The 243793-nt window shown below is 41.2% G+C and overlaps 4 protein-coding genes across 11 annotated transcripts; 2 read left to right on the top strand and 2 right to left on the bottom strand.

Moving 5' to 3' along the window:
- Window positions 1-1180: 1180 nt before the first annotated feature.
- On the bottom strand, window positions 1181-25200 carry fgl1b (fibrinogen like 1B). Its single transcript, XM_073043966.1, has 8 exons — window positions 25096-25200; window positions 22118-22182; window positions 15532-15736; window positions 11673-11832; window positions 6859-6960; window positions 6626-6710; window positions 6342-6532; window positions 1181-2698 (listed from the first exon to the last, which is right to left on the bottom strand). The coding sequence occupies exons 2-8, from the start codon at window positions 22175-22177 to the stop codon at window positions 2509-2511; spliced, it is 993 nt and encodes a 330-aa protein (XP_072900067.1). The 5' UTR covers window positions 22178-22182; window positions 25096-25200; the 3' UTR covers window positions 1181-2508.
- tpte (transmembrane phosphatase with tensin homology) lies at window positions 24519-113550 on the top strand. Of its 4 annotated transcripts, XM_073043962.1 has the most exons (20): window positions 34895-35236; window positions 35689-35724; window positions 39976-40064; window positions 48622-48699; window positions 59156-59203; window positions 61827-61988; window positions 62853-62972; window positions 65451-65550; window positions 69431-69494; window positions 69775-69839; window positions 80138-80198; window positions 81560-81641; window positions 81729-81817; window positions 89325-89386; window positions 89540-89620; window positions 90034-90139; window positions 97212-97309; window positions 110772-110867; window positions 110947-111017; window positions 112586-113550. In XM_073043962.1, the coding sequence occupies exons 3-20, from the start codon at window positions 40021-40023 to the stop codon at window positions 112695-112697; spliced, it is 1539 nt and encodes a 512-aa protein (XP_072900063.1). In that variant the 5' UTR covers window positions 34895-35236; window positions 35689-35724; window positions 39976-40020; the 3' UTR covers window positions 112698-113550. The 4 variants fall into 4 exon arrangements, with proteins under 4 accessions (XP_072900064.1, XP_072900063.1, XP_072900062.1 ...); XM_073043963.1 differs by lacking the exons at window positions 34895-35236; window positions 35689-35724 and adding an exon at window positions 24519-24615; XM_073043961.1 differs by lacking the exon at window positions 35689-35724.
- A 389-nt stretch (window positions 113551-113939) lies between these two features.
- On the bottom strand, window positions 113940-145775 carry LOC140726939 (mitochondrial ornithine transporter 1-like). Of its 5 annotated transcripts, none has more exons than XM_073043968.1 (7): window positions 145624-145775; window positions 130629-130754; window positions 129447-129705; window positions 126807-126947; window positions 123352-123524; window positions 119261-119419; window positions 113940-114519 (listed from the first exon to the last, which is right to left on the bottom strand). In XM_073043968.1, exons 2-7 carry the CDS (start codon window positions 130696-130698, stop codon window positions 114398-114400), a joined length of 924 nt encoding a protein of 307 aa, XP_072900069.1. In that variant the 5' UTR covers window positions 130699-130754; window positions 145624-145775; the 3' UTR covers window positions 113940-114397. The 5 variants fall into 5 exon arrangements, with proteins under 5 accessions (XP_072900069.1, XP_072900070.1, XP_072900068.1 ...); XM_073043969.1 differs by lacking the exon at window positions 145624-145775 and adding an exon at window positions 144789-144937; XM_073043967.1 differs by lacking the exon at window positions 145624-145775 and adding an exon at window positions 144610-144912.
- A 26374-nt stretch (window positions 145776-172149) lies between these two features.
- On the top strand, window positions 172150-207990 carry mrps31 (mitochondrial ribosomal protein S31). The gene is made up of 7 exons (XM_073043960.1): window positions 172150-172258; window positions 177802-178113; window positions 180733-180891; window positions 194847-194993; window positions 196808-196881; window positions 204015-204158; window positions 204286-207990. Exons 1-7 carry the CDS (start codon window positions 172200-172202, stop codon window positions 204516-204518), a joined length of 1128 nt encoding a protein of 375 aa, XP_072900061.1. The 5' UTR covers window positions 172150-172199; the 3' UTR covers window positions 204519-207990.
- The last annotated feature ends 35803 nt before the right edge of the window (window positions 207991-243793 follow it).

Raw genomic sequence — 243793 nt, 5'->3', positions numbered from 1 at the left:
AGGGTATATGATGGTAAGAGGCATAGATCGAGTGGACAGCCAAAGACTTTTCCCATGGAGGAAATGGTTAATACAAAAGTGCATAACTTTAAGGTCCTGGCAGGAAAGTATGGGAGAGGCGAGAATGTCAGAGGTAGGTGTTTTACACAGTGAGCGGAAGGTGCATAGGACGCACTGCCATTGGTGGTGGTAAAGGCAGATAAATTGGGAACATTTAAGAGACTCTTAGATAGGAGCATGGTGAAAGAAAAGTGGAGGGTTAGGGAGGAAAGAGTTAGATTGATATTGGAGTAGGTTAAAAGGTCAATATGACATCATAGGCTGAAGGTCCGGTACTGCACTGTACTGTTCAATGTTATATGATATGCTGATGGTCCACGAATGTGTTTTCACATAAAGGGCTTCTATTAATCAGGCTGTTGAATAGAATGATGCCCAATAAATGCAAGCTACTCTCAAGGTGTAGGGGCAATATCAGAAGGCAAGTCACTATAAAATTATTGCTACTCCAACAAATGTTACTGACCAATGTTGGTAGGTGATTGATAGAAGACATCCTTTATATCTTCATTGGAACTATAACTGTACGGCAGCAAAAGAAAACTTGTTATAGTATTTATAGGCATTTAAGGCCCTACGCACCTATCTTCTGGGCTTTAATGCTAACTTATACTGGTTCACATAGATATGACTGGCTCTACGTCCGATGATTTGTTTGTAGAAGAATTTCCCTGTATTCGTTTTTTTCTGTAGTTGGAAATGGCAAGTTAAGATGCAGAAAGATGCGGGAATAAAACTGGCTGAATGTTTTTCTTAAATAGTATCAGTCAAATATTGATTGGTTAAAACTATATCTTCTCGATTATGTTCTGAATTGGAATTGATAACAATATGTAACAAAAAAAGGAAACCAAAAGTTCTGAAATTTGTATTCAAACCTAACATTTTTAGGTTGATTTAGCATGGATTTTAACCCATTTAAAATGCATATGAAATATTGAGATTGTGAGCTAACATTGCATTCAAACAGGGTCGGTTAAAATGGACTTCTTCAGTTGGATCTGAGCCACTTGCAGATATGGATTTAATTAAGCAGATATAACACAGCGAGAAATTTGTTGAGTGATACAATCAGAGAGGATGGGGAAAGATGGGATGAACATAAATGCTAATGGAGCAGTTTACTTACTTAAGCAGTTTATTTTAATTACATGTAATTAATAGTAAAATCTTTAATATTTGTTCACCTTTATTAAAGTTACACCAGCGTTTATTTCAATACACAGCATGGTCTGGCCACCCAGATTTTGTTTTAATTATCTAGCAACCTGAAAGTTAATAGCACATAGATGGAAATAATTTTACATTTCTACATTCTTGGAAATGATCAAATGGTGTATATAATCATTTCAAGTTATTGTATTTTATTCAATCCAACAACCACAAGAGGACAAGTTTTAAAAAAAAATTCCAAATGGTCAATCAATTCCTACTTCTCAGATGTACTTATGTAGATCTCAGAATGCAGATACGTGCAGATTGGGAGGAGGGATGACAACAAAGCAGGAGCTGCAGAACTTCGAATAACTGTTTTACAAACTGCAGATAATAAAGTTATGAACTCATCTGCACAGACTCTACAATGCTTAGAAAGCAGCAGATTTTCATTGATACTCTGATTTCCAGTACTTTAAAGCCTGTTTATATGTTGCACTGTGAAGTAAATGCTGGTTTCAATTTTAGTTCTTAATTGAAAGTAGAATGAAAATTATGCCTTAAACCTTAAGATTTAAATGAATGTTTGTTTAAAGATATAACAATAGGCAATCGCTCAATATTGATTTCAATGTCAGGAAGATGATACAAGACACGGTCACTTTCTGATATTAGTGTAAAGTCAATGCCTGGAATTGCTGTTTGTAAAACCAGATCTATGCCCAAGGTGACAACATAATGACTGGTCCTTGCCAACGTGAACCCTGAACTATTCTGGCACCAAGCTTCACTTCAGCATAGATAGCAGTCAGTAGCCACACTGCAGGGTTGGGGAAGTGACAAAATAGCTTGGAGCCAGTTGATAGGTTGAGTCTGGGAGGGACAAGTTCAGGAATGAAACCTAGAGTATCAGATTTGAGCCAGAATTTTTCTCTCCTGCCTTTTAGTGGAAATACAAATATAAAATTTGAAGATGTCCCTGGCCATTATTTTATTAATTTATTTAATCAACATTGACCCTTTTTATACTGTATCTTAAGGACCTGACACATGCTTCAGGTGGCCAAGTTGCCATTTCTGAAGAGCCTATCAAAAAAACTTCTTTTGATGAAATCTGTCCTTTAATTGAAATGCAATCAAAATTAGAAAACCAGTTTATTGTCAGAAAATATACAAAATGATACTCATTACATTGGGACATACTGCAAACATTTTAGCAGAAATATATTTTCTCTTATTTAGACAAAGTAATTTTGCATTTTAGATGGAAATTCAGTTCCTTCACAATAAATGCTAGCCAATGATATTGTCATAATCGCCACTTCCAAATGCTGCAAAGAAATAAAGTGGTCTGATTTTCATGGTTGTGAACTTCAGAGAGTACCACCATCCTTTCCAGGTGCTCCAAAGAATGCCATTATCGTGCTTTGCCGTGTAGTTTCCATGGCGATAATACTTTCCATTAAGGTTGGCTGAATGGCATCTTCGTTTTGTTTAAAAATGAAGAGATTTTTAAGAAAAGATTGCTGTCATAAAAATCATTTTAATCACATTTAGATAAATCACCAATTCTTCACCTGGGATAAACTAAACTTTCACTCGCCTTTGAAAAGATTTCCTTAAAATCTATAAATTATTTCTGCTCATTCTCTGAAACAATCAAGACTAAAATGATTTATTCTTGCTGATTTATTTTACAGGGTTTTGCTTTACATGAATGTCTGTAGAAAGAAGTGAGTAACATCAGGAAACAGAAATCATGTGGATGATTTTTTTCACCATGAATTAAACAAATAGCAGGCACATCACTCTATTCTGCTCAAAAATGCACATTATAGATAACCAATTATCTTCTCTGCATATGTCAGTGTGACACTGGTGAAGATTTTTTCTTTACCACCCCCCCCCCCACCTTGCTCACAGTGAGAAGGAGCTTCCCCACTTTTGTTTTAGTTCAATGGAAATCTTTGTCCTAAAATTTAATTGTTAACTTACCACAGTGTAAAAAAAACTAAAAACAAGCAAATTTAAATGTCTATAAACCTGCTTTAACACATTTCCAAGTGGAATTTCCTAACTCTTTTCAAAAGAACTCTGCTGGAAATGAAATACAATAAATTTTCAATTAAACCGTACCCCTGGATCACTAATGCAGGGTAGTAATGGTTCACCATTTTTTAACCAACGCCAGTTCTTCATTAGGCAGGACCATATTCAAAACTAATCATAGCTGTACCTTTTTGCCAATAGATTCACTGGATACAAGTGATTCAGAAAAGATTTGGGAAGGGAAAATCAATGTTCTAATTAAGGACCATATTATAATGCTGGATAACAGATACCTTGAGAGATCAAATAATAAATCTGACTGGAAGTATGAGACAAAATTGTCAAATTAGAGGGGGTATTCCAAATTCCACTATAAAGTGAGAGGGACAGGGACAGGACATGCTATATGATGCGTTTTCAAATATCCTATTGCTTACTGGAATAACATTTGAAGAAAGAGTGGACATTTTCAGTTTCTTTTCCAGGGGGGACTTTCTTGATCAGTAAGTTCACAGCCTAAGAAGGAAGGAAATACTGCTGACCCTGCTTCTGGAAGAGCAGTTTGGTCAAATGCTAGCTGGGGAACTGAGAGAACATAATCACTGGACTATTGGTTTGGACCTGAAGTGCCAGAGGTGTTAGTACAGCAGATTCAATTGGATATGTGTTTGAAAGGAGTGGAATTTCAGCACTGGAGAGAAGGTTGGTGAGTGGATTTAGTTGAATTGTATCTTCAGAGAGCTTGTATGGCTGTGATGGGCCATGTGGCCATTTTCCATGCTTTAACAACCATTCTGTGTGTGTCATGGTCCGGTCCGTAAAGTCCGTGTTCCAGTTCATGGTCCGGTCCATGGACTCTGGACTCTGGGTCTTCTGGCTGTCCGTTGTTTCAGTTGGGCTTAATCACAGGCACCTGATTCTCATATTGGGGCTGGAATATAAGTGACCCTGGGTTTGAGTGTGGTTGCTGGTTTGTCTTGTTGGTATCTTGTCCTCATCTCTGTGAGGTAAGTCAGGCTGTTCTCGCCGTTACCCTATGGTGGGATCTGTCCCTTCCTGTCTTTGCCTCTGTTGGGTAAGTCAGGCTGTATTTGCTGTTTCCCTGAGGCTGGACTATTCCTTTCCTTCCCTCTGACGCCTGGCCTGTAGCCCTGCCTGCTACCCATGCCTGTAGCCTTGTCTGCATTGCTGTCAAGTTCAGCTGCAGGAGTGAGACTGGAGCCTTGCTATGCCAACAGAAGGAACTATCTATTGTTGAGCTTGGAACTATCTTTTTGTGTTCCTGTGTTTGGTGTCTGTGTATGAGTCTTGGCCTTGTGTCCTGTTCCCAAGGAGGGGTCCTGGCTCTGTTCTGTGTTCCTGTGCTCCAGTCCAAGGCTCTGAGGAGGTTCCCCTCTGTGTCCAAGTTATAGCCTTGGCCCTGAGTCCTGGTCTTGTCCAGGGCTAGTGTCTGTGACCAGCTATGCCTCTCCCTGTTTCTGCTTTGCTCTCCCTCAACCTAGGCTATGTGTTCCTGCTCTCCCTCGATCAAGAGCAAGTCTGAGTTTCATGTCCTTGTCCAGCCCTGGAGTCCCGTGTCCTGACCCCACGTCCAGTTCTGTTGCCTTGCCATGTCCAGTCCTCACCTGGATCCAGAGTCCGAGCCCAAGTCAAGACCCAGATTCCGGGTCCCTGTCCAGTCTCTGGTTTGGAGTCCTTGTCCAGGTCCCACTTTCCTACTCTAGTCCTAGCCCAGGCCCTGTCTCCTTGTCTTGTCCAGGGCCTGTGTCTTGTCTAGTGTCATTTATTCCCCACTTCCCTTGCTTTCTTGACACACCTAGTCCTCTCCCTAGTACTTCAGTGTCTGTGTCTTGCTTTTGGGTCTGTTTCCAATGCCCACCTTATGACAGTGTGGACTATGGACCAAAAAGTTTCATCTAATAATGGAGAGAGGCAAGATAAATCTAAAGAAGAACTTCTTGAATGGAAGAGGTTAACTAAAATGGGAGTTAGCATGAGCTTCATGGGCAGAATGGTCTTCTGTGCATGAGAAGAGATATAAGCCAGGATAAATTGGAAGCAAAGAACAACGGGCAAAAAATGAACAACAGGTGAACTTTAGGTAAGGGGCTAATATTCCCTTGTACTAGCTCAATGCAGTAATGTGAGGAATGGCATGCAGAACAATAATACTCACTTTACCTCAATACATGTGACAATAATAAACCCATTTACAGACTGAAGCATTGGCTAGATAGATTCCCAAAGGAGAACAATTAAATCAACTGCAACGTTCCCTGGATGTCAGAAGAGATGGAGAAGATGAAGGAAAGACTGATGGTGTGGGCTAAGTATAGTGAACTGAGATGGGAAATGAAGAGGAAATTGAAGAAAACGGGTAGGAATGGCAGCAAACACAAACCGGAATCCAAAAGTCTTGTACGACATGTAACTAGTAATAAGCGGTGGGTCAATTAGGAATAAACAGAGCTATGGGCAGAAAAGTGATAACTGACAATAGACTCGCCATTGTTTTAAGAGTAAAGTGTTGCTACCTCCAAGAGGACCACAACTTTGTCGTGGTGTGGAGGCCCGTGTGCCTGAATGACCCAGAGAACTTTGTTGGCTAGAGTCAGGACTTGATGCTTTGGCTCTTGGGAGGGTCACCCATGCCAAGAAGGTCAAAGGTTAGAGGCCAGACTAAGAGTGGTCCACCAGTCCTCCAGGTTTGGGGTTTCAGCTCAGGGCTAACAACCCTGACTGGTAAAATTGTTACGGAAACAGCAATGAAGAGTCTCCACCCGGAACTTGCATAACAGACGGTAGTGAGAACAGATACTGACATGATTAAGGAAGCCTTGAACACTACCAGAGATGGGGACTTGCAGTATTGCTCAAAACGCCAGTGGTGTAATAGACAGTAGAGAGAGAAACTGTGGCTAAATTCATAGCAGCTGCTTTTTCTGCATATGCACTACATTAACAAGAGTTAGAATAGCCTAGATATTTTCTTTACACTCCTTGCTCCCATTATAGATTTCAACCAGATTAATTCTTTCTCGGGAACAACAAGCATTGTAATAACTGATGCACTGTACCTGTTATACCACCAGCCACTTTTACCTTCTTGAGCACAATTCCCCTGCAGGTATCTGTCATTATCCTGGTCTAAAGTGGTGAATTGCATCCCGTAGTGAGAAGAGGACCATTGTTCCTCTGGAATCAAGCCACCAGACAATGCATCTCCTGCAGTCCCAGAATACCTTCCAAATGTTAGCCTGTATTTATCCTGGTTTAATGTAATAGAAGCATGTAAGAAGAACATTACTTAATGATAACTGGCAATACAATTGTAAATAAAGTAAAAGCCAACTTTCCTCACCTCTTCATCTGAAATGTTAAATTTTTCATATGTTGTATATCTTTTTTCTCCATTCCAATCAGTGAGGTCTATCTTAATTATATACCTCCCTGTATAGAAATTAACACATAACCAGATGCCTACTGCAATGACTTTTTAAACAACTTTAAAACACTTTTCATTTTGCATTATACATTTGACGTTGATTGTGACACAGTTAAAAGTAGCTCCAAACAATAAAGTTGAAGATAGACTTGCCTGCAGCCAAAATTTGGTGTATATTTTCGTTTCCAAGCCAATATTCATCATTCTTCCCTTGAAATAATCCAAAGCCTGATTTATAGTCTTCCCAGCCTCTGCGGTGAGTACAAGTTGCAAATTTAATATAATTAACTTCAATTCTGTTAAGCACAAAGCCTGCTGATAGTTCTACTCATTTTGCCCTTATTTCAGTTAATTTTTATTCAGTTTATAGTTTTGCTAATTTCCATTTTCCTTTGATTTCTTTATTAGCGATGCATTGATCATACAGTAATTTATTGCTGAATATTTGATTTATAATATTGGTGATATTAAGATGCCTTGTAAATTAATGTTATAATTATGATTTAGTAGTTCCATTGAAACTCTGTTTCTCTTTCCTTTAGATGTTGTCTGACCTGCTGGGATTTCTGTATTTTCTGTTTTTAATTCAGATTTCTAGCATCTGCAGTTCTTTTAATTTTCATGAATTCTGTACAGAAATTTCTCCACTGGTGCTGGCTCTAAGCATGCAGTATGAAGCAATATATACCCGTTGTTCTGAATGTGGCTCCGTTCACTTTTAGAAATTGATAGATGATGCAGCAAGTATTACGAATGCATAATTTGGTACGACCGTTGGAAAATCAATTTCTACCCTGAATGCCAGTCCTTTGGAAAAGGAGGAAGTCACGGAGGGATTGTCTACGGAGTCTCTGTAGGTGGAAGTTAGGAATAGGAAGGGGTCAATAACTCTACTGGGTGTTTTTTATAGACCACCCAATAGTAACAGGGAAATTGGGGAGCAGATGGGGAGACAGATTCTGGAAAGGAGTAATAACAACAGGGTTGTTGTGGTGGGAGATTTTAATTTCTCAAACATTAATTGGCATCTCCGTAGAGTGAGGGGTTTAGATGGGATGGAGTTTTAGGTGTGTTCAGGAAGGTTTCTTGACACAACATATAGATAAGCCTACAAGAGGAGAGGCTGTACTTGATCTGGTATTGGGAAATGAACTGTGGCAGGTCTCTCAGTGGGAGAGCATTTTGGAGACAGTGATCATGATTCTATCTCTTTTACCATAGTATTGGAGAGGGATAGGAACAGACAAGTTAGGGAAACGTTTAATTGGAGTAAGGGGAACTATGAGGCTATCAGGCAAGAACTTGGAAGCATAAATTGAAAACAGATGTTCTCAGGGAAACATACCAAATAAATGTGGCAAACATTCAGGGGATATTTGTGTGGGGTTCTGAGTGGGTACGTTCCAATGAGACATGGAAAAGATGGTACGGTACAAGATCTGTGGTGTAAATCTAGTCAAGAAGAAAAGAGCTTACAAAAGGTTTTATAAAAAAAAACTAGTTAATATGAATCTAGGAATCTAGGAATAAGAATAGGACCAATCAAGTGTGACAGGGGAAAAGTGTGTATGGAACCGGAGGTGATAGCGGAGGTACGTAATGAATACTTTGCTTCAGTTTTCACTATGGAAAAGGATCTTGGTGACTGTAGGGATGACTTGCAGCAGACTGAAAAGCTTGAGCATGTAGACATTAAGGAAGAGGATATGCTGGAGCTTTTGGAAAGCATCAAGTTGGATAAGTCACCAGGATCGGGTGGGATGTACCCCAGGCTACTGTGAGAAGCAAGGGAGGAGATTGCTGAGCCTCTGGCAATGATCTTTGCATCGTCAATGAGGATGGGAGAGGTTCTGGAGGATTGGAGGGTTGTGGGTGTTGTTCCCTTATTCAAGAAATGGAGCAGAGATATCCCAGGAAATCATAGGCTGGTGAGTCAGAGGTGGGTAAGTTGATGGAGAAGATCCTGAGAGGCAGGATTTATGAACATTTGGAGTGGTATAATATGATTAGGAATAGTCAGCATAGCTTTGTCAAAGGCAGGTCATGCCTTACGAGCCTGATTGAATTTTTTGAGGATATGACTAAGCACATTGATGAAGGTAGAGCCATAGATGTAGCGTATATGGATTTCAGCAAGGCATTTGATAAGGTACCCCATGCAGGGCTTATTGAGAAAGTAAGGAGGCATGGGATCCATGGGGACATTGCTTTGTGGATCCAGAACTGGCTTGCCCACAAAAGGCAGAGAGTGGTTGTAGGTGGGTCATTTTCTCCATGGAGGCTGGTGACCAGTGGTGTGCCTCAGGGATCTGTTCTGGGACCCCTACTCTTCATGAATTTTATAAATGACCTGGATGAGGAAGTGGAGGGTTAGGTTAGTAAATCTGCTGATGACACAAAGGTTGGGGGTGTTGTGGATAGTGTGGAAGGCTGTCAGAGGTTACAGCAGGACATTGATAGGATGCAAAACTGGGCTGAGAAGTGGCAGATGGAGTTCAACCCAGATAAGTGAAGTGGTTCATTTTGGTAGGCCAAATATGATGGCAGAATATAGTATTAATGGTAAGACTCCTGGCAGTGTGGAGGATCAGAGGGATCTTGGGGTCTGAGTCCATGGGAACTCAAAGCTGCTATGTAGGTTGATTCTGTGGTTAAGAAGGCATATGGTGCATTAGCCTTCATCAATTGTGGGATTGAGTTTTAGAACTGAGGTAATATTGCAGCTATATAGGACCCTGGTCAGACCCCACTTGGAATACTGTGCTCAATTCTGGTCACCTCACTACAGGAAGGACGTGGAAACCATTGAAAGGGTGCAGAGGAGATTTACAAGGATGTTGCTTGGATTGGGGAGCATGCCTTATGAGAATAGGTTGAGTGAACTTGGCCTTTTCTCCTTGGAGTGATGGCTGATGAGAGGTGATTTGATAGAGGTTTACAAGATAATGAGGCATTGATTGTGTGGATAGTCAGAGGCTATTCCCCAGGGCTGAATTGGCGAGCACGAGAGGGCATAGTTTTAATGTGCTGGGAAGCATGAACAGAGGAGATGTCAGGGATAAGTATTTTATGCAGAGAGTGGTGAAGGCATGGAATGGACTGCTGGTGGTGGAGGTGGAAATGATAGGGTCTTTTAAGAGACTCCTGGATGGGTACATGGAGCTTAGAAAAATAGAGGGCTATGGATAAAGCCTAGATAGTTCTAAGGTAGGGACATATTTGGCACAGCTTTGTGGGCCAAAGGGCCTGTATTGTGCTGTAGGTTTTCTATGTTTCTACGTTACTATTCAATGTATTGCGAATATCAGCTGACATTTGTACCCAACTTTGTACACAGCTATTCTTTTCTGGGAATAAATGTTGGGAGTGGGATACAATCAGCAGCTGATTATATCGTGGCACTTAGTACAGATAAATAATGATGAATTTCTCAGGTTTACTTAAGTTTACTTAAGCCTATTGCTCTCCATCAATCACTGAGGTCAGGGTGTGAGAACTAGTGGATTATTGGGTAACAAATGGAGCCAATTGTATTTAAGCATTTAAATGAGGCTAAGTTTGGGACTTCTATACAAGCACTGTGAAACTGGTTCGACTGGGAATGCCGAATCTGAAGAAGTGGAGAAATGTGGCCTTATTAAGAGTGGCCACCACCCTGTCCGGGTATTGGATCTAAGTCCACACTGATTTCTATGGGGATTAGGTCGGCAATTTATCTTTTATAAAAGGATTTACATTTTTATGCCTATAATCATTCATAAGCACTTTAACATGTTTTAGTTGAGCTTTTTAAAGTTATTTTCCCTCATCTTTAATAACCTGTTAGCTAGCAAAGTTGTCAAAGATTTTAGGACATTGAAGACGATGGTGGGGGCCCTGGGGTACTGATTGAATCAGGAAACCTTTGCACCAGCATGGTTGTCCCTTGACATCTGGATCTAGTAAGTGCAGGCATTGAATATGGGAAAGTAACCACACCAGCGAGATCACTTATAGTTAGCTAGCAAATCTGTATTAAGATAAATGACTGTTTAGTGTGTTGTCTTGTGACAACAGAACATAGAACAGTAGAAGGATGTCCTCTGGTGTGAGGCATAGCAGCCAAGAGAAAAAGGCACTGGCTGTCCACTCTATCTATGCCTCTTATCACCGTATACAGCTCTATCAAGTCACCTCTCATCCTCCTTCACTCCAAAGAGAAAAGCCCCAGCTTGCTCACACTGCAGCTGACATAAACACTTGTGGGTAAAATGGCAGAGTTTATTTTGAAAGTCTTTGTAAACGGAACTTTCTCATTCTACCAGGCAATTCCAAAGTTAGGGAGGACAGCACATAAAATAAGACGTTTCCGTGTATTGGATGAGTAGCACTGATGATTATGTCCCAGACAACATTCAAAATAAATATAGAAACACTTTAAAATTGCAGACATGTGAGGCAGGACCATCTTTTAAAAGATGTATCTTACAACAAAAACACAGCTCTTCTGGAAAAATAGGCGAGTTCTTAACAAAACTGGAGAGGAAAAAGGAAAAATGAGAGTAGCAGGGGTGTCAAACTCATTTTAGGTCACGGGCCGGATTGAGCAAAATGCAGCTTCATGCGGGCCGGATCAGTCGGACGCGTGCGAACGCAGCTTTCGTTGCCTCCGTTTTTTCAGCCTGCTCTCATGTGTCTCAGTCTCTGCTAAAACTACAAAGTGTTTCACTTTACAAATTCCGTTTCTTATGAAGAAGACTGCCGAATAAACACTAAAAACCCTGAAAACCTGGTACCTGAATAAACTCAGCATTAGCCATATCATACGCCATAGGCGCTTCGATTACTGGGGCCAGCTTTAATAGTAATTAGATATTATCTCGCGGGCCAAAGATAATTCCACTGCGGGCCGGATTTGGCCCGCGGGCCTTGAGTTTGACATATATGGCTTATAGGATCACTATGGTTAAGCCAGTTGAATTACCTATTAAAATTTACTTTGCCGTTGCTGCGACGTTGAATGACGGTCCATCCACCCCCTTCCGACATATCACAATATGCAAGAATTGGTTCAGCATCAGACTTCGGCTTAATTTTGTAATATCCGCTTATGATATTGCCACTGTTGTATACCTCAGAGCAATCTGCTCAAAGTAGAACTTGCAGTTAGTATAATTAACTCACAATGAAGCAGGAATCACTTATTTCAAGACATCTTTCAAAGTAAGATTTTCTGAAGAACGTGTGTTGGCTGCAGCAATATCAACCCAAAGAAGCAACTGGATTCCATAGCACTTCCCTTGAACTAGTGTTGCTGCTGTCAGAAATAAACCCAGGAAGAAGTTTAAGGTTGCACACTGTTTCTATTCCATTGTGAATCTCAATAGTTCAATTTAATGAAGACCATGTTAAGGTGGACGTTTGAAAATTAGGAAATATTTGCAGATGATTGAGGCATATTGGCTGGGTCTGGAACTGCACCCAATGTATTGGCAATGTCCATATTTTACTTTCACTCCTGACACAAAACTGGCAGTTTCTATTTTTGCTCAGCCAGTCATCATGTTAACTTGGAAATACCATGTTGCCCTTTCTTCAAGCGCTGTGGGGTCAAGCTCCTGGAACTGTGAATCTAAATGATTCTTCAGCACCCTAAATATCAGCGTTAAAAGAAGCCACAGAGAAATCTGCAAGGAATTTTAATTTTTTTCCAATGTTTTTTGAGAGGGAGGGACTGGGTTGGGTGAGGACCTGAGTAATAGGGAAAGGAATTTATCTCCTGGAGCTTAGGAGAATTGGGAAGGGGGGAAGATTTCATAGAGGTATACAAAATTATGATGGATATAGAAAGAGTTAATTGTTGTAGTTGTGTAGTTTTAGAGGGGGTTGAGTTGCAGCTGTTTTAACACCTTTGTTACACTGCAGGCTGCTGGTGGGACATGTGTGCTAACTCTTTGTACACCTCCCTTTCCAGCCCTAACTGAGTTGTGAATGGGCTCAGCAACTCAACCTGCCTGAATTCAAAGATTGAACCAGGTTGCAATGTGGTGTCCTATTGGCCCTGCAGGCACTGGGTTTATTCCAGAACTCAAGCACCAAGGCAGAGGGCCTTTCTCATTGGCTGTGAGTTCATCATGCCAATTATTTAGTGCCAGTGATTGGCTGCCATTCACCATTCCTCTTTCAATGATTCTACTATTTAAATAAAGAACTGACAAGAGAATTGTAAATAGTCTTGTGACATCCATAGAGGGGGGAAAAGTTACCCTTCATCATGTTAATTCTGTTTGTCTCTTCACAGATGCTGCCTAACCTGCTGAGTAACCTTGCCATTTTCTGCTTTTATTTCATCTTTCCCACATCTGCAGTTTTTTTTTTGCTTTTCAATTGCAAATAGTTTTGTTGAACAAGAAGCTGCAAAGCTTGGTCACTGGTTTGAGAGAATCTTTCAGATCCATTTAGGTCGTGGAGCACCACAGCACAGAAACTGCCTCTTCAGACATCTAGCAATGTGAGTGCCAAGCTGTTATTCTGCCCAGTCTCATCAGCCACTCCCAGACCACAACTCTCCATACCCCTCCCATCCAAACTTCTCTCAGATGTTGAAATTGAACCCACATCCACCACTTCCACTGTTTCCTCATTCCACCCTCTGACTGATGCTCCTCGTCAGGTCTCTCTTAAATGTTTCACCTTTCACCCTTAGCCCCTGGCCTCTAGTTCTATCTCACCAAAACTCAGTGGAAAAGTCTGCTTTCATTAACTATATTCCTCATAATTTAGTATACCTCCATCAAATCTCCCCCCATGCTCCAAGCTCCAGGAAATAAATTCCTAACCTATTCAGCCTGTCGCTATTACTCAGGTCCTCAACTCTCAGCAACATCCTTGTAAGCTTGCTCTGTACTTTTTCAAATTATGAAGGTGCTTACTAATCATTTCCACATTTCCCCTCATAGCCTGGAAAAGATTTACTTTTTTAAAAAATGCAGCTTCCCTTCAAAGTCCATCTGAAATTTACCACCTCATCTGCTCTCACCATTTTTCATCCAATAGACAACCAAAGTTTTGTCACTGATTGTTACAATCAAAAGACTTAAAAGCACACATCCAGCAGACTAGTCATCACTGGTGGAACTCCAAAAATGTTCTGTTTCTATCAAGGAATACCAGAAAAATCTGGAAGTAGCTGAACTTACTGAACATTTCTTTTCCAACCTCTGCCCTGACTCTGGTTCCAGTTGCCAATGTGAGAGATTCATAACAAAGGACAGATATTTAAATTTAAAAGGAAAAGAGGCAGGATACTTTCATTATTAAGCACCAATTTTATTAATTGGGCAGGTAGCTGAAAGAAAATCGAACAAAAGTAAATGAAAATAGAGTGGGAATATGTATTGGACTACTGCTAACAAATGGATAGACCCCATTGTTAACTGGTTTGATACCTGTTACATATTGACAAATTGTGCATATAAATACACAGACCCTTGGATTACTACACTGAGTTCTCTTTGCTAGTGGACTTTCAATGCCACCAAAAGGCTGATGGTTAGCCATCGATGTCAATGACAATATCAAACCTGCCTCTACCACTTCTACTGGAAGCTCATTCCACACAGCTAACACTCTCTGAGTAAAGAAGTTCCCCCTCATGTTACCCCTAAACTTCTGCCCCCAACTCTCAACTCATGTCCTCTTGTTTGAATCTCCCCTACTCTCAATGGAAAAAGCCTATCCACGTCCACTCTATCTATCCCCCTCATAATTTTAAATACCTCTATCAAGTCCCCCCCCTCAACCTTCTACCCTCCGAAGAATAAATACCTAACTTGTTCCACCTTTCTCTTTAGCTTAGGTGCTGAAACCCAGGTAATATTCTAGTAAATCTCCTCTGTACTCTTTCTATTTTGTTGACATCTTTCCTATAATTCGGTGACCAGAACTGTACACAATACTCCAAATGTGGCCTCACCAATACCTTGTACAATTTTAACATTACATCTCAACTCCTATACTCAATGCTCTGATTTAAAGGCCAGCATACCAAAAGCTTTCTTCACCACCCTATTTGGTTTTTAATGATTCTGTAAATGTTTGAAGGTTTGCAAATTCTTTGGGAAATGGTGTGACAATGAAAGAGCTTGTCCTGACTTTGTGATCTTTGCATGAATTCTTACAAGTTTGCCCTGGGAATACAGCACAAATGGAAGAGCTAGGCCGAGCAGAAGAGAGAAGCAAGAGTACTCCTGCCGATAATACTTAGTGAAGAATCCAGTTTACCTAATATCCTTAACCATTAACCTTAAATGGAAAAATCATAGTCATAGAGAGGTACAGCACAGAAACAGGCCCTTTGGCCCATCTAGTCTTGCCAAAACCATTTAAACTGCCTACTCCCATCAACCTATGCCTGGACCATAGCCCTTTATACCTCTACTATCCATGCACCTGTCCAAACTTTTCTTAAACATTGAAATCAAGCTTGCATGCTCATTCCACACTCTCATGACCCTCTGAGTGAAGAAGTTTCCCCTCAAGTTCCCCTTGAACTTCTCACCTTTCACCCTTAACCCATAAGCCCCGGTCATGGTCCTGCCCAACCTCGATGGAAAAAGCTTGCTTGCATTTATCCTATCCATACCCTCATCATTTGGTATACCTCTATCAAATCTCCTCTCAGTCTTCCACATTCTAAAGATACAGTTCTAACCTATTTAATTTTTCCTTATAACTCTGTTATAGGGATGTTAAGGTGCCCTGCTAATGGCTAGCACTCAGGAAAAACAAAGCCCTTTCATCTGTCATAGTAAGCATATATTTTTTGAAATGTATACATTTACCATGGTGATATATAGTTTGATTAGGTGTAGTGGAGTGTGATGTGTTTGCTTGTTCCTCCTTTCTTGTTTTAGTGCTTTCCTTTATCCTGTAGCTATTATGTTCCTTTATATATTTCAGCCGCCAACTTCCAAGCAGGAACTGATTCTGCAAACGTTGTAACTGATGGCGGAGTTTGGAGATATCGACCTTGCACATTTCATTTTCCTGTTAAAAAGAGCAGTATAATCTTGGAATAGAGTTTGGTAATAAGCTGATAGAACTTATCATGCACCCAAGGAGCAATATTGCCAGCTGTTACTTTGTGACATAATCAAAATTAAAGTCAGAGGAAAGAGTGAAATCTGCTTGGGTAAAGAGAAATGCAGGAATGCACTGAGCTTGTGTAGGTCATTATAACAGTACGCTATCCACTTCTGTTAAATAATCTCTTACCATTCCTCAAATTCATCATCTATTGAACCATTTAGTAGATCTTTTTTCACCATCATTAGAATGTTTTCATCTTTTTTGGGATGTAATCATCAGAATTGGACACAATGCATTGTCACTTAACTAGTGGTTTGTGTTTTAAATACTATGATTTATCTCATGAATGCTGCTCATATGGAGCCAGTGATAATTAATGGAGAATGTGTGGAGCAGGTTAAGACCTACAAGTATCTGGGAGTGCAGTTAGATGAGAAGCTAGACTGGACTGCCAACACAGATGCCTTGTGCAGGAAGGCACAGAGTCGACTGTACTTCCTTAGAAGGTTGGCATCATTCAATGTTTGTAGTGAGATGCTGAAGATGTTCTATAGGTCAGTTGTGGAGAGCGCCCTCTTCTTTGTGGTGGCGTGTTGGGGAGGCAGCATTAAGAAGAGGGACGCCTCACGTCTTAATAAGCTGGTAAGGAAGGCGGGCTCTGTCGTGGGCAAAGTACTGGAGAGTATAACATTGGTAGCAGAGCGAAGGGCGCTGAGTAGGCTACGGTCAATTATGGAAAACCCTGAACATCCTCTACATAGCACCATCCAGAGACAGAGAAGCAGTTTCAGCGACAGGTTGCTATCGATGCAATGCTCCTCAGACAGGATGAAGAGATCAATACTCCCCAATGCCATTCGGCTTTACAATTCAACCGCCAGGAGTAAGATATGTTAAAGTGCCGGGGTTAGGACTCAATGTATTTAAGTAAACTACTTAAGAACTTTTTAAAAGCTATTATTAATGCTTTTTGAGAGGGTGATTTTAGATGCATATCATATTTTTACTGAGTTAAGTATTGTATGTAATTAGTTTTGCTACAATAAGTGTATGGGACATTGGAAAAAATGTTGAATTTCCCCATGGGGATGAATAAAGTATCTATCAATCTATCTATCTATCTATCTAGATGTTGCAAAAACAACCCCCTCCCCCTCCCACCTCCCCCCCCCCCCCCCACTCTCTCATACAGATAACCTCTAACCCCAGAACAGGTTGCCTCCAGTCCTTGGCCTCGGTCTCTGAGACTTGCAGATATCGGATCTCCAACCTCCAGTCTTTGGCCTAGACTCACAGACTCAACCTTTGGGCCTCTACCTCTGGACTCAGTGTCTTCAAGCTTCAACCTTTTGGGCTTTCTACCTCTGGGCTCACCAAGGACATTTGGTTTTGTCCTCTGGACTTGGCTGACCTCTGAGTATCGATCCCAGGACTTGGCAGGCATGGGTTTGACCTTTGGGTCTGTAATGTTGCATCAGGTTCGCGGATCCAACAAATGAGACAGCAAATGCACTGACTTTGAATTGGTAAATTAATAATTTATTTACAAACAGTAAAAATTCAACCATTCATATTTCCTAAGCTACAGACACTACAAAGCTGAATATTCAACAAACATACTTCGTTAAAAGTGTGCGCAGAGCATACCTTCCCAATGGTCTTGCCTTAAGCAAAGGAAGAGAAATGCAAGCTCCTCCCACGTGCTATTTTATATACCCAGGATATTTGAAACTGGACGCCAGGCATCTATCCAATGGGAAAAGCAGCTGCAGTTTCTAAACTAACCAGTCATGATGGAAGTGACTTTCAACAATCAGAATAAGGCACGCCCCCACAGGACGGGGTCTCAACTGACCCGAATACTGGGATTGCTGACCTTTGACCACGGGGCAATTCAAGCCTCGACTCCTGGAGTTGCGTAGACCTCCGATCTGGTCGGGGGTGTTGGGGGGCGGGGGGAATCACGGGCCTTCATCACTCCCACCTGCACAGGCATCCTACTTGGAACTTGCTGACATCTGGGATTGCTGATCTTCGACCACGATGAATCTAATGATGCTTGCTGGAGAAGTAACTTCCCGGTGAACCCACAACACCCATCCTGCCATCGTCCCCCTCTGCTGCTGCAGTGACTTAACTTCAACACCACTGTAATCTTGCTGTCAACTTCTATCTAGTTTCATACAATTTTGTCCAGTTGTCAATAAAATAAACTTTACACAAAGAAAATAAAACAGCAGGGCTCTGAAACAGGGTTACTAGCCTCTAAACCTGGAGGAAATAGAGTTCAGTAAGGCGATTACATCCTTGACATAATATCTACAATTTTCCTTCCGTCCACTCTTCAATCCAGGATAGAAACCTGGTCCAAGTCTTGAACCAACAAACTATGGCCAAGTAATATAGTTGAAGGTGAAGCCTCAGAACAGACAAATATTCCTCAAAGGGAGGAAGCTTACAAAACTGCTAAATATTGATTTCTCCCTCCGGTTTAAAAAAAAAAACCCTCCCTGTTCTTCCATTCCCCACTCTGGCCTTTTGCCTCTTATTACTTCCCCCTGGATCCCATCCTCTTTCTCCTATGGTCCACACTTCTCTCCTATCAGATTCCTTCCTCTCCTGGTGTCTTCCCCTTCCTTTCCAGTCCTGAGGAAGGGTCACAGTCTGATACGTCGACTGTTCACTGGCCCTGTAAAAGTGGACTCATTTTCAGGGGTTCTGGGGTTAATGTTCTGTGTTATTTGTTGACTTTTACTGTTTGTACAATTTGGGTTTTTTTTTGCACATTGGATGTTTGATGGTCTTTATTGTGTGGGGCTCTCAATGGGCTGTATTGTGTTTCTTTGTTTTGTGGCTGCCTACAAGATGACTCTCAAGATTGCATACTGTATACATACTTTTATAATAAATGCACTTTTAACTTCAAAATTGAACCTAATGTTGCATGCAGGGGGAAACAATTCCCAATGAACCCAGAGCAAACACCCCTCTGCCATCATCCACCCTCCGCACAGCCATCCATGTCCGAGTTGTTCACTAACCTTTGAGCAAACGCATGAAGGGGACTCATCCCTCTCTTCACAGTTGTCATCACTCACTGAAACTGGTGCAGGTTCAGCCTTTTCTTTTCAACTTCCATCTGCAGCAATCATTACATGTGCTACCCCTTCTACTCAAAATCACTACCTAACATCTGCAACTCAACGTGGTTATTGCACTTCCCACCCAGCCAACTTCTTAATGGAATTCTAGGGAATGCAACTGCAACTTGTAATAATCCTTTGTCACAAGACGTTTACACTATCATCCTCAAAGACCCAAACCTTTCCAAAATACCAAAAGGCAGACTATTCAAAGGTTCCAAAGTTCATTTATTATCAAAGTGTACAACTCTGAAATTCCTCTTCTCCAGGTAGCCATGAAAGAAAAGAATGGCAGCATGGTCATCAACCCCCAAATCCACCCCCACACACACAAAAAAATGAACTAAAATGGATCAGGCACATTGATCCCCAAATCCCCCCTCCCCCCACACAAAAAATGAGAAAGACTGGTTGAAAAGAAGTTTAAAGTCTAAGTCCACCCCCAAAATGCAGAAAACCTGCGAAACATTCTCCCTCTCCGTAGCAGAACCATCTCATCAGTGATTTTTAAAAAACATGCAGTCTCCCCTCTCCTTAGCAGAGTGATCTCACCAGTGCTAAAAAGGTAGTTCCCCATCTCTGATAGCAGAGCGGTCTCACCACTGATAAAAAAGACAGTCTCCCCTTTCCGATCTCATGACCGTTAAAAAGGAAATCTCCCCTCTCTGACAGCAGAGCAATCCCCCAGCAAAAAAAAACGGCAGTCTCTCGTCTCCGGCAGCGGAGCGATCCCTCAGAGATAAAAAGGCAGGCGGCTAGCGTTTCAAACTCCCTCGTCCCTTTAATCGGTGAAATGGAGTCGAACATCGGCTTGCTGTCTTCTTGTCATGATAGATAGATAGATAGATAGATACTTTATTCATCCCCATGGGGAAATTCAACTTTTTTTCCAATGTCCCATACACTTGTTGTAGCAAAACTAATAACATACAATACTTAACTCAGTAAAAAATATGATATGCATCTAAATCACTATCTCAAAAAGCATTAATAACAGCTTTTAAAAAGTTCTTAAGTCCTGGCGGTTGAATTGTAAAGCCTAATGGCATTGGGGAGTATTGACCTCTTCATCCTGTCTGAGGAGCATTGCATCGATAGTAACCTGTCGCTGAAATTGCTTTTCTGTCTCTGGATGGTGCTATGTAGAGGATGTTCAGAGTTTTCCATAATTGACCGTAGCCTACTCAGCGCCCTTCGCTCAGCTACCGATGTTAAACTCTCCAGTACTTTGCCCACGACAGAGCCCGCCTTCCTTACCAGCTTATTAAGACGTGAGGCGTCCCTCTTCTTAATGCTTCCTCCCCAACACGCCACCACAAAGAAGAGGGCGCTCTCCACAACTGACCTATAGAACATCTTCAGCATCTCACTACAGACATTGAATGACGCCAACCTTCTAAGGAAGTACAGTCGACTCTGTGCCTTCCTGCACAAGGCATCTGTGTTGGCAGTCCAGTCTAGCTTCTCGTCTAACTGTACTCCCAGATACTTGTAGGTCTTAACCTGCTCCACACATTCTCCATTAATGATCACTGGCTCCATATGAGGCCTAGATCTCCTAAAGTCCACCACCATCTCCTTGGTCTTGGTGATATTGAGACGCAGGTAGTTTGAGTCGCACCATATCACAAAGTCCTGTATCAGTTTCCTATACTCCTCCTCCTGTCCATTCCTGACACACCCCACTATGGCCGTGTCATCAGCGAACTTCTGCACATGGCAGGACTCCGAGTTATATTGGAAGTCTGATGTGTACAGGGTGAACAGGACCGGAGAGAGTACGGTTCCCTGCGGCGCTCCTGTGCTGCTGACCACCGTGTCAGACCTACAGTCTCCCAACCGCACATACTGAGGTCTATCTGTCAAGTAGTCCACTATCCAATCCACCATGTGAGAGTCTACTCCCATCTCCGTTAGTTTGTGCCTTAAGATCTTGGTTCCTGCATGTTACCTCTGCCTCCCTGAATCTCATTAGAGACTGCAGAGTGCTGAAATACCCAAACAGTTTCCAAACTGCAATTCACAGGCTCCAACAGCCCCAGAATCTCATCAAGATGAAAAACAAATGTAAAAGACATAAAAAGAAGTGAAATATATGCTTTCATGATCTGTCCAGAAGATGTCAACCAAAAGAGTGTTGGCTCAGGTGCCATCTTATTCACCACCTAAGGCATAAGTGTGGCGTAGGAAGGGTCTATCCATATCTGGATGAGTGTGTAACAACACGCAAGAATGTTAATAGCATACAGGACAAAGCGTTCTTGGCCTTGCCACCACAACTGTACACTGCTGCTCTTCACACCATCGAGGCAAGGTGGCTGCAATTTGTATCATCTATAGGATGAAGCAACTTGCCAAGGTTTCTTCATCCAAATCTTTCAACCCTGAACCTCCATCGCTAAAGAGGAAAAGTTTGCGAGCGCATGAAGAAAACCATCACTTCCCCTCAGTGTTACCTTCTGGATGAAATACCATTTAGATTTGGAAATATATCCTATCATGCTTATTTCTCTGTCTGCTGTGAATGCCTGCAAGAAAATGAATCTCAAGGTAGTGTATGGTGTTTTATATATATATATATATATATACATACATACACACTTTATTAATAAGTTTACTTTGAACTTTAAATGTTATGATTGTAGATACACCTGTGGGTCTAATGCTACTGAAACTCCCCGATTTCCTTGGCTTCGTCAAATCACAGTCCCACTCCGGGTTGAATCCTACGATCTCTTCTGTGTCTTCCCTCTTCATCTCCTCTCCTTAACAAAAGCCCCAAGCCCAACCTTAGTGTCCCTCACCAGAGAAACCTCCCCTTAATTCGACCATCCTAATTGGATGGCACACATTCCTCATCATCCCTTATCTTCAACAATAACCCAAACAGGTTGAAAACAGAACAGACGGCTCTTACAGAACTGCTAAATGAAATACAGAAAACATAACAGTAAAAATACGAACCAGGGCATTACACTATCAATACTACTCTTTTAAAAAAAACTTGCCATTTCAAGGGCAGCCAAAGATTGGCAATAAACCTTAGCCTTACCTGCAATGCTGACATCCTGAGAACGGTTGTTTTAAAATCAAAAGTGGCATAATGCAAATTAATTTACAACTTAAAATCCCATTCATGTGGAAGCAGAGAAGGCATTTTTTAATGAAACATTGTGCTGTAGCTGGACACACTTACCAGGCTTCGGTGACTTGCTAAAATTTGATCCAACAGAAGTAGAAAAGCCAGCAGCATCATGACACCTGGTGCCAAAGTCCAAAAAGAAATACACTTTAATCTTAAAAATACACTTGTGTCACTGAAGGATCATGGGTAACCATGCCCTCCAGACCATGCGTAGATTGTCAACTTGCTGACTGAGCATGTCAGCCCTGTCCCACGGGAGCTACCAAACCCCTCTGTACATTCAGTGGAAGGATAACCTACAATGGCACTGCTTGATTTACACCTCGGTATCAGGGTGAAGGTTTACACTGCTGACTAGCAGGGAGAGAACTTAAATGTGTTTGAGGATGAGAGACATTGTTCAAACGCATATCCTGCCTCTGGACCTGTGCAATACTGTACCTAATCTGAACATCATGTAAAACATGTCGCTCTCTGTAAGGAGTTTGTATGTTCTCCCTGTGACCATGTGGGTTTCCTCTAGGCGCTCCGGTTTCCAAAGACATACTGGTTGGTAGGTTAATTGGTCATTGTAAATTGTCGCATAATTAGACTAGGGTTAAATCAGGGGTTGCTGGGTGGCATGCCTCGAAGGGCCGGAATATCTCAAGGATATATCTCAAAAAATAAATAAATATGTACAATAGATTGAGCTGGACAGGCAATATAGAGGCTGGCAGTTCAAGATCCTTCATAACATAGATTGGAACTGAAACCAACTCATTTAGATGCTAACAGTATAAAATTATCATGAAATTCATTGTAAAATCCACTGTAAGCTGTTGTATTTTTCAACTCCCATGATATTTTGAAAGGAGTTTAATTAGTGTTTATTTGGAGAACAGTATATGCCGATGCAAATATTTTCATGTTCATTTTACTAAAAACTTTACTTGAAGCAATAAAATTTTTAAAATTAGCAAATTATTAATGGGTTTACTTTGTTGTTTTCATTGCTGACCTAAAGCTTGTAGGAGGATGTTAAACACACAAAATTTGCTTTCCAAACATTCAGATCTACAAAAGGAGGGAGCAGCTGATATAGTGGTCCAAGCTGCACACCAATGTTTGGAGTGGCTGGTTCAACTTATTTCATAACTGTCACCAATTTGCCAACAGGTGTACCGAAGCATAAATCCAACACTGAGCTCAGTTAAATGTAAAAATAATGATACCATAATGTAAGTAATAACCGGGTCCTTCCATTTTACAAGTCCTGAACAGTGAATGAACAACAACTTGTAAGAGCAGTAGAGTACAGGGTGCCTTTTGTCACTCTTGCACTTAAAAAGAACGTGGTTTCAGAACAATGCAGGAAATTCATTCTGGTTTTTCAAAATTTAGTATGAAGTGTGAACTTCACATTTTGCTACAGTTGTGTACCAGAGAACTGAAATTTACAAGCAGTTAAAATATATTCTGTTTGCTATGAGTAATATAATGAGAGAAATGTTGTCCATCGTTTAGATCAGTTTTTATCTGGGGAGGGAGAAGGGGAGAGGAGGAGAATTTTTAAATTGCAATTAACATCAACAATTTTATCCAGAAATTATCTTCTGGCATTGACAGAAAGAAAACAATCTTAGTTGTATTTATTGTATCATGTAACAAAGGCAAAGTGGATGTTTGCTCATGCTGACTTTCTGATCAAATGGCTGGCAAACCAACCAAAATTTCTTCCCTACCCTTTTCTCACCTCTTCAATGGAAATCTGAACTTAATTGTTTTTGCAGAACTTTAGCAGCAAGTGTTTGTTTTTCCTTAGACACCATTTAGATAAGATACAAGGTCCTTTTATCTTTTAAGTTTTAGTGTGAAACTCCTTTCTTAGGTCAATCTTATTTTTAAAAGTATTTAGTTATGGAGCACACTAGCAGAACAGAAGACTTCTTCAGAAATTTCCTGAAGCTACTTTGTGTAAACATCTATTGGCATCTACAAAAGAATGTTTTTAATTCCTCTCTATCTAGCACAATCTATAGAGGCAGAAAGCCATCACAGCTGTTCAAATAATTAATGTTTCTTGCAGTTAGGCAATTTATGTTATCGAATATTTTCTACTTATCACTACATTTGCACTTCAGAAATGCAAAACAGTATTTAAATATATTAGAATTAAGTGAGTCACTTGAAGAAACTAGAAAACCAGGGTGTGGGAGGCTTGGAAAGCAAAATGATTTGGCTGTTAAACTGATTTCAAATACTTGTTACTTTTGACAAAGTCCATAGAACTATTTCACAAGCTGTTTTGCAATTCACTGCCTAACTTTTCAAGAGCTAACAAGTCTTAACATGAGATTTAATTGTGCTTTGGCAAAAAGGAAATTATAATTCTACAGTAATGTTATGTAGGTTCACTAATTATGAAAGCTGACCGATGAGGAACCTAACAGATCTAGTAATATCCTTCAGGAAAGGAAAGCTGTGATCACAACCAGGGCTGTCTTACATACTAATCCTGTTTGAACTTAGACAGAACTAGAATTGCTTCTAAAACAAAACTGGTAAAGGTAAGAAGTGTGCTGTCTTACTCTTGATATTAATAAACTGTTTTGAGTATTTGAACTAGCATCATCTAAAACACTGATTTATATATTATTTGAGAAGCATTTAACGAATACAAAAGCAAATCTTTCAATTAGTTTTCATAAGCACGCTGAAATGCCACTTTATAAGCAATCAATTAAAAACGTGAGAGTGCCAGTTAAACAGAAACTTGTCTAGTACTTAACTCATAAATGTATTGAATTCAGCAGTTTAACACAAAGAACAATGTTTTTATTGAGCAGATTATTTCTTATTTGACTGAAAATCATTCCTAATATGCTGAAATTTCTTTCAAAATGTGTTGCAAAACTGTGAAAAAACATTGGTAAAGCACATTTTAAGATATTAGAAAAAAATCAGTGTGCATTTCAATTACCTAGCACCACTTAACACTAGGATTGAATCACAACAATTTGCGCAGCACTAAGAAAAACAAAACTCACCTAAATCTTGTTAGATATGCTTGTGGTTTAGTCTGTACTTAAAGAGTTGAGCGATTAAGAATGGAGTAAAGTTGTTGTTGAGTGCCCAGATGGTTTAAATTAAAGTCCCTAGAGTGGGATATTTCATCATATCCCTATTATGGCAATCTTTCCCAAATTATGCTATAATGACAAAGCCCTCTAAGTATGTAGTATTTTGCAAATTAAGGCATACTATTATGCCTCATGCATAAACTTATATTTACAGATCCTCAGCTTCATTATACAAGTACATTTTAAACTGAGAATGGTACATAACAAACCTGGATTGGCAGTCATTCATCATCTGAAGGAAATGGCAAAAAAAGCATTTTTTTAAAAAAATAGCCATTTTATTGAAGTTCATATTAATACAGGTGACATCCATAGTGGGAACAATTGCCAGGACTTCTATCCTTAGGACCCATTTAGAATCAATTAAAAGCATGTAGTTTTTGATTAGAGTAGGTACATATATACAATTTCTCAGTAGTTAAGAGTAAAAATGAATTGTGAGATGATTCTTTATGGATGTATCTATACAATATTTGGACAGTGATGATGTCTAAGTCTGCAAGTAAAATAGTTTAAATGTAACAGTTGTACGTAAGAACAGTCACAACTAGCTGCTAACAATTTTGTTAGTGAACATCTGGTGGCAAGAGGTATTTTGCTCTGAGGTGGGGCTTGCCATTTTTTCTGTCATTCATTCTTTGGGATTTTTTCTTCTGTTTCAAGGATGTCTGTGAAGAGTAAGAACTTCAGTTTGTATATTGTGTACATTCTCTGATATTAAATGGAACCACTGAACCATTGGAAATAGGACATGGAAACATCAACCTTATAATTTCTTCCTGTTTGCCACCTTTTAGAACCTAGAGTTAATGCAAAGCATAATATAGATGTAACTGAATAACTTAAGTTATTCTTGAAGTATCAATGTTAATGGACATACTTAGGGTGACTTTGTGATATAGATTCAATGGTTAAAGAAGACTATGTAAACAGCCAAAGATTGACTAAAATGATATTTAGATTAGATCATGAGGTATCATAATATTTCTCATGGATAACCTAAGGTCCTAAGCCAATCTCTTGAAGGCTACTCTGAGAATCAGTTGAATGTTTATTGATGCAACATAGAAGAATAAACTGTTTAACCAATTTAAAAGACAGGTTGTAAATGCATGTAAACTTCAAGCAGTGGTTCTTTGACAAACTCCATCCTTAATATATGAGGACTGTTATTTATCTGATATTAAAATGTACTGTTTGAACTAGAAACACACTGAATGCAAAACCTTTTCAGAGCCATGGCAGGGAGACAACCAGTCAAGCCCATTGAGTTCCTGACAACTATCAAGCATCAATTTATTTCACCAGACTTCCATGAGCTTTCTCCAGACCATTTGCACTGAGGTCAAATAACAAACCAACCCAAAATGTCTTTCAAAAAAAAATCTCAAAGTTGTTCATTTGCAACATTATTTTAAGCAGAGATGGACCAGACCATGATGCCCAAAATGTCATTACATATTGGTATTCATGAACTGAAGTAAGTATATTTGAAAAAAAATCTTGCTGATAAAAAAACTCTAAATTTACATTTAACAGCTTTTCCAGGGAAGCTGATACCTATGTTTTCAGAATTACTAGTGATAGTGAAGACATGGGGATAATATGTGAATGGGATTAGTACAGGATGAAGGTAGGTGGGTGCTTAATGGTCAGAAGGGTGAGATGAAGTGCTCCGTGATTCTTTGGAAATATATGGCAGCTATCGCACATTTAAATTTGTCCTTTTTAGTTGCAGTAAGGCATGTCATGAACATGGAGAGGTTAAGTCTGGAATTTTGAGATAAGCTATTGATTGGCAAAGTATGTTCACCTTTACAAATCAGTTGGAGCAGATAATATATTGTGCAGTAGGATTTGCCAGTATTTCCAGCGTCCACAGAGTTCAATCAGATATCCCATCATCTCCCCTCAAAATCCTGAAACTATTCATCAATTGAAAGTGTTTCTTCTGCCCCAGTGTGCTGGTAACTATTGAACACAAGAGGATTTTTTTTCATGGTCAATGCTGTGTTTTATGAGAGCTCGAACAACTCCTTCATCCTTAGAAGCTCTACAGCTTGACATCTTCAGTAAACAGCACTGCAAAGAGAAATGGGTCCTGGTGAACAAACAAAACCTCCATGGCTATTGATACCACTGCACACTCTCACCACCCCATTTCACTGACAATACAACACCGGCCACAAGATGCCCAGGAGAGAAGAGGATATACAACTGGGCTCCTAAAGATGAGAAACTAGTGGATCTAGTGTGAACACGTTGTTGTCTCCTGATCAACAGATGACAATAACTAGTGTCTGATGTAGGTCAACCAGGAGATTGTGCCAGGAAGCATAAGACAAGGACCAGTAGATGCCAGAGATGAGGAATGACGATGAGGCAGATTCTCCTCTACAATCACAGAAGCTAAATCATCACACAGGACTGGAAAGAGGCAGCTCCTGGATGCACTGTAAGGGATTCCCTTATGGAAACATGATTCATGTAACATCCCCTCATTTACTGAGTCTCCCCACAAAATAAGTGAATTTCTCCACAGTCCTGCTTGTAAGCTTCAACACTAAGCACCAATAAACAGCCAAGAGACCCCAGATGTCTAGGCAAACTGTGGACAGGTACATTGAAGTTTCAAGCTATTGAAATCCATCTTCAATCTGGAATAGGGAACTCATACGGAGCCTTAAGGTTCAGGTGAAATTTTTAAATCAATTGACCAATGCAAGAAACACATTGGGAAACCAATGAAATTTTAGCAGAAGAGGTACCATTTTTCACTCATTTCAAACCATAAAACATAGAACATTACAGTACAGTACAAGCTCTTCATCCACGATTGTGTGCCAACCTTTTAACCTTATCTAAGATCAATCTAACCCTTCCCTCCATTTTTCTATCATCCATGTGCCAGTCTAAGATTTTCTTAAATGTCTCTAAATTATTTTTCACCAAATTCATAGTTGCATTTTCGGGAAAGGACTAATTCAATGATGATTTATTGAACCAAATAAAGTGAGGAAAAATTTCTAGGTCATTAACTCATATTTATCCTTGATGAGTAACCCAGTAGGGGAGCAGGCAGGAGAATGAGGTTGAGAGAGTTAATAAATCAGCCATGATAGAATGGTGGAGCAGATTTAATGGGCTGAATGGCCTAATTCTGCTCCTATATCTTTTGGTCTTATAAAGGTAACAAATCAAAGTCTTTTTTTTGCAAAAGGCAATATTTCTGGAAGAAGTACCAATCCCAATGGATCAATCAGCTTCACTTTTACTTTTACATGTTATACCTGTTCAGTCCATCTCTGCTCTTGACTGATCCCATACCGTTTCAAATCCCTTAATAATTAAGAGCAGAGCTGATTTCACGAACATGGGGAAGAAAAACTTTGGTCAAACTATTCTACACAATACCTGGTATAATACAATCATAATTCTTAGTTGCAATGAGATTCACGCCTAGTAAATTTTGTCACATTGTTTTTATTAATTGCAACATTGATTAATTTCTAATTTAATTTGGAGACATGTCTGGAGTTTTTTTTTATCATAAACGTTTCACTGATTAGAATGTGCCAGGTTACCATGGAAATATCCATATTGTTGAGTGGGGTCTCTTTCCTCTTATACGTCTCCCCACTGACACAACAGGACAAAAATATTTGAAGTTTTTTTTCTACCTCCAAATGGAGCTATCTAAAGGTACCGGCACATCCTGCAAAGAGGAAAAACAATTATGCCCAATGACTGCGCTAATGGACTTAATGCCATCTAAATCCTTATTCTTCTGATTGTCAGTTACTTTCATGAATTCAATCGTGACTTAGTTTTCACTGCTAGCTGAGAAGTCTCCTAAATTCAAGCAGTCGCCATCCACCCAGACACCTTCTCAATGAGGAGACAGAGCTTCATTAATTGTTTGGAGATGCAAAGTCATTGAGTGGTTTCTTGTTGTCTTCGCTTTTCCTGACGAATTATGAGGCGATAGTGTCCATTACTATTGCCACCCTTTGTTTAGTTTGGTTACCGATTGACTCTCATCCACTCTCAACCCCTGGCACGTGATTCCCACCGAACTACTCGCATTAAAAAGAAATCATTCGCTGGGGTGCAGTTTGACAAGTGGAGAAATTCAACGAAACGGATAACAGGCCGAAAAGCAGCGTCGCACGGCTGAAAACATCATTGCCAAGTTGGAAGGCAAGGATCTTATCTCTTCTTGGTAGATCGATGGGGTGGGGGAGAGAAATGACAACTGTGGAATCTTTTGTGGAAAAAGGGTTTCTAATCTATAAGATTACTTTCTTAGGGATACATTGTAACGTTTCTTATCAAGCCTTGCGTTATTATTTCTAAATTGAACACGTGTGTGTTAAGATCCCCTTTTTCTTCTGTAGATGATGGATTGTGTCTTCCATTGGGCATGAATGAGATGATTGTTTTACTTTTTTAAATCTGCCCAATGTCCCCAATAAATGTCCTTGAGTTCGGTGTAGGTAGGAGAAGGCAAACAAAAGAAGAGTTCATTTGTCATCTAACTGGTAAATAATTATCACACCTTCCCCACCCCCTCAATATCTATTAGCGTTTAGTTATGGGAAGTCTCCTTACCCAATAAAATAAAGTATGTAAACTTAAGTTTGTAATGCACAGGGATTCGTTACTTGATGTACTACTGTTATAAATTTTAAGCTTGCAGATTTAATAATATTAGTATCAGGAGAAAGTGATGTACAATCTGCTTGCACATTCAGACCCAGGGTTGAATTCATTGCACATTTTCTGGAGGTTATTAGTGGTTTACTGTATTGATGTGTTCGTATTTAGTTTCTCAAGGTTTTACTCCATTATAAGATTATTATAGATTCAGTTCTTCTTTGCCAATAGTGGCTCTGCAACAGTCCATCTATTTTTATGAACTCAAGGTCAAAAGTTGAATTTGTTGGCATAGGCATGTATGTCAGTACAATGAAAAAAAACTGGCAACAGCATCACAGGTGCATAACATTAGATGTGCAGTATTCATAAATGCTATGCATTTTTGAGAACAAAGTTAGATTTTAAAAGTCAATTTTGGTACAAAATGGTCAGAGTGTAATGAAGGGCCAGTGAAGTAGCTGTTTTTGAAGATAAAAGTAGTTTTTGCTGTAGTCTCCATTCTAATCCTGTTTTTTCTTGTGTAAAGTGATTTTATTTTGTCTGGCTACAAAAAGTCACAAGATACTAGGTGCCTGAAATGTCGACTGTACTTTTTTCTGTAGATGCTGAGTTCCTCCAGCATTTTGTGTGTGTTGCTAGGTTTGTCTATATTGCTTTGTGTTGAAATGCACTAAGGACTTGGTGTAGTTGTGTTGTCCAGTTCAATTTACCTAGTAATCTGTTCAAAAAGCAATGGCAGTTTTAAAAAATATAGAATTACAAATTAACTATCTTCAAAAAGAGATATAGAATAGAGGTTAAATTAATCATATAAAGCTTCTGGTGAATTTGGATCTGTCTTCACTGGGGAAGACACAGACAATCTCCCAGATGTAATAGTGGCCAGAGGACCTAGGGTAACGGAAGAACTGAAGGAAATTCACATTAGGCAGAAAATGGTGTTGGGTAGACTGATAAATCCCCAAGGCCTGATGGTCTGCATCCCAGGGTACTTAAGGAGGTGGCTCTAGAAATCGTGGACGCATTGGTAATCATTTTCCAATGTTCTATAGATTCAGGATCAGTTCCTGAGGATTGGAGGATAGCTAATGTTATCCCACTTTTTAAGAAAGGAGGAAGAGAGAAAACAGGAAATTATAGACCACACACACAAAATGCTGGTGGAACACAGCAGGCCAGGCAGCATCTATAAGGAGAAGCACTGTCGACGTTTCGGGCCGAGACCCTTCGTCAGGACTAACTGAAAGGAAAGATAGTAAGAGATTTGAAAGTAGTGGGGGTAGGGGGAAATGCAAAATGATAGGAGAAGGCCGGAGGGGGTGGGATGAAGCCAAGAGCTGGAAAGGTGATTGGTGAAAGTGATACCGAGCTGGAGAAGGGAAAGGATCATGGGACGGGAGGCCTCGGGAGAAAGAAAGGGGGGGGGGGGAAGCACCAGAGGGAGACGGAGAACAGGCAAACAACTAAATATGTCAGGGACATCAGTGCTGAGGAAGATGATGGAGTCAATTATAAAAGATGAAATAGCGGCACATTTGGATAGCAGTAACAGGATCGGTTCAAGTCAGCATGGATTTACGAAGGGGAAATCAAGCTTGACTAATCTTCTGGAATTTTTTGAGGATGTAACTATGAAAATAGACAAGGGAGAGCCAGTGGATGTAGTGTTCCTGGACTTTCAGAAAGCCTTTGATAAGGTCCCACATAGGAGATTAGTGGACAAAATTAGAGCACATGGTCTTGGGGGTAGGGTACTGACATGGATAAAAAATTGGTTGGCAGACAGGAAACAGAGCAGGGATTAACGGGTCTTTTTCACAATGGCAGGCAGTGACTAGTGGGGTACTGCAAGGCTTGGTGCTGGGACCGCGGCTATTTACAATATACATTAATGATTTAGATGAAGGGATTAAAAGTAACATTAGCAAATTTGAAGATGACACAAAGCTGGGTGGCAGTGCGAAATATGAGGAGGATGTTAGGAGAATGCAGGGTGACTTGGACAGGTTGGGTGAGTGGGCAGATGCATGGCAGATGCAGTTTAATGTGGATAAATGTGAGGTTATCCACTTTGGTGGCAAGAACAGGAAGGCAGATTACTATCTGAATGGTGTTAAGTTAGGAAAAGGGGAAGTACAACGAGCTCTACAACGAACATATAAGATTATTAAGAGATTGGACACGCTAGAGGCAGGGAACATGTTCCTGATGTTGGAGGAGTCCAGAACCAGAGGCCCCAGATTAAGAATAAGGGGTAGGCCATTTAGAACGGAGTTAAGGAAAAACTTTTTCACCCAGAGAATTGTGGATCTATGGAATGCTCTACCTCAGAAGGCAGTGGAGGCCAATTCTCTGGATGCTTTCAAGAAAGAGTTAGATAGAGCTCTTAAAGATAGCGGAGTCAAGGGATATGGGGAGAAAGCTGGAACGGGGGTACTGATTGTGGATGATCAGCCATGATCACATTGAATGGCAGTGCTGGCTCGAAGGGCCGTGTGGCCTACTCCTGCACCTATTGTCTGTTGAATGATTTCCCCAAAGTGTTTCCAACATTGGCACAAGTCAAAAGCTGACTTGCAGATGTTCCACTACTAGATTCGTGCAGCTCTAGGGCAGTCAACAAGGTATGGTAACATCGAAATCTTTTACATTAGCATGCTTTGTACTCTGAGGTGCTGGTACTTCCCTAGTCAGTTTGTCCTTGTTGATGGGAATTGAGGAAATTTGTGTTTTGATTCAACATAAATTCTTCAGTAACATCTGCTGATTGTACATGTTGAAGCAAGGTTATCTTTCACCTTTGACATTGCGGCCAATAACATCATTTATTGCTTATTCTCAGCTGCATTTGAGCTGAGTTGTCAACTGGAAAGTTAATAGTTAATCATATTTCTGAGTCTGGAGTAATGTGCAGTTTTGTTTACTTCAGACATTGATGAGCTAGTCATAGTGTCATAGAACTCTACAACACAGAAGCAGGCCATTTGGCCCATCTAGTCCCTGCCAAAATATTAATCTGTCTAGTTCCATCAACCTGCATCCATATTATAGCCCTTCAGACCCCTCCCGTCCATGTAGCTATTTAAATTTCTCTTAAATTTTGGAATCTAACCTGCATCCACCACTTCTGGCAGGTTGGTTCACACTCTTATCACCCTCTGAAGAAGTACCTTCTCATGTTCCTATTAAACATTTCACCTTTCACCCTTAACCCATGATATCTAGATCTAGGCTCATCCAACCTCAGTGGCAAAAGCCTGCTTGTATTTGTTCTCTCTATACCCCTCAATTTTGTATACCGTGAACAAATGTTCTCTCATTCTCCTATGCTGGATCTGTTTTTGTGGTTAAATTGGTGTTTCAAAAGTTCAAAGTTCAGAGATAATTTGTCTAGAAATCAAGAGCAGGGATGTGTTGCTGAGGCTTTATAAGGCACTGTTGAAGCCTCGCCTTGAGTATTGTGAACAGTTTTGGGCTCCTAATCTAAGAAAAGATGTGCTGGCATTGGAGAGGGTTCAGAGAAAGTTAATAATAATTCTGGGAATGAAAGGGTTATCATATGAGGAATATTTGATAGCTCTGGGTCTGTGCTCACTGGAACTTGTAAGTATGAGGAGGGAATCTCACTGAAACTTTTCAAATGTTGAAAGGCTTAGACAGAGTTGATGTGGAAAGGATGTTACCCATGATGGGGGCATCCAGAGATGCAGAGAAATTTCTTTAGCCAGAGGGTGCTGAATTTGTGGAATTTATTACCCTATTGTGGAATTTAATACCCCTAATGACACCAGGTCGTTAGGGGTATTTAAGGCAGAGCTTGATAGGTTCTTGATTGGACATGGCATCAAAGGTTATGGGGAGAAGGCTGGGGAGTGGGGCCGAAGAGGGGGGAAGAAAGGACCAGCCACGATTGAATGGCAGAACAGACTCAATGGGCCAAATAGCCTAATTCTACTCCTATGTCTTATGGTTATCAAAGTACATATGCCGCCATATGCAAACCTGAGATTCATTTCCTTACTGGGATACTCCGTAGATCCAAGAAACACAATAGAATCAATGAAAGGCTAAAGCTAACAGGATGGGCAAACATCCAATGTGCTGAAGATGATGAACTATGCAAATGCAAAAGAATAATAAATAAATTTTTAAAAACCCAATAAATATTGAAAATAGTGAGATGAAGAGTCCTTGAAAACGAGTCCGTAGGTTGTGGGAACAGTTCAGTGATAGGGCCAGTGAAGTTATCCCCTCTGGTTCAAGAGCCTGATGGTTGTGGGGTAATTACTGTTTCTGAACCTGGTAGTGTGGGGCCTGAGGCTCCTATGCCTCCTTCCTAGTGGCAGTAGTGAGAAGAGAGCATTGCCCAATGGTGGGGATCTTTGGGTGCTGCTTTCCTGTAATAATGTTAAGTGTAGATGTACTTAATGATTTCACAGTCATTGACACTAAAAGCACTTTTATTATAAGTTCTTCTTCTAAATGTTTAAATTTAGGATTTGAGTCAATTTCCAGCCGGGTAGTCTAGTCTGGTATTCGTTGGTTACTTGGCCTTTAGAAAAAAACACAATGCTACTTAGGCACTGATGGAAGGGACTGCGACTGATAGTTTTTTCCCAAATAAAACAAGATGGTATATAAGTTCTACAAGAAGATTGGAAACTGAAATTGGTGAGGGTTGAGACTGGTTTGAAGGGAGAAGTATTCACTTTTTCAGTGAACCTATTAATTTCAAGCCGAGATGCCTAGAATTTCCTGTCTCTGGCTCTGTCGGCCTGTCTGTCACATTTGTAATTGGAAAAATGAGGTTGCTGATGTAGTGGGATTTTAAAAGCTTTTGCAGCCGTTTCTGTGTTGAGGAAATTGCTCGGCAAACTTTACACTGAGTAGTCAAACATTGACTGGGTGAATTCTGAAGCATTTTATGTAAGTAATTCATTGAACAAAGGTGGAAGTCTCTCATGTGGGGTGGAGAAAAGTGCAATTCAGCATAACTGAGCACAGCTCTCCCACCCACTATCCACCATCTACCCCTCCTCCAATCAAAAGGAAAAGCTCCTGTGCTGTGTTAAACATTCAATTTGAGCAGTTGTTGGAGATGTGATGCAGAAGTTTGAAAAATTGCTGAGTCTGCAGTCCTCTGGAGAAAAACACTTGTGTATGGAAGTGTCCAGGAAGGAATTTCATTCCTAACTCCTTCTCTTCCTGAAAGTTTGATCCAGTCACAAGGCCAACTTAAAGTTTTAATGGGAGGCCCTTGCACAGAATAACAAAGAGCAATCGGATATTAAAAGTGCAGATTCATTACGGGTTCTGTGATTATGAAATTCATGATCATTGCTGTGATTAAGACATTGGCAGAAACTCATTTGGAAGCAATTTAAACTGGGTAAGATTCTGAACATTGTTAACATGTTTTCCACTGGAGCTGACATTTTCCAGCTGTTTCTTTTTGTAAATCTGCTTGAATTTTCTTGAATGTTGGAGTCCAGCTTTATTTTAAACTACTTTTGCATTTAAATGTATGTTTGTCCATAACTGGTGATAAAATGTGTTGCATGCTGAAGTAGTCAGCTAAGATTATGTAAAATAGGAAAATTTATTCTCATCCCAAGATGTGTTTACTTCCGGGTCTTGATCTGCATTAAAAGATTCAAAATTCCTTAAAATTGTTTTTTGGTTGGCTTGTGGCATTGTCCTTGGCATACGATCCCTATAAAATTAATTTATTAGCATTACAAAATGTTATTTTACTATTCAGCTTTAAGGTGTACAGGAACGCAAAATGATCTTTTCTTTGATAATTATTTTCATATGGTATACATTATAATTGTTTTTCAGAACTGTTGTCCACTTTGGCAAGAGTATATCTTACTGGTAAGAATTGGATGTTGTTTAACTGTGAGTGTGCCTCCTTGCTGCTACTGTCACTTCTCTGCATTGGGGAAAGTCTTGTGGGGAAATCGGCTCCTCCACTGTAGATTCCAGTGTGATCCACTGTGAAGGCTTATTACTTGTTGTTTTTGTTTGCAGCCCTCCTCTAGGGCTGTCTCACAATTGAGCAGAGTTGTTGTTGTTGTCAGAGGAAGAAAACTAGCACTCAATGTACACTGTTCTAATAGACATGGAGCAATACAGCAGTGAAATAGGCCCTTCAGCCCTTCTAGTCTATGCTAAACTGCCATTCTGCCTTGTGCCATCAACCCACACTTGAACCATAGCTCTTCCTATCCTTCCCATATAACAATTACAGCACGGAAACAGGCCATCTCGGCCCTTCTAGTCTGTGCTGAACGCTTACTTTCACCTAGTCCCACCTACCTGCACTCAGCCCATAACCCTCCATTCCTTTCCTGTCCATATACCTATCCAATTTTTTTAAAATGACAAAATCAAACCTGCCTCTACCATTTCTACTGGAAGCTCGTTCTACACAGCTACCACTCTCTGAGTAAAGAAGTTCCCCCTCATGTTACCCCTAAACTTTTGTCCCTTAACTCTCAACTCATGTCCTCTTGTTTGAATCTCCCCTACTCTCAATGGAAAAAGCTTATCCACATCAACTCTATCTATCCCCTCATAATTTTAAATATCTCTATCAAGTCCCCCCTCAGCCTTCTACACTCCAAAGAATAAAGACCTAACTTGTTCAGCCTTTCTCTGTAACTTAGGTGCTGAAACCCAGGTAACATTCTAGTAAATCTCCTCTGTATTCTCTCTATTTTGTTGACATCTTTCCTATAATTTGGTGACCAGAACTGTACACAATACTCCAAATTTGGCCTCACCAGTGCCTTGTACAATTTTAACATTACATCCCAACTCCTATACTCAATGCTCTGATTTATAAAGGCTAGCATACCAAAAGCTTTCTTCACCACCCTATCCACATGAGATTCCACCTTCAGGGAACTATGCACCATTATTCCTAGATCATTCTGTTCTACTGCATTCCTCAATGCCCTACCATTTACCATGTATGTCCTATTTTGATTATTCCTACCAAAATGTCGCACCTCACACTTATCAGCATTAAACTCCATCTGCCATCTTTCAGCCCACTCTTCTAACTGGCCTAAATCTCTCTGCAAGCTTTGAAAACCTACTTCATTATCTGCAACACTGCCTATCTTAGTATCATCTGCATACTTACTAATCCAATTTACCACCCCATCATCCAGATCATTAATGTATATGACAAACAGCATTGGACCCAGTACAGATCCCTGAGGCACAGCACTAGTCACCAGCGTCCAACCTGACAAACAGTTATCCACCACTACTCTCTGGCATCTCCCATCCCATGTACTTTTGCAAATCTCTTAGGTATTGCAATTGAATCCACTTCCACCACTCCAGTGGTAAGGTAGACTTGCTGAAAATTTAGTATTAATAGTGATTTTTGAACTGACTTGCAGGTCATACTTTATTGACAGTAACTACTGAGTGTGAATACAAACTGCCTGCCCTGATTTGACATGTTTAGTGATCCCTTACCACTTTCCCACTAGGAGGGTTGATCCAAGATTGGATGTTCAGAAGTGGTACCCAAAAGGTCTGGAGAACCAGAGGCCTGTCCTGGAGTTGGAGGACTGTGTGTGGACAGGGGATTGTTTTATTGTTTTTGTGTTCTGTGTTGTTCTGATGAGCACTGTGGGTTTGCTAGGTTGGCACCAGAGCCTGAGGTGACACTTGCAGGCTGCCCCCAATACATTCTTGAGTGTATTGGGAAATGCAAATGTCTCATTTCACTGTATATTTCAATGTGTATGTGATGAAATGAATATATCTGGAACCAAGCACTGCAGCTGTTATCACCACATGGTCACTTTTCTCCCCCACATCTTGCTTTCCTGCTCATGCGCCACTTTGCTCTGTTCTATACCTCTGTCATCTCTTGTTGGCATCCTTGTCCAGTGCCAATCTGCCATGCAGTACAAATCTTAATCAGGAGAACATCTATCAGCCCCTCGACAGATCACTTGCTTCCAGGCCTCATTATGACTTGAAACATTGCTTCAGTTTAAATTAAAATGAAAACACAAAATGCTGGAAACATCTTGCTTCAACAGCTGTGGAAAGAGATGTTTTGTTTTAGATGACATACACTTTGTTAGAAATGGGGAAGTAAGAAAACAGGGTAGTTTAAGTTGGCGAGGGATGGATAAGGCCAAAGAAATATCTCTGGTCAGGGGCAGAGTGGAAGACCATTTAATCAGTTAATGGGGCAATAATAAAGAAATGGATTTGGGCTGTAGGAAATGCCCAAGGATCAGGCAGTGCTAGTGATGAGAGAGAGATGGGGTGGGGGGAACTGATTCACAGCCTGTAATGGAAGTGGCCATTTCTTCTATATATACAGAAACGGCATGAAATTATTGAAAGGTATTGAATCTAGAAGTCTGCAATATGCCCCGACTAATAGCGTTTACATTGGGCTTCATTATCACAGTACTGGAGACCACAGAGAAATTGGTCAGAGTTGGATGGACAACTGAGGTTATTGAAACTTCAGGGTCACTCTGCAGTCTGAATGCCGGAGAGCTGCCATTAACTCTCCATTTAATTTCCTCAATGCAGAGGACACACTATTAAGAATCGCCTTTCTGCTTCTCCCAGAAGGCCTAGTGTAAATCTGAGGAACAGCAGGCGGCCTTTTGATCGAACAAGTTATAGATCACCTCTAGTGAATTCAACAACTTCTGTCGTCTTTACATAAGAAGCGCTGGAGGAACTCAGCAGTACAGGCAGCATCTATGGAGAGGAATAAAGAGTCGTCGTTTCAAACCAGGACCCTTCATCAATCCTGAAATGTCGACTCTTCATTCCTCTCCATAGATGCTGCCTGACCTGAGATCCTTCAGCACCTTGTGTCTTACTCCAGGCTTCCAGCATCTGGGGAATCTCTTCTGTATGTGTTTTTCCTATTTACTGTTTATTTGAAATTCCTTATTGCAGGTGTATAGATACTCTGTGAATAAATGCATCTGTACAATAATAAATAACTTTTATTGTGAACTACCAGTAAGAATGAATGCACTTTTCACACTTGATAGTTTTGAAGCACAAGTATAATGAGCTGTTCCTGTTGTAGTTTTCTCATTTCTCATGATTCCAATGATGTAGTCCATTTAAGTATGAGAAAAACAGACCAACCTTTCAGTCAGGTTCAGGTGCAGCATTTCCAAGTAGAGCGTTATGTCTACACGTGAGCTGGCTTTCTGTTTTTGTTACAATTTGTTGCTATTTTTTCTTTCACTTATTGCTGCCACAAACAACAAACTTCTCAACATACATCAGTGACCACTATATTAGGTACACAGTGTTCATGCAAATCAGCCAATCACGTGGCAGTATCGTATGTATAAAAGCATGCAGACGTGGCCAAGAGGTTCATTTGTAGTTCAGAGTAGACATTTGAATGGGGAAGAAATGCGATCTAGCTGACTTTGACCGGGGATGATTGTTGGTGCCAGACAGGGTGGTCTGAGCGTCTTATAAATTGCTGATCTCCTGAGCTTTTTATGTACAAGTCTCCAGAGCTGATGGAAAATGGTGCAAAAAAACAAAAACTCCAGTGAACGGTAGTTCTGTGGGTGGGTGAAAATGAGAGAAGTAAGAGAGAATGGTTCAAGATGACAGGAATGCATCAGTAACTCAAATAACCATGCATTCCAACAGTGGTGCACAGAAGTGCATCTCTGAATGCACAACACGTCGAACCTTGAAGTGGACAGGCCACAACAGCAGAAGACCAAGAGCATGCATTCGGTGGCCATTTTATTAGGTACAGGGGTACGTAATAAAGTGGCCAGGGAGTGCATATCATTGATAATAACCTGATGCTGAAATAAGGGTGGATTTAATTGAGATAATCTTGATTAAATGCAAGTTTAATTGTGAAAGAATAGTTATGATTCTCTGTTGATACAGACATCATTTTTAAAAAAAAAGCATATGTAAAATTAAAATGCTGGAATTAGACTCATAACCAAATATGTGCTTACTGAATGATGGACAATGGGGAAAATAATGTCAAAATCCAATGTTAAACTCTTCTGTTTTGAATTTCCATCCTTTTCTGTCAATCTACACACATCTTCTAACCGCTTTTGCTATTCTGCTCAGGTTGCCAGTTGTGAAAATAAAGAGCTGGGTACCAGTGCCTCCAACATGCCAGCCGTCCAATACAACCTGGGATTTGAGGTTGAAGATGGGTGAGGGCATTCTTTACTATTTGTACACAGGACGTACTATTGTCTAACTCTGTTTCCTCCCTAAAGTATCTAGCCTGTCCTCAGCATGACAAATGATCACACTCCAGCTACTGACTACAGTAAATGTGTCGAAGTGAACATCAGACTAAAATGGAATCTTCAGCAGGGTGTTGGTTTTAAGCACAATAATGTGGCATTATCTTGTCTTTCATTGAGTTATGGGTTTCTACTTAATATTTTGTGCATAAATCAATCCATACACTGATGATCCAACTCTTCCACAGGTTTGCTCATTCATTTTGAAGGTTAGCTATGTCCACTTTGCAAAAAAAAAAAATGGCCTTATTTAGTTTCTCTGGGAGCTTTTCAAACAATTCCATAAGGAAAGTGTCTAATTTCAATTTATGAAAATATGTTGTGTAATGGGACGTAGGATTTCCCCAAGAGCCAGCATAGAACCACAAATTGGCTGCCTTTTATATTGCGAGACATTAGAAAACACTTAATAGATTTTTTTTCATGAGAATGAAATGTCATTATATAGTATAGTTACAGCACTGGGGGAGAATATTTTGATCATCGTGCCCACACCATCTCCACCAGAGAATTTAGCCCAACTTTACCTCAATATTTTTGACATGTATTTATCCAAATCCCTCTTAAAGGCCTCAATAATATTTCCTGCCTAATATAACCTGCCTCAATAATATTTCCAAAAGGTATTGTACCAAACAGTATTACTGTGACTTAAAAATGCTGTAGAGTGGAAGGGAAGTGATACCTTAAAACAGTGTTTTCCAATCCTGTTTTTAGCCCAACGCCTCCCTAAAGCACCTTCATACATCAATGCCCCTCTTAGGCACAATATACTTTACAGTGCCCCCATAGTGTAAAAGCATGTCTTCTATATGCTAACATGAGGAAATCTGCAGATGCTGGAAATTCAAGAAACACACACAAAATGCTGGTAGAACACAGCAGGCCAGGCAGCATCTATAGGGAGAAGCGCTGTTGACGTTTCGGGTTGAGACCCTTCATCAGGAAAGATAGTAAGAGATTTGAAAGAAGGAGGGGGAAATGCGAAATGATAGGAGAAGACCAGAGGGGGTGGGGTGAAGCTGAGAGCTGGAAAGGTGATTGGCTAAAGGGATACAGAGCTGGAGAAGGGAAAGGATCATGGGACAGGAGGCCAGCTTTTTCAATGTGATCCTTGATTTGATGGTTTTTAGCAAGAGTTGAAATATCTGGTTCAAGTTGTGACAGTAAAAGCCTTAAATCCCCGCATGTAACAATGTCCAAGTGGTTTCTGTTTTTTGAGTATGTGGTTCACTGCACTAAAGCCTCTTTCAATGAGGTAGGAGAATGGAAATGCAATGAAGAGCAGTTTGGCTCTTCTTCAAAGACCAGGAAACTTCATAGGACAGTGCAGCCACGTACCACAAAAGCTGACATTTTTGAAAAGCATTTTTTGCTTCATCATTCTGAATTTCAATAATCTCTTCTTGCAACCTCTCTTCCTGTTCTTGCACCATGCGAAGAAATTTGTTAATTACCCATTCCAGAATTTCAAGGTCATTGAAATCCTTGAATCGATTTTGAAAATCCTTCTTTAGTGACTGCTGGTATAAGCAGAACTCATGCAAATCACTGTCTGTGACAGGATGCCATACATTCCATGCAGGGATACTGAGAACATTTTTCTCCCAATGTTTTGCTAAGATATTTCCAGTTTTCTGATAAGTGGACACTGTACCTTTTTGCCTGGATTAAATTGAAATTCTCACTCTGCAGTTTCATATTTAGGAAGTTCATTTAGTCATACAGATCAGCTAGGTATGCCATATCTTCACGTAGAATTTCAGTCTTGTTTCCCAAGCTGTAGTTGACTTTCAGCAAGAATTCAACCACAGTGTCAAAAAGATCAAAGAAATGTTTTAAGCAGCCGCCTTTGACAACCAATGCTCTTCAGTGTGAAGAAGTAAGAGTTCAAACTCTTCATTGTTATCTTGGCATATCTGGCAAAATATTCTGCTGTTTAATGGATGAGCTTTAACTGTGTTGATAGCAGATGTTACAAGTGTCATGCTTGAAAAAAGTCTCTATCTCAAGTTTTTGGCTGTGAGATGTTGACGATGTTGAGATGTTGGCGATGAATTGCAAACAGACCTGGAATTTCTGTTTTCATACTTGCCACAAAGCCAGCATGTCATATATGGTGCTCCACAAGAAAACAGTTCCTAATTGGAATAATATACATTTTGTGTTTGCTGTAGATTGATTCTCTGCTGATGTCTGTTTTTAACTTTTTACTGAAGAGTATCTCTTCACAAACATTTTCATTTTTGATAAACTGTGTGTCTGTCATTAGCAATGCTTTGTTGTCTCACACAGTCGACTCAAACAGTTGTATCCCATTTTTTTCGGTAACGCTTTGCATAGTCGATGCTCAATGTCTTCAGTCATTTTGTCAATATGACGAGCTACAGTTATTACTCAGAGGAATTGATTTTAAAATTCTGGTATCCATTTTGAGAACAGTGGTAAACACTTCTGATACAGCAGGCATTATCAATATTTAACCAATTGTATGAGATTTTCCACACTTTGCTATCATTTTGGAAATGTTATAAAAAGCAATGAGACCACTATCAAGGTCATTTTTGGCTTTCTTGGCAAATGACTCGAGTCTGAAACACTTTTCAAATGATTCTTTCATCTTCTGGAACTGAGTAATATCATAAGTAGCCTTTCCAGGGTATCTTTTACGGAAGTGTTCCTGCAATCGTGATGATTTCTTGGCTTCATTAGACAGTACAGTATTACAAATAAGGCAGATGGGAATGGAATAAGACCATACTCCAGGTATGTAACATTGTATTGATGCACTTACTATACCTCATTTCTGAACAGGATTAGAATCGGGCATCACTGCCTTCAGACTCATAGAGATCGTGTTGTACATATTTATCCATCAGCAATGGGGCTAAATTAAAATTGAAAAATTAACTCAAATTGGAAATGCCTATTGGATGTTGACGACCTTTATACTATTCCAGTAACTTGATTGATCAATCACAAGGTCTCATAATCCCCAAAGATGGTTCTTGACATCACATATGAAACGGAGGTCGCTTTGAACGCCTTGAGGAATCCTGTGGGTCAGCAGGTTCACTGATTGGCTCTGTTTCACTGTTTGGTTCTGGCCAGCAATGTATGGTTGTGCAGCCTGTTTTCCATAGATCTTACCAATTACCAATTGACTTACGAATTGTTAAATTGCATGAACTTGGTCTGTGCCATGAGTCAAGGGAAACTGTTGGGCACTCTGGTTGCTAATTTATGCATCCCCAATAATGTCTGGTCGGTAAAGTAGGGTGAGATAGCGGAGTTCCAACACGTTGTGACGACGAGTGAAGTGCTTGGAGTGCTGTGGTTCTTTAACAGCATGTAGGAGGGAGATTGAAAATCTGGCTGAGTGGTGCCACGATAACAACCTCTCATCCGATGTCAGCAAGATCAAGGAACTGATTATTAATTTCAGGAGGAAGAAATCAAAGTTCCATGAGCCAGTCCTTATCAGGGAATCAGAGGTGGAGAGGGTCGATAACTTTAAGTTCTTTGTTATCATTTCAGAGGATCTCTCCTGGGTCCAGCACATGAATGCCCTTGTGAAGAAAACACGGCAGTGCCTCTACTTTCTTAGAAGTTTGTGGAAATTCAGCATGTCATCTAAAACTCTGACTAAATTCTATAGATGTGTGGTGGGGAGTTTATTGACTGACCACGTCAAGGTGTGGTAGGGAAACACCAAAGCCTTTGAATGGAAAATCCTACAAAATGTACTGGACATCACCCAGTTCATCAGAGATAAAGCCCTCTCCCTAGTGCACATATTTGCAAGGAATGCTGTTGCAGGAAAGCAGTAAGGACCCTTGTCATCCAGGCCATGCTCTCTTCTCGCTGTTGCCATTAGGACTGAGATAAAGGAGCCACTAGGTTCAGGTACAGTTATTACTAATGAACCCTCAGGCTTTTGAACCAGTGGAGATAACTTCACTCATCCCATCACTGAACAGACAGACAGACATACTTTATTGATCCCAAGGGAAATTGGGTTTCATTACAGTCGCACCAACCAAGAATAGTGAAGAAATATAGCAATATAAAACCATAAATAATTAAATAATAATAAGTTAATCATGCCAAGTGGAAATAAGTCCAGGACCAGCCTATTGGCTCAGGGTGTCTGACACTCCAAGGGAGGAGTTGTAAAGTTTGATGGCCACAGGCAAGAATGACTTCCTATGACGCTCAGTGTTGCATCTCGATGGAATGAGTCTCTGGCTGAATGTACTCCTGTGCCTAACCAGTACATTATGGAGTGGATGGGAGTCATTGTCCAAGATGGCATGCAACTTGGACAGCATCCTCTTTTCGGACACCACCGTCAGAGAGTCCAGTTCCACCCCCACAACATCACTGGCCTTACGAATGAGTTTGTTGATTCTGTTGGTGTCTGCTACCCTCAGCCTGCTGCCCCAGCACACAACAGCAAACATGATAGCACTGGCCACCATAGCCTCGTAGAACATCCTCAGCATCGTCCAGCAGATGTTAAAAGACCTCAGTCTCCTCAGGAAGTAGAGACGGCTCTGACCCTTCTTGTAGACAGCCTCAGTGTTCTTTGACCAGTCCGGTTTAATGTCCATTCGTATCCCCAGGTATTTGTAATCCTCCAACTGTTCTCATAACTTATAGACTTACTTTCAAGGGCTCTTCATCTCATGTTCTCATTATTCATTTTGTTATTTATTTATTTGTATATCTTATTTTTGTTTTTGTGCAGTTTTTTTGCATATTGGTTATCTTCCATACTGTTGGGTGCAGTCTTTCATTGTTTTTTTTGCATTTCTTGTACTTACTGTGAAAATCAATCTCAGGGCTATACGCAGTGACATTTAATTGGATAACGAATAAACTTTGAACTTTTGATCTTTGTTCATTTTGGCAAGAAAGGAGAAGTTGACTCTTATAGGGATGGGTGAAGAAGTAAAGGCACGGTTAATAAGTTCGTAGCTGACACTAAATTAGACTGTTGTGGATAGTGAAAATCACTATCGAGAATTGCAGAGCAATCTTGATCATCTTGGGTCAGTGGGCTGAGGAATAGCAAATGAAGTTGAACTCAATTAAATGTTGCACATGGATAGACAAATTAGGGTAGACCTTTCATAATGAATGGCAGAGCCTGTGGTATGTCCTGGAAATAAGGTACCCTGGAGTACAAGTACATGATGCCCAGACCCAAACAGGTCAGTGAAGGAGGCTACCTGGACTATACCTAGTCCCACCCTGCTACTTGTAAAAGTGCCATCCCCTTCTCTCAATTCCTTCATCTCCACGGCATCTGCTCTCGGGTTGAGGCTTTTCATTCTAGAATGAAGGAGATGTCCTCCTTTTTCAAAGAAAGGGGCTTCCCTTCCTCCACCACCAATGCTGCTCTCAACCGCATCTCTTCCATTTCATTGAACTTACACCGTCCTTCCGCTGCCCTACCAGAGATAGGGTTCCTCTTGTCCTTACCTACCACCCCACCAGCCTCCATGTCCAGCACATAATTCTTCGAAACTTGCGCCTCCTCCAACTGGAGCCCACCACCAAACACACCTTTCCCTCTTCCCCCCTCCCCACTTTCTGCTTTCCGCAGGGATTTCTCCATACGCGACTCCCTGTTCTTTCGTCCCTCCCCACAGATCTCCCTCCTGGCACTTCCTCGCAAACAGAACAAGTGCTTCACCTGCCCCTACGCCTCCCCCCTCACTACCATCCAGGGCCCTAAGCAGTCCTTCCAGATGAGGTGACACTTCATCTGTGAGTCCGTTGGGGTCATTTACTGTGTTCGGTGCTCCCAGTGTGGCCCCTTGTACATCAGTGAGACCCGAAGCAGATTGGGAGACTGCTTTGATAGATAGATAGATAGATAGATACTTTATTCATCCCCATGGGGAAATTCAACATTTTTTCCAATGTCCCATACACTTGTTGTAGCAAAACTAATTACATACAATACTTAACTCAGTAAAAATATGATATGCATCTAAATCACTCTCTCAAAAAGCATTAATAATAGCTTTTAAAAAGTTCTTAAGTAGTTTACTTAAATACATTAAATACAATCAACCCCGGCACTTTAACATATCTTACTCCTGGCGGTTGAATTGTAAAGCCTAATGGCATTGGGGAGTATTGACCTCTTCATCCTGTCTGAGGAGCATTGCATTGATAGCAACCTGTCACTGAAACTGCTTCTCTGTCTCTGGATGGTGCTATGTAGAGGATGCCGAGCAACTACACTCCGTCCGCCAGAACAAGTGGGATCTCCCAGTGGCCACCCATTTTAATTCCACTTCCCATTCCCATTCCGATATGTCAGTCCATGGCCTCCTCTACTTTCGTGATGAGGTCACACTCAGGTTGGAGGAACAACGCCTTATATTTTGTTTGGGTAGCTTCCAACCTGATGGCATGAACATCAATCTCTCAAACTTCTAGTAATGCCTCCATCCACCCCCCCTTCACCATTTCCCATCTCCCATCTCGACCCTCTCTCATGTCATCTCCTTGCCCGCCCATCACCTCCCTCTGGAACCCTCTACTGCCATGGCTTTCTGTCTCTATCACCAATTAACTTCTGAGCTCTGTTTCATCCCTCCCCCTCCATGTTTCACCTGTCGCCTGGTGTTTCTCTCTCCCCTCCCCCCCACCTTTCAAATCTCCTCCTCAGCTTTTTTACCTCCAGTTCTGCCGAAGGGTTTCGGCCCCAAATGTCGACTGTACTTTTTTTTTCCATAGATGCTGCCTGGCCTGCTGAGTTCCTCCAGCATTTTGTGTGTGTCGCTCGGATTTCCAGCATCTGCAGGCTTTCTCTTGTTGGTGAAGGTGGTTTTTGGCACACTGGCCTTCATCAGTCCCCTTGAGTACAGAAGTTGGGGTGTTATGTTGCCATTGTACAAGGTGTTGGTAGGGTTGTGTTTGGAATATTAAGCAATTTTGATCAGCTTACTCTAGGAACGATGGCATTAAGTGGGAAATGGAGCAGGTTTGCAGGGTGTTGCTCGAATTGTAAGTTTAGAGCAGGAGTTCTCAACCTGTGGTCCACTGACCCCTTACTTATTGGTATTGGTCCATGGCATCAAAAAGATTGGGAACCCCTAGTTAAGAGATTGAGCAGGCTACACTATTCATTAGAGCGTAAAAGAATGATAGGTGATCTTACGGAAGTATATAAAATTACAAGGGGCATAGATGAAGTGAATGCACACAATCTTTCTTTTCTGGAGTTGGGCAATTGAGCACTAGAGGGCGTAGGTTTAAGGTGAGAGGGGAGAGACTTAATAGGGACCTGAGGGGCAACCTTCTTACACAGATTGGTCAGTATATGGAATGAAGGAGGTGCATCAACAGCAGTTTAAAATACACTTGAACATGGATAGGGAAAGAATTAGAGGGTTATGTGCCAAAAACAGGCAGATGGGTTAGCATAGGCACCTTGCCCACATGGGCCTGATGGGCCAAATGGCCTGTTGCCGTGCTCTGTGATTCTATAGAGACTAAAAAGAGGCCTGTGGATGAACTTGCTATGAAACCAGCATCATGAAATCTTTGTGAGTTATGCTTGAATCTATTTAATCTCAGTCTTTTGTTGGTCATGGGACTGCTCATACAAAAGTCTGTCTTAGTTGCACTTTCTCACCTGATGGAACGCTTGAATTGATTTTGGGAAGTTTTTGCTTGTTGAGGAGACTATCTATCACTTGGCCAAATACAAGCAGTTATTTTAACCTCTGCTGTTGTTCAGCACTGGCCAAGCTGCCCAGTTTTTATGCACAACAAAAGCCACCTGATTAGTGTTTTTCCCCAAACTAAGTCCAACCCCTTACTGTTTATTGTACACCTGGTCTAGCTTAATTTGATGACTTGACTTGAGTGATTAAAGCACTCTGTTGCGACCAAGAAACTTAAAAGGTGAGATTGTAATTCAAGTCCTTTGTTGTGTTGTGATAAAGAAATTGATCTCAGTTGTATTGTTCTTCCCCTCATTTGATATGGATTGGCTTTAATGTACTGAAAGTGTTCACCTTGCAGGTATCATGATTTCCAGTTAGTTACCACTATAAAATTCTAGCATTCAACAATGAATAGACTTGTTAGGTTTTAGTAATGAAAAATTGATTATCTCAGTCCTTCAGTATTACCTAATGTTTTAAATGTAGTTTATTAAATGTTTAAGTATTAAATGTTTGCAAGCCGATCTTGATATTCATGTCAAGCAAAATTGTAAAAATCCATTGTAATCAAAGGCAACATGGTTTTTTAAAATTTCTGTTTGAAAGTTTAAACCTTCAGTCCAGATTGTCCAAAGAAATTCTCAGTTTCTTGAACACAAATATTATCCTGATCATATTTTGAGTGCTGTAGCTTTTAATTTTAAAGTATTAATTACAGTATAGAATGGAGTGATGATGTTTTTTTTAAATTTCTAATTATTCTTTTGTAGTTTCAGTGATGACATGGAAACCAAAGTGCAAATAGATGATGGGAAAATGGAATGTGTTGGACCAGACACCTGGTACAAGTAAGTGTGGCTTATTAATCTGCAATGAAACGTGGTCCTTGTGGTAGTTCTTTTCCTCAGAGGGTCGTTGATTATTGTAAATTTTTTAATGCTCCAATGATGAGACTTCAGTTTAATAAAGGAAGTCCAGATGTCCTCAAGTTCTTGATGTAAAGCAAGTACAGTTTTCCCAATTTTATACATAATGGGTAGAAATCAACAGAAGAAAGCAATGGATGACTGAGAATTTTGGTGAGAAGAGCACATAATGAATTTAGTTTAGTATTTGCTATTGAGTGCATTATTGATAAATTAAACATGCATGTTGAGGCATTGATTTGGAAATGATTTTGATATCTTTATAGTTTCCTGTCTAAATTGTGGTGGATTATGATTTGGTAGCATGACACAGCCGTAAGTAAATTTAATAGCACTGTTCCAACCATCTTGCTGTTCAACGCAAGTTTATAAGACTATAACACATTGAATCTGCTCTGTCATTTGATTTATTATCCCCCCTCAACCCTATTCTCCTGTCTTCTCCTTGTAACCCTTGATGCCCTGACTAATCAAGAACCTATCAACCTCTGCTTTAAATATACACAATGACTTGGCCTCCATAGTAATGAATACCATTGATCCTCCAACCTCTTGCTAAGGAAATTCTTCCTCATCTTTGTTCTAAAGGTTTGTATGTTCTTTTATTCTGAGGTTATCGTCTCTTGTCTTGGACTCTCCCACAAATGGAAAAATCCTCTGTGTCCACTCTATCCAGGCCATTCAATATTTGTGAGATTTCTTCCTCAAACCTTCCCCCCACCCACTCACCACCACCACCACCCCATTTTTCAAAACTCCAATGAGTACAGGCCCAGAGCCGCCACACTCCTCATATATTAACCCTTTCATTTCCAGGATCATTCCCATAAACCTTTTTCTGGTCTCTATCCAACAACAGCACATCTGTCTTTTGATTATAGGAGTCAATGCTGCTCACAAATGTAGTCTGACCAATATCTTGTAAAGTCTAGAAAGTTTTAGTATTGGAAATTGCTGAAAATCAGAGCCAATTGACCTATTAAAGAACTTAATCAAAACCATCAGATTGTCTGGTTTAGTTATTTAAAGTTTCAGGTTGTTTTTGTTGCAATTTACTATCATAAGACAATTACTTGGCATTAATCTCATCCAAACTAAACCACATATGGACAATTAATTATAATTTTACAAAACGAGATGTTCATTTTGCCTTTTACAACCTTGGAACACAAATATTTTGACAACTATTTAATATTTTGGGGGTGTGTTCACTGTTGTAGCATAATTATGTGGCTGCTACATTTACTGTGTGTTTGGTTTAATGCTGTTCACTGGAGATCGAACATTGAGCAGAGCACTAGAGGCAACTACCCCACTCGCTCCGAAATGTGGCCACGGGGATCGTTTTATTCTGTCGGGGACACAAACGTCAGCACTTCCGAATGTATGCGTACCCTTACTTTTATGTATAAGCCTTTGGATTCTTAACCCATCGCCCACTTAAAGTTTTCTGAATTCCAGTTGACGTGCACAGAACAAAGATGTGGGCTTTTGGTAGGTGGACAGCAGAGACCACATCTCCTTGTGAGGGATTGATGCTAAGTGTAAAATGAGCAGATTGCTGCTACGGTTCTGGACGCACGTCGACAGGTGGTTCTGGCGGACGTGTTTTGTTGTTTCAGTAGCATCTGTTTAGTCCTTCAGCGTATCTGACCCAGACCTGGATATTGTTGCTCCATATCGCCATTTGGATTGTATCCAGACCAGCCCACTGCAAGCCCTGTGGCTGCAGCTTTGGGTTGTCTTCTGCTTGCTACTGTCAGATGGGTTTCTGACCGAGGAATTCCAAAGCAAAGCTCAGATATACAATGCTGTGCAAAAGTCTTGGGCACCCTGGCTATATAATTTGAGCCTGAGACTTTTGCACAGTACTGTGGTAATTTTATGTGTTGCTGCCATAAGAAAACACGTTTCATGACGTGTGAGTAACCTGATTCTGATATGGGTCTCTTTTGTTGACTGAGTGCGAAGGGGGCAGGGAGAGCGTAATCATGGCTGGGGAGAGGGGAGGGAGCAGGAGGCACCAGACAGACATTCTGTAATAATCAATAAAACAATTGTCATTTGATTCCAAAGCCTTGCTTGGTGTCTCACAGCTGGCACCTATGCCAACCCCTACCCCTGGCACTCCTTCTCTGCCACCTGTCCCTCACCCCTCCTGTGGCACTCCACCCCTGCCATTCCCAACATCCTTTGTTCCCACCAAATTTATAAACTTGCTCCACGATGACAAATACAGTACTGTCTTGGACACCCATCTACTGTATATATATGCCTGAGACTTGCACAGTACTGTAAGAATATTCATTTTAAGTTCATAATCACACTTGGGTGATATAAATGAACTAAAATCATGACAGAATTGAAAACATCCTGACTGCCTTCTTACAATCCAGGCCAATGACTCCACTTGAATTAACAAAAGCTGCCTTCCTATCAGAAACACTGCTGACAGCAGCAAGCAGGAGATGAGCTTTGAAGACAACAGCCATGCTGATTGATTTGATACAAAACTGTATGGATTCCCCCCCCCCACCCCACTGCTGAATACCAGTGGTAATTGTCTTGGGTCTCTGCTTCCAAGGGAAGTTGATGTGTGGGCATTTGATCTCTAGTTCATTACTGCCTTCTACATTGCAGTCACATCCATGGAAACTGGGAGTATGCTGGTTTGCTCACTGCCGTTTGCCGGAGGACCATCACAAACCTCACGGCTAGCAAGCAGAAGCATCTTAGTGACAAGCTACCAGGAGAAGCTGTCTACTGGTGGCTAGTCACTTGTGTTCTTTGAGCTAACAATATAATTTGTGGTGTACAGTTACCCAAAATGCTCTTTTCCATTTCAACTGTTCCTTGGCCCACCAGACTGGTACAGGAATATACCCAATTTGGTGATACTTTCTCAACTTTGTACTGACTGTTGGGTTGATTTTTCTCCCTGGTGTAACAGTACTTGGTTTTTCACAAGAGTCTGCACAGTGAATCTTGCTTGAGTTGCTAAAAACCACATAATTGCAGGACCAGTATTCTAAGTTATTAAAGAACAGCCGACACAAAGTGTTGGAGGAGCTCAATTCAAGCAGCATCTGAAGGGAATGAGCCATTGATGTTTCGGGCAAAGTCCCTTCAGGATGGGAAAGGAAGGGGGCAGAAGGGGGGGAGGAGTAAGAGTACAAGCTGGCAGGGGATGGGTGAGATCAGGTGAAGGGGAGGGGTGTGAAGTAAGAAGTTGGGAAGGGATGGGTGGAATTGGTAGAGGGCTGAAGGGGGATCTAATTGGAGGCCACTGGAGAAGGGAGTGGGGGAATCAAAGGCAGGTTATGGGCAAGGGGCCATGGTAAACAGAGGAATGGGATGAAGAGAAGGAGTAGACATTACTAGAAGTTATAAGAGTATTCGATGTTCATGCTATTAGGCTACTCTGATGGAATATGAGCTCTTGCTCCTTCAACCAAAGTTTGGCCTCATGGCAATAGAAGAGGCCATTGACGGGCGTCTCTGAATGGGTAGCCATTGTGGCAGAGAGTAATGGTGCTCAAAAAAGCTAACTGCCAATCAGTGCCCGGTCTCACTGATGTTGAAGGCAGCACCGGTAGTACTGGATGCAGTAGATGACCCTGACAGTCTTGCAGGTAAAATGTTCCCTCACCTGGAAGAACTGTTTGGGGGGCCCTGAATGGTGGTGAGGGAGAAGGTGTGTGGGAAGGTGTTGCACTTGACATACTTACTACAGGCATAGGTGACGTGAGGGAACTCAGTGGGGATAGACGAGTGGACGAGGAAGTTGCGTAGAGAGTGATTCCCTACAGAAAGTGAAGGGGGAGGGATTGTAGGGAAAGATGTGCTTTGTGATGGGAACCTGATGAGGAGGGTAAAGATTTTAGAAGCTGTAAATTTACCCTGTTTTGGCTTTGTATTGGGAAATAATGACCTTTAAGCAGATTTTTAAATGGGTTGGCTTTATAGAATTAGGAGCAGGATCAGGAATATTTCAAGTGAATTATGGGAAAAGATAAGACCTTGGATCCTCGGATTGAAATGTTATTTGGAGAAAGGCCAAAAGAGATGCATAGCAAGAATAGGCAGATAGGAACAAATGAGGAGAATAAGGAAATGCAACAGAACACTTGAAGAAAGTCAGGAGGGCTAAAAGAAGGCGTAGGTTGCTCTGGAAGATGAGGCAAAGGAGGATCTCAAGGGTTTCTCCAGGTATATTAAGAGCAAAAGGATAGCAAGGGGCAAAATTGATTCACTTGAAGATCAGCATGGTCATCTTTGCGTGGAGCTGAATGTGTTCTTTTTTTCATCTGTATTCAAGAGACAGACACAGCCTATAATATTGAGGTAAAACAGCTGTGAGATCATGAACCCTTTCTGGATTTTAGTGGAGAAGGCGTATGTTGTCTGGAGGCAAATCAGGGTGTATGTCCGCATGGTTGGAGAAGGTATTCCCTTGGACTAGTGCAGAAAATGTAGGGGTGGTGGCAGAGTTATCTAAAATTTACTTGTCCATGGATAGGTGCCAGAGCATATCTAATGTTCTGTTGTTAGAAAGGCTTATTCTTAGAAAGGCTCTAAGAATAAGATAGGGAATTATAGGCCGGTGAGCCTAATGTCAGTAGGTGGCAAGTTATTGGAAGGTATTCTAAGGGTCAGGATATATAATTATTTGGATAGGCAGGGCCTTTTAGGGATGGTCAAAATGGGTTTGTGTGTGGTAGATCATGTCTAACCAAATTTGTAGAGTTTTTCAAGCAGGTTACGAGTAAAGATGAAGGAAAGGCAGTAGGGATTGTCCACATAGAATTTAGCAAGGCTTTTGTCACAGTCCTGCATATGAGACTGGTCCAGAAGGTTCAGTTGCTTTGCCTTTAGGATATAATAGCCAAAGAGTGGTAGTAGATGGTTGCCTCTCTGAATGGAGGCCTGTGACTAGTGATGGACCACACGGTCCGTTATTGTCATCGATATCAACAGCACGGATGATAGTGTGGTGAACTGTTTCAGCAAATTTGCAGAGGAGTCCAAAATTGGGAGTGTAGTAGACAGCCAGGAATCCCATCAAAGCTTGCAACGTAATTTGGACAAGTTGGGAAAAATGGGCTGAAAAGTGGCAGGTAGAATTTGTGGACAAGTGAGGTGTTGTACTTCAGGAGGACAAACCAGGGTAGGACTTGGACAGTAAGCAAAGCATAAGTGCAATAGAACAGAGAGTCGGGGAATATAGTTTCATAAAGTGGGGTCACAGGTAAATATGGTTGTGGAGAGAAGTTTTGGCACATCAGCTTCTATAAATCAATATTGATTTTAAGAGTTTGGATGATATGTTAGAGTTGTATAAGACTTTGAGGCCTAATTTGGAGTATTGAGTGCAGTTCTGGTCACCTGCTATAGGAAGGATATCAATGAGATTGAAAGAGTACAGAGGCAGGATGGTACTTGGATTTGAGGACCTGAATTATAGGGAAAGGTTGAATAGATTAGGAGTTTAGTCCTTGGAGCATAGGAGAATGAGGGGAGATTTGATAGGATGAATGCAAGTTTTTCCCCTGAGAGTGGCTAAGGTTAGAAGAGGTCATAGGTTAAGGGTGAAATACTTGAGGGGAACTGGAGGAGGAACTATTTCCCTCAGAGGTGGTGTGAGTGTGGCACGAGCTGCCAATGCAAGTGGTGAACGTGGACTGTATTTCAACATTTTTAAGAGAAGTTTAGACAAATACATGGATCAGAGGGGAAGGGAGGGCTATGATCTAGAGTTGATGGGACGAGGCAGAGTAACAGATTGGCATGGCCTGTTTCTGTACTGCTCTGACACTTTGACTTTTGATTCCAACTTTGAGAGTTTCTTGATAAACATGGGTGGATGGTTACTGGGTGATGATGAGAATGTGGAGCTAATGTTTTAATCAGATCTTATTGAATGGCAGGTCAGGTTTGACATACTTTGTTCATATGGAAGGCAATGGACTCTCAGATCATTCCACTATCCTTGATTTCTTTTTGTCTACGTTTATCCCAAATGCTGAACATTGGCTCATAATGGTAACTTTAATAAAGAAACAGTGAACTTCTATTGAGCTGTTTCCCTCCTTGAACCCCATCTTGCCGCCTTCACAGCCTCTTGAAGTCCATAACCTGGTATTTGATAGCTATTGTATTTTTTTGATTGAATAGCTTAGCCGTATTGTGGGTCACAAGAGTGAACTGATAAAGAAAGACTAATGTCAGCAGGAAGGATTGTTATTGATATATTTTTAAGCAACACCAAAGAGACATCGATCTCTGATCAATCCCATTCCCCCACTTTATTTGCTGTTAATGTACCCTGTTTCACAAGCCCATTAACTTCCTTCAGATTCAACTGTCAGTTGTACTGAGGGTGTGTGTGGGTGGGAGCAGGGTGGAGTAATTTAGTGGCTAATTAATCCACTAAGTTTGCATATTGTGGCCAACATTTAGGGCAGCAGCCAATGTATCAGACATCTTAGAATGTGGGAGAAATCTGGTAGTAGAGCTCCTGGCCTTGGGGCAGCGTACAAATTCCACATGGACATGGGGTTGGCGTTGGTGGCCACAGCTCACTCTGGTACTGATGGGGCATATTCCCAACACCACTTGCACCTGTCATGATGAAGTCAAAGGCCACTGAGTCCTCTTCTGACTTGTCCCTTTGAAACAGTTCAGCAGTTCATGATCTATAACTTCAGTTCACTGTTGAAAGAGTGAGTAAATGAAAAATCTGGAGCCATAGGGTTCCAGCTGGGGTAAATGATTTTATATTCACAGGATCCCCCCGATTTATTTTTTTGAATGCTGCTGTCCTTTGTACTAACAGTTACAATGTCTCTCTTGTCTCTGGACAAGATTCTGCAATTCAAGGTTACGATGCCGTCATCGTGCACAATGTTGTGTTTGTGACCTGGAACGCGGATGGTTTGCCCTATAACATGGTAGCAATCAGTAGCTTTGTTGATCACATCCTTCCCCAGGCATGAGTCCACTGCCAACCACGCATCCCCTCCTCCCCTGTTTCTTGTTTTCCCTTTTCTCCATGACTGTCTTTGTGCTCCAAATGAGCTGCCATCTGTAGCATTTTTTTTACCTGAGCTAACCAGCTTCTCTATGGTTAAAGTAAACATTATGGCAGAAGCAGACTTGGTGAGTGGCTGCTCTCTATAATTGCAGGTTTTGTTTCACTGCTGCTAAATACAAGAAAACCACGACAGCACTCAAAATGTGTATACTGTGATGCTGTAATATTTTCATGCTCTGATATGGACTTGATAGCAAAGTAAATTGCCACACCCATTTAGTGAAGCAAAATCAGATGACATCCAGGGTAATATCTGGTACAAACAAAATGTGCAACCGTGGTAACTGTGAAGATATTAATTGACCTTTTCATATAACCAGTTATTTCCAGAACTTTGTTTTCATTTTGGATTTCCAGCATCAACAATTTCTTTTTCTTTTAAAAAAAACAGAGAACATGGCCTAATCCCACTTGCTAGTAATTGGAAATCCCTAAATGAACTGATTCTCTCTGCCATAAATACGCAGGTGATTCACCAGCATCCTTTGGATAATAATTCTGCTTTAATTTGGCCTATAATTGACTCCAGTAATGCCAGCAGAACTGATTCTTCACTTCCCACAATGACTCTTGAATTTTGTCGGACTGGGCAGTAAGTTCAAGTGTTGGCAACAGCAGTGCTCACTCTGAAAGTATGATTACTAAATGTAAACTGAATATTTGTGCACATTTTCCTTTATTTTAGGACACAAGTATTCTTCTGCTTTAACAACTCATTTTTTTTGTGGTGAATGTACTTACTGGTATGAAGAGGCCATGTGTTTCTTTACAAATAACCATTTTGCTGATGTGTTGCAATGCTTTGTGCATCTTTAATGATTGAGAGGGCAATACTTTGACAGTTAAGTATTTTAAATCTTGGTTAAAATATTATTACTCAAAATTCATGCATATCCCAGTTGAAATTTTGGGATTTGAATGAGAATAAATGTTTAAACTAGTTTAGCAATAGTAAATGCTATTTAATAGAATATATTATTTTGCTTGTATTAGGTCAGCTAGTAAAGAACAGTTATCCATTTAAGTAACCTACACAAAATGGAGGAATGGTGCCAGGCATGAGAAGCCTTGACAGTCGATGTTTTTGGCCAAGACTCTTACGTGGCTGAAATCCTCTTTTTTTTTTGCCCTGTTCTCATCTCAAACTCTCACTTCAACAGATAGTCTTTCTTTTAGGAATTGTATCAGTGAACTTTATGAACAGGTTTCATTAACAAAACATGGAAGTGAAAAAAGGCAGTGAAGCTGTCAGTGCTCTTCAGCAAGCACAGAACTGTATTGAAATGAAGTTTGCTTATTGTGTAAACAGAATTGGACTGTATTTTAAACAGTGTTAAACCACCTCAATCTCTTGTGGACTGATCTTCCAATTAAGATATTACATTGCCTTATTAGTGCTGATATGATCTTTGTAAATCTGCTCATTCCGTGTACTCATGGAACCAAGAATCATTTGCTCACTTCACAAATACCCATGGAGGGAAAATATTGGTTGTGTAGAAAGTGCATTTATTTTGTCAGATGCCACTTTGTCGCAGGGCAATTTTCCATCGATTTGACTTTCCCCGACATCATAGTGAAAGTTTATAATAACAATATTTACTGCTCAACCCATAAACCTACTTCTGTGTTTAAGCACTCAACTACTGGCCCACTTCAGTTGTAGAAAAAAAATGCACATTAATTCTATCAATTACAGTTAATAAAGATAACAGGAAAACCACAGAACGGTCAGTATCGCAATGGTTAGATCTTGATGTGCGTTACTGTTTAAAGCTGCATCCTTCCTCTTCACTTAACCACTCCCTGTCCCAAACAAGCCTTTTTAACTCTTGAAAATGTGTCTGCACATATGGCAGTTATTTCACAAAGGATTTTTTAACCTGCATTTTAACACTTGGATCACCTTACTTAAGCAACAAGTATTAAATTTGAGCTGAAAAGTGCTGGAAATACTGACTTGATCAGACAACTTCTTTGCAGAGAGTAACAATTTTAACGTCTGTCATGAGGTTGATAACATATGAACTGTAATATTGATGCTGGCTCCACCCATCAAAGTTACTTGACCTGCCGAGTGTCTCTGACTATTTTCATATTTCTTGAAGCTGCATTACTTGGTTTTTGCATCAAAGTCTGCCATCCTGGTATTTGGCCGAGTCAAAATAAAATTGATCCCTCAGTGCTCCAGAAATTACTTTGTGATTCAGCCTTGAATTTGGCATGGTGTGCGATTATAAATGTTGTCTTGTGCAGTAGTTGTTTCTCAAAGGTATCAAAATCTTGCCTCCAAATTTTGCAACTAAGATTGTTTCTAACAACTTTCAAACATGGGAAATGGATTAATGACTACAATTACCCTTGTAAAATGAATGATTAGAAATCCTTTGTGAATGTGTGATGTAGCTTTGGGTAGCAAGAAGTGATTTAATGATGCAAGCAATCAGGTTTTGTATCCATTTAATATCCATTTGAGACTACCTCTAGGTTTTGGGATCATTATTTAATGGAGTGTGGGAGTTCTCTTTCTGTTTGGAAGTTGGATACAGAGGAGATGTCAGGGGTAAGTTTTTTACGTAGAGAGTGGTGACTGCATGGAATGGGCTGCCGGTGGTTGAGGTGAAAACGATAGGGTCTTTTAAGAGACTCCTGGATGGATGCATAGAGCTTAGAAAAATAGAGGGCTAAGGGTAAGCCTAGGTAGCTCTAAGGTAAGGACATGTTCAGCACAGCTTTGTGGGCCGCATTGTGTTGTAGGTTTTCTATGTTTCTGTGTTGTTAGAACCTTGTGCTATGGGACTGATGGTGGGAGAGCTGTTAAATACCAGACAGCTAATCTGAGGCCTGGAGCAACAATGAAGCAAACAGAATTCTGGTCCCATTATAGAAGTTGTGGAATTTTATTTGGATGAGTTTAAATTTGGAAGAATAATGAAGTTTTGATATGATGATGGCAAATTCTCCCAAATTGTTAAAATGTACCAGTTGGACAAACTTGGACAATCCAGTCAATGGGTGTCTTCAAATTGGGCCCACTTTCAATCTTAAATGCCATTTGCGATTTTCAAAGGAACTGCTCTATTGTAACTAGCTCACTACAAACTAAAGTGGTCATTAGGTCGTCAATAACTAATGGCTGTGTCAACTGCACTCCAATCTTTCAAAGTGTTTTGGGGTAACTTGAGAGTACAGCTTTACAAATATTCTCAAAGTACTTGGGAGGTGGTAATGCACGTTTTCTGCTAGAATAGCGTGTGATGCAATATTTGTATTGTTTTGTTGCAGTCAGATCAAGAAAATAATTGCACCTTATGTAATGTCCTTCTGGTTTAGGTAAGTAGACTGTCTATCATGTTCAAGCACTCTCTTAAAATGAATAGTATCTGCATGCTCATTTAACCTTTTTTAAATGAGGTTTTAGTACATGATTTGTAAAACTGACTTGAATCAGCGGAATAAAAAACAGAAAATGCTGGAAGTACTTGGGACAGGCCCAACTTTTGATTTGAAATGGGGACTCTGTTTCTCCGCCCACATGTGGCCTGACTTGCTAGGATTTTCTGTTTTTCGGTTTCCAGCATTTGCAGGTTTTTTATGTCCACTGAATCAAAGTACCTAATAATTTGAAGCATTCAATTTGATGTAAACTAATTATTTTGCATTTTAATATTGATCATCTATTGATATTTAAGCTATGGCATCTAAGAATATTTTGTAACAAACCAGTAAGTCTGGCAAAATATTAGATTTTATTTTCTGACAATTTTTAAAAGTGAAGTGCTTCATATGTTTTGGTTACTTTTTCAACAAGGCCAAGTGTGGACAAATTGCTTGTATGGATGAGTTGGGCCGAAGTGCCTGTTTTCTGTGCTGTGTAACTGACTCTGGTGATATTTAACTCCCCCTTTATTACCAAGGCCATCCACGGAAGTTTCAGCAAACACTTGAGTGCAGGTGTGGGAGGAGTAAAGGCTTGATGGCATGGGTGAAATTATTTTATGAGGAGTGAGTGATAAAAGGTTTGAGATTAGGGCTGGCTGTTAGGAGATCTAATCATTCAAACCCTGAGCAGAGGTGAAGTGGTGGAAGTCAGGGATGTGCGAGAGGCTAGCACTGTGAGAAAGCTTAGGGGAAGTACAATGTTGCTGGGGGGGCGGGGGGGAATGTTGAGTTTGAAGACATGGATAACAATGATGATTTTAGACATTGTCATCCCAAGAAGATTAAGGATTTGTGCATGTATTCAGAAGTGAGAGGTAAATGGGACTTCCTACAGGTTGGAATGAAAGAAAAATGTTGTATTTGTCTCAAGTTTAGTTCATCTAATTTTGTGCTTGCTGACTAGTGGTAAAATGGTAGAACGCTGATTTTTGCAATCTGTGATCAAACTGATAATCTGTATTGTGAGGGGGAAAAGAGTTTTGTCACAAGATTTTTTAACAGAAACAAGTAACTCCAAAAGCCACATTGTGGAGAGACTGGTGCTAATCTAGCTAAAGTGCCTTTGGTTTCATCAGTTGCATCGTATTTTACAACCTGGCTAATATTTGCACAACTATGTAATTAGTCTAATCTCTCTTCACATTGTCAACACACCTGTCCAAATTTGTCACACCCTTGAGTATATTCAGTTGCTGTGCAAAACATCATTTCCTAATTGTGTTCTTTAGGGCCAACAGATTGTTGGGTGTTTGATCTTGTGAACAGCTCTGAAGAATGAAACACACATCACCCTGCATGGAAGAGCACACTTTACTTTGGGCATCTAAGCTACTTTAAATAGGATCAGTGATGAAGTTCAAGTTAGTAGCACTAAATTCAACCATCAATGGAAATTTTAAGGTTCAAAGCCTACTAGAAGTAAATGAGCAGTGACCAGCAAGAAGTTGAGATCAATCTATTAATAGAAAATGGATAGTAAACTATACCTCCCCCCCACCACCCCCCCCCACACACACACACACACACACACACACACACACACACACACACACACACACACACACACACACACACACACACACACACACACACACACACACGTTAGCATAACTTTGAAAATAATCCTCCTTCTGTCTTAGCATCACTCATCTCTACCTCCTCACAACACAGTAAAGCCCTCCCGTGTGTTAAATGGCTTTGGACAATAATGCTATCCTGGCCACCAATCTACTTCACAACTACTGTAAATTCAAACCTGTACATTGATAGATCTTGAAACCTGGAAAGAGGCATCCTAGGTCACTGCACCTTTGGGTGTTGACTCTTTTCCTCAGGTTGGGTTAACAAAAACAAGCAACTCCAAAAGCCACATTGTGGAGAGACTGGGGCTAATCTAGCTAAAGTGCCTTTGGTTTCATCAGTTTCACCAGTGTTAATCTTGTAAAAGTCCAATAAATCAAAAACAAGAAAGTCTCTGCAGATGCTGGAAATCCAATGCATCACACACAAAATGCTGGAGGATCTCAGCAGGTCAGGCAGCCTCTATGGAAATGAATAAGCTGTTGACTTTTCAGGCCAAGGACCTATTTCTCATCCCAAAATGTTAACTGTTGATTTAATTCTATAGATGCCATCTGACCTGCTGAGTTCCTCCAGCATTTTGTGTGTTGTCCAATAAATCAAGGTGTGATCATTTGGAAATCCTGCTAGTTTGGCACTTGGCACAACAAGTAATATTCTGCATAACTGCTTTCTCACACTGGCCTTTCAACTTAACTGGTTCCCTGGATAATTTATTATCACACTGTAGCACCGTAATGATTTAAGTGTTGAAGATTTGAAAGAAATAACATCCAATCATATAGAAAATCTACTTGTCTGGCCTAAGTTCCCATTGTGCTGCATTATGTGCATTTTATTGTGGCCTGCATTTAATGCGCTTTGCAAATCACCTTGGGGAGGGTCGGGAAGATGGAATGTGATCAATTCATTTTTGCCTTTTTGTTTCTTGCAGGATTTTTGGTATCGTACTTATAATTGTTGATGTTGTTCTTGTAATTGTGGATTTGTCAACTGCAAATAAAAGTAAGCCTTTTAGACATGGAATTGTAGGTGTGTCGTTGGCTATATCGTTCTTCTTCGTTATCGATGTTCTCCTGCGAATCTTTGTGGAAGGGTAAGGAATTATAAAAATCTTTAATGTTTAAAACTTGAATTGATAATGGAAGTAGTCTTCAACAAATGATCTTGGGCTAAATCTAATATAAAGGAACATTAAAGGAAGACTCATACGGCCAGATTTGGGAACAGCTTCTTTCCAACTGTGATAAGATTGCTGAACGGATCCTGACCCGGATCTGGGCCGTACCTTCCAAATATCCGGACCTGACTTGCACTACCTTACTTTCCCTTTTCTATTTTTTATTTATGATTTATAATTTAAATTTTTATTATATTTACTATTGATTTGTACTCCAGGGAGCGTGAAGCGCAGAATCAAATGTCGCTGTGATGATTGTACGCTCTAGTATCAATTGTTTGGCGACAATAAAGTAATAAAGTAAAGTAAATTCCTACACACCACTGCATTCCCTCAGTCTATATTGTCATTTTTTTTCTGAACTCTAAGTAACGTGGGGGAGAAGTATCCAAACTTTTCCTGTCACATTTGGAATAGTTTTACAGACATCCATTAATACTAATTTATTTATAGAGTAGGCCCTCCGGCCCTTCAAGCCATGCTGGCCAGAAATCCCCCAGTTTAATCCTAGCCTAATCACAGGACAATTTACAATGACCAATTAACCTACCAACTAGTACGTCTTTGGACTATGGGAGGAAAACGCACGAGGTCATGGGAAGAACATATAAACTTGCAGGCAGTGGTGGGATTTGAACCAGAGTAGCCTGTACTGTAAAGTGTTGTGCTAACCACTACACTACCATGCCACCCTTTAAGTTTCACAAAGTGTCATGTAAGATGTATTTTAGAAATCTGTAGCTTCCATTATGATTTGCATATTTGATCTGTATTTTTCAGGTTCCGTGTGTATTTTCATTCCAAGCTTAATATCTTGGATGCTGTTATTGTGGTGGTGACTCAGGTTATTACAATGGTGTATGCCTTTTCTGATTTGAGTGGAGCAACTCTCATTCCCAGGTATAGTGACATTTATTAAAATCAGAAGCAGCTAGTCTTGAGCTAGATATAAGGAATCCAATAATTTGAAAACTTTGTGCTAAATGGTTTTCTTTAAACTAGATGTTTCTCTTTACACTCTGGTCTTCAGCGCCAAGTGTTGATCGAAATGAGAAATAGAAAGGAAATTTTGTTTGTACCTTGCCATCTAAATGTTCTTCACAGCCTAAGAAAGAGATCAGAAATGGTCTTGGTTGTAAGTAAAACCCTTAATGAGCAGAGGGTGCATTTTTGTTTTTGGATGAGAAGGTGACTCCTGCGGTAGTTCAGTTTGGTGCCACATGGTCACTTGAAGAATCTAGCAGATTATTCAAGATGCCATTTTAATGCAACACACTGGCACCATAAAGCACTGGATTGTGGGTCTAGATTTTCCTAGTTAAAGCGGAAGTTGAATTTTGACTCCTGTTTCTGAAGCTAGTCTGCTGACCTGTAGAATACTGGCATTAGAGGAGGTTTATGGGAATGATCCAGAAATGAAAGGGTTAATGTTTGAGGAGCATTTGATGGCTCTGGGCCTGTACTTGCTGGAGTTTAGAAGAATGAGGGGGATCTCATTGAAACCCATTGAATATTGAAAGGCCTAGAAAGAGTGGATGTTTCCTATAGGCTAAGACCAGCAGAAGCAACCTCAATACAAGGCTGTCCCTTTAAACTAAGATGAGGAATTTCTATAGCAAGAGCATGACGAATCTGTGGAATTCATTGTCAGATGGCTTTGGAGACCAAGTTAGAGTATATTTAAAGTGGAGATTGATAGATTCTTGATTATTAAGAGTGTCAAAGATTATGGGGAGAAGCCAGGAGAATGGGTTTGAGTGTGATCAGCCATGACAGAATGGCAGAACGGACCCTGGGCTGAAGTAGCAGAATTAAGCCATTGTCTTATGGTCTTACAACTTGGCACTGTAGATAAAGCAGCTTTTTGATAATCCCATAACTCTTTATCTGCTATTTTTTTTATGACCACTGATGTCACATCCTAATGAAAACCCTACTTAAGAGCATGTACGGTTGAAGTGAGGAAGAAGTGGGGCGGGGGGGGTGGGGTGAAGAGAGAGAAAGCAAAAGCTTTAACTTAAAATCTTTTTTACTTGTGTCTTCATGACTAACAAGTAATGGAACTAGTCATTTTTAACGTTTGAAGATCTTGCAGCGCAGAAGGCCAATTAACCCAACAAGTTAGGCTTGGCGTCTGCTTTTTTTAGCATCTCCTGTATTTCCATATTCTCTACAACATGGAATAGCCATTTAGTCTAAACCAGCTCTTGAAGCAGTCCTATCAATCCGGTTTTCTCAGCTTAATTTTCTGTAATGTATTCTCCCATGTGCTCCACAACTTTACTGATTCCCCCCCCCCCCCCACCAACCATCTACCTGCTCTAGGCCAATTAGCATGTCAGTCAGTGTGTCTGAGATGTGTGAGGAAAGTGGATTCATTGTGGAAGGGGGGAATGTGCCAACTCTACACATTCCACCACAGGCCAGGACTGATGGTACTGGGGCAACTGCATTGCCCACAGCACCACGGCACCATTTACTTTTAATCCCAAACAATACATCATGCTCGGTCTCCTTAACCTTCATTGGAGGGTCAGGGTCAGGGTCAGGCCTGAGATACTGTCTGCTGCACCACCTATTTCCTTCAATCACTTCAACAACTGGCTGTACCATAGAGTTCCTGCCTGGTTAGAAGTTTCTTCTCAATTGCTTGTTGCATTTGATAGTTACCATTCACATTTTTGCTTTAGAAATGCACTACATAAAAATTATAACAATTGGCTTTACGTTACATTGAAACATGCAGCAAAATGCAGCGTTTGTCAAATCGGCAGTGATTGTGCTGGACAAACCACAAGCATCGCCATACTTCCAGCATCAACATAACATGCCCACAGCTTGCTAACCCTGACCTGTATATCTTGGAACATGGGAGGAAATTGGAGCACCCAGAGGAAACTCGCACAGTGACAGGAAGAACGTACAAACTCCTCGCAGACAGCAGTGGCAATTGAACCTGATCTTGCAGCTGGTGCTGTAAAGTATTGCAATATCATAACACCCACCCATTGTCATTGCTTTTTTTGTTTGGCTTTTTTATGTACTAAGTTATTCAGCGTGGTGAGCAAGTCGCAAAAAGTTCTAGTCCTCTTCTTCAACCCCATTTAGACTCCTTTTTGTTCTGTTGCTGTTCAGTAACAGCTGAGAATTTGGCTACGACAACTTGACTACAGGTATTCAGTCACAAAACTAGGGCATTTAAATGTATTAAATGGGAAATGTTGGTCTGGCAAAAATATCATGTTTAGGCAGTCTTGCTATAAAAATATTTGGTTAACTAAGTACAATGGAATTATTTATGGCGTGTCTTTTTAAATATAGAAAATAATTTTTCCGTTTTAAACATGGACAATTGCAGTAATAAACTTTGTTCCTCAGGGTGGTGACAGTCTTTCGAGTTCTTCGAGTTGTCATCTTGGTTAGAATTTTTCGGCTTGCCTCACAGAAAAAACATCTTGAAAAAGCCACAAGAAGAATGGTGAGTTTTACCATAGAAAAGACGCTCTCAGATGCTGCGACAAAGGCTGGGCCCCTTTGTGGTGCACTGGTACCTGGTTTGCTGAGATCGAATTTCTTGGTCAACTGTTTATTTGCCTTTGATTAACGGTTCTTAAATTGAAGCATATTGTGGTTTGCAGATCATCTTGTGAAGTTAATCCACTTCTAGGTCGGGATCCAATTAATTTAAATTGTATCGGCCAACAAAATTTTCCTACGTTACAATATTGGATTGAAACTATTGGATTGGATTGGATATTGGATTGGATTGAGTAAATTCTTAATACTGGTTTTAAAAAGTCTTAGATTATTAGGTTCATTTATTAATCACATGTATGTTGAAACATATAGTGAAATGTGAAATCAAATCAATTGATAAATAATCAATAATAGGAAAAACTCCAGCAGAACAAATCGCCCTGGCTGCATTTTTTGTAAAGACTGAGTGGTTCTGGTTCAGAAAAGGTGCTGCGGCATCAGTGTGTAATGTTATTGGAGATAAACTTATCAAAATAAAGTTACTTTTATTTGATCTGTCCTTTCCACCCATCCTCTCTTGATCTAGATACTTTCCTATTTGGTTTCTTTGATAGACGTTTGGGTGGTAAGAGGGTACTTTGGATGAGTTAATTAGGAATGAACTCTTCAATACTGCAGAGTAGAAGTCCTGGAAGGCAAATTGTGTCAAACGCTATCCTATTCATTTAACAAACTACACATTGAGGAATGTGTTTGTTAGATGGAGTGTTTTTAGTTTCGATCTGCTCTCTTGACACACAAAGGCAGTTCAGCCCATCTAGTCAGTGCTAGTTCTCAGGGCAAATCTATGAATACTATTCTTGTAAATTACTTGTATACATAGCAACTCTGATTCTTTTTCCATCCACTGCCACTAGGGGTAACCTCCCAGAGCTAAATTATCTGCCAGCCAGCATGCTTTGAGTTGTGGGAAGAAAGGGGAGTGCTAGGGAGCCCATGATTATCACAGAAATGCACGAATTCCACAGGTGCAACACCAGAGGTTGGGAATGAACTGGGCTTGATGGAACTGAGGCAGTCCCATTATCTGTTGCACTAGCCTGCTAACCTGAGGGGGACTTGCCTGCTTTGATCTTTTGCGTCAGATCCTGTTCATTCCAATTAAGTACGTGGATGTAATTGGTTTTGTTTGGCTTGCTATTTTTTCCCCTTTCTTCATTGGGAGATTCTGTTTTTATATAATCAAGTCCTTCTTATTCAAAGTGCTTGCTAGTTACTGCTATTTTCAATGATGGAAGTGTGCTTGTTCCTTGAAGTTGGGGACTGTTTAGTGACTGTTCAGTGAGCGAGCAGGTAAGTGGACATGAGGCTAGGTTTAGATCTCCTGGACCAGTTTTCGATAGCCTGGATGGGTCGGAGAGGAATTTTCCAGATTTTTTCTCCTAAATTGGCAACTCGGTTTTTTTTCCCCGGGTGATCACATGGGTTTGGGCGGGATGAATAATAAAATAAAATGGGCGGCATGGTGCCCTGTTGGTTGGCACTGTTGCCTTGTGGGATTCGGTGAAAACTAGAGTTAAGATTGGATCAGCCATGATCTTGTTGAATGGCGGAGCAGGCTTGAGGGGCCGATTGGCCTACTCCTGCTCCTATCTCTTATGTTCTTATGTTTGTTTGAAATGTGAAATCTCTATTTTCCTAAAAATCTCTGATTTCCTCTATAATTTATTGGAGCTTGCTGTACTAAATTTGGGAACATTCGCAGCCCAATAGCTGAGCTATTTGATCTTTCAGAATTTATTCGACTTCTAGTTGACTGATTTTTGATTCCATCATAAAATGAGCATCAAATACTACGTATACCTACCAGCATGAATTGTATACAGTGTAATTTTCATATTCCCTTTTGGTAGTGCAACTTGGAGGCTAAGCTACTGCATTTAAGAGACTAGTGAAAATTGCTCTCTAGATTATCATTTAAGTCTTGCTGAAATTAGTAAATCTAGTGTCTTTAGGAGGCCTGGAGAAATGATTGTATTTGTATTTTTTTTTTAAAGTGGATTTTTCCCCAAATTTTGTATAGTAAGCTCCAATAAATTACTTTTTCATACTTGGAAGGGAATGATGTATTGGAGTGATTGTTTTGTTAGCAATGGCTTACAATTCTTCTTTAAAGAAAACATCATGGGCCAACTGTGCTGTACTAAGTCCTAAAAACACCTTTCAGCTGCTTCATCAGTTGAAGTTCCTTCCATCATAAGGTCAGATGTGGGGATGTTTGTTCCTGATTGCACAGCTTTCAACTTCATTTGCAATCATAAGCAAATGAACCAGCCGGTTTCTGCATGCACCAAGCACTGGACAACATTCAGCCATAGGCTGGTCAGTGTCCAGTGACATTCAAGCCTCAAAGTGGCAGACAATGTCCATCCCTTCCAGCAGACATCTGCCTCAGACGTCGCTGTGTTCACATCTCCTGGTGTCACCATTGTCCAGAAACTCATACACTAGCCACATAAATGGCTGCAAATGCAGGTGAGAGGCTGTGTATCTAAGGGATGACACTGGCCTTTTCACAGGCCTTTCTGCTATCTACTAGGAATAGCTATTCTGCTATCTACTAGGAATATGTGCACATGTTGAGCATATTCCTAGAATACTGTGTACTTGTCTGGTTGAGTATAAAGCCAGCAACTGAAAGTTCAGCACTGTGCTGGAAAAGGCAGCTTGCTTGAATGGCACTGATCAACCATTCATTCCCTCCACCACTGACATGCACGCACTGTATATGCACACAACAGCAAGTTTCTCTCTAAATTGTTCACTGTCCTGACTAGTTGCCTTGAAATCCTGGAGCTCTCTGCACCACCACGATAGGTGCATGTCGTAGGGTAGCTCACCGCCGCCTACTCGGTAATTCTGTGGACAATAGATCTTGGTTCACACACATTGCCGCTGGAACTTGGGTCAGGCACCCTACGTGGACTAAAATAAACAGTCAGCTTTTGGTGCCGAGACCCTTCATCAGGACTGGAAAGGAAGGGGGAGTAAGCCAGAATAAGGAGGTGTGGGGGTGGAAGGAGCACAGCTGGCTGGTTGATGGGTGAAACCAGGTGAGGGGGTTGAAGTGAGAAGCTGGGAGGTGATGGGGTAAAGGGCTGAAGAAATCTAATAGAAGAGAATGGGCCATTGGAGAAAGGGAGCCAGAGGAATTGATGGGTAGGTGAGGAGAAACAGGGTAAAAATAGGGGATAGGAAAAAGGGGGGGGGGGGTAGAAATGACCAGAAGTTAGAAGATAAATCTTAATGTTGTCAGATCCTAAATTAAAAATGCTTTGAGAGGATAAGAGTTCATTGACACAAATACAATTGGGTCGCTCCATTTGTTTCACGAAGAAATTTCCTGACCTGTTGCATCTTCATTGGTGCTATATAATGTTCATGAGCTTTTGTTCCGTATACACTGCCTGCACTTTCCTCAGCTGCTTCTGCATTTCTCCCAGCACTGCTAGTCTGAAATTCGGAAGCATACAGGTCTTTGATCATCATTTCTGTTCCGTCTTGTGAGTTCCCTAACTGCAGGTACAGTGTGTGCTATACAGAGGCCCTCACCCCTAACCCTGATCCAACCGTTCCAGAAAAAGCTAGTGGGCCGATTTCAGTTGAAGCAAAATGTAATTAACATTCAAGTGAAGACTTGCCATAAATCTTGGATTTTAAACAGGGGTTCCCAACCAGAAGTCTACAGACCCCCTCAGTTAATGGTGGGGTCCATGGCATAAAAATAATTGGAACCCCCTGTTTTTAAAGGAAAAGCAATACTAGTAATGTCATTCTATTATCCTGTAAAAGTAGATAGTTGACAGACTTTTTACTTGCAGGTGTCTGAAAATAAAAGGCGCTATCAAAAGGATGGATTTGACTTGGACCTTACTTACATTACTGGTTTGTAAAACTTTTAATATCCCACACTGCAGATGTGGTTAAAGAGTTGGTGGGGGTGGAGGGGAGTTGGCAGGGAAAATCAGTCTTTTACTTTGTTGGTTTGAAACCCAGGAATGAATCTGTCTAATGGGATGAGATGAATTTCCCCAGAGTGAAGCGATGGTGGGTGTGAGATCTGGATTGCAAGCATTGTTTTGTGCTTTGTTTCATGTGGCTGTCTTGGCAGTTACTTGCTGAGTTTTTACAAAGTCCTAATGCTGATCCTGTGTGCTCTTTGCAGATCGAGTTATTGCCATGTCATTTCCTTCCTCTGGGAAGCAGTCATTATACAGAAATCCAATTGAGGTACAGTAAATTAAGCAAATAAAACTGGTTTCTAACATCGGGAAATACGCCCATTCGGTTCGCTGAGTCAGCAAGCTAACATTACTCGTGCTTGTATTTTGATTTTGAATTTGCTGCAGTTTTTTTCTTGCCGGATTGAAGATGCTACAAGGCAGCAATATTAAGTAAAAGCTTAAGAACTGACACACTAATACAGAGCAGCTGGCTCCATTTTGTGTTTGTGGTTAAAAATATTGTGCACAATGTTTTGCAACCTGTTTGTGGTGGGAAAAGTACAAATTATTGGCATGATTATGCTCTAAAAGCCTATTCGGACATTATTTTCATGTTTTCAGTCATGTTAAAATGCTTCCTAACCAATGCAGTTCATCAGTGTAGACGCTGTTGTAATGCACACAACAATACATACGTGCCAAGTGTGTACACAATAAAAGGATTTCCATTAGCAAATCTGAAGATATTTGATTACCAAATATCTCCAGTTAAGTAGGTCTAGTTAGGTTAAGTTCACCACAAACTTTATCAATTTTGCACCAAAAATGTCTTGCTGAAATAATCAGATTGAGGTGGAAAATTTGTTCCGTGCATAGAGCTGGGGAGTTCTTAGTTTTAGGGCTGTGTAAAGGAACTTTTGCTGTGCCTTGAATGAACTATGCAGATTTCATAAACATGAGAAATTCTGCAGAAGTCGGAAACTCAAAGCAACGTGCACAATACTGGAAGAACTCAGCAGGTCAGGCAGCATCAATGAAAATGAATAAACAGTCGATGTTTCCTGCTGAGGCCCTTCATCAGAACTTGGCAGTTTTGATGGTTAAGAGCTTTGAGTACAAATGACCCCATAAAACTGAAATGGAACGTGTATTCAACTGAATTGAACAGTTGCTTGGCACAAAGATACCCTTTGACAGAATCCTTCAGTGTGTGTGGCACCTGAAATCTTCACAGTTATTTAGAACCTTCTCATGCAAGTTGAAGTTGTACATAGTTCACCACAGTAAAAACCCATCACAGTAGGTAATGCGTGTATGGAGCAAGTTGACAGAGTAATCTGTAGAGTTGGGTATAACTACAATGTTGAAAGGGTGTTCTAGGCATGTTCCTAGATAGTAAAGTTTGTGGGATATGGGCCAAATGAAGGAAAGTGGGACTAGCTTGGGCAGGCATCTGGGTTAGCATGGATGAGTTGGGCTGCAGGGCCTGGTTGCATGTAGTGTGACTGGCTCTAAAATCACCACTATTTAAACATGGGTTTAGTTCTTGGAAATTGAAAAGCAGTTTGTATCAATAAATTTCAAGGCTCATAGAGACCAACTCCTTGTTTGGAGGTTGAATGGAGATGAGAAAGAATAGCTGCGGGAATTGGTGGGCATTCTGGCAGGTGTATTCTCCGTTAATCTTAATAAATCAGGAGATATGGTGTCTGCTCATTCACTACTTTAGAATATTTTTGTTATATACATTTTCGAGGGATGTGAATTTCCACCTCAGAATTGCAAAAAGGTACTTTCTCTTCTGCAAGAATGATGCTTTGATAAACAGTAGCTTACAAGAAATTATTACATGTGGGACAGGTTGGGTGAAATCATTTTTCTCAACAATTGGCTGTATCATTAGCTTGGAAGTTAGTCTAGTTGTTTTTTTTTGTTTTGTCAGATCTATCTGCTCAAGACCTCTTTAAAAAGAGGAACTCCCGTTTTTTTTTCAACTCACTTGCTTCAGTTTATCGTCAAATTTGTTTTTCTCTTTACCTGTATTGTGAAGAACTAAATTAGAGTGAACTCAAAAGGATTCACACCAGAATATGCTCGGCCTGCTGCTTGCCAGATACCAGCTTTGTAGAATCTAAAGCAATGAGTTCAACCTTCCTGATGGAAGTGTTATCGAAATTGGTATATTTGCTAATTTCACTTGAACAGAGATTTTTTTTCATTTTGTCTAACCAAAAACTATTTGGATGCTTAAATACAAGTTTCCATCTTCACTTATTTTTAGATGATTTTGAGGTTGAAAATCCTTTTTAATGTTAAAGATTGATTTATGAAGACCAATGTGGCAAAAATATCAAAGGACTGGGTACAGGAGATGGATGTTGTGTTGAAGTTGTACAAGACATTGGTGAGGCCTAATTTGGAGTATTGCGTGCAGATTTGGTCACCTACCTACAGGAAAGACGTAAATAGGATTGAATGATTACAGAGAAAATTTACAAAGAACTTGCTGTGTCTGGAAGACTTGAGTTGCAAGGAAAGATTGAATAGGTCATGACTTTATCCTTTAGAATGGAGAAGAATGAGAGAAGATGGGATAGAGATGCATAAAGTTTTGAGGGGTAAACGCAAGCAGGGTTTTTCCACTGAGGTTGGGTGGGGCTACAAACAAAAGTCACTTTTCCTGCAATGTTGAAAAGTTTAAAGGGAACACGAAGGGAAACTTGACTCAGAGGACCATGAGAGAATGGAAAGAACTGCCAGTTCAAGTGGTGTGTACAAGCTCAAATTCAACATTTAAGTGAAGTTTGGATAGATATTTGGATAGTTGAGGTATGAAGGACTATGGTCCCGCTGCAGGTCGATTGGAGTAGGCTGTTTAATTGGCTTGGCATAGAGTAGATGGGCCAAAGGGCCTGCTTTTGTGCTGTATTTTTCTATGACTCTGTCCTTGACTCGAGCATGTTTGTGGTATGGAAAATTTTATGCTACAACAGCTAAGTGTTTAAGTACTGTAATACACTGGTGTGGTTTGAAGTCTGGTTAATGGGCTGAAAATGGGGAATGGCAACAAACAGGACAAGTTTCAGCTGTGACCAGCAGGGGGGTATTGGGATTGGTGTTCAATGCACGTCAGAGTTGGATGGGATGTTAGTGTTATATATACAAACTGCTATCGGTGAACAGTCTTCTCTGTGTGAAGGCAGAGGGATAGAGGCTAAGTGAATAGCAAAGGGCCTGGTAAATGGATTATTTTGTGGATAAATGAGAAATTGTACAGATCAAGAGAAAAAAATAGAGGAGCTAAAGATGCTGGCATTCAGAGGGATGAGAATCTTGTATCTGAATTGTTGATTAATAGGCAGGCCTATTAAGCAATTTGAAAGCCAGACAATACATTGTCTTGTATTGCAAGAGGATCTGAACACATATTTATACAGACCCTTGCTGAGACTGCATCTTGTAGTTATCTGTTTATATATTAGCTCTCCCAACTTGTTGCAGTAAAGGTTCACTGAACTGTGGCAGAAAGGTTATGAGAAGTAGAAGAAATGCTAGCTGGATTTGAGGTGTTGGTGTTTCCCCTGGGTGGTGTGTCTAGATCAAAAACCCAAAGGGTTTGACCATTTCTGAGAGGACTGTAAAGGCTCCATTGTTGAGTATATTCAGAATGTACACACTTAGATATCAGGGATGTAAGGTTAGTGTATGAATGATGCTGGAGTTAAAGATCTGTTGTGATCTTTGGAATGGTGGAGCTACTGTGAAAGGTCAGATGTGCTTCAATTGTGAGACTAGAGGGCTGAATTGTAAAATTCAGCTCCTACGCCTTATAATTTCACTGGCATCAGAATAAGATGGCTTATTGTCTAAATTGTTGCAGGAAGCAGTGAAACAAGTGTTTGATCTAGAAAAGATCTCTCTCCAGCTGCTGATTTTTGTTGTTGTTGTTATTATTGTCCCTCTAATTTCCTCCTTTCTAGCACCTCCACTCTAAGCTTCCTGAATTGCGCCGTCTCGGAGAACACAAGTTGGTGCAGTGCATGTTTATGAAAAAATTATTGAGATGTACACAAAGCAGTTTTGTATTTTGAAACATGCTGGCAGTGAATGAGGTTGCTGTCTAAACAAAACCTATGCTGGTCATAACTGAGGTCTCAGATTTTGGCATTTCAAAGAAAGGCAAACGAAAGAGCATTCTGCATTTTCTTCAGAAAGGAGCTCAGAGACAGTGGCATTATAAGCGCTGGATAAAAAGCTGAACAAGGTTAAGTTTTTATTGTCGCAATATATGAAAGTACAGTGCCATCCCTACAGCCTATTTCATCCCATCAGGTAGTGCAAAGAAAAAATAATAACAGAACACAGAATAAAGCAATGCAGAGCTGGTGACAATGTGACAATGTGCAGGTCCATCATGAGGTAGATTGAGGTCAAGAGTCCATCTTATTTTTCCAAAGTGACTGTTAAGTAGTCTCATAACAGCAGAATAGGAGCTGTCCTCAAACCTGTTGGTATGTGCTTTCAGACTGTTGTATCTCTCCCTGATGGAAGTGGGGAGAAAAGAGAGCGTCTAGGGGGGGATATGAAGCTGGTCATAACTTTCCAAAGGTTTTGATTTTAAAGATTCGAAGTACATTTGTGCCATTGTTGGAGTAAAATGTATTTCTAAATGGTGATGTTCCAAACATGAATCTGAGATTGATTTGTCTTTGTTTTTACATTGCTCTCCATCTAATTTGCTCACTAGATGGTGCACTTTAGCTGAGTGTCCTCCTGCAGAATATACATTCGGAGGCAGTCAACTTTCCACCATGCAAGATTGTACTATTTTAAAACTTGTGCAGCACCTGTCTCAATTTTTAAAAAATGCAAATGTTAGGCAAAATATCTTGGTACACTCAACTCTACTCCACATTCTTGACCCCACAGCAACACGAAAAGCTGGAGGAACTCAGAATTTCAGGTAGCGTCTGTGGAAATGAATGAACAGTTGATGTTTTAGGTTGAGTCCCTTCTCCTTCAGCACTGGCAAGGAAACGTCAGGATGCCAGAATAAAAAATGAGGGAGGGGAAGGAGGCTAGTTAGAAAGTGGAAGGTGAAGTCAGGTAGGTGGGAAAGGAAAAGGGCTGCAGGAGAAGGAATCTGTTAGAAGGGAGTGGACCATGTTGAGAAGGAAGGTCATTGGGGAGATGATAGACAGGTGAGAAGAGGTAAGAGGCATGAATGGGGAATAAAAGAGGAAAAAAATTACTAGTAGAAATCAACTGTACTGCCAAAGGTTTTCGACCCAAAACGTTGACTATACTTTTTTCCACCTATGCTGTCTGGCTTGCTGAGTTCCTCCAGCATTTTGTGTGTGTTGCTCGGATTTCCAGCATCTGCAGATTTTCTCTTGTTGGTGGCTCATACTATGAGGTTGGGGCTATCTAGATGGAATGTGAGGTGTTGCTTCTCCTCCCTGAGAGTGTCCTCATCGTGGTGGAAGAAGAGGACATGGACCAACGTGTCGGAATGGGAACTGGGACAGGAATTAAAATGATTGTCCACTGGGAAATTGCACTTTTCGTGAAAGGAACAGAGATGGTTGACAAAGCAGTCCCCAGTTTGTGTCAGGTCTCACCAGTGTAGTGGAAGCCACTTTGGAAGTACCAGATATGATAAAAAAGACTCGCAGGTGAGGTGTTGACTCACCTGGAAGGACTGCTTGGGGCCCTGAATGGAGGTGACGAAGGAAGTGAATGAGTAAGTGGTAGCATCTCTGTCTCTTGCAGGGGTGTGTGCCAGGAGAAAGATTAGTGGAAAAGGACAAATGGACAAGGGAATCAGATGGAGCAGTTCCTACAGAGTGGGTGGAGTGGGGAGGTAAAGATGTTTGGTGGTAAAATGACGATGAAGATGGAGGAAATTGTGAAGGATGTGTTGGATGCAGAGACCTGTAGGATGGTAGGTGAGAACAAGTGGAGCTGTACCCCTGTTGTTAGCAAGAAGATAGACATCCACACCTGCCCCAAGAAATGGAGGAGATCTGGTAAGGGTGGCATTGATACTGGAGGAAAGTAAACCCTGCTCTTTGAAGAAGGGCATCTTTAATGTCCTGGAAAGGAAAGCCACATCCTGGAAATAGATGTGGTTGAGGTGAAGGTCCTAATAAAAGGGAATAGGAGACAGGGTGAGCTGTGGGAATCAGTAGGTTTATAAAAAGATGGAGGTGAATAGTTTGTCTCCAGAGATGGGCAGATCGAGAAAGGGGAGAGAGGTGCCCAAAACAGAATTAAAAGTAATGGTGGAAGTTGGAGACAAAGTTGATGAGCTCATCATGGATGTATGAAGCAGTGTTAATGCTGTCATCAATATAGTACAGAAGAATTAGGGGGCACTTGTGGTGAACTACATATACCTGTCTGGACTGCTCCTGTGGCTCCTCCCACAGACCTCTGTATAAAGGCGATTGAGGCCTGAACCTGGCCTCATTCTCCAGGATGTAGTGTTGTTCATTCTTCCAGTCAATAAAAGCCGATATCTCGCTTCTTACGTCTCAGAGTGAGTTATTGATGGTGCATCAGCACTACCAGGGAAGGCTTGGAACGTGGACTGTTCTATGTAGCCAGTGAAAAGGCAGGCATAGCTGCAGCCCGTTCGGATGCCCACAGCTACCCCTCAAGTCTGGGGTAAGTAGGGGGAGCCGAAGCAATTGAAGGTGAGGACCAGTTGTGCCAGACAGAGGGTGGTGGTGGTGGTGGAGGGGAACTGGTTGAGTCTGTTGAGAAAAAAGCAGAGAGCCTTAAGGCTTTATTGTGTATATACGTAGGCCTTCGTTAGTCTTGATAGACCATGGATTTGCACCTTTGAAAGTTTCCAGGGCACAAGCCTGGGCAAGGTTTTTTTTTAAATGTAAGACCGGCAGTTACGCAAGCTGCAAGTCTCCCCTCTCCATGCCACCAATGTTGTCCAAGGGAAGGGCCTTAGGACCCATACAGCTTGGCACTGGTGTCGTCACAGAGCAATGGGTGGTTAAGTGCCTTGCTCAAGGACACACACGCAGCCTCAGCCAAGGCTCGAACTAGTGACCTTCAGATCACTAGACCGACGTCTTAACCACTTGGCCTCCCGCCAACACTAAGGCTTTATTAATGGGTAATAGAACTGTATAGGGACTGGACGTCCATGGTGAAACTGAGGCAGTCAGGGCCAAGGAATTGAAAGTTATTGAACAGATTGAAAGCCCACTCTGTACAGCTGCTTGCTCAGTGATCCTGTTTTCTCGAAATTAGGAATGAGCTTGTTTGCTCTGTTTTTCTTTAAGCTCTGTTCATGAATAAACTCATCACCATTCATCATGCCATCAACAAATCCATGCAGGTAATGCATATCAAAAAATATTAATCTCTTAGCTACTCAATGACAATATTTTTGACATTTGACCAGCAATTTAATAGATGCAATCATATCTTGACCAGTTCAGTTAATACCTCCTATCACCTCCATTTGAAATTTTGCTGCCATCGAGGACTAAATGGTTTCTTGTTCCTGCCCCTTAATACTCTGTTGTTTTTTTTTTGGCCACTGTTCACTGTAAACTCCTGGGTGCCTTGTAGCAAACGAGAGTTTATTTCAATAGATCTTTCCAGTTTTGTACCAAGATTGAAGATCCACAGTGGGGAAATGAACACAATCACCTGAAAGTTCCTTTCTGGGGATCATATACCACCGGCACCTTGTACAGGGCAAACTCCCTTTGCCTCAGGTTCCTTGTGTGACATACTAAAAATAGTGAAGACTCGTGGAGATGTCCCAGAACAGTCTATGGATGGGCATGAAGAGCAATTTGATGATTTTACTTGCACAACAAAAATGTTATTGCATCTAACTTGGATGTGCTTTGTGACATAAACCACACCTATTTAAAATTATTCTGTTAACACACGAGTTGCACCCTTTGTGGTGTGAACGGTAGAGTGCTGCTTTCATGATTGTGGTACTTATGTAACCTGCGACCCTCCCAGAAGCAGATTCGGGTTCAGATACAATCCACCAACTCGAAGGAAGTGGCTTAAAGATTTACTGAAGTGGTCACAAATTTAGCACTTGTGTCGTTGAAATCATTGCTACAAAAACAGTTTTGTGGTTTATTGAGTCACATTGTCATCCAAGAAATCAATTGTTTTTAACAAATTAATCAGTCTAAGTTTAAATGATCATCTTTAATTTGTAATGGGTGTGAACGTTTAGGTTCAGGATCAGCAATAAATCAGTTATTCAACACTGGAATATTTTAAGGCAATTTTACTTCTCTTGTATCCTGTTTTAACAGTTGGGATCATTGCATACCTGCATATTGTAGCAAAGTAACATGCTTAACATGTGTTGCTTGGATTTTAAATTCTACTTGCTCTGTTAATGTTGATTTAGTAGCTTACCATCCTCTCCAGGAAGTAGTTCCTGAAGAAATTTTGGTAACTTCTGAGCTCCATTTTTTCCACGTCACATTTTATTTCCACTTGCTCTGTTGTCTAAAATAAAAGCAGAAAATGTTGGAAATGTTCAGCATGTCTGTTGAAAGAGCAACTGTTTAAGATTTCAGGTTAGTGACTCTTCAGAATTCTTATAAAGGCTGATAGATACTGCCTTAACCTGTGGAAATATTCCCTCCAATTTTTCATTTTGCCAATGACTGTCCCATTCTCTAGATGGGTTATGATGTTTGAGTTCAGGTTTTGTGATATCCCATTAAGGTGGATGTATTAAGTGAAGCCTGTTTGGCTGTTGGCCCATTTTGTATATGAAATGTTCACTAGGATAGAACAAAGTCAAAATGTTAACTTTTCTAGTATGACTGGCCAATAAGCATGAGATCCAGCTGCGTACCCCCTATTTTTTTTTTGATTTGACATTCCTATTTTAAGAATGTCCAAAGCCTATCCTCGATTTCTCAAGAAAATTTGTGGACCTTTGCAAATTTTTGGAATTTAAATCGAGGTAGATCATTTTGCTCCAGATAAATGGAGTATTTATTTTCTATGTTTGTAAACCACATCAGATTGGAAGGTAGGGTGTCTGTTGGTAATTCCTCCCAACTGTCTTGAAGAGGGATTTCTTTTAAAGTTGTGAAATGTTTTAACTGACCTTTAAGTGGTTATCTGTGGTATAAGCAACTTCACGTGCTTTATCATTTTTTAAAAACATGGCACAATTTGTCATTGGGTTTTCAATGAACTTGAACAAAGGATGTGACTGAAATTTCATACTAAATGAAGTGTAAAATCAGTTACTATTTTCTTCACCTCAGGTTGTTATTATTTTCTAAAAGTGTTTAAACTTGTTTGACAGGTTTGAATTATGTGTTAGACTCCTGGGAAATTAAAATCCAAGTTTTTAATTTTTTTGAGAACTGGATTGATGTTTCACCAAATAAATGGCTGTGATATTTATCACACTATCACAGATTTATTCTTGCATCCTAACTTTATAAGTTTTAATTTATTAAACAGTAGACCAGGTCTCTGATATTTTATCCTTGCATGTATTTCAATGCTTCTGCTGGATTAGAACTTTTCCAGATAATGCGGATAGAAGTCACCTTTGTTCATTTTGTAGGTGTTGTGCACATTGTCTCCCTCTGCTGGTTGATCCTCAGCACTGACTCATTGTTATTTTTCCACTGCTGAGCACCGCCCTATAACTGAATGCAAAATTAAGCTGACAGCTCCATTGTCAGAAATGCTATTAGAACAGTATTCTATGAAAGCCAGTTTGCTTGTTAGATGTAAAATATGAGATGGTATTTTCACTATTTTCAGACAGTGGGAAGTTTTTTTTCTGTATATCCCAGGAGGCATAAAAGGCAAAATAATGCTAATATTGGGAATCTGAGATCAAAATTGAAAATGCTGGATGTACTTGGTGGAGAAGGAGTTGATGTTTCCAGTCAATTCCTCTTGTCATTTTTGACCATGTTGCTGCAAAACCAGTAGTTTTTTTTATTGTTTCTCATAATCTGTACAAAATGGATCTTGTGATTATAAAGGTGATTAGAATGTGGAGAAAACCTATTGGCTACAATGGAAGACAACTCTTCCGTGCCCTCCAACTCCCAATCCGACACTGGCTCACTTTTCTCAACTGGTACTAATATATATAGCAAATCTGCTTGTGATCATGGCCATTACACATTTTGGTTCTTCCAAGAAACTAACAGCACATGAAAATTTATTTTTGGCTTCCATGTAGAATTAAAACACATTAGTTTCCACATGTAATACAGTCATGGCAATTGTGACCATTTATAAATATACCGGTAATTGATTTTTTAATCTTTCTGTAAATTGCTTGTTACAGTCTTGTTGACTGAGGGGAAAAATGCTTAATGAATGGAATATTATTTTAGGTGTTACCTATATGAAATTACTTTGACATTTCATTATTTCAATATATTATTCAGTATTTTATGATATTACATTTGTTCTGTATATACTGACTTGATCGTGTTCCTCATTAATTCCAACAGCGATGTGTGAGAGAGAGAGATATCTCAGATACTGTAGATATGTGATTTAATTGAGGTCACTAATTGTATCTGTTTACAGGAAGTTGCAAGATTTTTTGATACCAAGCACAAAGATCACTACAAAGTCTATAACCTCTGCAGTGAGTATGTTTATTTTTAAGTGAGATATTTGGAAAATGTGAATCCAACATTGTAGAGTGACAGAGGCAAAGAAGTGTGGATTGTTTTAAATGTGAACATTTTTAAATTCTAAATGATAGCTGGGAAAATCAACCTAGTTTTTCATGTGCTGATATTAAAAAAATCTGTAATGTTTGGAGATTGAACTTAATGGTATGAAACAAACACATTTCATAAGTTGTGTACAATTGACTAATTACTATTTTGATCGACTTGTCCATTCACCCAAGCTGATCTGGATAGTCCTTCTATAAGTGTTCATATGTTGGAAGAAAAATTCAAAGTTTTGCTTTAGGCCTTTTTAAATTTAAGTTGTGACAAGATGGAACACTGGAAACCCAAGGCATCATGACCATTTGTGATTATAGTGGATGTGCTTGGGTAATTGACTCTCAGACTTCTATGTAAATACATTACATGCCCTCTAGCATAGAAGAGGACAAGCAGCAATGTTTTGGCAACATGTACCTTCACATCTCCTCATAAGTAATACATTTTAACTATAAAATATTGGTATTGCTTGATCACTCAGTTAATCTTGTAGACCTTCATCCTTATCACTCGAGAGAGCCTAGTCAGATTAATATCTCCAGTATTCTTGATAGGGGTGAATATTGCCATGTTGTAAACTGAATCTGCGACAAACATGGCCTTGACGGTGTCACCCGCATCCTGAGAGCAAATATTTTTAAACAAAATAGTATGAACAATGAGCTGATTTGCTACTACTAAGCAATGAAGGGTCAATTTAGGATTGCACTGTGTTGTCAGGATGAAATGTTTAGTATAATCATCTCTGGTTTGATCACAAATAAAATAAACACACAGTAAACAGAATTACAGTCAAAACTCCTGGATGTTATAACAAAATGGGATATTTATAGTTTAACTTTGTCGCCATGTCACTGTATCTTGGGTTTAAGTGCACTTGAGGATTCCAGTTCCTTATGTTTGTAAAAACATGCAAATAAGCTGACTTTATACTGTTGTGGTCCCTAAACTGCATGCGAGTTACATCAGCTGAAATTCCTGACTGACTCCTGATATAAAGGGGATTCATCTGAGTAATGTGACTGAAAATTACATGAGGCTCACTAAAGCTTTTCATGAGTTGCTTTTTCAGTAATGAGCATTAATAATGGGATGCCATCTTGATTAATTGCCTAGTCTTAATGATTTTATTCAAATCATTTGACTACTTCAGCTAATTTTCTTCATAAATGTAGAATAAAAAAATAAAGCTGATCCACCTATAGAAGGTTAATACCAGTTGATCTCGTAACTTTCAGACTTGATTGTAACTGACCTGTTTCTGTGACAGGTGAAAAAGGCTACAACCCACGATTCTTCCATTACAGAGTAGAGAGAGTTTTCATTGATGACCACAATGTACCCGCTCTGGAGTAAGTTTAATTTTGTCTCTAAGGTGAATGAACAACCTTGCATTGCTGTCTAGTACAAAATTTAAAAGTTGTAATGTTTTATATCAGGGACATGCTGAAATTTACAGCTAATGTTCGGGATTGGATGGCAGCTGATGAGAAAAATGTTATAGCAATTCATTGCAAAGGTGGTAAAGGTAGGAGACTTTCTGGTTTTGACATTTCATACCATTTTACTGAAGGTTATCAAATTCAAAAGTTAATGGATTAATCTCAAATTTAAAACAGAATAGACTCTAGTCTGATTAATTTCTGTACATTGTGCTTCCTTTATAACTTGGGAGGGGATGTTTGGATTTGTATGGCGAGGATCACATCAGCTTCCGTTGTTTCTTCAGGTAACTTGGGAGATGTCCAGCTCTGCTACTAGACTTGACTGAAACACTACATATTTTGGAAATAATCAGAAAATAAAATGATGAAAACACTTGGCAAAGAGAAACGGCCAGCCCTTCAGATCTGGGTGGAAAACAGAGACACAAGTTGGTTCTCAGTAGGGGAAGGAATGTTGAGGACAAAAGGGATGTCTGTAATAGGATGAGTCAAAATGACTTGATGGAGACAGTTATCAGCATAGTTAATCACGCAGGACAAAAAAATCTGTGTCAACATGATGTGACAATGGCAAATGCTGGGAAATCTTAGCAGGACATCAGTGTTTTAAGTTCAAATTTAATTGTCATTCAAACATGCATGAATACCCATAGATACAGCCAAATGAAACAGTGTTCCTACGAGAACAAGCTGCAAAACACAGTACCAGCAGTCATGCGCAGTACAAGGCACATATAAGACGGTAATAAAATATAGTCCCACTAAAAAATAGTTCAAGTCCATGAATGTTGCAGTAGAACATAATACATATTGTCTGTACAAAGAGTAACCGTTAAGTTAGCTTGACCTGTTTAGTTTTTAAGCTTTTTCTATTTGTTTCAGATTTCTACCAACTGCAGATTTCTACCAACTGCAAAAATAAAACTAATTTTTTTAAAATTAAATTTTAATTTACTTTGTTAAAATAATAATTGGATAGATGTGGACTGGTTGGTGATAGCATGGCTTTGTGCAAGGTAGGTCATGTCTAATCAGTCTTGTAGTTTTTCAAGGAACTTACCTGGGAAGTTGATGAAGGCAAGGCAGTGGACTTCAGCAAGGCATTTGACAAAGTCTCACATGGGAAGCTGGTGAAGAAAGTTCAGTCGCTCGACATTCAAGATAAGGTAGTAAATTGGATGAGACCTTGGCTTTGTGGCAAAAGCCAGGAAGTGGTAGTAGATGGTTGCCTCTCTGAATGGAGGTCTGTGACTAGTGGAGTGCCATGGGGACTGTGCTGGGTTGGCTGTTGTCTGATGCCTATATCAATGATTTCGATGATAACTGGTTAAATGGATCAGCAAATTTGCAAATGATACCAAGATTTTTGTGTGTGTGTGTGTGTGTGTGTGTGTGTGTGTGTGTGTGTGTGTGTGTGTGTGTGTGTGTGTGTGTGTGTGTGTGTGTGTGTGTGTGTGTGTGTGTGTGTGTGTGTGTGTGTGTGTGTGTGTGTGTGTGGCTATCGTAGCTCACAGAGGGATCTGGACCAGCTGAGAAATGGCAGATAGAATTTAACACAGAGAAGTGTGAGGTGTAGCACTTTAGGAGGATCAACCAGGGTAGATCTTGCACAGTGTGGTAGGGCACTAAGGAGTGTGATAGATCAGTGGGACTTGGGAATACAGGTCCATAATTCATTGAAAGTGGTGTCATGTGTAGATAGGGTTGTCAAGAAAGCACACTGGCTTTCATAAAGGAGTTGGAATGTTGTGTTGAAGTTGTATACGATGTTGGTGATGCCTAATTTGGAGTATTGTGTGCAGTTTTGGTCACAGAAAAGTTGTAAATAAGACTGAAATAGTGAAGAGAAAATTTACAAAGATATTGCCAGAACTGGAGGATCTGAGTTGTAAGGAAAGATTGAATAGGTTAAACTTTATTCCCTGGAATATAGAAGATTGAGGGGAGATTTGAAAGAGGTATACAAAATTGAGTTTTATAGATGGGGTAAATGTAAGCAGACTTTTTCCACTGAAGTTAGATGCATCTTCAACTAGAGGTCATGGATTAAGGGTGAAAGGTGAAATGTTTAAGGGGAACATGAAGGAAAAGTTAACTCAGGGCAGTGTATGGAACAAGCCAGTGCAATTGGTGAATACCTCTTGAAATGTTTAAGAGAAGCCTGGAGAGGTACATGGATGGGAGGGGTATGGAGGGCTACGGTCTTGGTGCAGGTCAATGCGAATAGGTGCTTTAAATAGTTCTGCATGGACTAGATGGGCTGAAGGGCCCTTTTCTATGACTGTAGTTTTCTATGACTCTAAGCCCACTTTGAAAACTACATGAGGCTTGCAATTATGGGCATTTCACCTCTGCAAACATACTGACATTTTGGTGAAATCATACTTTATGAAAATATAAAGAAAACTCTGCAGATTGTAGAAATCTGAAATAGGAACTAAAAATCTAGAAACATTCAGCAGTTCAAACTTCACCTATATATGGTATATGTAATGTGTGTATATATTTTTAAAAAATTAACATTTCAGATCAAAGACCTTTCATCAGGAGTGGTGTCCAGCTGTGATCTTCAAACTGGTTTTATGGAAGTTTGGTTCACTTTGTCTATTAATGTATTTTTAACAAAATAGTGTGGATTAGGTTTTTCTACCTTGTATGTTTATTCACAAATGATAATACCAATTGAAATAAATCTGGTCAGAGCAAAGGTGAGAGAGTAAAGGCCTAGGAATAACAGTGAGGGCATTGTTTTTGGTACTTGGAACAAGATGCTAGAATTTGAAGAGTACCAAGATGAATGTTTTTAAACAAAGAATGTGCCAGCTTTTTAGCCTGAGAAGAGAATGAGAGGGAAGATGAACAATGTTTAAAATGTGGAAATGTCAGTAGCCTACCCGAAATCAGTGTGGTGTGTGTGTGTCAGTTGAATTTTATTTCTTGAAGTGTTGAGTTGTAAGTGTGTGATTGGAAAAAGTTTACTTTGGGGAGGGGAGTTTGCAGAGTGGTAATGTTACTTGAAAGATTAATAGCTGAGATTTGAATGTTGCTTTAAAAAATGAGTTTCTGTGCAGGATCTGTTGACGATGTATAATTAAAGTGAAATGTATTGGTTAGAACTTCAAATTTCTCAAGTGCCGGTTCCAAATTTCCTGGGTGGGCACCTATACGACAATTTTCAACATGCCTCCAAAAATAAATCAAAAGAAGTGAACAGAATAGTTGTGGAATGATGTTTTTTCAGTTCAGATAACTGAAAGCAAGGTCTTTGCTAGAGCAAACACGAGGAAATCTGCAGATGCTGGAAATTCAAACAACAACACACACAAAATGCTGGTAGAACACAGCAGGCTAGGCAGCATCTATAAGGAGAAACGATGTCGACGTTTCGGGCCGAGACTCTTCGCCTTTGCTAGAGATGCAGTTGATTTGATAATTCTGCAGGATGAGCACTTGAATCTTAATCTCATTAAGGTGCATTTCAATATACTTTAAACAATGCACTTAGACTACTATAATGGAACCAATACTTTATACAATGGCTATTTCTGGATGCCCAAATCCTTTTGTCAATTAAGTTTTTTGGGGTGCTATTCGATAATTACGGGAGGTAGTTTGAGTGGAAGGTTCAGCAAATGGTGCTGCTGTTATTGGTACAATGTTTTAGACCCAGCCAAGAACCTAGCTGGAATTTCAACTGTTGCACATGATGCTAAATCGAAGTGTCCTCCCATTACAATGAAACCTCAATCTAGATTTGTTAAGGCTCAGAAGTAGGGCCTGACCATGTTGCATGCACTAATAGACGATTGAAAGGCCTAGATAGAGTAGATGTGGAGAGGGAGTTTCTCATAGTGGGGGGGGGGGGGGGTGGGAGGAGTCTAGGACCAGAGGGTACAGCTTCAGAATAGAAGGACATCCCTTTAGAACAGAGATGAGTAGGAATTTCTTTAGTTAGAGCGAGGTGAATCGCTGGAATTCATCGCTACAGGCGGCTGTGGAGGCCAAGTTATTGGCTATATTTTAAGTGGAGGTTAACAGATTTTTGATTAGTGTCAAAAGTTATGGGAGAAGGCAAGAGAATGGGGTTGAGGGGATAATTAGGCATGATGGAATGGTGGGACAAGATTGATGGGCTGAATGATCTAACTCTTGGTCTTATTGCAGGACACCTGTGTCATGATCCAAGGGTTATTCTATTTATTTCTATTCATTTGCCTTTTGAACTGTAAAGATTTGAAACCTTTGCTGTATCGTGTCTTGTGTTCAAACTACACTCCAGAAACTTGAAGATGCAGTTTAAGTTGTGTGTTCAGAGCAGTAGTGTAATGAAAAGATATGAAGTGAAAAGAATGCTGTTCTGGATAGCCTTGGAATAGTTTATAGGGCTGATCAGCACTTGCATTGCTATGATGTTTGAGCAGGATGGGTGGGATGGCTATCAAAGTCATGCTGGCTGACGTAACTCAATGCAACTTAACAGAAAAGACAACTCTTGCAGAATCAGCTAGTAGTATTCATAGTAAAACATGTTGGAACTAATTTGGAAAATGTGTAACTTGGGTGGTTGATAGTTGGGTTGAGTTGTTTTCTGAACTTGACAATTCGTTTGCAAACATTTCATCACCATAAGAGGAGACATCATTAGTGCGCTGTTAATTGTGGCTTGTCCTCCGAATGCTTGGCCTTTAAATACTTCTCAGGCAGCTGATTGGTCTTCATTTTGGAAACTCAGTTGTGATGTGGGAAGGAAATCTCATCATTGATTGGTGGTGTGGCAAACTTTGTGTGTTGTGGTCTGGAGTTTTGCCTGCATTGGCTCATAAGCAGGATCAAGATCAACATGTTTATTTTTCCAGAATTGTTTGCAGAAAACCACGCTTCTAGGAATTCCCTTGGATGCTGGGTGTTTGAGTTCACAAGAACAAAGTGAGCTATTGGATAAGACCGGTGCAGGGACTGCAGCAAATACTACGTCAGCCATACTGGGAGAAAACTATCCACAAGGATCCATGAACCTTAACTGGCTGTAAAACGGCACGACCAACTCTCCCTAGTCTCTACCCATGAAGACCAAGAGGGGCACAAATTTATCTGGGCATCAGTGAAAGCCACGGTGCAAGTAAGCACACACCACGCAGAGAATTCTTAGAAGCGTGGCTTTCAATGAAAGAAAAACACGTGCCCCTCGATCCCATTTGTCAATGCAGGTAAAATTCCAAACCACAATACACAAAGTTCACCACGCTCTCAATCAACAGCGAGATTTCCTTCCCACATCACAATAGTAATCATTTTGGAAAATCAAATCAGCTGATAAGTATATAAAGGCCAAGCATTTGGAGGATTCATCACCATTAACGGCACACTGATGTCTCCTCATATGGTGATGATACATAGGCAAGTACATTGCCAAGACCAGTGAAATATTGGTTAGAGCTGCAAATAAAAATTGCCTTCAATGCCACTTAAACTTAGACTGGTGAGTTGTTGGTGGTATAGACTTGAAAAAGAAATGAGTATTCAAACCTTTCAGGTTTCAAGCAGCTTGGAGCATAATGCAATTTAGACAAGCGTCAGATGCAAGAAAAGCTTTCCTCGACTTCTTCCAAAAAAAATGAAGTGGCAAGATAGCAGTTACTAATGTGTAATTCTGTAAATTTCCAAACTCCTTTTGTTGCAATCAGGAGCAGCATTCTACTCTGATTCTGGATTGAGGTAAATTTCCAAAAGGAAAACCTAATGTCATGGTATTAGCACATTTCAACAGTGTAGTTAAATAAAATATTTGTTCACCTATTAATGATTCACCAGTGACTTCAAAAGCCAAATGCTCTGTAAGAAGAGTTCAGTGCTCTGCAGTTTATATTGGATTTCTAATCTGACTTTTAACTAGCGGAGTATCATTGCCAAAACACACTTTTGTGCATTAATGAGGGATATAATTTGGTTTCTTTCATCACAAGGTTCAGCAGCATTATGAAGAGGTTGTGGGGGAAGAACATGAATGAGGAGATGATGTGGTTTTACTTAATTTTGACTTTTCTGCTCTTCTTTCTGAAACCTGATTTGTACATTGACATAAAAATTCTTCTATTTATTCAATCTTCTGTATTTGCCTTCTGACTTCTACCACCTGAGACTGCTTTACAGCTATACACAAAGATCAGAAATTGGGTCGGGTAGTGAAGGAAAATATCTGTTGCATGGAAACAGGATGTTGATGCTCAGCAGGTAGAGCAGAATCAGTGGCAAAGCACAGCGTGTGACAAGTCATCTAGCATTGTCATGACCTGGGTTAATTGACCCAGAAAGCTCATGAAACCTCTTCTGGTGCTTGACACAAACTTTGTCTGTGTAGGGGTAAAAAGTGTCATTGTTGTATGTCTTCTGATGTTGAGTGGTCAATGGAAGTTGAGGTAGGTCTACTCGGAAACCCTCTAACAACAAATGTTCGTTGTCACTGTGTTGTGAAGTCTGTTTTGTAGCAGCAATACAAGCAAGACAAAGTTTCTGTAAGCTACAGAAAATCAGGTAGAGTTCAGGTAATTCATAAATCTGATGGCAGAGGAGAAGAAGCTGTTCCTAAAATTGAGCCTCCTCACCAGTGAGGAAGAGGGCATGCTCTAGATGGTGAGGGTCCGTTATGGATGCTGCATCATTGAGACACCACCTTTTTGAAGATGTCCTTGATGATAGGGAGGGTTGCGCCTATGGAGCTGGCTGGGTCTACAACTCTCTGCAGCTGCTTTTAATCTTGTGCTTTCGAGCCTCCATAATGGGCGGTGATGCCACCAGTCAGGATGCTCTCCACATTTGTTAGCGTCTCTGTGACATACCAAACATCCTCAAACTCCGAATAAGTTCTAGCTGCTGGTGGGCTGCCTTTGTGACTGCTTCCAGGAAAGATCCACTAAGATGCTGACACCCAGGAACTTGAAGCTGCTCACCCTTTCCATGACTGACCCTTCAATGAGGACTGTGTTTTATCATAAAAAGATAAAATTGGTAAAGAGGGTGTTTATTTCAAACCCATTGGCAGAAGGACATTGTTAGGGGTTAAATTTCATTTCCCTACATGAGATTATTCTTGCACCTTAATGTACTTTGGGATATTGGTGTTAAAGTGCAATCCGTGCTCCCAGATCTCATTAACATTCAGAAACTAACATGTAAACGAGCCATTTGGAAACTTGATGCAAATAACCACTTTGATATTCTTATCTGGAATTTCAATATTTTTAGGGCTCTGGAAAATGATGATGACAAATCATTAATCTGGAACTTTGATGTTTGTCCCACTCATGGGGAAGAAACAAGATGCTTTTTGGTTACTGGTGGGGTGATAACCTATGGAGAGAAAATGGGCAGTCAAGGCTTGAACTTGGAATCTTTAGCTTCCTTTTGGATCACATTAATCCATTAACTCGTAGCTTGTGAGTGTAGGGCTACTTCAACTCATGTTTAAACTTTTGGTTGTCATTCTTGCTCTGAGCCACGATGACTGGGAAGGTCAGGTTTGGTTGCTGGTGTTAAAGTATATTTCAGGATGTCTCCATGTGTAAGGTTACCTTTACCTTTTGCTTTTTTTAGGCAGGACAGGAACAATGGTCTGTACATGGTTGATTGACAGTGATCAATTTGAGAATGCAAAGGTAAACGTTTTTCAATATGGCAATTCACACTTTGGTCATGACTTGATTTTAAATATTGTAAAGAGAATTTCAATCTGCTTTAAAGTTTGTATCTAAGCTGTGAAGACTGGAATCTTGTAGTTATAATTTTGTGGATTTTTTTTTAACTTGCAGGAAAGTTTGGATTACTTTGGTGAGAGAAGAACTGATACAAGTGTCAGCTCAAAATTCCAGGGTGTGGAAACTCCATCCCAGGTAACGTATTCTTGTTCTACTGTGCCAACTTTCAGGGAGGGTTTGAGTTTGATTTCACTCCCAGTGCATTAGAGAACCTAGTATTTTACAATGAGCTTTCAATATGCTAACAATCCAAATTAACTATTTTAATTTCCTACCTTGTTTCTTGAATCCTACCATGTAGTCAATTGTTTGTATTGCTCCCAAATATTAAATTTACTTACACAAAAGTTTACCCTGATTGTAACACTAAATGATTTGTACACAAGAAAAAAAATCTGTATTTGGGTCTCTCAAATTTGCACGTTATTGATATAAATTCAATTTTTATATTGGAGTGATGTTGAGTGTTTTCTGATGAAAAGGGGAATTTTACTTTGTCCCGCAACTAGAAGTGGTATCCCTGAATTTTTTTTAATTCTTCCTTATAGAGCAGATATGTTGGCTATTATGAAGTAATGAAAAATGAGTACAAACGACAGCCCCCACCTCCAAAGAAACTAAAAATGAAAAGCATCAGAATTTATTCAATTCATGGTAAGCCTTTTGAATATTGCAAGTCTGGTTTAGTGACCTTTAAAGCTAAAGATACAGGTTTGGAAGTTGAACATATCCGGGAGTTTCTGATATTTAAATATATATATTTATATTAAATAAATAAAAGTTAGCCTTAACTCTCATCAGGTATTATTCTTTATATATAACTAAATTCTATTGCTTGTAATGATGTTAAAAGTTTTGTGCTTCATTTGAGAACTTTGTTTTTTAATATCAGAAGTGTACTGTTTGGTGGAACTGAACAGTGATGTACACCTGATAGATAATGAACAATGTAAGAACCCAAAGGTAGCTCAGGTAGAATGAAAAGCATCCGATTCCTCTCATCACACAAAAGCAAGTTGAAGTTTGTCATCGACAAGAAAACGGAACAACGTTTGTCTGGTCCTCAGTGCACCCACACAACACTTATCGCACATTAACTTGTTTATTGTATAATATTTTGGTTTAAGTACAATTCAAAATACGTGTAATAAAGCCCAGGTAAACAGCTCTCTATCCTAGCAACAAGACCTTGGTGGTGGCAGGGTGTTCATTAGCTTCACAGCCTGACAGAAGCTGATATCTAGTCTGGCAATCTTAGTCCTGATGCTTCTGTTCTTCTTTGGTTGTCCATCGGAATCTGATGACGACGACCACCCCCTTAACGGTGAGATCTTTGATGACAATACAGTCCTATCCTGGACCCACAAGTTCTATTGCAGGTGGGACATGTATATGTGCTAGTGGTGGTAGTGATGGCAACCATGGCTGCATTTCTCCTGGCTCTCTTCTGCTGTCTTCTGGTTGTTCTTTCCATCTCCAGAATACGAACCCCGTCCCTACTCAGCTGTCGCCAAGTGTTACTGTCAGCAGCAACATCCTCCAGGTCCTTGGGTCTGATCTTGCACTTCCTTAAAGCATTCTTCATCTGATCCACCCTACCTGTCTTCACTGTTGGTGATGAAAAGCTGTCAATAGTGCCATCTTTCACATATCTGGGGAGCATTCTCTCTGAGGATAGCGACATTGACGACAACATCCAGAGCCGCATTAAATAGGCATCAGCTGCCTTTAGGAGATTTCGGCATAGAGTCTTTCAGAACAGGAGCCTTCGTCCCTCCACAAAGGTCGCTGTATACCAAGTGATCTGTGTCACCACCCTGTGAAGCTTGTGTAAACTACAGCTGTCACATCAAGCCCTTGGAGCGCTTCCACATAAGCTGCCTTCAGCGCATCCTGGGAATTACTTGTCGTGAGCGGGTGCCTCACACTGAAATACTTGTAAAGACCAACTGCAGGAGTATTGAGGCCCTGATCACCCAGCATCAGTTGCAGTGGCTGGGGCATGTGATAATGATGCCCCCATGTTGGCTACCCCGCAGAGTGTTATACAGCCAGCTACATCATGGTTGACACTCAGCTGGAGAGCCGGAGATGCGCTATAAGGATGCTTCTGTACCTCCTTCCTGATGGTAGTGGATCAAGGAGTCTATGGGATATGTGGTAGAGATCCTCAACAGTGCTTTGGGGCCTTTCATTTGCGATGCTTCCGGTAACTTTCACAAATGGATGGGCAGGAGGGAGACCCCAGTGATACTTTTGGTGGCTTTTGCTGTCCTCTGTAGAGTTTTGCAGTCCAATACTTTGCAGCTTCTGTACCATGCAGTGATGCAGCCAGACAGGACGCTCTTGATGGTGTTCCTGTAGAAAGTTGTTAGAATGGGGGTAAAGAGCCTTGCATGCCCTTTTTCCTCAAAGTGTAGATGCTGCGGTCTCTTCTTGACTAAACCAGGTGGGCCCAGGTTAGATCGTCTGTTATGTGCAACCAAGGAACTTTGTGCTCTAACTCTCTTCATCACAGAGCCGTTGATGTGCAATGGAGAGAGACTGACCTGTGCCTTCCTGAAATCCGCAATCATCTCTTTTGCCTTGACCTGGGTCTCAATGTGGATGTTCTCACCATTTGACAAGCCTCTCTGCATCCTCTCTGTGTGCTGACTCATCATTGTTGCTGATGAGGCCCTCCAGTGTAGTATCATCAGCAAACTTGATAGTGTGGTTTGAGCTGAATCTGGCAGTGCAGTCGTGAGACAGCGGCAGACTGAGCACACAACGCTGGGGGGCACCAGCGCTCAGCGTGATGGGAGCTTGAGAAGTTGTTGCCAACTCAGGCTGACTGGGGTCCTTCCATCAGGAAGTCCAACATACAGTTACAGAAACGTGTTGCGTCTCAGTGAGGGCTGTTTACCTGCCAGCCTCTGAGGGATGATGGTGTTAAATGCTGAGATGAAGTTGAAAAACAAAATTTTGCTGTATGAGGCATCATTTTCCATGAGGCACAGGACTGAGTGGAGGGCTGAGGCTCCTGGCATCATCAGTGGACCAGCTTGGGTCCAACATAGCTGGAAGATGGGATTTTGTACAATCCATTGCCAGCCGCTCAAAGCACTTCATGATTGCTGAAGTCAATGCCACTGGGTGGTAATAATTTAGGCCAGATACCATCACTCTCTTGGGTACCAGAATTATGGTGGCTATTTTGAGGCCCGCAGGGATGGTGGACTGTTTCAGAGAGATATTAAAGATGTCTGTTTAGACCTCTCTGTTAGCTGGTCTGAACAGCCCCTCATCACCTGACTGGGTATGTTGTCTGGCCCTGCAGCTTTGCAAGGATTTACCCAGGCTAGGGTCCTCTTCACCTCAGTAGCAGCCAGACAAGGAAGAGGAGGAGGCCTTCCTTGACATTTTCTTTGGAACCATGATTAAGTATTGACTGGAGAATGTATTTTCCAGTATAATGGAAATCTTGATATATTTTAAAATAATACATAGAATAGTACAGCACAGTACAGGCCCTTTGGCCCACAATGTTGTGCTGACCCTTAAACCCTACCTCCCATATATCCCTGCACCTTAAATATAGAACACAGAATAGTATGTTCTGAGATTATTACTGAGATTATTTTTCCATCCACTGGACACTGGGCTACTGATGACCCCAGCCCTATTGACATGGACTGGTACATGGCCACAGTAATTCAGCCAGCTACCAGGCAAATGATCCTATATAAATAATCATTTACAAGTGAGCAGGAAATTGACCTGTCATTGTGTCTTCAAGATTTAAATACAATTTAAATGTAATAAAGACAGGCAAACATAATTGGAAATAATTTTAAAGTGTGGCTGGAGGCTAGTTTCTATGCAATTTACAGCTGTTTCTATTGCTCTTGAAAGAGATGATTCCCAATTGTGTTGAGTCCCAACAATTTCATAGTCTTGCTGATCTGTTTCTGGCTCTGTATAAACCGTACATTATGTACTGTTCTTGGGCTTTTTATAAATATAACTAAGTTTTGTGCTGTGTACACCTTCCTGCTTCTACCTACAAAAGGAAAAGTACATAAATTGCTTATTTCCTGTTGAGGAATTAACTACAACTTATTGTGATGTTCTAAGTGCATAATATTTGAACTGATATTTCAAACTGCTAACTTGTAGTTTGCCCACCAGCTCTGCAATATAGTAAAGATCTACAGCAGTCAGTTTAAACTGGTCACATTCAAGAGAAATGTTGATGGGCAAATGGTCAGAATCACAAACATGCATAAGAAAACTATTTTTGCTTGTTTCAATGCATGATTGTAATTATCAAAGTTGACAAGTCATTAACTATTAACAGTATCTGTTAAGGTCTACTAACATTAACTATTTGAGATGAGCTTTCTGTACAATCATTGGCATGTATATGGGCTGGTTTTGTGATGTGTTCTGTAGAGTGCACCAGTGAAGGCAGTTTCATGCTGCAGTTACTAATATCAAACTGACACTAGGAGTTTGGACAAAGGGAGAAAGCAGGAGCTGGAACACTTGTAGCAAAACCAAGTCACGTTGAGCAGTTAAACCTCTCTGTTGTCTGGTAGTGCAATACACCAGTTGCTGAGGTATTATCTTAAAGTTTTGAGGGATGTTATGCATTGGGATTGAAGTGTTGCAAACACGAAGCTGTTCAATGCCCGAATTTTGATTAGATTGGGATTTGGCATTTAGTAATGAGTAGCGATCAGGAGGTCTGCTTCTCAAGATGAAAGAGACTGCTGCTAGAATTTGGAGCAACAGAATATGCTGAATGAACTCATCTGGTAAGAGGCATCTGGGAAGAAAGGATTTGTCAACATTGGGCTGAAACCCTGCTTCAGGCCTTCAGGATTTGCCACTGTTCCTCCGGAAAGCTTCTGTCAACTTCACATGTAGTTAAATGCTTTGAAATCCAAATGTGTGGTTGAGCTGATTTGCACTGTTAGAATCTTCATAAATTGTCTGCCATAATTTGCTGTAAACTTCAAAATCATTCTAAGCATTGTGGAATTGAGTTTCTAATAGCATGCTAATTACTGCTGAAGTTTTGTTTCCATTTCTAGCTTCATCCCATGTATATGACCAAAACTATTTTTTACTAAGTTTAACATTGTTTAAACTTTTACTTTCTGATCTATTGACTATCTGGTCTAATTAGCTGGCAGTTGAGGCAGATTGATAATGTTGCTCTTAGTTGGTGCCCCTCTCCAAAACTGAAGAGACAAACTAGTCGGATATACAAAACACTTTTTTAAATGTTGCATTGTTAGCACAATCTGGGCTATTACCTTAAGTGTGTGTATGTGGGTACAGTATTAACTGTTATATTCATCCATGTGGCCCATTTCTGATATTCCACTCACTTTTCTAGATCTAACTGTATCTCGGCAGACAAGCTCTCCTCTGGTTACTATTAACCCACTGTCACAGCTACGTATACTACATCTCTTCCCATCTTGTCCCTTGTAAAGGTGCCATTGCTTTCTCACCATTGCTGTCACCAATGTATTTACTATCAAGATTAGGCCTTCTATTCCAGGACATTGGGAATGTCTTCCCATTTCAGGAACCATGGCTTATTTCTGTGGATGGAACCCTATCTGATATCACCTCTGTTTCTTGCACTTCTGCTGTCAGCCCACCTCCTCCCAGACTGAACAGAGATAGAATTTCCCCTTGTCCTGTCCTTCACCTCATGAGTCTCCATATCCCCCAGCTATAACGTGATCCCACCACCAGCTACATCTTCCCCTTGTTCCATTCTGAACTCTTCGGGGATCACTCCCTCTGAGACTTCTTGGTCCACCAATCCCTCCATACCTGTCTGTCACGTTTACATCTGTCATGTTTACCTGCCCTCTTAGTTGATCTAACACTTGTCGTTACACCACCTCCTCCATCATCAAGAGAGCTAAGCAGCCCTTCAAGGAGAAGCAAAGGTACATACTGTATGTGTCTCTGAACTTCTCTTCTTGATGTGGCCTCCTCTTCCTCTAAATTTAGTGCTCCTACTGTGACCTCCTGTACATCAGTAACTAAACGCTGACTTGATGACTGTTTGAAAGAACACCTACTCTCAGAGAGCCATGGCCATCTTGAGCTCCCAGTTGCCAACCATTTCATCTCCTCTTCTGACATGTCCATCCATGGCCTTTCTACTGCCAACACAAGCTAGAGGAGCAATACCTTGTATTCTGCTTCAGTAATCTACAACCCAAGGGCATGAATATTGCATTTTTTCAATTTAGGTAATGTTAGTGATTTTTGGGTTTAGGGCGTGTACGTTTAACAATTGACTTTAGCTACCAGTCTTCACATCTGAAAATTTATCGTGCATTTAATTTGGAGTGCAGCTCTGAATAATGAGTTCCTAAAAGCTGTGAATCTCGGTCTAGACAATGCTGATTAGCATTCATTTGGATGTCTGTGATGGGGAGGTGAATCAGGAGGTGTGAAGGTTGTATGTAGTTTCAAAGAAAGCAATGCCCATACATTGTAAATATGGAGTTGTCCTTTGATACTTGACACATAAAATATCAAGCCCCATGCTGGGTCAGCAGACCTTTCCACCAAAAGCATCTCCACATGATGCTTGCTGTACCTTGTTTTGTCGGATAAAGAAGCTGCTTTGTATCTACCGGTAGTTTTCTCTGGTGCTGTCATTCATGCAACAACAGTAGCCTGTCCCCTTGTTTGTCCTGTTTCTCTTCCCCCATTTTTGTCCCCCTTCCCACTATTACCAATTCTATTTCACCATCTTTTACCTTTCCCTCCGTCTACCAATTTCATTCTCCAACTCTCCTCAGTTGCCATCTGGTTCCAGCAGACAAGCCTCTCCCTAGTCGTCTTTTTGGTTCACATTCTCATCTCTTTTACATTACACAGTCCAGCACTGCGGTTCCTGGTTATCACTCTCCTCTCCCACCTTGTTCCATCTGTTGTTTATTTTTCCTCTCTTTGCCTCCATCTATCATTCACCTACCAAAATCTTTGAACTCCACCCCTGCTCACCTCTCCTACCTGGCCATACCTGCCCGTGATCTTGCACCCCTCCTCAGTTCATTAATCACCTTGGAGCTCTTTCTTTCCACTTCACTTCTCTCTCTTGGACATCACATCTCTCCACTCTCAGTCCTGATGCACGGTTTTAGCAGGCAGTTTTGACAATTTCTTTCCTTCCACTGATGCTGTTCGACCCCACAGAGCTCTTCTAACATTATGTTGCTCTAGATTCCAACATTTACTGTGTCTTCTATCCATTGTCTTACCAATCTATAAATTGTAAGTAACTTAGTTAATTAACCCCTTGTTTGGGAAGCATCCCAAAAGTACCATTTGGGGCTTTAACACCTCCACAATTTTGTATATTTCCAACATTAAGTGGACTGACAATGTTTTCACTTTGATATAGTTGTGTGAAATAATTTTTTGGGTGCTAAATAGCCAACTTGGTGAGTTTGGCTTAGAAGCGCAAGGGGAACCTAAAGTAATTTCCCTCTAGGCCAGGGGTTCCCAACCTGGAGTTCACGGACCTCTCGGTTAATGGTAGGAGTCTTTGGCAAGCAAAACGTTGGGAGCTCCTTCCCTAGGTAGTGCATTTTTTTTGTTGTTCTCAGATCTTCAACATTTGCATGGTTTTCAGTATAAGAAATACCAAGTCTGCAATGACTGACAGATGATTAACAAGTAAAATATTTTCCACCCCACACAGGTGTTGGTAGGAACAACGGCAGTGACTTGAAGGTTGAAATTATTGTGAAGAAGGTGCTTGTATTTCAGTGTGTTTGTGCGACACAAGAAAATTGTAAGGTAAAGTACACAATGATTAAAGATTTGGAGAGTTCATTAACACCGTGTTTTCATTCCAAATAACATGGTATACTGTTTTAATCTTTCAAGCTTAAATTCAGGTAAACAGCAGAATACTAATTAGAATACCATTGTTTTGCATTCATTCAAATTCAATATTTTGTAATTTTTTAAATTGAAGTTCATCATCAAACATTTCCATAAGATATATTTCAGACATTGTACATGTATATGTCACAAATCTCCACATAGTATTTATCTGAGGTATATACTTATGAGTGGAGAGAAAAAACAAGCAAAAGGAAACAACTATGTACAAGTAGGGAGTGATCTTTTTTTTTACAACATATTCATTGATTTGTGAGAATAAAATCAGGCCTATGAGGCATTAGGTAGTTAAACCATTTTTCCCAGTATGATAGATACTTAATAGATGCTGTTATCTTCTCCATTTTGTGAATGTCCATTGTAATTTCCATCCATGTATTGAAAGTTGGGCTCTCCTGTGATAACCATTACCTAGTAAGAGTCTTTTTATCAGCCACCAACAGTATATTCATTAAATATTTATCTCTTTTTAACCATTCTTGAGGTATATATCCAAAATATATGGTCTTACTCTTTAAGGGTATTTCACATTTAAAGATGCCTTGTAGGGCATTGTGTATCCCCCTCCAATAGTCTTTGATAACAGGGCAGTCCCAAAAAATATGATAATGATTTGCATTTTGATTTCCACAATTTCTCCAGCAAACAGGGAAGTTACTGTCATAATGGGATTTCTGAGAGGGTGTAATAAAATATCTTATCAAGTTTTTCCATCCAATCTCCCTCCATTTCTGTGAACTGGTACACTTCCATTGATACCTCCATATTATTGTCCATTCTTCCTCAGATATAATTATCCCTCCTTTCTTCTCCCATTTTGTTTTAATGTATGAAGTCAAATGTATTTTAAGATTTTAAGATTTGACAACCCCTTATACATGCTTGAAATGATTCTACTACCATTATCTGAATTATATGCTTTTCTAAATAGCTCTATCAAGCATGTACTTGCCTTGGTTACATTTTTAAGCGTCTTATTAACATATTGTCACATCTGTAAATATTCATAAAAATCTTGTTTTTCTAATAAGTGTTTCTCTTTAAGCATTTCAAAACTGAACAGTGTTCCTTCTTTCATTATGTTGCAAAGAACTGTTATTTCTTTAGCTGTCCAGTCCTTAAATCTAGCATCCAATTTATTTGGTGTAAAATCTGAGTCATATGCACACCATTTAAGAATTGCAAGATCTCCCTTTAGATTATATTCTTTTATAGTAGTTTTCCATATTTTAAGAGTCAATTTCACCCATGGGTTATCAATAGTATTTATGTACCTTTACAGGTTGTTATCTGCCAAAATTGCTTGTATGGGGATGGGAAGTACCCACTCCTCAATGTTTTTCCATTGAGCGTCATATGATGGGTCGCACCAACATATCACAGCTCTCAACTGTGCTGCAAAATAATAATCTCTAAGAGAAGGTAGGCCCCATCCCCACTTTTCCTTTGCTAATTGCAAAGTTTTGAGATGAACTCTAGGCCTTTTACCCTGCCAAATATACCTTGATAACATCTTGGCATTCATTCAAATTCAAATGTGACTCATTATCTCTTTTGGCTGTTGCCATGTTGAGTACAGTGTACAAATCTTTTAGGCACCCTACCTATATTTTACATTTTTTTTTATATATATATATATATATATATAAATATTGTTAGGGTGCCTAAGACTTTTGCACAGTACTGTATTTGTCAGCTTGGAGCAGAGAATGAGTTTGTAAATCTGGGGGGAGTAAATGATGTTGGGAATGGTGAGGGTGGACCCCTGCGGGAGGTGTGTGGGACGGGTGGCAGAAAAGGAGTGCCAAGGGTGGGAGACAGATGCAGACACACCCAGCCTTGAGACATCAAGCAAGGTCATTTGATTCCAAGCAATTAGTTTGATCATTACAGAATATCTGGTGCTTGCTGCTCCCTCCTCTCTCCCTTCCCCTTTGCTCATCCATGATTCCCTTCTCTGTGTCCCCTTCCTACTCTCAGTTCTCAATAGGGACCCAAAGCAGAATCAGGTTTGTCATTGCTCATGTATGTCATGAAATTTGTTTTTATTTTCTCACAGCCGCAGTACAATGCAATCCAGTGCTGTGCAAAAATTTTAAATACCCTAGCTACATACATGTCTAGGACTTTTGTACAATACTGTATATCAAATAATCTGATGCAAAATGGAACACTTTGTAATGGAATAGTTTTAGTTCATATAATCTGAAAGTAGAGGATGGTAGTGGAAGGCTTGTCAGAATGGAGGCTAGTGACTGGTGCTGTGCTGTGGTGGTCGGTGTTGCTTGTGATTCATATAAATTATTTCAATGTTTGATTTGTAAATTTGCAGATGACACAAAATTAAGTGTTAGAAGGTTATCTTGCATTACAGAGGGCAGGGGGATTTTGATTAATTGGGAAGTGGGCCAAAGTGGGGCAAATGGACTTCAATATGGATAGATGAGGTGATGCATTTTGGAACATTAAACAAACATAGGATTTACAGTATGAATGATATGGCACTAGGGAATGTAAAGGAACAGAGGGACTTGAGAGTTTATTGACTGTGATGTTACAGGTAGTCAGGCTGGGGAAAATCATGTTTGACATGGTGGCCTTCATCAGCTGAGGCACTGAGTATAGGAACTGGGGCATTATCTTTAGTTGTACTAGTCATTGAGAGCACTTTTAGAGTGTTGTGTATAGTTTTGGTCATCCTATTATGAGAAATATGTGGTTTCTCTGGAAAGAGAGCGGAAAAGGTTTGGGGATGTTGCCGGGCCTGAGAGATTGGCCAGGGTAGCTCTTTATTTTTTGGAGTGTAGCCTTTCATGAGGGTGATAATCTTATAGAAGTTTATAAGATCATGAGGGCATAGTTAAGGTGGGCAGAAAGTGGGGGGGGTGCATAGAGTTGGGCTGAGAGTGGACAGGTTTGAAAGGGATCCGAGGGGCAACTTTTCTATCCAGGGTGGTGAGTATACAGAACGAGCTGCCAGAGGAAGTGGTTGAGGCAGGTACAGTAGTATAATTTAAGAACCATTTGGAAGGTACACAGAAATGTGGGGGTTAGAGGGATATGGTCTGACCAAGGAGATGGGGATTAGCTGATTGGGTGCCATGGTTGACATGGACTCACTGAGCCAAGGGACTGTATCCATGCTGTATTGCTTTTTTACTCTGTACATACTTGCATGAGGCAATTTCTGTAGCAAGTAACTCTTCTGTTTAAGGCAACAATGTTATAAGCAAACTTGAGGTCCAGTTGCCAAGAAAATGGTGGCAGGCTGCCTAGAGTTCTAGCAATGGCGTTCCACTGTACCTGACGAATGCAGGTAACAGTAAAATAATAGTGTGACTTTGCAGGGCAGATGAGGCTGCATGGTGAGTATGTCTGCTCTACCATCTGGTAACTGTGGCATGTATATGACAAATAATATGAAAAAAAACAGATGTTTTAAGCCTATCCTATGCTGTAATGGCCAAAACATCATGACTAAAAGAATTTTTTGCCACCCTAAAAGAGCACTGAGCAAATTGGGTGGGGTGAGCTGGGGAGGAAATGGGAAAGTACAGGCTGGTGCTCTTGAAAGGAGTCCAGAAGATCGCTAGACCAAGTCATGGTCTTTGATTCAAACTACTCCAGGCAGAAACTGGTTTTGTCAAAAACATGAAATAAATCGACATCTAACAGTTTTGAGGATCCTTTGTTCTCTTGGGAGAATGGTTTGATGTATTTTTGTCCACGTATAATTTAAATGTATTCTCTGCCCTCAATCTGTTAACTGGAGCCATCCACCAACAAAGATACAACCTAGACTGTTAATTATTTTACAGACCACTATCATTCTCTTGTTCTTCTAACTTAAATTGACTATAATTCTCATAGTGAACACTTGCAACTCGAGTATTGTAGTTTAAGAATCTCGGTTGAGTCAAGTATTTACTGATTACCTTCACAACCAGCTTTTTGATGGGTAATCGTTTAGAGATGGCACTGATTGCTCTGAGGAAGTCTGACATTCTAGTAAACTCCAGTAATCGCTAATCTCTTCGTGTTTCAGATGTAATTCTCATAATTTTTACATTGATTTCTACCCCCCGCCACTGTCTGTACATTCTCCCCGTGACTGCATGGGTTTCCTTCAGGTGCTCTGGTTTCTCCTTTGAGTTGAGTATAGGAGTAAAGAGGTCCTTCTGCAGTTGTACAGGGCCCTGGTGAGACCACACCTGGAGTATTGTGTTCAGTTTTGGTCTCCAAATGTGAGGAAGGACATTCTTGCTACTGAAGGAGTGCAGAGTAGGTTCACGAGATTGATTCCCGGGATGGTGGGACTGTCATATGTTGAAAGATTGGAGTGACTGGGCATGTATACACCGGAATTTAGAAGAATGAGAGGGGATCTGATTGAAACAAATAAGATAATTAAGGGATTGGACACGCTAGAGACAGGAAACATGTTCCCAATGTTGGAGGAGTCCAGAACCAGAGGCCACAGTTTAAGAATAAGGGGTAGGACATTTAGAACAGAGTTCAGGAAAAACTTTTTTCACCCAGAGAGTTGTGGATCTGTGGAATGCTCTGCCTCAGAAGGCGGTGGAGGCCAATTCTCTGGATGCTTTCAAGAAAGAGTTGGATAGAGCTCTTAAAGATAGCAGAGTCAAGGGAGATGGGGAGAAGGCATGAACGGGGTACTGATTGTGGATGATCAGCCATGATCACATTGAATGGCAGTGCTAGTTCAAAGGGCCGAATGGCCTACTCCTGCTCCTATTGTCTATTCTTCAAATGTCCTAGTTGGTAGGTTAATTGGACATTGTAAATTGTTCTGTGAATAGGCTGGGGCTAAATTGGGCTTGCTGAGTGGCATGGCTGTCTCTGCCCTGTATCTCATTAAGTAAGAAATAATAACACAAGGGCTCTAATTTTGCTCTTCTCTGGCACTGACTTTGTGTGACTACCTCAGTGAAAGCCGTGACAAAAGCAGAGAGAAAAATAGTGCTAATATAACACTGGATTGTTCAGTTTAAAGTCTAAAGCATCAGCTGCTGTGAGCAGGTTGTGACGTGTGTAATACTCGCTATGGCCAATATCAATGGTCCCTTCAATTAATCTGATTGGCTCACTGCTGTTTTCTCACAGGTGGCTGGGATGGGAATTAAAATATTCATGTCTGATGGAAAAAGGTGATCCTTGGGCAGCTTGAATCTGCTTTTTGTAGCGAGATGCTCCTGGGCAATGGTCACATTCAGTAGATGAATGATTCTCCCTAAGGGCATGGATGCAAGAGTTTGGGCAATACAAACCAAAGGCAAATGTTGCAATCTGAATGGCTAGATGTTAGCAGACATTAGCAATCATTCTGTCAGTAAAATAAGTGTTCATTCTTGCCACTAGCCAATCTATAAACTGGCTTGAGGAAAGACAAACTGATTACACCCTGCAGTGGCAAAGGACTACTTTAACTAGCACAGATCCTGATCAGCCAGCAGTTAACCTGGACTGGGGTCCTAGATGGATTAAGCAGATAAGTCAGGATCATAAGAAATAAAAGGAACATCTGGCCATACAGCCCCTCAAACTTGCCCTGACACTTAGTTATGTCATGATTGGTCGCACTTTGCCCTGACACTTAGGTCATGATTGGTTGCACTTTGCACTGACACATAGTGAGGTCATGATTGGTCACACTTTGCCCTGCTCAGTCTTGATCCTCATTAGAGATTTAAAACCCCCCTGTGCTGCCCATTACTGTCAAATATCTGGAGAGCACCAGGGTAGAACGTCCTGAAGATTTGCTCCCAACAATCCTAAATAAACGACCTCTCTTGAAGCCATGAGCTCCCCCCCTCCCCACCCACCGTAAACCTGAGCATTTCCACACAGAACACTGGAGAAACTCAGCAGGTCAGCTAGCATCTGTGGAAAAGAATAATCAGTCAACATTTTGGGCTGAGACGCTTCTTCAGGACGGAGAAGGGGGAGGGGTGAATGCCAGAATAAAAAGGTTGGGGTGGGGGAGAGGGGAAGGAGGCTATCTGGAAGGTGATAGATGAAGCCAGGTGGGTGGGAAAGGTCAAAGGCTGGAGAGGAAAGATTCGGAGAAGAGAGTGGACCACAGAGGAAGGGGACAGAGGAGAGGACCCGGGGGGAGTATAAACAGGTGAAAAGTAAAAGGTCAGAGTGGGAAATAGAGGAAGGAGGTGCGGGGGTGGGGGAAATTTGTTTACCAGAAAGTGAGATCAATATCTATGCCACCAGATTGGAGGATACCCAGTAGGAAAATGAGGTATAGCTTCTTCATCCTGAGGGTGGCCTCATCTTGGCCACATCAGAATGCGAATCAAAGTTAAGATGTTTGGCCACTGGAACGTTCCACTTGTCGCAGGTGGTGCAGAGGTACTTGACAAAGTGGTCCCCCAGCTTACGTCAGGTCTCACCAATGTAGAGCAGACTGCAGGGGGAGCACCGGATATGATAGACGACCTCAGCAGATTTGCAGGTGAAGTGTTGCCTCACCTGGAAGGACCGGGCCCTGAATAGAGGTGAAGGAGGTGTACAGACTGGTGTAGTACCCAGGCTCAGCACTTACCCTGTCATTCCCCTTCAGAAATTTGCTCATCTCTGTGGGATTGTCTTTTGTTGTTCTCAGCTTGATTACAGGCAAAGCTTCCTAGATTACTTTTCAAAACCCAGCCTTAACATTCCTCTAATCAGTCTATTATGATTTACTGACACAAGGGGAAGTAATAGTCTTTCTCTGATATGGAGAGCTAAACACTCGAGATGACTTAGCTATGTCCTGTAAAATTACAGAAAGGTTTACTTTATGCTGAGTCCTTCATTAAAAAAAGGTTGACGTAGTGTTGTCCCCTTTTTGGTTTCTCTGTGTTTGCAGTAGCTTTGTATTTATTGCCTGTATCTCAATTCATCAGGACTTTTTCTATACAACATCTAAAGTATGATGTTCAATACTCCCAAATAGACGCTCATCATGCTTTGGGATCCTGCTTCCCAAAAGTACGTTCCGTCCATGAGGTGCTTCGGTAGTGGTAATCAAAGCAGCCTTTCCAGTGCCCATTCTACTTGGAGCTCTGGATGTTCTCTTTTTGAAATGTCCTCCTTTAGGAGTTAATGAGATCCTCTGGTTACTGAAATGTAGATTCTCTTAATGTCTTGCTGAAGATTTCCATGTGGCAATTAAGATATTGTTGTGGATCTGAAATTCTATTTGTCATCAGTAAGCATGGCAGAATTTATTTTTCTTTTGCCAGAGGACAGCAGTGAACCTAATGTCACAACAATCTACTAATTATATGGATTCTCCCCATCTTATTGTGGGGGAGACTAAATAGAAACATAGAAAACCTACAGCACAATACAGGCCCTTTGGCCCACAAAACTGTGCCGAACATGGCCTTGCCTTAGAAATTACTGAGGACTTTGAGTAACCCTAGATTTTTCTAAGCACCTTGTACCTTTCCAGGAGTCTCTTAAAAGACCCTATCATATCTGCCTCCACCACCGTTGCCAGCAGCCCATTCCACGCACTTATTCTCTGTGTTTATAAAAAAAAACAAACAAACAAACTTACCCCTGACATCTCCTCTGTACCTACTTCCAAGCACCTTATAACTGCTCTCTTGTGCTAGCCACTTCAGCCCTGGGAAAAAGCCTCTGACTATCCACATGATCAATGCCTCTTATCATCTTATACCCCTCAATCGGGTCACCTCTCATCCTCTGTAACTCCAAGGAGAAAATGCTGAGTTAACTCAATTTATTCTCATAAGGCAAGCTCCCCAATCTAGGCAATATCCTTGTAAATCTCCTCTGCACTCTCTCTATAGTATCCGCATCCTTCCTGTAGTGAGGCGACCAGAACTGAGCACAGTACTCCAAGTGGGGTCTGACCAGGGTCCTATATAGCTGCAACATTACCTCTTGGCTCTTAAACTCAATCTCATGATTGATGCAAGCCAATGAACCGTATGCCTTCTTAACCACAGAGTCAACCTGCGCAGCAGCTTTGAGTGTCCAATGGACTCAGATCCCAAGATCCCTCTGATCCTCCACACTGCCAAGAGTCTTACCATTAATACTATATTCTGCCATCATATTTGACCTATCAAAATGAACCACCTCACACTTATCTGGATTGAACTCCATCTGCCACTTCTCAACCCAGTTTTGCATCCTATCAATGTCCTGTTGTAACCTCTGACAGCCCTCCACACTATCCACAACACCCCCAACCTTTGTGTCATCAGCAAATTTACTAACCCATCCGTCCACTTCCTCATCCAGGTCATTTATAAAAGTCCCAAAGATTAGGGGTCCCAGAACTGCTCCCTGAGGCACACCACTGGTCACCAACCTCCATGCAGAATATGACCCGTCTACAACCACTCTTTGCCTTCTGTGGGCAAGCCAGTTCTGGATTTACAAAGCAATGTCCCCTTAGATCCCATGCCTCCTTACTCTCTCAATAAGCCTTGCATGGGGTACCTTATTAAATGCCTTGCTGAAATCCATATACACTACACCTACTGCTCTTCCTTCTTCAATGTGTTTAGTCACATCCTCAAAAAATTCAATCAGGCTCGTAAGGCATGACCTGTCTTTCACAAAGCCATGCTGACTTGTTCCTAATCATATTATGCCTCTCCAAGTGTTGATAAATCCTGCCTCTCAGGATCTTCTCCATAAACTTACCAACCACTGAAGTAAGACTCACTGGTCTATAATTTCCTGGGCTATCTCTACTCCCTTCCTTGAATAAGGGAACAACATCCACAACCCTCCAATCTTCCTGAACCTCTCTTGTCTCCATTGATAATGCAGAGATCATCGTCAGAGGCTCAGCAATCTCCTCCCTCGCCTCCCACAGTAGCCTGGGTTACATCTCATCTGGTCCTGGTGACTTATCCAACTTGATGCTTTCCAAAAGCTCCAGCACATCCTCTTTCTTAATATCTACATGCTCAAGCTTTTCAGTCTGCTGTAAGTCATCCCTACAATTGCCAAGGTCCTTTTCCAGTGTGAAAACCGAGGCAAAGTATTCATTAAGTACCACTGCTATCTCCTCCGGTGCCATACACACTTTTCCCCTGTCACACTTGATTGGTCCTTTTTTCTCTCTCCTTATCCTTTTGCTCTTTACATACTTGTAGAATGCCTTGGGGTTTCCTTAATCCTGTTTGCCAAGGCCTTCTCATAGCCCCTTCTGGCTCTCCTAATTTCATTCTTAAACTCCTTCCTGCTAGCCTTATAATCTTCTAGATCTCTACCATTACCTTGTTTTTTTTTAACCTTTCATAAGCTCTTCTTCTTGACTAGATTTACAACAGCCTTTGTACACCACAGTTCCTGTACCCTACAATCCTTTCCCTGTCTCATTGGAACGTACCTATGCAGAACTCCACACAAATATCCCCTGAACATTTGCCACATTTCTTCTGTACATTTTCCTGAGAACATCTGTTCCCAACTTATGCTTCCAAGTTCCTGCCTGATAGCCTCATATTTCCCCTTACTCCAACTAAATGCTTTCCTAACTTGTCTGTTCCTATCCCTCTCCAACGCTATTGTAAAGGAGATAGAACTGTGATCACTATCTCCAAAATGTTCTTCCACTGAGAGATCTGACACCTGACCAGGTTCATTTCCCAATACTAGATCAAGTACAGTCTCTCCTCCTGTAATCTTATCTACATACAGTATTGTGTCAAGAAGCCTTCCTGAATACACCTAACAAACTCCACCCCATCTAAACACCTTGCTCTAGAGAGATGCCAATCGATATTGGGAAATTAAAATCTCCCATCACGACAACTCTGTTGTTATTATTACACCTTTCCAGGATCTGTCTCCCTATCTGCTCCTTGATGTCCCTGTTACTATTGGGATGTCTATAAAAAACACCCAGTAGAGTTATTGTCCCCCTTCCTGTTCCAAACTTCCACACACAGAGTCTCCATAGAAAACATCTCTATGAGTTCCTCCTTTTCTGCAGCCATGACACTATCTCTGATCAACAGTGCCACGCCACCACATATTTTGCCTCTCTCCCTGTCCTTTCTGAAACATCTAAAGCCTGGTACTCGAAGTAACCATTCCTGCCCCTGAGCCATCCAAGTCTCTGTAATGGCCACCACATCATAGTTCCAAGTACTCGTCCATGCTCTAAGCTCATCTGCTTTGTTCATAATACTTCTTGCATTAAAATAGACACATCTCAAACCATTGGTCTGAGCCTGTGCCTTCTCTGTCACCTGCCTATCCTCCCTCTCGCACTGTCTTGAAGCTTTCTCTATTTGTGAGCCAACCTCCTATTCCCCAGTCTCTTCAGTTTGGTTCCCACCCCCCCAACAATTCTAGTTTAAACTCTCTCCAATAGCCTTGGCAAACCTCCCCGCCAGGATATTGGTCCCCCAGGATTCAAGGGCAACCCGTCCTTTTTGTATAGGTCACACCTGCCCCAAAAGCGGTCCCAATGATCCAGAAATCTGCATCCCTGCCCCGTGCTCCAATCCCTCAGCCACATGTTTATCCTCCACTTCATTCTATTCCTATACTCACTGTCACGTGGCACAGCCAGTAACCCCGAGATTACTACCTTTGTGGTCCTGCTTCTCAACTTCCTTCCTAACTCCCTGTAGTCTGCTTCAGGACCTCCTCCTTTTTCCTACCTATGTCGTTGGTACCAATACGTACCATGACCTGTGGCTGTTCTCCTTCCCACTTCAGGATGTCATGGATGTGATCAGAAACATTCCAGACCCTGGCACCTGGGAGGCAAACTACCATCCATGTTTCTTTCCTGTGTCCACAGAATTGCCTATCTGATCCCCTAACTATAGAGTCCCCTTTCAATACTACCATCCTCTTCCTTTCCCTACCCTTCTGAGCCACAGGGCCAGACTCTGTGCCAGAGGCACGGCCACTGTCGCTTCCCCCAGGTAGGCTGTCCACCCCCAACAGTACTCAAACAGGAGTACTTATTGTCAAGGGGTACAGTCACAGGGGTACTCTCTAGTACCTGACTCTTCCCCTTCCCCCTCCTGACTGTGACCTACTTCTCTGTCTCCCGTGGCCCCGGTGTGACCACCTGCCTGTAACTCCTCTCTATCAACTCCTCACTCTCCCTGACCAGATGAAGGTCATCGAGCTGCATCTCCAGCTCCCTAACACGGTCTCTAAGGAGCTGCAGCTTGACGCACCTGATGCAGATGTGGCCGTCCGGTAGGCTAGGAGTCTCCCAGACTTCCCACATCTGACACCCAGCACAGGACATCGGCCTCACACACACACTTCCTGTCTGTATTCTACCTGGCCTCAACCTGTTATCGCCAAAGCCCTCCTATTCCTAGCGCCCGCTCTATAAAGCTGTCTCTTTTAAAATTCTTCCACTGTTCTAACTGGCTGTGGCTGACATCTACGCGCTTGCGCAGTCGTGCCTTGATCAAACAGCTGAAGAAATAACCGTCTCCTTTTAAACTCTTCTCGCTGTTCTAACTGGCCGACGCCCACGTGCTTGCAGTCATGCCTCGATCAGACCACTGAAGAAATAACCTAAATCTGAAAATGAATAGGTTCCTTATACAAAGGTGATGAATGGATTCAAACACTCATCCTAAACGTGGACGATGTTTAGTGTTGAATTCCAGGGATGATGGTAAGAATGACTGGCTCTGGTCTCAAGGCAAAGTTTGACCAAGTGTGACATCAAGGAACCATGGTAATGCTGAAGCAAGTGGACATTAAGGAGAAAACAATCCAATGGCTGGAGATGAATCTCTCAAAACAAGTTTGTAGTTAGATGTTGATCTTCTCTGCAGTAGTTCCCAAGGACAGTATTCGAGGATCAATCATTATCATCTGCTTCATCAATATCCTTCCATTATAAAGTCAGAGATGATGTGATGAGACAGTGGTCCTGATTAAATTCAAACTGGGTATCAGTGAGTGAGTGCTACTTGACTACACTACCGTAACGTTTTGCATCCCTTCTGTCTGCATGTATTTGCAAATGCATCTGCCTGGTCTTTAGTTGGTCTGAACATTGAAGATTTGGCCAGAAGTTGGTATCATTGAGGGTTGGAATGTTCCTAGAGTCTCCTCTTGGAATTTAATTATTCACTACTATTCATAACTAAAGGTGACTGTAGACCTTTGAAGTGATGCATTAGTTGGTTGTGAGATTGCATAATAAACAAAATTATCACCTTTTGAAAGGACACTGAAGATGTAATTAAGGACACTCCTCAGGAACTTGTGCAATGTGGTGTGTGATTGATATATTAAACCAGGGTAGATCCCCTGACTAGATGGTGAAATGAAGAATATGCCCTGCCTTGAGATTAGAGTGTAGAGTACTTTTTTGCTGTTCTTAATCACAGAACAGATCTGGATGTCCAGTTACAAGCTGTAATATGGTTCAAAGTCTATTCCATTTAGCTAAAATGGAGATTGGCCACAAAATTAGTGGATTGTCGTAAGAGTGCATCAGATTCCCTACAGTCCTTTGTGCAAAAAAAAATCATTCTTACCCATGACATACATAAACTTTAATTTCAGACCTACATGAGTGTGGTTCACTCTTAATCACCCTGTGGAAAAGCCTAGCAAGACATTTGGTTCTAGGGCAGTTGGGAATGAATAATAAATATTAGCATTTTTCTTAACCCGATAGCATGAAGGCATAAGTGTGCTCATTTGTCTCCAGTATAGCATTGGGTAGTTTTCTGAAAAAGTTGGGAATAGCCTGGGCAGGTAGGAATAGATGAGAGGTAGAAGCTCAAGGAAAATGAGGAAAGCAGTGAGCATCAGAATGAAGAGCAATTGTACAGGACAAATTGTCACCTGCAATCAGCTTCATGGTATTTGTTTGGGGATGGTGGGAAGGAGAGAAATGGGGCTTTGCTCAGCTGAATTGCCCATCTTCAAGTGACTACATGGGCTGGTTGGTGTTGGCCACCATTGGAGCAAGAGAACAAACAGCTGAGCAGCATTTCCTTCTGAAAGGATTGGGGGAGGATTTCTGATGAGCATGTTTGATAGAAACAAACATGGCGGAGGAAAGCATGGTTGATCTGCTGTTTGGTCTATGGAAATGGAGGAGTAGTTTAAAAACTATTTATACATCCTTTTCTCTGCTGTGTACTATTATTCATTCCTGTCTCCACTGACTCTGCGGATCCTCTCTATCTTTCTTTCATTGTTGATGTTCAAGCTTCATGTATATTTTGAATTTCATGCTTTGCATGAAGAAAGACAGCTATCCCAAATAGTAACCAAACGTCTGTACTGTTGTCATGTTAATTATGTATTTTACAGATCCCTACATTTAATACATAATTTTTGTGTACAGCTGTTCTTTGATGCTGGAAGTAACTCTGCAATAATTAGCTTGGAGAATGGGCCTGAAGTGAGTGGTGATGTTAAAGTCAGATTTGAATCTAATGGGGTAAGTTCATTTAAATATTTATTATTCTCCAATTTGTAAAAAAAAATAAAACAAAACTTACAATATTTTTCTTTTTCAGGGCCTACCCAAAGGTTATGATGATTGTCCATTCTACTTTTGGTTCAACACATCTTTCATTGTAAATAATAGGTACAGTCCAATTATATTTCTTTTTAAAATAGTAGTCTCTCGAAGTCCAAGGAAGACGAATGTGCTGCATAGTCAACATCTGTGGGCACTCATATGACTTCTGAGGCTGAAATCCGAAGCGCAGACTTAAATAAAATACTGGTTAATACCAAGCAGGAAAGTGCAAGCTAACCATTGCAAGTAGATCTTGTACATAGTTTGACAAGTAATGCATTTTATCTGAATTTATTTTGAAGTTTACTTACCAAATTTCACATTGAAGATTTGAACTCATTTTGCATGTAGACATATGCCTGCTTCATAATGCTCTGGAAAGTATGCTCACAGTGGGAGGGAACAACCCAAGTTGTACATCTAATCAAGCACTGGTTATTTCTTGAGCAGTACACAAAATGCTGGAGGAACTCCATGGTACAGCAGCATCTTTGATGCAGAATAAACGGTCAACATTTGAGCTGAGACCCTTCTCCAGTAAGAGGAATATCAGATTAAGGTGGGTGGAGGGAAAAGGGTAAAAATTGGTCGGTGAGGGTGGAAAAGGTAAGGAAAGGGCTGAAGAATGAATCTGATAAAGGACTGTAGACAATGGAAGAAGGGGAAGGAGGAGGGAAACCAGAGGGAGAAAATGAGCAGGTTAGGAGAAAAAGGGTAAGAGCAGAGCCTGAATAGGGAATGGAAAAAGAGGGAGGAGGAGGAGTAGGTTGAAGAAATTACATTCATGCCATCAGGTTGGAGGTTACTCCCAGGCAGAATGAGGTTTTACATGTACATCTTGTGTTTGGCCTCATCATTGTCTCCTCTACTGCCATGGCTAGACATATCAGAATGAAAATGGAGAGTCAAATTAAAATGGGTAGCCACCAGGAGATGCTGCCTTTCACGGCAGGCAGTGAAGGTGCTCGACCAAGTGGTCCCCCAGACTGTGTCGGGTCTCACTGATGCTGACTGCTTATTCCCTTCCGTAGATGCCGTTTGACTTGTCGAGTTCCTCTCACATTCTGTTGCTCAAAATTTCCAGCATCTGTAGAATCTCTTGTGATTTTTTTTTCTTGGTTGTTTCCTGACAATTTGCTATAATGCTTGTCATATAATCAGCTGGGGCAGAGGTGGGGAAGGAAAGTTCACCCTAGCTGAAAACTATATTTGCATACTGAGGTGCTGGAATTGCTATTGTATTGTAGCAGTGCCTCAGTCAAAATCCCATTTTGTCTATAATGCTGAACAATAGACCCAAAGATATATCTTTTATCGTGTAGAATTTAGTATTGATTTTCGAGGTTGCTTTCAGTTAAAAGTATACCAGCAAAATGCACTAATTTGTTCTGCTTGACTTTGCAAGCAGGAATTTTGTAAAACTTTTGGTTTGCTTTGAAAAGTTAAATATGGGTTTGTCCCCATTGCAGAGTATTTAAAAAAAAATTACTAGTACCACTTGTGTTTGTGTCAAGGACCAGCAATTATCAAACAGATCCTTTTAAAAGTTAGGATAAATAAATAGTCATTGTCTGACCAAATTTTGACAAAACTCCATTATTTCATTTTAGCAATGTACCTATTATGTATTTCAGACTCTGCTTGTCCAGGGATGAACTTGACAACCCCCACAAGCCAAAAACCTGGAAAATCTACAGTGAAAAATTTGCAGTTGAGGTGAATTTTGATGATCCTGATTCCAGTTAAAATAGTACCACCTCAGGAACAGAATAAGCAGAGAATGACTCCGGGCAGTTTGTAATGTAAATATTATTTTGGGAGTCTGGTACTGCCTTCAGTGGGGAGGAGGGGAGAGACAATATTGTGGGAACTTCTACTTGCTGCAAGATATTCCAATTTAAGAACTTTTTGTACTGAAAGGAAAAACTGTTGGAAAATGGTCAAAGTCATTGTTCTGGTGTGGCAGCCTACCCTCTTGATGTCGAACCTTTTTCAGCCTATTTTTCCTTAAGATTGCCAGTGTTGTATTTACCTCAAAGAGGGTTGATTATCAGTGATCCCAGGACTGGATTAGACTTTTTTTTAAAAAAGAAAACTTTGATATTTTTACCTGTCCAGTGCTTTCTTTTCTGACGAATATGAACAATCAGCAATGTAACAACAGCATTAATAAAATGCAATTTCCCCCCTGCCCCTAACCCTTTAGCTGATTTAAAAAAAAATGTTATGATTTGTCCTCTGACACTTCAGTCGCCTGAATGTATTTTATCCATCACTGTGCCGTATTTGGGCAAAAGACTCCAACCACAGCACTGCACCTGTGGATGGGAAAGGAGCAAGAAGCCTGCACAGTACAGGCCGCAATGTAATTATCCTACTAAGTGATCGAACTGTTCATATTTGCTTAATGAAGTGGTATTTCTGTCTGCTACAAACCTTGAGTCTCGGTCACATTCAATGGAACTTTGTAAATTTCTTGTCTGATTTCTAGCAAACAAAAACATGATTGTAGTATGGGTGATAATGTTTGTTCAACTGTTATAAAATGCATCTATCACTGTAGAGTTCTTGAATTTCTCAATAAATAGTAAAATACGGATTTCTTAGTTTGAGATTTCTCCTAGTCATTGTAGCAGATATTAGTTGATGTTTTCTTAACGGCATTGACATGTGATATTGTAACTTGATAATGTTTACAGAAGGGTAAAACGATCCAGTTCCTGCTCTTTCCCTACATAAGTAGATGCTACATTTGGGAAGTAGGACAAGTGTAATAGGTATGTAATATTTTTTGAATGAAGTGATTAGTTGTGCTTCTCAATGCAAAACTGTATTTGGCATCTTGCTTGCCTGGCCTAGAGCTTCATAGACTAAATTCCACTTTGCACTTGATCATTCTGACATTTAAGGACAAACTGGTCAGGGTCTCATTGTGATGAGGGGTTCAATGAACTTGTTAACAACAGTACACACAGTCCTAACAATAAAGACCTTGAACACATCATCCTGTTACTTTTAATATTATTCATTTTGGAAACAGGAGTGAGGATTGGCAGCTTCCACATTCAGACAAGTGTAGCAATATAACTACCTCATTATTACTCGCCCGTCTTATTTCTTAATAAAAAAAAATGACACTTTCTCTTCCAGCTTGATTTGTGATATTGGATTTTTAGGCTTCTCTTGTCCACAGGAAAAAGGCTTCTCAGAACTTAAATACTTCTGAATCTTTATAAAATGTCAATTTTGGCAGTAATTAAGTGTTTCAAATTTAAAGTTTAGTTGCTTTTGAATGAATCCAGTTTCTGCCAAGAAATTCCTTTCACAGCTACTTCCATGTAGAATACCAAATATCCAGTTTTAATTTTTAGATGGGGCCCTAATATATCGAATTCAGCACAATCAAATTCCTGGGAGTAAGGCATCAGTTGTTTCCATAAAGCAGCTCAGTTTCTCATGTAGTCCATCATAGCTTTCCTGCTCAGTTCATAAGCTAGAAACAGTGCACCGTTGGCAGGGAATGCACGTATCATTGTTGGTGTTAATCCAGAATATATTGCTTTGATACCTGGGGGAAAAGAAAAAAATACCTCTTACAAGTGAGAAATAACATTTTGGTGCAGATACATATAAAACTATGCAAGAAAGATTCATCATGTTTAGATTCTATTTAATTAAAAACCTAATGTGTATTAATTACGACTAGGATGAAGTCTTTTGGTATCTATCACTCCTTCAAGCTTCTCGTTTCTAACTCCATACTCTATCCTCCTTGGTGGTTAACACTTTAGCCCAATAATTTAATTCCCAATTTTGGTCTCTAGAATCGAAGCAAACTCAGCTGGGTGTTTTTTTTTCCGTTCTTCCTCCTCAAATTCGTGATCTGATTTTCCTACCACATTCATCTACCACTAATCATTCACTTCAATTAAACTGTCTTTCCTTTATTCTGATTTAGCCTCCCCTTAGGGTCTTTAGCAAATCTGTCCAAGCTGATAAACTTCAACTATCTGAAGGCACATTTTGGCATCCTACTGTGAACAATGTGCCAAGCTGCTTAGATGTACTGTTTAAACAGTAGCCACCCACAGTTAAAATGTCAAGCTCTGAAATTTTTTCTTTCAGAAAAGAATGTACCTGAACATTTGACTTTTCCAAATGTAATTACAATATTTTGCTGAAAGATGTCAAGCTAACTTGTCTAGTGGCTTCAGTCTTATAGCATTGCGTCCACTTGCTATTTTCCAATATGCTAGGACTATTTCAGAATCCAAGGAATTTTGGAAGATTATTGCTTTTAACAGGAAGTTTCTCACTGTTACTGGAAATTTGGATCTCCTTCCACTAGTAATTTTTAATATTTCATTTCTTCCTCAATGATACTCATAACATTCTCAAATGAGTTATTTTTGAATAGCTTTTGCATATCCAGATTTCAAATTGTCCTGCTAACTTTTCAATCATAATTTATTTGAGCATGCTTAAACAAACTTTGTGGGTTTGCTCCTCTTGGCATGATGTCAATCTATCCAATCACCTGTCAGCAGTGGGAGGATCACTGCAGTGTGGTCCAATAGTAAGTTTTTTTTGAGAATTGAATACTATATGCAAACCACTTGTCGTCTCCCCCCCCCCCCCCCCCAATTTTTGGAGCAATCACTACATATGGAAAAATATTTCGTTTCTAACCATTTTGAACTGTATACAAAATTGACTTAATCTGTGATTGCAAAAATAATATTTAAATATAGCCTATCCCTAGAACATGCTGATCCTGCAAACTACTGTAATTGATGAATATTCTCCAAACACTGGCTGAGTTTGGTTCTTCCCCAGGCTAAGTTTAAGGCCTATTTTGCAATAACTTTGCTACTAGTTTTCTTTTGTATTGCTGTTCAGGGAGAATCTATACCATTAACCAGCATTTGTCCTTATCTGTACCCATACAGTTATAGTCAATGTCGAAGATAAACTCCTTGCTCTACCCTTGTCATCCTTCATGAATGAGCATGACAGACACCCTTCTTCCTGCCCTCCTATATCCCCTCTAATATTGTCATTGAGTTGTTCAGCAGAGAACAACCCAACCAGTCCATTAAGTTAATTCCAAGTACAATGTTTGGCCCATATCCCTTCAAACCTTTCCTATTCCATGTTCCATTTATCTTAAATATTAATCTACCTGCCTCAAACACTTCTGGCAACTCATTCACAGACCACCCCCTCTATTTTTAAGAGTTAGCCCTAGGGTTCCTATTAAATCTCTCCCCTTGCACCTTCAGTTCTAGTTCAGTCTAGTTTTTATACTGTGTCATGTACATGGTCCTGAAAACACATTGTCTCATTTTTACTATGTACTGTACCAGCAGTTATGGGAAGAAGACAGAGGAATGGAGTTGAGAGGGATAATAAATCGGCCATGATAGAATAGTGAAGCAGACTCGTTGGGCTAAATGGCCCAACTCTGCTCCTAAGTCTTGTGGTCATTACATGTGCAATTTGTGGAAGGGGGTGGGAAAGAGTCTTAAGAACTTGGAAGATGATAATTGCACATTTTTGGTAGAGGTAACAAAGGAAACATTAGATAGAATGAGCTTTATGGGGGCAGTTATCAGCCCCTTGAAGCCTCAAGGCTGATATATAAAGACCAACAGGGCAGACTATGTTAAGAATGGGGAAAGAACAAAACCAACACAATAACAGGCAGAAATGGCCACTTCTGCTACAGTGTAAACTAAAAATTGGGGAGTTCAATATCAAAGCCAGGAGGCTGCCATGCGGCCAGATGCAAGATGAGGTGTTGGGCCTGATAAGTGCAAGACCATGGTCAGAGTGGAGAATACAGCACCAAATTAAAGTTGCAGATCAACAAAAGCTCAGGGTCACTATGAAATACAGGTGATTCATAAAACTCCATCTGCAGTTGGTTTCTCCCCCTGTAGCATGAATGGCATATGTTAACATTGGGTTGGAAGTGAACCATGGCTCCAGATGGAAGGACTATTTCCACAGCTGGATGGTGGAAAGGGGAGATGACAGGACAGGGCGTTGCAATGGAAGTGTCTAGTACAATGGAGAATGAGTGGTGGGGACAAAAGTGCAGAGCAGGGACTTGCAGAAGGGATGAGCTGTTAAATAGTGGAGGGGATAGGATGACGCGAGCTGTGTTGGAATTGGCAGAAACGGCAAAGGATGATGTGTTGAACAGAGGCTGATGGCATGGAGGATAGAGTAAGGGACACTTCTTGCACTGACTGGCGGCTCAAACCTTCTGCCCATCATGGCAGCTCAGATGAAGACAGACATTACAGGAGCATCTTTGCTGAATGTCAGAGTAAATGTGACGGATGTAAGAAGTGTGAATGGAACAAGTTCCCTACAGGAAATGGGGTGGGAGGAGGCAAAATCCAGCCATTTGAACCCCCACTATAATATAGGATCCCAGACCCAAAACATTAACTTTTCCATTCACTGATACTTCAAATCAGAGTTTCTTTCTTCTCCATCCCTTGACCTTACCCCCCACACCTGGCTTCACTTAGCACCTTACAGCTAGCTGCTTCCCTTTCTTCCACCCCCACCCCACCTTTATTCTGGCATCTCCCCACTTCCTTCTCAGTCCTGAAGAAAGGTCTCAGCCTGAAAGGTAGACTTTTTATTCCTCTCCATAGATGCTGGCTGAGCTGCTGAGTTTCTCCAGCATTTTGTGTGTGTTGCTCTGGATTTCCAGCATCTTGTGTCAGAGTCTCCAGCAATGTTTGTGTTTTGAGTTTCCAACAACTGCGTTTCCATTTGCCAATTCACCAAGTACTGTAAGGTGCAAACTAGCATCTGCACCTAGATTCCCATGTGAGCCAGATACGTTGTTTTATTTGTCAAAGTCCATTTGCATTCACTTTTGTCACAATTTCACAGAGTGAATCTCTGCAATTCTCCACCCATACCTTTGTGAAGGCTAGATCATTAAAGATGTTTATAGAGACTGATCAGCCATCACAGAGCAGTGGGGAGAGGTGATTTATTCTCTTCTGCTATGGTGATAGTCTCTACTTTTCTTACCTCAATGATGCTGATCAATAAATTGTTTCTTCCTATATTGTTATGGGCTGTATATATTGTCTGTTTCTGTGACCAACTGGAAAGCACAGATCCACTCACTCTGATAGGTCCATAGTGCACCTTTCCTACATCCTTTCACACTTCCATTCTATACGAGTATTTCTCCCACTACATTTACTCTAGGTTGAAGCCAAAGGGAGAAGGAATTAAATACTGTGCATTCAAATCCATCTACCTTCACAATGATTTGCCATTGATTCCAATAAGAGCCTATGGTATGAACCTGAATGCAAAATCAGCTCAGTCACTCTGAGGTGTAACAGTCAGGCTGTACACGTAACAGCTGGTTTGTACATATTTGACCATACATGAATCTTCTCAATTCATTCAGTTGCAACTACCCTGGCCTCTCCAAAGCCAAGCTCCCAACTCTCCAATACCTAAACATTATTACTAGTATTACAAACGAGAAAATCTGCAGATGCTGGAAATCCAATGCAACACACAAAATGCTGGTGGAACACTGCAGGGCAGGCAGCTTTTATGGTAAAGGGTAAATTGTGGGCTGAGACCCTTCATCAGCACTGGAAAAGGGGGAAGGTGAAAGAATAAAAAGGTGGGGGAAAGAGGATAGTTAGGTGATAGGTGAAACTAGGTGGGTAGGAAAGGTCCAAGGGCTGGAGAGGAGAGTGGACCATAGGAGAAAGGGAAGGAGGAGAGGACCCAGGTGAGAAGAGGTAATAAGTCAGAGTGAGGAATAAAATGAGGGGGGGGGGGAGGGAAATTTTGTTAAACTGGAAGGAGAAATCAATATTCATGTTATCAAGTTGGAGGCTACTAAGACGGAATATGGGGTGTTTCTCCTCCAGCCTGAGGGTGGCCTCATCGTGGCACAAGTGGAGGTCACGGACCATCATGTTGGAATGGAATCGGAATTAAAATGTTTGGCCACCGGAAAATCCCACTTCTGCCAGATGGCCTGCTGAGTTCCTGAATTACTAGGTTGGTGTAAAGAGAGAACACTGGAGGGAAAGAGTAGTAATCATCAAACAATTGTGGACAGGGGGAAAAAGCCCAACTACAGACATTCAGGAAAAACTGGTTTTATATGATAGCTATTTAGCAAGCACGCCCCGGCACTTAAACGGACTAACCAAAGGGGAGTCTTTACATAAGCTAATTGGTACGGGTAGGTTAGGGGTTGGTAAGGAGCAAGATGCTGATGTATTAATAAAAATATTTGTACTTGCCTTCCTTCCTAAGAATGCTTCTGAATGTACTAAAGAAACCAGCTTGATGACCGGTCATTGAGAGAACCTGGATACGTGATTTCACACAGTCAATTGGATAAACAGCAATCCACAGGCAGGCACCTCCAAAACCACCGCTAACCATCAAGGGAATTGGACCTTTACAAACATAATTAATGCTTGTTACTTCATACAGCGTTAGCTCAAAAATCACTTCACTTACACATTCGACTATTCAGATTACAATGCATTATCGGAAAGTCAAAGTATATTCACAAAGAGTTTTAAACGGTTTTGTAACATGCCGCAATTTTGTGTTTTATACTCCGTGTTCTCTATCTTTGGGTTTGATCACCAGATAAGTACAGAGTGTCAAGGCACTTCCTTACAGGAGAAGTCAGTGAATCATTCCGTGGACGTTGGGCCTTGCTGGCGATTCCACTGCCTGTCTTTCTTTTTCAATCTTTTTATTAATATCAAAATAATAGATACAACATAATATTGCTACACAAATTATTGCGATTACATGGTTAATGGCTAACATATATAAATATATATTCAGTTAATACAAAGGTAATAAACCACCCAAAATCGTTCAAGTACAAATGTAGAAAATAGAAGAAAGGATTAACATATCCAAAAAGAAAGAAAATATATATACCCCCCAAAAAACTGATCTAAACAATACTAATCAAAAACTAAGAAAAAGAAAAAAAAAGAAAAGATGTTTTTTGTAACATCAAAAAAGAGAGAACCATTAGTGTCATCAACTCTGAACCTCTCTGCATATAGTAAAACAAGAGAATAGGTTTGGAAAGAGGTCAAATCACATCATATGAAAGTGTTGAACAAAAGGCCTCCAAAGTCTTTTCAAATTTAATGGATGGATCATATATAACACTTCTGATTTTTTTCTAAGTTTAAACACAACATAGTTTGAGAGAACCAATGAAGTGTGGTAGGAGGATTAATCTCTTTCCAATTCAGCAAAATAGATCTTTTAGCCATTAATGTAAGAAATCCAGTCATCTGACGTGCTGAAGAGGTTAAATAATGTGATTCTATCGTTGGTAAACCAATAACTGCAGTAATAGGATGAGGTTGTAAATCAATATTCAATACAGTTGAAATAATATCAAAGATATCTTCCCAATATTTTTTCAAAGAAGAACATGACCAAAACACATGGGTTAAAGAGACTGTCTCAGAGTGACATCTATCACACACTGGACTTGTATGAGAATAATAACGAGCTAATTTATCCTTAGACATATGGGCCCTGTGCACTGCTTTAAACTGTATCAACAAATGTTTAGCACATATAGAGGATGAGTTAACTAATTGAAGAATTTTTCCCCCCCATTTTTCGGTAGGTAAAGTAAGCTTAAGTTCCCTTTGCTAATCATTTTTAATTTTATTAGATGCATCTGAACAAATTTTCATAATTATATTGTAGATAGTTGCTATTGCAAATTGTCCTTTGAACAATTATCTAACAAGTATAATTTACCTAGATCCCATTTCTTTAGATATTCACAGGTTAGAAACTTTTTAAATACTGTCCTTCCTACTTTCCCAAATCTACATTCTATGGATAGTTTGGAAACATTTTTAGATTTAAATCCTTTTCAGAAAGGTGCAACAGCAACTATCCACTGTCTCTCAAATGACATTTTAAAGTAAAGCCCATGAACTTGCCCTGCGGTACAGATGGCTTTTAGTTTCTCCATTCCATCACCCACAGATGTTCCAATATTTTTCTTATTTACAGAGCTAAGACTGAGGTATTTGAACACACTGCACAGAACTTTTACTATTTTCAGACAGTTACATAACACTAAAGGACAACCAAACGCCTGACATTTTCCTTTATTAAATTTGATTCATGGATCATTGCAATTTGGTCAATCTAATATTGCGATCTACAGGTTATTAAAATTCAGTTTGATACACTTCTGATGCATTAAGGCAGTTTGCAAGCAGGTAAATGATGTTTCAAGTTTGGAACAGTTAATAATTTGGAAAGATCAATGCTTTGCACTTTTGCAATAGAATAGATGTTCAGTGTTAGAATCCAACATTTTCAATTGCTGCTTGGCTGAGAATTTATATGGAATTGACAGAGGATAGAGGTGCAGGAGGATAAAGGAGTGGGGGCCTGTGGGGAAAAGCTTTTAACATCAAACTTTACAAATAAGTAGCTAATTAAGGAAAGTGAAGTCGATAATATAGCCTGAAAATCCAAGGTTTTGCTGCCATCTTTCACAGATTGGTCCTTGAAGTAGTGATGTTAGAAAGCCATCACACTATGCAAGTGCAATAAAACAAAAGTGATATACTTCATATGGTTGTGATTAAACTGGTTAGTAAAACCAGGGCTTCCAAGCACTTCACTAACCTACATTCTACCAAGAATGGACACTTCATTACCAACAGAGCAATGCTGGGGGAGCCCTGGCCCCACATCAGGTTAACCAGCACCACTCAATTTCCGCAGGTACCAAATAACCGAGTATTTACTGCACACATATCAGAATTAAGACTGACAGTGCTTCACTGAAGAATACACAGAAGACTAAGGTAATATGCATCTTTAATTAAAAAGAACCATTCTACACCAATTGCCTTGCCAGCACGTTTCAAAGTCGTGGCAAGGGCTGAATGATGAAAATGAAAAATTTTAAACCCAAGAGCAGCATGTTCAAAATCCAATTACTGGATTGAGGGGAGTCTGTTGGGATTATTTCTCCAATCCACCCCTCACCTAATGTCAGAAGGGAGATACAGGATTATTTTCAAACTTTGTATAAAATATTTAGATTTACAAATCACTAACTTAGACAGATTGAAAATAATGCAAAGTTGGCAAAGAATGGTTTTTGGATGCTTTTTCAAGGGATTAAAAAAAAACTTGCTTCCAAGAACTTTATACATTGGAGGAGAGACAGAAATCCTTCGATGCCCTAATCCAACATCCAATATTCCAACGCTCTCCTCTCTATTAGATTCCTTCCTCTCCAGCCCTTTATCATTCTGACCTATCACAATCTAGCTTGTCCTCCTCCCACCTTTTGATTCTGGCATCTTTCCCCCTTCCTTTCCCATCCCGATGAAGGGCCTTGGCCCAAAACATCAACTTCATTACTACAGCTGCTGCCTGACCTGCCGAGTTCTTCCAGCATTTTGTGTCTGTTGCTTTATTAGTGTCTGCATCAACTTGCCAGAATTGATTTTTGGGTCTAGTGTCCGTGTATGTTATTTTTCTAGGTTTGGTATACGCGCTGGACCAACGTTACGTGATGTATCTGACAGCTTAGTTTTCTTTAGTCTCAGATTGATCATTGAGATGACTATGAGATTTATCTGCCATATTTTCAACAGGATTCCAGAGCTGAGTGGAAATGGAGGTGGTGGTTCTATCTGAGGCACATGTGAAGAATATTGCCTCTGCAGTCCTGGAATAAAAGCATGGGAGTTTCCAGGTTTAACTCTGAAACACCCCTAATGTGAAAAAGGAAATCTGTTTGTACTGAGGATGGTGTCCTTGCTTCCCATTTGCTTCAGGTACTTAGCTAGATCAGGGTGGTGTCTGTGAACTCTCACCAAACATGGAGGCACGTTCACAACTTCCAAAACTGGAACCTGATCCGAGAATATTCATTGAGGAGAACGTGGACATCTTCCCATTATCTCTGATACACCAATTTGATCCACCTATTTTTTTTGGTGATGTATTGGGGAAAGTACTGGCCTATTGTTGCATTACAAACTCTAATTCCAAAGCTATCAGGTCCAGTAATCTTCGGGGAACATGCCTGTGAATACTTAATGCCTCAGACATTTTCATTATTGCAAAAGAATAATGCTCTACTTCCAAATTTATGAACCATTATACAAAGTGATATTTATTATTGTAAAATTGAACACTTGTTTCAGAATAATGACTAAAATGCAAAGTAAGACACTTTGGAAGTTCTGTTGCGACAAACAAGAATAGTTAAGTACAGCAAATAACTGGTTGCACTAAGCTTCAGGTTTTTGGTTCTGTTATGTTTAATAAACATCACTTTCCATTTGCTTCAGATACTTACCTAGATCATCTTTGGTCTGGCCTGCACGTGTGAAAAAAGTGCGGCTCAGTTCATAGCCACCAAAGAAGAAGAAATAGCCAGGCATCTCCCTCATCAAAGTGCTTGATAGACCTTGGTACATGCCAAAAGGACCATCAGTTTTCAGAACGTTTTTGATCACTGCCCAAACAGTACTAAAGAAAAGGAGAAAAATGCATATACGTATTAAGGACTTACCTGGATTACGGTTGGCAGTGTGACCGATAGCTACAGCAAGATTGAGACACATGGTTTCATTGATAAACATTACATAGTTAAACACATTCAACTCCCAAAGTGCATTGGTATTTAATGAACGGTCAACTTACTCCCTTCCTTCTACAAATGAATCCTGTCAAACCGGGCATCAAAGAGAAGGGTCAATGTTCCATCATACATACTGTCCCCCTTACAGTATTGTGTTGATATGCCCGATATTTAAGGAAATTAGAATTTATCCATTTTCATCACCTCATAGTCCAGCACAAAGTTCCATAGGACCTTCATTTCCATAGGCAAAGGAAGTTTCAAAACAAGTAATACTGGTCTTAAATGTTCTCAGAATTAATACGTGGGTGCTGCTTTTTGGAATTTACACAACCTTCTGTGACCACATGGGTTTCCTCCCATATCCCAGAGGTATGCAAGTTGGTAGGCGAGTTGTCCGCTGTAAATTGCCCCTCAAGTGTAAGAAAAGGGTGGAATCTTGGGGGGGGGGGGGGAAGATGGGGGAGCTGATGAGAATAAAACAAGATTAATGTGAACGAGTGTTTCTACTATTCTATAACTGTGACCCTAAGAAAACAATACGGTTTTAAATGGACATTGTTGTTTTTTTTAAAAAATAGCATGAATGTCTGAGGATTTTTAATTGAGCAGCTCGCAGCTTCCAGATGGTATTTCAAAATTCTAACTTCCAAAGTGTTGAAAAGTAGACCGTGCAATGAATTCTTACCCCCAGAGCTTTGAGCAGGCTAGATCACAGGGGTACTTGACAAGGAAATAGATATGCATTTTTAAGATCAAGGAATTAAAGACCATGGGAAACCAACAATGAGACTTGGGCCAAATTGTCTTTGATCATATTGGATGGCAGGGCAGTTCTGAGGGGTCAAGTGGTCTACTTCTGTGATTTTCTTATGTTCCCGAATTCCACATAGAACTTTGGTAAAAGAATCCCTCTGGAGTCTGTAGCAAAGGTTTATGAAGATTTGCTCCACTTACACCTTCTAATAAAACCATAAACATGTCATTATTATGTCCTCAGTAGTTCTTTATGCTCAGCCATAAAATTCATGGTAGAGTAATAGTAGTGCAGGGAGCACTGCTGCCTCACTGTTCCATCAACCCTCAGGCTGACTGAGTGATGTTTACATATTCTCCCGTAACTGTTTGACCCTCCCCCCCCAACCCTCAGATACTCTAATGGTTAATTGATTACTTCAAATTTCCACTTGGAGGTATAGGTAGGATAATCTGGGGAGTTAACGTCCATGTCACAGACTTGAAGGGCCAAATAGTCTCCCTCCATGTAATAAGAGAATATGGGGGCCATGGTAACACAGGGGTCAGCACGACACTGCTAAATGGGAGTAGAGTTCGGAGATCGGTTCCAGTGCTGTCTGGAAGGAGATTGTATGTTTTTCCCCATGTGCTCCGGTCTACTCCCACGCTCCAAAGACCTACTGTTTAGTAGCTTAACTGGTCAATGTAAATTGTCCTGTGCATAGGCTAGTGTTAAGTAGGTGGGTTGCTTGCTGGTGCAGCTCATTGGGTAGGAAGGGCCTGTTCCACGTTGTATCTCGAAATAACTAAGTACATTCTTTTGGTTAAAAATTGTCTTTTTAACCAATGTGTCTGTGTGAAGAAACAGTACAACTTATCTGGCATCCCATAAAAGAATACTTCTCACAAACAAGGAAATTATGCCCCCCTCCCCATTTCCCCATACATCACCCCCAAAAGTTCCACTGCAAAGAGCTGCAATGTGAAGTAACTTTACAACAATTTGCTTTTTTTTTTAAAAGCCACTTCTAATTGCTGGTAGACCAGAACAGAATTCGTCATTGGGGTCTAATTAGTGGCATGGTTGTGATAAAGGACAGGCAGAGGGGAAAAAGTTACCCTTAAACCAGAGTGTGCATGTTACTCAGAGTATAAAGGACAATCCATTCTTAAAAATTCTTGTTTTATCTTACAGCAACATGTTTGCATTGCAGAGCACTTTTCTGTTAATATTGGGGATTTCCTAATATGGACATTCAATGCGTAACACTGGCTGCCGGCCTGATCCGATAATTCTTTGCTAAATCTTCCCCAAACTGTGTCTGCTGGTCTGAATTGCACATTACTAAGTAATTAATGCAATGTAGGGAAACAGAGATTGGTTTGAACATTTAGATTAGAGTCAGCACAAAGTATTTCACTTGCTCTCTTCACCAAAAGTTCCTCACTTTGGGTCATCTAAGACACAAAATTCCACTGTTAAACCTTTATCCTGGTTACCATATGCAAACACTGGTTTATAGCAGAATGAGTGAACTCAAATTGACCAGCAGGAGGAAAGGTTTAGGGTTGCACAAGGCATCGTCCCCAGTTTAGTTTACTTATTTGTTACGTGGACAAAATTTTCAAAATAAGCCACCTCCTTCTGTAATTTTTGGTAGGATTTATTGTCGGTATCTTTTACCTTGGTCCAGCATCAGCACTAGGGCAGGCTGACAAGTTACTTGCAAAGTTTTGCTGCCACTATTCACTAGTTGCCAAGTGAAAAAGCCTGCCTGCATATCATGTACTGATACTCCTGTTCTGTCACTCACATGAACAGTGGTGATAAGCGATGCCAAAATTACAAGCTTACTCTGGGCACACAACCCCATCCTTTCACCTCAGGGTCTATTGCTTTATAGTACAAAACACACCACAACCGAACTCTTAAGCAAGATTAGTGACAGGAATTCTTGCACAGTGGAAAGATTTAACCTTGGCTAAATCTAAATATTATGTAAACTATAAAATGCAAGGCTACAAAGTGACATATTACTTGACTTTGAAGGGACTGGAGCTATATGCTCTAATCTGCTTTCTAAAAAATCAGATTTTTAAATCTAATCTGACTTTAAGCAAATGGACAATGCTGGAAATACTCAGTAGGTAAGGCAGCATGTGAAGGTGGATAAAGCACCATTTATGTTTCAGGTTACCGACTTCCCAAATTTTTCATCAGGACTGCACCCTCCTCCCAAAAAAAGGGGCATTTCTTTCTCCCAGGACATCACTGACCTGTAATTATTTCCAGCAATTTGCATTTCAGATTTCCACTGTCTGCAGTATTTTGCTTCCTATGCAGCTTTAATCTGGATACAGATTCTCACAAAGACAGTACTGTTTCAAAGTAAACAGAGCTTTCTCATGATGTAATAGTAGAACGGATATACCTGGGGTATCCTTCTGTAAGCTTTCCTGAGGTTTTCATTTCATGCATTGCTTGAAGGCGACATTTAACCAGCTCTGTTGGGCAGATGGCCAATGAGGCGAACACGGAGGCCAGTGAACCAGAAGTAGCTTTCTGTATATCACTGAAACGGCAGGTAAACCAGTCATGAAACAACAGCAAGAACGTGTCAGGGATTGAGTTCAAGAGCTGCAGGGTAGCTCAATAAAACTCTGGTTACATCATGCTTGCAGCATTATGTTCCGTACTGGACCCCTCATTATAGGAACAATATGGAGACTCTGGAGAGGGTGCAAAGGAGATTCGCCAGGATGCTGCCTGGATTTTTAAGGTGATTGGAGGAAAGCTGGGGTGGGGTGGGGAGGAAGGTTGAAAGATGTCAGAGGCTTTTTTTTTTGCATAGAGCACACTGCCGCAGGTGGTGGTAGAAGCAGATACATTGGGAATGTACAAGAGACTCTTAAACAGGCACATGGATGAAAGAAAAATGGAAGGCTACTTGGGAGGGAAGGTTTAAACTGACCTCGGAGTAGGTTAAAGAGCGGGCACAACATCGTGGGCCGAAGGGTCGGTATTGTGCTGTACCGTTTTATGTTCTATGTTAAATGTCAACAGTTGGAAGTGCTTCCAGAATGCACTCTTCTTACTAATCATGCTCAATATCTACAGCTTAAATACATAACACTAAAAACTTAGAAACCTTCCTTTATCCATAATTGCAATTCTCACTCAATGCAGGATGCAAGACCTTGGTAAAAGGTCAGCGATTCAGCATTACAAACTATTTACATAAAGTATCTGCAGAATCCTACCAGCAAGCAACTCCTATAAATCTAGGCCATAAGTGCACAGGTGATGTTTAATACATCTACACAACAAGTGCATGAAGAATGCTTTATTACAGGAACCCAACCTGGGGTTGATGGACTTCTCGGTTAATAGTATAAAAAAGGTCAGGAATCCCTGTTTTATTTAAATATACTCTATTAGGTGTTATTACTTGTTTAGAGAACACATAGGCTTTCACATACTTTGGGAGTTTGCAAAAATAAAGTTTATCAGTAAGGCATTATTTCATGCTTTGCATCAGATGCATCAATAGCAGAGTTTTTGTTTTGAAATATAACATGTTATCTCAGTGGGCTGAAACTAGAACAAGGAGGAATTGGGAAATGGGAGTGAGTTTGAGATATCCAGATTGGTTTTACTTGGTGGTGGTATCTGGCTGGTTTCAACTCTCATACATCTGCAAGGGGCAGGGCTCAGAGACTACACCAAACACGATTAACTCAAATGGCTTTATCCCCCCCCCCCCCCGCCCAAAAAAGAAAAAAATTCTCGTTTAATTCTCACATGCTGGGGTTTAAGTGATCAAGCCACACAAAGCAGCAGCCTTTCGTTCTCTGGTCAACAGCTGATGTGGACAAAATGTGCGGCAGTAACAAAAAGTCATTATATACAGAGGATGCAAAACTAAACTTGCCCTGCTGTAGTTTCAAGGCTCCGATACTCCCTACAGGGTTAGGTGAACCTATGCTAGCATTTTGCTCATAATTATCAAGTCTACAAATTAAAGTGCATAAGTTGATCATGATCCAGTTTATTTCAATTTCCCTTGAAGTGGTACAACCCTCCAACAATTTGAATCTGGTCTACTGATGTACAACTTTTGCAGATAAGAGGGTGGGGGCGGGTGGAACTCCTCTGTAGTTTTCCACTCTGCGTGCATTCTGCACAAGACCTTTGACTACTTTCACTCCTATGTTCCCTCTGCTGCGGGAAGGAATCACAGCGGTTCGTTCCAAATTGTGGGATTAGCAACTGGGCTGAGTAACAGAAGTAAACCCACAGCCACCTGCCCTTCATGCAATGCAACAGAGTGCATCACCCACCATCACCGAGTTTTCTCCCTCGTCTCTCTCATTTAATCATTTTTAAAATAATTCAGTTCTGATTTGCTGGAGTCCACTTTAAGTTTAATGCAAATCTAGACCAAAGACCATAGGACGTAGGGGTAGAATTAGGCCATCTGGCCCTTCAGATCTGCTCCGACATTTCACCAAGGCCCATCTATTTTCTCCTGCCTTCTCCCCATCACCTTTGATGCCCTTACTAATCAAGAACCTATATATCTCTGCTTTAAATATACCCAGTGACTTGGGCCCCACAGCAACGTATTCCACAGATTCACCACCCACTGAAAAAGAAATTCCTCCTCATCCGTTCTAAATGGAGTTTCCTCTATTGAGGCTATGCACTCTCGTCCTAGACTCCCCATTATAGGAAACATCCTCTCCATGTCCACTCTATCCAGGGCTTTCAATATTCAGTAGGTTTCAATGAGATTCCCCCCTCCCCCATTCTTCTAAACTCCAGCAAGAACAGGCCCAGAGCCAAACACTTCCCATAGATTAAACCTTTCATTCCTTTCTCATGAACCTCCTTTGGACCCTCTCCAATGCCAGCACATTCTTTATTAGATAAGAGGCCGAAAACTGCTCACAGTACTCCAAGTGCAGTCTGACCATTGCCTTATACAGCCTCACACTAATAATACTGCATTAAACAAAAGACCAGGAATTACTAAACCACTGAATTCAATTCGTTATCAAGTATCGTTTACCTGAGTTCTGCTTTGCTGTCCATTCCAGATAGACTCCTCACCATCCTTTGGCAAAATCCGTACGACAGGAACAGCACTGCATTCTCTGATATGTGAGCCATCAGGGCAGGAGTGGTGCCTTGGTAGAAACCTCGAATGCCATGTTCTTTATACGTCTTTACGGCACAGTCCAACACATTTTTGTACATGTAGGAAAAGGTCTGCATCTTCACTTTTACAGTATCAAATGGTTGCCCTGAATAAACACAAGCAACTCCACCTGCCGATCACAATAATGCGTGTCAATGTAAAAATAACCGGAGCACATCGATTTTTTTTCCCCTTGCCACGACAGTTGTTGGAAAGCTAGATAATCTGAACTGAATTAATCCCCACAACTGCCCCCACTCAGTCCATCTGAGATATGTTGGACTTCAGAAAGGCTTACTGATAAGTAAGCAAGATAATACTTTCCAGCAAAATGCAACTACGTGGATTGTTTGGTATTTTTACCCAATTTCTGGTGCATGGCTGGGAACGGAAGAAAAACCATTTAAAACACAGTTCCACTATCGCGCAGGGTATGGTATAAAATATACACAGCATAGTGAGGTGAAACCACAGAATAAGAGATTACGGGCTGGTAGCCATGGTTTCTCATACTGCAGAATGAGCATTATTTATTAAGATACAGTGCGGAATAGGCCCTTCCAGCTCCGCTGCCCAGCAACTCCCCATTTAACCCTAGCCCAATCGTGGGACAATTCACAATGACCAATTACCCTACCTACCGATACGTCTTTGGGCTGTGGGGGGAAACCAGAGCACCCAGAGGAAACTCACGCGATCACTGGGGAAAATGCACATATTCCTTACAGGCGGTGGCGGGAATTGAACCCAGGTTACTGGTACTGTAAAAGTGTTGTGCTAATGACGACACTGCTGTGCTGTGCAAGTGGTATTGAGTGAAGCTCAAACACAACAATAAACCCTCAAAATGGGTAGTTAAGTCAAGGAAGAGCTGTAAATGTGTCTCTTTAAAAAAATTGGTTTAGATTACAGTTTTTATTTGAATAGAAGAAAATTCTGGATTTCACAACCAAGGGACACGCAAAGTTTCTTTGAAGTCAATGAGACCCTTCAGAACTGTGCCTCATATACACAAGGTGCTATGTTGTTTTAAGTCACTACGTGCTCCATTACCCATTGCCCCTGAAGTGAGGTCGATGGCAGCTTGTACAGCCGGCTGTAGTGTTGGCTTTTCCAGCGACATGTCGGTCTTTGATGTAATGAATGGATTATTCGTTCAACAATTCCAAAGATGACGTTCTAGGGCAAAGAAGGAAAATATAAAGAGGGAATGATCAATAAGGTATTCATGACTTCTGCAGAAGCAACAGTGCAATAAACTCAGCCACCTTCACATTCCTATTGGGGTCATAGTGGAACTGACATAATGAGGCCCAACTTAATGCAGCATTGGAATTAAAAAAGGTTAAAGAATTTAAAATGGGGGACTACAGTATCACAGAAGCCAGAAATCACGACTGATCGAGGGACTTGAGTCCAACTTAACCACTAGACACCATCTTCTGAGCAAGTGATATGCAAGGTGGTACAGCTGCAAGTCAGAGGCAACCGTCCAATGGATTACAGTCTGTAACAAGTCAGGATCTCTATGGGGTCTGAGAGCTATACAACATTTTGCACAAACAGTGGAAGTTACAGAGAATCTGCCGAAGTGAGTCACCACCAACATATCAAAAGATATTTTATATTTTCCATTATATTTGGCTTTGCAAGCAGTATATTTGAAACAATTCACAGCACTTACATTTTCACTAGTAGTGTTATCAGTTTCTGAAGTATTTGCTACTACAAGTACACAGAGGTGACCTACAGCTAGTATCCATGCAGATCAATTCTGCTGACGACAAAGCAGCAGATGCAGTGCCCTTGGCCTATGCCATTTCACGTCCTTTACACCGAATACATGAATGAGGGCATTAGGACCGAGCCTTGTAAAAAGGTAATGATTAAACAATTCATCTAGATTAGTTCCTTTGCTTGCGTCTTTCCCCTCTGAAACTGATGTAACCCAACCAACATCCCCCCTCCAGCCTCACAACTTTTCAAATTTTGGAAATTGCTGGGAGGTTTTGTCCTTTTCTTTAGAGAATGATTTATAATTAAAACTAAACGGACTTTCAGCTTTATTTTCTTGTGGAATTGTGCATTTGAAAATGTAGGTGGAATACTAGATATGAGCCTTACATCAGAAAACTGAGAAATAAATGAGAAAATTGAGCAGGTGAGTAGTCAGAGACATATTCACCAAAAAGGAAAATTGCCTACTTTTTCCACTTTTAAAAAAAATGCAAAAACTAGAAGTAAACTTTACTGAAAAGGTGGATGATATCCTGGAGACAGAATAGAGCTAACTTGATTTCACTCTAGCAGGCACCAATCCATGTTTCACAAATAAGTTGTAGGAACTTGTTCAGTAGAACAAATAGAATCAGTACATTAGATTGACTGGTAGATTGTTCTGCAATGCAACTTTCTTCAACAGACAGGTAGCATATTCAACAACAATTCGTATAAAATTTAGAAAACCATCTATAGGAGCGAGACAGCAATATCATTATCAAACCGCAGAAGGAAACACCAGCATAAAACCAGATAATGAATATGTGTAAGAAGCCTTAATATAGAGAAAAACCAGTGCTTAGGGAGGGAATTCCACTGCTCAAGACCAAAGCTTCCAAAACTTGGTGAGCAACAACAAGGCGTTGAAAATAGAAAAGAGCAAAAGGCCAAAGTTTAGAGGACGCAAGGTTCTGCAGATGCTGGAAATCCAGAGAAACAAACACAAAACGCTGGTGGAACTCAATGGGTCAGGCAGTATCAATGGAGAGAAATGAACAGTCAACATTTTGAATTGAGAACCTTCATCATGGCTGAAAAGGAAGGGGGAAGAAGCAAATAAAAAGGTGGGGTGGGAGGAGAAGAGGAGAGAAGGGGCACAAGCTGGGATGTGATAGGTGACACCAGGTGAGGATGAAGATGAGTGGAGGAGGAAGAGAATGATGTGAGGAACTGAGGTGAAAGGTGAAAGGGGTAAAGGACTGAAGAAGAAATCTGAGATGGCAATGGACCATGGGAGAAAGGGAAGGAGGAGGGAGATGATGGGCAGATGAAAAGGGTTAATTTAGTGGATGAAGTTGCAAGAGATGGGGAAGGGCAAGATTAAGGCGCCTAAAAACAAGAGGTAAGTTTTCTTAAATTGAAATACTGCAGACGAAAGAGCATTTCAACAAGCACAGGGTATGATAATTGGTGCATTTCTTTTGAGATGATCAGAGTGATGACAGGGTTGAAATGGATATTTTTGATGTCACCAGCACTGGGAGATTGAAGAGCCAAGGACAAGCAAGTCAGCCGTAGAACCAGTGGCTGTGTGCTCAGAGGTTCAGGTGCAGTGCATTCAAGAGGGCAGGAGGAGGGTCTCATTGCCAAGGTGGGACCTGGGGGGCATGAGGTGAGATCGAAGCTGCAGTAAATAGCGGCCCAGGCAGTAGCGGCACTGCGGCAAGCAGGGGAAGAAAGGAGCAGGCACAAAATGCTGGAGGAACTCCGCAGATCAGGTAGCATCCGTGAAATGAATAAACAGTTGGCTTTTGATAGAAAAGGGAAGCTGGTGTTAACTTTTAATAGTTAACAGGAAAGGAATCAGCCACTTTAAAGCAAAGTGGTTTAACATCAGTGGCCAAACTGAAATCCTTCCTTATTTCACAAGCGTGACTGAGGGAGGTGGGGAGCCACTTCCTGAAATCTCTGCTGTACAGTATTTAATCCAGAGCACTTTTACACCTTGAGATCAAAAGACTGCTGAAATCCACCTTAACCTGGCTGATATGAATGTTGAGTGGTCAGTGAACCCAAATTTCCTCACAATCTCAGCACTTAGTTTTCAGCGTCAACATGGGGAAGTTCACCAGAAGGTTGCAGTTGAATTTCCTCACTCCATTTCACCAACTGAGTGAATTGCCACACAAGCCTCCTCCTTCCAATAGTGGCCCTTCTTCAGGAGACAGCCATCAGCTTCCTGTATTTCTACCGTAAAGTTCAGCACAGTTCAGCAAATGAAGTTTTAGTAAACTTTCTCAAAATAAAAACACTGAAAATGTTCTGACTACATTTAGTAAGTGGCACAACATAGCATAAACTGATTTTCACTGGGAATTGGCTCCATTTCTTTCTTTTCTTTATAAATGAGTTCCCATATTTCTGATCCACCCGATTCTTAGAAGACAATACAAGGAACAATGCGAGGAAGGTAATGGGAAGACATTTATTCCACTTTAGGTATGATGCCGTTATTCTGTTGATTCCTTAAATTTTCTATGACTTCTACAAACTACTGTTCAAAAGTAACACTCAAAAACATGGCCTTTTGTTCCCTGGATGAGGATTCTGCTCCGGGTGTTTGAAGCTGACATTCCAGTGCAGTACTAGAACCATCATCATCCTGAGACACAAGGTTTCACGTGCTCTCTTGGAAGGATGCAGATTGGTTAGCACAACAGCTTAGCGATTAGTGTAGTCCGGTGACTGGCATTCAATTCCCACCATTGTCTGTGAGGAGTTTGCACGTTCTCCCTCTTTCCTCCAGGTGCTCCGGTTTCTTCCGACGTTCCAAAGAGGTGTGGCTTAGGGTTACCAAGTTGCAGGTATGTAACGTTGACGCCGGAAGAATAGTGACACACAAAGCTCATCTTCAATCTCTATAGCCAAGAAATATTCACCTTGCTGAAATATACATTATTCATTAATGGTTATTACCTGATTGTCTCTATGGAACTCAACTGGTCCCAACATATCGATGTACGAGGTAGTTATAAAGAAAGCAAGACAGCAGCTATATTTTATTAGGAGTTTGAAGAGATTTGGCATGTCAACAAATACACTCAAAAACTTCTATAGTTGTACTGTGGAGAGCATTCTGACAGGCTACATCACTGTCTGGTATGGATGGACTACTGCACAGGACTGAAAGAAGCTGCAGAAGTTTGTAAATCTAGTCAGCTCCATCTTGGGTACCGGCCTACAAAGTACCCAGGACATCTTTAGGGAGCGGTGTGTCAGAAAGGCAGCGTCCATTAGTAAGGACCTCCAGCACCCAGGGCATGCCCTTTTCTCACTGTTACCATCAGGTAGGAGGTACAGAAGCCTGAAGGCACACACTCAGCGATTCAGGAACAGCTTCTTCCCCTCTGCCATCCCATTCCTAAATGGACATTGAATCTTTGGACACTACCTCACTTCTTTTTTAAAAATACACAGTATTTCTGTTTTTGCACATTTTAATCTATTCAATATGTAATTGATTTTCTTGTTTACTTATTATATTATTTATTTATTATTTTTTTCTCTGCCAGATTATGTATTGCATTGAACCGCTGCTGCTAAGTTCACAAATCTCATATCACATGACCGTGATAATAAACCTGATTCTGAACTACTAGTGGGACTCCCTCTACCATGTCAGAATGACAACTGAGCACTAAAATTGCTAAAATGAAAAAAGCCAAAAGGTACCCAAATGACTTCGTCCCACACCCCCTCACCTATGTCCTAGGTTTACAAGGATAGGTTTGCTAAAACCTTACCAGCTAAGCACCACTATTTTGATGAAAGTACAATTTTTCCTGAGCTCAGTTGCATTTGCACAGTCTTTGAGATTTTAAAATATTATGTGCTCACCCAAACCCAATACCACAGCCACGTATCCTTCCTGGGAACATGTCTTCATCGCCATCTTGTGACACATGGCTTCTAGATCAGTGTTCAAGCTTCTCGATTCAGACCCTCTGAGGATCCCAAGTACTCATATTCAATTGACTGCTTCTCTTGCAGTGTTCGACGCGCCACTTACTGCCATGAGGTGGTAACTGGTGTCCCTATCTCAGTTGTTTCCGCAACTCCGAGATTCTCTCTTCGCCGTCTGCAAGGGTCTTGAAAGGACTGGGCCTGAAATGTCGACTGTTTACCCTTCTCCACAGATGCTGTCTGCCCTGCTGAGTTCCTCCAGCATCTTGTGTCTTGCTTGGATTCCCAGCATCTGCAGATTTTCTCATCTTTTAAAATGTTATACCAAGGTTTAATGACTGGTGGACAGCCCCTGCAATTGTGAGAGTGTACAGAGCCAGTCCCTCAAAAAGACAAAAAAAAATGCACTGTTTTTAAAAAGCCTTCATTTCCATCAGCACAAAAGATTCATATACTTTGTTTATATTTTAGATTATATCTTTATTCTACATCTTAATGTAGAGAAAAAAAAGTTAATTCATTTATAGCAAGAGGATAAGACATGAGAGAAGTGTGAGAGTGGAAAAGATTAAGGAAACCCCAAGGCATTCTACAAGTATGTAAAGAGCAAGAGGGTAAGGAGAGAGAAAAAAGGACCAATCAAGTGTGACAGGGGGAAAGTGTGTATGGAACCAAAGGAGATGGCAGAGGTACTTAATGAACACTTTGCTTCAGTATTCACTACGGAAAGGGATCTTGGCAATTGTAGGGATGACTTACAGTGGATTGAAAAGCTTGAGCATGTAGATATTAAGGAAGAGGATGTGCTGGAGCTTTTAGAAATCATCAAGTTGGATAAGTCACCGGGACCAGATGAGATGTACCCCAGGCTACTCTGGGAGGCGAGGGAGGAGATTGCTGAGCCTCTGGCGATGATCTTTGGATCATCAATAGGGACGGGAGAGGTTCCGGAGGATTGGAGATTGCAGATGTTGCTCCCTTATTCAGAAAGGGAGTAGGGATAGACCAGTGATTCTTACTTCAGTGGTTGGTAAGTTGATGGAGAAGATCCTGAAAGGCAGGATTTATGAACATTTGGAGAGGCATAAAATGATTAGGAACAGTCAACATGGCTTTGTCAAAGGCAGGTCGTGCCTTGCGGGCCGGATTGAATTTTTTGAGGATGTGAATAAACACATTGATGAAGGTAGAGCCATAGATGTAGTGTATATGGATTTCAGCAAGGCATTTGATAAGGTATCCCATGCAACGCTTATTGAGAAAGTAAGGAGGCATGGGATCTAAGGGGACATTGCCTTGTGGATCCAGAACTGGCTTGCCCACAGAAGGCAAAGAGTGGTTGTAGATGGGTCATATTCTGCATGGAGGCCAGTGACCAGTGTTGTGCCTCAGGGATCTGTTCTGGGACCCCTACTCTTCATGAATTTTATAAATGACCTGGATGAGGAAGTGGAGGGATGGGTTAGTAAATTTGCTGATGACACAAAGTTTGGGGGTGCTGTGGATAGTGTGGAGGGCTGTCAGAGGTTACAGCAGGATATTCATAGGATGCAAAACTGGGCTGAGAAGTGGCAGATGGAGTTCAACCCAGCTAAGTGTGAGGTGGTTCATTTTGGTAGGTCAAATATGATGACAGAACATAGCATTAATGGCACACCTCTTGGCATTGTGGAGGATCAGAGGGATCTTGGGGTCCGAGTCTATAGGACACTCAAAACTGCTATGCAGGTTGACTCTGTGGTTAAGAAGGCATACGGTCCACTGACCTTCATCAATCATGGGATTGAGTTTAAAGCCGAGAGGTAACGTTGCAGCTATTTAGGACCCTGGGCAGACCCCACTTGGAGTACTGTGCTCAGTTCTGATTGCCACACTACAGGAAGGATGTGGAAGCCATAGAAAGGGTGCAGAGGGGATTTACAAGGATGTTGCCTGGATTGGGGAGTATGCCTTATGAGAATAGGTTGAGTGAACTCGGCCTTTTTTCCTTGGAGTGACGGGGGATGAGAGGTGACCTGATAGAGGTGTATAAGATAATGAGAAGCATCCATCGTGTGGATAGTCAGAGGCTTTTCCCCAGGGCTGAAATGGCTAGAACGAGGGGGCATAGTTTTAAGGTACTTGGAAGTAGGTACAGAGGAGATGTCAGGGGTAAGTTATTTTACACAGAGAGTGGTGAGTGCATGGAATGGGCTGCCAGCAGCAGTGGAGGTGGATACAATAGGGTCTTTTAAGAGACTCCTGGATGGGTACATGGAGCTTAGAAAAACAGAGGGCTATGGGTTAGCCTAGGTAGTTCTAGGATAAGGGCATGTTCGGCACAGCTTTGTGGGCCAAAGGGCCTGTATTGTGCTGTAGGTTTTCTACATTTCTATATTTTTACTTCAATTGGCTGGGATGAAATTCTTTAATTTGATCGTTAAATTAGATCTTAATCTAATGTCTTTTTTAATTTTCAATGATTTTCAGCTGTTGCTGGAAATCACATCCGTAAAAGGCAAATCTGCACAAAAACAATTTCACCAGATCTCTGTGGGAAGCTTCCATCCAGATCACCGGCAAGCATGCTCGCTCCTATGTCACTGACCTCTGAACCCGGGTATTTCTGATTACATTAGTTCAACATTTTCTAATGCTAGCACAACAAAGCCTCTTAACAACAAAACAAAATCTTGAATAATGTTTAATACAGATTTTTACTACTTCAATATTTGTCATAGCTTCTTGAGTTCCAAATTAATTAGAATAGCTTGTTGTGCATTTTATCAATTTGTGCTTCAGTTCAGGGATTGTCTGGATAAATACAAAACATTCATACTTACTATTTTAATATCCAAATTCCACCTCCTCCCAACCGGGTGAATCAAGGAAAATACAAGGTTTAAGTAGTATGTAAACTTTGTACATCAACTGTCCCATTTAAAATTAAATACATTACAAGTTGGTCCTTTTCCCTAGGGCCCATTATGCCAAACTCTCTCACTTCGGGATTGTTATCCAAGTTCCACTTAAAACATAGGATAACAAAGATACTTGGTGTAATATTAGTTTAGAATTCCACCTTCTCTACACCAATTTAGCAAAATAATTAAATTAAAATCAAAAGTAAATTTATGATCAAAATGCATTTATGTCACTGTATACTACCAAGAGATTCATTTTCTTGTGGGCATTCACAGACTATTGGCAATGATAGATAAAACTTTTAAATTAATCTTTTCACAGTATAAACTGTAGAAATAGATATTGTGAAGTATTGGGGGAGGTTGTGTCAACAAGAAAAAGCCTTTAAATGTGGTTATTTCCCACTTGGGATCAATAGAAGTATTTTTTTATTTTTATTATTATGCTAAGGAAAACAAAGCATCGGCTACTTTGGGTAGATGTCTTTCTTATTAGTTTGGGCATATGCTAAAAAGGTTGGCCACTTTCAGCTTGGCAGCCTGTTATTACAAAAATGTGGTTTACTAATCAGATTGAGGAAATAGAACAGTATTGCACAGTATTGGCCCCTCAGCATTGCACAGACTGAAAAAGCCAACAATGTTCGATCTGATCCTTCCCTCCTAAACAGCTCATAACCCCATCCCTCATTTGCCAATCGAAGTGACCCTCAAATGGTCAGCAATCGAAATACAAGGAGTTGATTACCCGGTCTACCCAAGTCCTGGTGAGGGGTCTTGCCCCGAAACTTTGACCCTTCATTTGTTTCCACAGATGCCGAGTTCATTCAGCGTTTTGTGTGCTTTCCAAGTTCTATATTTCTTCTGGCCAGTGAGATACATCAACTTGCCTCAGCATGCCCAAAATGAGATGTTAAACTTACACAACTGGAATGAATCATTCAGCCCAGTAATTGTGCTCGAGACTTCATAGAGTCACACTGCACAGAAACAAACTCTTCGTCCCAACCAAGACTGCAACATCTATTGGTCCTATTTTGTTTAGCTCTCCCCACAATAACTTACATTTTTAGGACAACGCAGAGGCCAAATAACCCACATTTCCGATATAGGAGGAAACTAAAGCACCTACTCGGTCACAGGAAAAATGTGTGAATCACACAAAGACAGCACGTGAGAACAGGACTGATCAGTACTGTTGGAGCCAAGAGGCAGAAGCTTCACAAGTTTTACCTCCAGGCCATGCCTTCCATTCCTTCCCCAGTCACTGTATTTGTGCAATTTCTCTTTGCCTGAGCTCCTTGAACCATTGCAAGCACTGGACCCATCAAGTGTTTGTTTTTTTTCCCTCCACCTTCCACCCCCACCCCCCCAACAGGATTTGAGAGATTGGATTCTGAAATTGTAAGCCCAATCATAGAAGACTACAGCACAAACAGGCCATTCAGCCCATCTACTCTGTGCTGAACTATTATTCTGTCCATCAACCTACACCTGGACCATAGCCCTCCATCCTTACTCTTTTATCAAAACTTCTCTTAAACATTGAAATCGATCCCGCATCCACAACTTCCGCTAGCAGCTCGTTCCACACTCTCACTACCGTCAGTGAAGTTCCCCCGCATAATCCCCTTAAACATTTCACCTTTCACCCTTAACCCATGAACCTTAATTCTAATCTCACCCAACCTCATTGGAAAAAAGCCAGCTTGCATTTACCCCACCTATATCCCTCAATTTTGCATATCTCTATCAAATCTCCACTCAATCTTCTACGTTCTAGAGAATGAAGTCCTAGCCTATCCAACCTTTCCCTAAAACTCAATTCCTCAAGTCCTGGCAACATGCTTGTAAATTTTCGCTGTACTATTATTAACATCTTTCCTGTAGGTAAGTGACCAGAACAGCACACAATACTCCAAATTAGGGCTTAGCAAAATTTTACACAACTTCAAGATAACACTCCTGTAGTCAATACTTTGATTTATGAAGGCATCATTGTGGGAAGCTCTAGGTTTATCCAGAGGTGAAAAAAAAAACTTAGCAAAGCAACAGGTGAAGTTGCCAGGAATTCTTTAACCAACGTGCAAAATTATCTTTGCATGAGATATTTAAAAAATTTGCAGATTTACGTCAGAGATACTGACAAGTCAAACCAATGCAGCTGAAATTATTATGTCTATTTATACATATATTGACTCTTTCTCAGTCAATGATGATTGAATGGCAGAGGAAGGAGACAACAGGCCAAATGGCCTAATTCTGCTCCTATGGGCAAAGATCCCGATATTTCTCTTTGCTTTCCTTTTTCTCTCACAATTGAGTATCTGCTCATTGTGAGCAATTTCAACCTTCATCATTGTCTTTGTTAGTTCCAGGTTTGATTAAACCAGTGCTCTTCAGGACTGACGTGGAGATTCCACCCTATGTGTATTGAAGGTCATCCAAAGTTTTGTCACCATATCTTAACTTACACCAAATCCTATTCACCTGATCCACACTGGACCCCATCCAGCAAAACTTCTATTTTAAGACTCTTATCCTTGTTTTTCCTCCATGTCCTTGCCCCTCCTTTACTTCTACAACCTCTCTGATAAATGCATCTTCAGAACCTGGCACTTCTCCAACTCTGAGTAAAAACGTTCAAGTTTTCTTATCACCCATACAATGAAATGCACCATTTTAGTTAACAACCAACACACCCAAAGGGGTGCTGGGGGTGGGCAGCCTGCACGTGTTGCTATGCATTCTGGTGCTAACACAGCATTCCCACGACACTCAGCAAAACAACACACAACACAACAAGCAACAAGTCCCCCTTCCCCCCTCCTGTTCGCGTACAGTCCTTTCACCCCAAGACATTTCAAATTCATTGGTGTCCTGCCTCCAGCAGACCAGGATTTAGATGCAGGCATGCTGATACTGACTACCCCAGTGGACTCCAGAGGTTTACAGACCTGTAGCTCCACCCAACAGGCCTTGACATCTGATTCAACCCTCGTTATCCATGCCAGGACCCGCTGATAACCAAGCCAGCCTCAAATTCCAATCGCATCGATTCACGAACCCGGGGGCCACCGGACCTTATTCTCCTGCCCCAACAGAACTCTGTCTCTGGAACCCGCTGCCCTGGAGGAGCCACCAGCTTTCACCCATGCTGGTCATCCCCGCCCCTTCTGCGGATGCCCTACATCAGCATTGCCATCCTTCGAAAGAGGAGTGGAGACTTAAAACTCCAGCCGGTCCTTTAATCTCCCCACATCCCTGTCCCGAACACCCTCACCTGACCCCTATCTCCCCTCTGTCCCCAAACCATCCTCACAAACAGAAAAATAAGAAAAACACTGAAAAAACTGAGCGCAGTTCTGAATCAGAATCAGGTTTAATATCGTTGGCATATGTCGTGAAATATGCTGTCTTGCGGCAGTCCAATACATAATAATAAAAATAAATTACAGTAAGCATATATTAAAAAGAAAATTAAATTGGTGCAAAAAGAGGGGGGGGGAAATATGAGGCAGTGTACATGGGCTCATTGCCCATTCAGAAATTTCACAACACATGCCGGTGATAGTAAACCCGATTCTGGTTCTGATGGCAGAGGAGAAGTTGTTCTGGAAATGTGAACTGGGTCTCATCAGGCTTTCACCAGTTCAGTCAGGATAAGGTGGCATTATGGGAGCATTAATATCCAGTACTGATACAGCAAATGTAATAAATCTCATGCTGTACTAGATAATTGGAGTATGACAAACATTATCCATATGTTTTAAAAGGGAGGAGAGATAACAGTGAGTCTTACTTCAGTGGTGGGCAAATTATTGGAGAGGATTCTTAGAGAGAGTTTTTACAATCACTTGGAGAAGCATAGTCTGATCAGGGACAGCCAGAGAACAATTTTCCCCCAGGGTGGAAATGGCTAATATGAGGGGACATAATTTTAAGGTGATTGGAGGAAAGTATAGGGGGCAATGTCAGAGGCAAGTTGTTGTTTGTTTTACAGAGAGTGGTGATGCATGCAATGCCCTGCCAGAGGAGGTGGCAGAGACAGACACTTAAGGCATTTAAGAAACTTACGACAGGCACGTGGATGATTGAAAAATGGAGGGCTGTGTAGGAGGGAAGGTTGGAGTAGGTTAAAAGTTGGCACATCACAGCTAAAGGGTCTATACTGTGCTGTAGAGTTCTATATTCTTTAACACAAGCTGCTTCAACCTTGCTAAATGTTAGGAAGACAAGCCTTTCATAGTGAAAACATTTTGTGCTCATCAAGACATGAATGATGTACAAATAGCCCAATAATTCAGAGACAGCGATGCTACGCTTCTGACGGTTTTGGCAAGGAATGGCGAATAACTTGAGTTTTAACATGGGTTCCAGAAATTAATGATCATTGACCGGAGAGAGTAACAGCTCCAAGACAATTGGAAGCACACACTGAAGGAAGACGACATGGTCAATCTGCAGTCAAGGCAGAGGAAGATGCTTACCTACTCAGTCACTTAAAACATTTGTGAATTTGATACATCCAACCACTAGTCTTAAAGGCTTAGCTAGTGAGAATGCTGTGTTTACTAATAACATTTTCAAAAAAAGTTAGTTTGCCACAAATTTGCAGTTAATGGTGAAATAAAATTCAAGATGTTTAAATAAAACTATTGCACAAGTTGAATTTATAAGAAAAACTGAAGAATTTTGCATTTCATATTTGTCAGTTTGAATCTGTATTAACAACGAAATAATGAAAGAGTTCTAATAGGCTTCCTTCCCAGCTAGTCTGCCCGTCAACATCTGCTTACACTTAGAAAACTGGCCCACATCAATAACATTTCAAATTCCTCATTCCACCATCCACCACCTGTAAGAAAGGAATGTATATCTTATGAATCACTGAAAGTGGCAGTGAAGGTCTGTACAACACAAATAGACTCAAACAATGATGTGATGAGAGAGCAAATACTCTATTTCAGAGAAACACTATCTTAAGTGGGAGGCAAGATGGAGTCATGGTTTTACCAAAGGAGGTGTAAAGTGCTCCTTCCCTCCACCAGCCTGCAGGTTACCCTTGGACAAGGTACAGCACCTACTTAGCCCCCCCTGCCCCCGACTAGTGTCACATGAATTCATGGGAGCAGGTGGTGGATGGTTGTATGAGCAACTGGTGCAGATCACAAGTCCTGGTTATGTGACCACTGACTCCAGACAATCTCTAAAGTGAATTGATAATGGCTGGGGTCACCCGTCTTGTAAAGACGTTACCCAGAAGGTAGAAAAATTTATCAAGAACAACCACCATGATTGCCACGTCAGATAATGATCGTAAGAGAGATTTGTTTTATTGCCATCATATCTTAATCCAAAAGCATCAGAAAAGTTAATTACACTGGAAGTGGTATTTGCATGGTATGGTAGGTAGATAGAACAGCCAATAAGCACACACCTAATGTCTCAATGAATGCTTTTTATTACACCAGGTGAATACCAAGATGGATCTGGAGTTCCCCACTTAAACATGGAGATTTGCTTTCAACCCAGGTCAGACCTTATGCCATTAATGAAGGAGACAGGTCAGAGCATTTTCAAAATCTGACAATGCATCTCTACAGGACAATAGCAACTCACAACTGAAAATATCCTATTCCCAAACTAAAAACAACTTTGCTCCAAATTCTAGTTTGGAACCTCAGATTTCAGCATTCATTGAAAAACCTCGTTGGCATTTCTTTCTCTGTCATTTACAACCATTTGGGACGTGAATGCAGAGCCGTTTCCTTCTTTGATACTTCTGAATCAACAGGTGAGATGTTAAGAGCCATGAAAAGAGTCCAAATTATTTCTGACATTGTGTGGTTACAAATGTTTACCTAGACCGCTCCCTTACCCTCCCCAATAATTTTTCTCAAGTCCACTGCAGTAATCTTGCCTTCTACTACATTTCGATCATGCTTGATCACCTCTCAAAGACATTAAACAACAGCAAGGTGAAGGAGAATAAAATGACAATAAAGAAAGGTAGTGGAATTGAGCATCAGGATTATTTCCTTCAAGAACTGTAACAATCAAGTTACCTTGAACAATTCCTGTGTCCCTTTTCACAGGCTGTCCATACTGACACCCACCTGGATTGAGCAGTAAGTTCTTCACGCTCACTCAGCTCCCAAATAAAAATCGACAGAGACAATGCAACTCAGCAATGACTCGCATTTTTACCTTTTGCCGAAGTGTGCCCTTGCCCCCCACCCCACCCCACCCCCCGAAACAGTCAAACTTCAGAAACAACTAGCAAAACATTTCAGGTGCTCGCCCAAGCGAGGCAAAGCCGCAGCTCGTTACAAATCCTAACTTGGCAGCACTTTCATACAGTGTTATGTTCCGATTGTAGATCCCACACATAATAAATCTGAAAGTCCACATTCTCTTAAAATAAAACGACATTAGAAAATAATCACCACTGGTTTCCCAGGACTCCGATAATGCAGCAATCAAAACGTCATTTAGGCAGCCGACCGGCGCTAATCGGAGCAGACACCGGCACACACGTGGCCATCGGCTTGGTGTTTTAAGTTAACCCCACAGCGGCGAAGTTCAGTGCTCTGCTCTCCGCTCCGCCCCCACACAGTTAACTCACTCCTCGTTTTGTCAGCGCGTCCGGCAGCTACACCTTGTTACACGGTCCTGCACCTCAAACATGTTTCCCTCAATGGGGAGGGTGAAAGGAAAAGGCGCTACCCAAATGTAAGTCTTCCTACACAAGGCAAGTTCCGGCTCTTTCTCCGCCTCCTCCGCGCTGACATCACGCAGCATCATTGAAAAAAAATACCTTCGGGATTTAGTGAGGAAGGTTATTGTTCCGTTTGAGAGCTCAGCAACCAATAATTAGCCTGCCTGGGTCACATACCTCCAGCGCCAATTGCACATGTAGAGTGGGAATCCAGCCCAATAATATGGCTGAACTGGAATAAAGACTATATCGGCGGGATCGAGTTGCATTTCATTATTTGGGCAGACATTTTGCAGGGGGATTTTTTGTTTTTGTTTGTTGGTTTGAGTATCATTTCAATTTTCTGTATCATCTCAGATTTTGAAGGATCCGGAAAATCGTCCCTTCTGTGGTCTATTTTAAAGGCCGTCTATCAACTCTGAAAGTCAAACGTATTATCTGGCCGAGGATGAGGATGAGGGTTGAATGGGAACTGGTGGAGGAGGCTCTGAGATTCACTCGGTGCCCGGGAAGTTGCCGTTAGCAGAGGCTGCACGTCGGTTGTTACAGATTTAAAGGAACGGGATATTTATAGATTTGGCCGCATCAGATTTCGTTGTGTAAATGTTGCCCTTTGCCGTGTTGAAGTAAGCACTGCTGAATTCCAAAATACCACCAAAACATTTATTTCCGCGTGGAGGATCCAAAAAAACCTGACACTAAATACGTATTTAGACTCTGACGGCGGCGGTGCTCCACTTACATTAAATTTCCTCTGAACTGCTGTGGACTTCTTGACTCCCCGTGATTTATTATCCTCTGCTCTGTGGCTGGGTTTAATTGAAAGCGCGGCGCTGAGCAGAACACCTTTCGTCAGTTCGGACCCCGCGGATGGAAGGAGGAGGATTCGCGGTGGCCAGCCTATCCCCTGGGCTCAGTTCTATAGGATTGTGAAACTGCAGATTGCACGCTAACTAAAAATATTGAAAAGGCTGAACGGAATTGTCATCTTCGCTAAATGGACACATCAGTTCATTATTTGCCCAAAATAGGACATTTTCAAATGGGGGAGTATTATTTCTTCAGATCTGCGACCCTTCCGGGGTTTCTATTTCTCGCCCACTTTTGAAAATCCAAGTTTCCATCAATCAATCCGTTTATCATTATCAGACTATGGTAGGGTTCCATATGGTAGGCTGTTCTGGAAGGTTAAATCACAGGGACTCCCAAGGAGAGCTGTATAGCTGGGTGCCAGAAAGCAGAGGGTGATCGTGGAAGTTGTTTCTCAACTGGAAGTCCATCTCTACTGGCCAAGGGTCCTTTTTGGACCCGTTGTTTGTCATCAATATCAATGTTTTGGATGAGAATGTAGGAAGCTTGATTAGTAAGATGGCAGAAGACGCTAGCATGGGTGGGATTGTGGACAGTGAAGAAGGTTATCAAGAATTATATTAATCAGCTGGGCAAGTCGGCAAAGGAAGGGCAGATGCAGTTTAATTCAGGTAAGCTATAGAGTAGTATAGACCGTTGTTGATGGGTAGTAGTTGGTGAGAAATTAAGGGTGTATTTTTTTAAGGAAAAGGCTTAGGATGGAAACTGAAGAAGGGAGCAGAAGCTGAGGAGAGAGAGAAACATGGGGGCCAGGAAAGGAAGCAGGGCGGTCAGCAATTTTGATGAAGCTTGGAGATTGTAAAGATATGTATGGTCGGGGAACAAGGGTGTGAAACAGAGCAGAGTGGGAAGCTCTGGGGAAAGACTGGCCTGGTGAGCTTACAGGACGGAGGAAAAACTCAGAGGCAGCTAACTCGACAGTCTGCATTTTAATGACGGGGAACGAACTCCCACTTTTTTAGAAGAAGATGGACTTGCGGCAGAGAACAAGCTGGGTTTTATGTTTACATCCCATGATTTTCATTGAATCAGAGCAGTTTTGACAGAGAACAGCAGGAACAAATGAAGTTTTATATGATCTAACCAGTAAGGACACTAAGTGGATATTCATCCCAAATCTTCTAATCGAGTTGTGGAACACTTCAGCACAAGGACAGGCCCTTCAGCCCATCCTGTCTATGCCTAGTCCCATCGATCTGCAACTGGACCATGGCCCTCCATACCCCTCTCATCCATGTACTTTTCCAAATTTCTCTTAAATGTTGAAATCAAACCCATATTCACCATTTTGGCTAGCAGCTCGTTCCACACTCTCACCACCCTCTGAGTGATAATGTTCCCCTTAGCCATTTCACCTCTCACACTTAATCCATGACTTCTAGATCAGAGGTGGAGAGGGTGAGCAACTCTAAGTGCCGCAATGTTGTCATTTCAGAGGACTTGTCCTGGGCCCAGCATGTAAGTGCAATTACAATGAAAGCACAGCATTGCCTCTACCTCCTTAGGAGTTTGCAGAGATTTGGCAGGACATCTAAAACTTTGACAAACTTCAAGAGAAGTGTTGTGAACAGTATATTGACTGGCTGCATCACAGCCTGGTATGAAACATCAAAGCCCCTGGACAGAAAGCCCTACAAAAAGTGTTGGATACAGCCCTGTCCATCATGGCTAAAGCCCTCCCAACCTTTGAGCACATCTAGACAAACATTGTCGCAGGAAAGCAGCATCCATCATTAGGGATCTCCTCCACCCAGGTCATGCTCTCTTCTTGCTACCGCCATCAGGAAGAAGGTTTAAGAGACTCAGGACTTGCACCATCAGGTTTAGGAACAGTTACTACCCCTCCACTGTAAGGCTCTTGAACAAAGGGGAAAACTTCATTTGCCCCATCATTGAAATGCTCCCACAACCAGTGGACTCATTTCCGAGGACTCTTCATCTCATGTTTTTGATATTTGTTGCTTATTTATTTATATTATTGTTTCTTCATTTTGCATTTGCCCAGTTTGTTGTCCTCTGCACTCTGGTTGAATGCCCCAGTTGGGTGTTGTTCAATGGTTCTGTTATAGTTACTATTCTGTGCCCACAAGAAAATAAGTCACAGGGTTATATATGGGGACTTATATGTACTTTGATAATAACATTTACTTTGAACTTTGCACTTTAGTTGTAGTCTCACCCTACCTCAGTGATAAATGTCTGCTTGCATTTACCCTGTCTATACCCCACATAATTTTATATACCTCTATCAAATCTCCCCTCATCCTCCTACGCTCTAGGACATGAAGTCCGAACCTGTTCCAGCTTTCCCTGTAAACAAGTCCTTGCAATTTTCTCTACACTCTTTCAATCTTATTGACATCTTTCCTGTAGGTAGGTGACCAGAACTACACACAATGCACCAAATTAGGCCTCACCAACTTCAACATAACATACCAATTCCGTGCTAAAAGCTCTCCTTACAACCCATATTCCTTACACCACTTTCAAGGAATTATGTATCTGTATTCCCAAATCCCTCTGTTATGCCACACTCCCCAGTGCCCTACTGTGGGTATTACCCAGGTTCACTGAATAGAAAGCAGCAGAGATAAAGGCTTTACCAAAAGGAGTGTTATTAGAAAAACATGCAGAAAAGGAAAACAAACGAATCAAAGGGGGAGGTGAGAGATTGATTATGTGGGTCAATAGCAACAGTGACCCAAACACTTTTTATAATTGGAAATTTGTCTAATGGGCAGGATTGCACAAAGAAAGAAGCAGCATTTAGGGAATGAACAGGGATATGAAAGAGGGGAGAGAGATCTGAAATCATCACAAAGGATTTTATTTGTGCTTCATAGTGGGAGAAGCTCTGACCTCTGAAAGAGTGGATATTGTGGAAGTCGTGTGGAGGGAGAAGTTGAAGGTGAGTGGACTCAGAAGGCCGGATGTCTCGCGATGAGTTGGATGTTTAAATCACCAAAGATGAGAAGTTTCTCTGTCCAGAGGCTGAGGGCGGGGGGTGGAGTGGGGAATGCAGTAAAAATGTTTCTGTGAGAAACTTGAGAGCGCAGTTGATACCAGGAGAAAACAAGAAGCGAGAGTGTCAGACGCCAAGACCCTTCATCAGGACTGGAAAGAAAGAGAAGAGGCCAGAGTAAGAAGGTAGGGGGAGGGGAGGAAGAAGTACAGGGTAGTAGATGATAGGTGAAACCTGGAGAAGGGGAGTGGTGTGAAGTGAAGAACTGGGAAGTTGATTGGTGAAAGAGAGAAGTGGCTGGGGAAGGGGAATCTGGTAGGAGAGGATAGAGGGCCATGGAAGAAAGGGAAGGGGAAGAGCATTAGAGGGAGGTAATGGGCAGGTAAGGAGATAAAGTAGGAGATGGAAATAGGAATTGGATTGGTGAAGTGGGGGCAATTACCAGAAGTTCAATGTGGGTGCATGGAATACACTGCCAGCGAAGGTGGTAGAGTTTTTTTTTAGAGACTCTTAGACATAGAGGTTAGAAAAATAGAGGACTAGGGGGCAAAAATGTCCCCAATGTCGCCCTCACCCTGATGGTCAGCTTCATGTGTGGCTGCATCAGGTTGTGTGTGGGTCCCAGGTACGTGGGCACCAAGTACCACTATGTGCCCAGGTTCTACCTGTCGCCCTGGCTACGAAGGATGGGTCTGGCCCCTTTACTGCACAACACCCCTGTCAGCTGGTCGTTGCCGCCATACCTGTCCTTTGTAGAGAAGTTCTTTCAGGTCAACGCCTTTGACCACAGGGCCATCAGGCAGTGGTCAGCACGTAAGGTCCTGCAGGCACTGCAGGAGAAGGACGAGATGGACACAATGGGGTGGTTTCCTGAGCAGACTGTCCAGTTCATCTGGCAAAATGCCTCATCGCTAGACCTCACCAACAGGCACCAAGACCTCGCCTGGCTGGCGGTGAGAGGGACCCTCCCAGTCCGATCCCTCCTGTACGCCCGGAACGTCGTCTCCACACCCCTCCGCCCATGGGAGGACTGCAGTGAGGAGGAGTCGGTGACCCACCTCTTTGCACACTGGGGGTTCACGGAGAAGGTGTGGAGGAGGATGGAAGGGACAGTGTCGAGGTTCACCCCCAGAAGCTGCGTGACAGAGGACTCTCTGATCTCCGTGCTGTTCCCGGGGACGCACACCGAGACCAACATCCAGTGCTGCTGGCAGATCATCAACTCGGTGAAAGACGCTCTTTGGTCGGCCCAAAACTTGATGGTCTACCAGCACATGGAGATGTCCGTGGGGGAATGCTGCCGACTGGCACATTCTCGGCTGCAGGAGTACGTGCTGAGGGACGCACTCAAACTCGGTGCAGCCACCACAAGGGCCCGGTGGGGAAGGACCACAGTTTAGGGTCCTTCTCCCATGGGAGTTGAGGGGTGGGGGGTTGGGGGTATACCCCCTGAATGTAAATATGAAAGAACAAAGTGCCATGTGGGTGGCAAAACATTAGAATTTTGAAAATGTAAGGACAGTAATGGTACCAACTGTAAAGAATTGAAAGTCTTTGAATCGTTATTGTATATAATTTTATTTTGGAATAAAGTATATTTTGTTTAATAAAAAAAACTATGCAGTAGGGAAATTCTAGGCAGCTCCTCGAGTAGGTTACATGGTCAGCACAACATTGTGGGCTGAAGGGCCTGTAATGTGCTGTAGATTTTCTATGTTCTAGCATGTTGAGAAGCTCAAAAGAGGAGAAAGCTTCAGTGGAATAGAAAAGCCAATACAGATATAATTTGCCGATTAGAGCCAAAGCCACAACAACAGTTTGTCTTCTGGTGGATCAAATACCCAGGGGGAAAAGTGACTTTATTAGTGGGAAATGGGTCATGATTTCTCAATCAGGTGATCATCAGTGGCCATGATGAAATCATCTCTGGGATGGAAATTCCAGGGGGGATTTTGGAGAGGGGAAGTGGTGGCTGATCCTCAGCACTCTCCTCTGTCTCCCTTTGGCAGATTTCACTGGCTTAACAATGGAAAGGCCAAACTGAGTAAGAAGGAGGTTTACAGAACTAATTCCTATTATGTGGTTCGGGATAAGGTAGGAACGATCACTTGGGTTTACTGCTTATAGTTAGCAAAAATGAGTGGTTCAATTTGCTCTTGGAGGATTTAAGAGAAGCAAAAGTCAATCTTGTAGGCTTGGGTGAATCCTGCCTTTGATTCAGGCAAATATGTCTGAAGATCAATGAGAAAAAGATTTGTAATGATAAGACAGGCTGAAGGGAGACGGAGAGAAGAAGAAAAAGGGGGAAATCAAAGGAACAGAACAGCATTCAAGGTGTACAGACAAAGGAATCTAGTACAATACATAAATGTGTTTACATTGTGAGATTTGGTTCAGTGTATTCTGGTAGAAAACGGAAAAGAGAATAGAATTAGGAGAGATTATTAAGTTAGATGAAAAGGTTTCATGATGAGATAAAGCTAATATTGGTTAGGAGAGCCTTTTGGTGGCATAAATTACCCAATAGTGCTTGAAGCATCGTGTTTTTCGATTTATTTTTGTGATCCTAACATCACTAGTAAGGCTGGAACTTATTACCAATGCCTGTGGAGAAGGTTGTGTCCAGCCATCTACTTGAATATTTTCTTGAGGGTCCCCACGGTCATGGATTTAGATCCAGTAATGCTAATGAACCGCTGATTTATTTCCAAGTCTGGGATGATGTGTGACTTGGAGGTGGTGTTGCAAGTGACTCTTTGATGGCAGAAGCTGAGTGCTGATAATTAGGTTATTGGTGAGGAACTACCTCTTGTTTGCACTGTGAATGATAATTTCAATCTGTTCACTGATGATAGTAGAATGTTTGTTCAGCAATTAGTGGATTCGATTTGACTTGCTATTTCTGTTCAGATCACATCTAGACTACTTTTCATATTATTGGACAAATGCTGGAGTTGGGAGTAAACTGGAGCAGCGTGGTGGGAGACCCAGTTAGTTCTGGAGTGCAGGCCATCAGTTCTATAGTAGGGATGTCGTCTGGTATCATATTCTTCATTGTATCCAGCGCTCGTAGCCGTTTTTTGACACCACGGTTAGTGAATCAAATTAGCTGGAAGCTGGCCTCTGTGATGGTGGCGATTTCAGGAGGAAGCTAAGGTGGTTCATCTAATGAGCACTTCCAGCTGAGCGCTTTTGCAAATTCTTCCGCCTTGCCTATAGCTCTCGCATGCTGGGTTCTGCCATCTTGGGCATGTTCTTGGAACTTCCTCCCATTAGCTGCTTGATTGTCCACACCATTCATGACTAGATAGAACAGTAGAGCAGAGGAACAGGCCCTTCAGCCCACAATGTTGTGCTGAGCCAATTAAATTAGTAATCAAATGGCCAACTAATCCCCTCAGCCTGGACAACGTCCACATCCTTCCATTTCCCTCACATTCGTGCGTCTGTCCAAACGTCTCCTCAAAGTTCTGATGTATCAGCCTCTGCCACCACCCCAGGCAGTACACTGAAGTCTCTGTCTAAAAAATTGCCACTCACATGTCCTTTGAAATTACCCTCCTCACTTTAACTGCCTGCCCTCTGCTACTAGACATTTCAAACCCCGAGATGTGGTGGAATTGCTGCTTTTATCTGATCTGTTGCTGTAAAATCACATCGCTTTGTCTATTGCGTTTGTTTTTGCTGTTCAGCCTGCGGTGCCTCTGCATTACAGTTTTGTGTAGTTGTCACTTTGGTGTGCCTGATGTTGCTTCCAGCAGCCTCTTCTGCACTGCTCATTGAACCGGATTTGACACTCCAGGTGGGTATGCTGAGCATTGAGATTACAGGTTGTATATTCCTGCGTCAACTGATGGTCCGTGGAGACTTGTTGATGCCCAGCTTTGAGCAGCCAGATCTGCTTGAGTCTATTTCATTTAGCATGTTTGGAATTGGGATTAGTTTATTTTTGCATCCTATTAATACAGATCAATTCGTTACACCATGTGTTGAGGTAGAACAAAGTAAAACAATAACATTGCAGAATAAAATGTAACAGCTATAGGAAAAGTGCTTTGCAGATAAACAATAAGATGCAGGATAATAATGAGGTAAATTATAAGGCCAAGAGTTCAATTTATCGTAATAGAAATTTATTGTGAACCATTTAATTTTCCCATAACAGTGGGATACACACTGTCCCTGAGCATGGTGGTACGTGCTTTCATCTTCAGCCTGATTGGAGAGGGAGAAGAGAGAATTTCTGGGATGGATATGGTCTCTGCTTATGATGGCTGCTTTAATGAGGCAGCAGGAAGACAGGGTGCATTGAGGGGAGGCTGGTTTCTGTGCTGTGCTGAGCTGTGTCCTCAATTCTGCAGTTTCTTGCAGTCAGGTGCAGAGAAGTTGCTGTATCAAGTCATTATGTATCCAGATCGGATGCTTTCTACGGGGCATCAGCGGGAACAGGTGAGGGTCGATGGGTTTGTACTGCCACACAATATAAAGGGGGGTGTCCCCAGTATAAAGAGGGACTTTGTAGGGGCTGTCATGGACAGGTGCATCTGCCTCAGGTATATTGATAAGAATTAGGTCAAAGAAACCTGCCCCTTGTGTTGTTTAACTTGCAACCTGTCCCTGATCCAGTCTGGCGGCTATACCATTCAGGATTTGTCCAGCTGATCTGTGGTGGTGTTATCAAGTCACTCCTGGTCTTGGAAATTGAAATGTCCCACACAGAGCACCTTCAGCGCCCTTGTAACATTCAGTGTTGTTCAATCCAGAGGACTCTGATTCATCAGCTGAGGGAGTGATGCACCATCAATAACTCTCGGAGACGGGAGGTGAATGATGGGCTTTTATTAGCAGCTAAAGGGAGCACAGCAACTCGGAGACTGAGGGAGGAGCAGTGCCTCCAATCACCTTTATACAGGGGTCTGTGGGAGGAGCCACAGGAGCAGTCAGCAGAGGGGCGTGTCCAGACAGGTATACATAGTTTACCACATTCACCCCGCCCCCCCCCCCTTTGTTTTAAAAGAGAGTCCCCATGGGTGAAGTTTCTTACAAGTATATTTACAGGTTAAGTCTATCAGGCGGTCGAGTCTGTCGCTGCGATCTATGTAGCACCGGTGGTGATTGCACCGGAGACGGTGGTTGTGCTGACTCTGGCCTGACTTGAGGTGCCAGCCCGTTAGGCGTCAGTAATCCCTCATGCGTGTGCAAGGCGCCCGGTATGGGAGTGTCGTGAGGAGTCTGTGCAGGGCTTGGTGTGCGCGGTGTCTCATGGGTATATACATCGGTGGCTACGGGGTTCAGAGTCACCATGGAGTGTTCGGGGTAGGGGTCTGGTGCTCCTGCAGGCGCCAGGTCGCGGATGGAGACCGTGTCCTCCCGCCCATCAGGTAAGACCACGTAGGTGTACTGGGGGTTTGCATGAAGTAGGTGAACCCTCTCGACTATCGGGGAGTATTTATTGCTCCTCGCATGTTTCCGGAGCAGCACTGGCCCTGGGGATGTCAGCCAAGCCGGTAGGGTGGTCCCAGTGGCAGACTTCCTGGAAAAGAAAAGAGGCGCTCGTGAGGGGTGGCATCGGTGGACGTGAATAACAGGGAGCGGATGGAGTGGAGTGCCTTGGGGAGGACCTCCTGCCAGTGAGAGACCGGCAATCCCTTTGACCTAAGGGCTAAGAGTGTGGCCTTCCACACAGTGGCATTCTCCCTCTCCAACTGTCCATTCCCCCCGGGGATTATAGCTCGTGGTCCTACTAGTAGCAATACCCCTAGCCAGCAGGTACTGGCGCAGCTCGTCACTCATAAAGGAGGACCCTCTATCACTGTGGATATAGCAGGGATATCCGAACAGAGTGAAGAGCTGGCGCAGGGCTTTTATGACGGACGTGGCAGTGGTATTGGGGCAGGGGATGGCAAAGGGGAACCGCAAATACTCATCGATTATGTTGAGAAAGTAGACATTGTGGTCGGTGGAGGGAAGGGGGCCCTTAAAGTCAACACTCAGTCGCTCAAAGGGGCGGGTGGCCTTGATAAGTTGCGCCTTTTCAGGACGGTAGAAGTGCGGTTTGCACTCAGTGCAGACTTGGCAGTCCCTGGTCATCATCCTGATTTCCTCAAGGGAGTAAGGCAGGTTCCGGGCTTTCACGAAATGGTAAAGTCGGGTGACCCCCGGGTGGCAAAGATCTGCATGGAGGGCGTATAGCCGGTCGAGCTGCGCGCTGGCACACGCTCCCCGGGATAGGGCATCAGGGGGCTCATTTAGCCTTCCAGGCCGGTACAGGATATCATAGTTGTAGGTGGAGATTTCTATTCTCCACCTCAAAATTTTATCATTTTTGATTTTGCCCTGCTGTTGGTTGCTAAACATGAACGCAACTGAGCGCCGGTCGGTCAACAAGGTGAACCTTTTGCCGGCGAGATAGTGCCTCCAGTGCCTAATAGCTTCCACTATGACCTGGGCTTCTTTCTCCACCGCGGAGTACCGAATTTCAGGGCCTTGAAGGGTACGAGAGAAGAATGCTACCGGCCTTCCTGCCTGATTGAGGGTAGCAGCCAGTGCGAAGTCGGAGGCGTCACTCTCTACTTGGAAGGGAATGGTCTCGTCCATCGCATGCATCATTGCTTTGGCAATGTCCCCTTTAATGCGGCTGAAGGCCGCGCGGGCCTCAGCTGAGAGGGCAAATGCGGTGGACTTGACCAGGGGGCGGGCCTTGTCTGTGTAGTGAGGGACCCATTGGGCGTAATAGGAAAAGAAGCCCAGGCACCGTTTGAGGGCTCTGAGGGTGGTGGGAAGAGGGAGTTCTAACAGGGGGCGCATACGGTCAGGATCAGGGACAATGACCCCGTTCTCCACGACATACCCAAGGATAGCAAGTCAGGTGGTTCCGAACACACACTTGTCCCTGTTATAGGTGAGGTTAAGAGCTTTGGCCACTTGGAAAAATCGTTGGAGGTTGGTGTCATGATCCTGCCAGTCGTGACCACAGATTGTGATGTTATCCAGATATGGGAATGTGGCCTTCAGTTGGCACTGGTCCACCATCTGGTCCATTTCCCTCTGGAAGACAGAGACACCATTCGTGACACCGAAGGGGACGCGCAGAAAGTGATAGAGCCTGCCGCCCTCCTCGAAGGCGGTGTAGGGGCGGTCCTCCGGGTGGATGGGGAGCTAATGGTAAGCGGATTTCAGGTCTATGGTCGAGTACACCTTGTACTGAGCTATCTGATTGACCATATCCGCGATGCGGGGTAGGGGGTACACATCAAGCTGCATGAACCTATTGATGGTCTGGCTATAGTCCATGACCATCCTATTTTTCTGCCCGGTCCGAACAACGACCACCTGGGCCCTCCAAGGACTTGTGCTTGGCTCAGTGATCCCCTCCCCAAGCAGCCGTTGCACCTCCGACTGAATGAAGGCCCTGTCCCCCGCGCTGTACCTCCTGCTTTTAGTTGCCACAGGTTTACAGTCGGGGGTCAGGTTGGCGAACAGCGGTGGGGGAGGGATCTTGAGGGTGGAGAGGCTGCAAGTGGTGTCAGTAGCGTGGCTGTTGGCATGGTGCTGGGTTGGATGTGCTGGTCGGTGTGTGTGTGTGCTCAGTAGTGGAGTATATGACAAAGTCCCACAGAACTGAGGATTTCTGACAGTGATTGGTGTGTGGGACCCATCATATTCCATTGTCACACTTTTCAGGGGGCTCTGGAAGTCAAGCCCCAATAGCACAGGGGCACACAGTTGAGGCATGACCAGTAATGCAGTAATTCTGTGCCCTGCACCACCAGTGTCGCTACACAACCCCCCCCCCCCCCCCCCCGGATGTCTGTGGAATACGATTCAGACGCCAAGGTGATCCTCTGGCTTACCGGCCGTGTCACGAGTCTGCAGCGTTGCACTGTGCCCGGGTGAATAAAACTCTCAGTGCTGCCCGTATCAAACAGACAGCTAGTCCTGTGCTCCTCCACTAGGATGTCCATCATTGACCTTGCGAGCTGGTGTGGAGCGCTTTGGTCGAGGGTCACGGAGGCCACAGTTGAATCGCCGTCTTGGTGCCCGGTTAGCACCCGTGGGTCGGGGGCGGGGTGAGTTGGTGCCAACAAAGATGGCTGCCCCCATGCCTCCCGCGCTGTGGGCAGGCAAGATGGCAGCGACCAAGATGGCCACCCCCATGCCTCGCACGAGGCGGGCAGGCAAGATGGCGGCAACCAAGATGGCGACCCCCATGCCTTGCACCCGGCACTGCTCGACCCCGCTTGTGGTTTGGACTTGCAGGCCTTGCCGAAGTGGCCCTTCTTTCCGCAGCTGGAGCAGGTAGCTTCTCGGGCCGGGCAGCGTTTTCGGGGGTGCTTTTCGAGTCCGCAGAAGTAACACTGTGCAGACTTGTGACTGGCAGCAGCCATGTTCGATTCGCCGGCGGGTTGCGGGGACTTCACGGATTCGCGACTGGCAGCAGCCGAGGTCGATTCGCCGGTGGGTTGCGGGATCTGCAGTGTCCACAGGACCGGTGGGAGATCGCGCGCCTAGACAGCGTCAGCATCATGCAGCGCGGCCTCCAGCGTGTCGGCCAGCTCGATCGCCGAATGTAAGGTAAGATCGGCATGTTCCAGCAGCCGCTAGCGCACGTACACTGACCTGATCCTCGTAACAAAGGCGTCCCTTACTAGCAGCTCTGCATGCTGCTCTGCCGTCAGTCCCCTGCAGTCGCAGGCCCGCACCAGTGTCTGTAGGGTCCGGACAAACTCAGCGCTCGACTCTCCGGCCTGCTGCTGCTGTGTCGCTAAGCGATGTCTTGCGTAGACGGTGTTCACTGGCTGCCGGTATTGTCTTTTGAGGGCATCCATCGTACCCCGGTAGTCTGTTTGGTCTCTGATCATGGAGTAGACCCTTGCACTGACTCTGGAGAGGAGAACCCTGCACATCGTGGCAGGGTCGGTCACATGAATCTCCTCCAGGTACGATTCGAATCATGCTAGCCAGAGTTTGAAAACGTCGCCGGCTTCCTGGGATTGTGGGTCGAGATCCAATCTGTCCGGTCGTAAAATGCTCCCCATGTTTTAAAATTGCTGCTAATAAAATTGATGCACCATCAATAACTCTCGGAGATGGGAGGTGAACGATAGGCTTTTATTAGCAGCAGAATGGAGCACGGCATCTCGGAGACTGAGGGAGGAGCAGTGTCCCAATCGCCTTTATACAGGGGTCTGTGGGAGGAGCCACAGGAGCAGTCAGCAGAGGGTCGTGTCCAGACAGGTATATGTAGTTCACCACAGGGAGCACAATAGGTGGTAATTAAATTAAATTTCCATGCTCACGTTCGGCCTGATACCATGTGATTTCTTGGCTGCTGAAGTCAAGTTTGAGGATACCAATGGCTATTCCTTCCATCTGTTTACAACTCAGCTACCTTCTCTGGTGGTTCTGTCTGGCAGGTGAAATAGGACACATCCAGGGACGGTGGTGGAGGAGTCAGCCATATTGTCTGAAGAGTTTGCTTCTGTGAGACTGATTGCGTAAGATTATTGCTTGACTTGGTGGCAGAAGGGATTGCAGATTTTGGAATCTGGAGCAGCATGCAAAATGCCAGAGTAACTCAACTGGTGATTCAGCATCCATGTTGGGTGATGCACTATCAATAACTCTCGGAGACGGGAGGCGAACGATAGGCTTTTATTAGCTGCAAGAGACCACGATTAGCAGCAAGAGACCACCACACAACATCCTGGAGACTGAGGGAGGAGCAGTGCCTCCAATCGCCTTTATACAGGGGTCCGTGGGAGGAGCCACAGGAGCAGTCAGCAGAGGGGCGTGTCCAGACAGGTATATGTAGTTCACCACATTGGGAAATTGACAGATTTTGTTTCAGGTCAAGACGCTAGATGAAGGGGCCAGATGCAGAGTCTCGACTTGAAATGATCGCTGTCCATTTCCCTCCAGTGATGCCACTTGAACTGATGAGACACTCCAGTTTGTGTGTGTGTGAGAGAGAGAGAGATGACTTGTCAGACAGGCCTCCCAATTTAAACACCAGTCCCTGAATCTTTGCAAGGTCATCTAAGTTGGGAGCAACTTGATTTGTCTGCCACTTCGATAGGCCCTTGATACCTATACCGATGGAGGCATGATCAGGTCCAACCTTTCCAATTTGACCCGGCTATTAAATCGATCAAATTTTGGATTACAAGATATTTCTGAAACGTACTTGTTCAGTTAAGATATTTCTGTGTCATTAGATTATCATTTCCATCGTTTTCCTTATTTTTAAGTTAAAGAGAATTACAAGTAGCAATTTAATTAGTCAGAGGCAATTCTTTTGATAGCCCTGAAAGAAAAAAAAGTAAGTTTTACTCTATTGAGTGCCATTAAAAGTGGTTTAAAATTGAAATTGAGAGTCAAAGGAGCCATGAAATCGACAAACTGACATGGTGCTCAACCACTGGACGTGGCAAGAACCAGGCTGACCATTTGATGATCAATGGAGATGATCCTTGCAGGATGTAAAAGTGAAAAGAGGAGCAGATACGGGAGGTGATCACTTTGCTGTAGCAGTGATGGAACTCAAGCTGAGAAACTCTGGCCAGAACACTTGTACAAAGACACTTTGATGTTGAGAGGCTCAAGGACATCGATGAGTCTTGTCTTCACCGTTCAGCCGAAGAACAGATTTCAGGCCTTGCAAGACCTTGTCAAGGATATGTCAGCAGACAAGATGGACACAATGCGGAAACAGATTGCCTCAGTCTTCAAAAAGAGCAGTGAGGCTAGTCTAGGATACAGAGCTGGAAAGAAGAACAAAGAATGGATACAGCAGGAAACATGGACAGACTTAGAAGAAATAGATGCAAAGTCACCATGAATTAAGGTGAAACTTCAGCTTGATTACACAGAAGCTATCAAGAAGTGAAGAGACTTGTAAGAAAAGATAAGAAAGCCCACATGGAAGACCTTGCAGTAGAGGTTGAAACAGCAGCCAGTCACAGTGATCAGGGAAATAAATACAAGGTTTCAAAATCGGTATGTGAAAAGTTCCAGGCCATATCCAGTGATAAGGACGGTCTGCTTTTGACAACTGAAAAAGAGCAAGAAGCACGATGGACAGAATAGAGCACCACCAGAGGAAAAACTTGACATATAAGAACTATCAGAGGACCTCGACATCAACACAAGTCCACCCAAGAAAGAAGAGATTGTTGCTGCGATTAAATCAATAAAGAACGGCAAGGCACCAGGATATGACGATTTGAAAGCCGAACTGTTCAACGCTGAGCTGAAAGTCGCAGCAGCCATCTTGCAACCACTGTTTTTCTATAATCTGGGATTGGGGACAAGTACCTAAGGACTGGACAAGGGAAGTTATTGTTAGGATCTCCAAGAAAGGAGCGCTAAGTGATTGCAACAACTGGCGTGGCATCACACTTTTGTCAGTGCCCAGCAAGATTCTCGCCAAAGTCATTGCCCTATGGATTACAGATGCTGTTGATGTGTGCTTGAGGAAGGAGCAAGCTGGCTTCAGGAAAAACAGAGGCTGTGTTGACCAGATCTTCATGCTGTGTAACATCATAGAGCCAGTGCACAGAGCGGCAAAGGCAACTGTATGTAAATTTTATGGACTTTATAAAGGCTTTTGATAGCATCCACAAGGACAGCCTCTGGCAAATTCTCAGATCGTACAGGATCCCTTCCAAAATTTTCCAGCTTATCCAAAGTTTCTTTGTTAATTTCACCTGCACAGTTGGGGACTGCAACTTGAGCTTTGAAGTCAAGACAGGACTCAGACAAGGCTGTGTGATGTCAGTGATATATTGACTGGGTTTGAGGTAAACAACGAAAGATAAGCAGAGAGGCATTAGGTGGACTCTATTCTCTACTTTAGAAGACCTTGACCTTGCAGATGACCTTGTATACAAGGTCATTGTATACACACCACCATATGCAATAGAAAACGTAGCACCTTTGTCCCTTTGGTAAATAGGTTGGACTCAGAGTCAGCGAGAGAAACACTGAGACCATGACCCTCAATGTAGAGTATCCTTTTTCCATCAAGGCATGTGGCGTCGACTTAGCCAGCACCAGCTGACTCACCTTCCTGGGGAGCATTATTCAGCAGGATAGTGGGACCAAAGATGACATCGAGTGCAGACTCAACAAAGCAAGAAACTTCTTCAGATCAATGAGTGACATATGGGGATCAGCATTGTCCTGTGGGGGTGGGGGGGGGCATGCCTTATTCTGATTGTCAGCAGTTGCTTTGTTGAGAACAGTTAGTTTAGAAACTGCAGCTGTTTTTCCCATTGGATAGCTGCCTGGTGTTCAGTTTCAAATACCCTGGGGATATAGAGAGCATGTGCGTGAGATTCTGGTTCTCTCCCTTCGTTTAAGGCAAATGGTGCACATGACCATCAGGAAGGTATGCTCTGCATGCATTTTTAACTAGGTGTGTTTATTGAATGTATGTCAGTCGAGTATTCGGCATTGTAGTGTCTGTAACTGAATGTTTGGTCAAATTTTTACTGTTTGTAAATAAATGATTCAAAGTTATTCAGAGTTAGTGCAGTTTCTATCTCACTTGCCAGATCTGCAAACCTGATTCAATATTACAAGTGTCCACTCCAAGGTGAAGCTATACCTGAGCTGTGTTCTGTCCACACTCTCGTACAAGTCAGAATGCTGGAGAGTGACCTTGCCAAGCTGTCGTCATTCCACACTGCAAGCCTCCAGATGATCCACCATATTTTCTGGCCAAGAAAGATCTCCAACCACGCCCTACTCCTTCATTGTCATCGAAAGAACATGACCACAATCATCATGAAGAAACATGGGAGGTGGATCGGGCAAGAAATGGAAAGAAAGGCTCATTCCATCATCAAGACAGCACTTCATTGGACCCCTGAAGGGCAGAGGAATCGCTGGAGAGCAAAGACAACTTGGTGCTGTGCTCTAGAGGCAGAAATGAGGACCCTAAATCACACCTAGGGCACAATTGAGAAGATGTCCAAAGACGGGCAGAGGTGGAGAACCTTCATTGCTGCCCTAAACGGCAGCAGTGTGACAGGCAGGAGTGTGTGTGTGCATAAGATTGAAAAACCTGCAAGCAACTGGTGAGAAGGAATTGTTCAAGATAATGAGCCTATTGCAAGCAGTTAAGTGAGGACAGGGATAGATTGTTGTCCTGTTAATCTTGTTTTCTGATGAACTATTTGAATATTGGCATTTATTAAAAAGGATGCATCTGAACTACACACAGAATTTTAACAAACGCAGCAAAACTACAGGTGTTGGAGATCTGAAGTAAAATTATGCAATGCTGGACATACTGAACAAGTCAGCAGTGTAGGTAGAGAAACGGTCATCATTTCATGTCATTGACCTTTCATCAGAATTAGGAAAGGATGTAAAAAAAAAAGCATGTTTTAAGTTGCAGAGTAATAATAGAGTTGGAAAGGACAAAGTCAATTTGCCACAGGAAAGCAGCATCCATCACCAAGGACCCCCACCATCCAGGCCATGCTCTCTTCTCACTGCTGCCATCAGGAGACTTAGGTCCCATGCTACCAGGTTCAGGAACACTTACTAACCTTCATCTATCAAAGTTCCTGAACCAGCAAGGGCATACTCTCTCACCACAACGCTGAACTGATCACTAAACACAACCTTTGGACTCACTTTCGAAGAGTCTACATCGCATGTTGTCAGCTTTTTTCTTATCTATCTATCTACATCTTTTTGTATTTGCACAATGTGTCATTGTGCATAGCTTTTCATTGATTTGTTTGTTTTTTTATACTGTTTGTTCTGTTCTGTACTGAGCAGTGATTGCAAGAAAATGAATCTCCTTTGGTGACATATATGTACTTCGATAATAAAATTTATTTTGAACCTTTAAACTTTGATGGGGTTATGATCCAAGAGGGAATGAATGTCACAAATTGGTGTTGGTAGAGAGAGGAAGGCGGTTTGATAAAAGCAGTTAATATGTCAGGAGGAGAAGCTGATGAATGGAGGAGAGAAACAAGATGAGATGAAAAATAAACTGCTGGTGATCTGAAATACCGGGAACACTCAGCAAGTCAGTTAGGATCTATGGAAGAGAAGCAGAATTAAAATTTCAGAACAATGGGGCAGTGGGGTGGGGGGGGGGGCGGAATGCTGCAATTCTGAGAAACAAAACTCAGCAGTTGCTGGAATTCTGAATTAAAAGAGAATGCTGGAAATCCACCTGGACAGACAGCATCTGTGGAGAGAGAAAACCTGAGTTACCATTATATGCTGATGATCAATGAAAGACTGATAATCTAAAATTGTCACATTAAGTGTTGAGTCTTAAGAGCAAAGCAAGCTCAGGAACAGCATCTCATCCTTCATTTATGTGCACCAAACGAATTGTTAAAAATTGTTCAATTTTAATTCAAATGTATTTTAAGTGACAGGGAGAAGCTGTGTACGTGGAGTTAGGTTACATTTCAGCCATGATCTGTTTAAGGTTAAACATAAGAGGTTCTGCAGATGCTGGAAATCCAAAGTAGCACACACAAAATGCTGGAGGGAATCACAGGTCAGGCAGCATCTATGGAGAGGAACAAAGAGCCGATGTTTCGGGCTGAGAGCCTTAATCAGGAATGGGAAGGAAGGGGGAAGAAGGCCGAATTAGGTAGGTGCAGGGAAGGAGTACAAGTGATAGGTAAACCAGGTGGGGAAGGGGGATGAAGTGAAAAATGGAGGTGATAGGTAGGAAAAGTAAAGGGCTGAAGACAAAGGCATCTGATAGGAGAGGAGAGTGGACCATGGAAGACAGGGAAGTAGGGCAGGCACCAGAGAGAGGTGAAAAGAGGAGACGGGGAAGGGGGGGGGCAGTCAGATTGGGGAATGGAAAAAGAGAGACGGAGGAGGGGGGAAATTACCAGAAGGAGAGATCAATGTTCATGCTGTCAGATTGGAGGCTACCCAGATGGAATATGAGATGTCGCTCCTCCAAACTGTGAGTGGCCTCCACGTGGACTGACATGTTGGAATGGGAATATTTAAGGATGGTTGTTTCAAAGTGGAATTAAAAGGTTACTCCTTATGAATCTAAATTCCCACATCCCAACCACGATTAGGATAACATTCCCAGCTAGCTAGTCTACCTATCTGTTTGCAATTAAAACTGAATGAAGATAATTCCATGTATTTGCTACAGATTATGGTTAAAACTACACTGTGAATAACTGCATGGTGAACCAGGAAAGATCATTATAAAGGGATTTTAACCAGGCCAATAACAAGGAAGGTAAATTTAGTTGGAAATAAAGCAAAAATTTAAATCAGTAGATTAGTGGTTGTAGTTTGAAGCTTCAATTGAGAGCAAATGCTTTCAAAAAATTCTAGAGAGCATTCAGGAAAAAAATAGATACCAATCACTGTTAAGCACTGATTAAGCATGTCTTTAAATGGATTACAAGTTGAAGCAAAGAAAAAACAAGCAAACTAAACAACATTGATAGCCATAGGGGTCAAGGCAAAGAAGAATACAGGAAACAACAACAACACAAAGTTGAAAAGGGCCAGTGGCGGCAAAAGAGGAAACCAAAGTTCATTATGTGATGCACCATCAACAACTCACTCTGAGACGTAAGAAGTGAGGTATCGGCTTTTATTGACTGGAAGAATGAACAACACTACATCCTGGGGAATGAGGCCGGGCTCAGGCCTCAATCGCCTTTATACAGGGGTCTGTGGGAGGAGCCACAGGAGCAGTCAGCAGGGGTCTGTGGGAGGAGCCACAGGAGCAGTCAGCAGGGTCTGTGGGAGGAGCCACAGGAGCAGTCCAGACAGGTATATGTAGTTCACCACATTATGTATCCAAAAAAACAACAAATCCCACTGTGAGAGACTTGTATCAAAATTAAAGTGGACTTTCAAAGAACTGAGAATACAAGCTAAATGAAATTATGTTGATAATAAAGTATTAGAATTGTAGATCACCATTCAAAATAATTAACGTTCATTACAGCCATGGAAGTAATTGTCTGATTTATAATCATTGTTGTAACCGGGGAAACCATAGAGCCAGTTTCCATTCAGGGCAATTCTCCCAATTAATGATGCAACAATGGCCAGAAAATTTCTCCCTCTGGTGATGTATATTGAAGAACAAATATTGGTCACTTCTCTGGTATTGGCTGTGGTAGGATACTCTGGATGGAGGTTGAGAGAGGACCATTGACCAAGACCCAGAAGCAGTATTGCTTCCCACAAATGACTTGGAAAATCTAGATTGTCAAGTGATTATACTATGGCTGTCCATCCAAATGAAGATAAAAAGTGGGAAGATGAAATTTGATCCTGCTGCAGCCAGTGGTGGGTTCAGTCCGATTAATGTTTATACGCAACAGCCTCTTTAAGAGGCAGAAGTGTTGGAAAGGTTAAGTTCATTAAGATCTTTAGTAATCTGGAGGAACCCAGTCTCTCTTTCTGTTTAAGTTCTAAATTTTCACTTTCTAGCATGATCAGTGACTGATATCCTTAACCAAATAGTTTAAATGAGCTGGTCCATTACAGCTTCTACAAATATTATCAATCCCAATTAGGTAAAACTTCAAAGTAAGTTTATTATCAAAGTACATATATGTCACCATGTACAATCCTGAGATTTTTTTGTGGACATACTCAGTAAATCCAAGAACCATGAAAAATCAATGAAGGACTGCACACAACAGGGCAGACAAACACCCACTGTGCACAAGACAACAAGCATTTTCAACCTCTCAGTGGCTCCTTGCATGGCCTTAGACCACCTGGACAACACAAACATCTTTGTCAGGATGCTGTTCCTCGACTATAGCTCAGCATTGAACACCATCATTCCCACAATCCTGATTGAAAAGTTACAGAACCTGGGCCCCTGTACTTCCCTCTGCAATTGGATCCTCGACTTCCTAACTGGAAGACCACAATCTGTGTGGATTGTGATAACATTCCCTCCTCGCTGACGGTCAACACTGGTGCACCTCAGGGGTGTGTGCTTAGCCCACTGCTCTACTCTCTATATACACATGACTGTGTGGCTAGGCATAGCTCAAATACCATCTATAAATTTGCTGATGATACAACCATTGTTGGTAGAATCTCAGATGGAGACGATGGGGCATACAGGAATGAGATATACCAACTAGTGGAGTGGTGTCGCAGCAACAACCTTGCACTCAACGTCAGTAAGACGAAAGAGCTGATTGTGGACTTCAGGAAGGGTAAGACGAAGGAACACATACCAATCCCCATAGAGGGATCAGAAGTGGAGAGAGTGAGCAGTTTTAAGTTCCTGGGTGTCAAGATCTCTGAGGATCTAACCTGGTCCCAATGTATTGATGCAGTTATAAAGGGGGCAAGGCAACGACTATACTTCATTAGGAGTTTGAAGTGATTTGGTATGTCAACAAGAACACACAAAAACTTATATAGTATCATGGAGAGCATTCTGACAGGCTGCATCACTGTCTGGCATTGTGGGGGGAGCTACTGCTCATGACTGAAAGAAGCTGCAGAGGGTTGTAAATCTAGTCAGCTTCACCTTGGGTACTAGCCTACAAAATACCCAGGACATCTTCAAGGAGCAGTCTCTCAGAAAGGCAGCGTCCATTATTAAGGACCTCCAGCACCCAGGGCATGCCCTTTTCTCACTGTTACCATCAGGTAGGAGATACAGAAGCCTGAAGGCACACACTCAGTGATTCAGGAACAGCTTCTTCCCCTCTGCCATCTGATTCCTAAATGGACATTGAACCTGTGAACAGTACCTCACTTTTTAAATATATATTTTTGTTTTTGCAAAATTTATAACCTATTCAATATACATATACTGTAATTGGTTTATTTATTTATTTATTTATTTATTATTTATTTGTCTTCTTCTATATTATGTATTGCACTGAACTGCTGCTGCTAAGTTACCAAATATCACAATATATGCCAGTGATAATAAATCTGATTCTGACTCTGATAAATTAAAACAGAAGATGTTAGAAATACACAACAAATTGAAACAGTTGGCATTTCAATCTGATGACCTTTTGTTAAACTTTTAAAATCTAAACCAAACTGCTGATGCTAGAAAACTGAAATGAAAGAGCAAGTTTTGGAAAGACTCTGTAGATCAGGCTGTGTTTGTGGACAGAGAAACAGAGTTAACGTTTCAGGTTCTGTTGAAGGGTCTCAGTCCTGAAATGTCGGCTCTGCTTCGGTTACCATGGATGCTGTCTAACCTGCTAAGTATTTCCAACATTTGCTGGCTTTATTTCAGTCTCCTAGCATTTGCAGTATTGTGTTTTCAGCTTGCTGAAAAATGACTATGCTGTTTGTTTTCTAGATCTGTGAAAAAACCCACTGTCAGAGACTTTCACAAAAGTCCAGATCCATAGTCTATCAGCACCATATCTATTGATGCTCAGCAAACACTGTGTTCAGAATCAAAATTCATTGTAATCCCCCTTTTAATACCTTGATAATAGTAATTATTTATGCTCATTATTTGATTACTTTTCCTCCAGGAGAACTGATGTATGGAGCACAATATTCCGGCAGTTGTGTTGGTGGCTCTCTGTGCTAATCTCTTTTGAAAGATTTAAAATTCTCTTACTGATTCTCTTTGTGGATTGATTAAGGAGACACCCAAGCTGAAGTACACAACTCAAATTATAATCAGATTGTTGCACGATTAAATCCCACTCTGGCTCAGAAACAGCTTAGAAAATAATTCTCGGAATGAAGTGGGGTAGTATGATAGCAAAGTTATTGTTCGTGATCCCTTTACTTAATAAAAATGTCCCTACATGTTTAGGATGATTATAATAAAACTGAATTCTATTTCTTGTTGACGAGTTTGTAGTTTGAGAATTCTCTGCAAATTGAGTTACTGGAACATGAGAGAGAATTGCAGAAAATATATGATAAAGATGGAGACTATGGCCTATTGTGTTCATAGTAGTTAGGGGTTTAAAAACTTAGTCCCACTTCTACCATGATGCCATAACCTTGCAGGTGATTATTCTTTAAGTATGTATCCCTTTTATGTGTGGGTTTCTTCCTTGATAACTCTTTCAGGGAATAAGTTCTGGAGCCTAATAAATGGCTGGACAGAAATAAAACTGTATCACCTCCTATTTAATCCTTCCACCAGTTACCTAAATCTATACCCTCATTTATTATCATTCTGCAAAGAGAAATTAGTTACTCTATTTTAATCTACCATAATTTTATACATCTCATCTGAGTTTCCACTCTGAATCTTTGGTTCCAAAGAAAGCAATCCCAACCTTTCCGATCCTTTCCATATAGCTAAAATGTACCAGTCCTGGCAATATCCTCACAAATCCCCCTTGCATGTTCACTCCTGATATGATATATTCCTTTGATGTAGTGATCTGAGCAGTCAACCGGACAAACGTGCAGTCTAACTAATGTTATTTACATTTCCAGCATAATCAATCTGATCCTGTGAGCCAATGCCAAGGAAATGGTGATTTTGTTTTCACCAGGATGTGGGCATCATTAACAAAATCAGTCTTTCTTAGATGTTCTTTATAATTGATGCTCCCAGTCTGCATGTTCGGCACAGTTTTGTGGGCCGAAGGGCCTGTATTGTGCTGTAGGTTTTCTATGTTTCTATTACACTTGCCAGTCTTCAATTAATGAATTTGGCACTCCTTCAATTTCAGAACTTTATTCCTGGTCCATCCCTTTTTCCATAACCACGATGAAATATGTAGAGCTATGGTTACTACCTCCGAAATACTTCCCCACTGACACTGCCTCTGTCTTAGACCTACATTCCCCAGGATAGCTTTCAGTACTGCTCCTTCCCTCACTGCTCTACCTGTGCAATGTGTCCAAAGGCCTCTTGTGGACACACCTCGGAACCTTCTACACTAAAACAATCCAAGATAGTATTTTAATTACATCTCTCCACTATTGTCTAAGTATCTATTTGTCCATCTCTTGTTGACAGTTTGGACCTCTGTAATTCACCCCCAACAAATTGATAACAACCTTCTTGCTCCTAATCTCTATGTACATGGCCTTGTTTGAAGAGCGGTCTAGGGCTTCCTCCCTCTAAACTAAAATAATTACTGGACTAACCGTGCAAAGCCACTTTTTCTTTTACTTCCTTCTCTTTCTGCCTGAAAATTCTATAGCTAGGATTCTGAGTTGCCAATCCTTTAAAGTAAATCTGTTGTCGGAGTTCATATACGTCACCCTGTACAACCCTGTGATTCATTTTCTCGCGGGCGTTTACAGTAAATGCATAGAAACACGATAGAATCAATGAAAAGCCACAGTTAACAAGACAGAAAAGCAATCAATGTGCGAAACACAACAAAATGAAAAGAAAAATGTAGTTATAAGTAAGAAAGCAATAAATATTAAGAACATGAGAACCCCTCTTTCAACGATGTCTCAGTGACAGCAATGATATCATAGTCCCACTTGATAATTAAAGCTTTCAATTCACCTTACTAGCTAAACGCCTTGCATTTATATTCTTCTCATATGCATTTGCCCACCTGCTCTGTCCACTGAACTTGCCATCTTTTTTTCCTCTAGGTGACTCTACCTCTCTGAATGTCTACTGTGAAGCACCATTAACTTGCCATCTCAGTTTAAATCTCTCCAGACAGCACTATCCTTGCAAGGATGTTGGTCCCATTCTGGCTTAGTGTTCGACCACATAAATCATCTTATTCAATAGGCTTGATAGTTGCCCTCCTGTTCACACACCCTCAGCACACCAGTCCAGGTGCGGAGGCACCCAATGCTCCCTCAGCACCAATGTCTCCCCTTCTTCCTCATTCCCCCTCCACTTCAACATGTGGATTAAAAACACAGGCTACCGCTGTCTACGTCCCCTCCTTGCCCTGCATCTACCATCCACACCTCCACATACCGATCTTCACCTCCCCCAGCCCCCACCTTCCACCAACTCCCCAGTCATCATGGACTCACTGAGCAGGTGAGAAGGGCTCTGGGAAAATTCAGAACACGGCAAATCTTTGGGACCGGACGGTCCTGAAGGAGCATGCTGAGCAGCTGTGTGGAGTTCTCCAGCGCGTTTTCAATCTGAGTCTCAGACTGTGTGGAAAACATCATGTGTGGTCCCACTACCCAAGAAGGGCCGACCGGAAGTATCAAATGACTACCATCTAGTGGCCCTGATCTCACACGTCTTGAAGACCCCAGAGAGGCTGGTCCTGACTCACTTCCGACACCTGATCAGATCAGCCCTCGATCCCTCGCAGGAGCACATTGGAGTTGACGATGCTGTCATCTGCCTGCTGAACAGAGGCTACTCCTATTTGGATAAACAGGGCAGTACTGTGAAGATCATGGTTTTTGTTTTTTTTCTCAAGTGCCCTCAATACCAACCAGCCCTCATTGCTGGGGGAAAGCTCTGTTCAATACGGGTTGACACTTCCATTGTGTCCTGGGTAATGGACAACCTGACTGGCAGACCACAGTTTGTGCAGCTTTAGAGCTGTGTCTCTGATATGGCTATAAGCAGCACTGGGGCCCCACAGGGGACTGTATTGGCTCCCTTCCTGTTTACCCTGTATACCTTGGATTTTACATACAACACTGAGTCATGTCATCTGCAGAAACTCGGATGACTCAGCCACAGTTGGATGTACAAAGGGAGAACGGGAGGATGAATACTGGGCCCTGGTGGAGGACTTTATCAAATGGTGCAGGCTAAATCATCTGCAGCTCAGCATCAGTAAAGCAAAGGAGATGGTGATGGACGACTGAGGAAGACTAAGTTTGCACTGCTCCCTGTTATTACTGATGGTGAGGACGTGGATGTGGTGAGGACCTACAAGTACCTGGAGGTGCACCTGGATGACAGACTTGAGTGGAGCACCAACACAGAGGCTGTGTGCCCTGAGGAGACTGAGTTAGCATTTTATAGTGTTGACGTTTCTCCACAACTGTGAAAATTTAGAAAACATTTCCAATGATATTTCCAACATTTCTCTCTACAGGAGCCTTCTGAAGTGTGCTGAGTTGTTCCAGCATTTTCTGTTTTGATTGCACCTCACCTCACATACTCTGCATTGAATTGAATTTCATTTACCAGTGACTGTCTGTAAGGAGGTGCATGCGACTGCATGGATTTCTGCCAGGTGCTCCCACTTACTTCAGGCATCCCAAAGATATGCTGATAGGTCAGCAATCGACTAGACACCAACATCTTCCTGCAGTCTAAAACTTTCCTCATCCATATGGCTAATTTCTGTATCTTCTGTAAACTTCTTTACCATGCCCCTTACATTTCAATCTATATTGTTGCCTCGCTGCTGCTTGTGCATGGGAGGGGGAGCTGGGGGGGGGGTGGGGGTTTTAACGTTTAACTGCCATTCATCCTTTAGGGCACTCCTCTGCTTTCAAGGATGTTTGCAATGAAAAAGGATTTTCAGGATGTATATTGTATACAGTTCTCTGACATTAAATGTACCTATTGAAACCAATTGGCCAAGTAATAAACCCTGTAGAACCCCACCACTAACAGCTTTCAAAATCACACAGTAAACTTTCTAAGTCATACCCTCTGATACTTGTGACTTTAATACATTCGCAAATAATTTCTCCAGTAGACCAGATGAGCTTGCTTTATTTATCTATCTATTTGTTTGTTTGTTTGTTTGTTTTGAACAGCTTGCTATATGGAACTTTGGTAAAAACCTTGCTTAAAGTCTATGAGTACATTAAAAGCATTGGTATCATTGACCCATGTCCGTATGAGAAATGATCTGAAGTGTTTAGTCTCTCCTCTTAGGAGTGCTCTGAAATTAGGTAGTTGGTGAATATTGGGTTTTCCAAAACCCAGAGTGTTTGAAACTTTGTGGTCTCTATAATTACTTCTCCGAATTTTGGGTGAAGGCTGAAATCAGCGATTAATCTATGAAACCAAAATAACTGGGAGCTTGGGAAACCTAGGAAAGAGACACCTGAAACCAATTTTCTCTGAAAAGAGATTCATTGAAACCAGCGGAAATCTCAGATTGGTCTGGTTTGAGAGAAAATCGGGGAAGAGAGTGACACTCATACAGAAAACAACACAGCAGTGGAGAAATGTCATGCAGATGAATATGAAGCAGAATTATCATGGCTAAATGTAGCATAATCAAGCTTAGCACAATCAAGAATACATCAGAATTGAATTGGCAATCTTGAGTAGAAGAATGAATTTCAATTTGCCATTCTGTCCATTCACTTAAATCACATTATTTATTCAAATAAAACAATTCTATGCTGAGGCTTAATTTTATCATAGCATGCCAAAACAGAGAAATAATAATTCTATTTCTACAAGGTTCTTTTTGGTTGTAGGAAGAAGAGCATTGACTTTGATCATTTGAGGCTGAGGTGATGAGCCGCGAAGCCGGAATCACCGTGTGGATGATTGTTGTCCGGGGGAAGCGGTAGCAGCGGTGCACAAGTCGGTGCTGCGACCGGTTGCCTCCGGAGTTACAGCGATGCAGAGAGCGGTGGTGTTGGTGCTGAAACGTGGGGCAGCTCGGCGACAGGGCTGCGGGTGAGGTGTTGCGGGGAGGGGTGGTGGGGAGTGACGGAATGAGTTTGGGAGTGGGAGAGGACGTGGGCGTGGAGATGACGGGGAAGATGGATAAGAAGAAGCGAGGAGGGGCCGGGAAAGGGAGAGGAACAAGAGGTGTAATGAGAAGGAAATGGTGGGGGTGGTGGAAGCGATGGGAGGGAGAAGGAATGAGTAAAGGATGAGATTTGGGCTAAAGCTGATGAACGGACCAGCATTTGTATCACAGAAGAGCGGGGAAAACGGCAATCAAACACAAGGATTTGGCCATCCTTTAATTGCAGGGTGCTCAGGCGACTGGAATGGAGGGTCACCAATGGTCAGTAATGGATTGGATTCGTTATATATTCATGAGAGACTGGGACATCTTCAGCAAGTGCTGTTTTTCATCATGTTCATTGATGTGATCAGCTTGCTCGGATAAAGCATCTGCACCAGCTTCCATGGAAGATCCAAAACAGAACAGTGTTAATGGCTGCCTTTTCTGTAAACACTCTCCCCACCCCACCATGTAGTAATCTAAGATGTTCCCCAGACATTTGTCACATCAGTTCTTTTGGACACAGTTATTGTAAATGGGAAAGTGATACCAATGTTGGGCCCATGGTTGCTAGTTGCTTCTCTTATACCAAACTATATGACATAGAGTATTACAGAGTGAAAACAGTCTCTTTGACCCAAATGGTCCATGTCGACAAGGATGCCTCATTTAAGTTAGTCCCATTTGCTCGTAGACAGGAAAAAATCTGCAGATGCTGGAAATCCAAGCAACACACACAAAATGCTGGAGGAACTCAGCAGGCCAGGCAGCATCTATGGGAAAAAGTACAGTTGATGTCAAGATATTTATCTAGATAAAATGTCAAGATAATTATGGGAGATTTTAATATGAAAGTGAATTGAGAAAGTCAGGAAGGTACTGGAACTCAGGAGAGGGAGTTTGTAGAATGCCTACGGGATGGCTTTCTGGAGCAGCTTGTCCATAAGCCCACCAGGGGATCGGCTGTTTTGGATTGGGTACTGTGTAATGAACCGGAGGCAATTAGGGAACTAGAGGTAATGGAACCCCTTGGAAGTAGTGATCATAATATGATTGAGTTCAGTTTCAAATTTGAAAACGAGAAGCTGGTATCAGGTGTATCAATATTTCAGTGGAACAAAGAAAATTACAGTGGTATGAGAGATACCACTCATATCTCTCATATGAGTGGTATCTACTGTCCCTCCATTGAGTTGATTGGAAAAGTAAGCTAAATGGAGGGACAGTAGAGCAGAATTGGATGAAATTCCTACAAGAAATAAGGAAAGTGCAGGAAAAATATATTCCAAGAAAAAAGAAAATCATAAAAGGAAAAATGACACAAATGTGGCTAACGAGAGAAGAAGTTAAGGCTAAAATAAAAGCAAAAGAGGCAGCGTGCAAGGAAGCAAAAATTAGTGAGAAAACTGAGGACTGGACAAATTTTAAAAATTTACAGAAGGAAGCTAAGAAAGTCATTAGGAAAGAAAAGATGAATTATGAAAGGAAATTGGCAATTAACAAAAAAAGGACACAGAGTATTTTTAAATATATGAAGAGTAAAAGAGTGACACGGGTAGATATAGGACCTATTGAAAAGGATGCTGGAGAAATTATAATGGGTAACAAAGAGATGGCAGAGGAACTAAATGAGTATTTTGCATCAGTCTTCACAGTGGAAGACATTAGCAACATACCTGATAGCCAGAGGTCTCAGGGAATAGAATTAGGTACAGTCTAGATTACTAGAGAGAAAGTGCTTGAGAAGCTAAATGGACTAAGGATAGATAAGTCTCCCAGACCAGATGAAGTGCATCCACGGGTTCTGAAGGAGGTGGCTTTGGAGATTGTGGAGGCATTGGAAATAATCTTCCAGTAATCAGTAGACTCTGCCATGGCTCCAGAGGACTGGAAGGTCACAAATGTAGTTCCGTTGTTTAAGAAAGGGGGGAGGCAGCAAAAAGAAAATTACAGACCTATTAGTCTGACATCGGTAGTTGGGAAATTATTGGAGTCGATTCTCGAGGATGAGGTTATGAATTACCTTGAGGTGCATGACAAAATAGGTCCAAATTTTATCTAGATAAACAGGTTTCATGAAGGGAAGATCCTGCCTCACCAACCTATTGGAATTTTTTGAGGTAATCTTGAATAAGATTGACAAAGGAGAGGCTGTGGATGTTGTGTATTTGGATTTTCAAAAGGCCTTTGATAAGGTGCCGTATAAGAGGCTGCTTAATAAGATGAGGACCGATGGAATTACAGGAAGTATATTGGATTGGGTGGAGCATTGGCTGATAGGCAGAAAGCAAAGAGTGGGAATACAGGGATCCTATTCTGGTTGGTTGCCGGTTACTAGTGGTGTTCCGCAGGGGTCTGTGTTGGGGCCTCTTCTTTTTACACTGTATATCGATGATTTAGATTATGGATTAAATGGTTTTGTGGCTAAATTTGTGGATGACACCAAGATAGGTGGAGGAGCAGGAAGTGTTGAAGAAATAGGAAAGGTTGCAGAGAGACTTGGTCAGTTTAGGAGAGTGGGCAAAGAAATGACAGATGAGATAACAATGTTGAGAAATGTACATTTTGGAAGAAGAAACAATTGGGCAGATTATTATTTAGATGGGGAGAAAATTCAAAAATCGGAAGTACAAAGGGACTTGGGGGTCCTCATGCAGGATACCCTAAAGGTTAACCACCAGGTTGGATTGGCAGTAAGGAAAGCAAATGCGATGTGGGCATTCATTTCAAGAGGAATAGTGTATAAGAGTAAGGAGGTGTTGATGAGGCTCTATGGGGCACTGGTGAGACCCCATTTGGAATACTGTGTGCAGTTTTGGGCTCCCTGTCTTAGAAAGGATGTGCTGATGTTGGAGAGAGTTCAGAGAAGATTCACGAGGATGATTCCTGGAATGCGGGGACTAACATATGAGGAGCGTTTGTCGGCTCTTGGATTGTATTCATTAGAGTATAGAAGAATGAGAGGGGATCTCATAGAAACATTTCGAATGTTGAAAGGGTTGGACAGAGTAGATGTGGAAAGGCTGTCTCCCTTGGTGGGTGAGTCCAGGACAAGAGGTCACAGTCTTAGAATTAGATGGTATCTATTTAAAACAGAGATGAGAAATTTTTTCAGCCAGAGGGTCGTGGATTTATGGAATTCGTTGCCACATACAGCTGTGGAGGCCCAATCATTGAGGGTTTTTAAGGAGGAGATTGACAGGTATCTAATTAGTCAGGGTATCAAGGGATATGGGGAAAAAGCCGGATATTGGAACTAGATGGGAGAATAGTTTAGCTCATGGTAGAGCGGCGGAGCAGACTCGGCCTACTTCTGCTCCTTTGTCTTGTGATCTTGACGTTTTGGGCCGAAACCCTTCGGCAGGACTTACTTGCTAATGTTAGGCTCATAACCTTCCAAACTTATCCAATCCATGCACTTGTCAAACTGTCTTTTTAAAGTTGTTATTGTATCTTCCTTAGCCTCTGGCAGCTGATTCTACATTGGTACCACCCTTTGTGGAAAAATATCACCCTTCCAGTTCCACTCGAACCTTAAATCTTTGCCCTTTTAGTTTTTGATTCCCAAATCTGTGGAAAAAGACTTGAGTGTGTTCACCCTATTTATGCCTGTCTTAATTTTATACATCTCTATAAGATCACCACTCAGTTTCTTATGTTCTAAGGAATAAAGTCCTGGCCTGTCCAATATCCTATAACTCAGCACCTCAGGTCCTGACATCATTTGGTAAATCTTTTCTGCACTCTTACCAGTTTAATAATGTTATTCCTCTTGCAGGGTGACCAAAACTGAACACCATACTCCAAGTGTGGTTGTACCAGCATCCTGTACAACCGCACTGTGACCTCCCAACTTTTACACTCAGTGCCCTGACTTATGAAGGCCAGCATGCCAAAAGCCACCTTCACCACCCTGTTTACCTGTGACTCCACTTTCAGGCTGCCATGTGCTTGTACTGTAGAGTCCCTCTGTTTCTCATTTCTGGTCAGCCAGCTGCTAATTCTGCCATCCTGGCTACAGTCTGAAGCTGAACCACATTATGTCAAGCCATAGTAATTTTAGTTACAATTCCCATATCCCTCTTCATTACGATGACAATCCACCTCCAGCTCCAAAATATCTGTCACTGCATCTGACTCAGTTCATCTTTTGAGAAACTCTGCTGTTGCTTCCTCAAGACTTACCCACTCCCACACAGTGCTTGCTAGTTATCTTCCATTCTGTAAGCATCAGCTCATTTAAAATCCCTCATCACATTGCATTCAATCATCTGCTCTCTGCTGGTAGACGTGGATTAGCTTCAAGTCAAACAAAACAAGAACATTTTCGCACTATTTGCAACCTCCAGTCTACAATTCTCCCATAATTCAAATTTGCTAATTTTGGTCGTTTGTTCATACAGTTTTCTTTGCCCCAGTGTTTGTAGTTGTACCTTTTACTATCACCTACAAATTTTCTTTCCTAGTTGTTTCTGCACCTGTACCTTTAAGGGATGCTTTTGAAGATTGTTCTGGTACTAATGTTTCTCATGACTCAGTGTCAAATTTTGTATGACAATATTCTCGTAAAGTACCTTGGGACATTTTACCACAATGAAGGTGCAAGTATCATATGTAAATATCAGTATACCGGATGAAATTTCAATATTACTGTGGAATACCATTTCTGCAAAAGTTCAGGAAAGCTTAGATTGCAAAAACTAAGGATAGGCTAATGAATGCATTCCTATTTTAGACAAATACACACTAACACCTCTTAAAAATTAACAGTTAACATTTGTTGAAAAGTAAATAGTAAAAAGTAAAAAGTTGCTTCTTTTACAGAAGCAACTACCTTAAAATGAGGGATAATGATGATCATATCTAATATCAGATGGTGAGCAGACTATTGATGTGAAGGATTTCCTTTTTAAAAAGTATTGCATATAATTTCTAGCATTTTCAGTCTTTCATTTTAAGCTTTCATCCTCTGTATTTGCACACTTTGCAGACCAAGACACTTTGCTGATATTATTGTCCTTTTCATATACCGGAGAGGCATGGGATTTCCAGTGTACACCTGAATTGTCAAATGGGCAGACTTGATATCAAGTCTGATTGATCCTGCTTTCAGTAATGCCATTTCCCTCAGTGTTACGCCAAAGCATCAAACTGGATTATTGTGCTTTGAACCCTACAGCACATTTGAAATATTTTCTAATTACTTTGTTCTTTTATATTTTTATATGGTATTTTAAAGTGAGATTTAAAAAAAGGAGTCACATTTTAAAGTGGGTCGAAAAAAGGGAACTTGACCAGCTGGAGATTTTATTGTGCAACTTAAACGTGATTTTTTAATGACTTCTTTTGCGTGTGATACAGTGCAGCTGTGTTAAGGGAAACCAATGATGGTGTGGCTGAGAAAAAAGAGAATAGGTTGTGTTAATAAAGGAATGACTTCTCCTTTGTTCTGATGAATCTGGTTGTATTTATTCTATCTCTTCAGTTTGTGCTTGCTGACTGGAACAGGCCAAAGGCCCATCTTTACTGGTTCTGCCAGGCTGAAAAACGATAATGAAGTACAGCAGGTTACGGCGCCAGAACCGCAGGAAAATGCAGAAAAAAAGGAAGCTGCTTCGCAGGCGAGGAATGGTTTGCTGAACCTAATTGGTGGTATGAAAGTGGAAATCAGCACCAAGAGGAAGTTGCGAACCCTGAGAACAGAGCAAATAAAGGATAAGACGAAAGCCGAGCTGGAAACCATGGAAAGCACAACCAGCATGTTTCAGCATGCAACTGAAGAAATTAAAAATCAAAGGTAATGCAGAAATATACTGGAATCCCATAAAAGACCACAAATTCAAAATTGTTATTATGAATAACAAGTGAGCCTTATTTACACACCGACAACCTAGTGTTTTTGGAGTTGAATACATTTAAACAATGAAATTATGGATGCTTCCTTGGTTATGATTAAACAAGGAGAATTCTGAAGTTATAGTATTTTGACTTAAATATTTTAAATAGTCAGGTAGGTTTATTGTTTGGGAGAATGGCATATTGGTGTTAAGTGGCAATAAAAACTCAACCATTGTTACCTCATGGTTTATTCTACGTCACCTGACGGTGTTGAAGGACAAACAGGCAAGTAGAGGTGGGATTAGTTTAAATGGCTCTTGGTTTTGGTTGCATGAACTTTGGGTAAAGTGGTCCTTTGATAATTTTCTATAATTCCATGAATGATTAAGAGCCATGGCTAATATTTATCTCCTTCAATGAGCTACAGAGTTGGCCGTGAAGATGCTGCGACCCAAATCTGTGATCATTTAATGCCCATAGGCGTTAGTAATGCAGTTTGGATGACACAACTTGGCCAGTAAACTTTGCGAGATATGCTTTTGAGGAAGATAAAGAAGACGAATGAATACACAAATAGATGTGTATAGGAACAGTAGGATGTTGGAAATTTGCAATTGGCATGACAGGTAAATAAATGGCTAAGAGTGTATTTGGGATAAATGCCTTTATGAAGTAAGCCACAAAGTTTCATAGGCAAAGCAACCTGGTTGCATTAACAACCCCGAATGGTCTTTCTCTCCATCACACATAATGGTTGCAAAGCGTACCATCTACACAGTGCACTACAGTTGCTTGCATGTGCTTCTCTGACAGTACCCCACTATTGTGCAACCTTTACCACCAAGAAGAACAAGGGTAGCAGGCGCATGGGAACACATTTCCTGCAGGTTCCCGATCTGCGAATATATAGCCATTCCTTCATCGCCACTGGATCGATATCCACTCCTTCACCTTAATGGGCTGTAGCAATTCAAGATGGCCTTTCATTGTCATCTTCTCAAGGACAATTTGGAAAAGCACAGTAAATGGTAGCCTTACTTTTGATAACAAGTACTGAAAAATGAATAAAAAATCAGGGAGGTCATGTTCAAATTGCACAAAGAATACTACCTATATAGTGTATGGTTTTCTTCACCAAATTACAGCACAAATATGATGGCGTTAGAAAGTGTACAGAGGAGGTTTGAGGAAGTTGCTAGGACTTCAGAATAGTTGAGTCAAAGCTTAATATGTTGTCTCTTTATTCCTCTCTGTAGATGCTGCCTGACCTGCTGAGTTCCTCCAGCATTTTCTGTGTGTTACTCTAGTTGGGGCCTGATTTTTTGGCAATGATGAGGAATTGATGTACAATCGAGGTTCATAAAATTATGGCAAATCTTGACTGGGTGAACGTGAAGAATCTATTTCCTTTGGTGGCCAGTAACTAAGTGTAGGAATTAGAATCAGAATCAGGTTTATTATCACCGACATGTGCCATGAAATTTGTTAAGATAGCAGCAGCAGTATAATGCAATATGTAATAACATAGAATAAATAAATAACTCAATTACAGTAAGTATATATAGTGTATATTAAATAGAATAAAATAGTGCAAGAACAAATATTTTTAAAAAGTGAGTTAGTGTTCATAGGTTCAATGTCCATTTAAGAATCAGATGGCAGAGGGGAAGAGGCTGTTGCTGAATCACTGAGTGTGTGCCTTCAGGCTTCCGTGCCTCCTTCCTGATGGTAACAATGAAAAGAGAGCTTGTCCTGGGTGCTGGGGGTCCTTAATAATGGACGCTGCTTTTCTGAGGTACCGCTCCTTGAAGATGTCTTGGATGCTATGAGGCTAGTACCCAAGATGGAGCTGACTAAGTTTACAACTTTCTGTAGCTTCTTTTGGTCCTGTGCAGTAGCCCTACCATACCAGACAGTGATGTTGCCTGTCAGAATGCTCTCCACAGTACATCTACAGAGGTTTTTGGGTGTTTTAGCTGACAAACCAAATACCTTCAAACTCCTAATGAAATATAGCCGCTGTATCGCCTTTATAGCTGTTTAGATATATTGGGACCAGGTTAGATCCTCAGAGATCTTGACACAAAGGAACTTGAAATTGCTCACTCTCTCCACTTCTGATCCCTCTATGAGGATTGCAATGGAATTCAGGGAAAAGAAAATTCAATAGAGGTGTGGTTGGGGTCTAAAACTCACTGCATGAAAGGGTAGTGGAAGCACAAACCTTCATTACATTTAAAAAGTACATACGGGAGAGTATGGAAGCAGATTATCCGAAAAAGCTGTCGTTTTTGGTTGTCATGGACAATGTGCAATATAGCCCAAAGCTGATAGTTGTCTAATTCCATAAGTGAGCAGGTACTGTGGCTAATATTTTCTTCCCTTATTGAGATACAGAATCTATTATAGCACTTAAGTTGCTATCCACTTGGGGTCAGAAGTTAAGTCTTTAAACGAACAAGGTGTGAGGGAGTAATATTTAAAGTTTTGAAAGATTTACTTTGGTATATTGTGATAATTTTCCTATTGTGTTGATTGATTTGTTACTAATTAGTCTACATTTGCAATTTTATTTTAGCAACAAGACATTAAGCCCAGACCTTGTGGCAGCAGCTTCAGCAGTTGCATCATCTGTGCCCCATAACAAGAAACAGATTGAGTCAGATTTGCTTCAGCAGCTCCGAAAGCATGAATCAGAAACAGAAGCACAGAAAAATGGCGATGTTAGCAACATTGGGTAAGTGAGCTACCAATGGTCATTGCATGAGGTAATTGTGCCAAGAAAAATAATTTATAAATGGTGTGTGAATTTTGAATTGGGTTTCTTAATTTATCTCATCACCACCACCCCATAATGTGCGCAGCAATCCCTGCTTTCAACTTCAATCTTAAATGAGCCGACATGGTGTGACTGGCCTCTCTTTACACTTATTTTAAAATGAAAGTCAATCATATCATAGATGACTGGTACGAAACTCTCCCTATATGGTCCCATCTAGATTAGTTTTTATCTTAAAGATACAGCACACTCACAGATATTTCTGCCCAATGAGCCCGTGCTGTCCAGTTGCTCCCATGGGAAGAAACCCAGCAGACCTGGAGGAACCAGTGCGACCAAGGGAGAGGATGCAAGTTCCTTAAAAAAGGCAGTGGAATTGAACCCAGCTGGCTGGTGTGCTAATTCTTACACCATTGTGCCACCTCTACTATCTAACTCCCTTTATTATGGGTTGAGGGTGGGATCTGTGTTATATTTTTAGCATTCTAAAGAGTAAATAAAAGATATTACAGGATATTTAAATTGCAATATAAAATATTTAAACTTATATTCATGATATGATCATTAGCTTTTAGAAGGCAAATATTAAGTTTGACTGAATGTACATTTTACATTTTTTTAGTTTTTCTCAAATTGCTTGAAAGATTTAAAATTCATGCATTAAAGTAGTGGTCACCAACCTTTTTAAGCCCAAGATCCCCTACCTCAGCCTTAGTAAAAGGCAAAATTGACTCCAGATCAATTAGATACATGCAAGTGCACTGGGGCAGAAAAGACCAGAAGTAAAACCCGGCAACCCGGAAGTAGAAATAATGTATAAACACCAGGGGTACCCACCTTTTTTTTGTACCGCGGACTGGTTTAATATTGACAATATTCTTGTGGACCGGCCGACCGGGGGAGGGGGGTGTTAAACACGACGGGAATACAGCGATATTCGAAGCAGGTTGCTTATGTCCAGTCTATTCCGCAATTTAGTTTTTGCGGCTCTTGGCACTTAGCTTCTGTCCCGCGCTGCTCACGTTTTTTCGCTGAAAAAACTCAATGTGTTTCTCTTTAAGTGTGGGGTGCTGCAGCAGTTTTGAGTGCTTCATTGCCTCATTGGACAGCCTCCGGGCCCGAACTCCAGCCTCCTGCCCGCCTGCCGCCAGACACCTTGGCCAGGTGCGGTTGCTCGTGGGTGGGGTGAGAGGACGAGGTCAGGGCCGGAGGTTCCAGTGCCGGGGCCATGGTAGTCGCAGTCTGGAGAGAGCGAGCGACTGAGTGAGAAGTGTGACAGAACGCACACCCGCCCCCCTTGTAGGATCTATTGGCCGACAAAAGTTTGTTTCAGTAGATTGCAGCGAGGTAGCTGCTCTGATACTTATGAAACGCTGAGCCCGAATTAGGTCGTCTGAGAATATTTTAGTACCAGATTCCCCACGAACATTCGGTGTGTTAAACAGGTTTAGAGGCAGCGCTCCAGGCCAGTAGCGACAGCACTTCCTGCCGGTCACCCGAGGCCAACCAGTGATCCCTGGCACGAGGGTGTTACTGCTGTTAGGCGACTGATGACCTTGCGTGTGTTCAAGTTCAACAGTGGCCGTGACAGGGAATGAGGAAAGATGCAGCTGCCTCATATCATTTCCTCGGTGGTTGGGGACCACTGAAGTACACTGTGTAGTGCGGGGGAGCTACACTCATGCGCATTGGGCAGAAAGAACAGAACTAAAACCCCGCAACCCGGAAACAATCTCTCAACAGTATTTGTGTATTTGTTTTCCTTTTTTTCTCGGGATCTACTGGGAAAGTCTCAAAGATCGACTAGTTGATCGCGATCGACGGGTTGGTGACCGCTACATTAAAGTAAACCAAGATTATCTACTTAATGATATTTTCCAAGGAGTTTTAACCTATTTCCCTACTGAATGGAGAGTTTTATTCTGTAACAACAGATTGCAGATACGTTTTAAAGGAAAGATAAGAACTAGGGGCAATTCTATGAGGACCATAATTAAGATTGGTTTAAATTTTAAATTAGATTAAGCTGCAAATCAAAAGGCAATTCCACACTACACTAATTTGATGGTTAAAATCATGAGGGGTACAAACAGGGTAAATATCAGCAGGCTTTTTCTATTGAGGTTGCATGGCAGTACAATCAGTGGTAATGTGTTAAGGGTGAAAGGTGAAAAGGTTAAAGGGAACATGAGGGGCAACTTCTTCATTCAGAGGGTCGTGAGAGTGTGGAATGAGCTGTCAGCGCAAATAGTGAAGGTGAGCTTGATTCCAATGCTTAAGAGAAGTTTTGATAGCTACATGGATGGTAGGGCTATCCATGGAGGGCTATGGTTCTGATGCAGGTCTATGGGAGTAGGTAGCTTAAATGGCTCGGCATGGACTAAATGGGCGGAAGGGCTCATTCTGTGCTGTAATTTTCTATGACTCTACAATCGAAATAGTTTCTGTTGATTGGTGGTTCCTAAATAACACAACAAAAACAGAAGAATGAACAGTTTATAACCATATATAACCATATAACAATTACAGCACGGAAACAGGCCATCTCGGCCCTTCTAGTCCGTGCCGATGCTTACACTCACCTAGTCCCACTGGCCCGCACTCAGCCCATAACCCTCCATTCCTTTCCTATCCATATACCTTTCCAATTTTACTTTAAATGACAATACCGAACCTGCCTCTACCACTTCTACTGGAAGCTCATTCCACACAGCTACCACTCTCTGAGTAAAGAAATTCCCCCTTGTGTTACCCTTAAACTTTTGCCTCCTAACTCTCAAATCATGTCCTCTTGTTTGAATCTCCTCTACTCTCAATGGAAAAAGCCTATCTACGTCAACTCGATCTATCCCCCTCATTATTTTAAATACCTCTATCAAGTCCCCCCTCAACCTTCTACGCTCCAAAGAATAAAGACCTAAGCAAAGCACAGCATTGAATATAAATAATATTTGGGAACAAAAGGGTGGTTTAAATTTCCATTGAAAGATTTGCTACTTGAAGTTAAAATCAAGAGGACCTTTTTTGCTTCTTGTTAGTCAGTAGCCCTGAGAGTTGTGGGTGAAGTTGAGTGGCCCCCACATCAAGGACATGTTGTTTGAACCTTCTCCCGATTTTGATAATAGTCTGCACTATTGTTCCTTTTACCAAAATGCATTGTCATTCATTTCCCAACATCGGGGACATGATGATGTAATTACGTGAAGTTGTTTTTTAACCATGCTTTATGTTCAGTGTTTGGTGGACAATTAGGAGTTTGTTGCGGTTTCCCTTCAACTTAAAATACCTCATGATATTTTATTTGCGAAAACCTACATTGTTGACCCCGATGCTCTGGGATGATTCCAGAGTTATTGAACATGTCAGCCAATGCAGTTGCTATGGAACTGCTGGAGATTTGGCAGTGAAATGCCCTTGCCTGGTTTGTACAAGCCGAGGCCCGATTTGCACTGTGAGAAATATCTGTAGACGATACCAGATGTTACCATGTAGTAGTGTCACTAAATAGTTCTACGACTCTGCGAGTTGTGAGTCTGCTTGAAGACTCACTGATGATAAATACCGATCGCTGAAAAGTCACCTTTTACATTCATTTGGACAATCCGAGCAAGCCAAACACTTGCTGTCCTTGCCCAGTCTGGGGATGCTTGGCCTTTGGAATGAATGGACCACCTGCTGTCTCTACTGGGAAAAAATAATTTTTAAATAATTCTTCATTTGGGATTGATCGTGTGGATAGTTAGAGGCTTTTCTGAGGTATTGATTGTGTGGATAGTCATGGTCTTTTTCCCAGGGCTGAAATGGCTAACACGAGAGGGCACAGTTTTAAGGTGCTTGGAAGTAGGTACAGAGCTAAGTTTTTTATGCAGAGAGTAGGTGAGTGCATGGAATGGGCTGCCGGCGATGACGGTGGAGGTGGATATGATAGGGTCTTTTATTAGATTCCTGTGAGCTTAGAAAAATAGACAGCTCTGGGTAACCCTAGGTAATCTCTAAAGTAAGTACATGTTCGGCACTTGTTTGTGGGCTGAATGGCCTGTATTGTTCTGTAGGTTTTCTATATTTCTATAATCATGGATAGGGTGGTGAAAAAAGCTTTTGGTATGTTGGCCTTTATATATCAGAGCATTGGGTATAGGAGTTGGGAATCAATATTAACATTGTACAAGGCATCAGTGAGGCCAAATTTGGAGTATTGTGTACAGTTCTGGTCACCGAATTATAGGAAAGATGTCACCAAAATAGAGGGAGTACGGAGGAGATTTACTAGAATGTTACCTGGGTTTCAGCACCTAAGTCACAGAGAAAGGTTGAGCAAGTTAGGTCTTTATTCTTTGGAGCGTAGAAGGCTGAGGGGGGACTTGATAGAGATATTTAAAATTATGAGGGGGATAGATAGAGTTGGCGTGGATAGGCTTTTTCCATTGAGAGTAGGGGAGATTCAAACAAGAGGACCTGAGTTGAGAGTTAAGGGGCAAAAGTTTAGGGGTAACATGAGGGGGAACTTCTTTACTCAGAGAGTGGTAGCTGTGTGGAACAAACTTCCAGTAGAAGTGGTAGAGGCAGGTTCGATTTTGTCATTTAAAAAAAAAATTGGATAGGTATATGGACAGGAAAGGAATGGAGGGTTATGGGATGAGTGCAGGTAGGTGAGATTAGGTGAGAGTAAGTGTTTGGCACGGACTAGAAGGGCCAAGATGGCCTGTTTCCGTGCTGTAATTGTTATATATGTTATATATAAGTATCTAAAGTGTTCCTTTCAGTAGATGTTGACTGCCTCTCTATCACTCATGAGTTCACCCCCATTCCCGACTCTTTTTGGCACCAAAGTTGGGTTTTACAGTAATGAAGAACTGATGCTTCCAATGGCAACTTAGTGAGCTTCCTGTCCTTTTTCTATTTCTCATCTATTCTTAAAGTCCCCAGTTCTCTGCTAAACCTTAATTTTACTGTAAGAGTGTTGATTCCTTAATTTCAGTACAGACGAGCTTGTGCAGACAATTAGCAAACTGCTCATATTCTTTCTGCATTGTGACTTCGACCTTCTTAAAAAAAATAGAAGTAGGCTGGTAACAGGTTTCCTGTTCTCTCAGTAATGTGTTATATCTCCAAGTAAACTTGAGAGCATGATATAAACTACATTTTAAAAATAAGTTGAAGAACAATCCCACTTCAAAAATGAGGCTTGTTAAAACCTATTTATCACCATGAGTGTTGTCCCAGAGTGTTTTTTTCAAATTGGAAGTTTAAGTGATACCAGTCTGCTGCCAGTAGATGTCCCTATTCATAGTCAATGAGAAATGTTTAGTTGAAGAGTTGCAATGACAAGAAATGTACTTTTTTTCCCTGCCAGTTCAGTAAAGAACATTAGTGAGATGCCTTTTCTAGTCAGTTTGTCTTTGATTTCTACACCTGCATGAAAGTCAGAGGTACACCAGAGGTCCAAGAACACTGTCAAAACAAAACTAATGCATTGGTGTTGTTTTATTATTGTCACATGTATCAAGATGCAGTGGTAAAGCTCATCTTGTATACTGTTTATATAGATCAAATCACTGAACATTGAATATGATAACAATGAAAAATAAAATGTAAAAGCTTCTGGAAAAAGTTCAGCGCAGGTAAATGATACAGTGCAAGAACAGAATGAGATGGATTTTGAGGCCAAGAGACCAAATTTACTTAAAACACATTGAAAATATTATATGTTAATTAAAAGCATGAAGATAAAGTTATACAAAAGTATTTTCTTGCATTCACTGTTTCAATCAAGACTGTAGGCCATCAGTGCCTCCCCCCGATTCAATTGGAATGGCCAGCCTTAATTGATAAGGTAAATGCAGGTAAATGGTTTGTTTTATTTTACTTAATCATCATGCTTTTAATTAATATCAATAGTTAACTGTTAAACTAAATTGACTATTCTAATAATTTTTAGTTCTTGTTTATTTAGTTATTTAAATCTAATTAATTGTTTTTAAATGTCTCTGATCTGTTCAATGGCATCTTATAGCAGTGACCATTCAAAAGGCAGTCTGGGATGTGACCTCAGGTTCTGCTGTTGGCAACCAGTTATTGCTGTGCTGTACGGAACTGAGGCCAGAGGGTGTAATGACCTGATGACAGGCTTGAATACGAAAGTTTAACCTGGGAAGTAGCATGACAGCAAACATAAGGAATGGGCTGGATCATCCTTGGTTGGCCTGTGTTGCCTTGGTGTGAACAGTATCAATTGCATTGCAAATCTCTCTTTTCGGTTTCCTTGCCTAAAGCCTAAGTTAGAGCTAGTTTGTTTTTTTTGCCGGTTGTAGCAGCTACAAGGAAGCGATAAATAAGGTTGATAAATTATGTATTCTGCAGAAAAATGGGGTTACAGTACTAAAATGTATTTTTTTTGCTTTTTTATATGTTGATTATACCAGCAAACTGAACCAAATTGTTTTATTTTAGCATTGCAAACTGGTAATAGCTAAGAAACACTACATTTAACAAAACTCTGAACTGTGATAATTAAAAAGTTTCAATCTTATTAATTGGCAAATTTGTTTTTATAAAGCTTTTTCTTTAAGTTAGATTTTCTCTAAGAGACGAAGATGTTCAACAATTTAAAAATGAACACTGCAAAACATAGCTGTGTTTAATTTTACAGTGACTCAGATTACTTATTAAAGTAAAGTCCAATCTGACATATGCCATATGCAATCTCCAGTACATTACTAATGGTTTAAGTGAAGATCAGTTATTTGTACCTCAGTAGATAATGCCTTGGCCTGATTTATTTGACCATCTGCCACCAATAGTGCATTCAAAAACAACAACTAGATAGCTAATCCTGTTCAGACCAGATTGCAGAGTCTTAAACCACATAACAGAGCACATTAACGTGCAAACTTAAAGGATCCTTGATAAGCACTCTTTCCTCTTTAAAAGTCAATGTTTCCTAAAGCTGTCTTCACAAACGTATTAGTTAAATTTGTCGGCTTCCTTTAAAAAAATTGCAAGAACATTTTTTATTGATACGTTTTCTTGGACGATTATATAATAAATAATTAAAAAGTTGAGCTTAATTTCCTAAAGTTTAAAATAAAGCATATGGGTTACATTAGGTTTAACAGAAATTAGCAGAAATGGAGGGGAAAATGTTAGCCTCAAGAAAGTGAAGAACTGCATTTCGAGAACCCCAATGCAAAACAGTGGTAATCAAGGGCTTCAGATCGTCTTGCAAGCAGAACTTAGAGAACCAACACTAATATCCAGATCTTCAAACCATTCAGTTTGTATATTGTCTCCTGGTTTACTTGCTTTTACAATTGTAACCCTTCCAGATCACTTTGGCATAGTTCCTTTCCTTAGAATTCCTGCATTTTTCTTTTATTTTTATTTTGAAAGGCAGGTATTTCCTCAATAAAATACATAGGTATTTGAACAAACATGTTTCCAGATTGTTAAGATGAAAGAAAGAGACTGACTAGAATTGTTGCACAGCATGACAGTTTAGAGCTAATGGCTCATTTATAAAGAAGCTTTACTTATGTAGCATCTTTCATAACTTCAAAATCTGCCCGAGGACATTCCTGGCAGTAAATTACTTCAGCAAAATAGTTTCTATTCTAATTTAAAGAGAAACAGCAGCTAGTTTGACCCCACTAAATATGTGAGATAAATGACAGTTTTAATGGTGTCAGTGAAAGGATACTGGAAAACAGAACAACCATTCTTTGTCTTTCTGAAAAGACCAATGGAACCTCAGTTGAATGTACGATTGAAATGTTGGCATCCCTGACAACTCAATATTTTCTCTGTATACATTGTGGAACTATGATAAAACCCATGCTTGTGGCTGCAGTCAGAAATTCAAGTTGTAACAGCCAGTGCCCAAACACTTGCCATAGTACTTTCTCTACAAGAACACAAAAATACTATCAGTAAATAGAACATAAAATTGGCGTTGGTAAATAATGAACATTAGAAACAGTGTCTAGACTTGTGCTTAGAAATCGATGGAGTCCTATTAGGTTTTAGCTAGCCTTAGAGTTATTAAGCATTGAATATTTATTTCAAATCTGAAGGAAGTTTTTATTTCTGTGACTGGATTTTTATTTGCAAGTAGAAATGTTAACACACTTGTGGATTGAAAATCACTTTTGTGGAGCAGTTGCTATTCTATTCTAAAGAAAGGCAGCAGCTAGTTTGACCCAGCTTAGTATGTGAGATAAATGACAGTTTTAGTGGTGGTGCTGTTTCCTTTAGGTGTTATAGCCAGGGGTGGTAATGGGGATAAGCTCCTACTACCTGTTAAATGCTCTCAAAGGTGTGTGTCTCAGGTAACCTCTGACAACCATGCCCAGCTCCTGGCCTTCACATGTGGCTTAGCTATGAACTGTTTCTACTGACAGGAGAAAGGCAAAAGTTGGGTGACTGGTGGCCAGTCGCTTCGTGCAGATGGAGCTTGTCAGCCGTGGTTGACAGCTCATCTAGCAGAAGGAAAGCTCTGATCTCAAATGCTTGCTACCTTGCTACCGTACCCACTCATGGGGAAGGCTTTGGAAGTAAACTCCGAGGGAAGGTGTGGAGCTGGAGTCCCTAAGGCAGTCCTATGCTGAGTTCAGTGCTGACTGGCAACTCTTGCGATGGTGCTTGGCCAAACTGTATCAGCCTGTGCTGTTCCTTTGGATTCAAGAGCTGTGTGGAGATGGGGAGCCTGCTACATGGGTAACAGCTTGCTCTCCATATTGTACTGCCCTGGCCTGCACATCATGTAGACAGCTGTGATGCAACATCCATTGTTGGCCCCAACTAATGGAGGCCGCTTTTAGTGGTGTTGCTGAAGAAATACTGGAAAACAGAACCGTTATTTATGCCGATCTGAGGTGGCCAATGGAACCTCAATTCAATGTATAGTCCAAATGTTGGCATCCTTGAGAGCTCAGTATTTCCTCAGAATAGCTGTGTTTTTTTTTTAAGAATACAGACCTCTAGGATGAAGTTTCTCAGACCAAAGCATTGGCTGTTTATTTCCCTCCAAAGGTGCTGCCTGACCTGCTGAGATCCTACAGCATTTTGTGTGTGTTAATCCAAACCTCTGGATTTTCAGCCGAGCTGGAAGTCACTGTCATCAGGGAGGAAGTACAAGAGCATGAAAATCCACACTCAGTTAGTTTGGAACATCTTCCCCTCTGCCATCAGATTTCTGAATGGTCTGTGAACACAGCCTCTTCATTTCTATTTTCATATACATTTTTATTTTATAACATAGTAATTTTATGGGTGTACAGCTGCAAAACAACAAATTTCATGCCATATAAGACAGTGATAATATATCCGATTCTGAGCACTTGGTACCTTCTGAAGATCTATTACCTGGAAGCAAAACCAAGACAGCTATTTGAAAGAATAATTTCAACAATGATTCCATTCACTGTTTATTGTTTAATGAACAATAAAGAATGGTAAAATTATGATAGAATTGTGGTAGGTCAGTTTGTTGAATATGTACAGTTTAAAAATATCGACCATAGAAACTTAACTGTACAGAGGAGACTATCTGCATGGTGGCAGCTGAAGAAGTTGTATGGCTGAATGCAGTCTGAAGCAGTATTTGTTTCATTAGTTGTTCAACCAGGACCTGTTAAATATGATGAAGGATTCTATCTTTACCATCCTTGCAGGCATTGAGTACTGGAACCCCACCACTATTTGAGCAAGAGCAATTTTCTACACTCCTTTTTGAACCAACCTTTTAAAACCTTAAATCTACATCTTATAGAATAGTACAGCACATTACAGGCCCTTTGGCCCACAATGTTGTGCCGACCCTCAAACCCTGCCTCCCATATAACCCCCCACCTTAAATTCCTCCATATACCTGTCTAGTAGTCTCTTAAACTTCACTAGTATACCTGCCTCCACCACTGACTCAGGCAGTGCATTCCACGCACCAACCACTCTCTCAGTGAAAAACCTTCCTCTAATATCCCCCTTGAACTTCCCTCCCCTTAACTTAAAGCCATGTCCTCTTGTACTGAGCAGTGGTGCCCTGGGGAAGAGGCGCTGGCTGTCCACTCTGTTTATTCCTCTTAATATCTTGTACACCTCTATCATGTCTCTTCTCATCCTCCTTCTCTCCAAAGATTAAAGCCCTAGCTCCCTTAATCTCTGATCATAATGCATACTCTCTAAACCAGGCAGCATCCTGGTAAATCTCCTCTGTACCCTTGCCAATGCTTCCACATCCTTCCTATATTGAGGTGACCAGAACTGGACACAGTACTCCAAGTGTGGCCTAACTAGAGTTTTATAGAGCTGCATCATTACATCGCGTCTCTTAAACTCTGTCCCTCGACTTATGAAAGCTAACACCCCATAAGCTTTCTTAACTACCCTATCTACCTGTGAGGCAACTTTCAGGGATCTGTGGACATGTACCCCCAGATCCCTCTGCTCCTCCTCACTACCAAGTATCCTGCCATTTACTTTGTACTCTGCCTTGGAGTTTGTCCTTCCAAAGTGTACCACCTCACACTTCTCCAGGTTGAACTCCATCTGCCACTTCTCAGCCCACTTCTGCATCCTATCAATGTTTCTCTGCAATCTTTGTCAATCCTCTGCACTATCTACTACACCACCAACCTTTGTGTCGTCTGCAAACTTGCTAACCCATCCTTCTAACCCCACATCCAGGTTGTTAATAAAAATCACAAAAAGTAGAGGTCCCAGAACAGATCCTTGTGGGACACTACTAGTCTTCATCACCCTTGAATTATTGACACCTCTACCAGTTGAAAGAAGTCCATTCAATTTGTTATATCTTGATCCTTATAGTTTTATACATTCTTAATTAAATCTTCTCAAACTTTTCTGTCCTAAATCAGCTTAGGCTGTCTTTTCTCATAACTAAACTTTTCCAGAACCTTCCATATTCTTTGATCTACTTTGTATTAACTTCTCTATTACTAGACCTTTCTTGTAATGAGCTGACTAAAATAATGGACGTAACAGTTGTAACATCTGTGATCTTACCAGAGCTTTGTTCAAATCTACCAAACTCCTGTATGCGTTGTTAACCTGGACTGCCACCTTCATGCATCAGTGGTTCCTTTATGCCTTTCTTGGTATCTGATTATTTTAAAGCACTTTTTATCCCCTTTTAAATGTATAATCTCACACTATTTTGGGTTTAATTCCATTTACCACTTTTCTATTTATGTAAACAATCACATCAGTATCTTTTTAGACCAGTTTTCTCCCTCATTTTGAACCAGATGGCCAAGTTTATGTAAGTTTTCCACCTCTTAATGCCTCTTGCTTCTCCACGTATGACATCATTATGCACCAATAAAGGGGTGGGCTATGACACCGCTTTTCAGCTACTCCACTACCCGATCTCTCTATCTGTACCCCAGCATCTCCACAACAGTTCACACCTCCATTCATGCAAAGACTAATGACCCTCTCAATACCTCTACAACTTTTGAATGACACTCATGTGCTATACCTTTAAACAACTCAGAGTTTACAAACCAGAAAACTACCCACCATGGAATAGAACTGAAGAATCCTCTTGGATGAGCGGCAAAAGGTCTTTTAGACGACACAGCAAGTCCAGTTGCTTTGATTTACTACTTCTTGATATACAATCAAGATGACTGAGAAACTTCATGGACATAATGACCTAAGCTTTCCAGAATCCCCATGCTTTTCAGTGACTTAAGTATACTGTAGACTAGTGGTCACCAACCCATCGATCGCGATCGACTGGTCGATCTTGGAGACTTTCCCAGTAGATCCCGAAAAAAAAAGAAAAATAAATACACAAATACTGTTGAGAATAAAAAAACGCAAAATGCTGGAGAACTCAGCAGGCCAGACAGCATCTATGGGAGGAGGTAGTGACGACGTTTCGGCCCGAAACTTTGTCACTACCTCCTCCTGTAGATGCTGTCTGGCCTGCTGAGTTCTCCAGCATTTTGTGTTTTTTTTTATTTCCAGCATCTGCAGATTCACTCGTGTTGCCTTTGAAATACTGTTGAGAGATTGTTTTGGGTTGCGGGGTTTTAGTTCTGTTCTTTCTGCCCAGTGCGCATGCGTGTAGCTCCCCTGCCACACACTACACAGTTTACTTTAGTGGTCCCCAACCACCGGGCCGCGAGGAAATGATACGAGTCAGCTGCGTCTTTCCTCATTCCCTGTCACACCCACTGTTGACCTTGAACCCACGTGAGGTCATCAGTAGCCTAAACACAGTGATGCCCTTGTGCCATGGATCACTAGCCGCCTTGTGCGGCCGGCGAGAAGTGCCGTTGCCACTGGCCTGGAGCGTGGACAGATGGGCGCCGCCTCTAAACCTGTTCACCACACCGAATGTTTGTGGGGAACCTGGTGCTAAAATATTCGCAGACAATCTAATTTGTGCTCAGGGTTTCATAAGTATCAGAGCAGCTACTGTGCTGCAATCTACTGAAACAAACTTTTGTCGCCCAATAGATCCTACAAGGGGAGAGGGCGCGTCCTGTCGCATTCCTCGCTCTGTCGGTCACTCTTTCTAGACTGCGACTGCCACGACCCCAGCCTGGGGACCTCCGGCCTTGACCTTGTCCTCTCACCCCACCCACGACCAGCCGCACCTGGCCAAGGCGTCTGTTGGTGGGTGGGCGGGAGGCTGGAGTTCGGGCCCGGAGGCTGTCTAATGAGGCAATGAAGCACTCAAAACTGCTTTGGTACCCTGAGTCCAAGCACACTGCAGTTAAAGACAAACGCGTTGAGTTTTGTGAGTGGAAAGAATGTGAGCAAGCCGAACAGAAGCTAAGTGCCGAAAGCCAAGAAAACTAAATTGTAGAATAGACTGGATATAAGGAACCTGCTTTGAGTATCGCTGTATTCCGGTTGTGTTTAACACCCCCCTCCCCCGATCAGCCGGTCAGCAAGAATATTGTCAATATTAAACTGGTCCGCTGTGCAGAAAAGGGTGGGTACCCCTGGTGTTCATACATTATTTCTACTTCCGGGTTGCAGGGTTTTACTTCCGGTCTTTCCTGCCCTGGTGCTCATGCGTGTAACTAATCGATCTGGGGTCGATCTTGCCTTTCTCTAAGGCCGAGGTAGGGTATCTTGGGCTTAAAAAGGTTGGTGACCACTACTGTAGACTAAACATTGCTGCACATGGTGTAGCGGTTAGCACGATCACTTTACAGCACCTATGATCTCGTAATCAGGGTTCAATTCCCGCTTCTGTCTGTAAGGAGTTTATATGTTCTCCCCTTGACTGTGTGGGTTTCCTCTGGGTGCCTCCAGTTTCCTCCAGCATTCCAAAGATGTACAGTTAAGGTTAGTAAGTTTGGGTGTGCTATTTGGCACCAGAAGCATGGTGATACTTGCATGCTGTTCTCAATGGTTTGATTTGATGCAAATAATGCATTTCTGTATGTTTTGATGACATTAAAGATCATCTGTTTTTGAATCTTTATTTAGCAAAGGTGCTTATCGAAACATCTTATGGTACCTCTTAAATGTATCACCCTGCCTTTTTAACTTGTTACCTTACCATTTGTAGTTTTCATATGGATTTGCATGTGGATTTATTTAGAAATTGGAGTGTAGTTGCTATAGTAGAGCTTTTGTTTTTTTTTGTTTTCTAACAGTGACACAAAATTCTTGCAACTTATTCAATATATTAGTTCTTGTGTTATTTAAATCCTGGTATTAGGTAAATTCTGTGGAAACAAATTATTTTCTTTGGGATCAGTGGTAAAGCTGCTTAACTCTTTTTGTTGACAGTAGTTGTTAATTGTTATAAAGAATTTTATAATTTTCATTTGTAAAGCCTATACATTCAAGTTTTGGGGTTGAAATAAGCAAAAATAAATCTGGATTTGCTAAAACTATTCAAACTATTGTTGGAACTCTGTCAATTTCAGTAATATTATTGCAAACATGAAGGTTGGAAAACATCCTGGTGCACGGGCTGGGTTCAGATCTGCCAGTGAAATCCACTTTGATGAAGATGGGCAAGGATATGCTCCTCACCGAGGTGTTACCAGTGAATTTAATGCACTGAAGAAAAGGTATTTTTATTCATCATTTTGATAATATTTTTGTAGATGGTTGAGAGAAATATTTTTGGTCATATTGCATATAGGTTGTGGTTTAAAAAGGTTGTACACTTGCCTGCAGGTCCTTTACTATGTTAGTCTTTTTTGTATTGTATGGGCTTTACTGAGACCTTGCAAATGTATAGTTTGAACAATTGTAGTTAGATTATTAATTTTCTCTTTATCTCCAAAGACGTTAAAAGAGTGTGTGTTAGTCCTTTAGAGAAGGAGAGAATGAATGACTATGTTACTTTGAAGTTAAATATGCAAATTCATGATCACATTCCTCTTAATGTTTATAAAAAACCTAAATACAACTGCATATTTGGTTAGAGGGGGTCCAATGGAGATAGTTAGTTTCAGATCTTTGCCCCAATAGCTGAAAAAGGAAAAGTTTATTAAGCCCCGTGTGTCTATTGTTCAATTCAATAAGACTGTAGCTGATCTGTTTCTCCTGCCCTTTACCCAAAATTTTTCTGCATCCTTTCATACCCCTCCATGATATAGCTTAAACATTTCAATTGAATCAGCACCCAATTTTGATAATAAAAAAAATTGATTACTTTTTAACACTACCCAACATTATTGCTGAGAGTTCCAAAATCAATCAAATTTAAATTGAGATTTTGCAATCTGCCTTCATGCCTGAATAGAGTGCTAGCTGAGTTTTTTTCTGTGTGAGGTAGAGTGGTAGAACCACTGCTGCCTCAAAGGTCTAGAGACCCTTAGTTCGAGTTTGCACATTCTTTCTGTGAGTGCATAGGTTTCCTCTAACATTACAAAGACTTGCAGGTTGGCAGGTTAATTGATTGTTGTTTCTTGTCAATAGTTTGTGTGTTGAATCTGAAAGGAGTTGATAGAAATGCAAGAGGAGAAAGTGGGGGCTTGATGATTGGCTGAGAGGCCTTTTTTTATGTTCTCCTCATACTTTAATGAATTAGCACTTTGTGCTAGTCCATGCCAGTACATCCTTCCTGAGGAGCAATAACCAACATTAAACAATATATATATAATGTTTTGTGTACATTTTAGTTGTCTCTTATAAGGTTCACTCCAGAAAATTGGTCACATATCTAAACTGATAGTTTAATGCTATGTTGATTGAGTACTATACTGTAGAAATAACTTCATTTAAAAAAAAGTTAGGAGCTTAAGTATAAAATCTAATGACTGGCTCGGTTCAAAAAAAGAGCAGGTAAGTTAACCAAATTAGCACACACAAGATATTGGAGGAACACACACACAAAATGCTGGAGAAACTCAGCAGGTCAGGCAGAAGCTATGGAGAGGAATAAAGAGTTGATGTTTCTCGCTGAGACTCTTCATCAGGACTGAAAAGGAAGGTGGAAGAAGCCAGAATAAGATGATGGGGGGAGGGGAAGGAAGATTTTGTGTGCTACTCTGGGTTTTTTAGCATCTGCAGAATCTCTTGTGTTTAATTTAATCAAAGGTGGCCAATATTTATTCCCGAGAATTAACAAAATACACCATTAAACAAGGGGGCTGCTGTATTTGCCTCTGTTGCACTAACAAAGCTACTTTGTGTTGAAGTACCCTGAGAAATTAAATGTTGAGAATGCGAAAGATACTAAATGAGTGTTTTCTTCCCCCTGTAAGTTTTGTCTTTTGAGGAACTGAAAAGGGTAAATTTCCAGAGAGAGTAAACTTGAGAAGTGATATACTTTTGTTCAAAGTCAGCTAGCTAAGACAACTTTGAAACAAGTATTTTACCCAAATGTTTGTTAGGAATTGACATAACGCCACTTATTTCTATTTTTTCCTTTTAGGAAGGGTATTTATACAGGGAAAAGGTTAAACATTTTTCCTGTACACACGGAATCAGAAAGCGTACCAGAATCTGGTTTGTTGCATTTTTCTTGCATTATTATTCATATTTATATTAGCAGTGCTTGTCCATTTTAGGGGATGAACATTATGAGTTTAAATGGTGAGCTGTCAGCAGGCAGTTATTCCTTTTTGTCTAATTATCACTGATGGATTTGTTGCATTTCCTCACCAGAAGGTTGAATAAAAGTATGGAAATAGTGGGACACTTAGATTAACGTAGTTGTTACACGTGTAACACGCTGTAATGTTTCACTGCTAAGGGTAATGTAATGGCTTCTATGTAATGTTTCACTGCTAAGGAAATGGTTTCTCTGTAGCAGCAATGTTTGGATTATGGCTAGAGATAACAGGGCTTTGGAATGCAGGGGTTAGCCAATGAAGAAATGTTCTTTCTTGTGTGTCTGGAAACGGTCTTTCGTCGGGGAGCAATGGAGAGAGAGGACGCAAATGAAGAGAGTCAGAAGACCACCAGACGGAGTGGACTGAGGAACGAGGGCCGAGGGCGGCAATGCTCAGAAGAGGCTGATAGTTAATAAATAGCCGTATCAGTAAGCTCCAGTAATGTGCAGTAGACTTTTTCTCCTCAAAATGGGCCCTTTTTATTTTCTTTACTAACCCTTTATTCAGATTAAGATTTATGAACAATCATTTAATTGCATATTGTGTACTGTTTGATATTTTGCGGTGTGGATTTGTAACAGGGCAACAATTCACGCAGCATCAACAGAAACAAGATTTCTCAGTTTGGCGGGGCCAGAAGTTGTTTTCCCCAAGAGGAACACGTGCTGGCCGAGCCTGAGGGTTACCCACAAATCTATTGTTTATGCATCACCAAGAGCTTTCTGAATTGAACTTCCTTAACATGCTTATGAGCTGCCTGTAAAAGAGAGTTCCAGATTCACTTGATACTAAAATTTTGTTCATGCTCAGGAGTGTCTTGTTTATGTCTATTTCCAAGTACTGATGATCTTTGATGGGGTGGAGAGAGAGGAAAATTAAATCTGAGAGAATATTAACCACGTTGGTCTGTATGACTGAAAGATAAGTAGATTTGTGACTAGACCAAATATGCAACTGTAGTAGGGTGTTCAGTATAGGAGCTGGGATGTTATGTACAATTGTGTTAAGACATTGGCAAGACCACATTTGGAATGTTGTGTTCCGTTCCATTACCTTGCAACAGGAAAAATGCCATGAAGCTGGAAAAATGTAGACGAGATGTACGGGGATGTTGCTGGGACTCAAGGGACTGAATTATGGAGAGAGTTTGGGCAGGTTGCGAGTTTATTCATTGGAGTGCTGGAGAATGAAGGGTGATCTTGTATCAGTGTACAAAATCAGAAAGGATGACTGTGCAGTCTTTTTCTCAAAGTTGAGGAATTAAGAACTATAGGGCATAGGTTTAAGGTGAGAGGGGAGGGAGTTAATAGGAGCAATGCACACAAAATGCTGGAGGAACTCAGCAGGTCAGGCAGCATCTATGGTAATGAATAAATAGTCGACGTTTCAGGTTGAGGTCATTATTCAGGACTGGAAAGGAAGGGAGAAGACACCAAATTAAAAAACACGAAAGTCCACTGCAGATGCTGTGGTCAAATAAACACGTACAAACAAGCTGGATGAACTCAGCAGGTCGGGCAGCATCTGTTGAAAGGAGCAGTCAACGGATGCTGCCCGACCTGCTGAGTTCATCCAGCTTGTTTGTACCAAATTAAAAAGCTGGGGTGAGGGGAAGTAGGACAAGTTAGAAGGTGATAGGTGAAGCTATGTTGGATGGGAAAGAAAAAGGGTTGGAGAAGAAGGGAGTCGAATAGGAGAGGAGAGTGGACCATGAGAGAAAGGGAAGAAGTAGAGGCACCAGGGGGAGGCAATCCAGTGAGGAGAAGAGGTAAGAGGCCAGAGTGGGAAATGGAAGAAGGGGGAGGGGAAAGATAAAAGAAAAATTACCGGGAGGAGAAATCGATGTTCATACTATCGGTTTGGCGGCTACATAGATGGAACAAGAAGTGTTGCTTCTCCACCCTGAGAATGCCCTCATTGTGGCAGAAGAGGAGGCCATGGATCAACATGTCCTAATGGGAATGGGATTTCATAGGAACCTGTGGAGCAATTTTTTTTAACCTGGAGAGCAGTCAGTATACGGATTGAGCTGCTATAGGGAGGAGTTAAAGTAGGTACAGTCGGCCTTCCATATCCGTGGGTTCCACATCCGCGGATTCAACCAATCACGGTTCAAAAATATTCGAAAAAAGAAATTCCAGAAAGTTCCAAAGCCGAGCACTACTCTGAATCCACGCGAATGAAATGGTGTAGGCATACCCTGCCGTAGCCTCCCGCCATTTCACAGATCCTCAGTCTCTTTCCAGCACTTGTTTGAGCATTGTTCGCCTCGCATCTTGTTCATTCGCTACTTGTGTTATGAACGAGAGGAAGGAGTTTAAGGCTAGTAAGGGATGGCTGGCTAGTTAGGTAAAGCACTACAGCCTCAAGTGCATTTGCTAATGCCGAGGCAGCATCAGCGTTCCCAGAAGAGCTATGATGGTTGCATCTGTACTGAACATGTACAGACTTTTTTTCTTGTCATTATTCCCTAAACAGTACAGTATAACAACTATTTACATAGCATTTACATTGTATTAGGTATTGTAAGTAATCTAGAGATGATTTAAAGTACACGAGAGGATATGCATAGTTTATATGCAAATACTACACCATTTTATACAAGGGACTTGAGCATCTGCGGATTTTGATACCCGTGGTGGGGGGGGGGGGGTCCTGGAACCAATCCCCCGCGGATGCCGAGGGACAACTGTATATTAACAACATTTAAAAGACAGTCAGACAGCTACATGAATAGTAAAGGTTTAGAGGGCTATGGACAAAACATGAGTAAATGGCTTTAGATGTTTCAGAAAGGACAGGGAGGGAGGCAAAAGAGGTGGGGGTGTGGCACTGTTGATCAGAGATAGCGTCACAGCTGCAGAAAAGGAGGAAGTCATGGAGGGATTGTCTACAGAGTCTCTGTCGGTGGAAGTTAGGAACACGAAAGGGTCAATAACTCTACTGGGTGTTTTTTTATAGACCACCCAATAGTAACAGGGACATCGAGGAAAAGATAGGCAAACAGATTCTGGAAAGGTGTAATAATAACAGGGTTGTCATGGTGGGAGATTTTAATTTCCCAAATATTGATTGGCATCTCCCTAGACCGAGGGGTTTAGATGGGGTGGAATTTGTTAGGTGTGTTCAGGAAGGTTCTTGACACAATATGTAGATAAGCATACAAGAGGAGAGGCTGTACTTGATTTGGTATTGGGAAATGAACCCTGTCAGTTGTCAGATTTCTCAGTGGGAGAGCGTTCTGGGGATAGTGATCACAATTCTATCTTGTTTACCATAGTATTGGAGAGGGATAGGAACAGACAAGTTAGGAAAGCATTTAATTGGAGTAAAGGGAAATATGAGGCTATCAGGCAGGAACTTGGAAGCATAAATTGGGAACAGATGTTCTTAGGGAAACGTACGGAAGAAATGTGGCAAGTATTTAGGGGATATTTGCATGGAGTTCTGCATAGGTACGTTCCGATGAGACGGAAAGGATGGTAGGGTACAGAATCTGTGATGTACAAAGGCTGTTGTAAATCTAGTCAAGAAAAAAAGTTTACGAAAGGTTCAAAAAAACTAGGTAATGATAGAAATTTAGAAGATTATAAGGCTAGGAGGAAGGAGCTTAGTGAAATTAGGAGAGCCAGAAGGGGCTATGAGAAGGCCTTGGCAGACAGGATTAGGGAAAACCCCAAGGCATTCTACTGCAAGAATGTGAAGAGCAAGAGGATAAGACATGAGAGAATAGGACCATTCAAGTATGACAGCGAAAAAGTGTGTATGGAACCGGAGGAGATAGCAGAGGTTCTTAATGAATATTTTGCTTCAATATTCACTACGGAAAAAGATCTTAGTGATTGTAGTGATGACTTACAGCAGACTGAAAAGCTTGAGCATGTAGGCATTAAGGAAGAGGATGTGCTGGAGCTTTTAGAAAGCATCAAGTTGGATAAGTCACTGGGACCAGATGAAATGTACCCCAGGCTACTGTGGGAGGCAAGGGAGGAAATTGCTGAGCCTCTGGTGATGATCTTTGCATCATCAATAGGGATGGGAGAGGTTCTGGAGGATTGGAGGGTTGCGGAAGTTGTTTCATTATTCAAGAAGGGGAATAGAGATAGCCCAGGAAATTATAGACCAGTGAGTCTTACTTCAGTGGTTGGTAAGTTGATGGAGAAGATCCTGAGAGGCAGGATTTATGAACAGTTGGAGAGGTATAATATGACTAGGAATAGTCAGCATGGCTTTGTGAAAGGCAGGTCATGCCTTATGAGCCTGATTGAGTTTTTTGAGGATGTGACTAAACACATTGATGAAGGCAGAGCAGTAGATGTTGTGTATATGGATTTCAGCAAGGCATGTGATAAGGTACCCCATGCAAGGCTTATTGAGAAAGTAAGGAGGCATGGGATCGAAAGGGACATTGCTTTGTGGATCCAGAACTGGCTTGCCCACAGAAGGCAAAGAGTGTTTGTAGATGGGTCATATTCTGCATGGAGGCCAGTGACCAGTAATGTGCCTCAGGGATCTGTTCTGGGACCCCTCCTCTTCGTGATTTTAATAAATGACCTGGATGAGGAGGTGGAGGGATGGTTTAGTAAATTTGCTGATGACACAAAGGTTGGGGGTGTTGTGGATAGTGTGGAAGGCTGTCAGAGGTTACAGCGGGACATTGATAGAATGCAAAACTGGGCTGAGAAGTGGCAGATGGAGTTCAACCCAGATAAGTGTGAGGTGGTTCATTTTGATAGGTCAAATATGATGGCAGAATATAGTATTAATGGTAAGACTCTTGGCAGTGTGGAGGAGAGGGATCTTGGGGTCCAAGTCTGTAGGACACTGAAAGCTGTTGTGTAGGTTGACTCTGTGGTTAAGAAGGCAAACGGTGCATTGGCCTTCATCAATCGTGGGATTGAGTTTAGGAGCCGAGAGGTAATGTTATAGCTATATAGGACCCAGGAAGGATGTGGAAACCATAGAAAGGGTGCAGAGGAGATTTACAAAGATGTTGCCTGGATTGGGGAGCATGCCTTATGAGAGTAGATTGAGTGAATTCAGCCTTTTCTCCTTGGAGTGATAGAGGATGAGAGGTGACTTGATAGAGGTGTACAAGATGATCAGAGCATTGATTGTGTGGATAGTCAGAGGCTTTTCCCAGGGCTGAAATGGCTAACATGAGAGGGCACAGTGTTAAAGTGCTTGGAAGTAGATATAGAGGATCTATATCAGGGGATAAGTTTTTTTTATGCAAAGGGTGGTGAGTGCGTGGAATGGACAGCCCGCCATGGTGATGGGGGCGGATACGATAGGGTTTTTTAAGAGACTCCTGGATAGGTACATGGAGCTTAGAATAGAGGGCTATGGGTAACTCTAGGTAATTTCTCAGGTAAGGACATGTTCGGCATAGATTTGTGGGCCAAAGGGCCTGTATTGTGCTGTAGGTTTCTATGTTCCTAAATGAAACTAGCTTAGCTAGGAATCTTAGCATAGACTACTCGGGCTGAGGGGCCTGTATCCATACTCTGTGACTCTATAACAATTGTGAATTGCTTTAAACATCATTTGCAACAGTGATTAAGAGTAATGAAAAATGGATGAAATGAACCCACATTTTTATGATTCACTTCCTCCATATCATATTTAATGTTGTTAGCCAGAGTTGAAGATGAGTTGTTACAAGGTAGATCAGCCTTATTTTATGTGTGATGATAATTAAGATTTATATGATAGTCGGGATTTATTTTAATTGATTGTGAGTTTTAAGTATAGCAATAAAATAATTCTTCCTTTTTATAATTTAGAGAATGAAATTCAAAGTATTCACCTGTACCAAAGTAATGATGTTTTTTTGCCAACTGTTGCATTCCTAATTCCTGTTGCTATCTGGATTAAAGCTGATTTTTTTAGTGCTTGTGCATATTTAACATATCTAGTAGCATATCTTCCCCATCAGAGTGTCCACTTCCACATTTGTAATATTGCTTGCCTGATTCACAGCATCAACTTACCTACTACTGAAATCTTGATACTTTAACCTCCTCCAGACTTGAATGGCCTTATTTCAGTATCTCATTCATCCTCCTTACATTGGTACATCAGTACCTTGCTGCTTATTTATTAGACTAAATCCCAAATCTGTAGTTTTCAAGTTTCCTAACATAGTTTCAGTATTCCAATTTAATAATCCTATGGAGCAGGAAGTCAGAGTAGAGGATGTTAGAGAAAAAGGGAGGAGGAAATCCATGGAAAATTTTTGAAATGAAGATGAGAATCTTTTAATCAAGGCATTGTTTGATTAGCAAGCCAGGGTAAATCTAAATATTGGATGAATCCACATGTGTATAGGATAGAAGAGAGAGCTTGGCCAAGGCAGCGTAGTCAACTGGAAAAGATACAAGATGCCTTAGGGATTCAAAAACTTAGTGATAATTAATTATCAAAGATTCAATGTATCTGATTACATGCAACAAGTCAAGTATTTGACAAGAACAGGAATGGGAAGTCAGCACAGAATAGGCTAATGTGCTGGAGCATGTTGAGATCAAGGTTCACACAATATTATGGGCTGAAGGGCCTGTGCTTTCCTATATTCCATTAATAGGAGAATCTAAACAGTCATAAAATGGAAGATCAAACACGAGGAAATCTGCAGATGCTGGAAGTTCAAACAGCAACACACACAAAATGCTGGTAGAACACAGCAGGCTAGGCAGCATCTATAGGGAGAAGCGCTGTCGACGTTTCGGGCCGAGACCCTTCGTCAGGACTAACCGAAAGGAAAGATAGTAAGAGATTTGAAAGTAGTGGGGGGAGGGGGAAATGGAAGGTTGTAGTATATAAGCTTAACTATGTATTGCTCTTTTCGCCAATTACCCTGGGTTATACGTCAAAGGCAATATATTGAAATAATATTGAAACTGCAAAATCTCTGCGCAGTGTAAAAATAAAGAAATATTTTTGATAGTTGTCTCAAATTAGAGAGTATTATCTTCATAGAAGTATCTCGAGAGTAGTAATTTGATGCAATTGCATTTTTACTAGTGGCACGACTATCACTATGGGATATCGAGCTGGCCAACGCAATAGCAACCATTTCTGAACAATTGCCTCGAAATGGGTTTGAGGAGATGATCCAGTGGACAAAGGAAGGCAAACTCTGGCAATTTCCTATCAACAATGAGGCTGGTACGTTTTTATAATAAAACATAATAGAAGTTACATTTGACAAAATGGTAAGTTGAATATTTTTAAATGATTAATATTTTTTATTCAATTTGATAACCTGGTTTTCAAATTCATGATTGTATTTCAGGACTTGAAGAAGAGGAATCTGTGGAATTTCATGAACACATATATCTGGAGAAACATTTACATGGGTTCTCAGAGGAAGGACCAATACGCCATTTCATGGAACTAGTCATCAACGGGTTAAGTAAGAATCCGTATTTAACGGTACAACAAAAGATTGAACATATTGACTGGTTTCGCCAATATTTCCAAGGAAAGCAGGATATTCTGAATGAAAGCGAGATGTATATTAACTGAAATGATTTTTTAAACTTAGTAGTATGTGAAATCCTGAATTGGTACAATGGACAGACTGTTGTCTAGCTAATAAAATACCTTAGGAGTGTTATCACTACTTAATTTAAAATTAATTCTAATCACAATCTCTTTCTACATTCTTTTGCTCATCAGCCTTATTTCAGTGAAGTATTATAAACTCTAGTAATTTTTTGATATCTTTGTGTTGCAATGAATGTCCTTTTTTTCTTCACTTTATGGCAAGTCAGCGCACTGAAATATATTCTTAGCATTTTCTTTTTAATTACTGAGACATTATAAAAAAGTACATTTTTTAAAATAAAAATATCAAATTTTGATTATTTACTCAAATATACTTATGTTAATATGTTGTGAGAGAATCATTTGGTTTGTAAACTTTCATCAGGATGCAGTTATTTGCCTTGAATTGAATGTAATTAGAACCCATCATGTAGGGAAATGTCACCCTGCTATTACAAGGTATGTAGTTCCGTATTGCCATGTGGACTTTATAGTCTCAACTTCTACACAATGTTTGTAGATTGAAAAACTAATGAAAGACTCAAAGCCTAGTGGAGAGTGGCGGTATTCAAAATCAGGAGGTTTTCAACGCCAGAGGAGTAAAGTGTGGCTATAACTTGAAACTGTAGATTTAAAAGAATTGGCAATACAATTTGAGTGAGAAGAGAGAAGTGTTTTCACATGCAATTATGTTTAATATCTGGAATGTACTACTGACCATGGTAGAATCAAATTTGATAGTAACCTTCAAAGGGCTGTTGTGTATGTATTTGAAGGGGACCATTATCCAGGGTTATGAAAATAAATCATGAAATAGGATGAATTAGGCAGCACAAATACAATGGATTGATGGGCCTCTAATAAAACCACTCTGTAATTTATTAAATAAAAACAAAATTCTGGAAGTGCTCAGAGGGTGAGGCAGCATTAGTGGTCAGAAAAGACAAATTAGATCCATTGTTAGGATAATGACTACATTATGAGAGCTAAATTTGGGTGTCAAACACAGCTGTAATAGGAAAATCTACTTGTATATTTGCTTCAGTGCAGTCAAGTAAATTGGAAACAAATGTCTTTGAACTAAATGAAATAAAATGAGTGGATAAATAAAACGTCAAGGTGACTTAGTAATACTTTCCTCTAGACAGTGTGTTGTCTGTCTGGCAGGTGAACTCTGAACCTTCTGTCATTGTTCTGAATTAGCTGTGGCTGCCAGGAAGGCAGCTCCACCAGTGACCCTTATAATGATGACTTTTCCTTCTCTGCTTTTGCATAGTGATTTGGGTTTGTTTTGATACACAGAGACAAATCTAACATTGCACTGGATTAAAGGCAGGCACTGACTTCATAACTAATTGTTGGACTCATTGGTGTGTGACATGATGCTTTTCTCTGTTCAGTTCTCAGTATTATTCTCCACAGGGTGGAGCTGTAAACTAATGAAATATTTTGGGAGGCTAGGCTACGGAGATAGCTTTTAAAACGTAAATAGGTTTTACTATAGTAAATATGCATTTAGACCATAAGACATAGGAGCAAAATTAGGCCACTTGGCCCATTGAGTCTGCACCATTCCATCATGGCTGATTTATTGTCCCTCTCAATCTCATTCTCTTCCCTTCTCCCCTTAACCTTTGACATCCTGACTAACCAAGAATCTATCACTGCTTTAAATATACTGTACTTAATTCCCTGGCCTCCATAGCCATCTGTGGCAATTAATGCCACAGATTCATTAGCTTCTGGCTAATGAAATTCCTTCTCATCTCTGTGCAAAATGGATGTTTCTCTACGTTGAGGCTGTGCCTTCAGTTCTGGACTTACCCACTATAGGAAACATCCTCTCCACATCCATTCTGCCTAGGCCTTTCAATGTTTGGTAGGTTTCAGTGAGATCCCCCTCATTCTTCTAAACTCCAGTGAGTACAGGCCCAGAGCCCACAAAGGCTCCTCATACATTAACTCTTTCATTCCTGAAATAATTTTCGTGAGCTTCCTCCTGATCCTCTCTAATGCAAGCACATTTTTTTTCTTAAATGGGGGGCCAAAAACTGTTTGTAATACTCCCATTTGTGGTCTGACCAATGCTTTATAAAGCCTAAGCATCATATCCTTGCTCTTATATTCTAGTCCTCTTGAAATGAATGCTAACATTGCATTTGCCTTTCTTATCACCGACTCAACCTGCAAGTTAACCTTTAGAAAATCCTACAAAAGGACTCCCAAGTCCCTTTGCACCTCCGATTTTTTAATTTTCTCCATTTAGAAAATAGTCTATGGCTTTATTCCTTCTCCCAAAGTGCATGACCATACACTTCCCTACACTATATTCCATCTGCCACTTCTTTGCCCATTCTCCCAATCTGTCCAAATCCTTCTGTAGATTCCCTGCTTCCTCAACACTACCTGCCCCTCTATTTTATCTTTATATTGTTTGCAAACTTGGCCACAAAACCATCAATTCCAACATCCAAATTGTTGACATATAACAACATTTAACAAATACCAGCCCCTGCAAACCTCAACTTGTCACTGGCATCAACCACAACAGGACCCTATTTTGAGAAATAAATGAAATCCTTCCTTACATGTTATTTTTAGATTGAAGCAATATAGTAATATAGCCCATAACTTTTAAAATTAGAATTGTAGAGCAGATACAGGCCCTTCGGCCCCACGAATACCTGTCAACCACAGTGCACACCTAATTAATCCCAATTTCCTGTGTTTGCCCCTTATCCCACAAAGCTATGCCCCTCTATGTACCTATCCAAATGTTTCTCCTATACCTGGCAGCTTGTTCATATGCTCACTGCCTTCTGTGAGAGAGTTGTTCCTCAGTTCCCTCTCACTCAGATCTATGCCCCTTGAATTTAGACTCCCTTATCTTGAAGAAAAGCTGCTGCCATCCACCTGATAACTATAAAAAAATCTATAAAGTCATCCCTCATTCTTTTACATTTCAAGGAATAAGGACCTAGCCTGGCTAATAACCCAGGCCCTCTAGTCCTGGTATCATCCTTAACAGTGCAGTTAAGTGTGACCTCACCAATGACTTGCACAGCTGCAACATTTTGTCCCAACTCCTATACTCAATGACCTAACTTATGAAGGCAAGCATGCTAAGTGCCTTTTTTCACCTGTGACACCACCTTGAATGAACTCTGCACGTACTCCTGAGACCTTCGGTTTCATTACACTCCCTACTGCCCCTATCATTCATTGTATAAGTCCTACACTAGTTTGACTTTCCAAGACACCTCACCTCACACTTACCTCTATTGAAATCTATTTGCAGCTCCCCAGCCCACTCTCCTCACTGATCAAGATTCCCGTATAATCTGCGATAACCTTCGTTGTGTTCAACACCTAATTTCGTGTCATCTGTAAACTTACTGATCAGGCATTGTCCATTCACATCCAAATCATTTATATAAATAATAAATAACAAGGGTCCCAGCATCGACTCCTGTGGCATACTACTAGTCACCAGCCTTCATTCCAACAAATGATCTATAACCTCCAAGCCAATTTTGAATCTACTTAACTGCTTACTTTCCCTGAATTTCATTGGACCTAACCTTCTAGTCTAGCCTACCATGCAGGACCTTGTCAAAAGCCTTGCTAAGGTCCAAATAGACAACATGCATCGCCCTACCTTAAGACCATAAGACATAGGAGCAGAATTAGGCCATTCAGCCTATCGAGTCTGCTCTGCCATTCCATCATGACTGATCCCAGATGCCACTCAACCCCATACACCTGCTTTCTCGCCATATCCTTTGATTCCCTGACCAATCAGGAAACTATCAATTTCCGCCTTAAATATGCCCACGGACTTGGCCTCCACCGCAGTCTGTGGCAGAGCATTACATAGATTCACTGCTTTGGCTGAAAGAAATCATCCTTACCTCTGTTCTAAAAGGTTGTCTCTCAATTTTGAGACTGTGCCCTCTAGTTCTGGATACCCCCCACATTCTTCTAAATTCCAGTGAGTACAGACCCAACATTGCCAAACACCCCTTTTATGTTAACTCCTTCATTCCTGGAATCATCCTCGTGAACCTATCTGGACCCTCTCCAATGACAACACATCTTTTCTGAGACATGGGGCCCAAAACTGTTGACAATACTCCTGACTATTGTCCTATAAAGCCTCAGCATTATCTCCCTGCTTTTATAGTCTATTTCCCTTGAAATAAATACCAACATTGCATTTGCCTTCTTTACCACAGACTTGACCTGTAAATTAACTTTCTGGGAGTCCTGCACAAGGACTCCTAAGTCTCTCTGCACTCCTGATGTTTGAACCTTCTCCCCATTTAGATAATAGTCCACACTATTGTTCCTTTTACCAAGATGTATTATCGTACATTTCCCAACACTATATTCCGTCTGCTGCTTTTTTGCCTATTCTTCCAATTTGTCTAAGTCCTGCTGCAATCGCATTGCTGCACAGCACTACCTACCCCTCCATCTATCTTTGTATTATCCACAAACTTTGCCACAAAGCAATCAATTTCATTACCCAAATCATTGACAAACAATGTGAAAAATAGTGGTCCCAATACTGACCCCTGAGGAACACCATCAGTCACTGGCAGCCAACCAGAAAAGGTCCCCTTTATTCCCACGTGTTGTCAGTCGTTTCTCTATCCATGCCAGTATCTTTCCTGTAAAGCCATTGCATTTTATCTAGTTAATCAGCCTTGTGTGGCACCTCATCAAATGCCTTCTGAAACTCCACGTAAATTACATCCACTGCCTCTCCTTTGTCCACCTTGCTTGTTACTTCCTCAAAGGACTCTAACAGATTTGGTTTCCCTTTAAAGAAACCATGTTGATTTTGACTTATTTTATTATTAGTCTCCAAGTACCCCAGAACCTTGTCCTTAATAATGGACTCCATCATTTCCCAACCATTGAGGTTAGGCTAACTGGCCTATAATTTTCTTTCTTTTGCCTTCCTTCCTTCTTAAAGAGTGAAGTGATATTTGCCATCTTCCAGTTCTCTGGGGCCTTGCCAAAATCAAGTGATTCTTGGACGATCATGACCAATGGATCCATTATCTCTTCAGCAAACTCTCTCAGGACTCTGGGATGTCGTCCATCTGGCCCAGGTGACTTATCCACCTTGAGACCTTTGAGTTTGCCTAGCACTTTTTCCTTTGTAATAGCAATGGCGCTCACCCTGCTCCCTGACACTCATGGACCTCTGGCACATTGTTAGTTTCTTCCACAGTGAGCGTTTTCACCAGCGCTGCCTCCGCACCATCCTTAACATCCACTGGAGTGATTTCGTCACCAACATTGAAGTGCTCGAACAAGCAGAGGTCACCAGTATCGAGGCCATGCTGTTGAAGACACAGCTGTGCTGGGCAGGGCACGTCTCCAGGATGGAGGATCATCACCTGCCCAAGACTGTGCTGTATGGCGAACTCTCCACTGGCCACAAATTCCTCTCCAGCCTCCCACAAAAAGTCCAAGGGTGCACTTGATCTGGCCCTGGAGACTTATCCACCTTAACATGCAGTAAAGCTGCTTGGTAATAGGAATGTCCTCCAAAACATGTCCACTTTTTTCTGTTATCTATTGAGCAACCATGATTTTCTCCTCAGCAAACACTGAGGATAAATTTTCATTAAAAATCTCAAGATATAGGTGTTTCTGCTGATCTCTAAAGGGGCTTGATCTCTCTATTCATCCTTTTATTCTTAATATAGCTATAGACCTCTGGTGTTTTCCTTAACCTTACTTGCCAGATCCATTACAGACCCTCTATTTGCCCTGCTGATTTCTCTCAAGTGTAATCTTTATCTTTTTATAGCCATCAAGGGATTCCCTCAATCCTGACCCAACCCCAATATATGTTTCCTTCTACTTCTTGACCATAGCCTCAATATCTCTCATCAGCCAAGGTTCTCTATACTTGGTTTACCCTGCTGCTCCTGGAAATTTACTATCTCACTCTTAAAAGTTTCACAGTTGCCATTTGTTCCTTTCCTTTCAAGCAGACTCATCCAAATGACCTCTGCTAGATCTTGTCTAATTCCCTCAAAAGTAGCCCTGCTCCAATTTACGATCCTAACCTGTGGACCTGACCTATCCTTTTCCATCACTATCATGAAGCTTATAGAATTGTGGTCACTAGAGCTAAAATGCTTCCCAATTTTGTTTACATGCCCTACCTTGTTCCCTAAGAGGATGTCTAGTACTGCATAAACACAGATGTTGGAAATCCAGGGTACAGCATACAAAATGCTGGAGGAACTCAGCAGGTCAGAAGCATCTGTGAAAAGGAATAAACAATTGACACTTCGAGCCGAGACCTTCATTAGGATTGGAAAGGAAGGGGGAAGAAGCCAGAGTAAGAAGGTGGGGGAGGGGAATGACAGCCCCAACAGTCCTTCCAGTTGAGGCAAAACCTCACCTGCAAATCTTTTGAGATTGTCTACTGTATCTGGTACTTCTGATTGGTGAGACCCGAGTAGATTGGGTGATGCTTTGTCGAGCAACACACATAAAATACTGGAGGAACTCAGCAGGTCCTGAAGAAGTGGCTCTACCCAAAACGTTGACTGTTTATTCATTTCCATAGGTGCTGCCTGACCTGCTAAGTTCCTCCGCCATTTTGTGTATGTTGCTTTGGATTTCCAGCATCTGCAGACTTTCTCATGCTTATGCTTTGTCGCGCACCTTTGCTCCATCCGCAACAAGCAGGATTTCCTGGTGGTCGCCCATTTTAATTCTAATCTTCATTCCCATTCTGTAATGTCATGATGAGGCCATGCTCAGGTTGGAGGAAAAAGGCCTCATTTTGGGTTTACATGGGTTTACAAGAACATCACTTTCTTTAACTGATGGTAATTTTCCCCCCCCCCTCTTCCTCCTTCTCCATTCCCCACTCTGCCTCCCCTCTTACCTTTTCACCTCACCTGTGTATCACCTTCTGGTTGTCATCATCCTTCCTTTTCTCCCATAGTCCACTCTCCTATCAATTTCCTTTTTCTTCAGCCCTTTACCTTTTTCACTTCCCAGCTTCTCACTTCATCCTCCATCCTCCACTCACCTGGCTTCACTTTCTAGCTTGTTCTCCTCACCCCCCCCCCCCCCCCTTCTGGCTTCTTCTTCCTTCCTTTCCTGTCTTGATGAAGGGTCTTGCCTGAAATGTCGACACTTCATTCACATCCATAATGCGACCTGACCTGCTGAGTTCCTCTGGCAATCTGAATATGGCACCTTCCCAGGTAGGGCCCTTTATATATTGACTCCGGAAACTTTCCTGGATGCATTTCACATATTCCACCTCTTCTAGGCCCTTAACACCTGGGTGGCCCAGTCAATATGGAGAAAATTAAAATCTCCCACCAATACAACCTTATTCTTTCAACTATGGACAATACTTCCATGATACTATGTATGTTCAAAAAGTATTTTTAAACATACTTTACAAAATATAGGTCAAAACTCTACAACCTTTCACTATGAACTAACCTATTTTCTAGATTTCTGTGGAGTATATTCATTTTTATCTTACAAGACCAGAGTAAAGAGCAAAATCTTTACTATTGGATATTAACATATTCTTGACGTCATCATCATCAGCGTACTGAGGGCATTGTTTGTGGAGACTGCTTCAGTGAGGACTGCCTCAGCTCTGCTATATGCAGCAGCCACATCTCTGTGATACAAAAGCATAATAATCCTAGAAGATTTACCACACAGGAGCAGGCCTTTTTCCTCTTGTGTCTGTGTTGAATGAGGTCTATCCAATCTAATTCCACCTTAGAACATTAAGTCTACAGCCCTATATGTCATAGCTCTTGAAGTACTCTGTTTACCCACTGGAGCTTCTGTCTCCATTTAAGACAATTGGTTTCAGTACTTTTCCTCAGCTCTCCTCTTGCTTTAGTATGTACTCTAAATCAGCATCTGCAAACATGTGTATCTAAATCTAAAACCCTTGGCTTTTTCCCTGTCTTCTAAAGGATGAAAGTCTTTATCTATTTACACTATCTGCATCCCTCTTATACATCTGAATTAAATCTCCCCTCAGCAATCCCTGATTCAAAGAGGAAAATTATAACTTTTGCAATCTTTTGTAGCTAATCTTTTTCAGCTGTGGCAGCTCATTACTCATCCTTGCGCAATCCACAAGAATCACAGCAATGACACCAGAAATGTATCCCATGTGTAGGTCTAGTTAGTGTTGCATACAGCTCCCATAGGCCTTTTAACTAGCTTTAGTATCTGTGGACACACACTTCAACGTTCTCTGTTGCACACCACATGGTATCTTGTATTGCACCTTTCCAAATTCATTAACGTTTTCTGCATTAAGTTCCATTTACCAATCTTCTGTCCAATCCTGTAATCTGCTTTCCCCACTGTTAGCCATACAACCATTTTTTTATTGTATTATGTGCAAGTTGTCTATCCTGCTTCCATACATTTAGATATAAACCAGCACTATTTTTCACAAAAAGGAAAGGAGTAAGTACTGAGTCATGTGAGAGCCCACTAGTCACAACTTAAGACATTCATTAACAATTATCTTTTGCTTTCTGTGGCCTCAGCCAATTCACCCTTGGATAATTGACCATAAGCCCATAAGACATTGGAGCAGATATAGACACTCTGCTCATCGAGTCTGCTGTGCCATTCCATCATCTCTGATTTATTATTCCTCTCAACCCCATGCAGCTGCCTTCTCCATGTAACCTTTGACGTCCTGACTAACCAAGAACCCATCAACCTCTACTTTAAAGATTATTAATTACTGGGCATCCACAGCCATCCATGGCAATGAATTCCACAGATTCACTACCCCCTGGCTAAAGGAATTCCTTCTCATCTTTGTTCTAAATGGATGACCCTATATTCTGAGGCTGTGCCCTTTGGTCCTGGACTCACTCTCACTGTCGGAAACATCCTCTCCACATACACTCTATCTCAGCTTTTTGATATTTGATAAGTTTCAAAGAGATTATTCCCCCCCCCCCACTTCATTCTTCTAAACTCCAGTGAGTATAATCCCAGAGCCATCAAAGGCTCCTCATACGTTAACCCTTCCATTCCCAGAACCATTCTCATGAACCTCCTCTGGACCCTCTACGTTGCCAGCACATCTTTTCTTAGATAAGGGGCCAAAAACTGCTCAGAATACTCCAAGTGTAGTTTGACTAATGCCTTATAAAGCTTCAGCATCACATCCTTGCTCATATTCTAGTCCTCTCAAAATTAATGCTAAGATTGCATTTGAATTCTTTATCACCGACTCAATCTGCAAGGTAACCTTTAGGGAATCCTACACAAGGTCTCCCAAGTCCCTTTGCACCTCTGAAGTTCGAATTTTCTCCCTAATTAAAAAATACTTGCTTTTACACTTTCTACCAAAGTGCATGACCATACATTTCCCTGCACTGTATTCCATCTGCTACTTCTTTTCCCATTCTCCCAATCTGTCCAATTCCTTCTGCAAACTCCCTGCCTCCTCAACACCACCTGCCCCTCCATTTATCTTTATATTGTTTGCAAACTTGGCCACAAAACCATCAATTCTGTCCTCCAAATCATTGACATATAATGAGAAAAGAAGCAGTTCCAATACTGATTCCTGTGGAACACTACTTGGCATGGGCAGCCTACCAGAATAGTCCCTCTTTATTCTGATCTTTACCTCCTGTCAATCAGCCAATCTTCTTTCCATTTTAGTATCTTTAATGTAATACCATGGGCTCTTAATCTTGTTAAGCAGCTTCATTTGCAGCACCTTGTCAAGCACCTTCTGAAAATGCAAGTAAACAACATCCACTGTCTCTCCTTTGTCTGTTCTACCTTTACTTTATTGTCACCAAACAATTGATACCAGAACGTACAATAATCACAGTGATATTTGATTCTGCGCTTCGCGCTCCCTGGAGTACAAATCGAAGTAAATATAATAAAAAAATTAAAATTATCAATCATAATTAGAAAATAGAAAAGGGAAAGTAAGGTAATGCAAAAAGAAACCGAGAGACAGGTCTGGATATTTGGAAGATATGGCCCAGTTCCGGGTCGGGATCCGTTCAGCAGTCTTATCACAGTTGGAAAATTCCCAAATCTGGCTGTATGAATCTTCAAGCTCCTGAACCTTCTCCCAGAGGGAAGAGGGACAAAAAGTGTGTTGGCTGGGTGGGTCGTGTCCTTGATTATCCTGGCAGCACTGCTCCGACAGCGTGCGGTGTAAAATACCTGCTATTTCCTCAAAGAATTCCAACAGGTTTGTCGGGCAAGATTCCCCTTAAGGAAACCACACTCTCTTTGGCCTACTTTATCATGCACCTCCAAGTACCCTGAAACCTCATCGTTAATAATCCTTTACTGGACTTCAACTTTTTTGACCAACCTGTCATATAGGATCTTGTCAAAAGCTTTGCTAAAATCTATGTGAATTACCACTGATATCAGTCAGGTTTGGAAAATTAAAGTGAGAAATTTGGCAATTTTCTCTTGTTTCTTTCAGCAATCTGGGATATACTGTATTTCATCAGGGTCTGATGATTTATTAATTTTTAAATTTGGTCTTTCCCTTAACAATTTTTGTAATATCTAGTATTTCACCCATGTTTTCCTTAATTGCAAGATCAGCATCACTTCTGTTTTTGATGTCTTGTATTCATTCAGAATTTTATCCACTTCCGCCTCCACATCCAGGTTATTCTTATGATCTCTGTAGGCCAAGCTCTTTCCTCTAGTTATCCTAATCCTTCCCACTCTTGCTCATTATTAATTTATGTACATAAAATATTTTATATTGCATTTTCTTTGAATTTGCTGAGCTTGCTACATACTGACTAAAATCTTCTGAATACATTTAAGTCATACAGCACAGATATAGGCCCTTCGGCCCAATCCTCTGTGCTAGTCCCAGTTGCTTGCACTGGACCCATAGCCCTCCAACCCTGACCTCTCCATATACTTCTCCAAAAGCCTCCTAAGTATTGTAATCGTACTTGCATTGACCACTTCCCCTGGCAGTTCAGTCCAGGTACTCACTGCCCTCTATGTAAAGAACTTGCCTTTTAGGTCATCTTTAAATCTTATCTTGTATATGTGTCCTCTAGATTTGGATTCCCCACCCCTGGGGAGAAAATTATGACTGTCTTCTTTATTCCTATTCCTCATGAATTTACAAACTTCTATGAGGACACTCCTTATTCTGGTAGTTCCAAGGAATAAAGATCCAGTGTACCAACCCTCCCTATAACTTAGACCTTCTAGTTCTGGCAGCATCCTCATAAATCTCTTCAAATTTTAAAGTGAATTTTATTATCAAAGTACATATATGTCACCAAATACAACCCTGAGATTCATTTTCTTGTGGGCATACTCAACAATTCTATAGAATAATAGCTGTAACAGAATCAATGAAAGATCACCCAGCGAGGGCGTTCAACCAGAATGCACAAAACAGCAAACTACCCAATTGCAAAAAGAAGAAACAATAATAAATATCGAGATCATGGGATGAAGAGTCCTTGAAAGTGAGTCCACTGGTTGTGGGAACATTTCGGTGATGGGGCAAATGAAGTTGAGTGAAGTTATCCCCTTTGGTTGAGGGGTAGTTACTGTTCATGAACCACGTGGTGCGAGTCCTGAGGCTCGTGTACATTCTTCTTGATGGCAGCCGTGAGAAGAGAGCATAACCTGGGTGGCGGGGCTCTTGACTATCCAAGCAATGCTGGATGGTAGATTTTGTCTCCCAAAATTCCCTCCAGTAACATGCCTACAAATAAGGTCAGGCTCACTGGCTTGTAGTTCCCTCGCCTGTCCTTGCTACCCTTCTTCAACAATGGAACAACATTAGACACATTCCAGTCTTATGGAACTTTGCTGTTGCTGCAATATTGCACCCTCCCACCCCCCCCCCCCCCACCCCCCACCCCACCGGCCTTCCGAAAGGTCCGGGGATGCACACGATCAGGACCTGCAGATTTGCTCACTTTACTGAGCTTCAAAGCTGCAAGTACCTCCATCCCCATAATAAGCAGATAATCCCAAGACCTCTTGACTTATTACCCTTACTGCTTTGTCCTCCTACCTGGAGGATAACAATGTTTTACAAAGGTGGTTCCCATCTTCTCAGAAATATTCAGGAATGACAAATGCTGGCCCAAATTCTGATATATAAGTAGTCACAGACGTGTGAGCTTGGCATAATGTTTGGGAGGGAGGAGGGGGTCTGAGTTTTCAGATGTTTTCTAACTTTGACTATTAATGTAAGTCCTTTCTGTCTTTGCACTGTACTGCTGCCACAAAACAATAACACATCATCTAGTTCAGTGATAGTAGATCTGATTCCCATTCTGAACTTGTGTACCACACTCCTGTCTCCTGTCCGTGTGGCTTGACATAGTGTGTCTTCCTTAGCTGATGTTTCCTCCATTGCTGCCTTGACCTGTTTCCTGTAGGTTGAAGATCTCTCTCCACTGCAACCCCAATTTCTTTAGAATGCGATCTGAAGTGTGTGGTATATTTTCTGCCTTCATGTCTCATCAATAGTAATCTACTAAGGTTTGGACTGACTTTTTGGCATAGCTAACTGGATTGAATATGCACTGTCTATTCCTGAAATAGAGCCATTTGGTTTAGTAACAATGCATTCAATGTTGATTGACCACTGTTGTTAGACCAATGAGAATGCATCATATATTTTGTGCTCCTGCAACAGAGACATTTGATTGAACAACAATCCACTCAATGCTGATTGGCCATTGTTGTAGAGCCAATGAGAATGTAGTATATATGGTGTGCTCCATCTTCACTTGTTTAAGCAGGGACCATCTAAACGTATGTCATGATTCCAATACTTGTTCTTCTGCAATTTCCAGTTCAGTCTCCTTGGTTTCAACATAGTCTTGATGCAAGAGGAAATTCCTCTTACATCAAGACTATGTTGAAACCAAGGCAGGTGATTCTTCAAAGGATATTTGGTGACTTTGTTTCTGAGAAAGAAAAAAAAATATTTAATTAAATGTCCTCTGAGTGTAAAATACTGACTCCAGTATTTGTCAGGTGTTTATGGGAAGATTTATTTTGGTCCGGGCTCTTGTAATTTAGTTTCAGTTGCAAGTTGAAACTTAGTAACTGGGATGCATGACAATGGCCTTGGACTGTTATAAATCTGCAACCTATTATTCAACGTCTATCCTTCAAAGAAATTCAGATAAATAGAGCATTGGTGCACAGATTTGGTTTAAACTGTATTCTGGCCCTTCTCAAAAGATGTCTATACAGATGTTGCTCAAATGCTGTATAATTTGAAAAACTGTTGGTACATAATAACAGGTGATTAAACTGTTAATATTCAGTGCCACGGTTCACAATTTTGCTTTATTTCAAGTGATTGTTTTAAAATCTGGAGAAAAGCAAGAAAAAAGTAGCACTTTTGTTTGCTCAGATCTTGCACTCAGCGGTAAATAATGCTTGTCATTAATCATGACACAACTGCTCACTGAATTTTCACAGGCTTTTACATCAGTAGTTTAATACTGTACCATGTCCTCAAAAGAGGAAGGAGGACTTAATGTGAATTAAAAAAACAAACTGAAAGTGGCTGCACGGTAAGTAGTGTGGTAAAGAAGGCATACATTGTGTTTTTGGCTGAGGCATTAAGTATAAGTGTAAGGAGGTCATGGTGCAGCTATACAGAACGTGGGGTGTTGTGTGTATTTTTGAAAGAATGTCAAGGCTTTGGAAAGGATGCAGACGAGGTTTACAAGAATGCTGCCTCGATTTGAGGGTATGAGCTATAAGGAGAGGTTGAAAAATCTTGGATTGTTTTCTCTGGAGTATTATAGGCTGAGGGGAGATCTGATAAAAGTTTATAAAGTTGAGAGTAATAGACTGGGAGAGACAGCCAATTTTTCCCCCAGAATAGAAGAGTCAAGGGCATGTATTTAAGGTGAGAGGGACGAAGTTTAAAGCATGTGTTCAGGGCAAGATTTTTTTACACACAGAATGATGAGTGCTTGGAATGGGCTGCCAGGGGGAGTGGTGCATGCAGATATGCAGTTGTAAATAGACAGATGACTTTGCAGGGAGGAATATGGTTTCCATACAGGCAGAAGAGGTTTATTTTAATTTGGCATCCATAGGCTGGAAGACCTGTATTGTTCTATGTTCTAACAATTGTGCACCTCTTCATTCAGTCAGCTAAAGGTGTGCAGTCTGAACCACAAAGTGTCAGTCTGAATTAATTAATTCAATGTGATTCATGTACAGAAAGTAAAGTCAGATAAGAGATAAGAGGATTACATTTTCTGGATTTTGTTTGGGAATGAATGTTAGATATCAGCAGTGGCTTATTTAGTATCATTCTACTTTCTGAGTCAGCAGGTTATAGATTCAAGTTGACTCCAGAAACTTACACAGACAAGCCTAGGTTTACACTCCAGTGCATTACAGGGAAAGTGTTGCACTGTCAGAGGTACTGCCGTTTTTCATTTAAGATGTTAAATAGAGACTTTGATCCCAAGGCACAATTTTCATGGAGCACATGTTTATTATATCATTATTGATTCTAATAAAAGAACATTAATTTGAGACACTCGTGCTTTTTTTCTTTTTATAGATGCCTGACTTGCATTTTTATTTCACATTTCCAACGCCTGACATATTTTAGCTTATTGATCATCTTACTGATGTTTGACGGATCTTGTGGTGCTCAATTAAGATTACATTTCCACAGTAATAATTCCTCCTGAAAATTTCTTGGGTGGCTGTGAAGCTCTCTGTGACCTATTGAAAGAGGAGAAAAAGAAAGTAAAGGAACCAGACAAATACAAATCTTTACTTGAATCCTGCAGCCAAATTATAGCACGTTCCTCTGCAAGTAAGTGCAAAAGGCATTGCTTAACAGGAGTATTTAAGAAATAAGTTAAAACAATCATGAAGCAACATGATATTTATATGCCTTCTCATTACAATTGTTGGAATATTATACAATTTGCAAAGCATTACTTTTTCTCAGTCATTTCTTCAATGAAAAGTACACATATAAATTTGCTTCCTAGATGAACAACTTGTTTGAAACTGCTTTAAAACTTGTACTTTTTTAAATAGGAGTTTTGTTTCGTTACTGGGTTAAGGAGTTCTCTCAAATTCCTTCTTTAAGCAGTGAATAATTTATTTATTTTAACCACATTCTCTGCTACCATCAAGGTAGAATACAGTAAATAATAACTATCATTTTACAATCAGCCTGTTTCAAAAATTCTTGTTAATTGCTACCTAGTTCTGGTCTTTGATTCAAACAAAGTGAGGAGTGGTTTAAATATTGAGAGAATATTGTTTCTCTCTGCAATCAAATTACATCAGTCAAAGTATCGTCACTGCAGGTTAAATGGTTAATGGTCATTAGTGCATTTCTTGCTATATATTGTAAATCCAATGAGAAATAACAGATTAAGAGAATGGGCAAAGAAGTGGCAGATAGAATACAGTATGGGGAAGTGTATGTCATGCACTTTGGTAGAAGTAATAAAGGTGTAGACCACTTTTGAAACGGGATGGAAATTCATAAATCACAGAATATTCCCTTATTTCCCTTAATAGCCTTATTCCCTTAAGGTTAACTTGCAGGTTGAGTCAGTGGCAAAGAAGGCAAATACAATGTTGGCATTAATTTTGAGAGGACTAGAATATAGAATGAATTGCTGAGGATTTATAAGGCATTGGTCAGACTGCACTTGGAGTGTTGTTAGAAGTTTTAAAGGTCAAAATAAGTTTATTATCAAAGTACACCATATACAACCATGAGATTCATTTTCTTGCAGGCATACACCATAACTCCAAGAGGCATAATAGAATCAATGGAAGAAATAAATCAATGAAAGGTTGCACCCAACAGAACAAACAACCAGTGGGCAAAAGACAACAAACTGCAAATACAAAAGAAAAATAGGAAACAACATAATAAATAATTAAGCAATAAATATCAAGAACATGAGATGAAGAGTGTTTGAAAGTGAATTCATAGATTTTGGGAACAGTTCAGTGACAGGGTGAGTGAAATTAAGTGAATTTATCCCCTCTGGTTCAAGAGCTTGATGGTTGAGGGGTAATAACTGTTCCTGAACCTGGTTGTGTGGATCCTGAGGCTCCTGTACCTTCTTCCTGATGACAGCAGCAATGAGAGAACATGGCCTGGGTAGTGGGGATTCTTAATGACAGATGTTACTTTCCTGTGACCGTGCTCTGTCATGGGAAAACAGCATCCTTGTCTAAGAAAGATATACTACTGGGATGCTTAGAGGGTCCTAAGGAGGTTCACGAGAATAATCCGGGGAATTAAAAGGTTAATATCCATATAACCGTACAACAATTACAGCACGGAAACAGGCCATATCGGCCCTTCTAGTCTGTGCCAAACGCTTGCTCTCACCTAGTCCCACCTACCTGCACTGAGCCCATAACCCTCCATTCCTTTCCTGTCCATATACCTATCCAATTTTTTTTAAATGACAAAATCGAACCTGCCTCTACCACTTCTACTGGAAGCTCGTTCCACACAGCTGCCACTCTCTGAGTAAAGAAATTCCCCCTCGTGTTACCCCTAAACTTTTGCCCCTTAACTCTCAACTCATGTCCTCTTGTTTGAATCTCCCCTACTCTCAATGGAAAAAGCCTATCCACATGAGATTCCACCTTCAGGGAACTATGCACCATTATTCCTAGATTACTCTGTTCTACTGCATTCCTCAGTGCCCTACCATTTACCATGTATGTCCTATTTTGATTAGTCCTACCAAAATGTAGCACCTCACACTTATCAGCATTAAACTCTGTCTGCCATCGTTCAGCCCACTCTTCTAACTGGCCTAAATATCTCTGCAAACTTTGAAAACCTACTTCATTATCCACAACGCCACCTACCTTAGTATCATCTGCATACTTACTAATTCAATTTACTACCCCATCATCCAGATCATTAATGTATATGACAAACAACATTCAACCCAGTACAGATCCCTGAGGCACACCACTAGTCACCAGCCTCCAACCTGACAAACAGTTATCCACCACTACTCTCTGGCATCTCCCATCCAGCCACTGTTGAATCCATTTTACTACTTCAATATTAATACCTAACGATTGAACCTTCCGTGTGGAACCTTGTCAAAGGCCTTACTGAAGTCCATATAGACAACATCCACTGCTTTACCTTTGTCAATTTTCCTAGTAACCACTTCAAAAAATTCAATAAGATTTGTCAAACATGACCTTCCATGCACAAATCCATGTTAACTGTTCCTAATCAGGCCCTGTCTATCCAGATAATTATATATACCATCTCTAAAAATACTTTCCATTAATTTACCCACCACTGACGTCAAACTGACAGGCCTATAATTGCTAGGTTTACTCTTAGAACCCTTTATAAACAATGGAACCACATGAGCAATACGCCAATCATCCGGCACCATCGCCGTTTCTAATGACATTTGAAATATTTCTGTCAGAGCCCATGCTATTTCTATACTAACTTCCCTCAAGGTCTTAGGGAATATCCTGTCAGGACCCGGAGACTTATCCACTTTTATATTCTTTAAAAGCACCAGTACTTCCTCTTCTTTAATCATCATAGTTTCCATAACTACCCTACTTGTTTCTCTTACCTTACATAATTCAATATCCTTCTCCTTAGTGAATACCAAAGAAAAGAAATTGTTCAAAATCTCCCCCATCTCTTTTGGCTCTGCACATAGCTGTCCACTCTGATTCTCTAAGGGACCAATTTTATCCCTCACTATCCTATGTAATGTATGAGGAGTTTAGGAGAATGTGAGAGGATCTCATTGAAACCTATTGAATATTGAAAGGCCTAGATAGGGTTGATGTTGAGTGGATGTTTCCTATAGTGGGGAAGTCTAGGACAAGATGGCACAATCTCAGAACAGAAGGACGTATCTTTAGAACAGAGATGAGGAGGAATTTATTTAGTCAGAGAGTGGTGAATCTGTGGAATTCATTGCTACAGGCAGTTGTGGAGGCTAAGTCATGAGGTATATGTTTGATAGGTTCTTGATTAGTAAGGTCATTAAGGATTACAGGGATAATGCAGGAGGATGGGGTTGAGGGGGATAATAAATCAGCCATGATGGAATGGTGGAACAGACTCAATGGGCTGAATGGCCTCATCTGCTCCTTTGTCCTATGCTCTTTAGGTCATTACATGAAATCACAAGACTGAGTGCTTTTCAGCAAAACAATCCCCCACCATCCTCATAAATCTGAGGTGACCAGTGATTTCTCCAATGTCCATAATCACATCTGTCAACCCATCAATGCTAAGTAGCTCTGGATAGCTTCTTCCTTAATAATTCATTGTTTGAAACATTTTTATAAGTCACTGAGGGCATTTTGTGGCTGTAAAGCAAGACTAATAAATAACAGTACAGTGGAATTTTAGACAGAATAATAATAACACAAGACACAAGACCAGATAGTACCATCAAAGCATGTAAACACTGATGCGCTGCGTCCATCTAAGGGGCAGATTTAGTCTCATTTTTTTATGTTACATACTTCTGCTAAGGGAGTTTATTGAATTTCAAAACCATAGCCAATTTTATTAAAATGCTGACGTAATCTGAGTGGAACATGTTTCTTGATTTTACTTCTTGTGTTTATATATGAAAGAGGCCATTCAATCTATCAAGTTTGTGCTAGGTCTTTGAGAAGTATTTTATAAAGAAAACATTTTGGAGTATTCACTTAGTTCATCACAGGAAAAGCCCTCCCCACCGTTGAGCACATCCACATAGAGCACTGCAACAAGAAAGCATCAGGGACCCCCACCATCAAAGCCATACTCTCTTCTCACTGTTGTCATCTTGAACCACCACGTTCAGGAACGGTTATTACTGCCTCTCTTCACCACCTCCCTCACACAAATCAAAAACAGTTTAATTGATACTGTACAATTTGCTGTATTTCGAACTTTTTTTTGTGGGGGGGTGGGAGAGAGCCTGTTTTGTACAAAATAACTGTAGCTTGATTTTAAAAGTATCTAATTTTCACAAAAGGTTTGAGATGATCTATCAAGGTCCAAAGTTCAGCATAAGTTTTATTTTCTACTAACTATAACAGAAGTTAGTTATAATAAAATGGAGCTTTATTATGACAGTTTAACAATGGCATCTAATGATAATGCCGCAAATAATAGTCTAGGATTGGTCATATTTATTGCCAGGACCACTTTTTTTTATCATTGTGCTCAAATTGGAAGAGCTTGCCACACTTTATGGTGGAATATTTTAATTTTCTGGTAAGCCAGTTGATTTGGGATACAGTATTTAGCCAATGAGTTTACAGAATGTTTGAGATGTAACTTTACTAAATGCAATCAACTAAAAAAGAGGGATTTTATTTAAAAGTTAATATGCTGGAAATACTCACAGGCAGCATATTTTTATTTATTTTTTGTTCAGAGATACAGTGCACAACAGGCTCTTCCAGCCCATCGAGCTGCACTGCCTAGTAACCCACCTATTTAACCCTGGCCTAATCACAGGACAATTTACTATGACTAATTAACCTATTAACCAGTATGTCTTTGCAATGTGTGAGGAAACCGGAGAACCTGAAGGAAACCCACGTGTTCATGGGGAGGACGTACAAGCTCCTTACAGACAGCACCGAAAATGAACTCTGAACTCTGACGCGCTGACCTGAAATAGTGTCATGCTAACCATTACGTTACACTCTCTGCGGAAAGAGAAGGGGAGTTAATGTTTTTGGATGAATACCTTTCATTGGAAGTGAGAAAAGGTATCTTAATACTGATTGGATCTCTCCTTTTTCCAACTCTGATGTTTGTAAAAATAGTAATATCATTGATTATTGACCTTTCTTTGGAACTAGGAAAATTATGAAAGTAAAAAAGTCTTAGGTTGCCGAAGGGAGTGAACAAAGGATATGTTGCGACTGGCTGGGACTGTTAAGTGTGAGATCGTGTCAACTGAGAAATGGTGGTAAAGGTTTATTAATCATGGTTGATTGGCCTGAAAATAAATGAAGCAGAAGTGAGAGCTGACATAAAACATTGGTGGATCTGTACAAAACCTCACTGCCTCCTTGTTTCCACTCTATTTGACATTCCCTTCATTCTCTTTAGCGCTTTCCCATCTCTTCAACTTCAAAGATATTTGATTTCTTCTTCTACACATAGGAACTTGCAGCTCACAACCATCTCCACTTCAGGACCATTTATTCAGACTGTGACGTGTAATCCACCCTGCTTCCTGAGGTGAATAACCAGCTGACATTGAGGGAAATGCTGTGATCTTGGCACCATGCCACCAGGCTCTCTATCTCTTTCCTGTACTCCATCTTGTCATTGTTCCAGATCCGGCACACTACAGCGGTGACATCTGCAAGCGGAGGCGGAGTAGAATCTGGCCACAAAATCATGAATATACAGGCATTAAAGTACGGAGCCGAGGATGCATTGTTGTGGGGTGACGTGTCGAAGATAATTGCAGAGGATATGTTAGAAATATAGAAAACCAACAGCACAACACAGGCCCTTCAGCCCACAAAGTTGTGTCGAACATGTCCCTACCTTAGAAATTACTAGGCTTACCCATAGCCCTCTATTTTTCTAAACTCCATGTACCTATCCAAAAGTCTCTTAAAAGACCCTATCATATCTGCCTCCACCACCATTGCCAGCAGCCCATTCCACGAACTCGCCACTCTCTGCGTAAAAAACGTACCCCTGACATCTGCTTTGTACCTATTCCCCAGCACCTGAAACCTGTGCCCTCTTGTGGCAGCCATTTCAGCCCTGGGAAAAAGCTTCTGACTAGCCACAAGATCAATGCCTCTCATCATCTTATACACCGCTATCAGGTCATCTCTCATCCTCCATCGCTCCAAGGAAAAAAGGCTGAGTTCACTCAACCTGTTTTCATAAGGCATGCTCCCCAATCCAGGCAACATCCATGTAAATCTCCTCTGCACCCTTTCTATGGTTTCCACATCCTTCCTGTAGTGAGGCGACCAGAACTGAGCACAGTACTCCAAATGGGGTCTGACCAGGATCCTATATAGCTGCAATATTACCTCTCGGCTCCTAAACTCAATCCCACGATTAATGAAGGCCAATACACCGTATGCCTTCCTAACCACGGAGTCAACCTGCGCAGCTGCTTTGAGCGTCCTATGGACTTGGACCCCAAGATCCCTCTGATCCTCCACACTGCCAAGAGTCTTAACATTAATACTATATTCTGCCATCATATTTGACCTACCAAAATTAACCACCTCACACTTATCTGGGTTGAACTCCATCTTCCAGTTCTCAGCCCAGTTTTGCATCCTATCAATGTCCTGCTGTAACCTCTGACAGCCCTCCACACTATCCACAACACCTCCAACCTTTGTGTTGTCAGAAAACTTACTAACCCATCCCTCCACTTCCTCATCCAGGTCATTCATAAAAAACACAAAGAGATAAGGGTCCCAGAACATATCCCTGAGGCACACCACTGTTCACCGACCTCCATGCAGAATATGACCTGTCAACAACTTTTGCCTTCTGTAGGCAAGCCAGTTCTGGATCCACAAAGCAATGTCCCCTTGGATCCCATGCCTCCTTACTTTTTCAATAAGCCTTGAATGGGGTACCTTATCAAATGCCTTGTTGAAATTCATATACACTACATCTACTGCTCTTCCTTCATCGATGTGTTTAGTCACATTCTCAAAAAATTCAATCAGGCTCGGAGGGCACGATCTGCCCTTGACAAAGCCAGGCTGACTATTTCTAATCATGTTTTACCTCTCCAAATGTTCATAAGTCCTGCCTCTCAGGATCTTCTCCATCAACTTACCAACTACTGAGGTAAGACTCACTGGTCTATAGTTTCCTGAGCTATCTCTACTACCTTTCTTGAATAAGGGAACAACATCTGCAACCCTCCAATCCTCTGGAACCTCTCCAATCCCCAATGATAATGTAAAGATCATCGCCAGAGGCTCAGCTTGGTGTGCATCTCATCCGGTCCTGGCGACTTATTCCGCTTGATGCTTTCCAAGAGCTCCAGCACATCCTCTTTCTTAATATCTACGTGCTCAAGTTTTTCAGTCCGCTGCAAATCATCACTACAATCACCAAGATCCTTCTCCATAGTGAATACTGAAGTAAAGTATTCATTAAGTACCTCTGCTATTTCCTCCGGTTCGATATACACTTTCCCACTGTCACACTTGATAGGCCCTATTCTTTCACGTCTTATCCTCTTGCTCTTCAAGAGTTCAAGCTCTTCAATGTTGTTGCTTAATCTTACTACATGCTATCATTCAGGAAATCAAGAATGCAGTTGCAGAGTTTTGTCCTAGGTTTAACAGTTTGGAAAGGAGTTTATTTGGAATTGTGGTGTTGAAAGTGAAGCTATAATCAATAAGACCATAAATAAGTCAGAGTTTGATAGAAGTATCTTTGTTATCAAGGTATTGCAGTGTTGAGTGTAGGGCCAGGGAGATGATGACTGTCATGGACCTATTACAGTGGTAGGAGTATTGCAGGGGGTCAGGGTTGTCTGGGAGGCTGGAGCTGATGTGCTCCTTGACCAGCCTCGCAAAGCACTTCATGATCATGGATGTCAGTAGTCATTAAGCCACGTTATCTTGCTTTGGCACCAGGATGGAAGTGGTCTTCTTGAACCATGTCAGAACCTCAGCTTGGAGCAAGACAAGGTTAAAGCTATCTGCAAATATTCCCTCCAGCTGGTTTGCACAGACTCTGAGGACATAGTTAGGGCCTGCATCCAAGCCACTTTCTGGGCGTTTACCATAAGGAAGCCAATCTGAGGTCTCTGATGGTGACTTGAGAGTACAGGTGCATTAGATGTCATTGGGACAGAAGGTATCAATTCGTTGCTCTTCTGTTTTAAACAAGCATGGAATTCATTGAGCTCATTGGGGAGGGATGCATTATTGTCAGCAATACTGCTCTGTGGCTCAGTATAGCATGCAAGCTTTGCCACAATTAACAGCTAGCCTGCATCCCCATTTCAGTTTGGCATCGCCCCTTGGCATCCCAGATGACTTTGCAAAGGTCATCAGGGATGCCAAGAGACTATTCCAGACCAAAATAGAGTCCCAGGCTAACTGTTGATAGGTCACAGTCCACCAGCATGAAAGCCTCGGGCCCAGCTTGAGTAGGGAGTAGAGCTCTTGGCTCATCCATGGTTTCTGGCTAGGAATCCCTCATAATAACTTCTTTGACATGCAGTCTTCTACACACTTACTGATGAAGTCTGTGATGACAGTTCCATACTCCTTTAGGTTGGCCACTGAGAGCTTCAATATGGACCAAACTGTTACAATTGAAATTTCCCTGCTTCAATCTTAATGAAAGTACTTCCTTTAAGAATATTGTTTATGACAATGGATAGAACTCCATCTATGTACTTATATATTGCCAGTCACACACCTTTCATCCACACTGTACATCCAAACTGTTGAAGTATTTTAATGGCAGAGTGTAATGGACAACTGTTTCCTAACCTATTCCTCAGTTGTGTGCTGGTTCCTAAACTGGGGTTTGGTACTACTGGTATCTCCGACACGTAAAACAAAAAGCTGTGAGATTCCGTGAAAAAACAGCCCCAGCCTTGGGTCTTTATTAAATCAAATGATCATAGATAAGCAACTACGGGGAATCAACATTTTGCGCAGTCATTCCTGTATGAAAAGCTTCATTGTAAAGCTAGGATGTAGATATTTTTAAACACGTGGATAAATTTAATTCCTATTCTCTAAACATAAAGCTACTGTTTGGGCTGGATCAAATTACAGATTTATACAGATAGCCTGTAACATGTGATAATCTGTCCCTATATAGAAATAAAATAAATTGTATACGTGGGTCATAGAGATAGATCTTTATAAATGCACTAAATACATAGGGAAATTCCTCAATTACTTGTTACAAACAAAGACAGCTTTAATTGCATCCACAGTAAACAAAGATTCTATTCAGTGCCAGTAAGAGATGGTTCCTCCCACATAAATTTTAAAATAAATTGATCAGATGTGTTTCTTGATTGTATTTTATATGCATAGAAATTTATTGACATTTTGAACAAGCAATTGTTTTCCAGCATAGCAGACACCAATGGTTTGTATTCATAGGCATTAAAGCAGCCTTTGCAGTCAGTGTTAAAAGAGACAGATTGCAACGCTGAACTCATAGAAACATAGAAAATAGGTGCAGGAGTAGGCCATTTGGCCCTTTGAGCCTGCACCGCCATTCAGTATGATCATGGCTGATCATCCAACTCAGAACCCTGTACCTGCTTTCTCTCCATACCCCCTGATCCCTTTAGCCACAAGGGCCATATCTGACTTCCTCTTAAATATAGCCAATGAACCGGCCTCAACTGTTTCCTGTGGCAGAGAATTCCACAGATACACCACTCTCTGTGTGAAGAAGTTTTTCCTCATCTCGGTCCTAAAAGGCTTCCCCTTTATCCTTAAACTGTGACCCCTCGTTCTGGACTTCCCCCAACATCAGAAACAATCTTCCTGCATCTAGCCTGTCCAATCCCTTTAGAATTTTATACGTTTCAATAAGATCCCCCCTCAATCTTCTAAATTCCAGTGAGTATAAGCCTAGTCAATCCAGTCTTTCTTCATATGAAAGTCCTGCCATTCCAGGAATCAATCTGGTGAACCTTCTCTGTACTCCCTCTATGGCAAGAATGTCTTTCCTCAGATTAGGGGACCAAAACTGCACACAATATTCTAGGTGTGGTCTCACCAAGGCCTTGTACAACTGCAGTAGAACCTCCCTGCTCCTGTACTCAAATCCTTTTGCTATGAATGCCAACATACCATTTGCCTTTTTCACCGCCTGCTGTACCTGCATGCCCACCTTCAATGACTGGTGTACAATGACACCCAGGTCTCGTTGCATCTCCCCTTTTCCTAATCGGCCACTGTTCAGATAATAATCTGTTTTCCTGTTCTTGCAACCAAAGTAGATAACCTCACATTTATCCACATTAAATTGCATCTGCCATGAATTTGCCCACTCACCTAACCTATCCAAGTCACCCTGCATCCTCTTAGCATCCTCCTCACAGCTAACACCGCCACCCAGCTTTGTGTCATCCACAAACTTGGAGATGCTGCACTTAATTCCCTCATCTAAATCATTAATATATATTGTAAACAACTGGGGTCCCAGCACTGAGCCTTGTGGTACCCCACTAGTCACTGCCTGCCATTCTGAAAAGTTCCCGTGTCCTCTTTGCTTCCTGTCTGCCAACCAATTCTCTATCCACATCCATACCATACCCCCAATACCGTGTGCTTTAAGTTTGCACACTAATCTCCTGTGTAGGACCTTGTTAAAAGCTTTTTGAAAATCTAAATATACCACATCCACTGGCTCTCCCCTATACCACTCTACTAGTTACATCTTCAAAAAATTCTATAAGATTCGTCAGACATGATTTTCCTTTCACAAGTCCATGCTGACTTTGTTCGATGATTTCACCTCTTTCCAAATGTGCTGTTATCACATCTTTGATAACCGACTCTAGCATTTTCCCCATCACCGATGTCAGACTAACCGGTCTATAATTCCCCGGTTTCTCTCTCCCTCCTTTTTTAAAAAGTGGGGTTACATTAGCCACCCTCCAATCCTCAGGAACTAATCCAGAATCTAAGAAGTTTTGAAAAATTATCACTAATGCATCCACTATTTCTTGGGCTACTTCCTTAAGCATTCTGGGATGCAGACCATCTGGCCCTGGGGATTTATCTGCCTTTAATCCCTTCAATTTACCTAACACCACTTCCCTACTAACATGTATTTCCCTCAGTTCCTCCATCTCACTAGACCCTTGGTTGCTTACTATTTCCGGAAGATTATTTATGTCCTCCTTAGTGAAGACAGAACCAAAGTAGTTATTCAATTGGTCTGCCATCTCTTTGTTCCCTATGATCAATTCACCTGTTTCTGACTGTAAAGGACCTACATTTGTCTTGACCAATCTTTTTCTTTTCACATATCTGTAAAAGCTTTTACAGTCCGTTTTTATGTTCCCTGCTAGCTTTCTCTCATAATCTTTTTTCCCTTTCCTCATTAAGCCCTTTGTCCTCCTCTGCTGGTCTCTGAATTTCTCCCAGTCCTCAGGTGTGCTGCTTTTTTTTGCTAATTTATATGTTTCTTCTTTGGACTTGATACTATCCCTAATTTCCCTTGTCAGCCATGGGTGCATTACCTTCCCTGGTTTATTCTTTTGCCAAACTGGGATGAACAATTTTTGTAGTTCATCCATGCGATCTTTAAATGCTTGCCATTGCATATCCACCATCAACTCTTTAAGTATCATTTGCCAGTCTATCTTAGCTAATTCACGTCTCATACCTTCAAAATTACCCTTCTTTAAGTTCAGAATCTTTGTTTCTGAATTAACTATGTCACTCTCCATCTTAATGAAGAATTCCACCATATTATGGTCACTCTTACCCGGGGTCTTGCACGACAAGATTGCTAACTAACCCTTCCTCATTGCTCAATACCCAATCTAGAATGGCCTGCTCTCTAGTTGGTTCCTCAACATGTTGGTTCAGAAAACCATTCCACATACATTCCAAGAAATCCTCTTCCTCAGTACCCTTACCAATTTGGTTCACCCAATCTATATGTAGATTAAAGTCACCCATTATAACTACTGTTCCTTTATTGCACGCATTTCTAATTTCCTGTTTAATGCCGTCCCCAACCTCACTACTACTCAAAGGAAGCAATCTCCAAAGATGCGTGTGGCTGTGTGGTGTGGATTTCTCTCTCCTCAATACAAGTTTCAATCTCTTTCTGACTAAAGGGGATCTGTGGTGTTCAGGAACAATGATGGTTAAATAGAGCAAAAACTAGAAAGTAAAAGGCAAGGGTGTTTTAAAACTTTTCACTCTTCAATTATTTTGTACAACACAAAGTAAAGTTTGCGATAAACAACTATGTATTAGATGGAAGTTAGAATAATATAGATAAACATTAAATGTTTTAAATCTTAATATTTTAAATGTGAAAGGAATAAACTACAGGATTAATTAACACTTTAAACTAATAAAGGTATTTATAAAGAAAAAAGTGTTAATTTATCTTTATGGAATGCAACAACAGGATTGGACTCATCAATACTTTAAATTTGCTGTGTCATTCAGGAGTCAACTCTGTATTCCAGCTTTGGTTCATATCCTTTCATCCCCTTGGTTAGTATCAGACTCTTAAACTAACAATTGACCGAACATGTTGTTCATGCAGTTATTCATTTTTCAAGATTGGGGCATCACTGTATTCACTGTTTTCTCTCATTGAGATCTGTAGAGAATAATTCTTTCTTCCTTAATGTTGGAAATATTTCCTTCTTTGATCCTGAAGTATTTGGTTACATTATAACACAATCCTCCTCTTGTCTTAAACTCCATGTCAGATGAATTAATTTCTCTGTATGCGGTATATACCAACAATTCCTCTTGATATCTTAAAATGTATCAGTTAAGCTTTTAATTTTCAACATATACAATACTAATTCAAGGCCTGGAGTCATGATATTATTCTGAGAAATTCATGCTGCACTCCTGAGACCAGCGCATCCTTTAGAAGTGTGGTATCCAGAACGGAATTTATCCAGAACAGCCTTTCAGCCCGTCCAGTCTGTGCCAAACTGTTACTCTGCCTAGTCCCATTGACCCACACCTGGACCATAGCATCCATACTCCTCCTATCTATGCACTTATCCAAACTTCTGATAAGAGTTATCCTCTTTAAATCAATTCTAGTTCTTCCTGGTCAGTTAAGTTTCACATTATTCAAGCAATCTATTGTTTACTATGTACTGTAAATACTTCTTCAACAATATACGTTAGACTGGTCAATAATTTCCTTGTTGTCCTTAAATAGTGGAGAGACGTGCAGACTTGAATTCTTGAGTAATCTTCCTTGAATTAGAGGTACTGTGGAAGTTAATACCAGAGGTGTCTAAAATCTTCTCATCTACTTTTTTTTTTAAAGCCCTGGAATAGGAACCATATGGCCCCAGCATTTTTTCCTGAAGAAGGAAACCCTGACGTCTGCTGGCTTCTGTGGTGATGCTGGTTAGTGGAGTTTTAAGCAAGAACGCAGGATAGGACAGGGGAGGATAGATGATGTTAAAAGCCATGCCATAAGGCTAAAGGATGATTGTGTACCATTGGATCACTGGAATATTTTGTTTTGTTTTAGGAGTTGAGAAGTTTCACTAGGAGGTGCTGGAGGGTCATCTAGAAATTATAATAGAGTCATCAATATAGTTGATGACTGCATTGATGATGGGGCATCTATAGAAATGATGCACAGCAACATGTTAGGTAATTTGCCTTTGCGTTCAAATATTAGGAGTTGCTCTTGGTCACACTGCAAAACAAGAAAATGGATCACCAGTCAATAGTTATTCATGTAAGAAAATCACAAATGTTTTCCATTGAATGGTTTGCAGCTTTTCCCTTCATATTTTAATCTATCCCACACGGACAGATCATGTGTTTCCTGATGCCAAGATTATCAGTACTTCTCTTAGAACATGTTCAGCAAGCACTGGGCAATAATGATGATGAGCAGTAGCCAACGGAAACATGATAGTTGCCATATACCTAAGGTACTGACTTCTGAAATCCTATAAATATCATAAAATGTTATAATGATACAATGATATAATGATATATCATGTATGTAATCAGCCTAAATAGAGAATAGGAGTCAGGTTAATTTTTTTTTGATTCAACAAATATTTTGATCCATTTGTCCTTCTGCAAATGTTATTTTTACATTCATCCTTGCCAGCAGACTTATCTCTCCATAAATGCTGCCTAGCTGCAGACTGACCAGCTTCCCTTTAAAACAAATTCTACAAGTACATACTGTAGAAATTTTTCATTGCAAACGGAATTGGAGGTTGTAAATACCACATTTTGGGTGATATATGGAATCCTCATTAGCCGTGTAAATACCTATGCTTAAATTTTTTGAGAAGGATAAGCAAACTTCCAGGATTCCTGTATAAAAACATAATTACATTACATCATTATATTTAATAAGCAGAATGTTACTGGAATTGTTTCCTGTAAAAACTTATAAATCTTAGTACTGTTGCTATATCATGCCTGGTATATATATCATAGTTTCTATGTGCCACATTATTATTAATAAATTGGCAGATTATGATTTATTTCAGGTTATTTCTTGCAGAACGGACTGATTTATTGTACATTCTCACATTCTGAGGGGGTAATTCGATGGTGTACCCCCTCAGATACCCTCCAAATCTCTTACTCTTACCCTAAATCTAAATTCTAGCTTTATTTCCTTCTGATAAGGGAAAAAGATTCCTGCACTCTGCCTTATCTACACCCTTCATAATTTTATATACCCAAATCATGTTCCTTCTTAACCTCCAGGAAAATCTGACCCTGCCTCTTTAGTCTATTTTGCTCTTTAGTCTTCCTTCATTACAAAAATGAGAATTATTCTGATGAATCTTCTCTACATTTTCACATACTGGTGATATCCTGTGGTTTAGTCATGCCATAAAATGCCATGTACGGTACAACTACTATTTTAATATTACCCAACTGACTATAGAATGCTAACTCGTGATTGAATGGTTTAAAGATAAATTGATATTAATTATCAGGAACAAGATTTCTGTTCTATGTGTGGAAATTGCCTTGCTCCTCGCATGGCAGTAAGGTCATGGCTACTCATACAGATCCCATTGAAGAAGATGGGTATTAAACAGGAAAACGTAACTAATCAGATAGCCCCCTGGATTAGCGTTTCTTCCAGGCATTAACTTGTTACAACTTTATTCATCCTCCCTGTTTTTTAGGCATTTAAAAGAATTTAAAAGTTTACAACGTAATAAATGTTTACTTGTGTTCAGTATGAAAGATTTTTCCATTTTGTTGTAGTTTTCAAGGCTACAAGAACTTGTTTAACAGAACTTTTTTTATTAGTCACAGAAAAATGATATATGCCTTTTTATGTACTTTCATATTTCTTTTAAGGATTTCCCTCATAAATACTTAACTCTCAGAAGAATCAATTTAAAATTCATTGCCATTTAAGTATCATTTCTGTTTACAGCTACTTGTTGGGTATCAACTATTCAAAGTCTCCTCACACGAGGATCCAGATTAAGTTATTGCTACCAACTGAGACTCGATGGCATGGATATGAATACTTAAAAGAGCAAGGGTCCATCCTGTAGTGAACTACAACTATGCATGTTGTTTCACCATGCATAGTGGTGAAAGGATATTGTGAGATATATTTTAAATAACTTAAAATTTGGGATAACAGCTGCTAGAATGCGTTACCTGAAATTTGGATGTGCAAATGAGAACTCATATGTGTAAAATTCAGTGCAACCACAACTAGGGTAGAAGTTGCTGAAGTCCACTATTTCAGCTGGTGGAGATTTCATCCAATGGTTTACAGGATCTGTCAATGTTAAATTCAGGGAATTGTGACAGTGAAGACAAAAGAAGCTCCAGGCTGGAATCTAGAAGAAGAAAAAACCTCTGGTAGAACTCAATTGGCCAGGCAACAACTGTGATGGTAAAAGTGCAAGTTGACATTTTGGACCAAGGCCCTGAGAAGGAAGAGGAAGGATTACCAGCATAGAGCTGTACAAGAAGATGTGTGGGGTGCAGAGTGGGGTGGGGGTGGTGGGATGGGACAGAGTAGGCAGATAATTGGTGGGACCGGATAGGAAAGGGATGATAGGACAGAGTTATCGTGGAACCAGATGGGGGAGGAAGAAGACAGGGGTGAACAAAAGAAGTAAACTAGATGGATGTGTGGAGTGTGTGTAGGAGGAAATATCTGAGAAGTGTTATTCTTCCAATTTGTGGCAATGTACTAACACACCTTACAATGAAGTGTAATGCTCACCATGGCTCTGACCTTGAGTTCTGGTAGCTGCTGCCTGTTAAGTGTTTTATATCAGCTCATCATTTGTCTAATGACCAGCTTGCTGCTGCTTCCTTTTGCAACATGTAAAAAGATTATGTTGAGGTTGAAATGGTTTTGAGACAAGATCCCTACTGAATCAGGAGCAAGTCACAACTTTGGCGGACTTAAATCTAATATATGAGTCAAACCAAGTCTGTAGTTTGTTCATGGTTGATCTTCTATGTTGGCCCCTTAGCAAGCTTTAGAAAAATAAACAGGCTTGTTAGCAGGATCAGGAATTCTTCTATCTCAGTTCCAGATAACTGTACAATCTAATAATGTAACAGGAAAGTTGTACAAAGTTGGACAAGAATTCTGGAAACTTATCAGTGCTTTGTGCTTCTGCACTTTGTAGCTTTAGCTGATTAAATTGAAGCAACATTTCTGCATACTTCGGCTGTGAAAGAGTCATCGGCATCTTTTGTGTAATTAACTAAAGAATATCATTATAGTAGAAGTGCCCACTTAACATTGGGAAAATAAACAGGTGATAGGTGGAAGAGGTAAAGGGAGAGAGGAAGGAATCTGATAGGAGAGGAGAGTGGACCAAGGGTGAAAGGGAAAGAGGGTCACTAGAGGAAGGTGAGGAGAAGAAAAGGGGTAAGAAGGGAGCCAGAATGGGGAATGGAAAAGGAGACAAGAGGGAGGGGGGAGAAATTACTGGAAGTTGGAAAAATGGAAGTTAATGCCATCAGGTTGGAGGCCACCCAAATCGAAAACGATGTGTTGCTCTTCCAAACAGAGTTATTTTATTGCAGCAGTAGAGAAATGAAATGGGGAGTGGAATTAATATAGTTGGCCACCAGGAAATTTTCCCTATTGCAGGTAGAGCACAGGTGCCCAACAAAGTGGTTCCCCAAATCCAGGTCAGGTCTCACCGATGTTCAGAAGGCCGCACTGGGAACACTAGGTACAGTAGATGACCCTTCAGACTTGCAGGTAAAGTGCTGCCTCACTGTTTGGGGCCCTGAATTGTGGTGAGGGAAGAGGTGTAACACTTCTGCATGCAGAAATAAATGCCAGGAGGAAGGAATAAATGGAGAAGGGAATTACAGAGAGAGCGATCTAAGTGGAATGCAGAGAGTGAGGGGAGGTAAAGGTGTGTTTGGTAGTAGGATCCCGTTGAAGACGGCAGAAATTGCAGAGAATGATGTGCTGAATGCAGAGACTGATAGGGCAAGAGGAGCTCTACACTTGTGTGGCAGCAAGAACATGGGCTGAGAGTAGTCATCTGGGAAATGGAGGCGATGTGAGTATGGAAACATTAGAGGAAGGGAAATCCCATTCTTTGAAGAAGGACGATCAGAGAGATCTTGGGGTCTGAGTCCATAGGACACTCGAAACTGCTGCGCAGGTTGATTCTGTGGTTAAGAAGGCATACGGTGCATTGGCCTTCATCAGAGGTAATGTTGCAGCTATATGGGACCCTGGTCAGACCCCACTCGGAGTACTGTGCTCAGTTCTGGTCACCTCACTAAAGGAAAGATGTGGAAACCATAGAAAGGGTACAGAAGAGATTTACAAAGATGTTGCCTGGATTGGGGGGCATGCCTTAAGAGAATAGAACCATAGAACATTACAGCACAGGAACAGGCCTTTTGGCCCTTCTTGGCTGTGCCAAACCATTTTTCTGCCTAGTCCCACTGACCTGCACCTGGCCCATATCCCTCCATACATCTCTCATCCATGTACCTGTCCAAGTTTTTCTTAAATGTTAAAAGTGAGCCTGCATTTACCACTTCATCTGGCAGCTCATTCCACACTCACACCACTCTCTGTGTGAAGAAGGCCCCCCTAATGTTCCCTTTAAACTTTTCCCCCTTCACCCTTAACCCATGTCCTCTGGTTTTTTTCTCCCCTAGCCTCAGTGGAAAAAGCCTGCTTGCATTCACTCTATCTATACCCATCATAATTTTATATACCTCTATCAAGTCTCCACTCATTCTTCTATGCTCCAGGGAATAAAGTCCTAACCTATTCAACCTTTCTCTGTAACTCAGTTTCTCAAGTCCCGGCAACATCCTTGTAAACCACCTCTGCACTCTTTCAACCTTATTAATATCCTTCCTGTAATTAGGTGACCAAAACTGCACACAATACTCCAAATTTGGCCTCACCAATGCCTTATACGCCATAACAATCCAACTCTTATACTCAATACTTTGATTTATAAAGGCCAAGGTACCAAAAGCTCTCTTTACTACCCTATCTACCTGTGATGCCACTTTTAGGGAATTTTGTATCTGTATTCCCAGATCCCTCTGTTCTACTGCACCCCTCAGTGCCCTACCATTTATCTTGTATGTTCTACCTTGGTTTTTCCTTCCAGACTGCAATACCTCACACTTGTCTGTATTAAACTCCATCTGCCATTTTTAACCCATTTTTCCAGCTGGTCCAGATCCCTCTGCAAGCTTTGAAAACCTTCCTCACTGTCCACTACACCTCCAATCTTTATATCATCAGCAAATTTGCTGATCTGATTTACCACATTATCATCCAGATCATTGATATAGATGACAAATAACAATGGACCCAGCACCGATCCCTGTGGCACCATAGAAAGGGTGCAGAGGAGATTTACAAGGATATTGCCTGGATTGGGGAGCATGGCTTATGAGAATAGGTTGAGTGAACTTGGCCTTTTCTCCTTGGAGTGACGAAGGATGAGAGGTAACCTGATAGAGGTGTATAAGATGATGAGAGGCACTGATCGTGTGGATAGTCAGAGGCTTTTTCCCAGGGCTGAAATGGCTAACACGAGAGGGCACAGTTTTAAGCTGCTTGGAAGTAGGTACAGAGGAGATGTCGGGGGTAAGTTTTTTACGCAGAGAGTGGTGAGTGCGTGGAATGGGTTGCTGGCAATGGTGGTGGAGGCAGATACGATAGGGTCTTTTAAGAGACCTCTGGACAGGTACATAGAGCTCAGAAAAATAGAGGGCTATGGGTAACCCTAGGTAATTTCTCAGGTAAGGACATGTTCGGCACAGCTTTGTGGGCTGAAGGGCCTGTATTGTGCTGTAGGTTTTCTATGTTTCTATCTCAGATGTCCTGAAAGGTAAAGCCTCTCCTGAGATGAGGTAGAGACAGAGGAACTGAGAAAGAGAATGGTGTTTTTACAAATGACAGGCTGGGAAAACTTACAGACAAGATAGCTGTGAGACTCAGTAGGGTTATAAAAGATATCAGTGGACAGTTTGTCTCCAGAGATGGAGACAGAGAGATCGATTAAGGGGAGAGGGGTATAGGAAATACATGTTCAAGTTCGATTTCATTGTTATTCAACAATATACATGCATACCACCAACTGAAACAATGTTCCTCCAAACCAAAGTGCACAACACAGTACAAACAGACCAGATTTTAGAGCAAGTGAATTCAAGGGTAGGGGGGTAGTAGGAGGCAAATTTAATGAAATTGGTGTGCTCAGCAAGGATACAGAAATCAACACCAATGCAGTCATCAGTGTAGCTCAGAAAGAGTTGGGGGTCATGACCATTGAAAGCTTGGAGCATGGATTATTCCACAAAAGTAATGAAAAGGTAGCCATGGCTAGGGCCCATGCAGGTGTCCATGGTTACACCTCCCGTCTGGTGAAAGTGGGAGGGGCCAAAGGAGAAATTGCTGAGTGTAAGGACCAGTTCTGGCCGACAGAGGAGGGTGGTGGTGGAGGGCATCTGGTTGGGTCTGTTGTCTAGAAAGAAGAGGAGATCTTCACTTTCCATATTTCCCTCCATAGATGCTGCCTGACCTGCTGAGTTCTTCCAGCATTTTGCCTGTTCTTATTTTCTCAAAGGTAAATCTCCTATATGAACATAAAAACAAACAAATATGGAAAGCAATTTGGAAAGTATAATTGGTTAGTTTCACAAAATAGTGACCAACAAACACAACAACAACGTGCATTAATTTAGCACACTTGATTAAACATCCAGGTTGCTTCACTGGCTTGTAATCAAACATAATTTTTACACAGAGCCACAAAAAGGAGATATTAGGACAGTTGACAAACACAGTATGCTTTATGAAGTTTCTTAAATGAGCAAAGTGAGGCTTAAAGGCATTAAACCTCCCTTAGGGCAGAAATTCCAGAGGGTAAAGCCTTGGATGCAGAAAGCATGGCCTCCAGTAGTGGAACAATTTAACTCAGACAAGATGTGGGAATTAGATGTCGGTAAATATATGGAGGGTTTTAGGGCTAAGAAGATTATTGAGACTGGATAAAAGGGAACATGCAAACAGAAGTGGAAAGATGTTCATCATTATGTAATATTTGTTACTATCAATGCCTTTGCTGAAAGTCTTCTTGATATTATGGCAAGGATGCACTCTCCTACTGTTCGTTCCTCCTGTTGTTCTGACCCACCTCCCTTATTGGGATTCATGCTCCATCTTCTTTTTCGATCAGATTCCATCTTTTTCAGCACTCTGTTGTTTATAACCTTGGCCTCCCAGCCTCTGTCACTAATTCCACTTTTCCCTCTTCATTGGGATCCACCTATTGCTTGTCAGTTCTTGCTCTATCCTTTCCCCTCACCTGTTTATAATGGCCATATCCTCTAAATCTTTCAGTCCAGCTGAAGAGTCTTGACCCAAAACATTCATTGTCCATTTCCCTGCACAGATGCAGCTGCGCCCACTGAGTCCAGCGTTTGTTGCTTCAGACTCCAGCATCTGTTGTCTTTTACAAACCTGCTGCGAGAGATTGAAACATTGACTTTCTGGAAAGGTGGGCATAGATTTATTAACTTTACGGTCCGTCACACAACAATAAATAATGGCGGGGAAAGAACAATTTCTTGCCCTTTACCATCTGATTTCTGAACAATGTACCAACCCATGAAAAAACCTCACTATTTTGCTCTATTTACTTAATTTACTGTATCTCCTCTCTCTCATCTCTCTCTCTCTCTCTCTCTCTCTCTCTCCTCTCTCTCTCTCTCCTCTCTCTCTCTCCTCCTCTCTCTCTCTCTCTCTCCTCTCTCTCTCACTCTCTACTCTCTCTCTCTCTCTCTCTCTCTCTCTCCTCTCTCTCCTCTCTCTTTATTTATTTACACAGCGGTTAATTGGCATCGGTTAATTGGGACAATTGCTTATTTGGGACAACTCTTAAAGAACAAACTAAATTAAGAAAATAGCCAGCATCCCCTTCCTTTATTTGGTACAATAATCTGGCTTAACTGGGGCAGGATAGATAGATAGATAGATAGAAACTGTTGCTGAAACAGTTACTAACTAGCATTAGTTGCACATGTTATGTTCAAGATACAGTGATTATTATCGCTGATACTTGGCAAGAAATAAGCAGTAAGACAATTCGTAACTATTTTGCTCATTGTGGTTCAAGCATTGAGGCTTAGAGATGCCAGAAATGGCTGGGAGTGGAAATGAAAGATTTCACTACTTCAGCAAATTAGGAACTATGACGATATTGACAATCATCTTGAATGTTACAATGAAAATGAAGATTTGGAGGATGCAATCATCGAAAGCATTGTATAACCGAAGTCCATTATCTGCACTGAACACGGCAGATGAATTCCTATTTTGATAAAGATTAGGAACTTACACACAGTTTTATAGTACTGTAGGAGTATGGGTAGTTTTCTAATTTCTTCTTGTATTTCATTTAAATACATACATTTTTACTCAGTTAAATGATAGCTTGCATTTTTTAAACCATTTAACTATTTCCATGAATCTTCAGCAAACTGGGCTTATGATATTCAACCCCAATTCTGATTCTTCTGCTATTTTTCCATTATTCAATTGACTTTCCAGTGACCAAAGCAAGCACAGTGTTATTGTTGCTGAACTCTGATAACAAGTATCCTGTGACAAAATAAAGGTAACTCAGCATTTTAAACTGTAGTGATTACTTCAGTGAGATGCGTGCAAATTGTGACACAAATCTATTGCAAATTTTACTTCCTGCAATATGCTCAGCAGACAGAAAATACCAAGAAATCAGATAATAAAAATGAAATTACTTCATGGTAGAATGCAACACCTAAGCTGTTTTAGTTCTCAGGATTAAATCCATAGAGGATCATATAGAACAGATTAGATTTTATTGTTTCCCTGCTACCCAATATTCTTCACAAATGTATCAGACTATCCAGTTGACAAAAAGATTAGCAGTTTTTGAAATCACATTTCTATCTTCCCTTCACCTAAATATATCTTTCTGTTTTGACGATTAATATAACCACAAATTATTCAGCTCTTTGAAGAAATTCTGAGAACCAATGACTTGACTGTTATACCTGGGTCCGTGTATCATTTCCAGTTTGTAGTGGAATGAATCTGCAAACTTTTCCCTGGTGAATTCCCAACCTCAAATTTTCCAAGGAACACACAAGTAGAAAATAGCCATTCCCCTAAAAAGTATGGAAAATATGGAGAGTAGATTATTCCATGTGCCTCATGCATATTTGATAACCGCTAACTTAAAGGTGACTTACAAGACCTGATCAAGGAATGGTGCATTGCCTGAAATGACAAAAAAAGAGAAAAAAAATGTTCTAATAGTTTGCAATTGTAAAAATTAAATTATTTTAAATCAAGTTCAGGTTTAGATGTTGCAAATGCTGGAAAACTAAAGAAAAACAGAAAATGTTTAAAATACTCAGCAGGACATTCTGACAAAGAGTCTCTGAACTGAAAAATTTACTCCTCTTGTCTACCCTCAGGTGCAGCGTGTCTGCTGAATATTTCCAGAACCTTTTTTTTTAATTTTGGGCTTGGATTATCCAAATAATTAAAAATGTAACAATGATACATTATTAAAATGATTTTGATTTAGAATTATTGTTTTGTTTATTTTTAGACAGTGAAGACTAAACCATGTCCTCTATTTCCATTTCTCTTGGTTTATATTTCCCTTGATGCCTGTAGTATAGAATCGACCAAAATATACCACACAGTAGTTTATACTTTCTGCACGTTGTATCTCCCCTCACTGAAAAAGAACAGCAACCCAGCATAATTCCATCTTGAAACTTGCAGATCACGGTTGTTCAAGTCAATCAGCAAGGATTGTTTTTACTGTGATGATGGATTTGATCCTTCCACTGGAAGTCAATTCTAGACTCCCATAATGCACTAGCAGAATTATTTTATCCCTTCATCTCCCCTCTAATCCTTTTACCAATGCTTAAATTCATGCACCTTGTTTGTTTACCCCTCTGCACAAAGTAAATAGATGTTCTTCCCATGTAATTTATCTTAAGCCTTCATGGCCTTATCTATCTCTATTAAGCCTCCACTCAGCTTCTCTTATCCAAAGAAAACAACACCAGCCCATCCAACCGATCCTCACAGCTTCGTTTTGTTTTCAATTCTGGGCTAGATCTTCATAAATCTCCTCTGCACCCTCCCCCTTAATTTTTCTTTCTCCTATGGGGTTTTCTTATCATTGTGTAGACTCTAATGCTCAGTCTTTTAGTTTTAATCTTTTAGTTTTAATCCCTTTTTAATTCCCATAGCCTAGATAGTGTCCAGTTTTATTTTGTATCTCTCTCATTTTGACCATGTTTGCAATACACACAGCTGGCATTTCTTCATTATAATCTGAGTTCTGACACATTTTTCTGCCGCACGTTTTTGGAAAAAAAGAAATTAATTCAATATTGTTTAACATCTGTTTCTATCCAAGTTATTTATTTAGATGTATCTGTCTGCTTTTAGTGTCTATTCGGAAAATAACTCATTCTGGAGATTATGTTGACAAAAGGGTGTAAACAGGCACGAAATAAGTGCGGTGCTATTAAGACAGGGCTATTTGAAAATTTGGTTTTAGCACACTTTGGGCCTAAATGGTGATTACCATCACTTGAATTTATCTGGAGGTGCTAAATCAGACACCTGCAGGTTTAGCATTTGAGCTGAAGCAGTGAATGTACGCTGTACAAACTCACTTCCACTGAAACTGTCGTCATCATCATTAGGTCGCATCCGGAATTTCCCTCCATGCCGCTCTGACATATTGGGAAATCGTGTACGTGGCAGGTTACAGCAGTGGTTTGACTTTGCCTTCTGCCAGGTGAGTTTAAAGAGATCACCACCTCTTGCGGTGGATGACCAGGACACCTACGTGTCTTGTCGTGCTCCTAACGCTCCACAACGCCTGCTGGCCGCCTTCTTGACCGTTGGACCATTAGTCCGTCTCCTCTGCTCAGTCTGCCAGGGC

The sequence above is a fragment of the Hemitrygon akajei genome, chromosome 4, assembly GCF_048418815.1.
Source record: "Hemitrygon akajei chromosome 4, sHemAka1.3, whole genome shotgun sequence".
Classification (NCBI taxonomy): domain Eukaryota; kingdom Metazoa; phylum Chordata; class Chondrichthyes; order Myliobatiformes; family Dasyatidae; genus Hemitrygon; species Hemitrygon akajei.
Note: the sequence above shows the minus strand (reverse complement) of the source record. Positions and strands in the feature narration are given on the sequence as shown.

Coding starts and splice junctions, on each gene's coding strand:
- LOC140726939 (XM_073043968.1), bottom strand. CDS start 130,698: ATGTCGCTGGAAAAGCCAACACTACAGCCGGCTGTACAAGCTGCCATC. Junction 123,525..126,806: donor CTTACAGAAGGATACCCCAG/GTATATCCGTTC, acceptor CCTTTTCTTTAG/TACTGTTTGGGCAGTGATCA. Junction 119,420..123,351: donor CCAGACCAAAGATGATCTAG/GTAAGTATCTGA, acceptor ATGTTTGTAAAG/GTCCAATTCCCTTGATGGTT.
- mrps31 (XM_073043960.1), top strand. CDS start 172,200: ATGCAGAGAGCGGTGGTGTTGGTGCTGAAACGTGGGGCAGCTCGGCGA. Junction 172,259..177,801: donor GCTCGGCGACAGGGCTGCGG/GTGAGGTGTTGC, acceptor CTATCTCTTCAG/TTTGTGCTTGCTGACTGGAA. Junction 204,159..204,285: donor TCCTATCAACAATGAGGCTG/GTACGTTTTTAT, acceptor ATTGTATTTCAG/GACTTGAAGAAGAGGAATCT.
- fgl1b (XM_073043966.1), bottom strand. CDS start 22,177: ATGATGCTGCTGGCTTTTCTACTTCTGTTGGATCAAATTTTAGCAAGT. Junction 11,833..15,531: donor TCAAACTATATATCACCATG/GTAAATGTATAC, acceptor TACTTTGAGCAG/ATTGCTCTGAGGTATACAAC. Junction 2,699..6,341: donor AGTGGCTGGTGGTATAACAG/GTACAGTGCATC, acceptor AACAAAACGAAG/ATGCCATTCAGCCAACCTTA.
- tpte (XM_073043963.1), top strand. CDS start 40,021: ATGCCAGCCGTCCAATACAACCTGGGATTTGAGGTTGAAGATGG. Junction 48,700..59,155: donor GGACCAGACACCTGGTACAA/GTAAGTGTGGCT, acceptor GTTTTGTTGCAG/TCAGATCAAGAAAATAATTG. Junction 69,840..80,137: donor TATACAGAAATCCAATTGAG/GTACAGTAAATT, acceptor ATCTGTTTACAG/GAAGTTGCAAGATTTTTTGA.